At 42.2% G+C, this 288,358-nt stretch overlaps 1 long non-coding RNA gene across 1 annotated transcript; it reads left to right on the top strand.

Moving 5' to 3' along the window:
- Positions 1 to 55,367: 55,367 nt before the first annotated feature.
- LOC148638904 (uncharacterized) lies at positions 55,368 to 270,913 on the top strand. The gene is made up of 3 exons (XR_015930990.1): positions 55,368 to 55,712; positions 270,132 to 270,431; positions 270,843 to 270,913. It is a non-coding gene; the product is annotated as an uncharacterized LOC148638904 (long non-coding RNA).
- Positions 270,914 to 288,358: the final 17,445 nt, after the last annotated feature.

Genomic DNA, 288,358 nt, shown 5'->3' with positions numbered 1-288,358 from the left:
CTTATGCCTGAAGTGGTTAATTCTCACCTTGACATCTCATAGAACAACTGAATCTCTACCAAGGGTGAATGTGTCCTTCCTCTTAATGTCTAAAAGAAAAGGTTAAATTTCATTGAAGCAAAATGCAACAACCCAAAATGTTGGGGAGGTCGTTTCCACAGTTATTTCATATGACAGTGCTTGGAGTGAAACTACATGACCATGGTGAAGAAGTAAAAACACTTTACTTTGTTCCTCCTGACTGATGTCCTTATGGGTGTTTTGCACAGTTGAGCGTTTTGTGTCTTGTCGTCTGTGTAGGCAACAGCCCTCTTCCCTGGGATAGAACTAGATGATATTTAGACACGTTAATTTGACTTCTCCATTGCTCACATTGATGTGGATATGATAATAATGCTCTGTTTTGTGGGCTTCCCAAGAAAACAATAAATCCCTTACTACTTGTTCGAAATGCAGTAGCACAGATCCTAACAAATACAAGAAAGAGAATATCATTCCTGTTTCGAAAAAACTTCACTGGTCACCTGTATTATCTAGGATAAATTTGAAAGTTCTTTTACTTGTTTTTAAAGCTTTAAGCGACCTAGCACGCCTGTACCTTACTGAATGTCTGTCTTCATATGTTCCTATACGTGACCTCAGATCTGCACATACTGGCCTACTGCAAATACCACATGTGAAATGCAGAAAGAGTGGAGAGGCTGCTGTAGGGAAAACCGGCTCAGCGACGCCAAATATGTAATCATAGTGGCTCTCTGAAGGCACCAGTTCTGTAGGGTTTGGGCATTTACTGAGACAATTATTAATTGTAGCAGTAAATCACAAAGTTGATTCTTTTGATGGCTTTAGAATCCAACCATGCGACATAACTCAAACAACGCACACACACAGGTACTAATACACGAGGATACATTTATTAATACATAGAATATTCATATAAACCTAACAGATCTTATCGAGAGGGCTATCAGAATACAAAAGGTATATTCGGTCAGTTACAAAGTGTTACACATATCAAGAGGACATACGTTCAGTATATCATTCATTAAGACCGTTTCGTAAATGAACTTGGTTATAACTTCTACATTAGATACTCAAAACAAGTACATAACTCTTAGGAATTAAATTGATTTCAACTGGTTGGGATAACAATTGAATTCTCGAGCTGTAATGCATTGAAGTTGAATACTCATCCAATCTCTGGGGATTCAGATCTCCTGCGGGCACAAAGAAACAGTTGCAGGCTGTTGCTGTCCAATCCGCGCTCTCTGGCTCCGTGCCAGGTTGTGCCGTGCTGCTTGCGACGGTGCGCTGCTGATGCTCACTGTTGGCTTTAACTAGCAAAGTTTGTGCACAGGAGAAAAGATGACTGTGGGTCCCAGCAAGTCAGGAAGAGGACCGGTTCGTTCCTGATGAAGAGCTAGTTCTGAATAGTGATTCAGCTGTCCACAGTTCCGACCTGTTCACGAGGCCTGCTGCTGGTTACTCTCTGGCAACCTCCACTCTAGACTCTTAGAACAAAGGAAAGTTCTGGCACTCGGACACACTGGCCGTTTCGTGGTTGTCCGGGCTGAGTCTCAGGATGGTCAGGAGGCGCGCTGCGAGAATGTCCTGCCCTTGGGAGCCTTCTGCTCCTGGGCCGTCCTGCCCTGGAATTCTCCTTTGAATTCCCTTTAGAACAGTCCACAGAATCCTCTCCAGAATCTTACTGAATCTTACTGAATCTGAATCTTGTTGAATCTGAATCTCCCTTTCTTGTTGAATCTGAATCTGAATCTTACAGGCTCTCTGTGTTGCCTGTTTTTACCTGGAGGAACTTCAGCTCATTGATTGGCTGAAAGTTCCATGGGCATCAGAGTCCCACGTGGGTTACTCGGCCCTACCAGTCCCTGATTGGTTGATCAAGGTGAGATATGAGTCACTTAGTCCTGACACTTAGTAATGCAGTCCAGATGTCCAACTGGCACTCCCTAGACAGATAGGCGCCAATGGATGACCATTGATCATGATAGCCAGGCTTAGCTAAGTGCATCCCCCTTTGGGAGCTGTCCTTATCAAAAGAAAACATCTTGCATGAATGGTTTCTCTGTGGCTGCACCACAGAGATGAACAGAGAAATGGGGCCTCATTTGGGAAGGCTCAGAACACTTAATTCTTTCTTATTAATACGCCTCGCCGCTAAACTGCTTTTTGTTTTTATGCTTCTAAATTATGAAACTCACTACCACTTTTTATTAGGCAGTCAAGCTTGGTACATTGTTTTAAAAAACATTTGAAATTGTTGCTTTTAGTTAAAGTGGTTCTTTGTTCTTTCTATTTATGTTTCTTGTTTTAGTTCTCTTTAATTGTTCTTATTTTATTACGACTTTCCTAATTTGTATTTATTTAATTGACATGTATGTTGCTTTACTGTATTGCTGCATTTTCCTTTACAACTGAAAGTATATCTCTCAATTTTAATATTTTATTTTTACGCTTGGTTTGTAAAGCACCAAAGCACTATTTGTATGAAAGGTGCTCTATAAATAAAGTTTATTATTATTATTTTTAATATTATTATTATACTTTGTTACATTTTTGGTTAGGACAAAGATTCTAGTAGAGGTGGCCTCTTTTACCCCGTTCCAAAAAATTGGAAAACTACCTTCAGAATACACTGACAATGACCATCTACTGTCTCCTCTAACTGTGTATTGTCATCATGCATATCTTGTGTATTATTTATTGTTGTTGGTTTTGTCATTCTGTAAAGAAGCCACCTTTCAAGGCACTATATAAAATAATGTTTGTTTTTATTATTTACATTTTTCATCGTTAAATCTGGCGAAGAGTCTTAAGAGAATATCAAAGAAAACGTTGCTCTTACCTTTCCATTCCAAGAAATGCCCTCAGCTCGGATTGCAGAGATTTACCTCTCTGTCTCAAATTCTGAGAAACATAGACCAGGGCAATACTTTGAGTTTACAAATTGTTTACATGACATTTCCAATCAGTTTTCTTTCAAGGTACAATAGCAATCGCCTTGCCAGAAGAGTTATACTGCGGTAGATAAATATTACAAATGTCAGATACACGCAGAGTTGTTTGGATTACTATGAAAAGATTGGCAAATATATTTATGTTCATTATATTTCTTGGAGTGACAGAGCTAAAGAGAAAAAAATACCTTTATCTCTGCAGACAGGATCGCAAGGGATTCCCTTATACTGGGTTCCTATATAACAAATAATACATTATTCAAAAAACATGATATTTCTCTGTCCATTGGCAGCATGATTGTTTATCATTACAGTTTTAGTTAGCTTTAATTTTGGAAACCCCAAGTAAACATAGTTTGTGCCTTTCTCTGAACTTTTTGGCATTTCAATTCAGTTGTTTGTAAGCTTATTTTACAGTTGCTAGGTTGATGAAGTTCCTGAACTGTGCAGTATTTCTTTTGGGTTTGGTGCGAATCATATTCTAGCGGTTGGGGGAAAAAAGCACAGGTGCCATCCCACCATTAAACCCTGAAACTTACCTTAGCCGATTCTTCAACTAAACCAGACATGTTAACTAAGTGTTACAGTATGTTTCAAAGTGTGTATTTTAGCAAACACAACTGAAGTTCTGTTGTCTCCTTGGACACTCCCTGAGTTGTTTGGATTACTATGAATAGATTGGCAAAATATATTTATGTTCATTATATTTCTTGGAGTGATATATACACTTAGCACAGTTCATCCTGCTACCAACATTGAATAAAAAAAATCTTATGATTTCTATATTTATGTCTTTATTTAGTGGTTTCATTAGTGACAAAGGCTAAACTTTCTTGGAAAAATGTATTTTATGTGTTGCGGAAAAAACTGACTTGCTTTAACAAAGTATGTTTACAAATCCTTTCACCTGGCAATCTACCTGAATGCCCAACTATCTGAGAAGCCCTCCATGAAACCATGGTTGCTATTAATTCATTTAGGGCTCATTGACAGAATTGCTGTTTTTTATGCATGCTAATTTTCTGATTCCTCACTCTGTTTCATGTTTATAGATAAGACTTTATTGATCGCGAAGGGAAATTGATGTACATGATGAACATGTTTGCATGTTCTTTTGTAACATACACCTTTTTGTGATTTTTTTGTATATCTAAGCAAGTGTTCCTGCATCCCTCTTCTGCACTATAGGCATGGCTTTTTTTCTGTGTGCTCCATTTCTAAAACTTTTTGCTCATGTGCATTTTTGTATTTTTTTACACCTCTAGCACTTTAACGTCCTGAATTTTCATTTGCCTTAATTTGTAGAATGAATTTGACTTTTAGCCTTAAAAATCTTAAGTTTTCACTATCACTAATTTGACCGTATGAAATGCATAATATAAACCTATAAACATATACGTGAGCAGTATTTACGTACTGTAGTATCGGTGTTAAGACATACCTCTCAAAAACTATAAATCAAGTTAAAAATATCTCAAGACCGATTCTGGTCATAATGAAACCATGTTTCGTGTATGTTTTCTTTAAAGTACCGAGACCAGCCATATACTGTATGTTTATGTTCCAAAATTAATATCGTTTATGGCCTTCACACGCGTTGCAGTATGCTCCTTTTCTTTTTATGCTCATGCACTAAGATTTCCCTTCAGTTGTAAAATTCCATATAAAAATTCAATACTTAAACGGGCACAGTTAAGACATTAAATATACATATACATACTGTATACAGTACAGTTAGCATACGGTAATATGTTTATGTTCCTAAATCAATCTCTTTTATGAGCATGTGAAAGGCATGGTGAATCGATTCTCAAAAATTACTGTAGTTTGCTTGACTGGAAAAAAATGCGTCTTTTACAAAGACGGTCAATGAAAAATAGAATGTGGACCAGGGCAATACTTTGAGTTTACACTTACAGCTTGTCCAAGGTCATTCATTATTAATACTATTAGTAATATCTTCGTTAAAGACTTTGATGGCGACAGCTCAAACATGAGAGGTTGAGCTTTATTAGCTCCACCTTGCGGAAATTCCGGATACTATTATTTTGCTTGTCGTATTATAGGAGAATTTACGGTGACTAGCGGTATTTACCGGTAACTCGTGGTATTTACCGGTAGCTTGCGGTAGATTGCGTACAGCGTACCGGAAAATAATGCGGTATCGCCCGCGCATTTTGAATGGCTGCATCTGTATTAATTTGTTTGGTGCGAGTGAGGTTTTTTTCCCCCAACAACTTTCCAGAGGAGCTATAAATATTTTAAATAAATACACACAGTATTGCTCATAAGGTCTGCTATTTGATGTCCAGTTATTTAGATGCAAACATCTTATTTTATCTCAGCTTTTCAGCTGAGATACACAGATCATACATAAACAATGCAGTAAAAAAATGTCTCATCAAGTATTTAATCATTAGGTATAACAGTTTCCCTTTAGGCCTCTGAAAACACCACCTTCTACCTTGTGAATACCAGTACCTCCTAATTGTCTTAAGGCTTTATTTAAAAAATTTAAAAAAAAACTGATGTGCTGAAACAGTACAATTAAACACGCTCTGCAGAAAAGGGGATGGTTGTTAGGTCAGCTTCAGTTTTACACGTACAGTACACATTTGATTTCATTTAAATTATGAGGTACCCTGTATCTGCAGGACTCAAGAGGCTCTCAGTCATGTCACTTTGCAGTTGATTTCTTCTAGAGGTTCCTAGATTCTTATTGTAAATAAAAGGAACAGCATACAGTGGGACTTTTTCAAAAACGGGGAACAAATTTCAACATCCGACTGCACCAAGCACACAAATATTGGTTCTAGGCTCCTGAATCACCTTTGGTCCCTGGATCATTGCTTTTAACCATTTACACAAGGTTTTTACTGTAAAGCACTTTCACAGCTCAACATAAATGGACCTTCTGGGGCACAGGCTTTAAAGGAGCTTTTTAAAAAAAACAGACTTTGCCTTTCCTGTTATAAGCTATTCTTTTAGCATATGACAAGCATGCCTTTATTATGGCGATATCCTCCTAAACATTGGAGAAATAACTTTGTTAGGATCTGAGCTACTGCATTTCGAACAAGTAGTAAGGGATTTATTGTTTTCTTGGGAAGCCCACAAAATGGAGCATTACAATCATATCCACATCAATGTGAGCGATGGAGAAGTCAAATAACGTGTCTAAATATCATCTAGTTCTGTCCCAGGGAAGAGGGCTGTTGCCTTCACAGACGACAAGACAAGACGACTTAGACATTAAGAGGAAGGACACATTCACCCTTGGTAGATATTCAGTTGTTCTATGAGATGTCAAGGTGAGAATTAACCACTTCAGGCATAATTCAATTCACATGACTGAAAAAGGGGCAATGAACAGGATATGGGGATTTTTCTAGTTATAAACTACAATAATCATCATTAAATGATCTAAGACTACTGAAGTATAAGCTGTGTCCCTGACTGATTAATTAGCAAATTCATCTTTGTAGAGTGCAGCTACTATCTATTCAGTGGCATTTCCTTAAAACAACTGTATTCCCACATTCTGAATATGGAGTGAGATAATGTAGAGAATGTTGGACTTGTAATAACTAATTGAAGGATAATAATAATCAACGAACGTGCTTAAAAGTATCAACAAATGCCTTCAAAGTACTTGACACGTACTTTGCTTTCAAAAGTGAAACATAATTAATGCTTACGTAAGATTTCTCTTGACTTCTCAGGAGTATACTCCAAGGACAAGTAACATCACAAACCATTATTTAAGTGCTGATGTTGGAGCTGCAATACTATTACCAAGACAAAAAATGATACAGGTAACACTGCTTTCAGATTTCTAAGAATTGCTAAAATAGTATGTTTACAGAGCATTCAGAGTCTCATAGAGAAAATAAGTTGAGAATATGACAAGTTCCTACCATCTCAAACACTGCCAATCTAGAACAAAAAGAAAGCACTTGAACGCCTGCAGTAATCGAACACAAACCAGAACATATCAGTGCATGACAATGAAATGTAGTCACAAAATGATTCTACCCTTTCAAGTCCCAAAAAGGACCGAGGAACTTACCGGAGGCGAAACCTGGATTTCAAACAGAGTACAGTAGCCACTGTAGGGGAGAAGATCACAGCGAGCTCTTCTCAGATTGCTCAGAGTCAGCCCCAGCACCCTGTCCTGACTGAAGCAGACAGTGGTCAAACAGGTAGGTAGAAATGAGTAAGGAACAGAGAGTATGGTTATTCTTGCATTGTTTTGTTCGTCTGTCAAAGAAAAGAGTGCTTCTGACTTTTGTCAATGTTCATCTTTAATTTAGGAGAAGAACAAACGGTGGTATCACACTTTGCTCAAGTGTATGATACCATGTGTGTACAGTAGACATCACCAAAGGAACAGGAGACACCTGAGTAGAGAACAAGAATATGAAAAGACTGATGAAAGAAAGCACCAGGAGAAATCCATTGAATATGCACAATCTCGTACAGTATTTCAATGAAAAGTTTCAGTGTTGTTTTTAGTGTCATCGTATTGCATACATTTAAAACAATGTGTCTTGTTTAATGAACAATTTCATTACTTTAGTAAAACGTGTTGTTTACTGTAGTCCTAGCATGGATGCAATTGTTAGAAAAAACTTGAATGAAAAACTGAATGTTTCATACAATATGGGTTTGTGTTAACCCACACACCTAAGTGAAATGTTTGATTACGTTTACAAGACATAACACATAGTTCAGTTGAGTGTGAAAGGGAACAACAGAGAAAGTCACAAACAAAACATTTGTAAAGGACTTGATGAATGTTTTTTCTTTAGAAATTACAAAAAATAAAGAATTTTTCAACAAGATGTCTTTCTATAGCGAGTTTCATTTGAGATAGTCTTTTCTTAGAAGTGCAAGAGTGGTATTCCCTACAATTTATTCCCCAATTTGATCATTCTCAGAAATTAGTGTCCCACAGGTTTCCCAAATCATTTCTTAGAGTATGGAAAAAGAGGAAATAAAGTGTCTACAGAAAGCGTATACCCCCTTGAACTTTGTTCAGTTTGTTGCGCCAGTGCCAGAGTTTTATGCAATTAAATGAGGACCTCTTTCTCACACCACATATGTTATACTTTCAATGGGAAAAAAGGAAATATTACAATTGTATACATTTTCACCCACATGTTAATATTTGGTAGAAGCCCTTTTCACAGCAATTTCAGCTGTGAGTCTGTTGGTATAGGGCTCCACCACCTCTGCACCAACAAGATTTGATAATATTTGAGAATTTGAGAAGTCTGTCTGGTTTAGCCTAAGAATCAGCTAAGGTAAGTTTCAGGAAGAGCACTTGTTAATATTTGGTAGAAGCCCTAACAACACCTAAAAAACACCTAACAACGGGTGCAGGACTGAATTAGGCCACTACCCACTATTGATAAACATACATAAAACAATATTAAAGTACTGGCTTTAATATTAGCCAGACACAGCTGGATGAGCTCTACCAGCCATGACAGGAGGCTCTACTGTTCACAGAGAGGGGTGGGAGGGGAGAACAAGCTGCCCAGCCCTGTGGAATGCTACAGAACCCTAAACACAGTACACACTAGCTGAATATTTAACCAAGATATCCAGACACAGCTGGATGAGCTCCACCAGTCAGGACAGGCTAATAAGATACACTCCACAGACATTCACAACAGTGACATATCATAAACACTTGAATAACTTATCTAGTCTCTCGAAACAAAATTTCGAGAAAAAACACATTGCCCAATGTTAGAAAGCATCTTGCATTATATTGCTTGAAAAATAATTTTATTTCGAAGGGATTATAGATCGTGAATTCTTCGAGGAAGTCATGGTCACACAGCATGCCGCCCCATATATCAGGGAGCACATTGGATCAATGCACCGTCTCTTTCAAGACAACGATCCGAAACACAAAGCAGCAAGGGTGAGGCTTATAGAAGAACGAGTGAACTGGATGAAAACTCCAGCCGAATCTCCAGATTTAAATCCAATAGAGATGGTATGGCATTCGCTGAAAGACAATGTTTGGAAAACTGCTAAACCCAGCACAAAGCAAGAACTGATACTGATACAATCTCTGTTCATACTGACACTGTATGAGTAGGGCTGTTTCACCACTCCTCCTTTTTTGTTGCATACAGCAGTACTTCTTATGGTAGTACTTAAGTACAGTACAGTAGGTACTTACATTAGTACTTCTCGCGTTAAGAAACTTAGGTTTTAGCATAAACTATTAGTAATAAATAATATTAAACTTAGCACTGTAATAAATTATGCTAATATTAAATTCGATTCTGTTCTGAGAATGTAGGGGGAAGGAAAAATGCCAGTGTTCTTTTCACTGATGAACTTGTGCCTGATGAACACCACTGCGTCACACCACACAGCTGGCAGCGCACCTCACCGTTCCAGGCCACCAATGCGTCACCCAGCTACCGGCGAAACTCACCCTGCCCGGCCATAACTGCATCACACCACACAGCTACCAGCGCACCTCACCGTGCTAGGCCACCACTGCGTCACACAGATGCCAGCACACCTCACCGTGCCAGGCCACCACAGCGTCACACAACTCCCAGCGCACCTCACCGTGCCCGGCCACCACTGCGTCACACCACACAGTTCCCAGCGCACCTCACTGTGCTAGGCCACCACTGCGTCACACAGCTGCCATCGCACCTCACCGTGCCAGACAACCACTGCGTCACACAGCTGCCAGCGCTCCTCACCGTGCCCGGCCACAGCTGCGTCACACCACACAGATCCCAGCGCACCTCACCATGCTAGGCCACCACTGCGTCAAACAGCTGCCAGCGCACCTCACCGTGCAAGGACAACACTGCGTCACACCACACAGCTTCCAGCACACCTCACCGTACCAGGCCACCACTGCGTCACTCCACACAGCTGCCAGTGCACCTCACCGTGCTAGGCCACCACAGAGTCACACCAGCGCACCTCACCGTGCCACGCAACCACTGCGTCACACAGCTGCCAGCGCACCTCACTGTGCCAGGCCTACACTCCATCACACAGTTGCCAGCGCACCTCACAGTGCCAGGCCACCACTGCGATATACCACACACCTGCCATCCAACCTCACTGTGACAGGCCACCACTGCATCACACAGCTGAAAGCGCACCTCACCGTGCCAGGCCACCACTACATCACACAGCTGCCAGCGCACCTCACCGTGCCCGGCCACAGCTGCGTCACACAGCTACCAGCGCACCTCACTGTGCTAGACCAACACTGCATCACACAGCTGCCAGTGCACCTCAGCATGCCAGGCCACCACTATGTCATACCACAGCTGCCAGCTCACCTCACTGTGCCAGGCCACCACTGCGTCACACAACTCCCAGCGCATCTCACTGTGCCAGGCCTCCACTACGTCATACCACACACCTGCCAGCGCACCTCACTGTGCCAGGCCACCAGTGCGTCACACAGATGCCAGCACACCTCACCGTGCCAGGCCACCACTGCGTCACACAACTCCCAGCGCACCTCGCCGTGCCCGGCCACCACTGCGTCACACCACACAGTTCCCAGCGCACCTCACCGTGCTAGGCCACCACTGCGTCACACAGCTGCCATCGCACCTCACCGTGCCAGACAACCACTGCGTCACACAGCTGCCAGCGCTCCTCACCGTGCCCGGCCACAGCTGCGTCACACCACACAGCTGCCAGCAGACCTCACCGTGCTGGGCCACCACTGCGTCACACAGCTCCCAGCGCACCTCACCGTGTCAGGCCACCACTGCATCAAACCACACAGCTGCAAGCGAACTTCACCGTGCCAGGCCACCACTGCATCATACAGCTGCCAGCGCACCTAACCGTGTCAGGCCACCACTGCGTCACACAACTCCCAGCGCACCTCAACGTGCCAGGCCACCACTGCGTCATACCACACACCTGCCAGCTCACCTCACTGTGCCAGGCCACCACTGCGTCACACAGCTGCCAGCACACCTCACCGTGCCCGGCCACAACTGCGTCACACAGCTGCCAGCGCACCTCACCGTGCTGGGCCACCACTGCGTCACACAGCTTCCAGTGCACCTCACTGCGCCAAGCCACCACTGCGTCACACAGCTGAAAGCGCACCTCACTGTGCCCGGCCACAGCAGCGTCACACACCTGCCAGCGCACCTCACCATGCTAGGCCACCACTGCGTCAAACAGCTGCCAGCGCACCTCACCGTGCCAGACCACCACTGCATCAAACCACACAGCTGCCAGCGTACTTCACCTTGCCAGACCACCACTGCATCATACAGCTGCCAGCGCACCTTACCGTGCAAGGACAACACTGCGTCACACCACACAGCTTCCAGCACACCTCACCGTACCAGGCCACCACTGCGTCACTTCACACAGCTGCCGGCGCACCTCACCATGCTAGGCCACCACAGAGTCACACCACACTGCTACCAGCGCACCTCACCGTGCTAGGCAACCACTGCGTCACACAGCTGCCAGCGCACCTCACTGTGCCAGGCCTACACTCCATCACACAGCTGCCAGCGCACCTCACAGTGCCAGGCCACCACTGCGATATACCACACACCTGCCATCCAACCTCACTGTGACAGGCCACCACTGCGTCACACAACTCACCTTACCAGGCCACCACTACATCACACAGCTGCCAGCGCACCTCACCGTGCCCAGCCACAGCTGCGTCACACAGCTACCAGCGCACCTCACTGTGCTAGACCAACACTGCATCACACAGCTGCCAGTGCACCTCAGCATGCCAGGCCACCACTATGTCATACCACAGCTGCCAGCTCACCTCACTGTGCCGGGCCACCACTGCGTCACACAACTCCCAGCGCATCTCACTGTGCCAGGCCACCACTACGTCATACCACACACCTGCCAGCGCACCTCACTGTGCCAGGCCACCAGTGCGTCACACAGATACCAGCACACCTCACCGTGCCAGGCCACCACTGCGTCACACAACTCCCAGCGCACCTCGCCGTACCCGGCCACCACTGCGTCACACCACACAGTTCCCAGCGCACCTCACCGTGCTAGGCCACCACTGCGTCACACAGCTGCCATCGCACCTCACCGTGCCAGACAACCACTGCGTAACACAGCTGCCAGCGCTCCTCACCGTGCCCGGCCACAGCTGCGTCACACCACACAGCTGCCAGCAGACCTCACCGTGCCAGCCCACCACTGAGTCACACAGCTGCCAGCGTACCTCAACGTGCCAGGCCAGCACTATCTCACACCACACAGTTGCCAGTGCACCTCACTATGATCGTTCTACCACTGAATCACACAGCTGCCAGCGCATCTCACCGTGCCAGGCCACCACTGCGTCACACCACACAATTGATAGTGCACCTCACTGTGCCAAGCCACCAATCCATCACACAACTGCCAGTGCACCACGCAGTGCCAGGCCACCACTGCATCACATATCACACATCTACGAGTGCACCTCACCATACCAGGCCACCACTGGGTCACACCACACAACTGCCAATGCACCTCACCATGAAAGGCCACCACTGCGTCACACACACAATTGCCAGTGCACCTCACTGTGCCCAGCCACCAATGCATCACACAGCTGCAAGCGCACCTCACTCTGTCAGGCCACCACTGCGTCGCACTACACAACTGCCAGCACACCTCACCGTGCCAGGCCACCACTGCGTTACACTTCACAACTGCCAGCGCACCTCACCATGCCAGCCCACCACTGCGTCACACTACACAACTGCCAATGCACCTCACCATGAAAGGCCACCACTGCGTCACACACACAATTGCCAGTGCACCTCACTGTGCCCAGCCACCACCGCGTCACACAGCTGCCAGCGCACCTCAACGTGCCAGGCCACCACTGCCTCACACCACACAATTGCCAGTGCAACTCACAGTGCCAGGCCACCACTGCATCACATATCACAAATCTGCCAGTGCATCTCACCATACCAGGCCACCACTGCGTCTCACAAGTGCCAGCGCACCTTACCTTGCCAGCACTACGTCACACCACACAGCTGCCAGCGCACCTCACAGTGCCAGGCCACCACTGCATAACATATCACACAGCTGCCAGTGCACCTCACCGTACCCGGCCACAACTGCATCACACACCCGCCATCGCACCTCACCGTACCAGACCACCACTGCGTCACACCACACAGCAGCCAGCACACATCACCGTACCAGACCACCACTGCGTTATACAGTTCCCAGTGCACCTCACCATGCCAGCCCACCACTGCGACACACTACACAGCTGGCAGTGCACCTCAGTGTGCCCAGCCAACACTGAATCACACAGCTGCCAGCGCACCTCACCGTGCCAGGCCACCACTGCGTCACAGAGCTGCAAGCGCTCCTCACCGTGCCAGGCCACCTCTGCTTCACACCACACAGCTGCCAGTGCACCTCACTGTGCCAGGCAACCACTCCATCACCAAGCTGCCAGTGCACCTCACCGTGCCCGGCCACCACTTCGTCACACCACACAGCTGGCAGTGCAGCTCACCGTGCCCGGCCACCATTGTGTCATACAGTTCCCAGCGCAGCTCACCATGCCAGCCCACCACTGCGTCACACTACACAACTGCCAACGCACCTCACCGTGCAAAGCCACCACAGCGTCATACCACACAGTTGCCAGCACACCACACTGTGCCAGGCCACCACTGCGTCACACAGCTGCCAGCATACCTCACCGTACCAGGCACCACAGCGTCACACACCTGCCAGCGCACCTCACCAAGCAAAGCCACCACTGCGTCATACCACACAGCTGTCAGCACACCACACTGTGCCAGGCAACCAATGCATCACACAGCTGCCAGCGCACCTCACCGTACCAGGCCACCACTGCGTCACACAGCTGCCAGCGCACCTCAACGTGCCAGGCAACCACTGCCTCACACCACACAATTGCCAGTGCAACTCACAGTGCCATGCCACCACTGCATGACATATCACAGAGCTGCCAGTGCACCTCACCGTGCCAGGCCACCACTGCATCACACCACACATGCTGCCAGTGCACCTCACTGTACCCGGCCACCACTGCATCACACAGCTGCCAGCGCATCTCACCGTACCAGGCCACCACTGCGTCACACCACACAGCTGCCAGCGCACCTCACCATGCCAGCCCACCACTGCGTCAAACCACACAGCTGCAAGCGCACCTCACCGTACCAGGCCACCACTGCGTCACACACACAATTGCCAGTAGCACCTCACTGTGCCCAGCCACCAATGCATCACACAGCTGCCAACGCACCTCACAGTGCCAGGCCACCACTGCGTCACATATCACACATCTGCCAGTGCACTTCACCGTGCCAGGCCACCACTGCGTCACACTACACAACTGCCAACGCACCTGACCATGAAAGGCCACCAGTGTGTCATACCACACATCTGCCAGCACACCACACTGTGCCAGGCCACCACTGCGTCACACAGCTGCCAGCGTACCTCACCATGCCAGCCCACCACTGCGACATACTACACAGCTGCCAGTGCACTTCACCGTGCCAGGCCACCACTGCGTCACACTACACAACTGCCAACGCACCTCACCGTGCAAAGCCACCACAGCGTCATACCACACAGCTGCCAGCACACCACACTGTGCCAGGCCACCACTGCGTCACACAGCTGCCAGCATACCTCACCGTACCAGGCACCACAGCGTCACACACCTGCCAGCGTACCTCACCATGCCAGCCCACCACTGCGTCACACTACACAACTGCCAACGCACCTGACCATGAAAGGCCACCAGTGTGTCATACCACACATCTGCCAGCACACCACACTGTGCCAGGCCACCACTGCGTCACACAGCTGCCAGCGTACCTCACCGTGCCAGCCCACCACTGCGTCACACAGCTGCCAGCGCACCTCAACGTGCCAGGCCAGCACTACGTCACACCACACAGCTACCAGTGCACCTCACTGTGCCCTGCTACCACTGCATCACACAGCTGCCAGCGCACCTCACTGTGCCAGGCCACCACTGCGTCACAGAGGTGCAAGCGCACCTCACCGTGCCAGGCCACCACTGTTTCACACCACACAGCTGCCAGCACACCTCACCGTGCCAGGCCACCACTCTATCACACCACACAGCTGCCAGCGCACCTCACCGTGTCAGGCCACCACTCCATCACAAAGCTGCCAGCGCACCTCACCGTACCAGGCCACCACTGCGTCACACTAAACCACTGCCAGCGCACCTCACCGTGCCAGCCCACCACTGCGTCAAACCACACAGCTGCCAGCGCACCTCACCGTGCCAGGCCACCACTGCGTCACACTACACAACTGCCAGCGCACCTCACTGTGCCAGGCCACCACTGCGTCACGCATCTGCCAGTGCACCTCACCGTACCAGGCCACCACTGCGTCACACCACACAGCTGCCAGCGCACCTCACCATGCCAGCCCACCACTGCGTCAAACCACACAGCTGCAAGCGCACCTCACCGTACCAAGCCACCACTGCGTCACACAGCTGCCAGCGCACCTTACCGTGCCAGGCCAGCACGGCGTCACACCACACAGCTGCCAGTGCACCTCACTGTGCCAGGCCACCACTGCATCACACCACACAGCTGCCAGTGCACCTCACTGTGCCAGGCCACCACTGCATCACACAGCTGCCAGCGCACCTCACTGTGCCCGGCCACAGCTGCATCACACAGCTACCAGCGCACCATACCGTGCCAGGCCACCACTGCGTCACAACACACAGCTGCCAGCACACTGCACCGTGTTGTGCACACTAGTCAGGCCTATTGACCTTTCACAGTCTTGCCTTGTTGTGTGAAACTTTTGTGGCACATTGTGTGACACATTTTTAGATATTCAGATCCTAATTAATATCATTATTCATGTCTTTAGATACGTGATTCCATACTATATTCCCTATTACAAAACCAATAATTCCGGTCCTAAAATCTGATTGGCTGAAACACATTCGAAGGAGTGCTATATTCTCTAATATACGCACACACCGGAATTTTGACTTCACTGTTTGATAAAGAAATCTTTAAGACTACGTCTTAGCGTAGATAAAAAACCTTGGATTCTCATGTATCTTTTGCTGCTGTCTGTTGCATTCTTGAGGATACTTGTGATATTTTGAGCTCTCGTTGAATGATAAGTGTCGCAGTGTAAATCATTTGCGTTGTTAGAAATTATGAAATGCTCTGTTAAAAGCAAGGAAGTTTTTATGTCTGTTATGGTAAAAGAAAATTCCTCACGAACTAGGGATTGGACAGTTTTTCAGTGCTTGTAGAATTGATGGAAATGTTCAAATAAATGTGCTGAAGAAATAAAAAAAGTAGTTTATTCCTTTATCATATTGGCTAGCTAGTGTCCTCTCTTTGCTAGTTACTCGTGGCTGTGTTTCTGCGTTGCGCAGCAACAAGGGACTATATTCTCAGGCGGAGGAACGTAAAAAGCTTAATTTTCGTGTTAAATAATTTTTTTAAATTAAAATTCATTCTATACAGCAATCGCATATTTGGGGACCATTTTTGAAAATTTTGATGCTTAAAATGTTTAGGGAGAAATGGAAGACTGCTGTGTATTTTTTCTTTAATGTACCGAGACCAGCCATATACAGTTTACATAATATGTTTATGTTCCAAAATTAATATTGTTTATGGCCTTCACATGCGTTATGCTCCTATTCTTTTTATGCTCAGCTACTAAAATTTCCCTACAGTGGTACAATTCCATATAAATACTCAATACTAAGCGGATAAAAAAATTCACAGTAAAGACATTATATGATTAGATCCTTCCACGACCGACCAACGCACCACGAGTGCCCGTCGGTCATTTTGGCCAGCCAATCACGTACCGCGGTAGGGCGTAGATACCAGCGATACGGGTTTGTACCGCAAACTCTGAATGGCTGCATCTGTATAAACAAACTCTACATGCATCTGACATTTCTACGTTTAATCTACTGGAGTATATATTTTCTGGCAAGATGAATGGTATTATACCTTAAAATGTTTTGAAACAGTTAAAATTGTAAAAAAGTTTTTAAATCCCCCACCAAAAATTCAGACTTCAGGAAGAGCATCTGATTTCTTTCAATAAAGCAGAACAGTGCAAAAGCACACAATACAAAATCTCCATACTTACAAACATGGAGAATGAAGACATGTAGACACATATACCTCTGACCAGCCTACCATCGAAGAGGTGAAAGATGAAACTTTTCCTTTATCGTCAACTCAGTGAATGTCTTTAAACTTTCGAAAACTGTAACAAAGAATAAGTTAAAAAACTTATTTTCATTGGACCCACAGAAAAGTCAAAGTTGTCCATAGAAATGCCCGTCTAAATCAGAAATCTACAGCACAAAGGCAGTGGCCTTTCGGGACATAAAAATGAAATCAGACTTTACTCAGACGAATTGCCCTTGGTCACGGACATCTTGCTATCAGTCACTACAAAGATGTTTTCTCTCGTGCCATGGCTTGCCTGACTTGCTTCTCCAGCTGGATGGCTTCTGGTCGCTGGTCAGGATCGACAGCCAGCATGTCCTGGAGCAGTGTCCTTAGCTCCGTGCTTATGGCTCTATTTACTTTCAGGGGGATGTGGAACTGCAGCCAGGGGTTCTCACGCAGGGCCTCTCCAACAGGCCCTGACAGACATATGCTCCTGTATCGGAAACACACTTTAGTTCAATTCTAAAATATTTCTCATAGGACTGAAGGAACCTTTGCCTGTTAAGAGTTAACAATTAGGTCCTCAAGTACTGTTTTACGGTTTTCTACACTCCTGGCTGGCCAAGGTCTCTTTAAGGTCTCTTAAGTGGAGGTGTAACTCATGTATCCTACATGTGATTTAGCAACATGAAAGGGAATAGCTTCTTATCGGATTATGGTCTTGGTTAACTGCCTAAGGCTGACCTAAGTGCCTAACTTTCTGACTTTGTTTATACCTTATATGTTAAGAAGCTTCTTCTGACCAATCAGAAATGTATGCTTTATGTATGAACATTTTGCTCATCAAAGTGAGTGAGAGACAAGGTTAACAGAAATTAGCCACGGCAGTAAATGACAGCATATTTTTTGGTTCTTAAATGGTCTCTACCTGGCACACCTGCAGTGCAAACTGACACACGCTGTTTAGAGAAACATCTACTCTATTACTAATATTAATGAAACATTTCTTATTCTATGGAACAAAAACAAACAGTAAAACTAAAACACAGATCTCTTTGCTTCCTATTTCATGAACCAGATGACTGAATGACCAAGTCTAACTAGTAGCCAGAACCCCAGTTAACCCTCCGTAACACAAAGTTTAACCACACGACAGGAACTCTTTCAAACTGAGTGAAAATCATAAATGGATCCATAACTTTACATCAATTTACTATGTTGTGCCAATACCTGCATTTACATTTAGAACGATTGATGTCATAGAACCAGCATCACACCAGTTCCAGGTGTCTCCAAGGAGACAACAGAACTTCAGTTGTGTTTGCTAAAATACACACTTTGAAACATACTGTAACACTTAGTTAACATGTCTGGTTTAGTTGAAGAATCGGCTAAGGTAAGTTTCAGGGTTTAATGGTGGGATGGCACCTGTGCTTTTTTCCCCCAACCGCTAGAATATGATTCGCACCAAACCCAAAAGAAATACTGCACAGTTCAGGAACTTCATCAACCTAGCAACTGTAAAATAAGCTTACAAACAACTGAATTGAAATGCCAAAAAGTTCAGAGAAAGGCACAAACTATGTTTACTTGGGGTTTACAAAATTAAAGCTAACTAAAACTGTAATGATAAACAATCATGCTGCTAATGGACAGAGAAATATCATGTTTTTTGAATAATGTATTATTTGTTATATAGGAACCCAGTATAAGGGAATCCCTTGCGATCCTGTCTGCAGAGATAAAGGTAAGTATTTTTTTCTATTTAGCTCTGTCACTCCAAAAAATATAATGAACATAAATATATTTGCCAATCTTTTCATAGTAATCCAAACAACTCTGCGTGTATCTGACATTTGTAATATTTATCTACCGCAGTATAACTCTTCTGGCAAGGCGATTGCTATTGTACCTTGAAAGAAAACTGATTGGAAATGTCATGTACTCTATGGTTTCTATTGATGTCAAGTGGCAAATGTTGACTGGTGATGTTATGTGAATCTTAGGAAATGGTCATTTTTCAATCGAGTCTATGTTTCTCAGAATTTGAGACAGAGAGGTCAATCTCTGCAATCCGAGCTGAGGGCATTTCTTGGAATGGAAAGGTAAGAGCAACGTGTTCTTTGATATTCTCTTAAGACTCTTCGCCAGATTTTACGATGAAAAATGTAAATAATAATAACAAACATTATTTTATATAGTGCCTTGAAAGGTGGCTTCTTTACACAATGACAAAACCAACAACAATAAATAATACACAAGATATGCATGATGACAATACACAGTTAGAGGAGACAGTAGATGGTCATTGTCAGTGTATCCTGAAGGTAGTTTTCCAATTTTTTGGAACGGGGTAAAAGAGGCCACCTCTACTAGAATCTTTGTCCTAACCAAAAATGTAAGAAAGTATAATAATAATATTAAAAATAATAATAATAAACTTAATTTATAGAGCACCTTTCATATAAATAGTGCTTTGGTGCTTTATAAACCAAGCGTAAAATAAAATATTAAAATTGAGAGATATACTTTCAGTTGTAAAGGAAAATACAGCAATACAGTAAAGCAACATACATGTCAATTAAATAAATACAAATTAGGAAAGTCGTAATAAAATAAGAACAATTAAAGAGAACTAAAAAAAGAAACAGAAATAGAAAGAACAAAGAACCACTTTAACTAAAAGCAACATTTTCAAATGTTTTTTAAAACAATGTACCGAGCTTGACTGCCTAATAAAAAGTGGAAGTGAGTTTCATAATTTAGAAGCATAAAAACAAAAAGCAGCCTCTCCACTCTTTCTGCATTTCACATGTGGTATTTGCAGTAGGCCAGTATGTGCAGATCTCAGGTCACGTATAGGAACATATGAAGACAGACATTCAGTAAGGTACAGACGTGCTAGGTCGCTTAAAGCTTTAAAAACAAGTAAAAAAAACTTTCAAATGTATCCTAGATAATACAGGTGACCAGTGAAGTTTTTTCAAAACAGGAATGATATTCTCTTTCTTGTATTTGTTAGGATCTGTGCTACTTCATTTCGAACAAGTAGTAAGGGATTTATTGTTTTCTTGGGAAGCCCACAAAACAGAGCATTATAATCATATCCACATCAATGTGAGCAATGGAGAAGTCAAATTAACGTGTCTAAATATCATCTAGTTCTATCCCAGGGAAGAGGGCTGTTGCCTACACAGACGACAAGACACAAAACGCTCAACTGTGCAAAACACGCATAAGGACATCAGTCAGGAGGAACAAGGTAAAGTGTTTTTACTTCTTCACCATGGTCATGTAGTTTCACTCCAAGCACTGTCATATGAAATAACTGTGGAAACGACCTCCCCAACATTTTGGGTTGTTGCATTTTGCTTCAATGAATTTTAACCTTTTCTTTTAGACATTAAGAGGAAGGACACATTCACCCTTGGTAGAGATTCAGTTGTTCTATGAGATGTCAAGGTGAGAATTAACCACTTCAGGCATAAGTCAATCCACATGACTGAAAAAGGGGCAATGAACAGGATATTGGGATTTTTCTAGTTATAAAGTACAATAATCATCATTACATGATCTAAGACTACTGAAGTATAAGCTGTGTCCCTGACTGATTAATTAGCAAATTCATCTTTGTAGAGTGCAGCTACTATCTATTCAGTGGCATTTCCTTAAAACAACTGTATTCCCACATTCTGAATATGGAGTGAGATCATGTAGAGAATGTTGGACTTGTAATAACTAATTGAAGGATAATAATAATCAACGAAAGTGCTTACAAGTATCAACAAATGCCTTCAAAGTACTTGACACGTACTTTGCTTTCAAAAGTGAAACATAATTAATGCTTACGTAAGATTTCTCTTGACTTCTCAGGAGCATACTAACTCCAAGGACAAGTAACATCAAAAACCATTATTTAAGTGCTGATGTTGGAGCTGCAATACTACTACCAAGACAAAAAATGATACAGGTAATACTGCTTTCAGAATTCTAAGAATTGCTAAAATAGTATGTTTACAGAGCATTCAGAGTCTCATAGAGAAAATAAGTTGAGAATATGACAAGTTCCTACCATCTCAAACACTGCCAATCTAGAACAAAAAGAAAATACTTGAACGCCTACAGTAATCGAACACAAACCAGAACATATCAGTGCATGACAATGAAATGTAGTCACAAAATGATTCTACCCATTCAAGTCCCAAAAAGGACCGAGGAACTTACCGGAGGCGATCCCTGGATTTCAAACACAGCACAATGTAGCCAATGTAGGGGAAAAGATTACAGAGAGCTCTTCTCAGATTGCTCAGAGTCAGCCCCAGGACCCTTTCCTGACTGAAGCAGACAAAGTTGTCAAACAGGTAGGTAGAAATGAGTAAGGAACAGAGAGTATGGTTATTCTTGCATTGTTTTGTTCGTCTGTCAAAGAAAAGAGTGCTTCTGACTTTTGTCAATGTTCATCTTTAATTTAGGAGAAGAACAAACGGTGGTATCACACTTTGCTCAAGTGTATGATACCATGTGTGTACAGTAGACATCACCAAAGGAACAGGAGACACCTGAGTAGAGAACAAGAATATGAAAAGACTGATGAAAGAAAGCACCAGGAGAAATCCATTGAATATGCACAATCTCGTACAGTATTTCAATGAAAAGTTTCAGTGTTGTTTTTAGTGTCATCGTATTGCATACATTTAAAACAATGTGTCTTGTTTAATGAACAATTTCATTTACTTTAGTAAAACGTGTTGTTTACTGTAGTCCTAGCATGGATGCAATTGTTAGAAAAAACTTGAATAAAAAACTGAATGTTTCATACAATATGGGTTTGTGTTAACCCACACACCTAAGTGAAATGTTTGATTACGTTTACAAGACATAACACGTAGTTCAGTTGAGTGTGAAAGGGAACAACAGAGAAAGTCACAAACAAAACATTTGTAAAGGACTTGATGAATGTTTTTTCTTTAGAAATTACAAAAAATAAAGAATTTTTCAACAAGATGTCTTTCTATAGCGAGTTTCATTTGAGATAGTCTTTTCTTAGAAGTGCAAGAGTGGTATTCCCTACAATTTATTCCCCAATTTGATCATTCTCAGAAATTAGGAGACGGAAACCACACCTACTGTAATATTAGACCTTGTAACAAGGCAACTAGGTTTCAATGGCTTAAAAGGTGCAGAAAGAGGCTCATGGATAATGACCTCCAGTGTCCCACAGGTTTCCCAAATCATTTCTTAGACTATGGAAAAAGAGGAAATAAAGTGTCTACAGAAAGCGTATACCCCCTTGAACTTTGTTCAGTTTGTTGCGCCAGTGCCAGAGTTTCATGCAATTAAATGAGGACCTCTTTCTCACACCACATATGTTATACTTTCAATGGGAAAAAAGGAAATATTACAATTGTATACATTTTCACCCACATGTTAATATTTGGTAGAAGCCCTTTTCACAGCAATTTCAGCTGTGAGTCTGTTGGTATAGGGCTCCACCACCTCTGCACCAACAAGATTTGATAATATTTGAGAATTTGAGAAGTCTGTCTGGTTTAGCCTAAGAATCAGCTAAGGTAAGTTTCAGGAAGAGCACTTGTTAATATTTGGTAGAATCCCTAACAACACCTAAAAAACACCTAACAACGGGTGCAGGACTGAATTAGGCCACTACCCACTATTGATAAACATACATAAAACCATATTAAAGTACTGGCTTTAATATTAGCCAGACACAGCTGGATGAGCTCTACCAGCCATGACAGGAGGCTCTACTGTACACAGAGAGGGGTGGGAGGGGAGAACAAGCTGCCCAGCCCTGTGGAATGCTACAGAACCCTAAACACAGTACACACTAGCTGAATATTTAACCAAGATATCCAGACACAGCTGGATGAGCTCCACCAGTCAGGACAGGCTAATAAGATACACTCCACAGACATTCACAACAGTGACATATCATAAACACTTGAATAACTTATGTAGTCTCTCGAAACAAAATTTCGAGAAAAAACACATTGCCCAATGTTAGAAAGCATCTTGCATTATATTGCTTGAAAAATAATTTTATTTCGAAGGGATTATAGATCGTGAATTCTTCGAGGAAGTCGTGGTCACACAGCATGCCGCCCCTTATATCAGGGAGCACATTGGATCAATGCACCGTCTCTTTCAAGACAACGATCCGAAACACACAGCAGCAAGGGCGAGGCTTATAGAAGAACGAGTGAACTGGATGAAAACTCCAGCCGAATCTCCAGATTTAAATCCAATAGAGATGGTATGGCATTCGCTGAAAGACAATGTTTGGAAAACTGCTAAACCCAGCACAAAGCAAGAACTGATACTGATACAATCTCTGTTCATACTGACACTGTATGTGTAGGGCTGTTTCACCACTCCTCCTTTTTTGTTGCATACAGCAGTACTTCTTATGGTAGTACTTAAGTACAGTACAGTTGGTACTTACATTAGTACTTCTCGCGTTAAGAAAGTTAGGTTTTAGCATAAACTATTAGTAATAAATAATATTAAACTTAGCACTGTAATAAATTATGCTAATATTAAATTCGATTCTGTTCTGAGAATGTAGGGGGAAGGAAAAATGCCAGTGGTCTTTTCACTGATGAACTTGTGCCTGATGAACACCACTGCGTCACACCACACAGCTGGCAGCGCACCTCACCGTTCCAGGCCACCAGTGCGTCACCCAGCTACCGGCGAAACTCACCCTGCCCGGCCATAACTGCATCACACCAAACAGCTACCAGCGCACCTCACCGTGCTAGGCCACCACTGCATCAAACCACACAGCTCCAAGCGAACTTCACCATGCCAGGCCACCACTGCATCATACAGCTACCAGCGCACCTAACCGTGTCAGGCCACCACTGCGTCATACCACACACCTGCCAGCTCACCTCACTGTGCCAGGCCACCACTGCGTCACACAGCTGCCAGTGCACCTCACTGCGCCAAGCCACCACTGCGTCACACAGCTGAAAGCGCACCTCACTGTGCCCGGCCACCACTGCGTCACACCACACAGATCCCAGCGCACCTCACCATGCTAGGCCACCACTGCGTCAAACAGCTGCCAGCGCACCTCACTGTGCAAGGACAACACTGCGTCACACCACACAGCTTCCAGCACACCTCACCATACCAGGCCACCACTGCGTCACTCCACACAGCTGCCAGTGCACCTCACCATGCTAGGCCACCACAGAGTCACACCACACAGCTACCAGCGCACCTCACCGTGCCACGCAACCACTGCGTCACACAGCTGCCAGCGCACCTCACTGTGCCAGGCCTACACTCCATCACACAGCTGCCAGCGCACCTCACAGTGCCGGGCCACCACTGCGATATACCACACACCTGCCATCCAACCTCACTGTGACAGGCCACCACTGCGTCACACAACTCCCAGCACACCTCACCGTGCCCAGCCACAGCTGCGTCACACAGCTACCAGCGCACCTCACTGTGCTAGACCAACACTGCATCACACAGCTGCCAGTGCACCTCAGCATGCCAGGCCACCACTATATCATACCACAGCTGCCAGCTCACCTCACTGTGCCAGGCCACCACTGCGTCACACAACTCCCAGCGCATCTCACTGTGCCAGGCCACCACTACGTCATACCACACACCTGCCAGCGCACCTCACTGTGCCAGGCCACCAGTGCGTCACACAGATGCCAGCACACCTCACCGTGCCAGGCCACCACTGCGTCACACAACTCCCAGCGCACCTCACAGTGCCCGGCCACCACTGCGTCACACCACACAGTTCCCAGGGCACCTCACCGTGCTAGGCCACCACTGCGTCACACAGCTGCCATCGCACCTCACGTGCCAGACAACCACTGCGTCACACAGCTGCCAGCGCTCCTCACCGTGCCCGGCCACAGCTGCGTCACACCACACAGCTGCCAGCGCACCTCACCGTGCCGGGCCACCACTGCGTCACACCACACAGCTGCCAGCGCACCTCACTGTGTCAGGCAACCACTCCATCACCAAGCTGCCAGCGCACCTCACCGTACCAGGCCACCACTGCGTCACTTCACACAGCTGCCGGCGCACCTCACCGTGCTAGGCCACCACAGAGTCACACCACACAGCTACCAGCGCACCTCACCGTGCTAGGCAACCACTGCGTCACACAGCTGCCAGCGCACCTCACTGTGCCAGGCCTACACTCCATCACACAGCTGCCAGCGCACCTCACAGTGCCAGGCCACCACTGCGATATACCACACACCTGCCATCCAACCTCACTGTGACAGGCCACCACTGCGTCACACAACTCCCAGCACACCTCACCATGCCAGGCCACCACTGCATCACATAGATACCAGCACACCTCACCGTACCAGGCCACCACTACATCACACAGCTGCCAGCGCACCTCACCGTGCCCAGCCACAGCTGCGTCACACAGCTACCAGTGCACCTTACCTTGCCAGCACTACGTCACACCACACAGCTGCCAGCGCACCTCACAGTGCCAGGCCACCACTGCATAACATATCACACAGCTGCCAGTGCACCTCACCGTACCCGGCCACAACTGCATCACACACCCGCCATCGCACCTCACCGTACCAGACCACCACTGCGTCACACCACACAGCCGCCAGAGCACCTCACCGTGCCAGGCCACCACTGCGTCCCACAGCTGCCAGCACACATCACCGTACCAGACCACCACTGCGTTATACAGTTCCCAGTGCACCTCACCATGCCAGCCCACCACTGCGACACACTACACAGCTGGCAGCGCACCTCAGTGTGCCCAGCCAACACTGAATCACACAGCTGCCAGCGCACTTCACCGTGCCAGGCCACCACTGCGTCACAGAGCTGCAAGCGCTCCTCACCATGCCAGGCCACCTCTGCTTCACACCACACAGCTGCCAGTGCACCTCACTGTGTCAGGCCACCACTGCGTCACACAACTCCCAGCGCACCTCAAAGTGCCAGGCCACCACTGCGTCATACCACACACCTGCCAGCTCACCTCACTGTGCCAGGCCACCACTGCGTCACACAGCTGCCAGCACACCTCACCGTGCCCGGCCACAACTGCGTCACACAGCTGCCAGCGCACCTCACCGTGCTGGGCCACCACTGCGTCACACAGCTGCCAGTGCACCTCACTGCGCCAAGCCACTACTGCGTCACACAGCTGAAAGCGCACCTCACTGTGCCCGGCCACAGCAGCGTCACACACCTGCCAGCGCACCTCACCATGCTAGGCCACCACTGCTTCAAACAGCTGCCAGCGCACCTCACCGTGCCAGACCACCACTGCATCACACCACACAGCTGCCAGCGTACTTCACCTTGCCAGACCACCACTGCATCATACAGCTGCCAGCGCACCTTACCGTGCAAGGACAACACTGCGTCACACCACACAGCTTCCAGCACACCTCACCGTACCAGGCCACCACTGCGTCACTTCACACAGCTGCCGGCGCACCTCACCGTGCTAGGCCACCACAGAGTCACACCACACAGCTACCAGCGCACCTCACCGTGCTAGGCAACCACTGCGTCACACAGCTGCCAGCGCACCTCACTGTGCCAGGCCTACACTCCATCACACAGCTGCCAGCGCACCTCACAGTGCCAGGCCACCACTGCGATATACCACACACCTGCCATCCGACCTCACTGTGACAGGCCACCACTGCGTCACACTGCGTCACACAACTCCCAGCGCACCTCACCATGCCAGGCCACCACTGCATCACATAGATACCAGCACACCTCACCGTACCAGGCCACCACTACATCACACAGCTGCCAGCGCACCTCACCGTGCCCAGCCACAGCTGCGTCACACAGCTACCAGTGCACCTTACCTTGCCAGCACTACGTCACACCACACAGCTGCCAGCGCACCTCACAGTGCCAGGCCACCACTGCATAACATATCACACAGCTGCCAGTGCACCTCACCGTACCCGGCCACAACTGCATCACACACCCGCCATCGCACCTCACCGTACCAGACCACCACTGCGTCACACCACACAGCCGCCAGAGCACCTCACCGTGCCAGGCCACCACTGCGTCCCACAGCTGCCAGCACACATCACCGTACCAGACCACCACTGCGTTATACAGTTCCCAGTGCACCTCACCATGCCAGCCCACCACTGCGTCACACCACACAGCTGGCAGCGCACCTCACCGTTCCAGGCCACCAATGCGTCACCCAGCTACCGGCGAAACTCACCCTGCCCGGCCATAACTGCATCACACCACACAGCTACCAGCGCACCTCACCGTGCTAGGCCACCACTGCGTCACACAGATGCCAGCACACCTCACCGTGCCAGGCCACCACTGCGTCACACAACTCCCAGCGCACCTCACCGTGCCCGGCCACCACTGCGTCACACCACACAGTTCCCAGCGCACCTCACCGTGCTAGGCCACCACTGCGTCACACAGCTGCCATCGCACCTCACCGTGCCAGACAACCACTGCGTCACACAGCTGCCAGCGCTCCTCACCGTGCCCGGCCACAGCTGCGTCACACCACACAGCTGCCAGCGCACCTCACCGTGCCGGGCCACCACTGCGTCACACCACACAGCTGCCAGCGCACCTCACCGTGCTGGGCCACCACTGCGTCACACAGCTCCCAGCGCACCTCACCGTGTCAGGCCACCACTGCATCAAACCACACAGCTGCAAGCGAACTTCACCGTGCCAGGCCACCACTGCATCATACACCTGCCAGCGCACCTAACCGTGTCAGGCCACCACTGCGTCACACAACTCCCAGCGCACCTCAAAAGTGCCAGGCCACCACTGCGTCATACCACACACCTGCCAGCTCACCTCACTGTGCCAGGCCACCACTGCGTCACACAGCTGCCAGTGCACCTCACTGCGCCAAGCCACCACTGCGTCACACAGCTGAAAGCGCACCTCACTGTGCCCGGCCACAGCAGCGTCACACACCTGCCGGCGCACCTCACCGTGCCCGGCCACCACTGCGTCACACCACACAGATCCCAGCGCACCTCACCATGCTAGGCCACCACTGCGTCAAACAGCTGCCAGCGCACCTCACCATGCAAGGACAACACTGCGTCACACCACACAGCTTCCAGCACACCTCACCGTACCAGGCCACCACTGCGTCACTCCACACAGCTGCCAGTGCACCTCACCGTGCTAGGCCACCACAGAGTCACACCAGCGCACCTCACCGTGCCACGCAACCACTGCGTCACACAGCTGCCAGCGCGCCTCACTGTGCCAGGCCTACACTCCATCACACAGCTGCCAGCGCACCTCACAGTGCTGGGCCACCACTGCGATATACCACACACCTGCCATCCAACCTCACTGTGACAGGCCACCACTGCATCACACAGCTGAAAGCGCACCTCACCGTGCCAGGCCACCACTACATCACACAGCTGCCAGCGCACCTCACCGTGCCCAGCCACAGCTGCGTCACACAGCTACCAGCGCACCTCACTGTGCTAGACCAACACTGCATCACACAGCTGCCAGTGCACCTCAGCATGCCAGGCCACCACTATGTCATACCACAGCTGCCAGCTCACCTCACTGTGCCGGGCCACCACTGCGTCACACAACTCCCAGCGCATCTCACTGTGCCAGGCCTCCACTACGTCATACCACACACCTGCCAGCGCACCTCACTGTGCCAGGCCACCAGTGCGTCACACAGATGCCAGCACACCTCACCGTGCCAGGCCACCACTGCGTCACACAACTCCCAGCGCACCTCACCGTGCCCGGCCACCACTGCGTCACACCACACAGTTCCCAGCGCACCTCACCGTGCTAGGCCACCACTGCGTCACACAGCTGCCATCGCACCTCACCGTGCCCGGCCACCACTGCGTCACACCACACAGTTCCCAGCGCACCTCACCGTGCTAGGCCACCACTGCGTCACACAGCTGCCATCGCACCTCACCGTGCCAGACAACCACTGCGTCACACAGCTGCCAGCGCTCCTCACCGTGCCCGGCCACAGCTGCGTCACACCACACAGCTGCCAGCGCACCTCACCGTGCCGGGCCACCACTGCGTCACACCACACAGCTGCCAGCGCACCTCACCGTGCTGGGCCACCACTGCGTCACACAGCTGCCAGCACACCTCACCGTGCCAGGCCACCACTGCGTCACACAACTCCCAGCGCACCTCACCGTGCCCGGCCACCACTGCGTCACACCACACAGTTCCCAGCGCACCTCACCGTGCTAGGCCACCACTGCGTCACACAGCTGCCATCGCACCTCACCGTGCCAGACAACCACTGCGTCACACAGCTGCCAGCGCTCCTCACCGTGCCCGGCCACAGCTGCGTCACACCACACAGCTGCCAGCGCACCTCACCGTGCCGGGCCACCACTGCGTCACACCACACAGCTGCCAGCGCACCTCACCGTGCTGGGCCACCACTGCGTCACACAGCTCCCAGCGCACCTCACCGTGTCAGGCCACCACTGCATCAAACCACACAGCTGCAAGCGAACTTCACCGTGCCAGGCCACCACTGCATCATACAGCTGCCAGCGCACCTCAACGTGCCAGGCCACCACTGCGTCATACCACACACCTGCCAGCTCACCTCACTGTGCCAGGCCACCACTGCGTCACACAGCTGCCAGCACACCTCACCGTGCCCGGCCACAACTGCGTCACACAGCTGCCAGCGCACCTCACCGTGCTGGGCCACCACTGCGTCACACAGCTGCCAGTGCACCTCACTGCGCCAAGCCACCACTGCGTCACACAGCTGAAAGCGCACCTCACTGTGCCCGGCCACAGCAGCGTCACACACCTGCCAGCGCACCTCACCATACCAGGCCACCACTGCGTCAAACAGCTGCCAGCGCACCTCACCGTGCCAGACCACCACTGCATCAAACCACACAGCTGCCAGCGTACTTCACCTTGCCAGACCACCACTGCATCATACAGCTGCCAGCGCACCTTACCGTGCAAGGACAACACTGCGTCACACCACACAGCTTCCAGCACACCTCACCGTACCAGGCCACCACTGCGTCACTTCACACAGCTGCCGGCGCACCTCACCATGCTAGGCCACCACAGAGTCACACCACACAGCTACCAGCGCACCTCACCGTGCTAGGCAACCACTGCGTCACACAGCTGCCAGCGCACCTCACTGTGCCAGGTCTACACTCCATCACACAGCTGCCAGCGCACCTCACAGTGCCAGGCCACCACTGCGATATACCACACACCTGCCATCCAACCTCACTGTGACAGGCCACCACTGCGTCACACAACTCCCAGCGCACCTCACCATGCCAGGCCACCACTGCATCACATAGATACCAGCACACCTCACCGTACCAGGCCACCACTACATCACACAGCTGCCAGCGCACCTCACCGTGCCCAGCCACAGCTGCGTCACACAGCTACCAGCGCACCTCACTGTGCTAGACCAACACTGCATCACACAGCTGCCAGTGCACCTCAGCATGCCAGGCCACCACTATGTCATACCACAGCTGCCAGCTCACCTCACTGTGCCAGGTCACCACTGCGTCACACAACTCCCAGCGCATCTCACTGTGCCAGGCCACCACTACGTCATACCACACACCTGCCAGCGCACCTCACTGTGCCAGGCCACCAGTGCGTCACACAGATACCAGCACACCTCACCGTGCCAGGCCACCACTGCGTCACACAACTCCCAGCGCACCTCGCCGTACCCGGCCACCACTGCGTCACACCACACAGTTCCCAGCGCACCTAACCGTGCTAGGCCACCACTGCGTCACACAGCTGCCATCGCACCTCACCGTGCCAGACAACCACTGCGTAACACAGCTGCCAGCGCTCCTCACCGTGCCCGGCCACAGCTGCGTCACACCACACAGCTGCCAGCAGACCTCACCGTGCCAGCCCACCACTGAGTCACACAGCTGCCAGCGTACCTCAACGTGCCAGGCCAGCACTATCTCACACCACACAGTTGCCAGTGCACCTCACTGTGATCGTTCTACCACTGAATCACACAGCTGCCAGCGCATCTCACCGTGCCAGGCCACCACTGCGTCACACCACACAATTGATAGTGCACCTCACTGTGCCAAGCCACCAATCCATCACACAACTGCCAGTGCACCACGCAGTGCCAGGCCACCACTGCATCACATATCACACATCTACGAGTGCACCTCACCATACCAGGCCACCACTGGGTCACACCACACAGCTGCCAGCGCACCTCACCATGCCAGCCCACACTGCGTCAAACCACACAGCTGCAAGCGCACCTCACCGTATCAGGCCACCACTGCGTCACACTACACAACTGCCAATGCACCTCACCATGAAAGGCCACCACTGCGTCACACACACAATTGCCAGTGCACCTCACTGTGCCCAGCCACCAATGCATCACACAGCTGCAAGCGCACCTCACTCTGTCAGGCCACCACTGCGTCGCACTACACAACTGCCAGCACACCTCACCGTGCCAGGCCACCACTGCGTTACACTTCACAACTGCCAGCGCACCTCACCATGCCAGCCCACCACTGCGTCACACTACACAACTGCCAATGCACCTCACCATGAAAGGCCACCACTGCGTCACACACACAATTGCCAGTGCACCTCACTGTGCCCAGCCACCAATTCATCACACAGCTGCAAGCGCACCTCACTGTGTAAGGCCACCACTGTGTCGCACTACACAACTGCCAGTGCACCTCACCGTACCAGGCCACCACTGAGTTACACTACACAACTGCCAGCGCACCTCACCGTACCAGGCCACCAATACGTCACACTACACAACTGCCAACGCACCTCACCGTGCCAGGCCACCACTACGTCACACACACAATTGCCAGTGCACCTCACTGTGCCCAGCCACCACCGCGTCACACAGCTGCCAGCGCACCTCAACGTGCCAGGCCACCACTGCCTCACACCACACAATTGCCAGTGCAACTCACAGTGCCAGGCCACCACTGCATCACATATCACAAATCTGCCAGTGCATCTCACCATACCAGGCCACCACTGCGTCTCACAAGTGCCAGCGCACCTTACCTTGCCAGCACTACGTCACACCACACAGCTGCCAGCGCACCTCACAGTGCCAGGCCACCACTGCATAACATATCACACAGCTGCCAGTGCACCTCACCGTACCCGGCCACAACTGCATCACACACCCGCCATCGCACCTCACCGTACCAGACCACCACTGCGTCACACCACACAGCAGCCAGCACACATCACCGTACCAGACCACCACTGCGTTATACAGTTCCCAGTGCACCTCACCATGCCAGCCCACCACTGCGACACACTACACAGCTGGCAGTGCACCTCAGTGTGCCCAGCCAACACTGAATCACACAGCTGCCAGCGCACCTCAACGTGCCAGGCCACCACTGCGTCACAGAGCTGCAAGCGCTCCTCACCGTGCCAGGCCACCTCTGCTTCACACCACACAGCTGCCAGTGCACCTCACTGTGCCAGGCAACCACTCCATCACCAAGCTGCCAGTGCACCTCACCGTGCCCGGCCACCACTTCGTCACACCACACAGCTGGCAGTGCAGCTCACCGTGCCCGGCCACCATTGTGTCATACAGTTCCCAGCGCAGCTCACCATGCCAGCCCACCACTGCGTCACACTACACAACTGCCAACGCACCTCACCGTGCAAAGCCACCACAGCGTCATACCACACAGTTGCCAGCACACCACACTGTGCCAGGCCACCACTGCGTCACACAGCTGCCAGCATACCTCACCGTACCAGGCACCACAGCGTCACACACCTGCCAGCGCACCTCACCAAGCAAAGCCACCACTGCGTCATACCACACAGCTGTCAGCACACCACACTGTGCCAGGCAACCAATGCATCACACAGCTGCCAGCGCACCTCACCGTACCAGGCCACCACTGCGTCACACAGCTGCCAGCGCACCTCAACGTGCCAGGCAACCACTGCCTCACACCACACAATTGCCAGTGCAACTCACAGTGCCATGCCACCACTGCATGACATATCACAGAGCTGCCAGTGCACCTCACCGTGCCAGGCCACCACTGCATCACACCACACATGCTGCCAGTGCACCTCACTGTACCCGGCCACCACTGCATCACACAGCTGCCAGCGCATCTCACCGTACCAGGCCACCACTGCGTCACACCACACAGCTGCCAGCGCACCTCACCATGCCAGCCCACCACTGCGTCAAACCACACAGCTGCAAGCGCACCTCACCGTACCAGGCCACCACTGCGTCACACACACAATTGCCAGTAGCACCTCACTGTGCCCAGCCACCAATGCATCACACAGCTGCCAACGCACCTCACAGTGCCAGGCCACCACTGCGTCACATATCACACATCTGCCAGTGCACTTCACCGTGCCAGGCCACCACTGCGTCACACTACACAACTGCCAACGCACCTGACCATGAAAGGCCACCAGTGTGTCATACCACACATCTGCCAGCACACCACACTGTGCCAGGCCACCACTGCGTCACACAGCTGCCAGCGTACCTCACCATGCCAGCCCACCACTGCGACATACTACACAGCTGCCAGTGCACTTCACCGTGCCAGGCCACCACTGCGTCACACTACACAACTGCCAACGCACCTCACCGTGCAAAGCCACCACAGCGTCATACCACACAGCTGCCAGCACACCACACTGTGCCAGGCCACCACTGCGTCACACAGCTGCCAGCATACCTCACCGTACCAGGCACCACAGCGTCACACACCTGCCAGCGTACCTCACCATGCCAGCCCACCACTGCGTCACACTACACAACTGCCAACGCACCTGACCATGAAAGGCCACCAGTGTGTCATACCACACATCTGCCAGCACACCACACTGTGCCAGGCCACCACTGCGTCACACAGCTGCCAGCGTACCTCACCGTGCCAGCCCACCACTGCGTCACACAGCTGCCAGCGCACCTCAACGTGCCAGGCCAGCACTACGTCACACCACACAGCTACCAGTGCACCTCACTGTGCCCTGCTACCACTGCATCACACAGCTGCCAGCGCACCTCACTGTGCCAGGCCACCACTGCGTCACAGAGGTGCAAGCGCACCTCACCGTGCCAGGCCACCACTGTTTCACACCACACAGCTGCCAGCACACCTCACCGTGCCAGGCCACCACTCTATCACACCACACAGCTGCCAGCGCACCTCACCGTGTCAGGCCACCACTCCATCACAAAGCTGCCAGCGCACCTCACCGTACCAGGCCACCACTGCGTCACACTAAACCACTGCCAGCGCACCTCACCGTGCCAGCCCACCACTGCGTCAAACCACACAGCTGCCAGCGCACCTCACCGTGCCAGGCCACCACTGCGTCACACTACACAACTGCCAGCGCACCTCACTGTGCCAGGCCACCACTGCGTCACGCATCTGCCAGTGCACCTCACCGTACCAGGCCACCACTGCGTCACACCACACAGCTGCCAGCGCACCTCACCATGCCAGCCCACCACTGCGTCAAACCACACAGCTGCAAGCGCACCTCACCGTACCAAGCCACCACTGCGTCACACAGCTGCCAGCGCACCTTACCGTGCCAGGCCAGCACGGCGTCACACCACACAGCTGCCAGTGCACCTCACTGTGCCAGGCCACCACTGCATCACACCACACAGCTGCCAGTGCACCTCACTGTGCCAGGCCACCACTGCATCACACAGCTGCCAGCGCACCTCACTGTGCCCGGCCACAGCTGCATCACACAGCTACCAGCGCACCATACCGTGCCAGGCCACCACTGCGTCACAATACACAGCTGCCAGCACACTGCACCGTGTTGTGCACACTAGTCAGGCCTATTGACCTTTCACAGTCTTGCCTTGTTGTGTGAAACTTTTGTGGCACATTGTGTGACACATTTTTAGATATTCAGATCCTAATTAATATCATTATTCATGTCTTTAGATACGTGATTCCATACTATATTCCCTATTACAAAACCAATAATTCCGGTCCTAAAATCTGATTGGCTGAAACACATTCGAAGGAGTGCTATATTCTCTAATATACGCACACACCGGAATTTTGACTTCACTGTTTGATAAAGAAATCTTTAAGACTACGTCTTAGCGTAGATAAAAAACCTTGGATTCTCATGTATCTTTTGCTGCTGTCTGTTGCATTCTTGAGGATACTTGTGATATTTTGAGCTCTCGTTGAATGATAAGTGTCGCAGTGTAAATCATTTGCGTTGTTAGAAATTATGAAATGCTCTGTTAAAAGCAAGGAAGTTTTTATGTCTGTTATGGTAAAAGAAAATTCCTCACGAACTAGGGATTGGACAGTTTTTCAGTGCTTGTAGAATTGATGGAAATGTTCAAATAAATGTGCTGAAGAAATAAAAAAAGTAGTTTATTCCTTTATCATATTGGCTAGCTAGTGTCCTCTCTTTGCTAGTTACTCGTGGCTGTGTTTCTGCGTTGCGCAGCAACAAGGGACTATATTCTCAGGCGGAGGAACGTAAAAAGCTTAATTTTCGTGTTAAATAATTTTTTTAAATTAAAATTCATTCTATACAGCAATCGCATATTTGGGGACCATTTTTGAAAATTTTGATGCTTAAAATGTTTAGGGAGAAATGGAAGACTGCTGTGTATTTTTTCTTTAATGTACCGAGACCAGCCATATACAGTTTACATAATATGTTTATGTTCCAAAATTAATATTGTTTATGGCCTTCACATGCGTTATGCTCCTATTCTTTTTATGCTCAGCTACTAAAATTTCCCTACAGTGGTACAATTCCATATAAATACTCAATACTAAGCGGATAAAAAAATTCACAGTAAAGACATTATATGATTAGATCCTTCCACGACCGACCAACGCACCACGAGTGCCCGTCGGTCATTTTGGCCAGCCAATCACGTACCGCGGTAGGGCGTAGATACCAGCGATACGGGTTTGTACCGCAAACTCTGAATGGCTGCATCTGTATAAACAAACTCTACATGCATCTGACATTTCTACGTTTAATCTACTGGAGTATATATTTTCTGGCAAGATGAATGGTATTATACCTTAAAATGTTTTGAAACAGTTAAAATTGTAAAAAAGTTTTTAAATCCCCCACCAAAAATTCAGACTTCAGGAAGAGCATCTGATTTCTTTCAATAAAGCAGAACAGTGCAAAAGCACACAATACAAAATCTCCATACTTACAAACATGGAGAATGAAGACATGTAGACACATATACCTCTGACCAGCCTACCATCGAAGAGGTGAAAGATGAAACTTTTCCTTTATCGTCAACTCAGTGAATGTCTTTAAACTTTCGAAAACTGTAACAAAGAATAAGTTAAAAAACTTATTTTCATTGGACCCACAGAAAAGTCAAAGTTGTCCATAGAAATGCCCGTCTAAATCAGAAATCTACAGCACAAAGGCAGTGGCCTTTCGGGACATAAAAATGAAATCAGACTTTACTCAGACGAATTGCCCTTGGTCACGGACATCTTGCTATCAGTCACTACAAAGATGTTTTCTCTCGTGCCATGGCTTGCCTGACTTGCTTCTCCAGCTGGATGGCTTCTGGTCGCTGGTCAGGATCGACAGCCAGCATGTCCTGGAGCAGTGTCCTTAGCTCCGTGCTTATGGCTCTATTTACTTTCAGGGGGATGTGGAACTGCAGCCAGGGGTTCTCACGCAGGGCCTCTCCAACAGGCCCTGACAGACATATGCTCCTGTATCGGAAACACACTTTAGTTCAATTCTAAAATATTTCTCATAGGACTGAAGGAACCTTTGCCTGTTAAGAGTTAACAATTAGGTCCTCAAGTACTGTTTTACGGTTTTCTACACTCCTGGCTGGCCAAGGTCTCTTTAAGGTCTCTTAAGTGGAGGTGTAACTCATGTATCCTACATGTGATTTAGCAACATGAAAGGGAATAGCTTCTTATCGGATTATGGTCTTGGTTAACTGCCTAAGGCTGACCTAAGTGCCTAACTTTCTGACTTTGTTTATACCTTATATGTTAAGAAGCTTCTTCTGACCAATCAGAAATGTATGCTTTATGTATGAACATTTTGCTCATCAAAGTGAGTGAGAGACAAGGTTAACAGAAATTAGCCACGGCAGTAAATGACAGCATATTTTTTGGTTCTTAAATGGTCTCTACCTGGCACACCTGCAGTGCAAACTGACACACGCTGTTTAGAGAAACATCTACTCTATTACTAATATTAATGAAACATTTCTTATTCTATGGAACAAAAACAAACAGTAAAACTAAAACACAGATCTCTTTGCTTCCTATTTCATGAACCAGATGACTGAATGACCAAGTCTAACTAGTAGCCAGAACCCCAGTTAACCCTCCGTAACACAAAGTTTAACCACACGACAGGAACTCTTTCAAACTGAGTGAAAATCATAAATGGATCCATAACTTTACATCAATTTACTATGTTGTGCCAATACCTGCATTTACATTTAGAACGATTGATGTCATAGAACCAGCATCACACCAGTTCCAGGTGTCTCCAAGGAGACAACAGAACTTCAGTTGTGTTTGCTAAAATACACACTTTGAAACATACTGTAACACTTAGTTAACATGTCTGGTTTAGTTGAAGAATCGGCTAAGGTAAGTTTCAGGGTTTAATGGTGGGATGGCACCTGTGCTTTTTTCCCCCAACCGCTAGAATATGATTCGCACCAAACCCAAAAGAAATACTGCACAGTTCAGGAACTTCATCAACCTAGCAACTGTAAAATAAGCTTACAAACAACTGAATTGAAATGCCAAAAAGTTCAGAGAAAGGCACAAACTATGTTTACTTGGGGTTTACAAAATTAAAGCTAACTAAAACTGTAATGATAAACAATCATGCTGCTAATGGACAGAGAAATATCATGTTTTTTGAATAATGTATTATTTGTTATATAGGAACCCAGTATAAGGGAATCCCTTGCGATCCTGTCTGCAGAGATAAAGGTAAGTATTTTTTTCTATTTAGCTCTGTCACTCCAAGAAATATAATGAACATAAATATATTTGCCAATCTTTTCATAGTAATCCAAACAACTCTGCGTGTATCTGACATTTGTAATATTTATCTACCGCAGTATAACTCTTCTGGCAAGGCGATTGCTATTGTACCTTGAAAGAAAACTGATTGGAAATGTCATGTACTCTATGGTTTCTATTGATGTCAAGTGGCAAATGTTGACTGGTGATGTTATGTGAATCTTAGGAAATGGTCATTTTTCAATCGAGTCTATGTTTCTCAGAATTTGAGACAGAGAGGTCAATCTCTGCAATCCGAGCTGAGGGCATTTCTTGGAATGGAAAGGTAAGAGCAACGTGTTCTTTAATATTCTCTTAAGACTCTTCGCCAGATTTTACGATGAAAAATGTAAATAATAATAACAAACATTATTTTATATAGTGCCTTGAAAGGTGGCTTCTTTACACAATGACAAAACCAACAACAATAAATAATACACAAGATATGCATGATGACAATACACAGTTAGAGGAGACAGTAGATGGTCATTGTCAGTGTATCCTGAAGGTAGTTTTCCAATTTTTTGGAACGGGGTAAAAGAGGCCACCTCTACTAGAATCTTTGTCCTAACCAAAAATGTAACAAAGTATAATAATAATATTAAAAATAATAATAATAAACTTAATTTATAGAGCACCTTTCATATAAATAGTGCTTTGGTGCTTTATAAACCAAGCGTAAAATAAAATATTAAAATTGAGAGATATACTTTCAGTTGTAAAGGAAAATACAGCAATACAGTAAAGCAACATACATGTCAATTAAATAAATACAAATTAGGAAAGTCGTAATAAAATAAGAACAATTAAAGAGAACTAAAAAAAGAAACAGAAATAGAAAGAACAAAGAACCACTTTAACTAAAAGCAACATTTTCAAATGTTTTTTAAAACAATGTACCGAGCTTGACTGCCTAATAAAAAGTGGAAGTGAGTTTCATAATTTAGAAGCATAAAAACAAAAAGCAGCCTCTCCACTCTTTCTGCATTTCACATGTGGTATTTGCAGTAGGCCAGTATGTGCAGATCTCAGGTCACGTATAGGAACATATGAAGACAGACATTCAGTAAGGTACAGACGTGCTAGGTCGCTTAAAGCTTTAAAAACAAGTAAAAAAAACTTTCAAATGTATCCTAGATAATACAGGTGACCAGTGAAGTTTTTTCAAAACAGGAATGATATTCTCTTTCTTGTATTTGTTAGGATCTGTGCTACTTCATTTCGAACAAGTAGTAAGGGATTTATTGTTTTCTTGGGAAGCCCACAAAACAGAGCATTATAATCATATCCACATCAATGTGAGCAATGGAGAAGTCAAATTAACGTGTCTAAATATCATCTAGTTCTATCCCAGGGAAGAGGGCTGTTGCCTACACAGACGACAAGACACAAAACGCTCAACTGTGCAAAACACGCATAAGGACATCAGTCAGGAGGAACAAGGTAAAGTGTTTTTACTTCTTCACCATGGTCATGTAGTTTCACTCCAAGCACTGTCATATGAAATAACTGTGGAAACGACCTCCCCAACATTTTGGGTTGTTGCATTTTGCTTCAATGAATTTTAACCTTTTCTTTTAGACATTAAGAGGAAGGACACATTCACCCTTGGTAGAGATTCAGTTGTTCTATGAGATGTCAAGGTGAGAATTAACCACTTCAGGCATAAGTCAATCCACATGACTGAAAAAGGGGCAATGAACAGGATATTGGGATTTTTCTAGTTATAAAGTACAATAATCATCATTACATGATCTAAGACTACTGAAGTATAAGCTGTGTCCCTGACTGATTAATTAGCAAATTCATCTTTGTAGAGTGCAGCTACTATCTATTCAGTGGCATTTCCTTAAAACAACTGTATTCCCACATTCTGAATATGGAGTGAGATCATGTAGAGAATGTTGGACTTGTAATAACTAATTGAAGGATAATAATAATCAACGAAAGTGCTTACAAGTATCAACAAATGCCTTCAAAGTACTTGACACGTACTTTGCTTTCAAAAGTGAAACATAATTAATGCTTACGTAAGATTTCTCTTGACTTCTCAGGAGCATACTAACTCCAAGGACAAGTAACATCAAAAACCATTATTTAAGTGCTGATGTTGGAGCTGCAATACTACTACCAAGACAAAAAATGATACAGGTAATACTGCTTTCAGAATTCTAAGAATTGCTAAAATAGTATGTTTACAGAGCATTCAGAGTCTCATAGAGAAAATAAGTTGAGAATATGACAAGTTCCTACCATCTCAAACACTGCCAATCTAGAACAAAAAGAAAATACTTGAACGCCTACAGTAATCGAACACAAACCAGAACATATCAGTGCATGACAATGAAATGTAGTCACAAAATGATTCTACCCATTCAAGTCCCAAAAAGGACCGAGGAACTTACCGGAGGCGATCCCTGGATTTCAAACACAGCACAATGTAGCCAATGTAGGGGAAAAGATTACAGAGAGCTCTTCTCAGATTGCTCAGAGTCAGCCCCAGGACCCTTTCCTGACTGAAGCAGACAAAGTTGTCAAACAGGTAGGTAGAAATGAGTAAGGAACAGAGAGTATGGTTATTCTTGCATTGTTTTGTTCGTCTGTCAAAGAAAAGAGTGCTTCTGACTTTTGTCAATGTTCATCTTTAATTTAGGAGAAGAACAAACGGTGGTATCACACTTTGCTCAAGTGTATGATACCATGTGTGTACAGTAGACATCACCAAAGGAACAGGAGACACCTGAGTAGAGAACAAGAATATGAAAAGACTGATGAAAGAAAGCACCAGGAGAAATCCATTGAATATGCACAATCTCGTCCAGTATTTCAATGAAAAGTTTCAGTGTTGTTTTTAGTGTCATCGTATTGCATACATTTAAAACAATGTGTCTTGTTTAATGAACAATTTCATTTACTTTAGTAAAACGTGTTGTTTACTGTAGTCCTAGCACGGATGCAATTGTTAGAAAAAACTTGAATAAAAAACTGAATGTTTCATACAATATGGGTTTGTGTTAACCCACACACCTAAGTGAAATGTTTGATTACGTTTACAAGACATAACACATAGTTCAGTTGAGTGTGAAAGGGAACGACAGAGAAAGTCACAAACAAAACATTTGTGAAGGACTTGATGAATGTTTTTTCTTTAGCAATTACAAAAAATAAAGAATTTTTCAACAAGATGTCTTTCTATAGCGAGTTTCATTTGAGATAGTCTTTTCTTAGAAGTGCAAGAGTGGTATTCCCAACAACTTATTCCCCAATTTGATCATTCTCAGAAATTAGGAGACAGAAACCACACCTACTGTAATATTAGACCTTTTAACAAGGCAACTAGGTTTCAATGGCTTAAAAGGTGCATAAAGAGGCTCATGTATAATGACCTCCAGTGTCCCACAGGTTTCCCAAATCATTTCTTAAAGTATGGAAAAAGAGGAAATAAAGTGTCTACAGAAAGCGTATACCCCCTTGAACTTTGTTCAGTTTGTTGCGCCAGTGCCTGAGTTTTATGCACTTAAATGAGGACCTCTTTCTCACACCACATATGTTATACTTTCAATGGGAAAAAAGGAAATATTAGAATTGTATACATTTTAAAGCCATGTGTTCATATTTGGTAGAAGCCCTAACAACACCTAAAAAACACCTAACAACGGGTGCAGGACCGAATTAGGGCAGTACCCACTATTGATAAACATACATAAAACAATATTAAAGTACTGGCTTTAATATTAGCCAGACACAGCCGGATGAGCTCTACCAGCCAGGACAGGAGGCTCTACTGTACACAGAGAGGGGAGGGAGAGGGGAACAAGCTGCCCAGCCGTGTGGAATGCTACAGAACCCTAAACAGACAAAACATACTACCCGAATATTTGACCAAGATATCCAGACACAGCTGGATGAGCTCCACCAGTCAGGACAGGCTAATAAGATACACTCCACAGACATTCACAACAGCGACATATCATAAACACTTGAATTACTTATCTAGTCTCTCGAAACAAAATTTCGAGAAAAAACACATTGCCCAACGTTAGAAAGCACCTTGCATTACATTGCTTGAAAAACAATTTTATTTCGAAGGAATTATGGATCGGGAATTCTTCGAGGAAGTCGTGGTCACACAGCATGCCACCCCATATATCAGGGAGCACATTGGATCAAGGCACCGTCTCTTTCAAGACAACGATCCGAAACACAAAGCAGCAAGGGCGAGGCTTACAGAAGAACGAGTGAACTGGGTGAAAACTCCAGCCGAATCTCCAGATTTAAATCCAATAGAGATGGTATGGCATTCGCTGAAAGACTATGTTTGGAAAACTGCTAAGCCCAGCACAAAGCAAGAACTGATACTGATACAATGTCTTTTGATACTGATACTGTATGAGTAGGGCTGTTTCACCACTCCTTTTTTTTTGTTGCATGCAGCAGTACTTCTTATGGTAGTACTTAAGTACAGTACAGTAGGTACTTACATTAGTACTTCTCGCGTTAAAAAAGTTAGGTGTTAGCATAAACTATTAGTAATAAATAATATTAAACTTAGCACTGTAATAAATTATGCTAATATTAAATTCGATTCTGCTCTGAGAATGTAGGGGGAAGAAAAATGCCAGTGGTCTTTTCACTGATGAACTTGTGCCTGATGAACACCACTGCGTCACACCACACAGCTGCGAGTGCACCTCACTATGCCCGGCCACCACTGCATCACACAACTGCCAGCGCACCTCACCGTACCAGGCCACCACTGCGTCACACAGCTGCAAGCACACCTCACCGTGCCAGGCCACCACTGCGTCACACCACACAGCTGGCAGCGCACCTCACCGTTCCAGGCCACCAATGCGACACCCAGCTACCAGCGAAACTCACCCTGCCCGGCCACAACTGCATCACACCACACAGCTGCAAGTGCACCTCACCGTACCCGGCCACCTCTTCATCATGCAGCTGCCAGCGCACCTGACCATGCAAGGCCATCACTGCGTCACACAGATGCCAGCGCACCTCACCGTGCCCGGCCACCACTGCGTCACACCACACAGATCCCAGCGCACCTCACAGTGCTAGACCACCACTGCGTCACACAGCTGCCATCGCACCTCACCATGCCAGATAACCACTGCGTCACACAACACAGCTGCAAGCGTACTTCACCGTGCCAGGCCACCACTGCGTCACACAGCTGCCAGCGCACCTCACCATACCAGGCCACCACTGCGTCACACCACACAGCTGCCAGCGCACCTCAAAGTACCCGGCCACCAATGCGTCACACCACACAGCTGCCAGCGCACCTCACTGTGCCAGGCCAGCACTGAGTCACACCACACAGCCGCCAGTGCACCTCACCGTGCCAAGCCACCACTGCGTCACACAGCTGCCAGCACACCTCACCGTACCAGACCACAGCTGCGTCACACATCTACCAGCGCACCTCACCATGCCCAGCCACCACTGCATCACACAGCTGCCACCACTACGTCAGACCACACACGAAGTAGGTCATCGGGCCAACAGTATACAAACATTACAGCTCAAGTGCTTTTGTATCTGAATGCTTTTAGGTAAGTAATTTAGCAGCTGCGGTATTAATAATGATTTTAATGGCAAATTCAATTGCAGGTAAAATAAAAATGGCGGATAACTTACTTTCTAGCTTCGTGAAGCGGTCGTGCCATATTATACATATATACCATAATAAGAAACATAATATGTACAGTAGAATTTTTCACTTTAAGCTGGCATTATCCAGAACCGGGTCAGGGCCCGGACCCGGACCGTGCAGTGTGGTCCGTCGGCCTTCTAAAGATGTTTAGGAGATCGAGGCGCCCTTGGATTTGATTAGAAACTTGCATAATTTCTTAACTTGACCCCATTATCTTAAAAAAAACGGCCAGGCCCAGACCAATGCATGAAGGCTGAGAGGATCGGGGGACTGTCATTTTTGGTCACAGCGTACAGTAGTAGATCAGTAACCTCTGTTTATCGTGATAACCTTTAATTATTTTCCAGTACTTTTTCAATGATAAAACACATTGTTTCGCCAGTTTTGCTAAAGATACGGTTTTAGTGTTTACGCGTAAATTTGTAAGCCGTAGGTTTAAATCTCGTGGTCTTATTTTCTGCATTTTCATCGTAAGGGAAGGCGCTAGTTTGCGATTTACGCGCTGAACATTGTAAGCAGAGGAGCCTTAAGGCACAGCCTCGCCTTAACACCATTGTTTGCATTGTCATTGTCATCCAGAAAAGCAGTCGTAAGAAAATGAATCTGTGGCGGCTCCGAACATTAAAAAAACTATATCTAGACTGCAAACACATCCCAATCTTACTATCAACACATTTTAAGAGCCCTCTCCTTTCCACCGGTATACAAGCTAAGAGAGAAATATTGGAAATCCCATCTGAAGTAGCCCTCGTCTCACCTTCGGAGCTGTGAGCGATGGGGATCATAATTAAAAGGGGTACAGTTACTTTGAAAATGTGTATGTGATACTTAAATTTAAATAAAATAAAAAGATAAATTATATAACACATACTGTGCTATCTACGTCCATGTGTTTAAGAAGTATGAATCGGTTTTAAAACAGGCACACCCCTTCTCACAAATCCGACTGGAGTCTCAGTCCGTCATCGCGATGAAATAGGAGCTCAGATGTAGGCTAAGTGATTGCAATTTACTTATTTAAAAGAACCACTTCAAATCAAAAGGGAGACATTTTGTAATGGTAGTTATCGTATTATACAGTATACGTAATTGTAGATATACAGTACATAAAGGGTATGAATAGGTGTGAGCTTTTACTGTATATTTAATATTTTATCTGACCCATTTGTAGAAACCGCCTACTCAGATTTAGTTAAGTGGTCTGCCACCATAAAGACAGAAAAATATAATGACACCCTGTTACATTAACTGTAAAATAAACGCCGTAACTGCGGCCATATGAAAATTTGGATAAAGATTATACAACATCCTAAGGAGCTCTATGACATATGAGCGTCGAAATAATGGTTGGTGACGTGACGTAACATTGCTCCCTGAATTACGTGATCTGTATATACCCAAATTCAGATATATCACATAGGGAGATGCAGTCAAACATTGCATTGCTATCGTCGTGGTGAACTATTTCTCCGCTGTTTAAAACTTGTTTGGTAAGTGTCATCAAATATGCTTGTCAATTTGTAGCGAAATCGATATACTGTATCATAATCCTTCAGCTATCTATAATGTAGTGAAACGGCTAATTAATATTGATAAATTCCCTTATTCACAGTGACTTTTGCTCAAACCCCTGTTGCATAATGGGTTAATTTTATATAAAAAACATTTATATCATAGATATAATACAAGCTTTGAAATGAAATAGTACATTTCCAGGTTTCAGTTAAACATTTTTAAAAAAGCTCATGACTTTAAGCATTCTGAACATTGAGAATGTTATTTGGGAAACAAATGTTTATTATAATGTTTATTTTTAGGTTCTGTCTCCTACTGAGTCAGCATGCAGCATTCAACACCATTAGGTTTAATATTAAAAAGTTGTGTATTTCCTGAATTGTTTTTTTTATTCTTTTCTATTAGACCATACTAGACTGTGCAGGATATCATTTATTTGCCATTTTTGCCTTTTCCAGATACCTGGGAAACAAAGCTCATATCTCATTTGCCAATGGAGCCCAGTCCTAAGCCTGGTGCTCTGTCCCCCTCCCCGAAGGACACAGACTCGAATCAACCCGCGCCCTTAAGGCGACAGGATCTGATCTCCACGTACTGCCCGCCTCCCAAGATACAGCTTCTGAAGGACACCTTCCAAGAGAAACTGATGAAGGAAAAGGAGAAAAAAATGATCACCATGTACAATCGGCGGCAGGAGGCAGCTCTACAGAAGATGAGAAAATGTTTCCAATATGTCAAATACGCTGCGGAGAAGAAGACGGGGAACAGCTATCGCTTCCAAGCCCAACAGGGCCCCGAGAAGAACATTGTGGGGTATGATCGGTCTTACCCCCTGAAGCCTATGGGTAACAGGAAAGTCTCCGGCCCTGGTGAGGTTCAGGCTGTGGACCGCCCGGAAGCACAGAGTGATTCCTTGTTTGCCCCCACCCCGCCTCAGGATGGTCATGAGAGGCCCTGCGAGAGGCCAGGCAGGAGGGGCTCAAGAGTATGCAAACCTAAGGACAGGACTGTCCTCCCCATGGTGGCGACCCCTCCAGGGCAATGCCCTTCTCATGCCAATGGGAAGGAGCACTTTCAGTTGCAAGAGGAGCTACGAAAAGTGGCCGAGGCAGAGGCCGCGCTGAAGGAGGAGCATCGCCGGAGGGAGGCCAGTCTGCAGGATGTGATGCGCCGGAAGGAGGCCATGATGAAGGACGAGATTCGCCAGAAGGAGGCCATGATGCAGGCGAAGCTCTTTAGAGCTCAGGAGGAGCTGAGGATGGTTCAGAGAGAGATGGAAGACTCCAGAGAGGTGGCCGGAAGGGAAAATAGAGGACTCCTGACCCGAAGGAAGACACTCCAGGCGAGGCAGAGCGAGCTTCGCCCCAGAGGACCGTGGGCCAACCACCGCTCTAAGGCCGTGCCTCTTCTGACCTGCAGAATGGAGAAGCAAAAAGCCTTCACTCCAAGGAAAGCCCTTCCTTTCAAAGGAGACAACCTTGATTATGGTTCTCCAATGGAAGACGGCGGATGCGCAGAATCGCACTTTCCCTCTGCGCTTTCCCATCAGGAGAGACGTCAAGTGAGCCCTTGCAGCCGTGGGCTAGAAGACGTCCCCTGTGGAAGGAGAAAGTACCTCAAGAAAGCAAGGCTCCCTGAAAGTGACGTGTCAACGGCACAGGCCGCGCAGGCCCACTTCAGAAATAACACCGCATGTCTGGATGAACAAACTCTGTCAGTGGAAAACAGATATTTGTCCCCTACAAGTCTGATGTGCCCTACCGCTGAGCAATTTCCATATGAGAATAGCCAGAGTGGAAACCCTCAGCTGGTGCCCTGTGAACTGTGTCACAGGAAGTTTGCTGTAGAGAGGTTGGAGAAACACAGCAAGATCTGCAAGAAGCTTCAGAATTCAAAGAGGAAGGTTTTTGACTCTTTCAAGCACAGGGCCAAGGGAACAGAACTGGAGACATACATCCATAAGAAGAAGGTTAGACCGCCAATCGTGGTAAGGGCTATCCTTAAACTCTTTCCAAGCTCCCCTTGTTTTCTCCTAGAGTCAGACTCAGCTTATAAATCAATGTAAACAATAAATAAGTGTTTTATGAAGTACTCTTCTGAAAAACTGCCGCAAAGGCACATTTGCCAGACAGAATAAATGGGTCTTAGTGACTTCTGAATTCTGTTGTAAAAATCTACATGAGATATCAAGCAAATAGCACTCACGGGAAACAAAACCATAACTAAATTGTACTCTCTACCCAATGACATGAAAGGTAGGCCCAGAAAGCTAAGTTATTACTGTATTGATATTTTCTTGCCTTGTGAATGGTTTGCGACCAGACTGTGTACGCAGTGCTAGTCTGGACTTTTTCTGGAAGCTGTTTCATTGGTTTCATTTCCTGTTCCCAGCTGAGAAAGAACAACTGGAGGCAGAAGCACGAGGATTTCATTCGGAGCATCAAATAGGCCAGGGAGGTGCAGCAGGTGATCACGCAAGGAGGGAAGGTTGTGAACCTGCCCCAGCCCCCCGCGAATCCAAACCCCGACTACGTGCCCTGCCCTCACTGCGGCCGGCGCATTGCCCCCAGGCCGGCACAGAGGCACATCCCCAAGTGTCAGCACATCAGGAGCCGCCCTCCTTCTCCTCCTCACAGTTGAAAACTGATGTGAAGAAGAGTAAAAGAGTCATGATCTTGGCTCACGACTCACGTCCTGCTTTTTCTTTTTAGAAATATATTTAGCACAGTTCATCCGTATGATGATAACAAAAATGTTACCTTGTTTTAATAAAATGATTTTTGGTGGACTGGTGTTTGCGTAACTGTGGTTATTTCAGTTTTTTTCCCTTGCGAAAATGTGTGTCGACCATGAAAATAAATTTCAAGCTGTTCTTATCATTCATACACCTTGACCTCCTAAAAATAATTGTTCAACCTGGAACGTACAATTAGCAGGCAATAGAACAGGTCACATTGGGCTTGGAACCATCAAAAAGTAGTATTCACACATTCTCTGCATCAATTTTCCTTAAAAACAACTGAAAAAGCAAGGTAAAGAGTGATTGATTTTTTAATGAAAGTTATTTGATTTAATTTATTTAATTTTCATAATATTTGAAATATGTTGGGATTAATGTGACTCAATATTATCTGCAGCTCTTACACTCCAGGCACCTGATAAAGTGGAACGCAGTGTCTTTGCCTTACATGGCGCTCAGCTCTTCCTCAATCCTTGCAGAAGCAGCAGCCTCCGGGTCCTGCCTCATGCACAGCTTAAAATGCAACACCGAGTAATACAACAAACAACAGGGAAAACCATTCACGATCAGACACATCCGTTGATTGCTGGCTCTCAGTAAAGGGACATTGCTGTGGTCCACGCATGAATCTGTTTTCTAAGTGCCTTATCCAATACAGTGTAGAGGCCAGTTTTCCCAGAAGCCAATTAAAGGGGAACACACAATAACTTGTAAAACCTCCAATTTACATCACAAAATAGACTACATTTCAAGGTTAAAGAATTACCATGTTCTGCGATTCAGAACGAGGCAGCAAAACTTCCTGTAATCTGATGTGGCCCTGTGACATTGTAAAGGAGCAGGCTTGTGAATACATCTCGTTTAATCCAATGGCAATATTGCTCTCAACTTTTTTACGTTTTTGCCAATAAATAATATTACAATAACTCTGAATAAAGAACCTTGGAATGGAACGTTTTTTGCAGTGAAATGTTTGCTGCATAACCTATACCTTTTCTCTCCTACATCACATTGCATTAGTCACTACAGTGATTAGTGAGCAGGAAGGGCTGCATCACATCGCAATTTGTGTGGAACTCGAATGCGAATTTGTTACAACATGGCGTAACTTACAGTACTTTCACAAAGTTCATGATTTTGTGCTCAATTTTGAGTCTGTAAAGTTTTTCTATAATGTCAATGATTTTATTTTGTGACTGAAATTAAATAATTTTGTGTCTGCAAAATTGGGACTGTAGTTCCACCTTAACCTACTAGTGCTGTATGTCTTTGGACTGTGGGAAGAAACTGGAGCACCTGGAAGAAATCCACACAAATGAAGGGAGAACATACAATTCCATCCAGACTGCACCCCAGGAATTGAACCCAGGACCCCAGCTCTATGAACCACAGTGCCACCTCATTGCTATAGTCACTATAATTAATGTCAAAACTCATTTGCAAATGAGCAGCCTGGGATCCAAAAGGATCAAGACAAGGATCCAAACAAAGCACTATCCCAAAGCTTGGCTTTGTACAGTATATCATACAGGGCTTGATGCAGAAGGCAGATAATCTAAGTCCATGCAATAATTGCTAAGGGAAAGTGACTTTGTGTTTTTGGAGGGAAGTCACTCAACATGGAGCTGTGTTAGTGAAATGATTGTTCTGATGTACGGCTGATGTCCAAACACTGAAAACATGATTGTGTATGCAATCGCACTCCTGAGCTCCATTGGGTATGGTTAAAATAACTTTTTATAGTTCATCACATTCAAAGTGTGTGTACTTGATGAAAGTGTAACACGCATTTGGAGGAGTTTTTCAGGATTTTCTTTCATTCAACTATTTCAAGACTATTATTTTCAGATGTTGTAGTATATGTGAATAATGAAAGGCCTTCATATTTCACAATGAAGGAATGACTTTGCAGGTGTGAAGAATAAAAGATTAATTCAGCTCACTTTGGGGAGTTTCACAATGGCCCTCCTTATAGAAATGTGGGTTTGATTAAAGGAGTGAAGAAAAAGCACTGAATAATATTTGCTTCTGTAAACGTAATCATCTCAAAATATGGTTGAAGAAATGAAAGAAATTGAAGAAGGTTAAACATAATCCAAAACGTATAAGGTCAATTTAAGTACAACCAGAATTCTAGTGTTTATGCAATGCATCTGTGGGTTGATATGAAATATGGCCGTACTGCATTTCGAACAAGTTGTAAGGGATTTAGCCAGGAGAGGTATTCTCATTCACTCAGTAAGGTCTTTATTCATTTTGCAATATGGGAAAAAGCCATCACCTGTCTGCGCAGAGAAGTGAAAGCTGATTCAAAAGCAAGCAGGGAGACCCCTTGTTTTATATCTTTTTTAAGCTGATGCAACACTTCAAGGACAGGCAAAGCAGTCATTTTCCATTCCTTATAGGTTTTTGCTTTAAGCAAAGAAGAGCAGTTATCCAAATGGTTTCTCACACTCCCTTCTTCAAGCAGCCGAGATAAACAGTATTAAAACATCCTGTGCCCTTGACAAGTTGGGTGCTATCACACTTTGTTCTAAGTATCCAGCTGCTTCTGCAGCACAGCTCTGTCCGTAAACAACATAGAATAAAACACTTTTTCTCAGTAACTTTTCATTACATTCCCTCCTTTTTATCCTTAAATGTGTTCATACCACAGAGTCCTCATAGGGGTCACCCTAGTCAGAAAACAGCACAACAGCAAAAACACTACAACAGGCATGAATAGCTTTAAGAAAAACAGTCCCCATGACCCAAAAAATGATTTTAACCATGAAAAGAAGGGGAACTCATTGCCAATGCCCTGTTCTTGATTTACCCTGTTCTTAAGTTCTTTCAGCCGGTGTATTGCGAGGGTGAGGTGACGATGGTCATCATCACTAGCAGGGATATACAGATCCAGCCATTCAAAACAAGCGGGCGATACCGCATTATTTTGCGGTGTGCTTATCGCGGTGTAACACAAGTTACCATATTAATACCGTGTATTCTCGCATAGTACCGCATAATACCACATGTTCTAATGAATGACCTTGGACAAGCTGTAAACTCAAAGTATTGCCCTGGTCCACATTCTTTTTTTCATTGACCGTCTTTGTAAAAGTAACACCACAGCATTTCGTTGATCCAATCACGCATTTGTTTCCAATCATGCAAAGTACAGTCATTTTTGAGAATCTCCAATTTGCATGCTCATAAGAGATATTGATTTAGGAACATAAACATATTACTGTATGCAAACTGTACTGTATACAGTATGTATATGTATATTTAATGTCTTTACTGTGCCCGTTTAAGTATTAAATATTTATATGGAATTTTACCACTGAAGGGAAATCTTAGTAGCTGAGCATAAAAAGAATAGGAGCATAACGCGTGTGAAGGCCATAAACGATATTAATTTTGGAACATAAACATAAAGTATTACAGTATGTAAACTGTATATGGCTGGTCTAGGTACAAAAATACACACCAGTATTCCATTTCTCCCTAAACAATATTAAGCATCGAAGTCTTTAACTAACATGTGAAATAACGTGTGTATAAAAAGTGGTAGTTTTAAGCTTTTCTGCAAATACGCTCAATACAGGAGCAAACAAGCATACTTTTAGAATTTGATTAATAGGGAATATAATATGGAATCGCATATCTAAAGAAATTAATAATGATATAATTCTATTCATGTGCTGAACTTGTAAGCGAGAGGTTGGCTGTTCAAATCCAGCCTGTGCCATGACTTTTCTTTTAACAAGCATTTCTTTGAAAAAATAAAATACCAATATTATGGACAATTAATTGACTTTTTATATTTCTAAATATCACAACACGTTCGAATCTAAGTCATTTTTTAATAACAATGAATAGTCACCACGCATGCTTACACAGCTCCCGGGGTAAAGTATCACAAAGTCTTAGAGAACTTAACATTTTTATTATCAACAAATTGTAAATATGCTGTTTACATTGGGGTTACTAATATTTCACTTGAGTGTATGGGGGATTGTCAGCAGACCCCCCCCCCTCTTAGACTGCGCAAACAATTTTTTTAATTTTTAGAAAGAAATGGCAGCTGTATGCTTTACAATATAAACATTTACTGTCAAACTTTAAATCAACAATTGATTTAAAGATGATCTGTCAAAGTGCAATGGAAAACAATATTGTTTTTGTTTTTGTTGTTTTTATCCCATAAGGCGCTTTGAGAAGCCACCTTTAAAGGCGCTATATAAAGGCACTGATTCCTATGGAATGTGTATTCTTTCTTCTTCCCCATGGCTATGCAGCTTGTTTCCCCCCCTGCACCTCTCTCTGTACAGTTGAGGCTCCTGTCCTGACTGGTGGAGCTCATACAACTGTGTCTGGAGAGGATCCATGGTATCAGGGTCAACCCCATGGCTATGCAGCTTGTTTCCCCCCCTGCACCTCTCTGTGTACAGTAGAGCCTCCTGTCTTGACTGGTGGAGCTCATTCAGCTGTATCTGGAGAGGATCAAGCGGGGTATCAGCTTCAAACCCACGGCTGGGTAGCTTGTTCCCCCCTCCTGCCCTCCTCTGTGTACAGTAGAGCATTCTCTCATGACTGGTGGAGCTCATACAGCTGTGTCTCGAGAGGATCCAGGGTATCAGCTTCAACCCCATGGCTGGGTAGCTTGTTCCCCCCTCCGGCCCCTCTCTGTGTACAGTAGAGCCTCCTGTCCTGACTGGTGGAGCTCATACAGCTGTATCTGGAGAGGGAGGGAGAGAGGGGTGCGGAACCAGGGAACTATTTACATGGAAAACGGGCGATCTCCCCAGCCCGTATGCCCCTTTCACTGTGTGGCAGCTGCAATAGTCAGCGGCCTACCTAAACCCCGCCCTGACCACTCCTGTCCTGCCCCTCACCGCGCACCCCAGCCGGGTGTTCTTCAGCCGCCCCCCAGGGCGAATGCGCTACAATGCTAAAAATAAGATACACTCTGCAGACATTCACAACAGCGACTGTCAGAAGATAGGACACAGCAACTCAGACACCCATTGAATGGAAAGGGACACTTTAATGTTCTGTGCGGGTGGTACAGCACCCCACCGCGCCAGCAAAGAGAGAGATACACACCAGTTTTCATTGTCAAAAAGTAATTGTTTTTTACTTTTGTACACCAACGCATTAGCAAGTTAAAGCTATCCCATTGAGGAGCTGGGCGCAATAATTGTTTTGTTCCTTGATTTTCTGATCTGCAAGGCCATTTGAATTCTGTCTGGCATTGCCAGATTGTGAAAAAATAAAAGTATTTAAATCATAAGATACAATCTACAGACATTCACAACATATACATATCTTAAAACATTTACATATCTTGTTAAATTATTACTTTAAATATATACTTTAAGTTACTGAAACAGCCAATTAATAAAATCGTTGCAATTTTGTTCTTGTTTGGAGGTGGGGATATTCTGACAACAATTGATTTAAAGACAATCGGTCAAAGTGAAATGAAATACAATATTACGCTGGGTAAACGTTCCGAGGTCAAATTCTTCAGTGATGGGGGTACCTTTAAAGGTCTAAGCCGGAAACCATCATTATGTCTCATTTTTGATTCTCTCTTCCAAACGAGAACAAAATTGCGACAATTTTATTAGCGGGCTGTTTCAGTAACTCAAAGTATTTATTTAAAGTAATAATTTAACAATAAATCCCGCACCCAGCAGAAGAATCCTACTCTGTTGGGCTGCTGAGTAAGGCCCTTAACCCCAACTGCTCCAGGGGCGCTGTACAATGGCTGACCCTGTACTCTGACCACAGGCTCTCTCCCTATCTCTTTCATCTGTGTGTCTGTGTATCTCATGGAGAGCAAGCTGGGGTATGCAAAAAGATAATTACTAATGCAAGAAATTGTAAAGGGTTAATAAAATAATGTTGTTGTATATCTAAGCAAGTGTTCCTGCATCCCTCTTCTGCACTATAGGCATGGCTTTTATTCTGTTTGCTCCATTTCTAAAACTTTTTGCTCATGTGCATTTTTGTATTTTTTTACACCTCTAGCACTTTAACATCCTGAATTTTCATTTGCCTTAATTTGTAGAATGAATTTGAGTTTTAGCCTTAAAAATCTTAAGTTTTCACTATCTTTTGTTTCTTGTCCTACAACTGTTATTATTGATCACCACGACTTCATTCAGCCTTTCCTGAACGTCTATGACAGGCAGAGAGAGTGCTGTTTCTGGTGCGATCTTTTGCAGCTGACATTTCACTGTTTTAAACGAACAAGAAATTAGATTGCTCATAAATTACTTATTCTATATAAATACAGCGTAATTGCCCTCCGAAAATCCTCTTTTTCTTGTTCGTTTTAGAGACCTTGATCGAAACTGATTTTAGATGTCAGAAAGGATTTATTTTCTCTGTATTTCCTACATTGCTTTGTCGAGATTTTAACTTTATATTTAGGCTCAGATTTCAACTATAAATCGTACACTAATTAATAGCAGTAAATACTGATGTTTTGCTCCCTCTTAGCACAAAAATATATATGTTTTGTAGCTGGGATGAACTTTATTTCGTACGCGTAGCTACTGCGATTTGGACACGAAGCGGTTAAAGATGGCGGCAAATCAGGCACCCAGAGAGGGGGGGGGGCGTCTTCTCGCCTCCATAACTAAAATGCCAAATAGGAGTGGCTTAAGCGACATACACAGTCGTGTAACTGACAGTTTGAGGTAGCCTATCGTGTAAATTTCGCTTTGTTGCTGATAGGTTAAGCTTTCGAAACTCTGCCCCAAAGTCATGTGACTGATTTTTCGCCCTGTTTCGTTGGTTAAACGCAATGATCACAAGCACCACCATGGTAACTGGGATGTGTAGATTTTAATTCCGTTTGAATTATAACTGTACGTACTGTCTTCATATTTGGCAGGGCTTTAAAGAGAAGGCGCGCCAAAAAATTTCGGTGCCGTTGTCTCCGCTTTAAAGGTACAACCGTGCTGGAAGAATTTGACCTCGGAAGTTTGCCCAGCGCACTTCAAGTACTGCACCTTCTCACACGTGTAGCCAGCTGTGTTGAGCCGTGGTTATATGATGTCATCTTTTATTTTATTATTTTATTTTGTGAACTTCCCCAGATGAGTTCCGTTTTTCTGTATGGAGTTGGCTTTGCGACAGCCCTTGGGGTTTGTGAAGGTGCCCCTGGGGTCACAGGCGGCTCGTTTCTCTGGGGAGCCCTCAGACGCGCTGTGGCCGCCAGTCGGGTGAGACGCCTTCACTGTCTCTCTTCAGCGAGCTCCTGCCACTGGATTTGAATCCGTTTCTTTTCTGTTTGAAATGCTGACTAGTGTGGTGTGATATACTGGTGAGCTGTGCTGCCCGTGATGGTTTCTTGCTGAAGGAGAGAGTCGGGGTGTCTGGTCTGAGGGGCTGTGGCGAGATGATCACGTGCCGGAGTGGAGTGGCGTGGGGGGGCGACACGTGCTCCTGCAGGTGAGCGTGCCAGCGGCATTTTTTATAATTTATTTTCATTACAGATTCGAGTGGCGACATTATATATATATTATTTCTGTAGTAGTACAGTTGTGTGCCAGATGAATCGCGGTAATGCACGAAGGTGATGTTTAATGCCTCACACGGTGTTGACCCACATGTTGTGTTTTGCTGAGCAGGAGAGAGAGAGACATTCAGCGTGTGACGCCAACGGGTTTTCTGTTCTAGAGGCTCTGTCATCCGTTGTGTTATAATTGTTTTCTTTCTTATTTAGTATTTCAGGTGTGTCGATTTTATGAACCAAATGTTAACGTACAACACGGGAAAAGGTGCATTGTCGAGTAAGATAACGAATATCGGCTTGTATCGTGGAGAGGACGTATAATGTGCTGAAAGATGGGAAGAGAAAGGGGCGATTTCTGCGCGCATTCTAATCATTGTGATTGATTTGATATTGATCTGATATGTGTGGTCATGTGAATGTACATAGATGGTGGGTATGGTGTTAATAAAATATGATATGATATAATTACTTGTATATATCATATATCATTCTTTCTATTTTTATATATGGTAATCCTTCTAGATATTATGATTCTGTTTCCCGAAAGCATCGTAGCGCTAAGAACATCGTAAACTCGCTCTTAAGCTCGATCGTTAATTGACGAGTGTTTCCCAAAACCCATCGTAACTGAAGTAGCACGTTAAATCCTTCGTCATCTACGTGCTCCCCGACCCGCTCGTTCATCACTAAGTGCTTCTTAAACTGGCCTCCTCCTGCCCACCCTGAGCGCCAGAGATCGCCAGACAGAGCACAGTCACTTCACGGCAGGGGCATCCTCTGGGAATACAGGACACTAAGAGTTTATATGAAGGACTTTGATATTGTGTTGTACTGTGTCAGAGGAAATTCGAAAAAAGAACATTTATTTATACAGTGATGAATTTATGAGTCATCTTGGGTATATTTCATATTCATTTTTATACTTGACTAGATGATATTATTTTCAGTATGAAGTGCAGCAATGCATTATTTTAGTGAAATCATTGGGCCTAACATGTATTTATAATGTAGCGCCACGCAGGGCGCTTTAGTCCTGCGCACGCAAGGCGGGCTGAGAACAGCACCTGGGTTCTACCGGACTGTATAGCGGGACGGAGGCTGGGATACAGTCTCTTCCCTTCAGGTGTGTGTGTGTGTGTGTTAGTGAAGGTGCAGCGCTGTAACCCCTGTCCCTGTGTGTGTACCTTTCCCGATTCGAGTTAATAAATGTGTTGTTCAGCCCCAGTCCTGAGTCCCACGCCTGCTCCATTCCGTACCCAAACCCGCGGTCGATACCGCGTAGTTCAACACCGTTTGATGTTCTGTCGTGATTGTTGACGGTAAAGCTTAGATCTACTTGTTTTTAAATTTGATTATAGGTCCTGTATTTGTTGAGTGACACATGCCAAGCTTAGTAGTTAATGTTTCCATTGAGTTCCAGTACACCCAATAACTCTAAATAACAGTTTTTTCTCATGAAATATTGTGATTCTTAACTATGGCAGCGCGCCAAAAAATATTGCTTTAAATCAAGGACGTCGTGCGGGACGCATACACTGTCCACGCAGTTAATCTTGGTTTTCTTTTACGGCATGTCAGTCATTTCTTTTCTTTGCTCTTAGAAACAATAAGGTCCCTTTTTGTGCCTATCTATATGCTTTTGCTTAAACTATGATGTCAAGTTTACTTCATATTCCTTTTCACAACTTTATTCCATCCCACTGAAGGACCAAAACCGACACCATATAATGAAAGAATTGTCAATCGATTGTTTACATACGTACATACGTACATCGTAAAGTTGCTTGAAAGTCTCTAAGATTAGTTGTTTTCGGGAAACTCACCCCTGTTCTTTATCCTTCTGCTCTCACTGTGTTTATTACCACTATCTACTGTCTCCTCTAACTGTGTATTGTCATCATGCATATCTTGTGTATTATTTATTGTTGTTGGTTTTGTCATTCTATTAAGAAGCCACCTTTCAAGGCGCTATATAAATTAATGTTTATTTTTATTATTATTATTTATTTTTTTAAAGTTGTACATTCTGACGCCATGAGATTTTGAGATTTTGAGATTCTCATATTTTTGGCTTCTACAACAAACAGTAACAACGCGCTTGAATGGTTCTGCAAAAGTTTAGCTGTATCTTTAAAGCCATCCTCATCCTTATCAGGTACAAAGAAAAGAAGGTAGGTCGGCTTCTGTTTGGAATGTTTTAGTTAGTTTTAATTTTTTAAACCCCAGGTAAACATATTTTGTGCCTTTCTCTGAACTTTTTTGCATTTCAGTTCAGTTGTTTTTAAGCTTATTTTACAGTTGCTAGGTTCCTGAACTGTGCAGTATTTCTTTTGGGTTTTGTGCAAATCATATTCTAACGGTTGGGGGGAAAAAGCACAGGTGCCATCCCACCATTAAACCCTGAAACTTACCTTAGCCGATTCTTCAACTAAACCAGACATGTTAACTAAGTGTTACAGTATGTTCTTCGAATGTGTGTCAGCCAATCAGATTTCAGGACTGGAATTATTGGTTTTGTAATAGGGAATATAGTATGGAATCACGTATCTAAAGAAATGAATAATGATATTAATTTAAGGATCTGAATATCTAAAAATATGTATCTATATAGCAGGTAGTATTACTGTATTCCACTTTCTTTGTAAATACGGAATAACAGATTCACAACGCAAAGCTGTGTCACTCTTCTGGGTAAAAAAAACTTTTTGAACACCCTGTTTTTAATAAGCTGCTGAGTAAAGAACAGCTAAACTGGGAAGAAAACACTTTCAGAAAAAATGTTTCAGGTTTCAAGAACACAGATCCCCAATGCAATTTCAACCAAACCTGTCCCCACACACCCTCTCCCCACTGCGATTAGAATATACACAAAGCACTAAAATCTTTCGAGTAGATGATCAGGTGTTTCGCAGACGTAGGCATAGTACGTAAATCAGGCCTTATGAACTCACACCTGGGATTCGATTAATTAGGGTTATTTATTATTCATAAAGTTCATAAAGCCTGAATTACGTACTATGCCTATGTCTGCAAAACACCTTTTCTAGTTAATGCTACAGTACTTCTCTTTCTCGGGCGTGATTTTTTTAAGTAAAATCCAGGCTAGCAGGCTTGTTTTGTGATCTTCAAAAAGACCATGTTGAAAAAATCCTACAAAGAGATTTAAAGGCATGAGGTGTGCTGGCAGCTGTGGGACGCAGTGGTGGCCTGTTACGGTGAGGTGCGCTTTCAGCTGTGTGTGGTCTGACGCAGTGGTGGCCTGGCATGGTGAGGTGCGCTGGCAGCTGTGTGACGCAGCTGTGGCAGGGTATGGTGAGGTGTGCTGGCTGCTGTGTGACGCAGTGGTGGCCTGGCACAGTGAGGTGCACTGGCACCTGTGTGGTTTGACGTAGTGGTGGCCTGGCACGGTGAGATGCCTTGGCATCTGTGTAATGAAATGGTGGCCGGGGAGAGTGATGTGCACTGGCAACTGTGTGGTGTGATGCAGTGGTGGCCTGGCACGGTGAGGTGTGCTGGCAGCTTTGGGACGCAGTGGTGGCCTGGCACTGTGAGGTTCGCTGGCGGCTGTGTGGTGTGACTCAGTGGTGGCCTGGCACGGTGAGGTGTGCTTGCAGCTGTGTGGTGTGACGCAGTGGTGGCCTGGCATGGTGAGGTGCGCTGGCAGCTGTGTGATGTGACGCAGTGGTGTTCATCAGGCACAAGTTCATCAGTGAAAAGACCACTGGCATTTTTCCTTCCCCCTACATTCTCAGAGCAGAATCGAATTTAATATTAGCATAATTTATTACAGTGCTAAGTTTAATATTATTTATTACTAATAGTTTATGCTAACACCTAACTTTCTTAACGCGAGAAGTACTAATGTAAGTACCTACTGTACTGTACTTAAGTACTACCATAAGAAGTACTGCTGCATGCAACAAAAAAAAAGGAGTGGTGAAACAGCCCTACTCATACAGTATCAGTATCAACAGACATTGTATCAGTATCAGTTCTTGCTTTGTGCTGGGTTTAGCAGTTTTCCAAACATAGTCTTTCAGCTAATGCCATACCATCCTTATTGGATTTAAATCTGGAGATTCGGCTGGAGTTTTCACCCAGTTCACTCGTTCTGCTATAAGCCTCGCCCTTGCTGCTGTGTGTTTCGGATCGTTGTCTTGAAAGAGACTGTGCCTTGATCCAATGTGCTCCCTGATATATGGGGCGGCATGCTGTGTGACCCCGACTTCCTCGAAGAATTCCCGATCCATAATTCCTTCGAAATAAAATTGTTTTTCAAGCAATGTAATGCAAGGTGCTTTCTAACGTTGGGCAATGTGTTTTTTCTCGAAATTTTGTTTCGAGAGACTAGATAAGTAATTCAAGTGTTTATGATATGTCACTGTTGTGAATGTCTGTGGAGTGTATCTTATTAGCCTGTCCTGACTGGTGGAGCTCATCCAGCTGTGTCTGGATATCTTGGTCAAATATTCGGGTAGTATGTTTTGTCTGTTTAGGGTTCTGTAGCATTCCACACGGCTGGGCAGCTTGTTCCCCCCTCCCTCCCCTCTCTGTGTACAGTAGAGCCTCCTGTCCTGGCTGGTAGAGCTCATCCAGCTGTGTCTGGCTAATATTAAAGCCAGTACTTTAATATTGTTTTCTGTATGTTTATCAATAGTGGGTATTGCCCTAATTCGGTCCTGCACCCGTTGTTAGGTGTTTTTTAGGTGTTGTTAGGGCTTCTACCAAATATGAACACATGGCTTTAAAATGTATACAATTGTAATATTTCCTTTTTTCCCATTGAAAGTATAACATATGTGGTGTGAGAAAGAGGTCCTCATTTAATTGCATGAAACTCTGGCACTGGCGCAACAAACTGAACAAAGTTCAAGGGGGTATACGCTTTCTGTAGACACTTAATTTCCTCTTTTTCCATACTCTAAGAAATGATTTGGGAAACCTGTGGGACACTGGAGGTCATTATACATGAGCCTCTTTCTGCACCTTTTAAGCCATTGAAACCTAGTTGCCTTGTTACAAGGTCTAATATTACAGTAGGTGTGGTTTCCGTCTCCTAATTTCTGAGAATGATCAAATTGGGGAATAAGTTGTAGGGAATACCACTCTTGCACTTCTAAGAAAAGACTATCTCAAATGAAACTCGCTATAGAAAGACATCTTGTTGAAAAATTCTTTATTTTTTGTCATTTCTAAAGAAAAAACATTCATCAAGTCCTTCACAAATGTTTTGTTTGTGACTTTCTCTGTTGTTCCCTTTCACACTCAACTGAACTATGTGTTATGTCTTGTAAACGTAATCAAACATTTCACTTAGGTGTGTGGGTTAACACTAACCCATATTGTATGAAACATTCAGTTTTTCATTCAAGTTTTTTCTAACAATTGCATCCATGCTAGGACTACAGTAAACAACACTTTTTACTAAAGTAGATGAAATTGTTCATTAAACAAGACACATTGTTTTAAATGTATGCAATACGACGACACTAAAAACAACACTGAAACTTTTCATTGAAATACTGGACGAGATTGTGCATATTCAATGGATTTCTCCTGGTGCTTTTTTTCATCAGTCTTTTCATATTCTTGTTCTCTACTCAGGTGTCTCCTGTTCCTTTGGTGATGTCTGCTGTACACACATGGTATCATACACTTGAGCAAAGTGTGATACCACCGTTTGTTCTTCTCCTAAAATAAAGATGAACATTGACAAAAGTCAGAAGCACTCTTTTCTTTGACAGACGAACAAACAATCCAAGAATAACCATACTCTCTGTTCCTTACTCATTTCTACGTACCTGTTTGACCACTTTGTCTGCTTCAGTCAGGACAGGGTGCTGGGGCTGACTCTGAGCAATCTGAGAAGAGCTCTCTGTGATCTTTCCCCTACAGTGGCTACATTGTACTCTGTTTAAAATCCAGGTATCGCCTCCGGTAAGTTCCTCGGTCCTTTTTGGGACTTGAAAGGGTAGAATCATTTTGTGACTACATTTCCTTGTCATGCACTGATATGTTCGATTACTGCAGGCGTTCAAGTACTTTCTTTTTGTTCTAGATTGGCAGTGTTTGAGATGGTAGGAACTTGTCATATTCTCAACTCTGAATGCTCTGTAAACATACTATTTTAGCAATTCTTAGAAATCTGAAAGCAGTGTTACCTGTATCAATTTTTGTCTTGCAGCTCCAACATCAGCACTTAAATAATGGTTTGTGATGTTACTTGTCCTTGGAGTTAGTATACTCCTGAGAAGTCAAGAGAAATCTTACGTAAGCATTAATTATGTTTCACTTTTGAAAGCAAAGTACGTGTCAAGTACTTTGAAGGCATTTGTTGATACTTTTAAGCACTTTCGTTGATTATTATTATCCTTCAATTAGTTATTCCAAGTCCATCATTCTCTACATGATCTCACTCCATATTCAGAATGTGGGAATACAGCTGTTTAAAGGAAATGCCACTGAATAGATAGTAGCTGCACTCTACAAAGATGAATTTGCTAATTAATCAGTCAGGGACACAGCTTATACTTCAGTAGTCTTAGATCATGTAATGATGATTATTGTACTTTATAACTAGCAAAATCCCCATATCCTGTTCATTGCCCCTTTTTCAGTCACGTGGATTGACTTATGCCGGAAGTGGTTAATTCTCACCTTGACATCTCATAGAACAACTGAATCTCTACCAAGGGTGAATGTGTCCTTCCTCTTAATGTCTAAAAGAAAAGGTTAAAATTCATTGAAGCAAAATGCAACAACCCAAAATGTTGGGGAGGTCGTTTCCACAGTTATTTCATATGACAGTGCTTGGAGTGAAACTACATGACCATTGTGAAGAAGGAAAAACACTTTACCTTGTTCCTCCTGACTGATGTCCTTATGCGTGTTTTGCACAGTTGAGCGTTTTGTGTCTTGTCGTCTGTGTAGGCAACAGCCCTCTTCCCTGGGATAGAACTAGATGATATTTAGACACGTTAATTTGACTTCTCCATTGCTCACATTGATGTGGATATGATTATAATGCTCTGTTTTGTGGGCTTCCCAAGAAAACAATAAATCCCTTACTACTTGTTCGAAATGCAGTAGCACAGATCCTAACAAATACAAGAAAGAGAATATCATTCCTGTTTTGAAAAAACTTCACTGGTCACCTGTATTATCTAGCATAAATTTGAAAGTTCTTTTACTTGTTTTTAAAGCTTTAAGCGACCTAGCACGTCTGTACCTTACTGAATGTCTGTCTTCATATGTTCCTATACGTGACCTGAGATCTGCACATACTGGTCTACTGCAAATACCACATGTGAAATGCAGAAAGAGTGGAGAGGCTGCTTTTTGTTTTTATGCTTCTAAATTATGAAACTCACTTCCACTTTTTATTAGGCAGTCAGGCTCGGTACATTGTTTTAAAAAACATTTGAAAATGTTGCTTTTAGTTATAGTGGTTCTTTGTTCTTTCTATTTCTGTTTCTTTTTTTAGTTCTCTTTAATTGTTCTTATTTTATTCCGACTTTCCTAATTTGTATTTATTTAATTGACATGTATGTTGCTTTACTGTATTGCTGTATTTTCCTTTACAGCTGAAAGTATATCTCTCAATTTTAATATTTTATTTTTACGCTTGGTTTTTAAAGCACCAAAGCACTATTTGTATGAAAGGTGCTCTATAAATAAAGTTTATTATTATTCTTTTTAATATTATTATTATACTTTGTTACATTTTTGGTTAGGACAAAGATTCTAGTAGAGGTGGCCTCTTTTACCCCGTTCCAAAAAATTGGAAAACTACCTTCAGAATACACTGACAATGACCATCTACTGTCTCCTCTAACTGTGTATTGTCATCATGCATATCTTGTGTATTATTTATTGTAGTTGGTTTTGTCATTCTGTAAAGAAGCCACCTTTCAAGGCACTATATAAAATAATGTTTGTTATTATTATTTAAATTTTCATTGTCAAATCTGGCGAAGAGTCTTAAGAGAATATCAAAGAACACGTTGCTCTTACCTTTCCATTCCAAGAAATGCCCTCAGCTCGGATTGCAGAGATTGACCTCTCTGTCTCAAATTCTGAGAAACATAGACTCGATTGAAAAATGACCATTTCCTAAGATTCACATAACATCACCAGTCAACATTTGCCACTTGACATTATTAGAAACCATAGAGTACATGACATTTCCAATCAGTTTTCTTTCAAGGTACAATACCAGTCGCCTTGCCAGAAGAATTATACTGCGGTAGATAAATATTACAAATGTCAGATACATGCAGAGTTGTTTGGATTATTATGAAAAGATTGGCAAAATATATTTATGTTCATTATATTTCTTGGAGTGACAGAGCTAAAGAGAAAAAAATACTTACCTTTATCTCTGCAGACAGGATCGCAAGGGATTCCATTATACTGGGTTCCTATATAACAAATAATACATTATTCAAAAAACATGATATTTCTCTGTCCATTGGCAGCATGATTGTTTATCATTACAGTTTTAGTTAGCTTTAATTTTGTAAACCCCAAGTAAACATAGTTTGTGCCTTTCTCTGAACTTTTTGGCATTTCAATTCAGTTGTTTGTAAGCTTATTTTACAGTTGCTAGGTTGATGAAGTTCCTGAACTGTGCAGTATTTCTTTTGGGTTTGGTGCGAATCATATTCTAGCGGTTGGGGGAAAAAAGCACAGGTGCCATCCCACCATTAAACCCTGAAACTTACCTTAGCCGATTCTTCAACTAAACCAGACATGTTAACTAAGTGTTACAGTATGTTTCAAAGTGTGTATTTTAGCAAACACAACTGTAGTTCTGTTGTCTCCTTGGAGACACCTGGAACTGGTGTGATGCTGGTTCTATGACATCATTCGTTCTAAATGTAAATGCAGGTATTGGCACAACATAGTAAATTGATGTAAAGTTATGGATCCATTTATGATTTTCACTCAGTTTGAAAGAGTTCCTGTCGTGTGGTTAAACTTTGTGTTACGGAGGGTTAACTGGGGTTCTGGCTACTAGTTAGGCTTGGTCATTCAGTCATCTGGTTCATGAAATAGGAAGCTAAGAGATCTGTGTTTTAGTTTTACTGTTTGTTTTTGTTCCATAGAATAAGAAATGTTTCATTAATATTAGTAATAGAGTAGCTGTTTCTCTAAACAGTGTGTGTCAGTTTGCACTGCAGGTGTGCCAGGTAGAGACCATTTAAGAACCCAAAAATATGCTGTCATTTACTGCCGTGGCTAATTTCTGTTAACCTTGTCTCTCACTCACTTTGATGAGCAAAATGTTCATACATAAAGCATACATTTCTGATTGGTCAGAAGAAGCTTTTTAACATATAAGGTATAAATAAAGTCAGAAAGTTAGGCACTTAGGTCAGCCTTAGGCAGTTAACCAAGACCATAATCCGATAAGAAGCTATTCCCTTTCATGTTGCTAAATGACATGTAGGATACATGAGTTACACCTCCACTTAAGAGACCTTAAAGAGACCTTGGCCAGCCAGGAGTGTAGAAAACCGTAAAACAGTTCTTGAGGACCTAATTGTTAACTCTTAACAGGCAAAGGTTCCTTCAGTCCTATGAGAAATATTTTAGAATTGAACTAAAGTGTGTTTCCGATACAGGAGCATATGTCTGTCAGGGCCTGTTGGAGAGGCCCTGCATGAGAACCCCTGGCTGCAGTTCCACATCCCCCTGAAAGTAAAGAGAGCCATAAGCACGGAGCTAAGGACACTGCTCCAGGACATGCTGGCTGTCGATCCTGACCAGCGACCAGAAGCCATCCAGCAGAAGAAGCAAGTCAGGCAAGCCATGGCACGAGAGAAAACAGCTTTGTAGTGACTGATAGCAAGATGTCTGTGACCAAGGGCAATTCGTCTGAGTAAAGTCTGATTTCATTTTTTTGTCCCGAAAGGCCACTGCCTTTGTGCTGTAGATTTCTGATTTAGACGGGCATTTCTATGGACAACTTTGACTTTTCTGTGGGTCCAATGAAAATAAGTTTTTTAACTTAGTTCTTTGTTACAGTTTTCGAAAGTTTAAAGACATTCACTGAGTTGACGATAAAGGAAAAGTTTCATCTTTCACCTCTTGGAAGGTAGGCCGGTCAGAGGTACAATATATGTCTTCATGTCTTAATCCTCCATGTTTGTAACTACAGGTTTCACAGTGTTGAGCTAAGACACAAAAACACCTACAAATGGCAGTTCCAAATGTATCAAATGTATAAACCTGGGCTGAAAAAGTGTGTACAGTATATACTCTGTGTAGGTCTGATAAAAGTATTCGAGTCAAAGTGTCATATGGATACAAATTCTCATGATTTTGTATTGTGTGTTTTTTCTCTGTTCTGCTTTATTGAAAGAAATCAGATGCTCTTCCTGAAACTTACCTTAGCTGATTCTTCAGCTAAACCAGACAGACTTCTGAAATTCTCAAATATTATCAAATCTTGTTGGTGCAGAGGTGGTGGAGCCCATTACCAACAGACTCACAGCTGAAATTGCTGTGAAAAGGGCTTCTACCAAATATTAACATGTGGGTGAAAATGTATACAATTGTAATATTTCCTTTTTTCCCATTGAAAGTATAACATATGTGGTGTGAGAAAGAGGTCCTCATTTAATTACATGAAACTCTGGCACTGGCGCAACAAACTGAACAAAGTTCAAGGGGGTATACGCTTTCTGTAGACACTTTATTTCCTCTTTTTCCATACTCTAAGAAATGATTTGGGAAACCTGTGGGACACTGGAGGTCATTATACATGAGCCTCTTTCTGCACCTTTTAAGCCATTGAAACCTAGTTGCCTTGTTACAAGGTCTAATATTACAGTAGGTGTGGTTTCCGTCTCCTAATTTCTGAGAATGATCAAATTGGGGAATAAGTTGTAGGGAATACCACTCTTGCACTTCTAAGAAAAGACTATCTCAAATGAAACTCGCTATAGAAAGACATCTTGTTGAAAAATTCTTTATTTTTTGTCATTTCTAAAGAAAAAACATTCATCAAGTCCTTCACAAATGTTTTGTTTGTGACTTTCTCTGTTGTTCCCTTTCACACTCAACTGAACTATGTGTTATGTCTTGTAAACGTAATCAAACATTTCACTTAGGTGTGTGGGTTAACACAAACCCATATTGTATGAAACATTCAGTTTTTCATTCACGTTTTTTCTAACAATTGCATCCATGCTAGGACTACAGTAAACAACACTTTTTACTAAAGTAAATGAAATTGTTCATTAAACAAGACACATTGTTTTAAATGTATGCAATACGACGACACTAAAAACAACACTGAAACTTTTCATTGAAATACTGGACGAGATTGTGCATATTCAATGGATTTCTCCTGGTGCCTTTTTTCATCAGTCTTTTCATATTCTTGTTCTCTACTCAGGTGTCTCCTGTTCCTTTGGTGATGTCTGCTGTACACACATGGTATCATACACTTGAGCAAAGTGTGATACCACCGTTTGTTCTTCTCCTAAAATAAAGATGAACATTGACAAAAGTCAGAAGCACTCTTTTCTTTGACAGACGAACAAAACAATGCAAGAATAACCATACTCTCTGTTCCTTACTCATTTCTACCTACCTGTTTGACCACTTTGTCTGCTTCAGTCAGGACAGGGTGCTGGGGCTGACTCTGAGCAATCTGAGAAGAGCTCTCTGTGATCTTCTCCCCTACAGTGGCTACATTGTACTCTGTTTGAAATCCAGGTATCGCCTCCGGTAAGTTCCTCGGTCTTTTTTGGGACTTGAAAGGGTAGAATCATTTTGTGACTACATTTCATTGTCATGCACTGATATGTTCTGGTTTGTGTTCGATTACTGCAGGCGTTCAAGTACTTTCTTTTTGTTCTAGATTGGCAGTGTTTGAGATGGTAGGAACTTGTCATATTCTCAACTTATTTTCTCTATGAGACTCTGAATGCTCTGCAAACATACTATTTTAGCAATTCTTAGAAATCTGAAAGCAGTGTTACCTGTATCATTTTTTGTCTTGGTAGTAGTATTGCAGCTCCAACATCAGCACTTAAATAATGGTTTGTGATGTTAATTGTCCTTGGAGTTAGTATACTCCTGAGAAGTCAAGAGAAATCTTACGTAAGCATTAATTATGTTTCACTTTTGAAAGCAAAGTACGTGTCGAGTACTTTGAAGGCATTTGTTGATACTTTTAAGCACTTTCGTTGATTATTATTATCCTTCAATTAGTTATTACAAGTCCAACATTCTCTACATGATCTCACTCCATATTCAGAATGTGGGAATACAGTTGTTTTAAGGAAATGCCACTGAATAGATAGTAGCTGCACTCTACAAAGATGAATTTGCTAATTAATCAGTCAGGGACACAGCTTATACTTCAGTAGTCTTAGATCATGTAATGATGATTATTGTACTTTATAACTAGCAAAATCCCCATATCCTGTTCATTGCCCCTTTTTCAGTTATGTGGATTGACTTATCCCTGAAGTGGTTAATTCTCACCTTGACATCTCATAGAACAACTGAATCTCTACCAAGGGTGAATGTGTCCTTCCTCTTAATGTCTAAAAGAAAAGGTTAAAATTCATTGAAGCAAAATGCAACAACCCAAAATGTTGGGGAGGTCGTTTCCACAGTTATTTCATATGACAGTGCTTGGAGTGAAACTTCATGACCATGGTGAAGAAGAAAAAACACTTTACCTTGTTCCTTCTGACTGATGTCCTTATGCGTGTTTTGCACAGTTGAGCGTTTTGTGTCTTGTCGTCTGTGTAGGCAACAGCCCTCTTCCCTGGGATAGAACTAGATGATATTTAGACACGTTAATTTGACTTCTCCATTGCTCACATTGATGTGGATATGATTATAATGCTCTGTTTTGTGGGCTTCCCAAGAAAACAATAAATCCCTTACTACTTGTTCGAAATGCAGTAGCACAGATCCTAACAAATACAAGAAAGAGAATATCATTCCTGTTTTGAAAAAACTTCACTGGTCACCTGTATTATCTAGGATAAATTTGAAAGTATTTTTACTTGTTTTTAAAGCTTTAAGCGACCTAGCACGTCTGTACCTTACTGAATGTCTGTCTTCCTATGTTCCTATACGTGACCTGAGATCTGCACATACTGGCCTACTGCAAATACCACATGTGAAATGCAGAAAGAGTGGAGAGGCTGCTTTTTGTTTTTATGCTTCTAAATTATGAAACTCACTTCCACTTTTTATTAGGCAGTCAAGCTCGGTACATTGTTTTAAAAAACATTTGAAAATGTTGCTTTTAGTTAAAGTGGTTCTTTGTTCTTTCTATTTCTGTTTCTTTTTTTAGTTCTCTTTAATTGTTCTTATTTTATTACGACTTTCCTAATTTTTATTTATTTAATTGACATGTATGTTGCTTTACTGTATTGCTGTATTTTCCTTGACAACTGAAAGTATATCTCTCAATTTTAATATTTTATTTTTACGCTTGGTTTTTAAAGCACCAAAGCACTATTTGTATGAAAGGTGCTCTATAAATAAAGTTTATTATTATTATTTTTAATATTATTATTATACTTTGTTACATTTTTGGTTAGGACAAAGATTCTAGTAGAGGTGACCTCTTTTACCCCGTTCCAAAAAATTGGAAAACTACCTTCAGAATACACTGACCATGACCATCTACTGTCTCCTCTAACTGTGTATTGTCATCATGCATATCTTGTGTATTATTTATTGTAGTTGGTTTTGTCATTCTGTAAAGAAGCCACCTTTCAAGGCACTATATAAAATAATGTTTGTTATTATTATTTACATTTTTCATCGTAAAATCTGGCGAAGAGTCTTAAGAGAATATCAAAGAACACGTTGCTCTTACCTTTCCATTCCAAGAAATGCCCTCAGCTCGGATTGCAGAGATTGACCTCTCTGTCTCAAATTCTGAGAAACATAGACTCGATTGAAAAATGACCATTTCCTAAGATTCACATAACATCACCAGTCAACATTTGCCACTTGACATCAATAGAAACCATAGAGTACATGACATTTCCAATCAGTTTTCTTTCAAGGTACAATACCAATCGCCTTGCCAGAAGAGTTATACTGCGGTAGATAAATATTACAAATGTCAGATGCACGCAGAGTTGTTTGGATTACTATGAAAAGATTGGCAAATATATTTATGTTCATTATATTTCTTGGAGTGACAGAGCTACAGAGAAAAAAATACTTACCTTTATCTCTGCAGACAGGATCGCAAGGGATTCCCTTATACTGGGTTCCTATATAACAAATAATACATTATTCAAAAAACATGATATTGCTCTGTCCATTGGCAGCATGATTGTTTATCATTACAGTTTTAGTTAGCTTTAATTTTGTAAACCCCAAGTAAACATAGTTTGTGCCTTTCTCTGAACTTTTTGGCATTTCAATTCAGTTGTTTGTAAGCTTATTTTACAGTTGCTAGGTTGATGAAGTTCCTGAACTGTGCAGTATTTCTTTTGGGTTTGGTGCGAATCATATTCTAGCGGTTGGGGGAAAAAAGCACAGGTGCCATCCCACCATTAAGCCCTGAAACTTACCTTAGCCGATTCTTCAACTAAACCAGACACGTTAACTAAGTGTTACAGTATGTTTCAAAGTGTGTATTTTAGCAAACACAACTGAAGTTCTGTTGTCTCCTTGGAGACACCTGGAACTGGTGTGATGCTGGTTCTATGACATCATTCGTTCTAAATGTAAATGCAGGTATTGGCACAACATAGTAAATTGATGTAAAGTTATGGATCCATTTATGATTTTCACTCAGTTTGAAAGAGTTCCTGTCGTGTGGTTAAACTTTGTGTTACGGAGGGTTAACTGGGGTTCTGGCTACTAGTTAGGCTTGGTCATTCAGTCATCTGGTTCATGAAATAGGAAGCTAAGAGATCTGTGTTTTAGTTTTACTGTTTGTTTTTGTTCCATAGAATAAGAAATGTTTCATTAATATTAGTAATAGAGTAGCTGTTTCTCTAAACAGTGTGTGTCAGTTTGCACTGCAGGTGTGCCACGTAGAGACCATTTAAGAACCCAAAAATATGCTGTCATTTATTGCCGTGGCTAATTTCTGTTAACCTTGTCTCTCACTCACTTTGATGAGCAAAATGTTCATACATAAAGCATACATTTCTGATTGGTCAGAAGAAGCTTCTCAACATATAAGGTATAAAGAAAGTCAGAAAGTTAGGCACTTAGGTCAGCCTTAGGCAGTTAACCAAGACCATAATCCGATAAGAAGCTATTCCCTTTCATGTTGCTAAATCACATGTAGGATACATGAGTTACACCTCCACTTAAGAGACCTTAAAGAGACCTTGGCCAGCCAGGAGTGTAGAAAACCGTAAAACAGTTCTTGAGGACCTAATTGTTAACTCTTAACAGGCAAAGGTTCCTTCAGTCCTATGAGAAATATTTTAGAATTGAACTAAAGTGTGTTTCCGATACAGGAGCATATGTCTGTCAGGGCCTGTTGGAGAGGCCCTGCATGAGAACCCCTGGCTGCAGTTCCACATCCCCCTGAAAGTAAATAGAGCCATAAGCACAGAGCTAAGGACACTGCTCCAGGACATGCTGGCTGTCGATCCTGACCAGCGACCAGAAGCCATCCAGCAGAAGAAGCAAGTCAGGCAAGCCATGGCACGAGAGAAAACATCTTTGTAGTGACTGATAGCAAGATGTCCGTGACCAAGGGCAATTCGTCTGAGTAAAGTCTGATTTCATTTTTATGTCCCGAAAGGCCACTGCCTTTGTGCTGTAGATTTCTGATTTAGACGGGCATTTCTATGGACAACTTTGACTTTTCTGTGGGTCCAATGAAAATAAGTTTTTTAACTTATTCTTTGTTACAGTTTTCGAAAGTTTAAAGACATTCACTGAGTTGACGATAAAGGAAAAGTTTCATCTTTCACCTCTTGGAAGGTAGGCCGGTCAGAGGTACAATATATGTCTTCATGTCTTCATCCTCCATGTTTGTAACTACAGGTTTCACAGTGTTGAGCTAAGACACAAAAACACCTACAAATGGCAGTTCCAAATGTATCAAATGTATAAACCTGGGCTGAAAAAGTGTGTACAGTATATACTCTGTGTAGGTCTGATAAAAGTATTCGAGTCAAAGTGTCATATGGATACAAATTCTCATGATTTTGTATTGTGTGTTTTTTCTCTGTTCTGCTTTATTGAAAGAAATCAGATGCTCTTCCTGAAACTTACCTTAGCTGATTCTTCAGCTAAACCAGACAGACTTCTGAAATTCTCAAATATTATCAAATCTTGTTGGTGCAGAGGTGGTGGAGCCCATTACCAACAGACTCACAGCTGAAATTGCTGTGAAAAGGGCTTCTACCAAATATTAACATGTGGGTGAAAATGTATACAATTGTAATATTTCCTTTTTTCCCATTGAACGTATAACATATGTGGTGTGAGAAAGAGGTCCTCATTTAATTGCATGAAACTCTGGCACTGGCGCAACAAACTGAACAAAGTTCAAGGGGGTATACGCTTTCTGTAGACACTTTATTTCCTCTTTTTCCATAGTCTAAGAAATGATTTGGGAAACCTGTGGGACACTGGAGGTCATTATACATGAGCCTCTTTCTGCACCTTTTAAGCCATTGAAACCTAGTTGCCTTGTTACGAGGTCTAATATTACAGTAGGTGTGGTTTCCGTCTCCTAATTTCTGAGAATGATCAAATTGGGGAATATGTTGTAGAGAATACCACTCTTGCACTTCTAAGAAAAGACTATCTCAAATGAAACTCGCTATAGAAAGACATCTTGTTGAAAAATTCTTTATTTTTTGTAATTTCTAAAGAAAAAACATTCATCAAGTCCTTCACAAATGTTTTGTTTGTGACTTTCTCTGTTGTTCCCTTTCATACTCAACTGAACTATGTGTTATGTCTTGTAAACGTAATCAAACATTTCACTTAGGTGTGTGGGTTAACACAAACCCATATTGTATGAAACATTCAGTTTTTCATTCACGTTTTTTCTAACAATTGCATCCATGCTAGGACTACAGTAAACAACACTTTTTACTAAAGTAAATGAAATTGTTCATTAAACGAGACACATTGTTTTAAATGTATGCAATACGACGACACTAAAAACAACACTGAAACTTTTCATTGAAATACTGGACGAGATTGTGCATATTCAATGGATTTCTCCTGGTGCTTTTTTTCATCAGTCTTTTCATATTCTTGTTCTCTACTCAGGTGTCTCCTGTTCCTTTGGTGATGTCTGCTGTACACACATGGTATCATACACTTGAGCAAAGTGTGATACCACCGTTTGTTCTTCTCCTAAAATAAAGATGAACATTGACAAAAGTCAGAAGCACTCTTTACTTTGACAGACGAACAAAACAGTGCAAGAATAACCATACTCTCTGTTCCTTACTCATTTCTACCTACCTGTTTGACCACTTTGTCTGCTTCAGTCAGGACAGGGTGCTGGGGCTGAATCTGAGCAATCTGAGAAGAGCTCTCTGTGATCTTCTCCCCTACAGTGGCTACATTGTACTCTGTTTGAAATCCAGGTATCGCCTCCGGTAAGTTCCTCGGTCCTTTTTGGGACTTGAAAGGGTAGAATCATTTTGTGACTACATTTCATTGTCATGCACTGATATGTTCTGGTTTGTGTTCGATTACTGCAGGTGTTCAAGTACTTTCTTTTTGTTCTAGATTGGCAGTGTTTGAGATGGTTGGAACTTGTCATATTCTCAACTCTGAATGCTCTGTAAACATACTATTTTAGCAATTCTTAGAAATCTGAAAGCAGTGTTACCTGTATCATTTTTTGTCTTGGTAGTAGTATTGCAGCTCCAACATCAGCACTTAAATAATGGTTTGTGATGTTACTTGTCCTTGGAGTTAGTATACTCCTGAGAAGTCAAGAGAAATCTTACGTAAGCATTAATTATGTTTCACTTTTGAAAGCAAAGTACGTGTCGAGTACTTTGAAGGCATTTGTTGATACTTTTAAGCACTTTCGTTGATTATTATTATCCTTCAATTAGTTATTACAAGTCCAACATTCTCTACATGATCTCACTCCATATTCAGAATGTGGGAATACAGTTGTTTTAAGGAAATGCCACTGAATAGATAGTAGCTGCACTCTACAAAGATGAATTTGCTAATTAATCAGTCAGGGACACAGCTTATACTTCAGTAGTCTTAGATCATGTAATGATGATTATTGTACTTTATAACTAGCAAAATCCCCATATCCTGTTCATTGCCCCTTTTTCAGTTATGTGGATTGACTTATCCCTGAAGTGGTTAATTCTCACCTTGACATCTCATAGAACAACTGAATCTCTACCAAGGGTGAATGTGTCCTTCCTCTTAATGTCTAAAAGAAAAGGTTAAAATTCATTGAAGCAAAATGCAACAACCCAAAATGTTGGGGAGGTCGTTTCCACAGTTATTTCATATGACAGTGCTTGGAGTGAAACTACATGACCATGGTGAAGAAGAAAAAACACTTTACCTTGTTCCTTCTGACTGATGTCCTTATGCGTGTTTTGCACAGTTGAGCGTTTTGTGTCTTGTCGTCTGTGTAGGCAACAGCCCTCTTCCCTGGGATAGAACTAGATGATATTTAGACACGTTAATTTGACTTCTCCATTGCTCACATTGATGTGGATATGATTATAATGCTCTGTTTTGTGGGCTTCCCAAGAAAACAATAAATCCCTTACTACTTGTTCGAAATGCAGTAGCACAGATCCTAACAAATACAAGAAAGAGAATATCATTCCTGTTTTGAAAAAACTTCACTGGTCACCTGTATTATCTAGGATAAATTTGAAAGTATTTTTACTTGTTTTTAAAGCTTTAAGCGACCTAGCACGTCTGTACCTTACTGAATGTCTGTCTTCCTATGTTCCTATACGTGACCTGAGATCTGCACATACTGGCCTACTGCAAATACCACATGTGAAATGCAGAAAGAGTGGAGAGGCTGCTTTTTGTTTTTATGCTTCTAAATTATGAAACTCACTTCCACTTTTTATTAGGCAGTCAAGCTCGGTACATTGTTTTAAAAAACATTTGAAAATGTTGCTTTTAGTTAAAGTGGTTCTTTGTTCTTTCTATTTCTGTTTCTTTTTTTAGTTCTCTTTAATTGTTCTTATTTTATTACGACTTTCCTAATTTTTATTTATTTAATTGACATGTATGTTGCTTTACTGTATTGCTGTATTTTCCTTGACAACTGAAAGTATATCTCTCAATTTTAATATTTTATTTTTACGCTTGCTTTTTAAAGCACCAAAGCACTATTTGTATGAAAGGTGCTCTATAAATAAAGTTTATTATTATTATTTTTAATATTATTATTATACTTTGTTACATTTTTGGTTAGGACAAAGATTCTAGTAGAGGTGACCTCTTTTACCCCGTTCCAAAAAATTGGAAAACTACCTTCAGAATACACTGACCATGACCATCTACTGTCTCCTCTAACTGTGTATTGTCATCATGCATATCTTGTGTATTATTTATTGTAGTTGGTTTTGTCATTCTGTAAAGAAGCCACCTTTCAAGGCACTATATAAAATAATGTTTGTTATTATTATTTACATTTTTCATCGTAAAATCTGGCGAAGAGTCTTAAGAGAATATCAAAGAACACGTTGCTCTTACCTTTCCATTCCAAGAAATGCCCTCAGCTCGGATTGCAGAGATTGACCTCTCTGTCTCAAATTCTGAGAAACATAGACTCGATTGAAAAATGACCATTTCCTAAGATTCACATAACATCACCAGTCAACATTTGCCACTTGACATCAATAGAAACCATAGAGTACATGACATTTCCAATCAGTTTTCTTTCAAGGTACAATACCAATCGCCTTGCCAGAAGAGTTATACTGCGGTAGATAAATATTACAAATGTCAGATGCACGCAGAGTTGTTTGGATTACTATGAAAAGATTGGCAAATATATTTATGTTCATTATATTTCTTGGAGTGACAGAGCTACAGAGAAAAAAATACTTACCTTTATCTCTGCAGACAGGATCGCAAGGGATTCCCTTATACTGGGTTCCTATATAACAAATAATACATTATTCAAAAAACATGATATTTCTCTGTCCATTGGCAGCATGATTGTTTATCATTACAGTTTTAGTTAGCTTTAATTTTGTAAACCCCAAGTAAACATAGTTTGTGCCTTTCTCTGAACTTTTTGGCATTTCAATTCAGTTGTTTGTAAGCTTATTTTACAGTTGCTAGGTTGATGAAGTTCCTGAACTGTGCAGTATTTCTTTTGGGTTTGGTGCGAATCATATTCTAGCGGTTGGGGGAAAAAAGCACAGGTGCCATCCCACCATTAAGCCCTGAAACTTACCTTAGCCGATTCTTCAACTAAACCAGACATGTTAACTAAGTGTTACAGTATGTTTCAAAGTGTGTATTTTAGCAAACACAACTGAAGTTCTGTTGTCTCCTTGGAGACACCTGGAACTGGTGTGATGCTGGTTCTATGACATCATTCGTTCTAAATGTAAATGCAGGTATTGGCACAACATAGTAAATTGATGTAAAGTTATGGATCCATTTATGATTTTCACTCAGTTTGAAAGAGTTCCTGTCGTGTGGTTAAACTTTGTGTTACGGAGGGTTAACTGGGGTTCTGGCTACTAGTTAGGCTTGGTCATTCAGTCATCTGGTTCATGAAATAGGAAGCTAAGAGATCTGTGTTTTAGTTTTACTGTTTGTTTTTGTTCCATAGAATAAGAAATGTTTCATTAATATTAGTAATAGAGTAGCTGTTTCTCTAAACAGTGTGTGTCAGTTTGCACTGCAGGTGTGCCACGTAGAGACCATTTAAGAACCCAAAAATATGCTGTCATTTATTGCCGTGGCTAATTTCTGTTAACCTTGTCTCTCACTCACTTTGATGAGCAAAATGTTCATACATAAAGCATACATTTCTGATTGGTCAGAAGAAGCTTCTCAACATATAAGGTATAAAGAAAGTCAGAAAGTTAGGCACTTAGGTCAGCCTTAGGCAGTTAACCAAGACCATAATCCGATAAGAAGCTATTCCCTTTCATGTTGCTAAATCACATGTAGGATACATGAGTTACACCTCCACTTAAGAGACCTTGGCCAGCCAGGAGTGTAGAAAACCGTAAAACAGTTCTTGAGGACCTAATTGTTAACTCTTAACAGGCAAAGGTTCCTTCAGTCCTATGAGAAATATTTTAGAATTGAACTAAAGTGTGTTTCCGATACAGGAGCATATGTCTGTCAGGGCCTGTTGGAGAGGCCCTGCGTGAGAACCCCTGGCTGCAGTTCCACATCCCCCTGAAAGTAAATAGAGCCATAAGCACGGAGCTAAGGACACTGCTCCAGGACATGCTGGCTGTCGATCCTGACCAGCGACCAGAAGCCATCCAGCTGAAGAAGCAAGTCAGGCAAGCCATGGCACGAGAGAAAACATCTTTGTAGTGACTGATAGCAAGATGTCCGTGACCAAGGGCAATTCGTCTGAGTAAAGTCTGATTTCATTCTTATGTCCCGAAAGGCCACTGCCTTTGTGCTGTAGATTTCTGATTTAGACGGGCATTTCTATGGACAACTTTGACTTTTCTGTGGGTCCAATGAAAATAAGTTTTTTAACTTATTCTTTGTTACAGTTTTCGAAAGTTTAAAGACATTCACTGAGTTGACGATAAAGGAAAAGTTTCATCTTTCACCTCTTGGAAGGTAGGCCGGTCAGAGGTACAATATATGTCTTCATGTCTTCATCCTCCATGTTTGTAACTACAGGTTTCACAGTGTTGAGCTAAGACACAAAAACACCTACAAATGGCAGTTCCAAATGTATCAAATGTATAAACCTGGGCTGAAAAAGTGTGTACAGTATATACTCTGTGTAGGTCTGATAAAAGTATTCGAGTCAAAGTGTCATATGGATACAAATTCTCATGATTTTGTATTGTGTGTTTTTTCTCTGTTCTGCTTTATTGAAAGAAATCAGATGCTCTTCCTGAAACTTACCTTAGCTGATTCTTCAGCTAAACCAGACAGACTTCTGAAATTCTCAAATATTATCAAATCTTGTTGGTGCAGAGGTGGTGGAGCCCATTACCAACAGACTCACAGCTGAAATTGCTGTGAAAAGGGCTTCTACCAAATATTAACATGTGGGTGAAAATGTATACAATTGTAATATTTCCTTCTTTCCCATTGAACGTATAACATATGTGGTGTGAGAAAGAGGTCCTCATTTAATTGCATGAAACTCTGGCACTGGCGCAACAAACTGAACAAAGTTCAAGGGGGTATACGCTTTCTGTAGACACTTTATTTCCTCTTTTTCCATACTCTAAGAAATGATTTGGGAAACCTGTGGGACACTGGAGGTCATTATACATGAGCCTCTTTCTGCACCTTTTAAGCCATTGAAACCTAGTTGCCTTGTTACGAGGTCTAATATTACAGTAGGTGTGGTTTCCGTCTCCTAATTTCTGAGAATGATCAAATTGGGGAATATGTTGTAGAGAATACCACTCTTGCACTTCTAAGAAAAGACTATCTCAAATGAAACTCGCTATAGAAAGACATCTTGTTGAAAAATTCTTTATTTTTTGTAATTTCTAAAGAAAAAACATTCATCAAGTCCTTCACAAATGTTTTGTTTGTGACTTTCTCTGTTGTTCCCTTTCATACTCAACTGAACTATGTGTTATGTCTTGTAAACGTAATCAAACATTTCACTTAGGTGTGTGGGTTAACACAAACCCATATTGTATGAAACATTCAGTTTTTCATTCACGTTTTTTCTAACAATTGCATCCATGCTAGGACTACAGTAAACAACACTTTTTACTAAAGTAAATGAAATTGTTCATTAAACGAGACACATTGTTTTAAATGTATGCAATACGACGACACTAAAAACAACACTGAAACTTTTCATTGAAATACTGGACGAGATTGTGCATATTCAATGGATTTCTCCTGGTGCTTTTTTTCATCAGTCTTTTCATATTCTTGTTCTCTACTCAGGTGTCTCCTGTTCCTTTGGTGATGTCTGCTGTACACACATGGTATCATACACTTGAGCAAAGTGTGATACCACCGTTTGTTCTTCTCCTAAAATAAAGATGAACATTGACAAAAGTCAGAAGCACTCTTTACTTTGACAGACGAACAAAACAGTGCAAGAATAACCATACTCTCTGTTCCTTACTCATTTCTACCTACCTGTTTGACCACTTTGTCTGCTTCAGTCAGGACAGGGTGCTGGGGCTGAATCTGAGCAATCTGAGAAGAGCTCTCTGTGATCTTCTCCCCTACAGTGGCTACATTGTACTCTGTTTGAAATCCAGGTATCGCCTCCGGTAAGTTCCTCGGTCCTTTTTGGGACTTGAAAGGGTAGAATCATTTTGTGACTACATTTCATTGTCATGCACTGATATGTTCTGGTTTGTGTTCGATTACTGCAGGTGTTCAAGTACTTTCTTTTTGTTCTAGATTGGCAGTGTTTGAGATGGTTGGAACTTGTCATATTCTCAACTCTGAATGCTCTGTAAACATACTATTTTAGCAATTCTTAGAAATCTGAAAGCAGTGTTACCTGTATCATTTTTTGTCTTGGTAGTAGTATTGCAGCTCCAACATCAGCACTTAAATAATGGTTTGTGATGTTACTTGTCCTTGGAGTTAGTATACTCCTGAGAAGTCAAGAGAAATCTTACGTAAGCATTAATTATGTTTCACTTTTGAAAGCAAAGTACGTGTCGAGTACTTTGAAGGCATTTGTTGATACTTTTAAGCACTTTCGTTGATTATTATTATCCTTCAATTAGTTATTACAAGTCCAACATTCTCTACATGATCTCACTCCATATTCAGAATGTGGGAATACAGTTGTTTTAAGGAAATGCCACTGAATAGATAGTAGCTGCACTCTACAAAGATGAATTTGCTAATTAATCAGTCAGGGACACAGCTTATACTTCAGTAGTCTTAGATCATGTAATGATGATTATTGTACTTTATAACTAGCAAAATCCCCATATCCTGTTCATTGCCCCTTTTTCAGTCATGTGGATTGACTTATCCCTGAAGTGGTTAATTCTCACCTTGACATCTCATAGAACAACTGAATCTCTACCAAGGGTGAATGTGTCCTTCCTCTTAATGTCTAAAAGAAAAGGTTAAAATTCATTGAAGCAAAATGCAACAACCCAAAATGTTGGGGAGGTCGTTTCCACAGTTATTTCATATGACAGTGCTTGGAGTGAAACTACATGACCATGGTGAAGAAGAAAAAACACTTTACCTTGTTCCTTCTGACTGATGTCCTTATGCGTGTTTTGCACAGTTGAGCGTTTTGTGTCTTGTCGTCTGTGTAGGCAACAGCCCTCTTCCCTGGGATAGAACTAGATGATATTTAGACACGTTAATTTGACTTCTCCATTGCTCACATTGATGTGGATATGATTATAATGCTCTGTTTTGTGGGCTTCCCAAGAAAACAATAAATCCCTTACTACTTGTTCGAAATGCAGTAGCACAGATCCTAACAAATACAAGAAAGAGAATATCATTCCTGTTTTGAAAAAACTTCACTGGTCACCTGTATTATCTAGGATAAATTTGAAAGTATTTTTACTTGTTTTTAAAGCTTTAAGCGACCTAGCACGTCTGTACCTTACTGAATGTCTGTCTTCCTATGTTCCTATACGTGACCTGAGATCTGCACATACTGGCCTACTGCAAATACCACATGTGAAATGCAGAAAGAGTGGAGAGGCTGCTTTTTGTTTTTATGCTTCTAAATTATGAAACTCACTTCCACTTTTTATTAGGCAGTCAAGCTCGGTACATTGTTTTAAAAAACATTTGAAAATGTTGCTTTTAGTTAAAGTGGTTCTTTGTTCTTTCTATTTCTGTTTCTTTTTTTAGTTCTCTTTAATTGTTCTTATTTTATTACGACTTTCCTAATTTTTATTTATTTAATTGACATGTATGTTGCTTTACTGTATTGCTGTATTTTCCTTGACAACTGAAAGTATATCTCTCAATTTTAATATTTTATTTTTACGCTTGGTTTTTAAAGCACCAAAGCACTATTTGTATGAAAGGTGCTCTATAAATAAAGTTTATTATTATTATTTTTAATATTATTATTATACTTTGTTACATTTTTGGTTAGGACAAAGATTCTAGTAGAGGTGACCTCTTTTACCCCGTTCCAAAAAATTGGAAAACTACCTTCAGAATACACTGACCATGACCATCTACTGTCTCCTCTAACTGTGTATTGTCATCATGCATATCTTGTGTATTATTTATTGTAGTTGGTTTTGTCGTTCTGTAAAGAAGCCACCTTTCAAGGCACTATATAAAATAATGTTTGTTATTATTATTTACATTTTTCATCGTAAAATCTGGCGAAGAGTCTTAAGAGAATATCAAAGAACACGTTGCTCTTACCTTTCCATTCCAAGAAATGCCCTCAGCTCGGATTGCAGAGATTGACCTCTCTGTCTCAAATTCTGAGAAACATAGACTCGATTGAAAAATGACCATTTCCTAAGATTCACATAACATCACCAGTCAACATTTGCCACTTGACATCAATAGAAACCATAGAGTACATGACATTTCCAATCAGTTTTCTTTCAAGGTACAATACCAATCGCCTTGCCAGAAGAGTTATACTGCGGTAGATAAATATTACAAATGTCAGATGCACGCAGAGTTGTTTGGATTACTATGAAAAGATTGGCAAATATATTTATGTTCATTATATTTCTTGGAGTGACAGAGCTACAGAGAAAAAAATACTTACCTTTATCTCTGCAGACAGGATCGCAAGGGATTCCCTTATACTGGGTTCCTATATAACAAATAATACATTATTCAAAAAACATGATATTGCTCTGTCCATTGGCAGCATGATTGTTTATCATTACAGTTTTAGTTAGCTTTAATTTTGTAAACCCCAAGTAAACATAGTTTGTGCCTTTCTCTGAACTTTTTGGCATTTCAATTCAGTTGTTTGTAAGCTTATTTTACAGTTGCTAGGTTGATGAAGTTCCTGAACTGTGCAGTATTTCTTTTGGGTTTGGTGCGAATCATATTCTAGCGGTTGGGGGAAAAAAGCACAGGTGCCATCCCACCATTAAGCCCTGAAACTTACCTTAGCCGATTCTTCAACTAAACCAGACATGTTAACTAAGTGTTACAGTATGTTTCAAAGTGTGTATTTTAGCAAACACAACTGAAGTTCTGTTGTCTCCTTGGAGACACCTGGAACTGGTGTGATGCTGGTTCTATGACATCATTCGTTCTAAATGTAAATGCAGGTATTGGCACAACATAGTAAATTGATGTAAAGTTATGGATCCATTTATGATTTTCACTCAGTTTGAAAGAGTTCCTGTCGTGTGGTTAAACTTTGTGTTACGGAGGGTTAACTGGGGTTCTGGCTACTAGTTAGGCTTGGTCATTCAGTCATCTGGTTCATGAAATAGGAAGCTAAGAGATCTGTGTTTTAGTTTTACTGTTTGTTTTTGTTCCATAGAATAAGAAATGTTTCATTAATATTAGTAATAGAGTAGCTGTTTCTCTAAACAGTGTGTGTCAGTTTGCACTGCAGGTGTGCCACGTAGAGACCATTTAAGAACCCAAAAATATGCTGTCATTTATTGCCGTGGCTAATTTCTGTTAACCTTGTCTCTCACTCACTTTGATGAGCAAAATGTTCATACATAAAGCATACATTTCTGATTGGTCAGAAGAAGCTTCTCAACATATAAGGTATAAAGAAAGTCAGAAAGTTAGGCACTTAGGTCAGCCTTAGGCAGTTAACCAAGACCATAATCCGATAAGAAGCTATTCCCTTTCATGTTGCTAAATCACATGTAGGATACATGAGTTACACCTCCACTTAAGAGACCTTGGCCAGCCAGGAGTGTAGAAAACCGTAAAACAGTTCTTGAGGACCTAATTGTTAACTCTTAACAGGCAAAGGTTCCTTCAGTCCTATGAGAAATATTTTAGAATTGAACTAAAGTGTGTTTCCGATACAGGAGCATATGTCTGTCAGGGCCTGTTGGAGAGGCCCTGCATGAGAACCCCTGGCTGCAGTTCCACATCCCCCTGAAAGTAAATAGAGCCATAAGCACAGAGCTAAGGACACTGCTCCAGGACATGCTGGCTGTCGATCCTGACCAGCGACCAGAAGCCATCCAGCAGAAGAAGCAAGTCAGGCAAGCCATGGCACGAGAGAAAACATCTTTGTAGTGACTGATAGCAAGATGTCCGTGACCAAGGGCAATTCGTCTGAGTAAAGTCTGATTTCATTTTTATGTCCCGAAAGGCCACTGCCTTTGTGCTGTAGATTTCTGATTTAGACGGGCATTTCTATGGACAACTTTGACTTCTCTGTGGGTCCAATGAAAATAAGTTTTTTAACTTATTCTTTGTTACAGTTTTCGAAAGTTTAAAGACATTCACTGAGTTGACGATAAAGGAAAAGTTTCATCTTTCACCTCTTGGAAGGTAGGCCGGTCAGAGGTACAATATATGTCTTCATGTCTTCATCCTCCATGTTTGTAACTACAGGTTTCACAGTGTTGAGCTAAGACACAAAAACACCTACAAATGGCAGTTCCAAATGTATCAAATGTATAAACCTGGGCTGAAAAAGTGTGTACAGTATATACTCTGTGTAGGTCTGATAAAAGTATTCGAGTCAAAGTGTCATATGGATACAAATTCTCATGATTTTGTATTGTGTGTTTTTTCTCTGTTCTGCTTTATTGAAAGAAATCAGATGCTCTTCCTGAAACTTACCTTAGCTGATTCTTCAGCTAAACCAGACAGACTTCTGAAATTCTCAAATATTATCAAATCTTGTTGGTGCAGAGGTGGTGGAGCCCATTACCAACAGACTCACAGCTGAAATTGCTGTGAAAAGGGCTTCTACCAAATATTAACATGTGGGTGAAAATGTATACAATTGTAATATTTCCTTTTTTCCCATTGAAAGTATAACATATGTGGTGTGAGAAAGAGGTCCTCATTTAATTGCATGAAACTCTGGCACTGGCGCAACAAACTGAACAAAGTTCAAGGGGGTATACGCTTTCTGTAGACACTTTATTTCCTTTTTTTCCATACTCTTAAGAAATGATTTGGGAAACCTGTGGGACACTGGAGGTCATTATACATGAGCCTCTTTCTGCACCTTTTAAGCCATTGAAACCTAGTTGCCTTGTTACGAGGTCTAATATTACAGTAGGTGTGGTTTCCGTCTCCTAATTTCTGAGAATGATCAAATTGGGGAATATGTTGTAGAGAATACCACTCTTGCACTTCTAAGAAAAGACTATCTCAAATGAAACTCGCTATAGAAAGACATCTTGTTGAAAAATTCTTTATTTTTTGTAATTTCTAAAGAAAAAACATTCATCAAGTCCTTCACAAATGTTTTGTTTGTGACTTTCTCTGTTGTTCCCTTTCATACTCAACTGAACTATGTGTTATGTCTTGTAAACGTAATCAAACATTTCACTTAGGTGTGTGGGTTAACACAAACCCATATTGTATGAAACATTCAGTTTTTCATTCACGTTTTTTCTAACAATTGCATCCATGCTAGGACTACAGTAAACAACACTTTTTACTAAAGTAAATGAAATTGTTCATTAAACGAGACACATTGTTTTAAATGTATGCAATACGACGACACTAAAAACAACACTGAAACTTTTCATTGAAATACTGGACGAGATTGTGCATATTCAATGGATTTCTCCTGGTGCTTTTTTTCATCAGTCTTTTCATATTCTTGTTCTCTACTCAGGTGTCTCCTGTTCCTTTGGTGATGTCTGCTGTACACACATGGTATCATACACTTGAGCAAAGTGTGATACCACCGTTTGTTCTTCTCCTAAAATAAAGATGAACATTGACAAAAGTCAGAAGCACTCTTTACTTTGACAGACGAACAAAACAGTGCAAGAATAACCATACTCTCTGTTCCTTACTCATTTCTACCTACCTGTTTGACCACTTTGTCTGCTTCAGTCAGGACAGGGTGCTGGGGCTGAATCTGAGCAATCTGAGAAGAGCTCTCTGTGATCTTCTCCCCTACAGTGGCTACATTGTACTCTGTTTGAAATCCAGGTATCGCCTCCGGTAAGTTCCTCGGTCCTTTTTGGGACTTGAAAGGGTAGAATCATTTTGTGACTACATTTCATTGTCATGCACTGATATGTTCTGGTTTGTGTTCGATTACTGCAGGTGTTCAAGTACTTTCTTTTTGTTCTAGATTGGCAGTGTTTGAGATGGTTGGAACTTGTCATATTCTCAACTCTGAATGCTCTGTAAACATACTATTTTAGCAATTCTTAGAAATCTGAAAGCAGTGTTACCTGTATCATTTTTTGTCTTGGTAGTAGTATTGCAGCTCCAACATCAGCACTTAAATAATGGTTTGTGATGTTACTTGTCCTTGGAGTTAGTATACTCCTGAGAAGTCAAGAGAAATCTTACGTAAGCATTAATTATGTTTCACTTTTGAAAGCAAAGTACGTGTCGAGTACTTTGAAGGCATTTGTTGATACTTTTAAGCACTTTCGTTGATTATTATTATCCTTCAATTAGTTATTACAAGTCCAACATTCTCTACATGATCTCACTCCATATTCAGAATGTGGGAATACAGTTGTTTTAAGGAAATGCCACTGAATAGATAGTAGCTGCACTCTACAAAGATGAATTTGCTAATTAATCAGTCAGGGACACAGCTTATACTTCAGTAGTCTTAGATCATGTAATGATGATTATTGTACTTTATAACTAGCAAAATCCCCATATCCTGTTCATTGCCCCTTTTTCAGTCATGTGGATTGACTTATCCCTGAAGTGGTTAATTCTCACCTTGACATCTCATAGAACAACTGAATCTCTACCAAGGGTGAATGTGTCCTTCCTCTTAATGTCTAAAAGAAAAGGTTAAAATTCATTGAAGCAAAATGCAACAACCCAAAATGTTGGGGAGGTCGTTTCCACAGTTATTTCATATGACAGTGCTTGGAGTGAAACTACATGACCATGGTGAAGAAGAAAAAACACTTTACCTTGTTCCTTCTGACTGATGTCCTTATGCGTGTTTTGCACAGTTGAGCGTTTTGTGTCTTGTCGTCTGTGTAGGCAACAGCCCTCTTCCCTGGGATAGAACTAGATGATATTTAGACACGTTAATTTGACTTCTCCATTGCTCACATTGATGTGGATATGATTATAATGCTCTGTTTTGTGGGCTTCCCAAGAAAACAATAAATCCCTTACTACTTGTTCGAAATGCAGTAGCACAGATCCTAACAAATACAAGAAAGAGAATATCATTCCTGTTTTGAAAAAACTTCACTGGTCACCTGTATTATCTAGGATAAATTTGAAAGTATTTTTACTTGTTTTTAAAGCTTTAAGCGACCTAGCACGTCTGTACCTTACTGAATGTCTGTCTTCCTATGTTCCTATACGTGACCTGAGATCTGCACATACTGGCCTACTGCAAATACCACATGTGAAATGCAGAAAGAGTGGAGAGGCTGCTTTTTGTTTTTATGCTTCTAAATTATGAAACTCACTTCCACTTTTTATTAGGCAGTCAAGCTCGGTACATTGTTTTAAAAAACATTTGAAAATGTTGCTTTTAGTTAAAGTGGTTCTTTGTTCTTTCTATTTCTGTTTCTTTTTTTAGTTCTCTTTAATTGTTCTTATTTTATTACGACTTTCCTAATTTTTATTTATTTAATTGACATGTATGTTGCTTTACTGTATTGCTGTATTTTCCTTGACAACTGAAAGTATATCTCTCAATTTTAATATTTTATTTTTACGCTTGGTTTTTAAAGCACCAAAGCACTATTTGTATGAAAGGTGCTCTATAAATAAAGTTTATTATTATTATTTTTAATATTATTATTATACTTTGTTACATTTTTGGTTAGGACAAAGATTCTAGTAGAGGTGACCTCTTTTACCCCGTTCCAAAAAATTGGAAAACTACCTTCAGAATACACTGACCATGACCATCTACTGTCTCCTCTAACTGTGTATTGTCATCATGCATATCTTGTGTATTATTTATTGTAGTTGGTTTTGTCATTCTGTAAAGAAGCCACCTTTCAAGGCACTATATAAAATAATGTTTGTTATTATTATTTACATTTTTCATCGTAAAATCTGGCGAAGAGTCTTAAGAGAATATCAAAGAACACGTTGCTCTTACCTTTCCATTCCAAGAAATGCCCTCAGCTCGGATTGCAGAGATTGACCTCTCTGTCTCAAATTCTGAGAAACATAGACTCGATTGAAAAATGACCATTTCCTAAGATTCACATAACATCACCAGTCAACATTTGCCACTTGACATCAATAGAAACCATAGAGTACATGACATTTCCAATCAGTTTTCTTTCAAGGTACAATACCAATCGCCTTGCCAGAAGAGTTATACTGCGGTAGATAAATATTACAAATGTCAGATGCACGCAGAGTTGTTTGGATTACTATGAAAAGATTGGCAAATATATTTATGTTCATTATATTTCTTGGAGTGACAGAGCTACAGAGAAAAAAATACTTACCTTTATCTCTGCAGACAGGATCGCAAGGGATTCCCTTATACTGGGTTCCTATATAACAAATAATACATTATTCAAAAAACATGATATTGCTCTGTCCATTGGCAGCATGATTGTTTATCATTACAGTTTTAGTTAGCTTTAATTTTGTAAACCCCAAGTAAACATAGTTTGTGCCTTTCTCTGAACTTTTTGGCATTTCAATTCAGTTGTTTGTAAGCTTATTTTACAGTTGCTAGGTTGATGAAGTTCCTGAACTGTGCAGTATTTCTTTTGGGTTTGGTGCGAATCATATTCTAGCGGTTGGGGGAAAAAAGCACAGGTGCCATCCCACCATTAAGCCCTGAAACTTACCTTAGCCGATTCTTCAACTAAACCAGACATGTTAACTAAGTGTTACAGTATGTTTCAAAGTGTGTATTTTAGCAAACACAACTGAAGTTCTGTTGTCTCCTTGGAGACACCTGGAACTGGTGTGATGCTGGTTCTATGACATCATTCGTTCTAAATGTAAATGCAGGTATTGGCACAACATAGTAAATTGATGTAAAGTTATGGATCCATTTATGATTTTCACTCAGTTTGAAAGAGTTCCTGTCGTGTGGTTAAACTTTGTGTTACGGAGGGTTAACTGGGGTTCTGGCTACTAGTTAGGCTTGGTCATTCAGTCATCTGGTTCATGAAATAGGAAGCTAAGAGATCTGTGTTTTAGTTTTACTGTTTGTTTTTGTTCCATAGAATAAGAAATGTTTCATTAATATTAGTAATAGAGTAGCTGTTTCTCTAAACAGTGTGTGTCAGTTTGCACTGCAGGTGTGCCACGTAGAGACCATTTAAGAACCCAAAAATATGCTGTCATTTATTGCCGTGGCTAATTTCTGTTAACCTTGTCTCTCACTCACTTTGATGAGCAAAATGTTCATACATAAAGCATACATTTCTGATTGGTCAGAAGAAGCTTCTCAACATATAAGGTATAAAGAAAGTCAGAAAGGTAGGCACTTAGGTCAGCCTTAGGCAGTTAACCAAGACCATAATCCGATAAGAAGCTATTCCCTTTCATGTTGCTAAATCACATGTAGGATACATGAGTTACACCTCCACTTAAGAGACCTTAAAGAGACCTTGGCCAGCCAGGAGTGTAGAAAACCGTAAAACAGTTCTTGAGGACCTAATTGTTAACTCTTAACAGGCAAAGGTTCCTTCAGTCCTATGAGAAATATTTTAGAATTGAACTAAAGTGTGTTTCCGATACAGGAGCATATGTCTGTCAGGGCCTGTTGGAGAGGCCCTGCATGAGAACCCCTGGCTGCAGTTCCACATCCCCCTGAAAGTAAATAGAGCCATAAGCACAGAGCTAAGGACACTGCTCCAGGACATGCTGGCTGTCGATCCTGACCAGCGACCAGAAGCCATCCAGCAGAAGAAGCAAGTCAGGCAAGCCATGGCACGAGAGAAAACATCTTTGTAGTGACTGATAGCAAGATGTCCGTGACCAAGGGCAATTCGTCTGAGTAAAGTCTGATTTCATTTTTATGTCCCGAAAGGCCACTGCCTTTGTGCTGTAGATTTCTGATTTAGACGGGCATTTCTATGGACAACTTTGACTTCTCTGTGGGTCCAATGAAAATAAGTTTTTTAACTTATTCTTTGTTACAGTTTTCGAAAGTTTAAAGACATTCACTGAGTTGACGATAAAGGAAAAGTTTCATCTTTCACCTCTTGGAAGGTAGGCCGGTCAGAGGTACAATATATGTCTTCATGTCTTCATCCTCCATGTTTGTAACTACAGGTTTCACAGTGTTGAGCTAAGACACAAAAACACCTACAAATGGCAGTTCCAAATGTATCAAATGTATAAACCTGGGCTGAAAAAGTGTGTACAGTATATACTCTGTGTAGGTCTGATAAAAGTATTCGAGTCAAAGTGTCATATGGATACAAATTCTCATGATTTTGTATTGTGTGTTTTTTCTCTGTTCTGCTTTATTGAAAGAAATCAGATGCTCTTCCTGAAACTTACCTTAGCTGATTCTTCAGCTAAACCAGACAGACTTCTGAAATTCTCAAATATTATCAAATCTTGTTGGTGCAGAGGTGGTGGAGCCCATTACCAACAGACTCACAGCTGAAATTGCTGTGAAAAGGGCTTCTACCAAATATTAACATGTGGGTGAAAATGTATACAATTGTAATATTTCCTTTTTTCCCATTGAAAGTATAACATATGTGGTGTGAGAAAGAGGTCCTCATTTAATTGCATGAAACTCTGGCACTGGCGCAACAAACTGAACAAAGTTCAAGGGGGTATACGCTTTCTGTAGACACTTTATTTCCTTTTTTTCCATACTCTTAAGAAATGATTTGGGAAACCTGTGGGACACTGGAGGTCATTATACATGAGCCTCTTTCTGCACCTTTTAAGCCATTGAAACCTAGTTGCCTTGTTACAAGGTCTAATATTACAGTAGGTGTGGTTTCCGTCTCCTAATTTCTGAGAATGATCAAATTGGGGAATAAGTTGTAGGGAATACCACTCTTGCACTTCTAAGAAAAGACTATCTCAAATGAAACTCTCTATAGAAAGACATCTTGTTTGAAATAATTCTTTATTTTTTGTAATTTCTAAAGAAAAAACATTCATCAAGTCCTTCACAAATGTTTTGTTTGTGACTTTCTCTGTTGTTCCCTTTCACACTCAACTGAACTATGTGTTATGTCTTGTAAACGTAATCAAACATTTCACTTAGGTGTGTGGGTTAACACAAACCCATATTGTATGAAACATTCAGTTTTTCATTCCCGTTTTTTCTAACAATTGCATCCATGCTAGGACTACAGTAAACAACACTTTTTACTAAAGTAAATGAAATTGTTCATTAAACAAGACACATTGTTTTAAATGTATGCAATACGACGACACTAAAAACAACACTGAAACTTTTCATTGAAATACTGGACGAGATTGTGCATATTCAATGGATTTCTCCTGGTGCTTTTTTTCATCAGTCTTTTCATATTCTTGTTCTCTACTCAGGTGTCTCCTGTTCCTTTGGTGATGTCTGCTGTACACACATGGTATCATACACTTGAGCAAAGTGTGATACCACCGTTTGTTCTTCTCCTAAAATAAAGATGAACATTGACAAAAGTCAGAAGCACTCTTTTCTTTGACAGACGAACAAAACAATGCAAGAATAACCATACTCTCTGTTCCTTACTCATTTCTACCTACCTGTTTGACCATTTTGTCTGCTTCAGTCAGGACAGGGTGCTGGGGCTGACTCTGAGCAATCTGAGAAGAGCACTCTGTGATCTTCTCCCCTACAGTGGCTACATTGTACTCTGTTTGAAATCCAGGTATCGCCTCCCGTAAGTTCCTCGGTCCTTTTTGGGACTTGAAAGGGTAGAATCATTTTGTGACTACATTTCCTTGTCATGCACTGATAGGTTCTGGTTTGTGTTCGATTACTGCAGGCGTTCAAGTACTTTCTTTTTGTTCTAGATTGGCAGTGTTTGAGATGGTAGGAACTTGTCATATTCTCAACTCTGAATGCTCTGTAAACATACTATTTTAGCAATTCTTAGAAATCTGAAAGCAGTGTTACCTGTATCATTTTTTGTCTTGGTAGTAGTATTGCAGCTCCAACATCAGCACTTAAATAATGGTTTGTGATGTTACTTGTCCTTGGAGTTAGTATACTCCTGAGAAGTCAAGAGAAATCTTACGTAAGCATTAATTATGTTTCGCTTTTGAAAGCAAAGTACGTGTCGAGTACTTTGAAGGCATTTGTTGATACTTTTAAGCACTTTCGTTGATTATTATTATCCTTCAATTAGTTATTACAAGTCCAACATTCTCTACATGATCTCACTCCATATTCAGAATGTGGGAATACAGTTGTTTTAAGGAAATGCCACTGAATAGATAGTAGCTGCACTCTACAAAGATGAATTTGCTAATTAATCAGTCAGGGACACAGCTTATACTTCAGTAGTCTTAGATCATGTAATGATGATTGTTGTACTTTATAACTAGCAAAATCCCCATATCCTGTTCATTGCCCCTTTTTCAGTTATGTGGATTGACTTATCCCTGAAGTGGTTAATTCTCACCTTGACATCTCATAGAACAACTGAATCTCTACCAAGGGTGAATGTGTCCTTCCTCTTAATGTCTAAAAGAAAAGGTTAAAATTCATTGAAGCAAAATGCAACAACCGAAAATGTTGGGGAGGTCGTTTCCACAGTTATTTCATATGACAGTGCTTGGAGTGAAACTACATGACCATGGTGAAGAAGTAAAAACACTTTACCTTGTTCCTCCTGACTGATGTCCTTATGCGTGTTTTGCACAGTTGAGCGTTTTGTGTCTTGTCGTCTGTGTAGGCAACAGCCCTCTTCCCTGGGATAGAACTAGATGATATTTAGACACGTTAATTTGACTTCTCCATTGCTCACATTGATGTGGATATGATTATAATGCTCTGTTTTGTGGGCTTCCCAAGAAAACAATAAATCCCTTACTACTTGTTCGAAATGCAGTAGCACAGATCCTAACAAATACAAGAAAGAGAATATCATTCCTGTTTTGAAAAAACTTCACTGGTCACCTGTATTATCTAGGATAAATTTGAAAGTATTTTTACTTGTTTTTAAAGCTTTAAGCGACCTAGCACGTCTGTACCTTACTGAATGTCTGTCTTCCTATGTTCCTATACGTGACCTGAGATCTGCACATACTGGCCTACTGCAAATACCACATGTGAAATGCAGAAAGAGTGGAGAGGCTGCTTTTTGTTTTTATGCTTCTAAATTATGAAACTCACTTCCACTTTTTATTAGGCAGTCAAGCTCGGTACATTGTTTTAAAAAACATTTGAAAATGTTGCTTTTAGTTAAAGTGGTTCTTTGTTCTTTCTATTTCTGTTTCTTTTTTTAGTTCTCTTTAATTGTTCTTATTTTATTACGACTTTCCTAATTTTTATTTATTTAATTGACATGTATGTTGCTTTACTGTATTGCTGTATTTTCCTTGACAACTGAAAGTATATCTCTCAATTTTAATATTTTATTTTTACGCTTGGTTTTTAAAGCACCAAAGCACTATTTGTATGAAAGGTGCTCTATAAATAAAGTTTATTATTATTATTTTTAATATTATTATTATACTTTGTTACATTTTTGGTTAGGACAAAGATTCTAGTAGAGGTGACCTCTTTTACCCCGTTCCAAAAAATTGGAAAACTACCTTCAGAATACACTGACCATGACCATCTACTGTCTCCTCTAACTGTGTATTGTCATCATGCATATCTTGTGTATTATTTATTGTAGTTGGTTTTGTCATTCTGTAAAGAAGCCACCTTTCAAGGCACTATATAAAATAATGTTTGTTATTATTATTTACATTTTTCATCGTAAAATCTGGCGAAGAGTCTTAAGAGAATATCAAAGAACTCTTACCAAAGTTGCTCTTACCTTTCCATTCCAAGAAATGCCCTCAGCTCGGATTGCAGAGATTGACCTCTCTGTCTCAAATTCTGAGAAACATAGACTCGATTGAAAAATGACCATTTCCTAAGATTCACATAACATCACCAGTCAACATTTGCCACTTGACATTGAAGAATGATGTGAAGACGGGGGTTTGAATTTAATCCTTTCTGTAGGGGGTTTAGACTTCTGAGTCACAAGCTGGGGTTTATGGCAGGAAAGGGGATTAACTGATAAGGACTGCAGATGCAAGCTAGGAACCCCCCTGGGTGTAATCTTAAACTGACCATTTGTCCAGAACATCGTAAACTGGCCAAATACCATGAACCCCCCTCTTTACCATCAGACCAAGTGACGTCAGAAACGGAGAAGAAAACAGTATATAACCCAAAAGTTTGTAACAGTACGGCGAACAATACTTCGGTTTTGTTGTTTCTTGCGGGAAACAAGACTTCGGCTTTATTGTTCCTTGCATGCAATAAACTTATTTGTTTTACTTCATCTCGGGATCAAGAACCTTATTTCTTCTGTTACAACAGTTCCCTACAAGTCTGATGTGCCCTACCGCTGAGCAATTTCCATATGAGAATAGCCAGAGTGGAAACCGTCAGCTGGTGCCCTGTGAACTGTGTCACAGGAAGTTTGCTGTAGAGAGGCTGGAGAAACACAGCAAGATCTGCAAGAAGCTTCAGAATTCAAAGAGGAAGGTTTTTGACTCTTTCAAGCACAGGGCCAAGGGAACAGAACTGGAGACATACATCCATAAGAAGAAGGTTAAACCGCCAATCGTGGTAAGGGCTATCCTTAAACTCTTTCCAAGCTTCCCTTGTTTTCTCCTAGAGTCAGACTCAGCTTATAAATCAATGTAAACAATAAATAAGTGTTTTATGAAGTACTCTTCTGAAAAACTGCCGCAAAGGCACATTTGCCAGACAGAATAAATGGGTCTTAGTGACTTCTGAATTCTGTTGTAAAAATCAATGCTCATATCTCATTTGCCAATGGAGCCCAGTCCTAAGCCTGGTGCTCTGTCCCCCTCCCCAAAGGACACAGACTCAAATCGACCCGCGCCCTTAAGGCGACAGGATCTGATCTCCACGTACTGCCCGCCTCCCAAGATACAGCTTCTGAAGGACACCTTCCAAGAGAAACTGATGCAGGAAAAGGAGAAAAAATGATCGCCATATACAATCGACGGCAGGAGGTGGCTCTACAGAAGATGAGAAAATCTTTCCTGTGAGTGCCCGTGAGTTTGTTTCCTGTGAGTGCCATTTGCTTGATATCTCATGTAGATTTTTACAACAGAATTCAGAAGTCACTAAGACCCATTTATTCTTACTGGCAAATGTGCCTTTGCGGCAGTTTTTCAGAAGAGTACTTCATAAAACACTTATTTATTGTTTACATTGATTTATAAGCTGAGTCTGACCCTAGGAGAAAACAAGGGAAGCTTGGAAAGAGTTTAAGGATAGCCCTTACCACGATTGGCGGTTTAACCTTCTTCTTATGGATGTATGTCTCCAGTTCTGTTCCCTTGGCCCTGTGCTTGAAAGAGTCAAAAACCTTCCTCTTTGAATTCTGCAGATCTTGCTGTGTTTCTCCAACCTCTCTACAGCAAACTTCCTGTGACACAGTTCACAGGGCACCAGCTGAGGGTTTCCACTCTGGCTATTCTCATATGGAAATTGCTCAGCAGTACTCTCTACCCAATGACATGAAAGGTAGGCCCAGAAAGCTAAGTTATTACTGTATTGATATTTTCTTGCCTTGTGAATGGTTTGCGACCAGACTGTGTACGCAGTGCTAGTCTGGACTTTTTCTGGAAGCTGTTTCATTGGTTTCATATCCTGTTCCCAGCTGAGAAAGAACAACTGGAGGCAGAAGCACAAGGATTTCATTCGGAGCATCAAATAGGCCAGGGAGGTGCAGCAGGTGATCACGCAAGGAGGGAAGGTTGTGAACCTGCCCCAGCCCCCCGCGAATCCAAACCCCGACTACGTGCCCTGCCCTCACTGCGGCCGGCGCTTTGCCCCCAGGCCGGCACAGAGGCACATCCCCAATTTCAGCACATCAGGAGCCGCCCTCCTCCTCCTCCTCACAGATGAAAACTGATGTGAAGAAGAGTAAAAGAGTCATGATCTTGGCTCACGACTCACGTCCTGCTTTTTCTTTTTAGAAATATATTTAGCACAGTTCATCCGTATGATGATAAAAAAAATGTTACCTTGTTTTAATAAAATGATTTTTTTTGGTGGACTGGTGTTTGCGTAACTGTGGTTATTTCAGTTTTTTTCCCTTGCGAAAATGTGTGTCGACCGTGAAAATAAATTTCAAGCTGTTCTTATCATTCATACACCTTGACCTCCTAAAAATAATTGTTCAACCTGGAACGTACAATTAGCAGGCAATAGAACAGGTCACATTGGCCTTGGAACCATCAAAAAGTAGTATTCACACATTCTCTGCATCAATTTTCCTTTAAAACAACTGAAAAAGCAAGGTAAAGAGTGATTGATTTTTTTAATGAAAGTTATTTGATTTAATTTATTTAATTTTCATAATATTTGAAATATGTTGGGATTAATGTGACTCAATATTATCTGCAGCTCTTACACTCCAGGCACCTGATAAAGTGGAACGCAGTGTCTTTGCCTTACATGGCGCTCAGCTCTTCCTCAATCCCAGCAGAAGCAGCAGCCTCCGGGTCCTGCCTCATGCACAGCTTAAAATGCAACACCGAGTAATACAACAAACAACAGGGAAAACCATTCACGATCAGACACATCCGTTGATTGCTGGCTCTCAGTAAAGGGACATTGCTGTGGTCCACGCATGAATCTGTTTTCTAAGTGCCTTATCCAATACAGTGTTGAGGCCAGTTTTCCCAGAAGCCATCTAAAGGGGAACACACAATAACTTGTAAAACCTCCAATTTACATCACAAAATAGACTACATTTCAAGGTTAAAGAATTACCATGTTCTGCGATTCAGAACGAGGCAGCAAAACTTCCTGTAATCTGATGTGGCCCTGTGACATTGTAAAGGAGCAGGCTTGTGAATACATCTCGTTTAATCCAATGGAAATATTGCTCTCAACTTTTTTACGTTTTTGCCAATAAATAATATTACATTGTTAACTCTGCATAAAGAACCTTGGAATGGAACGTTTTTTGCAGTAAAATGTTTGCTGCATAACCTATACCTTTTCTCTCCTACATCACATTGCATTAGTCAATACAGTGATTAGTGAGCAGGAAGGGCTGCATCACATTGCAATTTGTGTGGAACTTGAATGCGAATTTGTTACAACATGGTGTAACTTACAGTACTTTCACAAAATTCATGATTTTGTGCTCAATTTTGAGTTTGTAAAGTTTTTCTATAATGTCAATGATTTTATTTTGTGACTGAAATTAAATACTTTTGTCACGACCACCAGCCAGCTGAGATCAACACGTAAGCGAGCCAATCAGCACCAGCAGCGGATTACTACTAACAAGCGCCGCCGCACGAGTTAACACACCTGCAATTGCTCTACCGTGCGCCACGCCGGGTTATTTATACCATTCGTACCTGATTCCCGTTGCTCGGTATTGAGTTCTCTACTTGTTGCTCAGCCTAGCGTTCTTACCCCTCTTTTGCCTTCCTGGAATTCTGCCTGCACCTTTTGCCTTCGGACTTCGGATCTCGTCTCGCCCCTTGGATTGTTTGCTATCATTGCCTGTTTTGGATTTGACCCTGTAGCTCTCTTTTCGACTACGATTCTGTCTCACGTTTTGGATTGTTCGCCACCAGTGCCTTTACCGGATCTCGACTTACCTTCGCCTTCGGACTACGACTCAGCTCCTGGATTTGCTCGGTACGTTTACTTACCTCCCTGCGACTCCTGCATCTGCATCGGATCCTTTTCACCTCTACAGAGCAGCGTTACAGAATACCGAGCCAGATTATGGATCCCGCAGACGCACAGACCCTTCGTTCCCTTCTCCCGCAGCAATCCCAAACCATCGCCCAGCTTCAATCTTCTCTCCAACTGCTCACTAACCAAGTCGCCTGGCTTTTTTCTTCCCCTGTTTCGCCAGCTCCCGCACCGATTCCTACAACGCCTTTTTTACAAACACCTGCTCCAACCACCGCGGCCCCGCCCACCACTCCCTCAACTTTACCATTTGTACTCCCAGAGAAGTATGACGGCAATCCTGCAGGCTGCAGGGGCTTTATTGCCCAGTGCTCCCTGGCTTTTCAGCTGCAGCCTGAGCGTTTTTCTACTTCTCGACAGAGGATCGGATTCGCACTTTCCTTGCTCACAGGCAAAGCATTGGATTGGGCTGCAGTATTGCTTGCTAGAGGAGATCAGCTGTTCTCTGACTTTCAGCTTTTTGCTGACCGTCTCCAGGCGCGTTTTTCTCAAAGCAACCCGGATTTGACTTGCCTTCGGCTTTCCTCTCTTCGCCAGGGCGACAGACCACTGCAAGATTATGTGGCTGAATTCCAAGCCCTCGCCACGGAGTCTGCCTGGAACCCGGAAGCTTTGGTTTGCCTCTTCGCTAAGGGTCTCTCGGAGGATCTAAAGGACCACCTGGTGCTCATGTCCTTACCAACCTGGTCTCTAGAGGCGGTTATCGCTGCGGTAGTTGAATTGGACACTCGCATTCGGCTGCGGAGAGCGGAGAGACACCCAGAAAGCAGACCTGTGCGCCCCATGGGTCCTCCCCTCGTGGCGCCCACCCTGCCACATGCACCCCTGTCCTTGGAGGAAAAGGAAAGGCGCCGTCAGGAGGGGCTGTGTCTGTACTGCTCTGCGTCGGGTCACCTGCTAGCTACTTGTCCTTTGAGACCCCCACATCCACCTCGAGCTCCCCCACTGCCTACTGTTAGTGTCAGTAGTGCTGTTTTTTCACAATCCTCTTCAGGGCCTTTATTCCCAGCTGAGATTTCCTGGATGGACACGCACCTTCCCCTTTCGGTTTTGGTGGATTCAGGGGCAGCTGGGAATTTTATGGATGCCTCTTTTGCTAAGAAGTGGGATATTCCTCTTGCTCCGCTTTCACCCCCTATCTGCATTCAAACGTTGGATGGGTCACCGATCGCTCCTGGACGTATTTCCTGGCAGACCATTCCCTATCCCTTACTGTTGGTGCCACTCACGTGGAGGACATTTCACTCCTTCTCCTGGACTCCCCTGCTTACCCTGTGATCCTGGGCCTTCCCTGGCTCAAAAAGCATGATCCCCACATCTCCTGGGCCAAGAATGAGATCATTGCCTGGAGCCAGGCCTGTCGTGACAACTGTTGTCGTCCTCCACTCAAGGTTGCTGCTTCAGTAAACCTCTTGGAAGAACACTCTATTATTCCCCCCCAATATGCACATTTGAAGCAGGCCTTTGACAAACAGAAAGCTCTATCGCTCCCCCCTCACCGCACCTATGACTGTGCAATAGATTTGCTTCCAGGAGCACTCCCACCCAAAGGACGGATCTACCCGCTCACTCAGACGGAGAATGAAGCCCTGCAGGATTATATCAAGGAGGCCCTGAATTCTGGTTTTATTCGTCCCTCCTTGTCCCCAGCCTGTGCTGGGTTCTTCTTCATAGGGAAGAAGGACGGCTCCTTGAGGCCGTGTATTGATTACAGAGGCCTGAACTCCATTACAGTCAAACATCCCTACCCCTTGCCTTTAATCCCAGCCGCTCTGGAGTCCCTACGTGGAGCCTCCATTTTCTCAAAACTAGATCTACGAGGGGCTTATAATTTAATCAGGATCCGTGAAGGGGATGAGTGGAAGACAGCCTTTATGACCACGCACGGCCACTATGAATATCAGGTGATGCCTTTTGGACTCGCTAATGCCCCGGCAGTCTTCCAATCCTTCATAAATGACATCTTCAGGGACATTATTGGAAAATTTGTCTTGGTATACTTGGATGACATCCTCATTTTTTCCACCGACCCTCAGGAACATGTCCATCACGTCCAGGAGGTCTTGTCCAGACTCATCGACAACCAGCTCTACGCCAAGCTTGAGAAATGCATTTTTCATGCTTCTAAGATTCACTTTCTGGGCTACATTATTTCTCCTCTTGGAGTCGAGATGGACTCAGCAAAGGTGGCAGCTATCAATGATTGGCCTGTGCCACGTAATTTGAAGCAAATCCAACGCTTTCTAGGTTTTGCCAACTTCTACAGGCGATTCATCCGGAACTTTAGCTCCGTGGTGGCGCCCATTACGGCTCTGACCCGCAACCGTCCTAGTCGGGGTAAATGGAATCCGGAGGCTAACCAGGCATTCCTGCGCTTGAACCGTCTCTTCAGCTCCGCTCCTCTCCTACGGCATCCGGATCCCTCCCGGCCTTTCATTGTTGAAGTTGACGCCTCTGCCCATGGGGTTGGTGCAGTCCTCTCCCAGCGCCTCGAAGAGGATCGCCTCCCTCATCCATGTGCTTTCTTTTCCAAGAAGCTCTCTCCTGCTGAGGTTAACTATGATGTGGGCAATCGGGAACTCCTAGCTATCAAGCTGGCCCTCGAGGAATGGAGACACTGGCTGGAGGGGGCTCAGCACCCCTTTGTCATTATTACGGACCATAAGAACCTGTCCTATATTCAATCTGCCAAGCGCCTCAACTCGCGTCAGGCCCGTTGGTCACTTCTTTTCTCGTTTCAATTTTGTTATCACTTACACTCCTGGCTCGAAGAATGGGAGGGCTGATGCACTCTCTCGGCTCCATGACCCCCCAGACCTGGACGACACACCTGAACCAATCATCTCTCCTAACAGAATCGTGGCAGCGATTCATTGCTCCATTGAAGATCAGGTTAGGCGTGCCCTCAACGGAACTACAGTTCCTCTGTGCTGCCCCCCGGATAAGCTTTTCGTCCCGAACAACTTACGTTCTGCGGTTTTGCAGTGGGGACATGATTCCCGGTTTGCCGGCCACCCGGGATGCAGACGCACTCTGGACCTCCTCACCAGGGACTTTTGGTGGCCTTCCATGCGATCTGATGCAGCAGAGTACGTCCGGGCTTGCCCGGTCTGTGCCAGGAGCAAGACTCCGCGCTCTAGGAAGGCTGGCCTCCTTCACCCCCTTCCAATCCCACACCGCCCTTGGTCCCACATAGCTGTTGACTTCATTACGGACCTTCCTAACAGTCAGGGTCATATGGTAATCATGGTGGTCTCCGATCGTTTTTCCAAAGCAGCCCATTTTGTCCCCCTCCCAGCATTGCCCACAGCCCAGGAAATGGCATCTTTGTTTGTACAACAGGTCTTTAGGATACATGGTTTGCCTGATGACGTTGTCTCGGACAGGGGACCGGAATTTATCTCGGCCTTTTGGAAGGCTCTCTGTCAAACTCTAGGGACTCATGTATCTTTGACTTCTGGTTATCATCCTGAGGCCAATGGTCAGGTGGAAAGGACCAATTAAAGCCTCCTGACCTTTTTGAGAGCCTTCACCTCCAGCTCACAGGATGATTGGTCATCACTACTTCCCTGGGCAGAATATGCCCACAATTCTCTTACCTCCTCCTCCACAGGTCTCTCTCCCTTCCTTTGTTCTTTAGGTTATCAGCCCACTCTCATCCCTGTCACACCTCCACTCACGGCAGTGCCGTCCGTGCAACAATATATTGCCAAACTGCGAAGGACCTGGAAAATGGCGAGGACAGCTCTTATTAAGTCAACCCAGCGCCACGCCAAATTCGCCAACCGACACCGCAGACCAGCCCCTCGTTTTCGGAAAGGACAGTTTGTTTGGTTATCTACACGGAACCTACCTATACATCAGCCTTCCAAAAAGCTTGGGCCTAGATATATTTGTCCCTTCCGGATTCGTTCCCGGATCACCCCGGTTACCTTCCGTCTTGCTCTCCCCTCTACCCTCAGAATCCACCCCTCATTTCATGTCTCCCTCCTGAAACCTGTTTACCGCTCGCCCCTTGCGGCTCCCCAACATCGCCCGCCACCTCCTCGTCGCATTCAGGGGCGCCCGGCTTATACGGTCCACAAGATCATTGACTCCAGATGGAACCGCGGTACCCTGCAGTATTTAGTCGACTGGGAAGGTTTTGGTGCCGAGGAGAGATCTTGGGTTCCAGAGAAGGATATTTTGGACCCTACACTAATCAGTGACTTTCACAGGGACTATCCTAATCGGCCGTCTCGGGCGTCGGGAGCCGCCCATGAAGGGGGGGGTACTGTCACGACCACCAGCCAGCGGAGATCAACACGTAAGCGAGCCAATCAGCACCAGCAGCGGATTACTTCTAACAAGCGCCGCCGCACGAGTTAACACACCTGCAATTGCTCTACCGTGCGGCACGCCGGGTTATTTATACCATTCGTACCTGATTCCCGTTGCTCGGTATTGAGTTCTCTTCTTGTTGCTCAGCCTAGCATTCTCACCCCTCTTTTGCCTTCCTGGAATTCTGCCTGCACCTTTTGCCTTCGGACTTCGGATCTCGTCTCGCCCTTTGGATTGTTTGCTATCATTGCCTGTTTTGGATTTGACCCTGTAGCTCTCTTTTCGACTACGATTCTGTCTCACGTTTTGGATTGTTCGCCACCAGTGCCTTTACCGGATCTCGACTTACCTTCGCCTTCGGACTACGGCTCAGCTCCTGGATTTGCTCGGTACGTTTACTTACCTCCCTGCGACTCCTGCATCTGCATCGGATCCTTTTCACCTCTACAGAGCATCGTTACACCTTGTTTTATATCTTTTTTTAAGCTGATGCAACACTTTAAGGATAGGCAAAGCAGTCATTTTCCATTCCTTATAGGTTTTTGCTTTAAGCAAAGAAGAGCAGTTATTCAAATGGTTTCTCACACTCCCTTCTTCAAGCAGCCGAGATAAACAGTATTAAAACATCCTGTGCCCTTGACAAGTTGGGTGCTATCACACTTTGTTCTAAGTATCCAGCTGCTTCTGCAGCACAGCTCTGTCCGTAAACAACATAGAATAAAACACTTTTTCTCAGTAACTTTTCATTACATTCCCTCCTTTTTATCCTTAAATGTGTTCATACCACAGAGTCCTCATAGGGGTCACCCTAGTCAGACAACAGCACAACAGCAAAAACATTACAACAGGCATGAATAGCTTTAAGAAAAACAGTCCCCAAGACCCAAAAAATGATTTTAACCATGAAAAGAAGGGGAACTCATTGCCAATGCCCTGTTCTTGATTTACCCTGTTCTTAAGTTCTTTCAGCCGGTGTATTGCGAGGGTGAGGTGACCATGGTCATCATCACTAGCAGGGATATACAGATGCAGCCATTCAAAACAAGCGGGCGATACCGCATTATTTTGCGGTGTGCTTATCGCGGTGTAACACAAGTTACCATATTAATACCGTGTATTCTCGCATAGTACCGCATAATACCACATGTTCTAATGAATGACCTTGGACAAGCTGTAAACTCAAAGTATTGCCCTGGTCCACATTCTTTTTTTCATTGACCGTCTTTGTAAAAGTAACACCACAGCATTTCGTTGATCCAATCAAGCATTTGTTTCCAATCATGCAAAGTACAGTCATTTTTGAGAATCTCCAATTCACCATGCCTTTTGCATGCTCATAAGAGATATTGATTTAGGAACATAAACATATTACTGTATGCAAACTGTACTGTATACAGTATGTATATGTATATTTAATGTCTTTACTGTGCCCGTTTAAGTATTAAATATTTATATGGAATTTTACCACTGAAGGGAAATCTTAGTAGCTGAGCATAAAAAGAATAGGAGCATAACGCGTGTGAAGGCCATAAACGATATTAATTTTGGAACATAAATATACAGTATTACAGTATGTAAACTGTATATGGCTGGTCTCGGTACAAAAATACACACCAGTATTCCATTTCTCCCTAAACAATATTAAGCATCGAAGTCTTTAACTAACATGTGAAATAACGTGTGTATAAAAAGTGGTAGTTTTAAGCTTTTCTGCAAATACGCTCAATACAGGAGCAAACAAGCATACTTTTAGAATTTGATTAATAGGGAATATAATATGGAATCGCATATCTAAAGAAATTAATAATGATATAATTCTATTCATGTGCTGAACTTGTAAGTGAGAGGTTGGCTGTTCAAATCCAGCCTGTGCCATGACTTTTCTTTTAACAAGCATTTCTTTGAAAAAATAAAATAGCAATATTATGGACAATTAATTGACTTTTTATATTTCTAAATATCACAACACGTTCAAATCTAAGTCATTTTTTAATAACAATGAATAGTCACCACGCATGCTTACACAGCTCCCTGGGTAAAGTATCACAAAGTCTTAGAGAACTTAACATTTTTATTATCAACAAATTGTAAATACGCTGTTTACATTGGGGTTATTAATATTTCACTTGAGTGTATGGGGGATTGTCAGCAGACCCCCCCCCCTCTTAGACTGCGCAAACAATTTTTTTAATTTTTAGAAAGAAATGGCAGCTGTATGCTTTACAATATAAACATTTACTGTCAAACTTTAAATCAACAATTGATTTAAAGATGATCTGTCAAAGTGCAATGGAAAACAATATTGTTTTTGTTTTTGTTGTTTTTATCACGTAAGGCGCTTTGAGAAGCCACCTTTAAAGGCGCTATATAAAGGCACTGATTCCTATGGAATGTGTATTCTTTCTTCTTTTTTTCAGCATGGAATAAACCTATTACGTGATTTTAAGGTTTGTGTGAGAAGCCAGGGTATCAGCTTGTTCTCCCCACCGCCTCTCTCTGTGTACAGTAGAGCCTCCTGTCCTGACTGGTGGAGCTCATACAGCTGTGTCTGGAGGGGATCCAGGGTATCAGCGTCAACCCCACGGCTGGGCAGCTTGTTCCCCCCTCCCGCACCTCTCTCTGTACAGTTGAGGCTCCTGTCCTGACTGGTGGAGCTCATACAACTGTGTCTGGAGAGGATCCATGGTATCAGGGTCAACCCCATGGCTATGCAGCTTGTTTCCCCCCCTGCACCTCTCTGTGTACAGTAGAGCCTCCTGTCTCGACTGGTGGAGCTCATTCAGCTGTATCTGGAGAGGATCAAGCGGGGTATCAGCTTCAAACCCACGGCTGGGCAGCTTGTTCCCCCCTCCTGCCCTCCTCTGTGTACAGTAGAGCATTCTCTCATGACTGGTGGAGCTCATACAGCTGTGTCTCGAGAGGATCCAGGGTATCAGCTTCAACCCCATGGCTGGGTAGCTTGTTCCCCCCTCCCGCCCCTCTCTGTGTACAGTAGAGCCTCCTGTCCTGACTGGTGGAGCTCATACAGCTGTGTCTGGAGAGGATCCAGGGTATCAGCTTCAACCCCACGGCTGGCAACTTGTTCCCCTCTACCACCCCTCTGTGCGTACAGTAGAGCCTCCTGTCCTGACTGGTGGAGCTCATACAGCTGTATCTGGAGAGGGAGAGAGAGAGGGGTGCGGAACCAGGGAACTATTTACATGGAAAACGGGCGATCTCCCCAGCCCGTATGCCCCTTTCACTGTGTGGCAGCTGCAATAGTCAGCGGCCTACCTAAACCCCGCCCTGACCACTCCTGTCCTGCCCCTCACCGCGCACCCCAGCCGGGTGTTCTTCAGCCGCCCCCCAGGGCGAAAGCGCTACAATGCTAAAAATAAGATACACTCTGCAGACATTCACAACAGCGACTGTCAGAAGATAGGACACAGCAACTCAGACACCCATTGAATGGAAAGGGACACTTTAATGTTCTGTGCGGGTGGTACAGCACCCCACCGCGCCAGCAAAGAGAGAGATACACACCAGTTTTCATTGTCAAAAAATAATTGTTTTTTACTTTTGTACAATTTGTTTTACATTCCTCTTGTTTAACAGGAATGTTTTGTTTCTGGACAGACTGTTAAACTAGGGGAAAGAGTGCCTATGAAAGACGGGTTCCTTTCGCGAAGTCTGGAGACATTAGAAGCTTGCCACACCCGGACTGTTACACCAACGCATTAGCAAGTTAAAGCTATCCCATTGAGGAGCTGGGCGCAATAATTGTTTTGTTCCTTGATTTTCTGATCTGCAAGGCCATTTGAATTCTGTCTGGCATTGCCAGATTGTGAAAAAATAAAAGTATTTAAATCATAAGATACAATCTACAGACATTCACAACATATACATATCTTAAAACATTTACATATCTTGTTAAATTATTACTTTAAATATGTACTTTAAGTTACTGAAACAGCCAGTTAATAAAATCGTTGCAATTTTGTTCTTGTTTGGAGGTGGGGATATTCTGACAACAATTGATTTAAAGACAATCGGTCAAAGTGAAATGAAATACAATATTACGCTGGGTAAACGTTCCGAGGTCAAATTCTTCCGTGATGGGGGTACCTTTAAAGGTCTAAGCCGGAAACCATCATTATGTCTCATTTTTGATTCTCTCTTCCAAACGAGATCAAAATTGCGACAATTTTATTAGCGGGCTGTTTCAGTAACTCAAAGTAACTCCGTTGGGCTGCTGAGCAAGGCCCTTAACCCCAACTGCTCCAGGGGCGCTGTACAATGGCTGACCCTGTACTCTGACCACAGGCTCTCTCCCTATCTCTTTCATCTGTGTGTCTGTGTATCTCATGGAGAGCAAGCTGGGGTATGCGAAAAGATAATTACTGATGCAAGAAATTGTAAAGGGTTAATAAAGTAATGTTGTTGTATATCTAAGCAAGTGTTCCTGCATCCCTCTTCTGCACTATAGGCATGGCTTTTATTCTGTTTGCTCCATTTCTAAAACTTTTTGCTCATGTGCATTTTTGTATTTTTTTACACCTCTAGCACTTTAACGTCCTGAATTTTCATTTGCCTTAATTTGTAGAATGAATTTGAGTTTTAGCCTTAAAAATCTTAAGTTTTCACTATCTTTTGTTTCTTGTCCTACAACTGTTATTATTGATCACCATGACTTCATTCAGCCTTTCCTGAACGTCTATGACAGGCAGAGAGAGTGCTGTTTCTGGTGCGATCTTTTGCAGCTGACATTTCACTGTTTTAAACGAACAAGAAATTAGATTGCTCATAAATCACTTATTCTATATAAATACAGCGTAATTGCCCTCCGAAAATCCTCTTTTTCTTGTTCGTTTTAGAGACCTTGATCGAAACTGATTTTAGATGTCAGAAAGGATTTATTTTCTCTGTATTTCCTACATTGCTTTGTCGAGATTTTAACTTTATATTTAGGCTCAGATTTCAACTATAAATCGTACACTAATTAATAGCAGTAAATACTGATGTTTTGCTCCCTCTTACCACAAAAATATATATGTTTTGTAGCTGGGATGAACTTTATTTCGTACGCGTAGCTACTGCGATTTGGACACGAAGCGGTTAAAGATGGCGGCAAATCAGGCACCCAGAGAGGGGGGGGGCGTCTTCTCGCCTCCATAACTAAAATGCCAAATAGGAGTGGCTTAAGCGACATACACAGTCGTGTAACTGACAGTTTGAGGTAGCCTATCGTGTAAATTTCGCTTTGTTGCTGATAGGTTAAGCTTTCGAAACTCTGCCCCAAAGTCATGTGACTGATTTTTCGCCCTGTTTCGTTGGTTAAACGCAATGATCACAAGCACCACCATGGTAACTGGGATGTGTAGTTTTTAATTCCGTTTGAATTTTAACTGTACGTACTGTCTTCATATTTGGCCAGGGCTTTAAAGAGAAGGCGCGCCAAAACATTTCGGTGCCGTCGTCTCCGCTTTAAAGGTACAACCGTGCTGAAGAATTTGACCTCGGAAGTTTGCCCAGCGCACTTCAAGTACTGCACCTTCTCACACGTGTAGCCAGCTGTGTTGAGCCGTGGTTATATGATGTCATCTTTTATTTTATTATTTTATTTTGTGAACTTCCCCCAGATGAGTTCCGTTTTTCTGTATGGAGTTGGCTTTGCGACAGCCCTTGGGGTTTGTGAATGTGCCCCTGGGGTCACAGGCGGCTCGTTTCTCTGGGGAGCCCTCAGACGCGCTGTGGCCGCCAGTCGGGTGAGACGCCAGCGGCATTTTTAATTTTATTTTCATTACAGATTCGTGTGGCGACATTATATATATTATTTCTGTAGTAGTACAGTTGTGTGCCAGATGAATCGCGGTAATGCACGAAGGTGATGTTTAATGCCTCACACGGTGTTGACCCACATGTTGTGTTTTGCTGAGCAGGAGAGAGAGAGACATTCAGCGTGTGACGCCAACGGGTTTTCTGTTCTAGAGGCTCTGTCATCCGTTGTGTTATAATTGTTTTCTTTCTTATTTAGTATTTCAGGTGTGTCGATTTTATGAACCAAATGTTAACGTACAACACGGGAAAAGGTGCATTGTAGAGTAAGATAACGGATATCGGCTTGTATCGTGGAGAGGACGTATAATGTGCTGAAAGATGGGAAGAGAAAGGGGCGATTTCTGCGCGCATTCTAATCATTGTGATTGATTTGATATTGATCTGATATGTGTGGTCATGTGAATGTACATAGATGGTGGGTATGGTGTTAATAATATATGATATTATATAATTACTTGTATATATCATATATCATTCTTTCTATTTTTATATATGGTAATCCTTCTAGATATTATGATTCTGTTTCCCGAAAGCGTCGTAGCGCTAAGAACATCGTAAACTCGCTCTTAAGCTCGATCGTTAATTGACGAGTGTTTCCCAAAACCCATCGTAACTGAAGTAGCACGTTAAATCCTTCGTCATCTACGTGCTCCCCGACCCGCTCGTTCATCACTAAGTGCTTCTTAAACTGGCCTCCTCCTGCCCACCCTGAGCGCCAGAGATCGCCAGACAGAGCACAGTCACTTCACGGCAGGGGCATCCTCTGGGAATACAGGACACTAAGAGTTTATATGAAGGACTTTGATATTGTGTTGTACTGTGTCGGAGGAAATTCGAAAAAAGAACATTTATTTATACAGTGATGAATTTATGAGTCATCTTGGGTATATTTCATATTCATTTTTATACTTGACTAGATGATATTATTTTCAGTATGAAATGCAGCAATGCATTATTTTAGTGAAATCATTGGGCCTAACATGTATTTATAATGTAGCGCCACGCAGGGCGCTTTAGTCCTGCGCACGCAAGGCGGGCTGAGAACAGCACCTGGGTTCTACCGGACTGTATAGCGGGACGGAGGCTGGGATACAGTCTCTTCCCTTCATGTGTGTGTGTGTGTTAGTGAAGGTGCAGCGCTGTAACCCCTGTCCCTGTGTGTGTACCTTTCCCGATTCGAGTTAATAAATGTGTTGTTCAGCCCCAGTCCTGAGTCCCACGCCTGCTCCATTCCGTACCCAAACCCGCGGTCGATACCGCGTAGTTCAACACCGTTTGATGTTCTGTCGTGATTGTTGACGGTAAAGCTTAGATCTACTTGTTTTTAAATTTGATTATAGGTCCTGTATTTGTTGAGTGACACATGCCAAGCTTAGTAGTTAATGTTTCCATTGAGTTCCAGTACACCCAATAACTCTAAATAACAGTTTTTTCTCATGAAATATTGATTCTTAACTATGGCAGCGCGCCAAAAAATATTGCTTTAAATCAAGGACGTCGTGCGGGACGCATACACTGTCCACGCAGTTAATCTTGGTTTTCTTTTACGGCATGTCAGTCATTTCTTTTCTTTGCTCTTAGAAACAATAAGGTCCCTTTTTGTGCCTATCTATATGCTTTTGCTTAAACTATGATGTCAAGTTTACTTCATATTCCTTTTCACAACTTTATTTCATCCCACTGAAGGACCAAAACCGACACCATATAATGAAAGAATTGTCAATCGATTGTTTACATACGTACATCGTAAAGTTGCTTGAAAGTCTCTAAGATTAGTTGTTTTCGGGAAACTCACCCCTGTTCTTTATCCTTCTGCTCTCACTGTGTTTATTACCACCATCTACTGTCTCCTCTAACTGTGTATTGTCATCATGCAGATCTTGTGTATTATTTATTGTTGTTGGTTTTGTCATTCTATTAAGAAGCCACCTTTCAAGGCGCTATATAAATTAATGTTTATTATTATTATTATTATTTATTTTTTTAAAGTTGTACATTCTGACGCCATGAGATTTTTAGATTTTGAGATTCTCATATTTTGGGCTTCTACAGCAAACAGTAACAATGCGCTTGAATGGTTCTGCAAAAGTTTAGCTGTATCTTTAAAGCCATCCTCATCTTTATCAGGTACAAAGAAAAGAAGGTAGGCCGGGTTCTGTTTGGAATGTTTTAGTTAGTTTTAATTTTTTAAACCCCAAGTAAACATATTTTGTGACTTTCTCTGAACTTTTTTGCATTTCAGTTCAGTTGTTTTTAAGCTTATTTTACAGTTGCTAGGTTCTTGAACTGTGCAGTATTTCTTTTGGGTTTTGTGCAAATCATATTCTAGCGGTTGGGGGAAAAAGCACAGGTGCCATCCCACCATTAAACCCTGAAACCTACTTTAGCCGATTCTTCAACTAAACCAGACATGTTAACTAAGTGTTACAGTATGTTCTTCGAATGTGTGTCAGCCAATCAGATTTCAGGACTGGAATTATTGGTTTTGTAATAGGGAATATAGTATGGAATCACGTATCTAAAGAAATGAATAATGATATTAATTTAAGGATCTGAATATCTAAAAATATGTATCTATATAGCAGGTAGTATTACTGTATTCCACTTTCTTTGTAAATACGGAATAACAGATTCACAACGCGAAGCTGTGTCACTCTTCTGGGTAAAAAAAACGTTTTGAACACCCTGTTTTTAGTAAGCTGCTGAGTAAAGAACAGGAATGTTCCTGCTGTCAGTCTTTACCGAAGATATCCCTAATAGTATTAATAATGAATGACCTTGGACAAGCTGTAAACTCAAAGTCTTACCGTGGTCCACATTCTTTGTAATCGTCTTTGTAAACAAAAAAACTTTATTTTGTGTGACGATATAACGTTTTCACGAAACCTCCTCGAGTTGTGAGAACACGTGCTTTGTGTATACAGCACATTGTGAATGTTTTCACAGCCTTCATTTTGTCGTTTTTATGGCATTTTTTGACCACGCACGAATATTCTTATGTCCATATCTTCGCAAGGGAATCAGTGCGAATTGTAATACTAATTAAATGACCGCGGGAACTTTCCACCCCCTCTACATTCTCCGAGTAGAATAGGCTAACTTTCTAATGAAAGACAGTCCACCCTCCCCCACGGAAAGGAAAAGTGCCCGCAGGCAGGCAGTATGGTCAGTAACAGTGAACAGTTTTAACTGCACTGCATCCCAGAGAATACCAGGGCGCATTTTTTCTACTCCCTGGCGGAAACGGGCTTCCATAAGAATCAGTATAGCTTCTGGGAAATCCATTTTTCCTGCATTAAAGTTGAACTCGTTCAGAGCGCCGTACATTGCAAACTCCAAGCGTTTCATTATGAGCTGAAGACCCTCACAGCTGAAGAAGGATTCACAGCCGAAACAATATTATTAGAGTTCATAAAGCCTGTATTACGTACTATGCCTATGTCTGCAATACACCTTTGCTAGTTAATGCTACAGTACTTCACTTTCTCGGGCGTGATTTTTTTAGGTAAAATCCAGGCTAGCAGGCTTGTTTTGTGATCTTCCTAAGATTGTTGAGCGCGGTGTCAAAATGTTTCCATATGAAAGGCAGTGACGTCACCATCCTGAGGTGTGTGTAGTAGATCTGTGATGTGGTTGAGCGTGAATTGTGGTGAGCCTCTGATTGGGGGAAAAAAAGACCATGTTCAAAAAATACTAAAAAGAGAATTAAAGTTTCACATAACAAGACATGAGGTGTGCTGGCAGCTGCGGGATGCAGTGGTGGCCTGGCACGTTGAGGTGCGCTTTCAGCTGTGTGTGGTCTGACGCAGTGGTGGCCTGGCACGGTGAGGTGCGCTGGCAGCTGTGTGGTGTGACGCAGTGGTGGCCTGGCACGGTGAGGTGCGCTGGCAGCTGTGTGGTGTGACGCAGTGGTGGCCTGGCACGGTGAGGTGCGCTGGCAGCTGTGTGACGCAGTGGTGGCCTTGCACGCTCAGGTGTTCTGGCAGGTGTGTGATGCAGTGGTGGCCTTGCATGGTGAGGTGCGCTGGCAGCTGTGTGGTGTGACGCAGTGGTGGCCTGACACGGTGAGGTGTGCTGGCAGCTGTGTGACGCAGTGGTGGCCTGGCACGGTGAGGTGCGCTGGCAGCTGTGTGACGCAGTGGTGGCCTGGCACGGTGAGGTACGCTGGCAGCTGTGTGGTGTGACGCATTGGTGGCCGGGTACTTTGAGGTGCGCTGGCAATTCTATGATGAAGTGGTGGCCTGGCACGGTGAGGTGCACTGGCATCTGTGTGGTGTGACACAGTGGTGGCCTGGCACGGTGAGGTGCGCTGGTGGCTGTGTGGTGTGACGCAGTGGCGGCCTGACACGCTGAGGTGCACTGGCAGCTGTGTGGTGTGACGCAGTGGTGGCCTGACACGGTGAGGTGCGCTGGTGGCTGTGTGGTGTGACGCAGTGGCGGCCTGACACGCTGAGGTGCACTGGCACCTGTGTGGTTTGACGTAGTGGTGACCTGGTATGGTGAGGTGCGCTGGCAGCTGTGTGATGCAGTGGTGGCCGGGCACGGTGAGGTCTGCTGGCAGCTGTGTGACGCAGTTGTGTCTTGGCACGGTCAGGTGTACTGGCAGCTGTGTGGAGTGACGCAGTGGTGGCCTGGCACGGTGAGGTGCACTGGCGGCTGTGTGGAGTGACGCAGTGGTGGCCTGGCACGGTGAGGTGCGCTGGCAGCTGTGTGACGCAGTGGTGGCCTGGCACGGTGAGGTGCGCTGGCAGCTGTGTGGTGTGACGCAGTGGTGGCCTGGCACGGTGAGGTGCGCTGGCAGCTGTGTGATGCAGCTGTGGCCGGGCTCGGTGAGCTGTGCTGGCATCTGTGTGACGCAGTTGTGGCTTGGCACGGTGAGGTGCGCTTTCAGCTGTGTGACGCAGTGGTGGCCTGGCACAGTGAGGTGCGCTGGCGGCTGTGTGGTGTGACTCAGTGGTGGCCTGGCACGGTGAGGTGCACTGGCGGCTGTGTGGTTTGACGTAGTGGTGGCCTGTTATGGTGAGGTGCGCTGGCAGCTGTGTGATGCAGTGGTGGCTGGGCACGGTGAGGTGCACTGGCGGCTGTGTGACGTAGTGGTGGCCTGGCACGGTGAGGTGCGTTGGCAGATGTGTGACGCAGTGGTGGCCTGGCACGGTGAGGTGCGCTGGTGGCTGTGTGGCCTGACTCAGTGCTGGCCTGGCACGGTGAGGTGCGCTGGTGGCTGTGTGGAGTGACTCAGTGGTGGCCTGGCACGGTGAGGTGCGCTGGTGGCAGTGTGGTGTGACGCAGTGGTGGCCTGACACGGTGAGGTGCGCTGTTGGCTGTGTGGCGTGACTCAGTGCTGGCCTGGCACGGTGAGGTGCGCTGGTGGCTGTGTGGTGTGACTCAGTGGCTGCCTGGCACGGTGAGGTGCGCTGGCAGCTGTGTGGTGTGACGCAGTGGTGGCCCGGCACGGTGAGGTGTGCTGGCAGCTGTGTGACGCAGTGGTGGCCTGGCACGGTAAGGTGCACTGGCAGCTGTGTGGTGTGACACAGTGGTGTCCTGGCACGGTGAGTTGTGCTTTCAGCTGTGTGATGCAGTGGCTGCTAGGCACAGTGAGGTGCACTGGCACCTGTGTGGTTTGACGCAGTGGTGGCCTGGCACTGTGAGGTGTGCTGGCAGCTGTGTGACGCAGTGGTGGCCTGGCACGGTGAGGTGCGCTGGCAGCTGTGTGACGCAGTGGTGGCCTTGCACGGTCAGGTGTGCTGGCAGTTGTATGATGAAGTGGTGGCCGGGCACGGTGAGGTGTGCTGGCAGCTGTGTGACGCAGTGGTGGCCTGGTATGGTGAGGTGCGCTGGCAGCTGTGTGACGCAGTGGTGGCCTGGCACGGTGAGATGCGCTGGCAGCTGTGTGACGCAGTTGTGGCAGAATACGGTGAGGTGTGCTGGCAGCTGTGTGACGCAGTTGTGGCCGTGCTCGGTGAGGTGTGCTGGCAGCTGTGTGACGCAGTTGTGGCCTGGTACGGTGAGGTGCACTGGCACCTGTGTGACGCAGTGGTGGTCTGGTACGGTGCGCTGCCACCTGTGTGGTGTGATTCAGTAGTGGCCGGGAACTTTGAGGTGCGCTTGCAGCTGTGTGATGCAGTGGTGGCTGGGCATGGTGAGGTGCGCTGGTAGATGTGTGACGCAGCTGTGGCAGGGTTCAGTGAGGTGTGCTGGCAGCTGTGTGACGCAGTTGTGGCCGTGCTCGGTGAGGTGTGCTGGCAGCTGTGTGACGCAGTTGTGGCCTGGTACGGTGAGGTGCACTGGCACCTGTGTGACGCAGTGGTGGTCTGGTACGGTGCGCTGCCACCTGTGTGGTGTGATTCAGTAGTGGCCGGGAACTTTGAGGTGCGCTTGCAGCTGTGTGATGCAGTGGTGGCTGGGCATGGTGAGGTGCGCTGGTAGATGTGTGACGCAGCTGTGGCAGGGTTCAGTGAGGTGCGCTGGCAGCTGTGTGACGCAGTTGTGGCCTGGTACGGTGAGGTGTGCTGGCAGCTGTGTGACGCAGTGGTGGCTTGGCACGGTGAGGTGCACTGGCGGCTGTGTGGTGTGACGCAGTGGTGGCCTGGCATGGTGAGGTGTGCTGGCAGCTGTGTGACTCAGTGGTGGCCTTGCACGGTCAGGTGTACTGGCAGTTGTATGATGAAGTGGTGGCCGGGCACGGTGAGGTGCACTGGCACCTGTGTGACGCAGTGGTGGTCTGGTACGGTGCGCTGCCACCTGTGTGGTGTGATTCAGTAGTGGCAGAGTACGGTGAGGTGCGCTGGCAGCTGCGTGATGCAGCTGTGGCCGTGCTCAGTGAGGTGTGCTGACAGCTTTGTGACGCAGTTGTGGCCTGGTACGGTGAGGTGTGCTGGCAGCTGTGTGACGCAGTGGTGGCTTGGCACGGTGAGGTGCACTGGCGGCTGTGTGGTGTGACGCAGTGGTGGCCTGGCATGGTGAGGTGTGCTGGCAGCTGTGTGACTCAGTGGTGGCCTTGCACGGTCAGGTGTACTGGCAGTTGTATGAGGAAGTGGTGGCCGGGCACGGTGAGGTGCACTGGCACCTGTGTGACGCAGTGGTGGTCTGGTACGGTGCGCTGCCACCTGTGTGATGTGATTCAGTAGTGGCCGGGAACTTTGAGGTGCGCTTGCAGCTGTGTGATGCAGTGGTGGCTGGGCATGGTGAGGTGCGCTGGTAGATGTGTGACGCAGCTGTGGCAGGGTTCAGTGAGGTGCGCTGGCAGCTGTGTGACGCAGTTGTGGCCTGGTACGGTGAGTTGTGCTGGCAGCTGTGTGACGCAGTGGTGGCTTGGCACGGTGAGGTGCGCTGGCGGCTGTGTGGTGTGACTCAGTGGTGGCCTGGCACGGTGAGGTGCGCTGGCGGCTGTGTGGTGTGACTCAGTGGTGGCCTGGCACGGTGAGGTGCACTGGCGGCTGTGTGGTTTGACGTAGTGGTGGCCTGTTATGGTGAGGTGCGCTGGCAGCTGTGTGACGCAGTGGTGGCTGGGCACGGTGAGGTGCACTGGCGGCTGTGTGGTTTGACGTAGTGGTGGCTTGGTACGGTGAGGTGCGTTGGTGGCTGTGTGGCGTGACTCAGTGCTGGCCTGGCACGGTGAGGTGCGCTGGTGGCTGTGTGGCGTGACTCAGTGCTGGCCTGGCACGGTGAGGTGCGCTGGTGGCTGTGTGGCGTGACTCAGTTGTGGCCTGGCACGGTGAGGTGCGCTGGTGGCAGTGTGGTGTGACGCAGTGGTGGCCTGACACGGTGAGGTGCGCTGGTGGCTGTGTGGCGTGACTCAGTGCTGGCCTGGCACGGTGAGGTGCGCTGGTGGCTGTGTGGTGTGACTCAGTGGCAGCCTGGCACGCTGAGGTGCACTGGCAGCTGTGTGGTGTGACGCAGTGGTGGCCCGGCACGGTGAGGTGTGCTGGCAGATGTGTGGTGTGACTCTGTGGGTGCCTGACATGGTGAGGTGTGCTGGCAGCTGTGTGGTGTGACGCAGTGGAGGCCTGGCATGGTGAGGTGCACTGGCAGCTGTGTGGTGTGACACAGTGGTGTCCTGGCACGGTGAGTTGTGCTTTCAGCTGTGTGATGCAGTGGCTGCTAGGCACAGTGAGGTGCACTGGCACCTGTGTGGTTTGACGCAGTGGTGGCCTGGCACGGTGAGGTGCGCTGGCAGCTGTGTGACGCAGTGGTGGCCTTGCATGGTCAGGTGTGCTGGCAGTTGTATGATGAAGTGGTGGCCGGGCACGGTGAGGTGTGCTGGCAGCTGTGTGATGCAGTGGTGGCCTGGTATGGTGAGGTGCGCTGGCAGCTTTGTGACGCAGTGGTGGCTGGGTACGGTAAGGTGCGTTGGCAGATGTGTGACGCAGTGGTCGCCTGGCATGGTGAGGTGCGCTGGCAGCTGTGTGACGCAGTGGTGGCCTGGCACGGTGAGGTGCGCTGGCAGCTGTGTGTTGTGACGCCGTGGTGGCCTGGCACGGTGAGGTGTGCTTGCAGCTGTGTGACGCAGTGGTGGCCTGGTACGGTGAGGTGCGCTGGCAGTTGTGTGATGCAGTGGTGGCCGGGCACAGTGAGGTGCACTCGCAGCTGTGTGGTGTGACGCAGTGGTGTTCATCAGGCACAAGTTCATCAGTGAAAAGACCACTGGCATTTTTCCTTCCCCCTACATTCTCAGAGCAGAATCGAATTTAATATTAGCATAATTTATTACAGTGCTAAGTTTAATATTATTTATTACTAATAGTTTATGCTAACACCTAACTTTCTTAACGCGAGAAGTACTAATGTAAGTACCTACTGTACTGTTCTTAAGTACTACCATAAGAAGTACTGCTGTATGCAACAAAAAAAAAGGAGTGGTGAAACAGCCCTACTCATACAGTATCAGTATCAACAGACATTGTATCAGTATCAGTTCTTGCTTTGTGCTGGGTTTAGGAGTTTTCCAAACATAGTCTTTCAGCTAATGCCATACCATCTCTATTGGATTTAAATCTGGAGATTCGGCTGGAGTTTTCACCCAGTTCACTCGTTCTGCTATAAGCCTCGCCCTTGCTGCTGTGTGTTTCGGATCGTTGTCTTGAAAGAGACTGTGCCTTGATCCAATGTGCTCCCTGATATATGGGGCGTTATGCTGTGTGACCCTGACTTCCTCGAAGAATTCCCGATCCATAATTCCTTCGAAATAAAATTGTTTTTCAAGCAATGTAATGCAAGATGCTTTCTAACCTTGGGCAATGTGTTTTTTCTCGATATTTTGTTTCGAGAGACTAGATAAGTAATTCAAGTGTTTATGATATGTCGCTGTTGTGAATGTCTGTGGAGTGTATCTTATTAGCCTGTCCTGACTGTCCTGTCCTGTCCTGACTGGTGGCTAATTTCTGTTAACCTTGTCTCTCACTCACTTTGATGAGCAAAATGTTCATACATAAAGCATACATTTCTGATTGGTCAGAAGAAGCTTCTTAACATATAAGGTATAAAGAAAGTCAGAAAGTTAGGCACTTAGGTCAGCCTTAGGCATTTAACCAAGACCATAATCCGATAAGAAGCTATTCCCTTTCATGTTGCTATATCACATGTAGGATACATGAGTTACACCTCCACTTAAGAGACCTTAAAGAGACCTTGGCCAGCCAGGAGTGTAGAAAACCGTAAAACAGTTCTTGAGGACCTAATTGTTAACTCTTAACAGGCTAAGGTTCCTTCAGTCCTATGAGAAATATTTTAGAATTGAACTAAAGTGTGTTTCCGATACAGGAGCATATGTCTGTCAGGGCCTGTTGGAGAGGCCCTGCATGAGAACCCCTGGCTGCAGTTCCACATCCCCCTGAAAGTAAAGAGAGCCATAAGCACGGAGCTAAGGACACTGCTCCAGGACATGCTGGCTGTCGATCCTGACCAGCGACCAGAAGCCATCCAGCTGAAGAAGCAAGTCAGGCAAGCCATGGCACGAGAGAAAACATCTTTGTAGTGACTGATAGCAAGATGTCCGTGACCAAGGGCAATTCGTCTGAGTAAAGTCTGATTTCATTTTTTTGTCCCGAAAGGCCACTGCCTTTGTGCTGTAGATTTCTGATTTAGACGGGCATTTCTATGGACAACTTTGACTTTTCTGTGGGTCCAATGAAAATAAGTTTTTTAACTTAGTTCTTTGTTACAGTTTTCGAAAGTTTAAAGACATTCACTGAGTTGACGATAAAGGAAAAGTTTCATCTTTCACCTCTTGGAAGGTAGGCCGGTCAGAGGTACAATATATGTCTTCATGTCTTCATCCTCCATGTTTGTAACTACAGGTTTCACAGTGTTGAGCTAAGACACAAAAACACCTACAAATGGCAGTTCCAAATGTATCAAATGTATAAACCTGGGCTGAAAAAGTGTGTACAGTATATACTCTGTGTAGGTCTGATAAAAGTATTCGAGTCAAAGTGTCATATGGATACAAATTCTCATGATTTTGTATTGTGTGTTTTTTCTCTGTTCTGCTTTATTGAAAGAAATCAGATGCTCTTCCTGAAACTTACCTTAGCTGATTCTTCAGCTAAACCAGACAGACTTCTGAAATTCTCAAATATTATCAAATCTTGTTGGTGCAGAGGTGGTGGAGCCCATTACCAACAGACTCACAGCTGAAATTGCTGTGAAAAGGGCTTCTACCAAATATTAACATATGGGTGAAAATGTATACAATTGTAATATTTCCTTTTTTCCCATTGAAAGTATAACATATGTGGTGTGAGAAAGAGGTCCTCATTTAATTACATGAAACTCTGGCACTGGCGCAACAAACTGAACAAAGTTCAAGGGGGTATACGCTTTCTGTAGACACTTTATTTCCTCTTTTTCCATACTCTAAGAAATGATTTGGGAAACCTGTGGGACACTGGAGGTCATTATACATGAGCCTCTTTCTGCACCTTTTAAGCCATTGAAACCTAGTTGCCTTGTTACAAGGTCTAATATTACAGTAGGTGTGGTTTCCGTCTCCTTATTTCTGAGAATGATCAAATTGGGGAATAAGTTGTAGGGAATACCACTCTTGCACTTCTAAGAAAAGACTATCTCAAATGAAACTCGCTATAGAAAGACATCTTGTTGAAAAATTCTTTATTTTTTGTCATTTCTAAAGAAAAAACATTCATCAAGTCCTTCACAAATATTTTGTTTGTGACTTTCTCTGTTGTTCCCTTTCACACTCAACTGAACTATGTGTTATGTCTTGTAAACGTAATCAAACATTTCACTTAGGTGTGTGGGTTAACACAAACCCATATTGTATGAAACATTCAGTTTTTCATTCACATTTTTTCTAACAATTGCATCCATGCTAGGACTACAGTAAACAACAGTTTTTACTAAAGTAAATGAAATTGTTCATTAAACAAGGCACATTGTTTTAAATGTATGCAATACGACGACACTAAAAACAACACTGAAACTTTTCATTGAAATACTGGACGAGATTGTGCATATTCAATGGATTTCTCCTGGTGCCTTTTTTCATCAGTCTTTTCATATTCTTGTTCTCTACTCAGGTGTCTCCTGTTCCTTTGGTGATGTCTGCTGTACACACATGGTATCATACACTTGAGCAAAGTGTGATACCACCGTTTGTTCTTCTCCTAAAATAAAGATGAACATTGACAAAAGTCAGAAGCACTCTTTTCTTTGACAGACGAACAAAACAATGCAAGAATAACCATACTCTCTGTTCCTTACTCATTTCTACCTACCTGTTTGACCACTTTGGCTGCTTCAGTCAGGACAGGGTGCTGGGGCTGACTCTGAGCAATCTGAGAAGAGCTCTCTGTGATCTTCTCCCCTACAGTGGCTACATTGTACTCTGTTTGAAATCCAGGTATCGCCTCCGGTAAGTTCCTCGGTCTTTTTTGGGACTTGAAAGGGTAGAATCATTTTGTGACTACATTTCATTGTCATGCACTGATATGTTCTGGTTTGTGTTCGATTACTGCAGGCATTCAAGTACTTTCTTTTTGTTCTAGATTGGCAGTGTTTGAGATGGTAGGAACTTGTCATATTCTCAACTCTGAATGCTCTGCAAACATACTATTTTAGCAATTCTTAGAAATCTGAAAGCAGTGTTACCTGTATCATTTTTTGTCTTGGTAGTAGTATTGCAGCTCCAACATCAGCACTTAAATAATGGTTTGTGATGTTACTTGTCCTTGGAGTTAGTATACTCCTGAGAAGTCAAGAGAAATCTTACGTAAGCATTAATTATGTTTCACTTTTGAAAGCAAAGTACGTGTCAAGTACTTTGAAGGCATTTGTTGATACTTTTAAGCACTTTCGTTGATTATTATTATCCTTCAATTAGTTATTACAAGTCCAACATTCTTACATGATCTCACTCCATATTCAGAATGTGGGAACACAGTTGTTCTAAGGAAATGCCACTGAATAGATAGGAGCTGCACTCTACAAAGATGAATTTGCTAATTAATCAGTCAGGGACACAGCTTATACTTCAGTAGTCTTAGATCATGTAATGATGATTATTGTACTTTATAACTAGCAAAATCCCCATATCCTGTTCATTGCCCCTTTTTCAGTCATGTGGATTGACTTATGCCTGAGGTGGTTAATTCTCACCTTGACATCTCATAGAACAACTGAATCTCTACCAAGGGTGAATGTGTCCTTCCTCTTAATGTCTAAAAGAAAAGGTTAAAATTCATTGAAGCAAAATGCAACAACCCAAAATGTTGGGGAGGTCGTTTCCACAGTTATTTCATATGACAGTGCTTGGAGTGAAACTACATGACCATGGTGAAGAAGTAAAAACACTTTACCTTGTTCCTCCTGACTGATGTCCTTATGCGTGTTTTGCACAGTTGAGCGTTTTGTGTCTTGTCGTCTGTGTAGGCAACAGCCCTCTTCCCTGGGATAGAACTAGATGATATTTAGACACGTTAATTTGACTTCTCCATTGCTCACATTGATGTGGATATGATTATAATGCTCTGTTTTGTGGGCTTCCCAAGAAAACAATAAATCCCTTACTACTTGTTCGAAATGCAGTAGCACAGATCCTAACAAATACAAGAAAGAGAATATCATTCCTGTTTTGAAAAAACTTCACTGGTCACCTGTATTATCTAGGATAAATTTGAAAGTTCTTTTACTTGTTTTTAAAGCTTTAAGCGACCTAGCACGTCTGTACCTTACTGAATGTCTGTCTTCATATGTTCCTATACGTGACCTGAGATCTGCACATACTGGCCTACTGCAAATACCACATGTGAAATGCAGAAAGAGTGGAGAGGCTGCTTTTTGTTTTTATGCTTCTAAATTATGAAACTCACTTCCACTTTTTATTAGGCAGTCAAGCTCGGTACATTGTTTTAAAAAACATTTGAAAATGTTGCTTTTAGTTAAAGTGGTTCTTTGTTCTTTCTATTTATGTTTCTTGTTTTAGTTCTCTTTAATTGTTCTTATTTTATTACGACTTTCCTAATTTGTATTTATTTAATTGACATGTATGTTGCTTTACTGTATTGCTGTATTTTCCTTTACAACTGAAAGTATATCTCTCAATTTTAATATTTTATTTTTACGCTTGCTTTTTAAAGCACCAAAGCACTATTTGTATGAAAGGTGCTCTATAAATAAAGTTTATTATTATTATTTTTAATATTATTATTATACTTTGTTACATTTTTGGTTAGGACAAAGATTCTAGTAGAGGTGGCCTCTTTTACCCTGTTCCAAAAAATTGGAAAACTACCTTCAGAATACACTGACAATGACCATCTACTGTCTCCTCTAACTGTGTATTGTCATCATGCATATCTTGTGTGTTATTTATTGTAGTTGGTTCTGTCATTCTGTAAAGAAGCCACCTTTCAAGGCACTATATAAAATAATGTTTGTTATTATTATTTACATTTTTCATCGTAAAATCTGGCGAAGAGTCTTAAGAGAATATCAAAGAACACGTTGCTCTTACCTTTCCATTCCAAGAAATGCCCTCAGCTCGGATTGCAGAGATTGACCTCTCTGTCTCAAATTCTGAGAAACATAGACTCGATTGAAAAATGACCATTTCCTAAGATTCACATAACATCACCAGTCAACATTTGCCACTTGACATCAATAGAAACCATAGAGTACATGACATTTCCAATCAGTTTTCTTTCAAGGTACAATAGCAATCGCCTTGCCAGAAGAGTTATACTGCGGTAGATAAATATTACAAATGTCAGATACACGCAGAGTTGTTTGGATTACTATGAAAAGATTGGCAAATATATTTATGTTCATTATATTTCTTGGAGTGACAGAGCTAAAGAGAAAAAAATACTTACCTTTATCTCTGCAGACAGGATCGCAAGGGATTCCCTTATACTGGGTTCCTATATAACAAATAATACATTATTCAAAAAACATGATATATCTCTGTCCATTGGCAGCATGATTGTTTATCATTACAGTTTTAGTTAGCTTTAATTTTGGAAACCCCAAGTAAACATAGTTTGTGCCTTTCTCCGAACTTTTTGGCATTTCAATTCAGTTGTTTGTAAGCTTATTTTACAGTTGCTAGGTTGATGAAGTTCCTGAACTGTGCAGTATTTCTTTTGGGTTTGGTGCGAATCATATTCTAGCGGTTGGGGGAAAAAAGCACAGGTGCCATCCCACCATTAAACCCTGAAACTTACCTTAGCCGATTCTTCAACTAAACCAGACATGTTAACTAAGTGTTACAGTATGTTTCAAAGTGTGTATTTTAGCAAACACAACTGAAGTTCTGTTGTCTCCTTGGAGACACCTGGAACTGGTGTGATGCTGGTTCTATGACATCATTCGTTCTAAATGTAAATGCAGGTATTGGCACAACATAGTAAATTGATGTAAAGTTATGGATCCATTTATGATTTTCACTCAGTTTGAAAGAGTTCCTGTCGTGTGGTTAAACTTTGTGTTACGGAGGGTTAACTGGGGTTCTGGCTACTAGTTAGGCTTGGTCATTCAGTCATCTGGTTCATGAAATAGGAAGCTAAGAGATCTGTGTTTTAGTTTTACTGTTTGTTTTTGTTCCATAGAATAAGAAACGTTTCATTAATATTAGTAATAGAGTAGCTGTTTCTCTAAGCAGTGTGTGTCAGTTTGCACTGCAGGTGTGCCAGGTAGAGACCATTTAAGAACCCAAAAATATGCTGTCATTTACTGCCGTGGCTAATTTCTGTTAACCTTGTCTCTCACTCACTTTGATGAGCAAAATGTTCATACATAAAGCATACATTTCTGATTGGTCAGAAGAAGCTTCTTAACATATAAGGTATAAAGAAAGTCAGAAAGTTAGGCACTTAGGTCAGCCTTAGGCAGTTAACCAAGGCCATAATCCGATAAGAAGCTATTCCCTTTCATGTTGCTAAATCACATGTAGGATACATGAGTTACACCTCCACTTAAGAGACCTTGGCCAGCCAGGAGTGTAGAAAACCGTAAAACAGTTCTTGAGGACCTAATTGTTAACTCTTAACAGGCAAAGGTTCCTTCAGTCCTATGAGAAATATTTTAGAATTGAACTAAAGTGTGTTTCCGATACAGGAGCATATGTCTGTCAGGGCCTGTTGGAGAGGCCCTGCGTGAGAACCCCTGGCTGCAGTTCCACATCCCCCTGAAAGTAAATAGAGCCATAAGCACGGAGCTAAGGACACTGCTCCAGGACATGCTGGCTGTCGATCCTGACCAGCGACCAGAAGCCATCCAGCTGAAGAAGCAAGTCAGGCAAGCCATGGCACGAGAGAAAACATCTTTGTAGTGACTGATAGCAAGATGTCCGTGACCAAGGGCAATTCGTCTGAGTAAAGTCTGATTTCATTCTTATGTCCCGAAAGGCCACTGCCTTTGTGCTGTAGATTTCTGATTTAGACGGGCATTTCTATGGACAACTTTGACTTTTCTGTGGGTCCAATGAAAATAAGTTTTTTAACTTATTCTTTGTTACAGTTTTCGAAAGTTTAAAGACATTCACTGAGTTGACGATAAAGGAAAAGTTTCATCTTTCACCTCTTGGAAGGTAGGCCGGTCAGAGGTACAATATATGTCTTCATGTCTTCATCCTCCATGTTTGTAACTACAGGTTTCACAGTGTTGAGCTAAGACACAAAAACACCTACAAATGGCAGTTCCAAATGTATCAAATGTATAAACCTGGGCTGAAAAAGTGTGTACAGTATATACTCTGTGTAGGTCTGATAAAAGTATTCGAGTCAAAGTGTCATATGGATACAAATTCTCATGATTTTGTATTGTGTGTTTTTTCTCTGTTCTGCTTTATTGAAAGAAATCAGATGCTCTTCCTGAAACTTACCTTAGCTGATTCTTCAGCTAAACCAGACAGACTTCTGAAATTCTCAAATATTATCAAATCTTGTTGGTGCAGAGGTGGTGGAGCCCATTACCAACAGACTCACAGCTGAAATTGCTGTGAAAAGGGCTTCTACCAAATATTAACATGTGGGTGAAAATGTATACAATTGTAATATTTCCTTTTTTCCCATTGAAAGTATAACATATGTGGTGTGAGAAAGAGGTCCTCATTTAATTGCATGAAACTCTGGCACTGGCGCAACAAACTGAACAAAGTTCAAGGGGGTATACGCTTTCTGTAGACACTTTATTTCCTCTTTTTCCATAGTCTAGGAAATGATTTGGGAAACCTGTGGGACACTGGAGGTCATTATACATGAGCCTCTTTCTGCACCTTTTAAGCCATTGAAACCTAGTTGCCTTGTTACAAGGTCTAATATTACAGTAGGTGTGGTTTCCGTCTCCTAATTTCTGAGAATGATCAAATTGGGGAATAAGTTGTAGGGAATACCACTCTTGCACTTCTAAGAAAAGACTATCTCAAATGAAACTCGCTATAGAAAGACATCTTGTTGAAAAATTCTTTATTTTTTGTAATTTCTAAAGAAAAAACATTCATCAAGTCCTTCACAAATGTTTTGTTTGTGACTTTCTCTGTTGTTCCCTTTCACACTCAACTGAACTATGTGTTATGTCTTGTAAACGTAATCAAACATTTCACTTAGGTGTGTGGGTTAACACAAACCCATGTTGTATTAAACATTCAGTTTTTCATTCCCGTTTTTTCTAACAATTGCATCCATGCTAGGACTACAGTAAACAACAGTTTTTACTAAAGTAAATGAAATTGTTCATTAAACAAGGCACATTGTTTTAAATGTATGCAATACGACGACACTAAAAACAACACTGAAACTTTTCATTGAAATACTGGACGAGATTGTGCATATTCAATGGATTTCTCCTGGTGCCTTTTTTCATCAGTCTTTTCATATTCTTGTTCTCTACTCAGGTGTCTCCTGTTCCTTTGGTGATGTCTGCTGTACACACATGGTATCATACACTTGAGCAAAGTGTGATACCACCGTTTGTTCTTCTCCTAAAATAAAGATGAACATTGACAAAAGTCAGAAGCACTCTTTTCTTTGACAGACGAACAAAACAATGCAAGAATAACCATACTCTCTGTTCCTTACTCATTTCTACCTACCTGTTTGACCACTTTGGCTGCTTCAGTCAGGACAGGGTGCTGGGGCTGACTCTGAGCAATCTGAGAAGAGCTCTCTGTGATCTTCTCCCCTACAGTGGCTACATTGTACTCTGTTTGAAATCCAGGTATCGCCTCCGGTAAGTTCCTCGGTCTTTTTTGGGACTTGAAAGGGTAGAATCATTTTGTGACTACATTTCATTGTCATGCACTGATATGTTCTGGTTTGTGTTCGATTACTGCAGGCATTCAAGTACTTTCTTTTTGTTCTAGATTGGCAGTGTTTGAGATGGTAGGAACTTGTCATATTCTCAACTCTGAATGCTCTGCAAACATACTATTTTAGCAATTCTTAGAAATCTGAAAGCAGTGTTACCTGTATCATTTTTTGTCTTGGTAGTAGTATTGCAGCTCCAACATCAGCACTTAAATAATGGTTTGTGATGTTACTTGTCCTTGGAGTTAGTATACTCCTGAGAAGTCAAGAGAAATCTTACGTAAGCATTAATTATGTTTCACTTTTGAAAGCAAAGTACGTGTCAAGTACTTTGAAGGCATTTGTTGATACTTTTAAGCACTTTCGTTGATTATTATTATCCTTCAATTAGTTATTACAAGTCCAACATTCTTACATGATCTCACTCCATATTCAGAATGTGGGAACACAGTTGTTTTAAGGAAATGCCACTGAATAGATAGGAGCTGCACTCTACAAAGATGAATTTGCTAATTAATCAGTCAGGGACACAGCTTATACTTCAGTAGTCTTAGATCATGTAATGATGATTATTGTACTTTATAACTAGCAAAATCCCCATATCCTGTTCATTGCCCCTTTTTCAGTCATGTGGATTGACTTATGCCTGAGGTGGTTAATTCTCACCTTGACATCTCATAGAACAACTGAATCTCTACCAAGGGTGAATGTGTCCTTCCTCTTAATGTCTAAAAGAAAAGGTTAAAATTCATTGAAGCAAAATGCAACAACCCAAAATGTTGGGGAGGTCGTTTCCACAGTTATTTCATATGACAGTGCTTGGAGTGAAACTACATGACCATGGTGAAGAAGTAAAAACACTTTACCTTGTTCCTCCTGACTGATGTCCTTATGCGTGTTTTGCACAGTTGAGCGTTTTGTGTCTTGTCGTCTGTGTAGGCAACAGCCCTCTTCCCTGGGATAGAACTAGATGATATTTAGACACGTTAATTTGACTTCTCCATTGCTCACATTGATGTGGATATGATTATAATGCTCTGTTTTGTGGGCTTCCCAAGAAAACAATAAATCCCTTACTACTTGTTCGAAATGCAGTAGCACAGATCCTAACAAATACAAGAAAGAGAATATCATTCCTGTTTTGAAAAAACTTCACTGGTCACCTGTATTATCTAGGATAAATTTGAAAGTTCTTTTACTTGTTTTTAAAGCTTTAAGCGACCTAGCACGTCTGTACCTTACTGAATGTCTGTCTTCATATGTTCCTATACGTGACCTGAGATCTGCACATACTGGCCTACTGCAAATACCACATGTGAAATGCAGAAAGAGTGGAGAGGCTGCTTTTTGTTTTTATGCTTCTAAATTATGAAACTCACTTCCACTTTTTATTAGGCAGTCAAGCTCGGTACATTGTTTTAAAAAACATTTGAAAATGTTGCTTTTAGTTAAAGTGGTTCTTTGTTCTTTCTATTTATGTTTCTTGTTTTAGTTCTCTTTAATTGTTCTTATTTTATTACGACTTTCCTAATTTGTATTTATTTAATTGACATGTATGTTGCTTTACTGTATTGCTGTATTTTCCTTTACAACTGAAAGTATATCTCTCAATTTTAATATTTTATTTTTACGCTTGCTTTTTAAAGCACCAAAGCACTATTTGTATGAAAGGTGCTCTATAAATAAAGTTTATTATTATTATTTTTAATATTATTATTATACTTTGTTACATTTTTGGTTAGGACAAAGATTCTAGTAGAGGTGGCCTCTTTTACCCTGTTCCAAAAAATTGGAAAACTACCTTCAGAATACACTGACAATGACCATCTACTGTCTCCTCTAACTGTGTATTGTCATCATGCATATCTTGTGTGTTATTTATTGTAGTTGGTTCTGTCATTCTGTAAAGAAGCCACCTTTCAAGGCACTATATAAAATAATGTTTGTTATTATTATTTACATTTTTCATCGTAAAATCTGGCGAAGAGTCTTAAGAGAATATCAAAGAACACGTTGCTCTTACCTTTCCATTCCAAGAAATGCCCTCAGCTCGGATTGCAGAGATTGACCTCTCTGTCTCAAATTCTGAGAAACATAGACTCGATTGAAAAATGACCATTTCCTAAGATTCACATAACATCACCAGTCAACATTTGCCACTTGACATCAATAGAAACCATAGAGTACATGACATTTCCAATCAGTTTTCTTTCAAGGTACAATAGCAATCGCCTTGCCAGAAGAGTTATACTGCGGTAGATAAATATTACAAATGTCAGATACACGCAGAGTTGTTTGGATTACTATGAAAAGATTGGCAAATATATTTATGTTCATTATATTTCTTGGAGTGACAGAGCTAAAGAGAAAAAAATACTTACCTTTATCTCTGCAGACAGGATCGCAAGGGATTCCCTTATACTGGGTTCCTATATAACAAATAATACATTATTCAAAAAACATGATATATCTCTGTCCATTGGCAGCATGATTGTTTATCATTACAGTTTTAGTTAGCTTTAATTTTGGAAACCCCAAGTAAACATAGTTTGTGCCTTTCTCCGAACTTTTTGGCATTTCAATTCAGTTGTTTGTAAGCTTATTTTACAGTTGCTAGGTTGATGAAGTTCCTGAACTGTGCAGTATTTCTTTTGGGTTTGGTGCGAATCATATTCTAGCGGTTGGGGGAAAAAAGCACAGGTGCCATCCCACCATTAAACCCTGAAACTTACCTTAGCCGATTCTTCAACTAAACCAGACATGTTAACTAAGTGTTACAGTATGTTTCAAAGTGTGTATTTTAGCAAACACAACTGAAGTTCTGTTGTCTCCTTGGAGACACCTGGAACTGGTGTGATGCTGGTTCTATGACATCATTCGTTCTAAATGTAAATGCAGGTATTGGCACAACATAGTAAATTGATGTAAAGTTATGGATCCATTTATGATTTTCACTCAGTTTGAAAGAGTTCCTGTCGTGTGGTTAAACTTTGTGTTACGGAGGGTTAACTGGGGTTCTGGCTACTAGTTAGGCTTGGTCATTCAGTCATCTGGTTCATGAAATAGGAAGCTAAGAGATCTGTGTTTTAGTTTTACTGTTTGTTTTTGTTCCATAGAATAAGAAACGTTTCATTAATATTAGTAATAGAGTAGCTGTTTCTCTAAGCAGTGTGTGTCAGTTTGCACTGCAGGTGTGCCAGGTAGAGACCATTTAAGAACCCAAAAATATGCTGTCATTTACTGCCGTGGCTAATTTCTGTTAACCTTGTCTCTCACTCACTTTGATGAGCAAAATGTTCATACATAAAGCATACATTTCTGATTGGTCAGAAGAAGCTTCTTAACATATAAGGTATAAAGAAAGTCAGAAAGTTAGGCACTTAGGTCAGCCTTAGGCAGTTAACCAAGGCCATAATCCGATAAGAAGCTATTCCCTTTCATGTTGCTAAATCACATGTAGGATACATGAGTTACACCTCCACTTAAGAGACCTTGGCCAGCCAGGAGTGTAGAAAACCGTAAAACAGTTCTTGAGGACCTAATTGTTAACTCTTAACAGGCAAAGGTTCCTTCAGTCCTATGAGAAATATTTTAGAATTGAACTAAAGTGTGTTTCCGATACAGGAGCATATGTCTGTCAGGGCCTGTTGGAGAGGCCCTGCGTGAGAACCCCTGGCTGCAGTTCCACATCCCCCTGAAAGTAAATAGAGCCATAAGCACGGAGCTAAGGACACTGCTCCAGGACATGCTGGCTGTCGATCCTGACCAGCGACCAGAAGCCATCCAGCTGAAGAAGCAAGTCAGGCAAGCCATGGCACGAGAGAAAACATCTTTGTAGTGACTGATAGCAAGATGTCCGTGACCAAGGGCAATTCGTCTGAGTAAAGTCTGATTTCATTCTTATGTCCCGAAAGGCCACTGCCTTTGTGCTGTAGATTTCTGATTTAGACGGGCATTTCTATGGACAACTTTGACTTTTCTGTGGGTCCAATGAAAATAAGTTTTTTAACTTATTCTTTGTTACAGTTTTCGAAAGTTTAAAGACATTCACTGAGTTGACGATAAAGGAAAAGTTTCATCTTTCACCTCTTGGAAGGTAGGCCGGTCAGAGGTACAATATATGTCTTCATGTCTTCATCCTCCATGTTTGTAACTACAGGTTTCACAGTGTTGAGCTAAGACACAAAAACACCTACAAATGGCAGTTCCAAATGTATCAAATGTATAAACCTGGGCTGAAAAAGTGTGTACAGTATATACTCTGTGTAGGTCTGATAAAAGTATTCGAGTCAAAGTGTCATATGGATACAAATTCTCATGATTTTGTATTGTGTGTTTTTTCTCTGTTCTGCTTTATTGAAAGAAATCAGATGCTCTTCCTGAAACTTACCTTAGCTGATTCTTCAGCTAAACCAGACAGACTTCTGAAATTCTCAAATATTATCAAATCTTGTTGGTGCAGAGGTGGTGGAGCCCATTACCAACAGACTCACAGCTGAAATTGCTGTGAAAAGGGCTTCTACCAAATATTAACATGTGGGTGAAAATGTATACAATTGTAATATTTCCTTTTTTCCCATTGAAAGTATAACATATGTGGTGTGAGAAAGAGGTCCTCATTTAATTGCATGAAACTCTGGCACTGGCGCAACAAACTGAACAAAGTTCAAGGGGGTATACGCTTTCTGTAGACACTTTATTTCCTTTTTTTCCATACTCTTAAGAAATGATTTGGGAAACCTGTGGGACACTGGAGGTCATTATACATGAGCCTCTTTCTGCACCTTTTAAGCCATTGAAACCTAGTTGCCTTGTTACAAGGTCTAATATTACAGTAGGTGTGGTTTCCGTCTCCTAATTTCTGAGAATGATCAAATTGGGGAATAAGTTGTAGGGAATACCACTCTTGCACTTCTAAGAAAAGACTATCTCAAATGAAACTCGCTATAGAAAGACATCTTGTTGAAAAATTCTTTATTTTTTGTAATTTCTAAAGAAAAAACATTCATCAAGTCCTTCACAAATGTTTTGTTTGTGACTTTCTCTGTTGTTCCCTTTCACACTCAACTGAACTATGTGTTATGTCTTGTAAACGTAATCAAACATTTCACTTAGGTGTGTGGGTTAACACAAACCCATGTTGTATTAAACATTCAGTTTTTCATTCCCGTTTTTTCTAACAATTGCATCCATGCTAGGACTACAGTAAACAACACTTTTTACTAAAGTAAATGAAATTGTTCATTAAACAAGACACATTGTTTTAAATGTATGCAATACAACGACACTAAAAACAACACTGAAACTTTTCATTGAAATACTGGACGAGATTGTGCATATTCAATGGATTTCTCCTGGTGCTTTTTTTCATCAGTCTTTTCATATTCTTGTTCTCTACTCAGGTGTCTCCTGTTCCTTTGGTGATGTCTGCTGTACACACATGGCATCATACACTTGAGCAAAGTGTGATACCACCGTTTGTTCTTCTCCTAAAATAAAGATGAATATTGACAAAAGTCAGAAGCACTCTTTTCTTTGACAGACGAACAAACAATGCAAGAATAACCATACTCTCTGTTCCTTACTCATTTCTACCTACCTGTTTGACCACTTTGTCTGCTTCAGTCAGGACAGGGTGCTGGGGCTGACTCTGAGCAATCTGAGAAGAGCTCTCTGTGATCTTCTCCCCTACAGTGGCTACATTGTACTCTGTTTGAAATCCAGGTATCGCCTCCCGTAAGTTCCTCGGTCCTTTTTGGGACTTGAAAGGGTAGAATCATTTTGTGACTACATTTCATTGTCATGCACTGATATGTTCTGGTTTGTGTTCGATTACTGCAGGCGTTCAAGTACTTTCTTTTTGTTCTAGATTGGCAGTGTTTGAGATGGTAGGAACTTGTCATATTCTCAACTTATTTTCTCTATGAGACTCTGAATGCTCTGTAAACATACTATTTTAGCAATTCTTAGAAATCTGAAAGCAGTGTTACCTGTATCATTTTTTGTCTTGGTAGTAGTATTGCAGCTCCAACATCAGCACTTAAATAATGGTTTGTGATGTTACTTGTCCTTGGAGTTAGTATACTCCTGAGAAGTCAAGAGAAATCTTACGTAAGCATTAATTATGTTTCACTTTTGAAAGCAAAGTACGTGTCAAGTACTTTGAAGGCATTTGTTGATACTTTTAAGCACTTTCGTTGATTATTATTATCCTTCAATTAGTTATTACAAGTCCAACATTCTTACATGATCTCACTCCATATTCAGAATGTGGGAATACAGTTGTTTTAAGGAAATGCCACTGAATAGATAGGAGCTGCACTCTACAAAGATGAATTTGCTAATTAATCAGTCAGGGACACAGCTTATACTTCAGTAGTCTTAGATCATGTAATGATGATTATTGTACTTTATAACTAGCAAAATCCCCATATCCTGTTCATTGCCCCTTTTTCAGTCATGTGGATTGACTTATGCCTGAGGTGGTTAATTCTCACCTTGACATCTCATAGAACAACTGAATCTCTACCAAGGGTGAATGTGTCCTTCCTCTTAATGTCTAAAAGAAAAGGTTAAAATTCATTGAAGCAAAATGCAACAACCCAAAATGTTGGGGAGGTCGTTTCCACAGTTATTTCATATGACAGTGCTTGGAGTGAAACTACATGACCATGGTGAAGAAGTAAAAACACTTTACCTTGTTCCTCCTGACTGATGTCCTTATGCGTGTTTTGCACAGTTGAGCGTTTTGTGTCTTGTCGTCTGTGTAGGCAACAGCCCTCTTCCCTGGGATAGAACTAGATGATATTTAGACACGTTAATTTGACTTCTCCATTGCTCACATTGATGTGGATATGATTATAATGCTCTGTTTTGTGGGCTTCCCAAGAAAACAATAAATCCCTTACTACTTGTTCGAAATGCAGTAGCACAGATCCTAACAAATACAAGAAAGAGAATATCATTCCTGTTTTGAAAAAACTTCACTGGTCACCTGTATTATCTAGGATAAATTTGAAAGTTCTTTTACTTGTTTTTAAAGCTTTAAGCGACCTAGCACGTCTGTACCTTACTGAATGTCTGTCTTCATATGTTCCTATACGTGACCTGAGATCTGCACATACTGGCCTACTGCAAATACCACATGTGAAATGCAGAAAGAGTGGAGAGGCTGCTTTTTGTTTTTATGCTTCTAAATTATTAAACTCACTTCCACTTTTTATTAGGCAGTCAAGCTCGGTACATTGTTTTAAAAAACATTTGAAAATGTTGCTTTTAGTTAAAGTGGTTCTTTGTTCTTTCTATTTATGTTTCTTGTTTTAGTTCTCTTTAATTGTTCTTATTTTATTACGACTTTCCTAATTTGTATTTATTTAATTGACATGTATGTTGCTTTACTGTATTGCTGTATTTTCCTTTACAACTGAAAGTATATCTCTCAATTTTAATATTTTATTTTTACGCTTGCTTTTTAAAGCACCAAAGCACTATTTGTATGAAAGGTGCTCTATAAATAAAGTTTATTATTATTATTTTTAATATTATTATTATACTTTGTTACATTTTTGGTTAGGACAAAGATTCTAGTAGAGGTGGCCTCTTTTACCCTGTTCCAAAAAATTGGAAAACTACCTTCAGAATACACTGACAATGACCATCTACTGTCTCCTCTAACTGTGTATTGTCATCATGCATATCTTGTGTGTTATTTATTGTAGTTGGTTCTGTCATTCTGTAAAGAAGCCACCTTTCAAGGCACTATATAAAATAATGTTTGTTATTATTATTTACATTTTTCATCGTAAAATCTGGCGAAGAGTCTTAAGAGAATATCAAAGAACACGTTGCTCTTACCTTTCCATTCCAAGAAATGCCCTCAGCTCGGATTGCAGAGATTGACCTCTCTGTCTCAAATTCTGAGAAACATAGACTCGATTGAAAAATGACCATTTCCTAAGATTCACATAACATCACCAGTCAACATTTGCCACTTGACATCAATAGAAACCATAGAGTACATGACATTTCCAATCAGTTTTCTTTCAAGGTACAATAGCAATCGCCTTGCCAGAAGAGTTATACTGCGGTAGATAAATATTACAAATGTCAGATACACGCAGAGTTGTTTGGATTACTATGAAAAGATTGGCAAATATATTTATGTTCATTATATTTCTTGGAGTGACAGAGCTAAAGAGAAAAAAATACTTACCTTTATCTCTGCAGACAGGATCGCAAGGGATTCCCTTATACTGGGTTCCTATATAACAAATAATACATTATTCAAAAAACATGATATATCTCTGTCCATTGGCAGCATGATTGTTTATCATTACAGTTTTAGTTAGCTTTAATTTTGGAAACCCCAAGTAAACATAGTTTGTGCCTTTCTCCGAACTTTTTGGCATTTCAATTCAGTTGTTTGTAAGCTTATTTTACAGTTGCTAGGTTGATGAAGTTCCTGAACTGTGCAGTATTTCTTTTGGGTTTGGTGCGAATCATATTCTAGCGGTTGGGGGAAAAAAGCACAGGTGCCATCCCACCATTAAACCCTGAAACTTACCTTAGCCGATTCTTCAACTAAACCAGACATGTTAACTAAGTGTTACAGTATGTTTCAAAGTGTGTATTTTAGCAAACACAACTGAAGTTCTGTTGTCTCCTTGGAGACACCTGGAACTGGTGTGATGCTGGTTCTATGACATCATTCGTTCTAAATGTAAATGCAGGTATTGGCACAACATAGTAAATTGATGTAAAGTTATGGATCCATTTATGATTTTCACTCAGTTTGAAAGAGTTCCTGTCGTGTGGTTAAACTTTGTGTTACGGAGGGTTAACTGGGGTTCTGGCTACTAGTTAGGCTTGGTCATTCAGTCATCTGGTTCATGAAATAGGAAGCTAAGAGATCTGTGTTTTAGTTTTACTGTTTGTTTTTGTTCCATAGAATAAGAAACGTTTCATTAATATTAGTAATAGAGTAGCTGTTTCTCTAAGCAGTGTGTGTCAGTTTGCACTGCAGGTGTGCCAGGTAGAGACCATTTAAGAACCCAAAAATATGCTGTCATTTACTGCCGTGGCTAATTTCTGTTAACCTTGTCTCTCACTCACTTTGATGAGCAAAATGTTCATACATAAAGCATACATTTCTGATTGGTCAGAAGAAGCTTCTTAACATATAAGGTATAAAGAAAGTCAGAAAGTTAGGCACTTAGGTCAGCCTTAGGCAGTTAACCAAGGCCATAATCCGATAAGAAGCTATTCCCTTTCATGTTGCTAAATCACATGTAGGATACATGAGTTACACCTCCACTTAAGAGACCTTGGCCAGCCAGGAGTGTAGAAAACCGTAAAACAGTTCTTGAGGACCTAATTGTTAACTCTTAACAGGCAAAGGTTCCTTCAGTCCTATGAGAAATATTTTAGAATTGAACTAAAGTGTGTTTCCGATACAGGAGCATATGTCTGTCAGGGCCTGTTGGAGAGGCCCTGCGTGAGAACCCCTGGCTGCAGTTCCACATCCCCCTGAAAGTAAATAGAGCCATAAGCACGGAGCTAAGGACACTGCTCCAGGACATGCTGGCTGTCGATCCTGACCAGCGACCAGAAGCCATCCAGCTGAAGAAGCAAGTCAGGCAAGCCATGGCACGAGAGAAAACATCTTTGTAGTGACTGATAGCAAGATGTCCGTGACCAAGGGCAATTCGTCTGAGTAAAGTCTGATTTCATTCTTATGTCCCGAAAGGCCACTGCCTTTGTGCTGTAGATTTCTGATTTAGACGGGCATTTCTATGGACAACTTTGACTTTTCTGTGGGTCCAATGAAAATAAGTTTTTTAACTTATTCTTTGTTACAGTTTTCGAAAGTTTAAAGACATTCACTGAGTTGACGATAAAGGAAAAGTTTCATCTTTCACCTCTTGGAAGGTAGGCCGGTCAGAGGTACAATATATGTCTTCATGTCTTCATCCTCCATGTTTGTAACTACAGGTTTCACAGTGTTGAGCTAAGACACAAAAACACCTACAAATGGCAGTTCCAAATGTATCAAATGTATAAACCTGGGCTGAAAAAGTGTGTACAGTATATACTCTGTGTAGGTCTGATAAAAGTATTCGAGTCAAAGTGTCATATGGATACAAATTCTCATGATTTTGTATTGTGTGTTTTTTCTCTGTTCTGCTTTATTGAAAGAAATCAGATGCTCTTCCTGAAACTTACCTTAGCTGATTCTTCAGCTAAACCAGACAGACTTCTGAAATTCTCAAATATTATCAAATCTTGTTGGTGCAGAGGTGGTGGAGCCCATTACCAACAGACTCACAGCTGAAATTGCTGTGAAAAGGGCTTCTACCAAATATTAACATGTGGGTGAAAATGTATACAATTGTAATATTTCCTTTTTTCCCATTGAAAGTATAACATATGTGGTGTGAGAAAGAGGTCCTCATTTAATTGCATGAAACTCTGGCACTGGCGCAACAAACTGAACAAAGTTCAAGGGGGTATACGCTTTCTGTAGACACTTTATTTCCTCTTTTTCCATAGTCTAGGAAATGATTTGGGAAACCTGTGGGACACTGGAGGTCATTATACATGAGCCTCTTTCTGCACCTTTTAAGCCATTGAAACCTAGTTGCCTTGTTACAAGGTCTAATATTACAGTAGGTGTGGTTTCCGTCTCCTAATTTCTGAGAATGATCAAATTGGGGAATAAGTTGTAGGGAATACCACTCTTGCACTTCTAAGAAAAGACTATCTCAAATGAAACTCGCTATAGAAAGACATCTTGTTGAAAAATTCTTTATTTTTTGTAATTTCTAAAGAAAAAACATTCATCAAGTCCTTCACAAATGTTTTGTTTGTGACTTTCTCTGTTGTTCCCTTTCACACTCAACTGAACTATGTGTTATGTCTTGTAAACGTAATCAAACATTTCACTTAGGTGTGTGGGTTAACACAAACCCATGTTGTATTAAACATTCAGTTTTTCATTCCCGTTTTTTCTAACAATTGCATCCATGCTAGGACTACAGTAAACAACACTTTTTACTAAAGTAAATGAAATTGTTCATTAAACAAGACACATTGTTTTAAATGTATGCAATACGACGACACTAAAAACAACACTGAAACTTTTCATTGAAATACTGGACGAGATTGTGCATATTCAATGGATTTCTCCTGGTGCTTTTTTTCATCAGTCTTTTCATATTCTTGTTCTCTACTCAGGTGTCTCCTGTTCCTTTGGTGATGTCTGCTGTACACACATGGCATCATACACTTGAGCAAAGTGTGATACCACCGTTTGTTCTTCTCCTAAAATAAAGATGAATATTGACAAAAGTCAGAAGCACTCTTTTCTTTGACAGACGAACAAACAATGCAAGAATAACCATACTCTCTGTTCCTTACTCATTTCTACCTACCTGTTTGACCACTTTGTCTGCTTCAGTCAGGACAGGGTGCTGGGGCTGACTCTGAGCAATCTGAGAAGAGCTCTCTGTGATCTTCTCCCCTACAGTGGCTACATTGTACTCTGTTTGAAATCCAGGTATCGCCTCCGGTAAGTTCCTCGGTCCTTTTTGGGACTTGAAAGGGTAGAATCATTTTGTGACTACATTTCATTGTCATGCACTGATATGTTCTGGTTTGTGTTCGATTACTGCAGGCGTTCAAGTACTTTCTTTTTGTTCTAGATTGGCAGTGTTTGAGATGGTAGGAACTTGTCATATTCTCAACTTATTTTCTCTATGAGACTCTGAATGCTCTGTAAACATACTATTTTAGCAATTCTTAGAAATCTGAAAGCAGTGTTACCTGTATCATTTTTTGTCTTGGTAGTAGTATTGCAGCTCCAACATCAGCACTTAAATAATGGTTTGTGATGTTACTTGTCCTTGGAGTTAGTATACTCCTGAGAAGTCAAGAGAAATCTTACGTAAGCATTAATTATGTTTCACTTTTGAAAGCAAAGTACGTGTCAAGTACTTTGAAGGCATTTGTTGATACTTTTAAGCACTTTCGTTGATTATTATTATCCTTCAATTAGTTATTACAAGTCCAACATTCTTACATGATCTCACTCCATATTCAGAATGTGGGAATACAGTTGTTTTAAGGAAATGCCACTGAATAGATAGGAGCTGCACTCTACAAAGATGAATTTGCTAATTAATCAGTCAGGGACACAGCTTATACTTCAGCAGTCTTAGATCATGTAATGATGATTATTGTACTTTATAACTAGCAAAATCCCCATATCCTGTTCATTGCCCCTTTTTCAGTCATGTGGATTGACTTATGCCTGAGGTGGTTAATTCTCACCTTGACATCTCATAGAACAACTGAATCTCTACCAAGGGTGAATGTGTCCTTCCTCTTAATGTCTAAAAGAAAAGGTTAAAATTCATTGAAGCAAAATGCAACAACCCAAAATGTTGGGGAGGTCGTTTCCACAGTTATTTCATATGACAGTGCTTGGAGTGAAACTACATGACCATGGTGAAGAAGTAAAAACACTTTACCTTGTTCCTCCTGACTGATGTCCTTATGCGTGTTTTGCACAGTTGAGCGTTTTGTGTCTTGTCATCTGTGTAGGCAACAGCCCTCTTCCCTGGGATAGAACTAGATGATATTTAGACACGTTAATTTGACTTCTCCATTGCTCACATTGATGTGGATATGATTATAATGCTCTGTTTTGTGGGCTTCCCAAGAAAACAATAAATCCCTTACTACTTGTTCGAAATGCAGTAGCACAGATCCTAACAAATACAAGAAAGAGAATATCATTCCTGTTTTGAAAAAACTTCACTGGTCACCTGTATTATCTAGGATAAATTTGAAAGTTCTTTTACTTGTTTTTAAAGCTTTAAGCGACCTAGCACGTCTGTACCTTACTGAATGTCTGTCTTCATATGTTCCTATACGTGACCTGAGATCTGCACATACTGGCCTACTGCAAATACCACATGTGAAATGCAGAAAGAGTGGAGAGGCTGCTTTTTGTTTTTATGCTTCTAAATTATGAAACTCACTTCCACTTTTTATTAGGCAGTCAAGCTCGGTACATTGTTTTAAAAAACATTTGAAAATGTTGCTTTTAGTTAAAGTGGTTCTTTGTTCTTTCTATTTATGTTTCTTGTTTTAGTTCTCTTTAATTGTTCTTATTTTATTACGACTTTCCTAATTTGTATTTATTTAATTGACATGTATGTTGCTTTACTGTATTGCTGTATTTTCCTTTACAACTGAAAGTATATCTCTCAATTTTAATATTTTATTTTTACGCTTGCTTTTTAAAGCACCAAAGCACTATTTGTATGAAAGGTGCTCTATAAATAAAGTTTATTATTATTATTTTTAATATTATTATTATACTTTGTTACATTTTTGGTTAGGACAAAGATTCTAGTAGAGGTGGCCTCTTTTACCCTGTTCCAAAAAATTGGAAAACTACCTTCAGAATGCACTGACAATGACCATCTACTGTCTCCTCTAACTGTGTATTGTCATCATGCGTATCTTGTGTGTTATTTATTGTAGTTGGTTCTGTCATTCTGTAAAGAAGCCACCTTTCAAGGCACTATATAAAATAATGTTTGTTATTATTATTTACATTTTTCATCGTAAAATCTGGCGAAGAGTCTTAAGAGAATATCAAAGAACACGTTGCTCTTACCTTTCCATTCCAAGAAATGCCCTCAGCTCGGATTGCAGAGATTGACCTCTCTGTCTCAAATTCTGAGAAACATAGACTCGATTGAAAAATGACCATTTCCTAAGATTCACATAACATCACCAGTCAACATTTGCCACTTGACATCAATAGAAACCATAGAGTACATGACATTTCCAATCAGTTTTCTTTCAAGGTACAATAGCAATCGCCTTGCCAGAAGAGTTATACTGCGGTAGATAAATATTACAAATGTCAGATACACGCAGAGTTGTTTGGATTACTATGAAAAGATTGGCAAATATATTTATGTTCATTATATTTCTTGGAGTGACAGAGCTAAAGAGAAAAAAATACTTACCTTTATCTCTGCAGACAGGATCGCAAGGGATTCCCTTATACTGGGTTCCTATATAACAAATAATACATTATTCAAAAAACATGATATATCTCTGTCCATTGGCAGCATGATTGTTTATCATTACAGTTTTAGTTAGCTTTAATTTTGGAAACCCCAAGTAAACATAGTTTGTGCCTTTCTCCGAACTTTTTGGCATTTCAATTCAGTTGTTTGTAAGCTTATTTTACAGTTGCTAGGTTGATGAAGTTCCTGAACTGTGCAGTATTTCTTTTGGGTTTGGTGCGAATCATATTCTAGCGGTTGGGGGAAAAAAGCACAGGTGCCATCCCACCATTAAACCCTGAAACTTACCTTAGCCGATTCTTCAACTAAACCAGACATGTTAACTAAGTGTTACAGTATGTTTCAAAGTGTGTATTTTAGCAAACACAACTGAAGTTCTGTTGTCTCCTTGGAGACACCTGGAACTGGTGTGATGCTGGTTCTATGACATCATTCGTTCTAAATGTAAATGCAGGTATTGGCACAACATAGTAAATTGATGTAAAGTTATGGATCCATTTATGATTTTCACTCAGTTTGAAAGAGTTCCTGTCGTGTGGTTAAACTTTGTGTTACGGAGGGTTAACTGGGGTTCTGGCTACTAGTTAGGCTTGGTCATTCAGTCATCTGGTTCATGAAATAGGAAGCTAAGAGATCTGTGTTTTAGTTTTACTGTTTGTTTTTGTTCCATAGAATAAGAAACGTTTCATTAATATTAGTAATAGAGTAGCTGTTTCTCTAAGCAGTGTGTGTCAGTTTGCACTGCAGGTGTGCCAGGTAGAGACCATTTAAGAACCCAAAAATATGCTGTCATTTACTGCCGTGGCTAATTTCTGTTAACCTTGTCTCTCACTCACTTTGATGAGCAAAATGTTCATACATAAAGCATACATTTCTGATTGGTCAGAAGAAGCTTCTTAACATATAAGGTATAAAGAAAGTCAGAAAGTTAGGCACTTAGGTCAGCCTTAGGCAGTTAACCAAGACCATAATCCGATAAGAAGCTATTCCCTTTCATGTTGCTAAATCACATGTAGGATACATGAGTTACACCTCCACTTAAGAGACCTTGGCCAGCCAGGAGTGTAGAAAACCGTAAAACAGTTCTTGAGGACCTAATTGTTAACTCTTAACAGGCAAAGGTTCCTTCAGTCCTATGAGAAATATTTTAGAATTGAACTAAAGTGTGTTTCCGATACAGGAGCATATGTCTGTCAGGGCCTGTTGGAGAGGCCCTGCATGAGAACCCCTGGCTGCAGTTCCACATCCCCCTGAAAGTAAATAGAGCCATAAGCACGGAGCTAAGGACACTGCTCCAGGACATGCTGGCTGTCGATCCTGACCAGCGACCAGAAGCCATCCAGCTGAAGAAGCAAGTCAGGCAAGCCATGGCACGAGAGAAAACATCTTTGTAGTGACTGATAGCAAGATGTCCGTGACCAAGGGCAATTCGTCTGAGTAAAGTCTGATTTCATTCTTATGTCCCGAAAGGCCACTGCCTTTGTGCTGTAGATTTCTGATTTAGACGGGCATTTCTATGGACAACTTTGACTTTTCTGTGGGTCCAATGAAAATAAGTTTTTTAACTTATTCTTTGTTACAGTTTTCGAAAGTTTAAAGACATTCACTGAGTTGACGATAAAGGAAAAGTTTCATCTTTCACCTCTTGGAAGGTAGGCCGGTCAGAGGTACAATATATGTCTTCATGTCTTCATCCTCCATGTTTGTAACTACAGGTTTCACAGTGTTGAGCTAAGACACAAAAACACCTACAAATGGCAGTTCCAAATGTATCAAATGTATAAACCTGGGCTGAAAAAGTGTGTACAGTATATACTCTGTGTAGGTCTGATAAAAGTATTCGAGTCAAAGTGTCATATGGATACAAATTCTCATGATTTTGTATTGTGTGTTTTTTCTCTGTTCTGCTTTATTGAAAGAAATCAGATGCTCTTCCTGAAACTTACCTTAGCTGATTCTTCAGCTAAACCAGACAGACTTCTGAAATTCTCAAATATTATCAAATCTTGTTGGTGCAGAGGTGGTGGAGCCCATTACCAACAGACTCACAGCTGAAATTGCTGTGAAAAGGGCTTCTACCAAATATTAACATGTGGGTGAAAATGTATACAATTGTAATATTTCCTTTTTTCCCATTGAAAGTATAACATATGTGGTGTGAGAAAGAGGTCCTCATTTAATTGCATGAAACTCTGGCACTGGCGCAACAAACTGAACAAAGTTCAAGGGGGTATACGCTTTCTGTAGACACTTTATTTCCTCTTTTTCCATAGTCTAAGAAATGATTTGGGAAACCTGTGGGACACTGGAGGTCATTATACATGAGCCTCTTTCTGCACCTTTTAAGCCATTGAAACCTAGTTGCCTTGTTACAAGGTCTAATATTACAGTAGGTGTGGTTTCCGTCTCCTAATTTCTGAGAATGATCAAATTGGGGAATAAGTTGTAGGGAATACCACTCTTGCACTTCTAAGAAAAGACTATCTCAAATGAAACTCGCTATAGAAAGACATCTTGTTGAAAAATTCTTTATTTTTTGTAATTTCTAAAGAAAAAACATTCATCAAGTCCTTCACAAATGTTTTGTTTGTGACTTTCTCTGTTGTTCCCTTTCACACTCAACTGAACTATGAGTTATGTCTTGTAAACGTAATCAAACATTTCACTTAGGTGTGTGGGTTAACACAAACCCATGTTGTATTAAACATTCAGTTTTTCATTCCCGTTTTTTCTAACAATTGCATCCATGCTAGGACTACAGTAAACAACACTTTTTACTAAAGTAAATGAAATTGTTCATTAAACAAGACACATTGTTTTAAATGTATGCAATACGACGACACTAAAAACAACACTGAAACTTTTCATTGAAATACTGGACGAGATTGTGCATATTCAATGGATTTCTCCTGGTGCTTTTTTTCATCAGTCTTTTCATATTCTTGTTCTCTACTCAGGTGTCTCCTGTTCCTTTGGTGATGTCTGCTGTACACACATGGCATCATACACTTGAGCAAAGTGTGATACCACCGTTTGTTCTTCTCCTAAAATAAAGATGAATATTGACAAAAGTCAGAAGCACTCTTTTCTTTGACAGACGAACAAACAATGCAAGAATAACCATACTCTCTGTTCCTTACTCATTTCTACCTACCTGTTTGACCACTTTGTCTGCTTCAGTCAGGACAGGGTGCTGGGGCTGACTCTGAGCAATCTGAGAAGAGCTCTCTGTGATCTTCTCCCCTACAGTGGCTACATTGTACTCTGTTTGAAATCCAGGTATCGCCTCCGGTAAGTTCCTCGGTCCTTTTTGGGACTTGAAAGGGTAGAATCATTTTGTGACTACATTTCATTGTCATGCACTGATATGTTCTGGTTTGTGTTCGATTACTGCAGGCGTTCAAGTACTTTCTTTTTGTTCTAGATTGGCAGTGTTTGAGATGGTAGGAACTTGTCATATTCTCAACTTATTTTCTCTATGAGACTCTGAATGCTCTGTAAACATACTATTTTAGCAATTCTTAGAAATCTGAAAGCAGTGTTACCTGTATCATTTTTTGTCTTGGTAGTAGTATTGCAGCTCCAACATCAGCACTTAAATAATGGTTTGTGATGTTACTTGTCCTTGGAGTTAGTATACTCCTGAGAAGTCAAGAGAAATCTTACGTAAGCATTAATTATGTTTCACTTTTGAAAGCAAAGTACGTGTCAAGTACTTTGAAGGCATTTGTTGATACTTTTAAGCACTTTCGTTGATTATTATTATCCTTCAATTAGTTATTACAAGTCCAACATTCTTACATGATCTCACTCCATATTCAGAATGTGGGAACACAGTTGTTTTAAGGAAATGCCACTGAATAGATAGGAGCTGCACTCTACAAAGATGAATTTGCTAATTAATCAGTCAGGGACACAGCTTATACTTCAGTAGTCTTAGATCATGTAATGATGATTATTGTACTTTATAACTAGCAAAATCCCCATATCCTGTTCATTGCCCCTTTTTCAGTCATGTGGATTGACTTATGCCTGAGGTGGTTAATTCTCACCTTGACATCTCATAGAACAACTGAATCTCTACCAAGGGTGAATGTGTCCTTCCTCTTAATGTCTAAAAGAAAAGGTTAAAATTCATTGAAGCAAAATGCAACAACCCAAAATGTTGGGGAGGTCGTTTCCACAGTTATTTCATATGACAGTGCTTGGAGTGAAACTACATGACCATGGTGAAGAAGTAAAAACACTTTACCTTGTTCCTCCTGAATGATGTCCTTATGCGTGTTTTGCACAGTTGAGCGTTTTGTGTCTTGTCGTCTGTGTAGGCAACAGCCCTCTTCCCTGGGATAGAACTAGATGATATTTAGACACGTTAATTTGACTTCTCCATTGCTCACATTGATGTGGATATGATTATAATGCTCTGTTTTGTGGGCTTCCCAAGAAAACAATAAATCCCTTACTACTTGTTCGAAATGCAGTAGCACAGATCCTAACAAATACAAGAAAGAGAATATCATTCCTGTTTTGAAAAAACTTCACTGGTCACCTGTATTATCTAGGATAAATTTGAAAGTTCTTTTACTTGTTTTTAAAGCTTTAAGCGACCTAGCACGTCTGTACCTTACTGAATGTCTGTCTTCATATGTTCCTATACGTGACCTGAGATCTGCACATACTGGCCTACTGCAAATACCACATGTGAAATGCAGAAAGAGTGGAGAGGCTGCTTTTTGTTTTTATGCTTCTAAATTATGAAACTCACTTCCACTTTTTATTAGGCAGTCAAGCTCGGTACATTGTTTTAAAAAACATTTGAAAATGTTGCTTTTAGTTAAAGTGGTTCTTTGTTCTTTCTATTTATGTTTCTTGTTTTAGTTCTCTTTAATTGTTCTTATTTTATTACGACTTTCCTAATTTGTATTTATCTAATTGACATGTATGTTGCTTTACTGTATTGCTGTATTTTCCTTTACAACTGAAAGTATATCTCTCAATTTTAATATTTTATTTTTACGCTTGCTTTTTAAAGCACCAAAGCACTATTTGTATGAAAGGTGCTCTATAAATAAAGTTTATTATTATTATTTTTAATATTATTATTATACTTTGTTACATTTTTGGTTAGGACAAAGATTCTAGTAGAGGTGGCCTTTTTTACCCTGTTCCAAAAAATTGGAAAACTACCTTCAGAATGCACTGACAATGACCATCTACTGTCTCCTCTAACTGTGTATTGTCATCATGCATATCTTGTGTGTTATTTATTGTAGTTGGTTCTGTCATTCTGTAAAGAAGCCACCTTTCAAGGCACTATATAAAATAATGTTTGTTATTATTATTTACATTTTTCATCGTAAAATCTGGCGAAGAGTCTTAAGAGAATATCAAAGAACACGTTGCTCTTACCTTTCCATTCCAAGAAATGCCCTCAGCTCGGATTGCAGAGATTGACCTCTCTGTCTCAAATTCTGAGAAACATAGACTCGATTGAAAAATGACCATTTCCTAAGATTCACATAACATCACCAGTCAACATTTGCCACTTGACATCAATAGAAACCATAGAGTACATGACATTTCCAATCAGTTTTCTTTCAAGGTACAATACCAATCGCCTTGCCAGAAGAGTTATACTGCGGTAGATAAATATTACAAATGTCAGATACACGCAGAGTTGTTTGGATTACTATGAAAAGATTGGCAAATATATTTATGTTCATTATATTTCTTGGAGTGACAGAGCTAAAGAGAAAAAAATACTTACCTTTATCTCTGCAGACAGGATCGCAAGGGATTCCCTTATACTGGGTTCCTATATAACAAATAATACATTATTCAAAAAACATGATATTTCTCTGTCCATTGGCAGCATGATTGTTTAGCATTACAGTTTTAGTTAGCTTTAATTTTGGAAACCCCAAGTAAACATAGTTTGTGCCTTTCTCCGAACTTTTTTGCATTTCAATTCAGTTGTTTGTAAGCTTATTTTACAGTTGCTAGGTTGATGAAGTTCCTGAACTGTGCAGTATTTCTTTTGCGTTTGGTGCGAATCATATTCTAGCGTTTGGGGGAAAAAAGCACAGGTGCCATCCCACCATTAAACCCTGAAACTTACCTTAGCCGATTCTTCAACTAAACCAGACATGTTAACTAAGTGTTACAGTATGTTTCAAAGTGTGTATTTTAGCAAACACAACTGAAGTTCTGTTGTCTCCTTGGAGACACCTGGAACTGGTGTGATGCTGGTTCTATGACATCATTCGTTCTAAATGTAAATGCAGGTATTGGCACAACATAGTAAATTGATGTAAAGTTATGGATCCATTTATGATTTTCACTCAGTTTGAAAGAGTTCCTGTCGTGTGGTTAAACTTTGTGTTACGGAGGGTTAACTGGGGTTCTGGCTACTAGTTAGGCTTGGTCATTCAGTCATCTGGTTCATGAAATAGGAAGCTAAGAGATCTGTGTTTTAGTTTTACTGTTTGTTTTTGTTCCATAGAATAAGAAACGTTTCATTAATATTAGTAATAGAGTAGCTGTTTCTCTAAGCAGTGTGTGTCAGTTTGCACTGCAGGTGTGCCTGGTAGAGACCATTTAAGAACCCAAAAATATGCTGTCATTTACTGCCGTGGCTAATTTCTGTTAACCTTGTCTCTCACTCACTTTGATTAGCAAAATGTTCATACATAAAGCATACATTTCTGATTGGTCAGAAGAAGCTTCTTAACATATAAGGTATAAAGAAAGTCAGAAAGTTAGGCACTTAGGTCAGCCTTAGGCAGTTAACCAAGACCATAATCCGATAAGAAGCTATTCCCTTTCATGTTGCTAAATCACATGTAGGATACATGAGTTACACCTCCACTTAAGAGACCTTGGCCAGCCAGGAGTGTAGAAAACCGTAAAACAGTTCTTGAGGACCTAATTGTTAACTCTTAACAGGCAAAGGTTCCTTCAGTCCTATGAGAAATATTTTAGAATTGAACTAAAGTGTGTTTCCGATACAGGAGCATATGTCTGTCAGGGCCTGTTGGAGAGGCCCTGCATGAGAACCCCTGGCTGCAGTTCCACATCCCCCTGAAAGTAAATAGAGCCATAAGCACGGAGCTAAGGACACTGCTCCAGGACATGCTGGCTGTCGATCCTGACCAGCGACCAGAAGCCATCCAGCTGAAGAAGCAAGTCAGGCAAGCCATGGCACGAGAGAAAACATCTTTGTAGTGACTGATAGCAAGATGTCCGTGACCAAGGGCAATTCGTCTGAGTAAAGTCTGATTTCATTCTTATGTCCCGAAAGGCCACTGCCTTTGTGCTGTAGATTTCTGATTTAGACGGGCATTTCTATGGACAACTTTGACTTTTCTGTGGGTCCAATGAAAATAAGTTTTTTAACTTATTCTTTGTTACAGTTTTCGAAAGTTTAAAGACATTCACTGAGTTGACGATAAAGGAAAAGTTTCATCTTTCACCTCTTCGAAGGTAGGCCGGTCAGAGGTACAATATATGTCTTCATGTCTTCATCCTCCATGTTTGTAACTACAGGTTTCACAGTGTTGAGCTAAGACACAAAAACACCTACAAATGGCAGTTCCAAATGTATCAAATGTATAAACCTGGGCTGAAAAAGTGTGTACAGTATATACTCTGTGTAGGTCTGATAAAAGTATTCGAGTCAAAGTGTCATATGGATACAAATTCTCATGATTTTGTATTGTGTGTTTTTTCTCTGTTCTGCTTTATTGAAAGAAATCAGATGCTCTTCCTGAAACTTACCTTAGCTGATTCTTCAGCTAAACCAGACAGACTTCTGAAATTCTCAAATATTATCAAATCTTGTTGGTGCAGAGGTGGTGGAGCCCATTACCAACAGACTCACAGCTGAAATTGCTGTGAAAAGGGCTTCTACCAAATATTAACATGTGGGTGAAAATGTATACAATTGTAATATTTCCTTTTTTCCCATTGAAAGTATAACATATGTGGTGTGAGAAAGAGGTCCTCATTTAATTGCATGAAACTCTGGCACTGGCGCAACAAACTGAACAAAGTTCAAGGGGGTATACGCTTTCTGTAGACACTTTATTTCCTCTTTTTCCATAGTCTAAGAAATGATTTGGGAAACCTGTGGGACACTGGAGGTCATTATACATGAGCCTCTTTCTGCACCTTTTAAGCCATTGAAACCTAGTTGCCTTGTTACAAGGTCTAATATTACAGTAGGTGTGGTTTCCGTCTCCTAATTTCTGAGAATGATCAAATTGGGGAATAAGTTGTAGGGAATACCACTCTTGCACTTCTAAGAAAAGACTATCTCAAATGAAACTCGCTATAGAAAGACATCTTGTTGAAAAATTCTTTATTTTTTGTAATTTCTAAAGAAAAAACATTCATCAAGTCCTTCACAAATGTTTTGTTTGTGACTTTCTCTGTTGTTCCCTTTCACACTCAACTGAACTATGAGTTATGTCTTGTAAACGTAATCAAACATTTCACTTAGGTGTGTGGGTTAACACAAACCCATGTTGTATTAAACATTCAGTTTTTCATTCCCGTTTTTTCTAACAATTGCATCCATGCTAGGACTACAGTAAACAACACTTTTTACTAAAGTAAATGAAATTGTTCATTAAACAAGACACATTGTTTTAAATGTATGCAATACGACGACACTAAAAACAACACTGAAACTTTTCATTGAAATACTGGACGAGATTGTGCATATTCAATGGATTTCTCCTGGTGCTTTTTTTCATCAGTCTTTTCATATTCTTGTTCTCTACTCAGGTGTCTCCTGTTCCTTTGGTGATGTCTGCTGTACACACATGGCATCATACACTTGAGCAAAGTGTGATACCACCGTTTGTTCTTCTCCTAAAATAAAGATGAATATTGACAAAAGTCAGAAGCACTCTTTTCTTTGACAGACGAACAAACAATGCAAGAATAACCATACTCTCTGTTCCTTACTCATTTCTACCTACCTGTTTGACCACTTTGTCTGCTTCAGTCAGGACAGGGTGCTGGGGCTGACTCTGAGCAATCTGAGAAGAGCTCTCTGTGATCTTCTCCCCTACAGTGGCTACATTGTACTCTGTTTGAAATCCAGGTATCGCCTCCGGTAAGTTCCTCGGTCCTTTTTGGGACTTGAAAGGGTAGAATCATTTTGTGACTACATTTCATTGTCATGCACTGATATGTTCTGGTTTGTGTTCGATTACTGCAGGCGTTCAAGTACTTTCTTTTTGTTCTAGATTGGCAGTGTTTGAGATGGTAGGAACTTGTCATATTCTCAACTTATTTTCTCTATGAGACTCTGAATGCTCTGTAAACATACTATTTTAGCAATTCTTAGAAATCTGAAAGCAGTGTTACCTGTATCATTTTTTGTCTTGGTAGTAGTATTGCAGCTCCAACATCAGCACTTAAATAATGGTTTGTGATGTTACTTGTCCTTGGAGTTAGTATACTCCTGAGAAGTCAAGAGAAATCTTACGTAAGCATTAATTGTTTCACTTTTGAAAGCAAAGTACGTGTCAAGTACTTTGAAGGCATTTGTTGATACTTTTAAGCACTTTCGTTGATTATTATTATCCTTCAATTAGTTATTACAAGTCCAACATTCTTACATGATCTCACTCCATATTCAGAATGTGGGAACACAGTTGTTTTAAGGAAATGCCACTGAATAGATAGGAGCTGCACTCTACAAAGATGAATTTGCTAATTAATCAGTCAGGGACACAGCTTATACTTCAGTAGTCTTAGATCATGTAATGATGATTATTGTACTTTATAACTAGCAAAATCCCCATATCCTGTTCATTGCCCCTTTTTCAGTCATGTGGATTGACTTATGCCTGAGGTGGTTAATTCTCACCTTGACATCTCATAGAACAACTGAATCTCTACCAAGGGTGAATGTGTCCTTCCTCTTAATGTCTAAAAGAAAAGGTTAAAATTCATTGAAGCAAAATGCAACAACCCAAAATGTTGGGGAGGTCGTTTCCACAGTTATTTCATATGACAGTGCTTGGAGTGAAACTACATGACCATGGTGAAGAAGTAAAAACACTTTACCTTGTTCCTCCTGAATGATGTCCTTATGCGTGTTTTGCACAGTTGAGCGTTTTGTGTCTTGTCGTCTGTGTAGGCAACAGCCCTCTTCCCTGGGATAGAACTAGATGATATTTAGACACGTTAATTTGACTTCTCCATTGCTCACATTGATGTGGATATGATTATAATGCTCTGTTTTGTGGGCTTCCCAAGAAAACAATAAATCCCTTACTACTTGTTCGAAATGCAGTAGCACAGATCCTAACAAATACAAGAAAGAGAATATCATTCCTGTTTTGAAAAAACTTCACTGGTCACCTGTATTATCTAGGATAAATTTGAAAGTTCTTTTACTTGTTTTTAAAGCTTTAAGCGACCTAGCACGTCTGTACCTTACTGAATGTCTGTCTTCATATGTTCCTATACGTGACCTGAGATCTGCACATACTGGCCTACTGCAAATACCACATGTGAAATGCAGAAAGAGTGGAGAGGCTGCTTTTTGTTTTTATGCTTCTAAATTATGAAACTCACTTCCACTTTTTATTAGGCAGTCAAGCTCGGTACATTGTTTTAAAAAACATTTGAAAATGTTGCTTTTAGTTAAAGTGGTTCTTTGTTCTTTCTATTTATGTTTCTTGTTTTAGTTCTCTTTAATTGTTCTTATTTTATTACGACTTTCCTAATTTGTATTTATCTAATTGACATGTATGTTGCTTTACTGTATTGCTGTATTTTCCTTTACAACTGAAAGTATATCTCTCAATTTTAATATTTTATTTTTACGCTTGCTTTTTAAAGCACCAAAGCACTATTTGTATGAAAGGTGCTCTATAAATAAAGTTTATTATTATTATTTTTAATATTATTATTATACTTTGTTACATTTTTGGTTAGGACAAAGATTCTAGTAGAGGTGGCCTTTTTTACCCTGTTCCAAAAAATTGGAAAACTACCTTCAGAATGCACTGACAATGACCATCTACTGTCTCCTCTAACTGTGTATTGTCATCATGCATATCTTGTGTGTTATTTATTGTAGTTGGTTCTGTCATTCTGTAAAGAAGCCACCTTTCAAGGCACTATATAAAATAATGTTTGTTATTATTATTTACATTTTTCATCGTAAAATCTGGCGAAGAGTCTTAAGAGAATATCAAAGAACACGTTGCTCTTACCTTTCCATTCCAAGAAATGCCCTCAGCTCGGATTGCAGAGATTGACCTCTCTGTCTCAAATTCTGAGAAACATAGACTCGATTGAAAAATGACCATTTCCTAAGATTCACATAACATCACCAGTCAACATTTGCCACTTGACATCAATAGAAACCATAGAGTACATGACATTTCCAATCAGTTTTCTTTCAAGGTACAATACCAATCGCCTTGCCAGAAGAGTTATACTGCGGTAGATAAATATTACAAATGTCAGATACACGCAGAGTTGTTTGGATTACTATGAAAAGATTGGCAAATATATTTATGTTCATTATATTTCTTGGAGTGACAGAGCTAAAGAGAAAAAAATACTTACCTTTATCTCTGCAGACAGGATCGCAAGGGATTCCCTTATACTGGGTTCCTATATAACAAATAATACATTATTCAAAAAACATGATATTTCTCTGTCCATTGGCAGCATGATTGTTTAGCATTACAGTTTTAGTTAGCTTTAATTTTGGAAACCCCAAGTAAACATAGTTTGTGCCTTTCTCCGAACTTTTTGGCATTTCAATTCAGTTGTTTGTAAGCTTATTTTACAGTTGCTAGGTTGATGAAGTTCCTGAACTGTGCAGTATTTCTTTTGGGTTTGGTGCGAATCATATTCTAGCGTTTGGGGGAAAAAAGCACAGGTGCCATCCCACCATTAAACCCTGAAACTTACCTTAGCCGATTCTTCAACTAAACCAGACATGTTAACTAAGTGTTACAGTATGTTTCAAAGTGTGTATTTTAGCAAACACAACTGAAGTTCTGTTGTCTCCTTGGAGACACCTGGAACTGGTGTGATGCTGGTTCTATGACATCATTCGTTCTAAATGTAAATGCAGGTATTGGCACAACATAGTAAATTGATGTAAAGTTATGGATCCATTTATGATTTTCACTCAGTTTGAAAGAGTTCCTGTCGTGTGGTTAAACTTTGTGTTACGGAGGGTTAACTGGGGTTCTGGCTACTAGTTAGGCTTGGTCATTCAGTCATCTGGTTCATGAAATAGGAAGCTAAGAGATCTGTGTTTTAGTTTTACTGTTTGTTTTTGTTCCATAGAATAAGAAACGTTTCATTAATATTAGTAATAGAGTAGCTGTTTCTCTAAGCAGTGTGTGTCAGTTTGCACTGCAGGTGTGCCAGGTAGAGACCATTTAAGAACCCAAAAATATGCTGTCATTTACTGCCGTGGCTAATTTCTGTTAACCTTGTCTCTCACTCACTTTGATTAGCAAAATGTTCATACATAAAGCATACATTTCTGATTGGTCAGAAGAAGCTTCTTAACATATAAGGTATAAAGAAAGTCAGAAAGTTAGGCACTTAGGTCAGCCTTAGGCAGTTAACCAAGACCATAATCCGATAAGAAGCTATTCCCTTTCATGTTGCTAAATCACATGTAGGATACATGAGTTACACCTCCACTTAAGAGACCTTGGCCAGCCAGGAGTGTAGAAAACCGTAAAACAGTTCTTGAGGACCTAATTGTTAACTCTTAACAGGCAAAGGTTCCTTCAGTCCTATGAGAAATATTTTAGAATTGAACTAAAGTGTGTTTCCGATACAGGAGCATATGTCTGTCAGGGCCTGTTGGAGAGGCCCTGCATGAGAACCCCTGGCTGCAGTTCCACATCCCCCTGAAAGTAAATAGAGCCATAAGCACGGAGCTAAGGACACTGCTCCAGGACATGCTGGCTGTCGATCCTGACCAGCGACCAGAAGCCATCCAGCTGAAGAAGCAAGTCAGGCAAGCCATGGCACGAGAGAAAACATCTTTGTAGTGACTGATAGCAAGATGTCCGTGACCAAGGGCAATTCGTCTGAGTAAAGTCTGATTTCATTCTTATGTCCCGAAAGGCCACTGCCTTTGTGCTGTAGATTTCTGATTTAGACGGGCATTTCTATGGACAACTTTGACTTTTCTGTGGGTCCAATGAAAATAAGTTTTTTAACTTATTCTTTGTTACAGTTTTCGAAAGTTTAAAGACATTCACTGAGTTGACGATAAAGGAAAAGTTTCATCTTTCACCTCTTGGAAGGTAGGCCGGTCAGAGGTACAATATATGTCTTCATGTCTTCATCCTCCATGTTTGTAACTACAGGTTTCACAGTGTTGAGCTAAGACACAAAAACACCTACAAATGGCAGTTCCAAATGTATCAAATGTATAAACCTGGGCTGAAAAAGTGTGTACAGTATATACTCTGTGTAGGTCTGATAAAAGTATTCGAGTCAAAGTGTCATATGGATACAAATTCTCATGATTTTGTATTGTGTGTTTTTTCTCTGTTCTGCTTTATTGAAAGAAATCAGATGCTCTTCCTGAAACTTACCTTAGCTGATTCTTCAGCTAAACCAGACAGACTTCTGAAATTCTCAAATATTATCAAATCTTGTTGGTGCAGAGGTGGTGGAGCCCATTACCAACAGACTCACAGCTGAAATTGCTGTGAAAAGGGCTTCTACCAAATATTAACATGTGGGTGAAAATGTATACAATTGTAATATTTCCTTTTTTCCCATTGAAAGTATAACATATGTGGTGTGAGAAAGAGGTCCTCATTTAATTGCATGAAACTCTGGCACTGGCGCAACAAACTGAACAAAGTTCAAGGGGGTATACGCTTTCTGTAGACACTTTATTTCCTCTTTTTCCATAGTCTAAGAAATGATTTGGGAAACCTGTGGGACACTGGAGGTCATTATACATGAGCCTCTTTCTGCACCTTTTAAGCCATTGAAACCTAGTTGCCTTGTTACAAGGTCTAATATTACAGTAGGTGTGGTTTCCGTCTCCTAATTTCTGAGAATGATCAAATTGGGGAATAAGTTGTAGGGAATACCACTCTTGCACTTCTAAGAAAAGACTATCTCAAATGAAACTCGCTATAGAAAGACATCTTGTTGAAAAATTCTTTATTTTTTGTAATTTCTAAAGAAAAAACATTCATCAAGTCCTTCACAAATGTTTTGTTTGTGACTTTCTCTGTTGTTCCCTTTCACACTCAACTGAACTATGAGTTATGTCTTGTAAACGTAATCAAACATTTCACTTAGGTGTGTGGGTTAACACAAACCCATGTTGTATTAAACATTCAGTTTTTCATTCCCGTTTTTTCTAACAATTGCATCCATGCTAGGACTACAGTAAACAACACTTTTTACTAAAGTAAATGAAATTGTTCATTAAACAAGACACATTGTTTTAAATGTATGCAATACGACGACACTAAAAACAACACTGAAACTTTTCATTGAAATACTGGACGAGATTGTGCATATTCAATGGATTTCTCCTGGTGCTTTTTTTCATCAGTCTTTTCATATTCTTGTTCTCTACTCAGGTGTCTCCTGTTCCTTTGGTGATGTCTGCTGTACACACATGGCATCATACACTTGAGCAAAGTGTGATACCACCGTTTGTTCTTCTCCTAAAATAAAGATGAATATTGACAAAAGTCAGAAGCACTCTTTTCTTTGACAGACGAACAAACAATGCAAGAATAACCATACTCTCTGTTCCTTACTCATTTCTACCTACCTGTTTGACCACTTTGTCTGCTTCAGTCAGGACAGGGTGCTGAGGCTGACTCTGAGCAATCTGAGAAGAGCTCTCTGTGATCTTCTCCCCTACAGTGGCTACATTGTACTCTGTTTGAAATCCAGGTATCGCCTCCGGTAAGTTCCTCGGTCCTTTTTGGGACTTGAAAGGGTAGAATCATTTTGTGACTACATTTCATTGTCATGCACTGATATGTTCTGGTTTGTGTTCGATTACTGCAGGCGTTCAAGTACTTTCTTTTTGTTCTAGATTGGCAGTGTTTGAGATGGTAGGAACTTGTCATATTCTCAACTTATTTTCTCTATGAGACTCTGAATGCTCTGTAAACATACTATTTTAGCAATTCTTAGAAATCTGAAAGCAGTGTTACCTGTATCATTTTTTGTCTTGGTAGTAGTATTGCAGCTCCAACATCAGCACTTAAATAATGGTTTGTGATGTTACTTGTCCTTGGAGTTAGTATACTCCTGAGAAGTCAAGAGAAATCTTACGTAAGCATTAATTATGTTTCACTTTTGAAAGCAAAGTACGTGTCAAGTACTTTGAAGGCATTTGTTGATACTTTTAAGCACTTTCGTTGATTATTATTATCCTTCAATTAGTTATTACAAGTCCAACATTCTTACATGATCTCACTCCATATTCAGAATGTGGGAACACAGTTGTTTTAAGGAAATGCCACTGAATAGATAGGAGCTGCACTCTACAAAGATGAATTTGCTAATTAATCAGTCAGGGACACAGCTTATACTTCAGTAGTCTTAGATCATGTAATGATGATTATTGTACTTTATAACTAGCAAAATCCCCATATCCTGTTCATTGCCCCTTTTTCAGTCATGTGGATTGACTTATGCCTGAGGTGGTTAATTCTCACCTTGACATCTCATAGAACAACTGAATCTCTACCAAGGGTGAATGTGTCCTTCCTCTTAATGTCTAAAAGAAAAGGTTAAAATTCATTGAAGCAAAATGCAACAACCCAAAATGTTGGGGAGGTCGTTTCCACAGTTATTTCATATGACAGTGCTTGGAGTGAAACTACATGACCATGGTGAAGAAGTAAAAACACTTTACCTTGTTCCTCCTGACTGATGTCCTTATGCGTGTTTTGCACAGTTGAGCGTTTTGTGTCTTGTCGTCTGTGTAGGCAACAGCCCTCTTCCCTGGGATAGAACTAGATGATATTTAGACACGTAAATTTGACTTCTCCATTGCTCACATTGATGTGGATATGATTATAATGCTCTGTTTTGTGGGCTTCCCAAGAAAACAATAAATCCCTTACTACTTGTTCGAAATGCAGTAGCACAGATCCTAACAAATACAAGAAAGAGAATATCATTCCTGTTTTGAAAAAACTTCACTGGTCACCTGTATTATCTAGGATAAATTTGAAAGTTCTTTTACTTGTTTTTAAAGCTTTAAGCGACCTAGCACGTCTGTACCTTACTGAATGTCTGTCTTCATATGTTCCTATACGTGACCTGAGATCTGCACATACTGGCCTACTGCAAATACCACATGTGAAATGCAGAAAGAGTGGAGAGGCTGCTTTTTGTTTTTATGCTTCTAAATTATGAAACTCACTTCCACTTTTTATTAGGCAGTCAAGCTCGGTACATTGTTTTAAAAAACATTTGAAAATGTTGCTTTTAGTTAAAGTGGTTCTTTGTTCTTTCTATTTATGTTTCTTGTTTTAGTTCTCTTTAATTGTTCTTATTTTATTACGACTTTCCTAATTTGTATTTATTTAATTGACATGTATGTTGCTTTACTGTATTGCTGTATTTTCCTTTACAACTGAAAGTATATCTCTCAATTTTAATATTTTATTTTTACGCTTGCTTTTTAAAGCACCAAAGCACTATTTGTATGAAAGGTGCTCTATAAATAAAGTTTATTATTATTATTTTTAATATTATTATTATACTTTGTTACATTTTTGGTTAGGACAAAGATTCTAGTAGAGGTGGCCTCTTTTACCCTGTTCCAAAAAATTGGAAAACTACCTTCAGAATGCACTGACAATGACCATCTACTGTCTCCTCTAACTGTGTATTGTCATCATGCATATCTTGTGTGTTATTTATTGTAGTTGGTTCTGTCATTCTGTAAAGAAGCCACCTTTCAAGGCACTATATAAAATAATGTTTGTTATTATTATTTACATTTTTCATCGTAAAATCTGGCGAAGAGTCTTAAGAGAATATCAAAGAACACGTTGCTCTTACCTTTCCATTCCAAGAAATGCCCTCAGCTCGGATTGCAGAGATTGACCTCTCTGTCTCAAATTCTGAGAAACATAGACTCGATTGAAAAATGACCATTTCCTAAGATTCACATAACATCACCAGTCAACATTTGCCACTTGACATCAATAGAAACCATAGAGTACATGACATTTCCAATCAGTTTTCTTTCAAGGTACAATAGCAATCGCCTTGCCAGAAGAGTTATACTGCGGTAGATAAATATTACAAATGTCAGATACACGCAGAGTTGTTTGGATTACTATGAAAAGATTGGCAAATATATTTATGTTCATTATATTTCTTGGAGTGACAGAGCTAAAGAGAAAAAAATACTTACCTTTATCTCTGCAGACAGGATCGCAAGGGATTCCCTTATACTGGGTTCCTATATAACAAATAATACATTATTCAAAAAACATGATATTTCTCTGTCCATTGGCAGCATGATTGTTTAGCATTACAGTTTTAGTTAGCTTTAATTTTGGAAACCCCAAGTAAACATAGTTTGTGCCTTTCTCCGAACTTTTTGGCATTTCAATTCAGTTGTTTGTAAGCTTATTTTACAGTTGCTAGGTTGATGAAGTTCCTGAACTGTGCAGTATTTCTTTTGGGTTTGGTGCGAATCATATTCTAGCGGTTGGGGGAAAAAAGCACAGGTGCCATCCCACCATTAAACCCTGAAACTTACCTTAGCCGATTCTTCAACTAAACCAGACATGTTAACTAAGTGTTACAGTATGTTTCAAAGTGTGTATTTTAGCAAACACAACTGAAGTTCTGTTGTCTCCTTGGAGACACCTGGAACTGGTGTGATGCTGGTTCTATGACATCATTCGTTCTAAATGTAAATGCAGGTATTGGCACAACATAGTAAATTGATGTAAAGTTATGGATCCATTTATGATTTTCACTCAGTTTGAAAGAGTTCCTGTCGTGTGGTTAAACTTTGTGTTACGGAGGGTTAACTGGGGTTCTGGCTACTAGTTAGGCTTGGTCATTCAGTCATCTGGTTCATGAAATAGGAAGCTAAGAGATCTGTGTTTTAGTTTTACTGTTTGTTTTTGTTCCATAGAATAAGAAACGTTTCATTAATATTAGTAATAGAGTAGCTGTTTCTCTAAGCAGTGTGTGTCAGTTTGCACTGCAGGTGTGCCAGGTAGAGACCATTTAAGAACCCAAAAATATGCTGTCATTTACTGCCGTGGCTAATTTCTGTTAACCTTGTCTCTCACTCACTTTGATGAGCAAAATGTTCATACATAAAGCATACATTTCTGATTGGTCAGAAGAAGCTTCTTAACATATAAGGTATAAAGAAAGTCAGAAAGTTAGGCACTTAGGTCAGCCTTAGGCAGTTAACCAAGACCATAATCCGATAAGAAGCTATTCCCTTTCATGTTGCTAAATCACATGTAGGATACATGAGTTACACCTCCACTTAAGAGACCTTAAAGAGACCTTGGCCAGCCAGGAGTGTAGAAAACCGTAAAACAGTTCTTGAGGACCTAATTGTTAACTCTTAACAGGCAAAGGTTCCTTCAGTCCTATGAGAAATATTTTAGAATTGAACTAAAGTGTGTTTCCGATACAGGAGCATATGTCTGTCAGGGCCTGTTGGAGAGGCCCTGCGTGAGAACCCCTGGCTGCAGTTCCACATCCCCCTGAAAGTAAATAGAGCCATAAGCACGGAGCTAAGGACACTGCTCCAGGACATGCTGGCTGTCGATCCTGACCAGCGACCAGAAGCCATCCAGCTGAAGAAGCAAGTCAGGCAAGCCATGGCACGAGAGAAAACATCTTTGTAGTGACTGATAGCAAGATGTCCGTGACCAAGGGCAATTCGTCTGAGTAAAGTCTGATTTCATTCTTATGTCCCGAAAGGCCACTGCCTTTGTGCTGTAGATTTCTGATTTAGACGGGCATTTCTATGGACAACTTTGACTTTTCTGTGGGTCCAATGAAAATAAGTTTTTTAACTTATTCTTTGTTACAGTTTTCGAAAGTTTAAAGACATTCACTGAGTTGACGATAAAGGAAAAGTTTCATCTTTCACCTCTTGGAAGGTAGGCCGGTCAGAGGTACAATATATGTCTTCATGTCTTCATCCTCCATGTTTGTAACTACAGGTTTCACAGTGTTGAGCTAAGACACAAAAACACCTACAAATGGCAGTTCCAAATGTATCAAATGTATAAACCTGGGCTGAAAAAGTGTGTACAGTATATACTCTGTGTAGGTCTGATAAAAGTATTCGAGTCAAAGTGTCATATGGATACAAATTCTCATGATTTTGTATTGTGTGTTTTTTCTCTGTTCTGCTTTATTGAAAGAAATCAGATGCTCTTCCTGAAACTTACCTTAGCTGATTCTTCAGCTAAACCAGACAGACTTCTGAAATTCTCAAATATTATCAAATCTTGTTGGTGCAGAGGTGGTGGAGCCCATTACCAACAGACTCACAGCTGAAATTGCTGTGAAAAGGGCTTCTACCAAATATTAACATGTGGGTGAAAATGTATACAATTGTAATATTTCCTTTTTTCCCATTGAAAGTATAACATATGTGGTGTGAGAAAGAGGTCCTCATTTAATTGCATGAAACTCTGGCACTGGCGCAACAAACTGAACAAAGTTCAAGGGGGTATACGCTTTCTGTAGACACTTTATTTCCTCTTTTTCCATAGTCTAAGAAATGATTTGGGAAACCTGTGGGACACTGGAGGTCATTATACATGAGCCTCTTTCTGCACCTTTTAAGCCATTGAAACCTAGCTGCCTTGTTACAAGGTCTAATATTACAGTAGGTGTGGTTTCCGTCTCCTAATTTCTGAGAATGATCAAATTGGGGAATAAGTTGTAGGGAATACCACTCTTGCACTTCTAAGAAAAGACTATCTCAAATGAAACTCGCTATAGAAAGACATCTTGTTGAAAAATTCTTTATTTTTTGTAATTTCTAAAGAAAAAACATTCATCAAGTCCTTCACAAATGTTTTGTTTGTGACTTTCTCTGTTGTTCCCTTTCACACTCAACTGAACTATGTGTTATGTCTTGTAAACGTAATCAAACATTTCACTTAGGTGTGTGGGTTAACACAAACCCATGTTGTATTAAACATTCAGTTTTTCATTCCCGTTTTTTCTAACAATTGCATCCATGCTAGGACTACAGTAAACAACACTTTTTACTAAAGTAAATGAAATTGTTCATTAAACAAGACACATTGTTTTAAATGTATGCAATACGACGACACTAAAAACAACACTGAAACTTTTCATTGAAATACTGGACGAGATTGTGCATATTCAATGGATTTCTCCTGGTGCTTTTTTTCATCAGTCTTTTCATATTCTTGTTCTCTACTCGGGTGTCTCCTGTTCCTTTGGTGATGTCTGCTGTACACACATGGCATCATACACTTGAGCAAAGTGTGATACCACCGTTTGTTCTTCTCCTAAAATAAAGATGAATATTGACAAAAGTCAGAAGCACTCTTTTCTTTGACAGACGAACAAACAATGCAAGAATAACCATACTCTCTGTTCCTTACTCATTTCTACCTACCTGTTTGACCACTTTGTCTGCTTCAGTCAGGACAGGGTGCTGGGGCTGACTCTGAGCAATCTGAGAAGAGCTCTCTGTGATCTTCTCCCCTACAGTGGCTACATTGTACTCTGTTTGAAATCCAGGTATCGCCTCCCGTAAGTTCCTCGGTCCTTTTTGGGACTTGAAAGGGTAGAATCATTTTGTGACTACATTTCATTGTCATGCACTGATATGTTCTGGTTTGTGTTCGATTACTGCAGGCGTTCAAGTACTTTCTTTTTGTTCTAGATTGGCAGTGTTTGAGATGGTAGGAACTTGTCATATTCTCAACTTATTTTCTCTATGAGACTCTGAATGCTCTGTAAACATACTATTTTAGCAATTCTTAGAAATCTGAAAGCAGTGTTACCTGTATCATTTTTTGTCTTGGTAGTAGTATTGCAGCTCCAACATCAGCACTTAAATAATGGTTTGTGATGTTACTTGTCCTTGGAGTTAGTATACTCCTGAGAAGTCAAGAGAAATCTTACGTAAGCATTAATTATGTTTCACTTTTGAAAGCAAAGTACGTGTCAAGTACTTTGAAGGCATTTGTTGATACTTTTAAGCACTTTCGTTGATTATTATTATCCTTCAATTAGTTATTACAAGTCCAACATTCTTACATGATCTCACTCCATATTCAGAATGTGGGAACACAGTTGTTTTAAGGAAATGCCACTGAATAGATAGGAGCTGCACTCTACAAAGATGAATTTGCTAATTAATCAGTCAGGGACACAGCTTATACTTCAGTAGTCTTAGATCATGAAATGATGATTATTGTACTTTATAACTAGCAAAATCCCCATATCCTGTTCATTGCCCCTTTTTCAGTCATGTGGATTGACTTATGCCTGAGGTGGTTAATTCTCACCTTGACATCTCATAGAACAACTGAATCTCTACCAAGGGTGAATGTGTCCTTCCTCTTAATGTCTAAAAGAAAATGTTAAAATTCATTGAAGCAAAATGCAACAACCCAAAATGTTGGGGAGGTCGTTTCCACAGTTATTTCATATGACAGTGCTTGGAGTGAAACTACATGACCATGGTGAAGAAGTAAAAACACTTTACCTTGTTCCTCCTGACTGATGTCCTTATGCGTGTTTTGCACAGTTGAGCGTTTTGTGTCTTGTCGTCTGTGTAGGCAACAGCCCTCTTCCCTGGGATAGAACTAGATGATATTTAGACACGTAAATTTGACTTCTCCATTGCTCACATTGATGTGGATATGATTATAATGCTCTGTTTTGTGGGCTTCCCAAGAAAACAATAAATCCCTTACTACTTGTTCGAAATGCAGTAGCACAGATCCTAACAAATACAAGAAAGAGAATATCATTCCTGTTTTGAAAAAACTTCACTGGTCACCTGTATTATCTAGGATAAATTTGAAAGTTCTTTTACTTGTTTTTAAAGCTTTAAGCGACCTAGCACGTCTGTACCTTACTGAATGTCTGTCTTCATATGTTCCTATACGTGACCTGAGATCTGCACATACTGGCCTACTGCAAATACCACATGTGAAATGCAGAAAGAGTGGAGAGGCTGCTTTTTGTTTTTATGCTTCTAAATTATGAAACTCACTTCCACTTTTTATTAGGCAGTCAAGCTCGGTACATTGTTTTAAAAAACATTTGAAAATGTTGCTTTTAGTTAAAGTGGTTCTTTGTTCTTTCTATTTATGTTTCTTGTTTTAGTTCTCTTTAATTGTTCTTATTTTATTACGACTTTCCTAATTTGTATTTATTTAATTGACATGTATGTTGCTTTACTGTATTGCTGTATTTTCCTTTACAACTGAAAGTATATCTCTCAATTTTAATATTTTATTTTTACGCTTGCTTTTTAAAGCACCAAAGCACTATTTGTATGAAAGGTACTCTATAAATAAAGTTTATTATTATTATTTTTAATATTATTATTATACTTTGTTACATTTTTGGTTAGGACAAAGATTCTAGTAGAGGTGGCCTCTTTTACCCAGTTCCAAAAAATTGGAAAACTACCTTCAGAATGCACTGACAATGACCATCTACTGTCTCCTCTAACTGTGTATTGTCATCATGCATATCTTGTGTGTTATTTATTGTAGTTGGTTCTGTCATTCTGTAAAGAAGCCACCTTTCAAGGCACTATATAAAATAATGTTTGTTATTATTATTTACATTTTTCATCGTAAAATCTGGCGAAGAGTCTTAAGAGAATATCAAAGAACACGTTGCTCTTACCTTTCCATTCCAAGAAATGCCCTCAGCTCGGATTGCAGAGATTGACCTCTCTGTCTCAAATTCTGAGAAACATAGACTCGATTGAAAAATGACCATTTCCTAAGATTCACATAACATCACCAGTCAACATTTGCCACTTGACATCAATAGAAACCATAGAGTACATGACATTTCCAATCAGTTTTCTTTCAAGGTACAATAGCAATCGCCTTGCCAGAAGAGTTATACTGCGGTAGATAAATATTACAAATGTCAGATACACGCAGAGTTGTTTGGATTACTATGAAAAGATTGGCAAATATATTTATGTTCATTATATTTCTTGGAGTGACAGAGCTAAAGAGAAAAAAATACTTACCTTTATCTCTGCAGACAGGATCGCAAGGGATTCCCTTATACTGGGTTCCTATATAACAAATAATACATTATTCAAAAAACATGATATTTCTCTGTCCATTGGCAGCATGATTGTTTAGCATTACAGTTTTAGTTAGCTTTAATTTTGGAAACCCCAAGTAAACATAGTTTGTGCCTTTCTCCGAACTTTTTGGCATTTCAATTCAGTTGTTTGTAAGCTTATTTTACAGTTGCTAGGTTGATGAAGTTCCTGAACTGTGCAGTATTTCTTTTGGGTTTGGTGCGAATCATATTCTAGCGGTTGGGGGAAAAAAGCACAGGTGCCATCCCACCATTAAACCCTGAAACTTACCTTAGCCGATTCTTCAACTAAACCAGACATGTTAACTAAGTGTTACAGTATGTTTCAAAGTGTGTATTTTAGCAAACACAACTGAAGTTCTGTTGTCTCCTTGGAGACACCTGGAACTGGTGTGATGCTGGTTCTATGACATCATTCGTTCTAAATGTAAATGCAGGTATTGGCACAACATAGTAAATTGATGTAAAGTTATGGATCCATTTATGATTTTCACTCAGTTTGAAAGAGTTCCTGTCGTGTGGTTAAACTTTGTGTTACGGAGGGTTAACTGGGGTTCTGGCTACTAGTTAGGCTTGGTCATTCAGTCATCTGGTTCATGAAATAGGAAGCTAAGAGATCTGTGTTTTAGTTTTACTGTTTGTTTTTGTTCCATAGAATAAGAAACGTTTCATTAATATTAGTAATAGAGTAGCTGTTTCTCTAAGCAGTGTGTGTCAGTTTGCACTGCAGGTGTGCCAGGTAGAGACCATTTAAGAACCCAAAAATATGCTGTCATTTACTGCCGTGGCTAATTTCTGTTAACCTTGTCTCTCACTCACTTTGATGAGCAAAATGTTCATACATAAAGCATACATTTCTGATTGGTCAGAAGAAGCTTCTTAACATATAAGGTATAAAGAAAGTCAGAAAGTTAGGCACTTAGGTCAGCCTTAGGCAGTTAACCAAGACCATAATCCGATAAGAAGCTATTCCCTTTCATGTTGCTAAATCACATGTAGGATACATGAGTTACACCTCCACTTAAGAGACCTTGGCCAGCCAGGAGTGTAGAAAACCGTAAAACAGTTCTTGAGGACCTAATTGTTAACTCTTAACAGGCAAAGGTTCCTTCAGTCCTATGAGAAATATTTTAGAATTGAACTAAAGTGTGTTTCCGATACAGGAGCATATGTCTGTCAGGGCCTGTTGGAGAGGCCCTGCGTGAGAACCCCTGGCTGCAGTTCCACATCCCCCTGAAAGTAAATAGAGCCATAAGCACGGAGCTAAGGACACTGCTCCAGGACATGCTGGCTGTCGATCCTGACCAGCGACCAGAAGCCATCCAGCTGAAGAAGCAAGTCAGGCAAGCCATGGCACGAGAGAAAACATCTTTGTAGTGACTGATAGCAAGATGTCCGTGACCAAGGGCAATTCGTCTGAGTAAAGTCTGATTTCATTCTTATGTCCCGAAAGGCCACTGCCTTTGTGCTGTAGATTTCTGATTTAGACGGGCATTTCTATGGACAACTTTGACGTTTCTGTGGGTCCAATGAAAATAAGTTTTTTAACTTATTCTTTGTTACAGTTTTCGAAAGTTTAAAGACATTCACTGAGTTGACGATAAAGGAAAAGTTTCATCTTTCACCTCTTGGAAGGTAGGCCGGTCAGAGGTACAATATATGTCTTCATGTCTTCATCCTCCATGTTTGTAACTACAGGTTTCACAGTGTTGAGCTAAGACACAAAAACACCTACAAATGGCAGTTCCAAATGTATCAAATGTATAAACCTGGGCTGAAAAAGTGTGTACAGTATATACTCTGTGTAGGTCTGATAAAAGTATTCGAGTCAAAGTGTCATATGGATACAAATTCTCATGATTTTGTATTGTGTGTTTTTTCTCTGTTCTGCTTTATTGAAAGAAATCAGATGCTCTTCCTGAAACTTACCTTAGCTGATTCTTCAGCTAAACCAGACAGACTTCTGAAATTCTCAAATATTATCAGATCTTGTTGGTGCAGAGGTGGTGGAGCCCATTACCAACAGACTCACAGCTGAAATTGCTGTGAAAAGGGCTTCTACCAAATATTAACATGTGGGTGAAAATGTATACAATTGTAATATTTCCTTTTTTCCCATTGAAAGTATAACATATGTGGTGTGAGAAAGAGGTCCTCATTTAATTGCATGAAACTCTGGCACTGGCGCAACAAACTGAACAAAGTTCAAGGGGGTATACGCTTTCTGTAGACACTTTATTTCCTCTTTTTCCATAGTCTAAGAAATGATTTGGGAAACCTGTGGGACACTGGAGGTCATTATACATGAGCCTCTTTCTGCACCTTTTAAGCCATTGAAACCTAGTTGCCTTGTTACAAGGTCTAATATTACAGTAGGTGTGGTTTCCGTCTCCTAATTTCTGAGAATGATCAAATTGGGGAATAAGTTGTAGGGAATACCACTCTTGCACTTCTAAGAAAAGACTATCTCAAATGAAACTCGCTATAGAAAGACATCTTGTTGAAAAATTCTTTATTTTTTGTAATTTCTAAAGAAAAAACATTCATCAAGTCCTTCACAAATGTTTTGTTTGTGACTTTCTCTGTTGTTCCCTTTCACACTCAACTGAACTATGTGTTATGTCTTGTAAACGTAATCAAACATTTCACTTAGGTGTGTGGGTTAACACAAACCCATGTTGTATTAAACATTCAGTTTTTCATTCCCGTTTTTTCTAACAATTGCATCCATGCTAGGACTACAGTAAACAACACTTTTTACTAAAGTAAATGAAATTGTTCATTAAACAAGACACATTGTTTTAAATGTATGCAATACGACGACACTAAAAACAACACTGAAACTTTTCATTGAAATACTGGACGAGATTGTGCATATTCAATGGATTTCTCCTGGTGCTTTTTTTCATCAGTCTTTTCATATTCTTGTTCTCTACTCAGGTGTCTCCTGTTCCTTTGGTGATGTCTGCTGTACACACATGGCATCATACACTTGAGCAAAGTGTGATACCACCGTTTGTTCTTCTCCTAAAATAAAGATGAATATTGACAAAAGTCAGAAGCACTCTTTTCTTTGACAGACGAACAAACAATGCAAGAATAACCATACTCTCTGTTCCTTACTCATTTCTACCTACCTGTTTGACCACTTTGTCTGCTTCAGTCAGGACAGGGTGCTGGGGCTGACTCTGAGCAATCTGAGAAGAGCTCTCTGTGATCTTCTCCCCTACAGTGGCTACATTGTACTCTGTTTGAAATCCAGGTATCGCCTCCGGTAAGTTCCTCGGTCCTTTTTGGGACTTGAAAGGGTAGAATCATTTTGTGACTACATTTCATTGTCATGCACTGATATGTTCTGGTTTGTGTTCGATTACTGCAGGCGTTCAAGTACTTTCTTTTTGTTCTAGATTGGCAGTGTTTGAGATGGTAGGAACTTGTCATATTCTCAACTTATTTTCTCTATGAGACTCTGAATGCTCTGTAAACATACTATTTTAGCAATTCTTAGAAATCTGAAAGCAGTGTTACCTGTATCATTTTTTGTCTTGGTAGTAGTATTGCAGCTCCAACATCAGCACTTAAATAATGGTTTGTGATGTTACTTGTCCTTGGAGTTAGTATACTCCTGAGAAGTCAAGAGAAATCTTACGTAAGCATTAATTATGTTTCACTTTTGAAAGCAAAGTACGTGTCAAGTACTTTGAAGGCATTTGTTGATACTTTTAAGCACTTTCGTTGATTATTATTATCCTTCAATTAGTTATTACAAGTCCAACATTCTTACATGATCTCACTCCATATTCAGAATGTGGGAATACAGTTGTTTTAAGGAAATGCCACTGAATAGATAGGAGCTGCACTCTACAAAGATGAATTTGCTAATTAATCAGTCAGGGACACAGCTTATACTTCAGTAGTCTTAGATCATGAAATGATGATTATTGTACTTTATAACTAGCAAAATCCCCATATCCTGTTCATTGCCCCTTTTTCAGTCATGTGGATTGACTTATGCCTGAGGTGGTTAATTCTCACCTTGACATCTCATAGAACAACTGAATCTCTACCAAGGGTGAATGTGTCCTTCCTCTTAATGTCTAAAAGAAAAGGTTAAAATTCATTGAAGCAAAATGCAACAACCCAAAATGTTGGGGAGGTCGTTTCCACAGTTATTTCATATGACAGTGCTTGGAGTGAAACTACATGACCATGGTGAAGAAGTAAAAACACTTTACCTTGTTCCTCCTGACTGATGTCCTTATGCGTGTTTTGCACAGTTGAGCGTTTTGTGTCTTGTCGTCTGTGTAGGCAACAGCCCTCTTCCCTGGGATAGAACTAGATGATATTTAGACACGTTAATTTGACTTCTCCATTGCTCACATTGATGTGGATATGATTATAATGCTCTGTTTTGTGGGCTTCCCAAGAAAACAATAAATCCCTTACTACTTGTTCGAAATGCAGTAGCACAGATCCTAACAAATACAAGAAAGAGAATATCATTCCTGTTTTGAAAAAACTTCACTGGTCACCTGTATTATCTAGGATAAATTTGAAAGTTCTTTTACTTGTTTTTAAAGCTTTAAGCGACCTAGCACGTCTGTACCTTACTGAATGTCTGTCTTCATATGTTCCTATACGTGACCTGAGATCTGCACATACTGGCCTACTGCAAATACCACATGTGAAATGCAGAAAGAGTGGAGAGGCTGCTTTTTGTTTTTATGCTTCTAAATTATGAAACTCACTTCCACTTTTTATTAGGCAGTCAAGCTCGGTACATTGTTTTAAAAAACATTTGAAAATGTTGCTTTTAGTTAAAGTGGTTCTTTGTTCTTTCTATTTATGTTTCTTGTTTTAGTTCTCTTTAATTGTTCTTATTTTATTACGACTTTCCTAATTTGTATTTATTTAATTGACATGTATGTTGCTTTACTGTATTGCTGTATTTTCCTTTACAACTGAAAGTATATCTCTCAATTTTAATATTTTATTTTTACGCTTGCTTTTTAAAGCACCAAAGCACTATTTGTATGAAAGGTACTCTATAAATAAAGTTTATTATTATTATTTTTAATATTATTATTATACTTTGTTACATTTTTGGTTAGGACAAAGATTCTAGTAGAGGTGGCCTCTTTTACCCTGTTCCAAAAAATTGGAAAACTACCTTCAGAATGCACTGACAATGACCATCTACTGTCTCCTCTAACTGTGTATTGTCATCATGCATATCTTGTGTGTTATTTATTGTAGTTGGTTCTGTCATTCTGTAAAGAAGCCACCTTTCAAGGCACTATATAAAATAATGTTTGTTATTATTATTTACATTTTTCATCGTAAAATCTGGCGAAGAGTCTTAAGAGAATATCAAAGAACACGTTGCTCTTACCTTTCCATTCCAAGAAATGCCCTCAGCTCGGATTGCAGAGATTGACCTCTCTGTCTCAAATTCTGAGAAACATAGACTCGATTGAAAAATGACCATTTCCTAAGATTCACATAACATCACCAGTCAACATTTGCCACTTGACATCAATAGAAACCATAGAGTACATGACATTTCCAATCAGTTTTCTTTCAAGGTACAATAGCAATCGCCTTGCCAGAAGAGTTATACTGCGGTAGATAAATATTACAAATGTCAGATACACGCAGAGTTGTTTGGATTACTATGAAAAGATTGGCAAATATATTTATGTTCATTATATTTCTTGGAGTGACAGAGCTAAAGAGAAAAAAATACTTACCTTTATCTCTGCAGACAGGATCGCAAGGGATTCCCTTATACTGGGTTCCTATATAACAAATAATACATTATTCAAAAAACATGATATTTCTCTGTCCATTGGCAGCATGATTGTTTATCATTACAGTTTTAGTTAGCTTTAATTTTGGAAACCCCAAGTAAACATAGTTTGTGCCTTTCTCCGAACTTTTTGGCATTTCAATTCAGTTGTTTGTAAGCTTATTTTACAGTTGCTAGGTTGATGAAGTTCCTGAACTGTGCAGTATTTCTTTTGGGTTTGGTGCGAATCATATTCTAGCGGTTGGGGGAAAAAAGCACAGGTGCCATCCCACCATTAAACCCTGAAACTTACCTTAGCCGATTCTTCAACTAAACCAGACATGTTAACTAAGTGTTACAGTATGTTTCAAAGTGTGTATTTTAGCAAACACAACTGAAGTTCTGTTGTCTCCTTGGAGACACCTGGAACTGGTGTGATGCTGGTTCTATGACATCATTCGTTCTAAATGTAAATGCAGGTATTGGCACAACATAGTAAATTGATGTAAAGTTATGGATCCATTTATGATTTTCACTCAGTTTGAAAGAGTTCCTGTCGTGTGGTTAAACTTTGTGTTACGGAGGGTTAACTGGGGTTCTGGCTACTAGTTAGGCTTGGTCATTCAGTCATCTGGTTCATGAAATAGGAAGCTAAGAGATCTGTGTTTTAGTTTTACTGTTTGTTTTTGTTCCATAGAATAAGAAACGTTTCATTAATATTAGTAATAGAGTAGCTGTTTCTCTAAACAGTGTGTGTCAGTTTGCACTGCAGGTGTGCCAGGTAGAGACCATTCAAGAACCCAAAAATATGCTGTCATTTACTGCCGTGGCTAATTTCTGTTAACCTTGTCTCTCACTCACTTTGATGAGCAAAATGTTCATACATAAAGCATACATTTCTGATTGGTCAGAAGAAGCTTCTTAACATATAAGGTATAAAGAAAGTCAGAAAGTTAGGCACTTAGGTCAGCCTTAGGCAGTTAACCAAGACCATAATCCGATAAGAAGCTATTCCCTTTCATGTTGCTAAATCACATGTAGGATACATGAGTTACACCTCCACTTAAGAGACCTTAAAGAGACCTTGGCCAGCCAGGAGTGTAGAAAACCGTAAAACAGTTCTTGAGGACCTAATTGTTAACTCTTAACAGGCAAAGGTTCCTTCAGTCCTATGAGAAATATTTTAGAATTGAACTAAAGTGTGTTTCCGATACAGGAGCATATGTCTGTCAGGGCCTGTTGGAGAGGCCCTGCATGAGAACCCCTGGCTGCAGTTCCACATCCCCCTGAAAGTAAATAGAGCCATAAGCACGGAGCTAAGGACACTGCTCCAGGACATGCTGGCTGTCGATCCTGACCAGCGACCAGAAGCCATCCAGCTGAAGAAGCAAGTCAGGCAAGCCATGGCACGAGAGAAAACATCTTTGTAGTGACTGATAGCAAGATGTCCGTGACCAAGGGCAATTCGTCTGAGTAAAGTCTGATTTCATTCTTATGTCCCGAAAGGCCACTGCCTTTGTGCTGTAGATTTCTGATTTAGACGGGCATTTCTATGGACAACTTTGACTTTTCTGTGGGTCCAATGAAAATAAGTTTTTTAACTTATTCTTTGTTACAGTTTTCGAAAGTTTAAAGACATTCACTGAGTTGACGATAAAGGAAAAGTTTCATCTTTCACCTCTTGGAAGGTAGGCCGGTCAGAGGTACAATATATGTCTTCATGTCTTCATCCTCCATGTTTGTAACTACAGGTTTCACAGTGTTGAGCTAAGACACAAAAACACCTACAAATGGCAGTTCCAAATGTATCAAATGTATAAACCTGGGCTGAAAAAGTGTGTACAGTATATACTCTGTGTAGGTCTGATAAAAGTATTCGAGTCAAAGTGTCATATGGATACAAATTCTCATGATTTTGTATTGTGTGTTTTTTCTCTGTTCTGCTTTATTGAAAGAAATCAGATGCTCTTCCTGAAACTTACCTTAGCTGATTCTTCAGCTAAACCAGACAGACTTCTGAAATTCTCAAATATTATCAGATCTTGTTGGTGCAGAGGTGGTGGAGCCCATTACCAACAGACTCACAGCTGAAATTGCTGTGAAAAGGGCTTCTACCAAATATTAACATGTGGGTGAAAATGTATACAATTGTAATATTTCCTTTTTTCCCATTGAAAGTATAACATATGTGGTGTGAGAAAGAGGTCCTCATTTAATTGCATGAAACTCTGGCACTGGCGCAACAAACTGAACAAAGTTCAAGGGGGTATACGCTTTCTGTAGACACTTTATTTCCTCTTTTTCCATAGTCTAAGAAATGATTTGGGAAACCTGTGGGACACTGGAGGTCATTATACATGAGCCTCTTTCTGCACCTTTTAAGCCATTGAAACCTAGTTGCCTTGTTACAAGGTCTAATATTACAGTAGGTGTGGTTTCCGTCTCCTAATTTCTGAGAATGATCAAATTGGGGAATAAGTTGTAGGGAATACCACTCTTGCACTTCTAAGAAAAGACTATCTCAAATGAAACTCGCTATAGAAAGACATCTTGTTGAAAAATTCTTTATTTTTTGTAATTTCTAAAGAAAAAACATTCATCAAGTCCTTCACAAATGTTTTGTTTGTGACTTTCTCTGTTGTTCCCTTTCACACTCAACTGAACTATGTGTTATGTCTTGTAAACGTAATCAAACATTTCACTTAGGTGTGTGGGTTAACACAAACCCATGTTGTATTAAACATTCAGTTTTTCATTCCCGTTTTTTCTAACAATTGCATCCATGCTAGGACTACAGTAAACAACACTTTTTACTAAAGTAAATGAAATTGTTCATTAAACAAGACACATTGTTTTAAATGTATGCAATACGACGACACTAAAAACAACACTGAAACTTTTCATTGAAATACTGGACGAGATTGTGCATATTCAATGGATTTCTCCTGGTGCTTTTTTTCATCAGTCTTTTCATATTCTTGTTCTCTACTCAGGTGTCTCCTGTTCCTTTGGTGATGTCTGCTGTACACACATGGCATCATACACTTGAGCAAAGTGTGATACCACCGTTTGTTCTTCTCCTAAAATAAAGATGAATATTGACAAAAGTCAGAAGCACTCTTTTCTTTGACAGACGAACAAACAATGCAAGAATAACCATACTCTCTGTTCCTTACTCATTTCTACCTACCTGTTTGACCACTTTGTCTGCTTCAGTCAGGACAGGGTGCTGGGGCTGACTCTGAGCAATCTGAGAAGAGCTCTCTGTGATCTTCTCCCCTACAGTGGCTACATTGTACTCTGTTTGAAATCCAGGTATCGCCTCCGGTAAGTTCCTCGGTCCTTTTTGGGACTTGAAAGGGTAGAATCATTTTGTGACTACATTTCATTGTCATGCACTGATATGTTCTGGTTTGTGTTCGATTACTGCAGGCGTTCAAGTACTTTCTTTTTGTTCTAGATTGGCAGTGTTTGAGGTGGTAGGAACTTGTCATATTCTCAACTTATTTTCTCTATGAGACTCTGAATGCTCTGTAAACATACTATTTTAGCAATTCTTAGAAATCTGAAAGCAGTGTTACCTGTATCATTTTTTGTCTTGGTAGTAGTATTGCAGCTCCAACATCAGCACTTAAATAATGGTTTGTGATGTTACTTGTCCTTGGAGTTAGTATACTCCTGAGAAGTCAAGAGAAATCTTACGTAAGCATTAATTATGTTTCACTTTTGAAAGCAAAGTACGTGTCAAGTACTTTGAAGGCATTTGTTGATACTTTTAAGCACTTTCGTTGATTATTATTATCCTTCAATTAGTTATTACAAGTCCAACATTCTTACATGATCTCACTCCATATTCAGAATGTGGGAATACAGTTGTTTTAAGGAAATGCCACTGAATAGATAGGAGCTGCACTCTACAAAGATGAATTTGCTAATTAATCAGTCAGGGACACAGCTTATACTTCAGTAGTCTTAGATCATGAAATGATGATTATTGTACTTTATAACTAGCAAAATCCCCATATCCTGTTCATTGCCCCTTTTTCAGTCATGTGGATTGACTTATGCCTGAGGTGGTTAATTCTCACCTTGACATCTCATAGAACAACTGAATCTCTACCAAGGGTGAATGTGTCCTTCCTCTTAATGTCTAAAAGAAAAGGTTAAAATTCATTGAAGCAAAATGCAACAACCCAAAATGTTGGGGAGGTCGTTTCCACAGTTATTTCATATGACAGTGCTTGGAGTGAAACTACATGACCATGGTGAAGAAGTAAAAACACTTTACCTTGTTCCTCCTGACTGATGTCCTTATGCCTGTTTTGCACAGTTGAGCGTTTTGTGTCTTGTCGTCTGTGTAGGCAACAGCCCTCTTCCCTGGGATAGAACTAGATGATATTTAGACACGTTAATTTGACTTCTCCATTGCTCACATTGATGTGGATATGATTATAATGCTCTGTTTTGTGGGCTTCCCAAGAAAACAATAAATCCCTTACTACTTGTTCGAAATGCAGTAGCACAGATCCTAACAAATACAAGAAAGAGAATATCATTCCTGTTTTGAAAAAACTTCACTGGTCACCTGTATTATCTAGGATAAATTTGAAAGTTCTTTTACTTGTTTTTAAAGCTTTAAGCGACCTAGCACGTCTGTACCTTACTGAATGTCTGTCTTCATATGTTCCTATACATGACCTGAGATCTGCACATACTGGCCTACTGCAAATACCACATGTGAAATGCAGAAAGAGTGGAGAGGCTGCTTTTTGTTTTTATGCTTCTAAATTATGAAACTCACTTCCACTTTTTTTTTTTATTAGGCAGTCAAGCTCGGTACATTGTTTTAAAAAACATTTGAAAATGTTGCTTTTAGTTAAAGTGGTTCTTTGTTCTTTCTATTTATGTTTCTTGTTTTAGTTCTCTTTAATTGTTCTTATTTTATTACGACTTTCCTAATTTGTATTTATTTAATTGACATGTATGTTGCTTTACTGTATTGCTGTATTTTCCTTTACAACTGAAAGTATATCTCTCAATTTTAATATTTTATTTTTACGCTTGCTTTTTAAAGCACCAAAGCACTATTTGTATGAAAGGTGCTCTATAAATAAAGTTTATTATTATTATTTTTAATATTATTATTATACTTTGTTACATTTTTGGTTAGGACAAAGATTCTAGTAGAGGTGGCCTCTTTTACCCTGTTCCAAAAAATGGGAAAACTACCTTCAGAATGCACTGACAATGACCATCTACTGTCTCCTCTAACTGTGTATTGTCATCATGCATATCTTGTGTGTTATTTATTGTAGTTGGTTCTGTCATTCTGTAAAGAAGCCACCTTTCAAGGCACTATATAAAATAATGTTTGTTATTATTATTTACATTTTTCATCGTAAAATCTGGCGAAGAGTCTTAAGAGAATATCAAAGAACACGTTGCTCTTACCTTTCCATTCCAAGAAATGCCCTCAGCTCGGATTGCAGAGATTGACCTCTCTGTCTCAAATTCTGAGAAACATAGACTCGATTGAAAAATGACCATTTCCTAAGATTCACATAACATCACCAGTCAACATTTGCCACTTGACATCAATAGAAACCATAGAGTACATGACATTTCCAATCAGTTTTCTTTCAAGGTACAATAGCAATCGCCTTGCCAGAAGAGTTATACTGCGGTAGATAAATATTACAAATGTCAGATACACGCAGAGTTGTTTGGATTACTATGAAAAGATTGGCAAATATATTTATGTTCATTATATTTCTTGGAGTGACAGAGCTAAAGAGAAAAAAATACTTACCTTTATCTCTGCAGACAGGATCGCAAGGGATTCCCTTATACTGGGTTCCTATATAACAAATAATACATTATTCAAAAAACATGATATATCTCTGTCCATTGGCAGCATGATTGTTTATCATTACAGTTTTAGTTAGCTTTAATTTTGGAAACCCCAAGTAAACATAGTTTGTGCCTTTCTCCGAACTTTTTGGCATTTCAATTCAGTTGTTTGTAAGCTTATTTTACAGTTGCTAGGTTGATGAAGTTCCTGAACTGTGCAGTATTTCTTTTGGGTTTGGTGCGAATCATATTCTAGCGGTTGGGGGAAAAAAGCACAGGTGCCATCCCACCATTAAACCCTGAAACTTACCTTAGCCGATTCTTCAACTAAACCAGACATGTTAACTAAGTGTTACAGTATGTTTCAAAGTGTGTATTTTAGCAAACACAACTGAAGTTCTGTTGTCTCCTTGGAGACACCTGGAACTGGTGTGATGCTGGTTCTATGACATCATTCGTTCTAAATGTAAATGCAGGTATTGGCACAACATAGTAAATTGATGTAAAGTTATGGATCCATTTATGATTTTCACTCAGTTTGAAAGAGTTCCTGTCGTGTGGTTAAACTTTGTGTTACGGAGGGTTAACTGGGGTTCTGGCTACTAGTTAGGCTTGGTCATTCAGTCATCTGGTTCATGAAATAGGAAGCTAAGAGATCTGTGTTTTAGTTTTACTGTTTGTTTTTGTTCCATAGAATAAGAAACGTTTCATTAATATTAGTAATAGAGTAGCTGTTTCTCTAAGCAGTGTGTGTCAGTTTGCACTGCAGGTGTGCCAGGTAGAGACCATTTAAGAACCCAAAAATATGCTGTCATTTACTGCCGTGGCTAATTTCTGTTAACCTTGTCTCTCACTCACTTTGATGAGCAAAATGTTCATACATAAAGCATACATTTCTGATTGGTCAGAAGAAGCTTCTTAACATATAAGGTATAAAGAAAGTCAGAAAGTTAGGCACTTAGGTCAGCCTTAGGCAGTTAACCAAGACCATAATCCGATAAGAAGCTATTCCCTTTCATGTTGCTAAATCACATGTAGGATACATGAGTTACACCTCCACTTAAGAGACCTTGGCCAGCCAGGAGTGTAGAAAACCGTAAAACAGTTCTTGAGGACCTAATTGTTAACTCTTAACAGGCAAAGGTTCCTTCAGTCCTATGAGAAATATTTTAGAATTGAACTAAAGTGTGTTTCCGATACAGGAGCATATGTCTGTCAGGGCCTGTTGGAGAGGCCCTGCGTGAGAACCCCTGGCTGCAGTTCCACATCCCCCTGAAAGTAAATAGAGCCATAAGCACGGAGCTAAGGACACTGCTCCAGGACATGCTGGCTGTCGATCCTGACCAGCGACCAGAAGCCATCCAGCTGAAGAAGCAAGTCAGGCAAGCCATGGCACGAGAGAAAACATCTTTGTAGTGACTGATAGCAAGATGTCCGTGACCAAGGGCAATTCGTCTGAGTAAAGTCTGATTTCATTCTTATGTCCCGAAAGGCCACTGCCTTTGTGCTGTAGATTTCTGATTTAGACGGGCATTTCTATGGACAACTTTGACTTTTCTGTGGGTCCAATGAAAATAAGTTTTTTAACTTATTCTTTGTTACAGTTTTCGAAAGTTTAAAGACATTCACTGAGTTGACGATAAAGGAAAAGTTTCATCTTTCACCTCTTGGAAGGTAGGCCGGTCAGAGGTACAATATATTTCTTCATGTCTTCATCCTCCATGTTTGTAACTACAGGTTTCACAGTGTTGAGCTAAGACACAAAAACACCTACAAATGGCAGTTCCAAATGTATCAAATGTATAAACCTGGGCTGAAAAAGTGTGTACAGTATATACTCTGTGTAGGTCTGATAAAAGTATTCGAGTCAAAGTGTCATATGGATACAAATTCTCATGATTTTGTATTGTGTGTTTTTTCTCTGTTCTGCTTTATTGAAAGAAATCAGATGCTCTTCCTGAAACTTACCTTAGCTGATTCTTCAGCTAAACCAGACAGACTTCTGAAATTCTCAAATATTATCAAATCTTGTTGGTGCAGAGGTGGTGGAGCCCATTACCAACAGACTCACAGCTGAAATTGCTGTGAAAAGGGCTTCTACCAAATATTAACATGTGGGTGAAAATGTATACAATTGTAATATTTCCTTTTTTCCCATTGAAAGTATAACATATGTGGTGTGAGAAAGAGGTCCTCATTTAATTGCATGAAACTCTGGCACTGGCGCAACAAACTGAACAAAGTTCAAGGGGGTATACGCTTTCTGTAGACACTTTATTTCCTCTTTTTCCATAGTCTAAGAAATGATTTGGGAAACCTGTGGGACACTGGAGGTCATTATACATGAGCCTCTTTCTGCACCTTTTAAGCCATTGAAACCTAGTTGCCTTGTTACAAGGTCTAATATTACAGTAGGTGTGGTTTCCGTCTCCTAATTTCTGAGAATGATCAAATTTGGGAATAAGTTGTAGGGAATACCACTCTTGCACTTCTAAGAAAAGACTATCTCAAATGAAACTCGCTATAGAAAGACATCTTGTTGAAAAATTCTTTATTTTTTGTAATTTCTAAAGAAAAAACATTCATCAAGTCCTTCACAAATGTTTTGTTTGTGACTTTCTCTGTTGTTCCCTTTCACACTCAACTGAACTATGTGTTATGTCTTGTAAACGTAATCAAACATTTCACTTAGGTGTGTGGGTTAACACAAACCCATGTTGTATTAAACATTCAGTTTTTCATTCCCGTTTTTTCTAACAATTGCATCCATGCTAGGACTACAGTAAACAACACTTTTTACTAAAGTAAATGAAATTGTTCATTAAACAAGACACATTGTTTTAAATGTATGCAATACGACGACACTAAAAACAACACTGAAACTTTTCATTGAAATACTGGACGAGATTGTGCATATTCAATGGATTTCTCCTGGTGCTTTTTTTCATCAGTCTTTTCATATTCTTGTTCTCTACTCAGGTGTCTCCTGTTCCTTTGGTGATGTCTGCTGTACACACATGGCATCATACACTTGAGCAAAGTGTGATACCACCGTTTGTTCTTCTCCTAAAATAAAGATGAACATTGACAAAAGTCAGAAGCACTCTTTTCTTTGACAGACGAACAAACAATGCAAGAATAACCATACTCTCTGTTCCTTACTCATTTCTACCTACCTGTTTGACCACTTTGTCTGCTTCAGTCAGGACAGGGTGCTGGGGCTGACTCTGAGCAATCTGAGAAGAGCTCTCTGTGATCTTCTCCCCTACAGTGGCTACATTGTACTCTGTTTGAAATCCAGGTATCGCCTCCCGTAAGTTCCTCGGTCCTTTTTGGGACTTGAAAGGGTAGAATCATTTTGTGACTACATTTCATTGTCATGCACTGATATGTTCTGGTTTGTGTTCGATTACTGCAGGCGTTCAAGTACTTTCTTTTTGTTATAGATTGGCAGTGTTTGAGATGGTAGGAACTTGTCATATTCTCAACTTATTTTCTCTATGAGACTCTGAATGCTCTGTAAACATACTATTTTAGCAATTCTTAGAAATCTGAAAGCAGTGTTACCTGTATCATTTTTTGTCTTGGTAGTAGTATTGCAGCTCCAACATCAGCACTTAAATAATGGTTTGTGATGTTACTTGTCCTTGGAGTTAGTATACTCCTGAGAAGTCAAGAGAAATCTTACGTAAGCATTAATTATGTTTCACTTTTGAAAGCAAAGTACGTGTCAAGTACTTTGAAGGCATTTGTTGATACTTTTAAGCACTTTCGTTGATTATTATTATCCTTCAATTAGTTATTACAAGTCCAACATTCTTACATGATCTCACTCCATATTCAGAATGTGGGAATACAGTTGTTTTAAGGAAATGCCACTGAATAGATAGGAGCTGCACTCTACAAAGATGAATTTGCTAATTAATCAGTCAGGGACACAGCTTATACTTCAGTAGTCTTAGATCATGAAATGATGATTATTGTACTTTATAACTAGCAAAATCCCCATATCCTGTTCATTGCCCCTTTTTCAGTCATGTGGATTGACTTATGCCTGAGGTGGTTAATTCTCACCTTGACATCTCATAGAACAACTGAATCTCTACCAAGGGTGAATGTGTCCTTCCTCTTAATGTCTAAAAGAAAAGGTTAAAATTCATTGAAGCAAAATGCAACAACCCAAAATGTTGGGGAGGTCGTTTCCACAGTTATTTCATATGACAGTGCTTGGAGTGAAACTACATGACCATGGTGAAGAAGTAAAAACACTTTACCTTGTTCCTCCTGACTGATGTCCTTATGCGTGTTTTGCACAGTTGAGCGTTTTGTGTCTTGTCGTCTGTGTAGGCAACAGCCCTCTTCCCTGGGATAGAACTAGATGATATTTAGACACGTTAATTTGACTTCTCCATTGCTCACATTGATGTGGATATGATTATAATGCTCTGTTTTGTGGGCTTCCCAAGAAAACAATAAATCCCTTACTACTTGTTCGAAATGCAGTAGCACAGATCCTAACAAATACAAGAAAGAGAATATCATTCCTGTTTTGAAAAAACTTCACTGGTCACCTGTATTATCTAGGATAAATTTGAAAGTTCTTTTACTTGTTTTTAAAGCTTTAAGCGACCTAGCACGTCTGTACCTTACTGAATGTCTGTCTTCATATGTTCCTATACGTGACCTGAGATCTGCACATACTGGCCTACTGCAAATACCACATGTGAAATGCAGAAAGAGTGGAGAGGCTGCTTTTTGTTTTTATGCTTCTAAATTATGAAACTCACTTCCACTTTTTTTTTTTTATTAGGCAGTCAAGCTCGGTACATTGTTTTAAAAAACATTTGAAAATGTTGCTTTTAGTTAAAGTGGTTCTTTGTTCTTTCTATTTATGTTTCTTGTTTTAGTTCTCTTTAATTGTTCTTATTTTATTACGACTTTCCTAATTTGTATTTATTTAATTGACATGTATGTTGCTCTACTGTATTGCTGTATTTTCCTTTACAACTGAAAGTATATCTCTCAATTTTAATATTTTATTTTTACGCTTGCTTTTTAAAGCACCAAAGCACTATTTGTATGAAAGGTGCTCTATAAATAAAGTTTATTATTATTATTTTTAATATTATTATTATACTTTGTTACATTTTTGGTTAGGACAAAGATTCTAGTAGAGGTGGCCTCTTTTACCCTGTTCCAAAAAATTGGAAAACTACCTTCAGAATGCACTGACAATGACCATCTACTGTCTCCTCTAACTGTGTATTGTCATCATGCATATCTTGTGTGTTATTTATTGTAGTTGGTTCTGTCATTCTGTAAAGAAGCCACCTTTCAAGGCACTATATAAAATAATGTTTGTTATTATTATTTACATTTTTCATCGTAAAATCTGGCGAAGAGTCTTAAGAGAATATCAAAGAACACGTTGCTCTTACCTTTCCATTCCAAGAAATGCCCTCAGCTCGGATTGCAGAGATTGACCTCTCTGTCTCAAATTCTGAGAAACATAGACTCGATTGAAAAATGACCATTTCCTAAGATTCACATAACATCACCAGTCAACATTTGCCACTTGACATCAATAGAAACCATAGAGTACATGACATTTCCAATCAGTTTTCTTTCAAGGTACAATACCAATCGCCTTGCCAGAAGAGTTATACTGCGGTAGATAAATATTACAAATGTCAGATACACGCAGAGTTGTTTGGATTACTATGAAAAGATTGGCAAATATATTTATGTTCATTATATTTCTTGGAGTGACAGAGCTAAAGAGAAAAAAATACTTACCTTTATCTCTGCAGACAGGATCGCAAGGGATTCCCTTATACTGGGTTCCTATATAACAAATAATACATTATTCAAAAAACATGATATTTCTCTGTCCATTGGCAGCATGATTGTTTATCATTACAGTTTTAGTTAGCTTTAATTTTGGAAACCCCAAGTAAACATAGTTTGTGCCTTTCTCCGAACTTTTTGGCATTTCAATTCAGTTGTTTGTAAGCTTATTTTACAGTTGCTAGGTTGATGAAGTTCCTGAACTGTGCAGTATTTCTTTTGGGTTTGGTGCGAATCATATTCTAGCGGTTGGGGGAAAAAAGCACAGGTGCCATCCCACCATTAAACCCTGAAACTTACCTTAGCCGATTCTTCAACTAAACCAGACATGTTAACTAAGTGTTACAGTATGTTTCAAAGTGTGTATTTTAGCAAACACAACTGAAGTTCTGTTGTCTCCTTGGAGACACCTGGAACTGGTGTGATGCTGGTTCTATGACATCATTCGTTCTAAATGTAAATGCAGGTATTGGCACAACATAGTAAATTGATGTAAAGTTATGGATCCATTTATGATTTTCACTCAGTTTGAAAGAGTTCCTGTCGTGTGGTTAAACTTTGTGTTACGGAGGGTTAACTGGGGTTCTGGCTACTAGTTAGGCTTGGTCATTCAGTCATCTGGTTCATGAAATAGGAAGCTAAGAGATCTGTGTTTTAGTTTTACTGTTTGTTTTTGTTCCATAGAATAAGAAACGTTTCATTAATATTAGTAATAGAGTAGCTGTTTCTCTAAACAGTGTGTGTCAGTTTGCACTGCAGGTGTGCCAGGTAGAGACCATTCAAGAACCCAAAAATATGCTGTCATTTACTGCCGTGGCTAATTTCTGTTAACCTTGTCTCTCACTCACTTTGATGAGCAAAATGTTCATACATAAAGCATACATTTCTGATTGGTCAGAAGAAGCTTCTTAACATATAAGGTATAAAGAAAGTCAGAAAGTTAGGCACTTAGGTCAGCCTTAGGCAGTTAACCAAGACCATAATCCGATAAGAAGCTATTCCCTTTCATGTTGCTAAATCACATGTAGGATACATGAGTTACACCTCCACTTAAGAGACCTTGGCCAGCCAGGAGTGTAGAAAACCGTAAAACAGTTCTTGAGGACCTAATTGTTAACTCTTAACAGGCAAAGGTTCCTTCAGTCCTATGAGAAATATTTTAGAATTGAACTAAAGTGTGTTTCCGATACAGGAGCATATGTCTGTCAGGGCCTGTTGGAGAGGCCCTGCATGAGAACCCCTGGCTGCAGTTCCACATCCCCCTGAAAGTAAATAGAGCCATAAGCACGGAGCTAAGGACACTGCTCCAGGACATGCTGGCTGTCGATCCTGACCAGCGACCAGAAGCCATCCAGCTGAAGAAGCAAGTCAGGCAAGCCATGGCACGAGAGAAAACATCTTTGTAGTGACTGATAGCAAGATGTCCGTGACCAAGGGCAATTCGTCTGAGTAAAGTCTGATTTCATTCTTATGTCCCGAAAGGCCACTGCCTTTGTGCTGTAGATTTCTGATTTAGACGGGCATTTCTATGGACAACTTTGACTTTTCTGTGGGTCCAATGAAAATAAGTTTTTTAACTTATTCTTTGTTACAGTTTTCGAAAGTTTAAAGACATTCACTGAGTTGACGATAAAGGAAAAGTTTCATCTTTCACCTCTTGGAAGGTAGGCCGGTCAGAGGTACAATATATTTCTTCATGTCTTCATCCTCCATGTTTGTAACTACAGGTTTCACAGTGTTGAGCTAAGACACAAAAACACCTACAAATGGCAGTTCCAAATGTATCAAATGTATAAACCTGGGCTGAAAAAGTGTGTACAGTATATACTCTGTGTAGGTCTGATAAAAGTATTCGAGTCAAAGTGTCATATGGATACAAATTCTCATGATTTTGTATTGTGTGTTTTTTCTCTGTTCTGCTTTATTGAAAGAAATCAGATGCTCTTCCTGAAACTTACCTTAGCTGATTCTTCAGCTAAACCAGACAGACTTCTGAAATTCTCAAATATTATCAAATCTTGTTGGTGCAGAGGTGGTGGAGCCCATTACCAACAGACTCACAGCTGAAATTGCTGTGAAAAGGGCTTCTACCAAATATTAACATGTGGGTGAAAATGTATACAATTGTAATATTTCCTTTTTTCCCATTGAAAGTATAACATATGTGGTGTGAGAAAGAGGTCCTCATTTAATTGCATGAAACTCTGGCACTGGCGCAACAAACTGAACAAAGTTCAAGGGGGTATACGCTTTCTGTAGACACTTTATTTCCTCTTTTTCCATAGTCTAAGAAATGATTTGGGAAACCTGTGGGACACTGGAGGTCATTATACATGAGCCTCTTTCTGCACCTTTTAAGCCATTGAAACCTAGTTGCCTTGTTACAAGGTCTAATATTACAGTAGGTGTGGTTTCCGTCTCCTAATTTCTGAGAATGATCAAATTTGGGAATAAGTTGTAGGGAATACCACTCTTGCACTTCTAAGAAAAGACTATCTCAAATGAAACTCGCTATAGAAAGACATCTTGTTGAAAAATTCTTTATTTTTTGTAATTTCTAAAGAAAAAACATTCATCAAGTCCTTCACAAATGTTTTGTTTGTGACTTTCTCTGTTGTTCCCTTTCACACTCAACTGAACTATGTGTTATGTCTTGTAAACGTAATCAAACATTTCACTTAGGTGTGTGGGTTAACACAAACCCATGTTGTATTAAACATTCAGTTTTTCATTCCCATTTTTTCTAACAATTGCATCCATGCTAGGACTACAGTAAACAACACTTTTTACTAAAGTAAATGAAATAGTTCATTAAACAAGACACATTGTTTTAAATGTATGCAATACGACGACACTAAAAACAACACTGAAACTTTTCATTGAAATACTGGACGAGATTGTGCATATTCAATGGATTTCTCCTGGTGCTTTTTTTCATCAGTCTTTTCATATTCTTGTTCTCTACTCAGGTGTCTCCTGTTCCTTTGGTGATGTCTGCTGTACACACATGGCATCATACACTTGAGCAAAGTGTGATACCACCGTTTGTTCTTCTCCTAAAATAAAGATGAATATTGACAAAAGTCAGAAGCACTCTTTTCTTTGACAGACGAACAAACAATGCAAGAATAACCATACTCTCTGTTCCTTACTCATTTCTACCTACCTGTTTGACCACTTTGTCTGCTTCAGTCAGGACAGGGTGCTGGGGCTGACTCTGAGCAATCTGAGAAGAGCTCTCTGTGATCTTCTCCCCTACAGTGGCTACATTGTACTCTGTTTGAAATCCAGGTATCGCCTCCCGTAAGTTCCTCGGTCCTTTTTGGGACTTGAAAGGGTAGAATCATTTTGTGACTACATTTCATTGTCATGCACTGATATGTTCTGGTTTGTGTTCGATTACTGCAGGCGTTCAAGTACTTTCTTTTTGTTATAGATTGGCAGTGTTTGAGATGGTAGGAACTTGTCATATTCTCAACTTATTTTCTCTATGAGACTCTGAATGCTCTGTAAACATACTATTTTAGCAATTCTTAGAAATCTGAAAGCAGTGTTACCTGTATCATTTTTTGTCTTGGTAGTAGTATTGCAGCTCCAACATCAGCACTTAAATAATGGTTTGTGATGTTACTTGTCCTTGGAGTTAGTATACTCCTGAGAAGTCAAGAGAAATCTTACGTAAGCATTAATTATGTTTCACTTTTGAAAGCAAAGTACGTGTCAAGTACTTTGAAGGCATTTGTTGATACTTTTAAGCACTTTCGTTGATTATTATTATCCTTCAATTAGTTATTACAAGTCCAACATTCTTACATGATCTCACTCCATATTCAGAATGTGGGAATACAGTTGTTTTAAGGAAATGCCACTGAATAGATAGGAGCTGCACTCTACAAAGATGAATTTGCTAATTAATCAGTCAGGGACACAGCTTATACTTCAGTAGTCTTAGATCATGAAATGATGATTATTGTACTTTATAACTAGCAAAATCCCCATATCCTGTTCATTGCCCCTTTTTCAGTCATGTGGATTGACTTATGCCTGAGGTGGTTAATTCTCACCTTGACATCTCATAGAACAACTGAATCTCTACCAAGGGTGAATGTGTCCTTCCTCTTAATGTCTAAAAGAAAAGGTTAAAATTCATTGAAGCAAAATGCAACAACCCAAAATGTTGGGGAGGTCGTTTCCACAGTTATTTCATATGACAGTGCTTGGAGTGAAACTACATGACCATGGTGAAGAAGTAAAAACACTTTACCTTGTTCCTCCTGACTGATGTCCTTATGCGTGTTTTGCACAGTTGAGCGTTTTGTGTCTTGTCGTCTGTGTAGGCAACAGCCCTCTTCCCTGGGATAGAACTAGATGATATTTAGACACGTTAATTTGACTTCTCCATTGCTCACATTGATGTGGATATGATTATAATGCTCTGTTTTGTGGGCTTCCCAAGAAAACAATAAATCCCTTACTACTTGTTCGAAATGCAGTAGCACAGATCCTAACAAATACAAGAAAGAGAATATCATTCCTGTTTTGAAAAAACTTCACTGGTCACCTGTATTATCTAGGATAAATTTGAAAGTTCTTTTACTTGTTTTTAAAGCTTTAAGCGACCTAGCACGTCTGTACCTTACTGAATGTCTGTCTTCATATGTTCCTATACGTGACCTGAGATCTGCACATACTGGCCTACTGCAAATACCACATGTGAAATGCAGAAAGAGTGGAGAGGCTGCTTTTTGTTTTTATGCTTCTAAATTATGAAACTCACTTCCACTTTTTATTAGGCAGTCAAGCTCGGTACATTGTTTTAAAAAACATTTGAAAATGTTGCTTTTAGTTAAAGTGGTTCTTTGTTCTTTCTATTTATGTTTCTTGTTTTAGTTCTCTTTAATTGTTCTTATTTTATTACGACTTTCCTAATTTGTATTTATCTAATTGACATGTATGTTGCTTTACTGTATTGCTGTATTTTCCTTTACAACTGAAAGTATATCTCTCAATTTTAATATTTTATTTTTACGCTTGCTTTTTAAAGCACCAAAGCACTATTTGTATGAAAGGTGCTCTATAAATAAAGTTTATTATTATTATTTTTAATATTATTATTATACTTTGTTACATTTTTGGTTAGGACAAAGATTCTAGTAGAGGTGGCCTTTTTTACCCTGTTCCAAAAAATTGGAAAACTACCTTCAGAATGCACTGACAATGACCATCTACTGTCTCCTCTAACTGTGTATTGTCATCATGCATATCTTGTGTGTTATTTATTGTAGTTGGTTCTGTCATTCTGTAAAGAAGCCACCTTTCAAGGCACTATATAAAATAATGTTTGTTATTATTATTTACATTTTTCATCGTAAAATCTGGCGAAGAGTCTTAAGAGAATATCAAAGAACACGTTGCTCTTACCTTTCCATTCCAAGAAATGCCCTCAGCTCGGATTGCAGAGATTGACCTCTCTGTCTCAAATTCTGAGAAACATAGACTCGATTGAAAAATGACCATTTCCTAAGATTCACATAACATCACCAGTCAACATTTGCCACTTGACATCAATAGAAACCATAGAGTACATGACATTTCCAATCAGTTTTCTTTCAAGGTGCAATAGCAATCGCCTTGCCAGAAGAGTTATACTGCGGTAGATAAATATTACAAATGTCAGATACACGCAGAGTTGTTTGGATTACTATGAAAAGATTGGCAAATATATTTATGTTCATTATATTTCTTGGAGTGACAGAGCTAAAGAGAAAAAAATACTTACCTTTATCTCTGCAGACAGGATCGCAAGGGATTCCCTTATACTGGGTTCCTATATAACAAATAATACATTATTCAAAAAACATGATATTTCTCTGTCCATTGGCAGCATGATTGTTTATCATTACAGTTTTAGTTAGCTTTAATTTTGGAAACCCCAAGTAAACATAGTTTGTGCCTTTCTCCGAACTTTTTGGCATTTCAATTCAGTTGTTTGTAAGCTTATTTTACAGTTGCTAGGTTGATGAAGTTCCTGAACTGTGCAGTATTTCTTTTGGGTTTGGTGCGAATCATATTCTAGCGGTTGGGGGAAAAAAGCACAGGTGCCATCCCACCATTAAACCCTGAAACTTACCTTAGCCGATTCTTCAACTAAACCAGACATGTTAACTAAGTGTTACAGTATGTTTCAAAGTGTGTATTTTAGCAAACACAACTGAAGTTCTGTTGTCTCCTTGGAGACACCTGGAACTGGTGTGATGCTGGTTCTATGACATCATTCGTTCTAAATGTAAATGCAGGTATTGGCTCAACATAGTAAATTGATGTAAAGTTATGGATCCATTTATGATTTTCACTCAGTTTGAAAGAGTTCCTGTCGTGTGGTTAAACTTTGTGTTACGGAGGGTTAACTGGGGTTCTGGCTACTAGTTAGGCTTGGTCATTCAGTCATCTGGTTCATGAAATAGGAAGCTAAGAGATCTGTGTTTTAGTTTTACTGTTTGTTTTTGTTCCATAGAATAAGAAACGTTTCATTAATATTAGTAATAGAGTAGCTGTTTCTCTAAACAGTGTGTGTCAGTTTGCACTGCAGGTGTGCCAGGTAGAGACCATTCAAGAACCCAAAAATATGCTGTCATTTACTGCCGTGGCTAATTTCTGTTAACCTTGTCTCTCACTCACTTTGATGAGCAAAATGTTCATACATAAAGCATACATTTCTGATTGGTCAGAAGAAGCTTCTTAACATATAAGGTATAAAGAAAGTCAGAAAGTTAGGCACTTAGGTCAGCCTTAGGCAGTTAACCAAGACCATAATCCGATAAGAAGCTATTCCCTTTCATGTTGCTAAATCACATGTAGGATACATGAGTTACACCTCCACTTAAGAGACCTTAAAGAGACCTTGGCCAGCCAGGAGTGTAGAAAACCGTAAAACAGTTCTTGAGGACCTAATTGTTAACTCTTAACAGGCAAAGGTTCCTTCAGTCCTATGAGAAATATTTTAGAATTGAACTAAAGTGTGTTTCCGATACAGGAGCATATGTCTGTCAGGGCCTGTTGGAGAGGCCCTGCATGAGAACCCCTGGCTGCAGTTCCACATCCCCCTGAAAGTAAATAGAGCCATAAGCACGGAGCTAAGGACACTGCTCCAGGACATGCTGGCTGTCGATCCTGACCAGCGACCAGAAGCCATCCAGCTGAAGAAGCAAGTCAGGCAAGCCATGGCACGAGAGAAAACATCTTTGTAGTGACTGATAGCAAGATGTCCGTGACCAAGGGCAATTCGTCTGAGTAAAGTCTGATTTCATTCTTATGTCCCGAAAGGCCACTGCCTTTGTGCTGTAGATTTCTGATTTAGACGGGCATTTCTATGGACAACTTTGACTTTTCTGTGGGTCCAATGAAAATAAGTTTTTTAACGTATTCTTTGTTACAGTTTTCGAAAGTTTAAAGACATTCACTGAGTTGACGATAAAGGAAAAGTTTCATCTTTCACCTCTTGGAAGGTAGGCCGGTCAGAGGTACAATATATGTCTTCATGTCTTCATCCTCCATGTTTGTAACTACAGGTTTCACAGTGTTGAGCTAAGACACAAAAACACCTACAAATGGCAGTTCCAAATGTATCAAATGTATAAACCTGGGCTGAAAAAGTGTGTACAGTATATACTCTGTGTAGGTCTGATAAAAGTATTCGAGTCAAAGTGTCATATGGATACAAATTCTCATGATTTTGTATTGTGTGTTTTTTCTCTGTTCTGCTTTATTGAAAGAAATCAGATGCTCTTCCTGAAACTTACCTTAGCTGATTCTTCAGCTAAACCAGACAGACTTCTGAAATTCTCAAATATTATCAAATCTTGTTGGTGCAGAGGTGGTGGAGCCCATTACCAACAGACTCACAGCTGAAATTGCTGTGAAAAGGGCTTCTACCAAATATTAACATGTGGGTGAAAATGTATACAATTGTAATATTTCCTTTTTTCCCATTGAAAGTATAACATATGTGGTGTGAGAAAGAGGTCCTCATTTAATTGCATGAAACTCTGGCACTGGCGCAACAAACTGATCAAAGTTCAAGGGGGTATACGCTTTCTGTAGACACTTTATTTCCTCTTTTTCCATACTCTAAGAAATGATTTGGGAAACCTGTGGGACACTGGAGGTCATTATACATGAGCCTCTTTCTGCACTTTTTAAGCCATTGAAACCTAGTTGCCTTGTTACAAGGTCTAATATTACAGTAGGTGTGGTTTCCGTCTCGTAATTTCTGAGAATGATCAAATTGGGGAATAAGTTGTAGGGAATACCACTCTTGCACTTCTAAGAAAAGACTATCTCAAATGAAACTCGCTATAGAAAGACATCTTGTTGAAAAATTCTTTATTTTTTGTAATTTCTAAAGAAAAAACATTCATCAAGTCCTTCACAAATGTTTTGTTTGTGACTTTCTCTGTTGTTCCCTTTCACACTCAACTGAACTATGTGTTATGTCTTGTAAACGTAATCAAACATTTCACTTAGGTGTGTGGGTTAACACAAACCCATGTTGTATTAAACATTCAGTTTTTCATTCCCGTTTTTTCTAACAATTGCATCCATGCTAGGACTACAGTAAACAACACTTTTTACTAAAGTAAATGAAATTGTTCATTAAACAAGACACATTGTTTTAAATGTATGCAATACGACGACACTAAAAACAACACTGAAACTTTTCATTGAAATACTGGACGAGATTGTGCATATTCAATGGATTTCTCCTGGTGCTTTTTTTCATCAGTCTTTTCATATTCTTGTTCTCTACTCAGGTGTCTCCTGTTCCTTTGGTGATGTCTGCTGTACACACATGGCATCATACACTTGAGCAAAGTGTGATACCACCGTTTGTTCTTCTCCTAAAATAAAGATGAATATTGACAAAAGTCAGAAGCACTCTTTTCTTTGACAGACGAACAAACAATGCAAGAATAACCATACTCTCTGTTCCTTACTCATTTCTACCTACCTGTTTGACCACTTTGTCTGCTTCAGTCAGGACAGGGTGCTGGGGCTGACTCTGAGCAATCTGAGAAGAGCTCTCTGTGATCTTCTCCCCTACAGTGGCTACATTGTACTCTGTTTGAAATCCAGGTATCGCCTCCGGTAAGTTCCTCGGTCCTTTTTGGGACTTGAAAGGGTAGAATCATTTTGTGACTACATTTCATTGTCATGCACTGATATGTTCTGGTTTGTGTTCGATTACTGCAGGCGTTCAAGTACTTTCTTTTTGTTCTAGATTGGCAGTGTTTGAGATGGTAGGAACTTGTCATATTCTCAACTTATTTTCTCTATGAGACTCTGAATGCTCTGTAAACATACTATTTTAGCAATTCTTAGAAATCTGAAAGCAGTGTTACCTGTATCATTTTTTGTCTTGGTAGTAGTATTGCAGCTCCAACATCAGCACTTAAATAATGGTTTGTGATGTTACTTGTCCTTGGAGTTAGTATACTCCTGAGAAGTCAAGAGAAATCTTACGTAAGCATTAATTATGTTTCACTTTTGAAAGCAAAGTACGTGTCAAGTACTTTGAAGGCATTTGTTGATACTTTTAAGCACTTTCGTTGATTATTATTATCCTTCAATTAGTTATTACAAGTCCAACATTCTTACATGATCTCACTCCATATTCAGAATGTGGGAATACAGTTGTTTTAAGGAAATGCCACTGAATAGATAGGAGCTGCACTCTACAAAGATGAATTTGCTAATTAATCAGTCAGGGACACAGCTTATACTTCAGTAGTCTTAGATCATGAAATGATGATTATTGTACTTTATAACTAGCAAAATCCCCATATCCTGTTCATTGCCCCTTTTTCAGTCATGTGGATTGACTTATGCCTGAGGTGGTTAATTCTCACCTTGACATCTCATAGAACAACTGAATCTCTACCAAGGGTGAATGTGTCCTTCCTCTTAATGTCTAAAAGAAAAGGTTAAAATTCATTGAAGCAAAATGCAACAACCCAAAATGTTGGGGAGGTCGTTTCCACAGTTATTTCATATGACAGTGCTTGGAGTGAAACTACATGACCATGGTGAAGAAGTAAAAACACTTTACCTTGTTCCTCCTGACTGATGTCCTTATGCGTGTTTTGCACAGTTGAGCGTTTTGTGTCTTGTCGTCTGTGTAGGCAACAGCCCTCTTCCCTGGGATAGAACTAGATGATATTTAGACACGTTAATTTGACTTCTCCATTGCTCACATTGATGTGGATATGATTATAATGCTCTGTTTTGTGGGCTTCCCAAGAAAACAATAAATCCCTTACTACTTGTTCGAAATGCAGTAGCACAGATCCTAACAAATACAAGAAAGAGAATATCATTCCTGTTTTGAAAAAACTTCACTGGTCACCTGTATTATCTAGGATAAATTTGAAAGTTCTTTTACTTGTTTTTAAAGCTTTAAGCGACCTAGCACGTCTGTACCTTACTGAATGTCTGTCTTCATATGTTCCTATACGTGACCTGAGATCTGCACATACTGGCCTACTGCAAATACCACATGTGAAATGCAGAAAGAGTGGAGAGGCTGCTTTTTGTTTTTATGCTTCTAAATTATGAAACTCACTTCCACTTTTTTTTTTTATTAGGCAGTCAAGCTCGGTACATTGTTTTAAAAAACATTTGAAAATGTTGCTTTTAGTTAAAGTGGTTCTTTGTTCTTTCTATTTATGTTTCTTGTTTTAGTTCTCTTTAATTGTTCTTATTTTATTACGACTTTCCTAATTTGTATTTATTTAATTGACATGTATGTTGCTTTACTGTATTGCTGTATTTTCCTTTACAACTGAAAGTATATCTCTCAATTTTAATATTTTATTTTTACGCTTGCTTTTTAAAGCACCAAAGCACTATTTGTATGAAAGGTGCTCTATAAATAAAGTTTATTATTATTATTTTTAATATTATTATTATACTTTGTTACATTTTTGGTTAGGACAAAGATTCTAGTAGAGGTGGCCTTTTTTACCCTGTTCCAAAAAATTGGAAAACTACCTTCAGAATGCACTGACAATGACCATCTACTGTCTCCTCTAACTGTGTATTGTCATCATGCATATCTTGTGTGTTATTTATTGTAGTTGGTTCTGTCATTCTGTAAAGAAGCCACCTTTCAAGGCACTATATAAAATAATGTTTGTTATTATTATTTACATTTTTCATCGTAAAATCTGGCGAAGAGTCTTAAGAGAATATCAAAGAACACGTTGCTCTTACCTTTCCATTCCAAGAAATGCCCTCAGCTCGGATTGCAGAGATTGACCTCTCTGTCTCAAATTCTGAGAAACATAGACTCGATTGAAAAATGACCATTTCCTAAGATTCACATAACATCACCAGTCAACATTTGCCACTTGACATCAATAGAAACCATAGAGTACATGACATTTCCAATCAGTTTTCTTTCAAGGTACAATACCAATCGCCTTGCCAGAAGAGTTATACTGCGGTAGATAAATATTACAAATGTCAGATACACGCAGAGTTGTTTGGATTACTATGAAAAGATTGGCAAATATATTTATGTTCATTATATTTCTTGGAGTGACAGAGCTAAAGAGAAAAAAATACTTACCTTTATCTCTGCAGACAGGATCGCAAGGGATTCCCTTATACTGGGTTCCTATATAACAAATAATACATTATTCAAAAAACATGATATTTCTCTGTCCATTGGCAGCATGATTGTTTATCATTACAGTTTTAGTTAGCTTTAATTTTGGAAACCCCAAGTAAACATAGTTTGTGCCTTTCTCCGAACTTTTTGGCATTTCAATTCAGTTGTTTGTAAGCTTATTTTACAGTTGCTAGGTTGATGAAGTTCCTGAACTGTGCAGTATTTCTTTTGGGTTTGGTGCGAATCATATTCTAGCGGTTGGGGGAAAAAAGCACAGGTGCCATCCCACCATTAAACCCTGAAACTTACCTTAGCCGATTCTTCAACTAAACCAGACATGTTAACTAAGTGTTACAGTATGTTTCAAAGTGTGTATTTTAGCAAACACAACTGAAGTTCTGTTGTCTCCTTGGAGACACCTGGAACTGGTGTGATGCTGGTTCTATGACATCATTCGTTCTAAATGTAAATGCAGGTATTGGCACAACATAGTAAATTGATGTAAAGTTATGGATCCATTTATGATTTTCACTCAGTTTGAAAGAGTTCCTGTCGTGTGGTTAAACTTTGTGTTACGGAGGGTTAACTGGGGTTCTGGCTACTAGTTAGGCTTGGTCATTCAGTCATCTGGTTCATGAAATAGGAAGCTAAGAGATCTGTGTTTTAGTTTTACTGTTTGTTTTTGTTCCATAGAATAAGAAACGTTTCATTAATATTAGTAATAGAGTAGCTGTTTCTCTAAACAGTGTGTGTCAGTTTGCACTGCAGGTGTGCCAGGTAGAGACCATTCAAGAACCCAAAAATATGCTGTCATTTACTGCCGTGGCTAATTTCTGTTAACCTTGTCTCTCACTCACTTTGATGAGCAAAATGTTCATACATAAAGCATACATTTCTGATTGGTCAGAAGAAGCTTCTTAACATATAAGGTATAAAGAAAGTCAGAAAGTTAGGCACTTAGGTCAGCCTTAGGCAGTTAACCAAGACCATAATCCGATAAGAAGCTATTCCCTTTCATGTTGCTAAATCACATGTAGGATACATGAGTTACACCTCCACTTAAGAGACCTTGGCCAGCCAGGAGTGTAGAAAACCGTAAAACAGTTCTTGAGGACCTAATTGTTAACTCTTAACAGGCAAAGGTTCCTTCAGTCCTATGAGAAATATTTTAGAATTGAACTAAAGTGTGTTTCCGATACAGGAGCATATGTCTGTCAGGGCCTGTTGGAGAGGCCCTGCATGAGAACCCCTGGCTGCAGTTCCACATCCCCCTGAAAGTAAATAGAGCCATAAGCACGGAGCTAAGGACACTGCTCCAGGACATGCTGGCTGTCGATCCTGACCAGCGACCAGAAGCCATCCAGCTGAAGAAGCAAGTCAGGCAAGCCATGGCACGAGAGAAAACATCTTTGTAGTGACTGATAGCAAGATGTCCGTGACCAAGGGCAATTCGTCTGAGTAAAGTCTGATTTCATTCTTATGTCCCGAAAGGCCACTGCCTTTGTGCTGTAGATTTCTGATTTAGACGGGCATTTCTATGGACAACTTTGACTTTTCTGTGGGTCCAATGAAAATAAGTTTTTTAACTTATTCTTTGTTACAGTTTTCGAAAGTTTAAAGACATTCACTGAGTTGACGATAAAGGAAAAGTTTCATCTTTCACCTCTTGGAAGGTAGGCCGGTCAGAGGTACAATATATTTCTTCATGTCTTCATCCTCCATGTTTGTAACTACAGGTTTCACAGTGTTGAGCTAAGACACAAAAACACCTACAAATGGCAGTTCCAAATGTATCAAATGTATAAACCTGGGCTGAAAAAGTGTGTACAGTATATACTCTGTGTAGGTCTGATAAAAGTATTCGAGTCAAAGTGTCATATGGATACAAATTCTCATGATTTTGTATTGTGTGTTTTTTCTCTGTTCTGCTTTATTGAAAGAAATCAGATGCTCTTCCTGAAACTTACCTTAGCTGATTCTTCAGCTAAACCAGACAGACTTCTGAAATTCTCAAATATTATCAAATCTTGTTGGTGCAGAGGTGGTGGAGCCCATTACCAACAGACTCACAGCTGAAATTGCTGTGAAAAGGGCTTCTACCAAATATTAACATGTGGGTGAAAATGTATACAATTGTAATATTTCCTTTTTTCCCATTGAAAGTATAACATATGTGGTGTGAGAAAGAGGTCCTCATTTAATTGCATGAAACTCTGGCACTGGCGCAACAAACTGAACAAAGTTCAAGGGGGTATACGCTTTCTGTAGACACTTTATTTCCTCTTTTTCCATAGTCTAAGAAATGATTTGGGAAACCTGTGGGACACTGGAGGTCATTATACATGAGCCTCTTTCTGCACCTTTTAAGCCATTGAAACCTAGTTGCCTTGTTACAAGGTCTAATATTACAGTAGGTGTGGTTTCCGTCTCCTAATTTCTGAGAATGATCAAATTTGGGAATAAGTTGTAGGGAATACCACTCTTGCACTTCTAAGAAAAGACTATCTCAAATGAAACTCGCTATAGAAAGACATCTTGTTGAAAAATTCTTTATTTTTTGTAATTTCTAAAGAAAAAACATTCATCAAGTCCTTCACAAATGTTTTGTTTGTGACTTTCTCTGTTGTTCCCTTTCACACTCAACTGAACTATGTGTTATGTCTTGTAAACGTAATCAAACATTTCACTTAGGTGTGTGGGTTAACACAAACCCATGTTGTATTAAACATTCAGTTTTTCATTCCCATTTTTTCTAACAATTGCATCCATGCTAGGACTACAGTAAACAACACTTTTTACTAAAGTAAATGAAATTGTTCATTAAACAAGACACATTGTTTTAAATGTATGCAATACGACGACACTAAAAACAACACTGAAACTTTTCATTGAAATACTGGACGAGATTGTGCATATTCAATGGATTTCTCCTGGTGCTTTTTTTCATCAGTCTTTTCATATTCTTGTTCTCTACTCAGGTGTCTCCTGTTCCTTTGGTGATGTCTGCTGTACACACATGGCATCATACACTTGAGCAAAGTGTGATACCACCGTTTGTTCTTCTCCTAAAATAAAGATGAATATTGACAAAAGTCAGAAGCACTCTTTTCTTTGACAGACGAACAAACAATGCAAGAATAACCATACTCTCTGTTCCTTACTCATTTCTACCTACCTGTTTGACCACTTTGTCTGCTTCAGTCAGGACAGGGTGCTGGGGCTGACTCTGAGCAATCTGAGAAGAGCTCTCTGTGATCTTCTCCCCTACAGTGGCTACATTGTACTCTGTTTGAAATCCAGGTATCGCCTCCCGTAAGTTCCTCGGTCCTTTTTGGGACTTGAAAGGGTAGAATCATTTTGTGACTACATTTCATTGTCATGCACTGATATGTTCTGGTTTGTGTTCGATTACTGCAGGCGTTCAAGTACTTTCTTTTTGTTATAGATTGGCAGTGTTTGAGATGGTAGGAACTTGTCATATTCTCAACTTATTTTCTCTATGAGACTCTGAATGCTCTGTAAACATACTATTTTAGCAATTCTTAGAAATCTGAAAGCAGTGTTACCTGTATCATTTTTTGTCTTGGTAGTAGTATTGCAGCTCCAACATCAGCACTTAAATAATGGTTTGTGATGTTACTTGTCCTTGGAGTTAGTATACTCCTGAGAAGTCAAGAGAAATCTTACGTAAGCATTAATTATGTTTCACTTTTGAAAGCAAAGTACGTGTCAAGTACTTTGAAGGCATTTGTTGATACTTTTAAGCACTTTCGTTGATTATTATTATCCTTCAATTAGTTATTACAAGTCCAACATTCTTACATGATCTCACTCCATATTCAGAATGTGGGAATACAGTTGTTTTAAGGAAATGCCACTGAATAGATAGGAGCTGCACTCTACAAAGATGAATTTGCTAATTAATCAGTCAGGGACACAGCTTATACTTCAGTAGTCTTAGATCATGAAATGATGATTATTGTACTTTATAACTAGCAAAATCCCCATATCCTGTTCATTGCCCCTTTTTCAGTCATGTGGATTGACTTATGCCTGAGGTGGTTAATTCTCACCTTGACATCTCATAGAACAACTGAATCTCTACCAAGGGTGAATGTGTCCTTCCTCTTAATGTCTAAAAGAAAAGGTTAAAATTCATTGAAGCAAAATGCAACAACCCAAAATGTTGGGGAGGTCGTTTCCACAGTTATTTCATATGACAGTGCTTGGAGTGAAACTACATGACCATGGTGAAGAAGTAAAAACACTTTACCTTGTTCCTCCTGACTGATGTCCTTATGCGTGTTTTGCACAGTTGAGCGTTTTGTGTCTTGTCGTCTGTGTAGGCAACAGCCCTCTTCCCTGGGATAGAACTAGATGATATTTAGACACGTTAATTTGACTTCTCCATTGCTCACATTGATGTGGATATGATTATAATGCTCTGTTTTGTGGGCTTCCCAAGAAAACAATAAATCCCTTACTACTTGTTCGAAATGCAGTAGCACAGATCCTAACAAATACAAGAAAGAGAATATCATTCCTGTTTTGAAAAAACTTCACTGGTCACCTGTATTATCTAGGATAAATTTGAAAGTTCTTTTACTTGTTTTTAAAGCTTTAAGCGACCTAGCACGTCTGTACCTTACTGAATGTCTGTCTTCATATGTTCCTATACGTGACCTGAGATCTGCACATACTGGCCTACTGCAAATACCACATGTGAAATGCAGAAAGAGTGGAGAGGCTGCTTTTTGTTTTTATGCTTCTAAATTATGAAACTCACTTCCACTTTTTATTAGGCAGTCAAGCTCGGTACATTGTTTTAAAAAACATTTGAAAATGTTGCTTTTAGTTAAAGTGGTTCTTTGTTCTTTCTATTTATGTTTCTTGTTTTAGTTCTCTTTAATTGTTCTTATTTTATTACGACTTTCCTAATTTGTATTTATCTAATTGACATGTATGTTGCTTTACTGTATTGCTGTATTTTCCTTTACAACTGAAAGTATATCTCTCAATTTTAATATTTTATTTTTACGCTTGCTTTTTAAAGCACCAAATCACTATTTGTATGAAAGGTGCTCTATAAATAAAGTTTATTATTATTATTTTTAATATTATTATTATACTTTGTTACATTTTTGGTTAGGACAAAGATTCTAGTAGAGGTGGCCTTTTTTACCCTGTTCCAAAAAATTGGAAAACTACCTTCAGAATGCACTGACAATGACCATCTACTGTCTCCTCTAACTGTGTATTGTCATCATGCATATCTTGTGTGTTATTTATTGTAGTTGGTTCTGTCATTCTGTAAAGAAGCCACCTTTCAAGGCACTATATAAAATAATGTTTGTTATTATTATTTACATTTTTCATCGTAAAATCTGGCGAAGAGTCTTAAGAGAATATCAAAGAACACGTTGCTCTTACCTTTCCATTCCAAGAAATGCCCTCAGCTCGGATTGCAGAGATTGACCTCTCTGTCTCAAATTCTGAGAAACATAGACTCGATTGAAAAATGACCATTTCCTAAGATTCACATAACATCACCAGTCAACATTTGCCACTTGACATCAATAGAAACCATAGAGTACATGACATTTCCAATCAGTTTTCTTTCAAGGTGCAATAGCAATCGCCTTGCCAGAAGAGTTATACTGCGGTAGATAAATATTACAAATGTCAGATACACGCAGAGTTGTTTGGATTACTATGAAAAGATTGGCAAATATATTTATGTTCATTATATTTCTTGGAGTGACAGAGCTAAAGAGAAAAAAATACTTACCTTTATCTCTGCAGACAGGATCGCAAGGGATTCCCTTATACTGGGTTCCTATATAACAAATAATACATTATTCAAAAAACATGATATTTCTCTGTCCATTGGCAGCATGATTGTTTATCATTACAGTTTTAGTTAGCTTTAATTTTGGAAACCCCAAGTAAACATAGTTTGTGCCTTTCTCCGAACTTTTTGGCATTTCAATTCAGTTGTTTGTAAGCTTATTTTACAGTTGCTAGGTTGATGAAGTTCCTGAACTGTGCAGTATTTCTTTTGGGTTTGGTGCGAATCATATTCTAGCGGTTGGGGGAAAAAAGCACAGGTGCCATCCCACCATTAAACCCTGAAACTTACCTTAGCCGATTCTTCAACTAAACCAGACATGTTAACTAAGTGTTACAGTATGTTTCAAAGTGTGTATTTTAGCAAACACAACTGAAGTTCTGTTGTCTCCTTGGAGACACCTGGAACTGGTGTGATGCTGGTTCTATGACATCATTCGTTCTAAATGTAAATGCAGGTATTGGCTCAACATAGTAAATTGATGTAAAGTTATGGATCCATTTATGATTTTCACTCAGTTTGAAAGAGTTCCTGTCGTGTGGTTAAACTTTGTGTTACGGAGGGTTAACTGGGGTTCTGGCTACTAGTTAGGCTTGGTCATTCAGTCATCTGGTTCATGAAATAGGAAGCTAAGAGATCTGTGTTTTAGTTTTACTGTTTGTTTTTGTTCCATAGAATAAGAAACGTTTCATTAATATTAGTAATAGAGTAGCTGTTTCTCTAAACAGTGTGTGTCAGTTTGCACTGCAGGTGTGCCAGGTAGAGACCATTCAAGAACCCAAAAATATGCTGTCATTTACTGCCGTGGCTAATTTCTGTTAACCTTGTCTCTCACTCACTTTGATGAGCAAAATGTTCATACATAAAGCATACATTTCTGATTGGTCAGAAGAAGCTTCTTAACATATAAGGTATAAAGAAAGTCAGAAAGTTAGGCACTTAGGTCAGCCTTAGGCAGTTAACCAAGACCATAATCCGATAAGAAGCTATTCCCTTTCATGTTGCTAAATCACATGTAGGATACATGAGTTACACCTCCACTTAAGAGACCTTAAAGAGACCTTGGCCAGCCAGGAGTGTAGAAAACCGTAAAACAGTTCTTGAGGACCTAATTGTTAACTCTTAACAGGCAAAGGTTCCTTCAGTCCTATGAGAAATATTTTAGAATTGAACTAAAGTGTGTTTCCGATACAGGAGCATATGTCTGTCAGGGCCTGTTGGAGAGGCCCTGCATGAGAACCCCTGGCTGCAGTTCCACATCCCCCTGAAAGTAAATAGAGCCATAAGCACGGAGCTAAGGACACTGCTCCAGGACATGCTGGCTGTCGATCCTGACCAGCGACCAGAAGCCATCCAGCTGAAGAAGCAAGTCAGGCAAGCCATGGCACGAGAGAAAACATCTTTGTAGTGACTGATAGCAAGATGTCCGTGACCAAGGGCAATTCGTCTGAGTAAAGTCTGATTTCATTCTTATGTCCCGAAAGGCCACTGCCTTTGTGCTGTAGATTTCTGATTTAGACGGGCATTTCTATGGACAACTTTGACTTTTCTGTGGGTCCAATGAAAATAAGTTTTTTAACGTATTCTTTGTTACAGTTTTCGAAAGTTTAAAGACATTCACTGAGTTGACGATAAAGGAAAAGTTTCATCTTTCACCTCTTGGAAGGTAGGCCGGTCAGAGGTACAATATATGTCTTCATGTCTTCATCCTCCATGTTTGTAACTACAGGTTTCACAGTGTTGAGCTAAGACACAAAAACACCTACAAATGGCAGTTCCAAATGTATCAAATGTATAAACCTGGGCTGAAAAAGTGTGTACAGTATATACTCTGTGTAGGTCTGATAAAAGTATTCGAGTCAAAGTGTCATATGGATACAAATTCTCATGATTTTGTATTGTGTGTTTTTTCTCTGTTCTGCTTTATTGAAAGAAATCAGATGCTCTTCCTGAAACTTACCTTAGCTGATTCTTCAGCTAAACCAGACAGACTTCTGAAATTCTCAAATATTATCAAATCTTGTTGGTGCAGAGGTGGTGGAGCCCATTACCAACAGACTCACAGCTGAAATTGCTGTGAAAAGGGCTTCTACCAAATATTAACATGTGGGTGAAAATGTATACAATTGTAATATTTCCTTTTTTCCCATTGAAAGTATAACATATGTGGTGTGAGAAAGAGGTCCTCATTTAATTGCATGAAACTCTGGCACTGGCGCAACAAACTGATCAAAGTTCAAGGGGGTATACGCTTTCTGTAGACACTTTATTTCCTCTTTTTCCATACTCTAAGAAATGATTTGGGAAACCTGTGGGACACTGGAGGTCATTATACATGAGCCTCTTTCTGCACTTTTTAAGCCATTGAAACCTAGTTGCCTTGTTACAAGGTCTAATATTACAGTAGGTGTGGTTTCCGTCTCGTAATTTCTGAGAATGATCAAATTGGGGAATAAGTTGTAGGGAATACCACTCTTGCACTTCTAAGAAAAGACTATCTCAAATGAAACTCGCTATAGAAAGACATCTTGTTGAAAAATTCTTTATTTTTTGTAATTTCTAAAGAAAAAACATTCATCAAGTCCTTCACAAATGTTTTGTTTGTGACTTTCTCTGTTGTTCCCTTTCACACTCAACTGAACTATGTGTTATGTCTTGTAAACGTAATCAAACATTTCACTTAGGTGTGTGGGTTAACACAAACCCATGTTGTATTAAACATTCAGTTTTTCATTCCCGTTTTTTCTAACAATTGCATCCATGCTAGGACTACAGTAAACAACACTTTTTACTAAAGTAAATGAAATTGTTCATTAAACAAGACACATTGTTTTAAATGTATGCAATACGACGACACTAAAAACAACACTGAAACTTTTCATTGAAATACTGGACGAGATTGTGCATATTCAATGGATTTCTCCTGGTGCTTTTTTTCATCAGTCTTTTCATATTCTTGTTCTCTACTCAGGTGTCTCCTGTTCCTTTGGTGATGTCTGCTGTACACACATGGCATCATACACTTGAGCAAAGTGTGATACCACCGTTTGTTCTTCTCCTAAAATAAAGATGAATATTGACAAAAGTCAGAAGCACTCTTTTCTTTGACAGACGAACAAACAATGCAAGAATAACCATACTCTCTGTTCCTTACTCATTTCTACCTACCTGTTTGACCACTTTGTCTGCTTCAGTCAGGACAGGGTGCTGGGGCTGACTCTGAGCAATCTGAGAAGAGCTCTCTGTGATCTTCTCCCCTACAGTGGCTACATTGTACTCTGTTTGAAATCCAGGTATCGCCTCCGGTAAGTTCCTCGGTCCTTTTTGGGACTTGAAAGGGTAGAATCATTTTGTGACTACATTTCATTGTCATGCACTGATATGTTCTGGTTTGTGTTCGATTACTGCAGGCGTTCAAGTACTTTCTTTTTGTTCTAGATTGGCAGTGTTTGAGATGGTAGGAACTTGTCATATTCTCAACTTATTTTCTCTATGAGACTCTGAATGCTCTGTAAACATACTATTTTAGCAATTCTTAGAAATCTGAAAGCAGTGTTACCTGTATCATTTTTTGTCTTGGTAGTAGTATTGCAGCTCCAACATCAGCACTTAAATAATGGTTTGTGATGTTACTTGTCCTTGGAGTTAGTATACTCCTGAGAAGTCAAGAGAAATCTTACGTAAGCATTAATTATGTTTCACTTTTGAAAGCAAAGTACGTGTCAAGTACTTTGAAGGCATTTGTTGATACTTTTAAGCACTTTCGTTGATTATTATTATCCTTCAATTAGTTATTACAAGTCCAACATTCTTACATGATCTCACTCCATATTCAGAATGTGGGAATACAGTTGTTTTAAGGAAATGCCACTGAATAGATAGGAGCTGCACTCTACAAAGATGAATTTGCTAATTAATCAGTCAGGGACACAGCTTATACTTCAGTAGTCTTAGATCATGAAATGATGATTATTGTACTTTATAACTAGCAAAATCCCCATATCCTGTTCATTGCCCCTTTTTCAGTCATGTGGATTGACTTATGCCTGAGGTGGTTAATTCTCACCTTGACATCTCATAGAACAACTGAATCTCTACCAAGGGTGAATGTGTCCTTCCTCTTAATGTCTAAAAGAAAAGGTTAAAATTCATTGAAGCAAAATGCAACAACCCAAAATGTTGGGGAGGTCGTTTCCACAGTTATTTCATATGACAGTGCTTGGAGTGAAACTACATGACCATGGTGAAGAAGTAAAAACACTTTACCTTGTTCCTCCTGACTGATGTCCTTATGCGTGTTTTGCACAGTTGAGCGTTTTGTGTCTTGTCGTCTGTGTAGGCAACAGCCCTCTTCCCTGGGATAGAACTAGATGATATTTAGACACGTTAATTTGACTTCTCCATTGCTCACATTGATGTGGATATGATTATAATGCTCTGTTTTGTGGGCTTCCCAAGAAAACAATAAATCCCTTACTACTTGTTCGAAATGCAGTAGCACAGATCCTAACAAATACAAGAAAGAGAATATCATTCCTGTTTTGAAAAAACTTCACTGGTCACCTGTATTATCTAGGATAAATTTGAAAGTTCTTTTACTTGTTTTTAAAGCTTTAAGCGACCTAGCACGTCTGTACCTTACTGAATGTCTGTCTTCATATGTTCCTATACGTGACCTGAGATCTGCACATACTGGCCTACTGCAAATACCACATGTGAAATGCAGAAAGAGTGGAGAGGCTGCTTTTTGTTTTTATGCTTCTAAATTATGAAACTCACTTCCACTTTTTTTTTTTATTAGGCAGTCAAGCTCGGTACATTGTTTTAAAAAACATTTGAAAATGTTGCTTTTAGTTAAAGTGGTTCTTTGTTCTTTCTATTTATGTTTCTTGTTTTAGTTCTCTTTAATTGTTCTTATTTTATTACGACTTTCCTAATTTGTATTTATTTAATTGACATGTATGTTGCTTTACTGTATTGCTGTATTTTCCTTTACAACTGAAAGTATATCTCTCAATTTTAATATTTTATTTTTACGCTTGCTTTTTAAAGCACCAAAGCACTATTTGTATGAAAGGTGCTCTATAAATAAAGTTTATTATTATTATTTTTAATATTATTATTATACTTTGTTACATTTTTGGTTAGGACAAAGATTCTAGTAGAGGTGGCCTTTTTTACCCTGTTCCAAAAAATTGGAAAACTACCTTCAGAATGCACTGACAATGACCATCTACTGTCTCCTCTAACTGTGTATTGTCATCATGCATATCTTGTGTGTTATTTATTGTAGTTGGTTCTGTCATTCTGTAAAGAAGCCACCTTTCAAGGCACTATATAAAATAATGTTTGTTATTATTATTTACATTTTTCATCGTAAAATCTGGCGAAGAGTCTTAAGAGAATATCAAAGAACACGTTGCTCTTACCTTTCCATTCCAAGAAATGCCCTCAGCTCGGATTGCAGAGATTGACCTCTCTGTCTCAAATTCTGAGAAACATAGACTCGATTGAAAAATGACCATTTCCTAAGATTCACATAACATCACCAGTCAACATTTGCCACTTGACATCAATAGAAACCATAGAGTACATGACATTTCCAATCAGTTTTCTTTCAAGGTACAATACCAATCGCCTTGCCAGAAGAGTTATACTGCGGTAGATAAATATTACAAATGTCAGATACACGCAGAGTTGTTTGGATTACTATGAAAAGATTGGCAAATATATTTATGTTCATTATATTTCTTGGAGTGACAGAGCTAAAGAGAAAAAAATACTTACCTTTATCTCTGCAGACAGGATCGCAAGGGATTCCCTTATACTGGGTTCCTATATAACAAATAATACATTATTCAAAAAACATGATATTTCTCTGTCCATTGGCAGCATGATTGTTTAGCATTACAGTTTTAGTTAGCTTTAATTTTGGAAACCCCAAGTAAACATAGTTTGTGCCTTTCTCCGAACTTTTTGGCATTTCAATTCAGTTGTTTGTAAGCTTATTTTACAGTTGCTAGGTTGATGAAGTTCCTGAACTGTGCAGTATTTCTTTTGGGTTTGGTGCGAATCATATTCTAGCGGTTGGGGGAAAAAAGCACAGGTGCCATCCCACCATTAAACCCTGAAACTTACCTTAGCCGATTCTTCAACTAAACCAGACATGTTAACTAAGTGTTACAGTATGTTTCAAAGTGTGTATTTTAGCAAACACAACTGAAGTTCTGTTGTCTCCTTGGAGACACCTGGAACTGGTGTGATGCTGGTTCTATGACATCATTCGTTCTAAATGTAAATGCAGGTATTGGCACAACATAGTAAATTGATGTAAAGTTATGGATCCATTTATGATTTTCACTCAGTTTGAAAGAGTTCCTGTCGTGTGGTTAAACTTTGTGTTACGGAGGGTTAACTGGGGTTCTGGCTACTAGTTAGGCTTGGTCATTCAGTCATCTGGTTCATGAAATAGGAAGCTAAGAGATCTGTGTTTTAGTTTTACTGTTTGTTTTTGTTCCATAGAATAAGAAACGTTTCATTAATATTAGTAATAGAGTAGCTGTTTCTCTAAGCAGTGTGTGTCAGTTTGCACTGCAGGTGTGCCAGGTAGAGACCATTTAAGAACCCAAAAATATGCTGTCATTTACTGCCGTGGCTAATTTCTGTTAACCTTGTCTCTCACTCACTTTGATGAGCAAAATGTTCATACATAAAGCATACATTTCTGATTGGTCAGAAGAAGCTTCTTAACATATAAGGTATAAAGAAAGTCAGAAAGTTAGGCACTTAGGTCAGCCTTAGGCAGTTAACCAAGACCATAATCCGATAAGAAGCTATTCCCTTTCATGTTGCTAAATCACATGTAGGATACATGAGTTACACCTCCACTTAAGAGACCTTGGCCAGCCAGGAGTGTAGAAAACCGTAAAACAGTTCTTGAGGACCTAATTGTTAACTCTTAACAGGCAAAGGTTCCTTCAGTCCTATGAGAAATATTTTAGAATTGAACTAAAGTGTGTTTCAGATACAGGAGCATATGTCTGTCAGGGCCTGTTGGAGAGGCCCTGCATGAGAACCCCTGGCTGCAGTTCCACATCCCCCTGAAAGTAAATGGAGCCATAAGCACGGAGCTAAGGACACTGCTCCAGGACATGCTGGCTGTCGATCCTGACCAGCGACCAGAAGCCATCCAGCTGAAGAAGCAAGTCAGGCAAGCCATGGCACGAGAGAAAACATCTTTGTAGTGACTGATAGCAAGATGTCCGTGACCAAGGGCAATTCGTCTGAGTAAAGTCTGATTTCATTCTTATGTCCCGAAAGGCCACTGCCTTTGTGCTGTAGATTTCTGATTTAGACGGGCATTTCTATGGACAACTTTGACTTTTCTGTGGGTCCAATGAAAATAAGTTTTTTAACTTATTCTTTGTTACAGTTTTCGAAAGTTTAAAGACATTCACTGAGTTGACGATAAAGGAAAAGTTTCATCTTTCACCTCTTGGAAGGTAGGCCGGTCAGAGGTACAATATATGTCTTCATGTCTTCATCCTCCATGTTTGTAACTACAGGTTTCACAGTGTTGAGCTAAGACACAAAAACACCTACAAATGGCAGTTCCAAATGTATCAAATGTATAAACCTGGGCTGAAAAAGTGTGTACAGTATATACTCTGTGTAGGTCTGATAAAAGTATTCGAGTCAAAGTGTCATATGGATACAAATTCTCATGATTTTGTATTGTGTGTTTTTTCTCTGTTCTGCTTTATTGAAAGAAATCAGATGCTCTTCCTGAAACTTACCTTAGCTGATTCTTCAGCTAAACCAGACAGACTTCTGAAATTCTCAAATATTATCAAATCTTGTTGGTGCAGAGGTGGTGGAGCCCATTACCAACAGACTCACAGCTGAAATTGCTGTGAAAAGGGCTTCTACCAAATATTAACATGTGGGTGAAAATGTATACAATTGTAATATTTCCTTTTTTCCCATTGAAAGTATAACATATGTGGTGTGAGAAAGAGGTCCTCATTTAATTGCATGAAACTCTGGCACTGGCGCAACAAACTGAACAAAGTTCAAGGGGGTATACGCTTTCTGTAGACACTTTATTTCCTCTTTTTCCATAGTCTAAGAAATGATTTGGGAAACCTGTGGGACACTGGAGGTCATTATACATGAGCCTCTTTCTGCACCTTTTAAGCCATTGAAACCTAGTTGCCTTGTTACAAGGTCTAATATTACAGTAGGTGTGGTTTCCGTCTCCTAATTTCTGAGAATGATCAAATTGGGGAATAAGTTGTAGGGAATACCACTCTTGCACTTCTAAGAAAAGACTATCTCAAATGAAACTCGCTATAGAAAGACATCTTGTTGAAAAATTCTTTATTTTTTGTAATTTCTAAAGAAAAAACATTCATCAAGTCCTTCACAAATGTTTTGTTTGTGACTTTCTCTGTTGTTCCCTTTCACACTCAACTGAACTATGTGTTATGTCTTGTAAACGTAATCAAACATTTCACTTAGGTGTGTGGGTTAACACAAACCCATGTTGTATTAAACATTCAGTTTTTCATTCCCGTTTTTTCTAACAATTGCATCCATGCTAGGACTACAGTAAACAACACTTTTTACTAAAGTAAATGAAATTGTTCATTAAACAAGACACATTGTTTTAAATGTATGCAATACGACGACACTAAAAACAACACTGAAACTTTTCATTGAAATACTGGACGAGATTGTGCATATTCAATGGATTTCTCCTGGTGCTTTTTTTCATCAGTCTTTTCATATTCTTGTTCTCTACTCAGGTGTCTCCTGTTCCTTTGGTGATGTCTGCTGTACACACATGGCATCATACACTTGAGCAAAGTGTGATACCACCATTTGTTCTTCTCCTAAAATAAAGATGAATATTGACAAAAGTCAGAAGCACTCTTTTCTTTGACAGACGAACAAACAATGCAAGAATAACCATACTCTCTGTTCCTTACTCATTTCTACCTACCTGTTTGACCACTTTGTCTGCTTCAGTCAGGACAGGGTGCTGGGGCTGACTCTGAGCAATCTGAGAAGAGCTCTCTGTGATCTTCTCCCCTACAGTGGCTACATTGTACTCTGTTTGAAATCCAGGTATCGCCTCCGGTAAGTTCCTCGGTCCTTTTTGGGACTTGAAAGGGTAGAATCATTTTGTGACTACATTTCATTGTCATGCACTGATATGTTCTGGTTTGTGTTCGATTACTGCAGGCGTTCAAGTACTTTCTTTTTGTTCTAGATTGGCAGTGTTTGAGATGGTAGGAACTTGTCATATTCTCAACTTATTTTCTCTATGAGACTCTGAATGCTCTGTAAACATACTATTTTAGCAATTCTTAGAAATCTGAAAGCAGTGTTACCTGTATCATTTTTTGTCTTGGTAGTAGTATTGCAGCTCCAACATCAGCACTTAAATAATGGTTTGTGATGTTACTTGTCCTTGGAGTTAGTATACTCCTGAGAAGTCAAGAGAAATCTTACGTAAGCATTAATTATGTTTCACTTTTGAAAGCAAAGTACGTGTCAAGTACTTTGAAGGCATTTGTTGATACTTTTAAGCACTTTCGTTGATTATTATTATCCTTCAATTAGTTATTACAAGTCCAACATTCTTACATGATCTCACTCCATATTCAGAATGTGGGAATACAGTTGTTTTAAGGACATGCCACTGAATAGATAGGAGCTGCACTCTACAAAGATGAATTTGCTAATTAATCAGTCAGGGACACAGCTTATACTTCAGTAGTCTTAGATCATGTAATGATGATTATTGTACTTTATAACTAGCAAAATCCCCATATCCTGTTCATTGCCCCTTTTTCAGTCATGTGGATTGACTTATGCCTGAGGTGGTTAATTCTCACCTTGACATCTCATAGAACAACTGAATCTCTACCAAGGGTGAATGTGTCCTTCCTCTTAATGTCTAAAAGAAAAGGTTAAAATTCATTGAAGCAAAATGCAACAACCCAAAATGTTGGGGAGGTCGTTTCCACAGTTATTTCATATGACAGTGCTTGGAGTGAAACTACATGACCATGGTGAAGAAGTAAAAACACTTTACCTTGTTCCTCCTGACTGATGTCCTTATGCGTGTTTTGCACAGTTGAGCGTTTTGTGTCTTGTCGTCTGTGTAGGCAACAGCCCTCTTCCCTGGGATAGAACTAGATGATATTTAGACACGTTAATTTGACTTCTCCATTGCTCACATTGATGTGGATATGATTATAATGCTCTGTTTTGTGGGCTTCCCAAGAAAACAAAAAATCCCTTACTACTTGTTCGAAATGCAGTAGCACAGATCCTAACAAATACAAGAAAGAGAATATCATTCCTGTTTTGAAAAAACTTCACTGGTCACCTGTATTATCTAGGATAAATTTGAAAGTTCTTTTACTTGTTTTTAAAGCTTTAAGCGACCTAGCACGTCTGTACCTTACTGAATGTCTGTCTTCATATGTTCCTATACGTGACCTGAGATCTGCACATACTGGCCTACTGCAAATACCACATGTGAAATGCAGAAAGAGTGGAGAGGCTGCTTTTTGTTTTTATGCTTCTAAATTATGAAACTCACTTCCACTTTTTATTAGGCAGTCAAGCTCGGTACATTGTTTTAAAAAACATTTGAAAATGTTGCTTTTAGTTAAAGTGGTTCTTTGTTCTTTCTATTTATGTTTCTTGTTTTAGTTCTCTTTAATTGTTCTTATTTTATTACGACTTTCCTAATTTGTATTTATTTAATTGACATGTATGTTGCTTTACTGTATTGCTGTATTTTCCTTTACAACTGAAAGTATATCTCTCAATTTTAATATTTTATTTTTACGCTTGCTTTTTAAAGCACCAAAGCACTATTTGTATGAAAGGTGCTCTATAAATAAAGTTTATTATTATTATTTTTAATATTATTATTATACTTTGTTACATTTTTGGTTAGGACAAAGATTCTAGTAGAGGTGGCCTCTTTTACCCTGTTCCAAAAAATTGGAAAACTACCTTCAGAATGCACTGACAATGACCATCTACTGTCTCCTCTAACTGTGTATTGTCATCATGCATATCTTGTGTGTTATTTATTGTAGTTGGTTCTGTCATTCTGTAAAGAAGCCACCTTTCAAGGCACTATATAAAATAATGTTTGTTATTATTATTTACATTTTTCATCGTAAAATCTGGCGAAGAGTCTTAAGAGAATATCAAAGAACACGTTGCTCTTACCTTTCCATTCCAAGAAATGCCCTCAGCTCGGATTGCAGAGATTGACCTCTCTGTCTCAAATTCTGAGAAACATAGACTCGATTGAAAAATGACCATTTCCTAAGATTCACATAACATCACCAGTCAACATTTGCCACTTGACATCAATAGAAACCATAGAGTACATGACATTTCCAATCAGTTTTCTTTCAAGGTACAATAGCAATCGCCTTGCCAGAAGAGTTATACTGCGGTAGATAAATATTACAAATGTCAGATACACGCAGAGTTGTTTGGATTACTATGAAAAGATTGGCAAATATATTTATGTTCATTATATTTCTTGGAGTGACAGAGCTAAAGAGAAAAAAATACTTACCTTTATCTCTGCAGACAGGATCGCAAGGGATTCCCTTATACTGGGTTCCTATATAACAAATAATACATTATTCAAAAAACATGATATATCTCTGTCCATTGGCAGCATGATTGTTTATCATTACAGTTTTAGTTAGCTTTAATTTTGGAAACCCCAAGTAAACATAGTTTGTGCCTTTCTCCGAACTTTTTGGCATTTCAATTCAGTTGTTTGTAAGCTTATTTTACAGTTGCTAGGTTGATGAAGTTCCTGAACTGTGCAGTATTTCTTTTGGGTTTGGTGCGAATCATATTCTAGCGGTTGGGGGAAAAAAGCACAGGTGCCATCCCACCATTAAACCCTGAAACTTACCTTAGCCGATTCTTCAACTAAACCAGACATGTTAACTAAGTGTTACAGTATGTTTCAAAGTGTGTATTTTAGCAAACACAACTGAAGTTCTGTTGTCTCCTTGGAGACACCTGGAACTGGTGTGATGCTGGTTCTATGACATCATTCGTTCTAAATGTAAATGCAGGTATTGGCACAACATAGTAAATTGATGTAAAGTTATGGATCCATTTATGATTTTCACTCAGTTTGAAAGAGTTCCTGTCGTGTGGTTAAACTTTGTGTTACGGAGGGTTAACTGGGGTTCTGGCTACTAGTTAGGCTTGGTCATTCAGTCATCTGGTTCATGAAATAGGAAGCTAAGAGATCTGTGTTTTAGTTTTACTGTTTGTTTTTGTTCCATAGAATAAGAAACGTTTCATTAATATTAGTAATAGAGTAGCTGTTTCTCTAAGCAGTGTGTGTCAGTTTGCACTGCAGGTGTGCCAGGTAGAGACCATTTAAGAACCCAAAAATATGCTGTCATTTACTGCCGTGGCTAATTTCTGTTAACCTTGTCTCTCACTCACTTTGATGAGCAAAATGTTCATACATAAAGCATACATTTCTGATTGGTCAGAAGAAGCTTCTTAACATATAAGGTATAAAGAAAGTCAGAAAGTTAGGCACTTAGGTCAGCCTTAGGCAGTTAACCAAGACCATAATCCGATAAGAAGCTATTCCCTTTCATGTTGCTAAATCACATGTAGGATACATGAGTTACACCTCCACTTAAGAGACCTTGGCCAGCCAGGAGTGTAGAAAACCGTAAAACAGTTCTTGAGGACCTAATTGTTAACTCTTAACAGGCAAAGGTTCCTTCAGTCCTATGAGAAATATTTTAGAATTGAACTAAAGTGTGTTTCAGATACAGGAGCATATGTCTGTCAGGGCCTGTTGGAGAGGCCCTGCATGAGAACCCCTGGCTGCAGTTCCACATCCCCCTGAAAGTAAATGGAGCCATAAGCACGGAGCTAAGGACACTGCTCCAGGACATGCTGGCTGTCGATCCTGACCAGCGACCAGAAGCCATCCAGCTGAAGAAGCAAGTCAGGCAAGCCATGGCACGAGAGAAAACATCTTTGTAGTGACTGATAGCAAGATGTCCGTGACCAAGGGCAATTCGTCTGAGTAAAGTCTGATTTCATTCTTATGTCCCGAAAGGCCACTGCCTTTGTGCTGTAGATTTCTGATTTAGACGGGCATTTCTATGGACAACTTTGACTTTTCTGTGGGTCCAATGAAAATAAGTTTTTTAACTTATTCTTTGTTACAGTTTTCGAAAGTTTAAAGACATTCACTGAGTTGACGATAAAGGAAAAGTTTCATCTTTCACCTCTTGGAAGGTAGGCCGGTCAGAGGTACAATATATGTCTTCATGTCTTCATCCTCCATGTTTGTAACTACAGGTTTCACAGTGTTGAGCTAAGACACAAAAACACCTACAAATGGCAGTTCCAAATGTATCAAATGTATAAACCTGGGCTGAAAAAGTGTGTACAGTATATACTCTGTGTAGGTCTGATAAAAGTATTCGAGTCAAAGTGTCATATGGATACAAATTCTCATGATTTTGTATTGTGTGTTTTTTCTCTGTTCTGCTTTATTGAAAGAAATCAGATGCTCTTCCTGAAACTTACCTTAGCTGATTCTTCAGCTAAACCAGACAGACTTCTGAAATTCTCAAATATTATCAAATCTTGTTGGTGCAGAGGTGGTGGAGCCCATTACCAACAGACTCACAGCTGAAATTGCTGTGAAAAGGGCTTCTACCAAATATTAACATGTGGGTGAAAATGTATACAATTGTAATATTTCCTTTTTTCCCATTGAAAGTATAACATATTTGGTGTGAGAAAGAGGTCCTCATTTAATTGCATGAAACTCTGGCACTGGCGCAACAAACTGAACAAAGTTCAAGGGGGTATACGCTTTCTGTAGACACTTTATTTCCTCTTTTTCCATAGTCTAAGAAATGATTTGGGAAACCTGTGGGACACTGGAGGTCATTATACATGAGCCTCTTTCTGCACCTTTTAAGCCATTGAAACCTAGTTGCCTTGTTACAAGGTCTAATATTACAGTAGGTGTGGTTTCCGTCTCCTAATTTCTGAGAATGATCAAATTGGGGAATAAGTTGTAGGGAATACCACTCTTGCACTTCTAAGAAAAGACTATCTCAAATGAAACTCGCTATAGAAAGACATCTTGTTGAAAAATTCTTTATTTTTTGTAATTTCTAAAGAAAAAACATTCATCAAGTCCTTCACAAATGTTTTGTTTGTGACTTTCTCTGTTGTTCCCTTTCACACTCAACTGAACTATGTGTTATGTCTTGTAAACGTAATCAAACATTTCACTTAGGTGTGTGGGTTAACACAAACCCATGTTGTATTAAACATTCAGTTTTTCATTCCCGTTTTTTCTAACAATTGCATCCATGCTAGGACTACAGTAAACAACACTTTTTACTAAAGTAAATGAAATTGTTCATTAAACAAGACACATTGTTTTAAATGTATGCAATACGACGACACTAAAAACAACACTGAAACTTTTCATTGAAATACTGGACGAGATTGTGCATATTCAATGGATTTCTCCTGGTGCTTTTTTTCATCAGTCTTTTCATATTCTTGTTCTCTACTCAGGTGTCTCCTGTTCCTTTGGTGATGTCTGCTGTACACACATGGCATCATACACTTGAGCAAAGTGTGATACCACCGTTTGTTCTTCTCCTAAAATAAAGATGAATATTGACAAAAGTCAGAAGCACTCTTTTCTTTGACAGACGAACAAACAATGCAAGAATAACCATACTCTCTGTTCCTTACTCATTTCTACCTACCTGTTTGACCACTTTGTCTGCTTCAGTCAGGACAGGGTGCTGGGGCTGACTCTGAGCAATCTGAGAAGAGCTCTCTGTGATCTTCTCCCCTACAGTGGCTACATTGTACTCTGTTTGAAATCCAGGTATCGCCTCCGGTAAGTTCCTCGGTCCTTTTTGGGACTTGAAAGGGTAGAATCATTTTGTGACTACATTTCATTGTCATGCACTGATATGTTCTGGTTTGTGTTCGATTACTGCAGGCGTTCAAGTACTTTCTTTTTGTTCTAGATTGGCAGTGTTTGAGATGGTAGGAACTTGTCATATTCTCAACTCATTTTCTCTATGAGACTCTGAATGCTCTGTAAACATACTATTTTAGCAATTCTTAGAAATCTGAAAGCAGTGTTACCTGTATCATTTTTTGTCTTGGTAGTAGTATTGCAGCTCCAACATCAGCACTTAAATAATGGTTTGTGATGTTACTTGTCCTTGGAGTTAGTATACTCCTGAGAAGTCAAGAGAAATCTTACGTAAGCATTAATTATGTTTCACTTTTGAAAGCAAAGTACGTGTCAAGTACTTTGAAGGCATTTGTTGATACTTTTAAGCACTTTCGTTGATTATTATTATCCTTCAATTAGTTATTACAAGTCCAACATTCTTACATGATCTCACTCCATATTCAGAATGTGGGAATACAGTTGTTTTAAGGAAATGCCACTGAATAGATAGGAGCTGCACTCTACAAAGATGAATTTGCTAATTAATCAGTCAGGGACACAGCTTATACTTCAGTAGTCTTAGATCATGTAATGATGATTATTGTACTTTATAACTAGCAAAATCCCCATATCCTGTTCATTGCCCCTTTTTCAGTCATGTGGATTGACTTATGCCTGAGGTGGTTAATTCTCACCTTGACATCTCATAGAACAACTGAATCTCTACCAAGGGTGAATGTGTCCTTCCTCTTAATGTCTAAAAGAAAAGGTTAAAATTCATTGAAGCAAAATGCAACAACCCAAAATGTTGGGGAGGTCGTTTCCACAGTTATTTCATATGACAGTGCTTGGAGTGAAACTACATGACCATGGTGAAGAAGTAAAAACACTTTACCTTGTTCCTCCTGACTGATGTCCTTATGCGTGTTTTGCACAGTTGAGCGTTTTGTGTCTTGTCGTCTGTGTAGGCAACAGCCCTCTTCCCTGGGATAGAACTAGATGATATTTAGACACGTTAATTTGACTTCTCCATTGCTCACATTGATGTGGATATGATTATAATGCTCTGTTTTGTGGGCTTCCCAAGAAAACAAAAAATCCCTTACTACTTGTTCGAAATGCAGTAGCACAGATCCTAACAAATACAAGAAAGAGAATATCATTCCTGTTTTGAAAAAACTTCACTGGTCACCTGTATTATCTAGGATAAATTTGAAAGTTCTTTTACTTGTTTTTAAAGCTTTAAGCGACCTAGCACGTCTGTACCTTACTGAATGTCTGTCTTCATATGTTCCTATACGTGACCTGAGATCTGCACATACTGGCCTACTGCAAATACCACATGTGAAATGCAGAAAGAGTGGAGAGGCTGCTTTTTGTTTTTATGCTTCTAAATTATGAAACTCACTTCCACTTTTTATTAGGCAGTCAAGCTCGGTACATTGTTTTAAAAAACATTTGAAAATGTTGCTTTTAGTTAAAGTGGTTCTTTGTTCTTTCTATTTATGTTTCTTGTTTTAGTTCTCTTTAATTGTTCGTATTTTATTACGACTTTCCTAATTTGTATTTATTTAATTGACATGTATGTTGCTTTACTGTATTGCTGTATTTTCCTTTACAACTGAAAGTATATCTCTCAATTTTAATATTTTATTTTTACGCTTGCTTTTTAAAGCACCAAAGCACTATTTGTATGAAAGGTGCTCTATAAATAAAGTTTATTATTATTATTTTTAATATTATTATTATACTTTGTTACATTTTTGGTTAGGACAAAGATTCTAGTAGAGGTGGCCTCTTTTACCCTGTTCCAAAAAATTGGAAAACTACCTTCAGAATGCACTGACAATGACCATCTACTGTCTCCTCTAACTGTGTATTGTCATCATGCATATCTTGTGTGTTATTTATTGTAGTTGGTTCTGTCATTCTGTAAAGAAGCCACCTTTCAAGGCACTATATAAAATAATGTTTGTTATTATTATTTACATTTTTCATCGTAAAATCTGGCGAAGAGTCTTAAGAGAATATCAAAGAACACGTTGCTCTTACCTTTCCATTCCAAGAAATGCCCTCAGCTCGGATTGCAGAGATTGACCTCTCTGTCTCAAATTCTGAGAAACATAGACTCGATTGAAAAATGACCATTTCCTAAGATTCACATAACATCACCAGTCAACATTTGCCACTTGACATCAATAGAAACCATAGAGTACATGACATTTCCAATCAGTTTTCTTTCAAGGTACAATAGCAATCGCCTTGCCAGAAGAGTTATACTGCGGTAGATAAATATTACAAATGTCAGATACACGCAGAGTTGTTTGGATTACTATGAAAAGATTGGCAAATATATTTATGTTCATTATATTTCTTGGAGTGACAGAGCTAAAGAGAAAAAAATACTTACCTTTATCTCTGCAGACAGGATCGCAAGGGATTCCCTTATACTGGGTTCCTATATAACAAATAATACATTATTCAAAAAACATGATATTTCTCTGTCCATTGGCAGCATGATTGTTTAGCATTACAGTTTTAGTTAGCTTTAATTTTGGAAACCCCAAGTAAACATAGTTTGTGCCTTTCTCCGAACTTTTTGGCATTTCAATTCAGTTGTTTGTAAGCTTATTTTACAGTTGCTAGGTTGATGAAGTTCCTGAACTGTGCAGTATTTCTTTTGGGTTTGGTGCGAATCATATTCTAGCGGTTGGGGGAAAAAAGCACAGGTGCCATCCCACCATTAAACCCTGAAACTTACCTTAGCCGATTCTTCAACTAAACCAGACATGTTAACTAAGTGTTACAGTATGTTTCAAAGTGTGTATTTTAGCAAACACAACTGAAGTTCTGTTGTCTCCTTGGAGACACCTGGAACTGGTGTGATGCTGGTTCTATGACATCATTCGTTCTAAATGTAAATGCAGGTATTGGCACAACATAGTAAATTGATGTAAAGTTATGGATCCATTTATGATTTTCACTCAGTTTGAAAGAGTTCCTGTCGTGTGGTTAGACTTTGTGTTACGGAGGGTTAACTGGGGTTCTGGCTACTAGTTAGGCTTGGTCATTCAGTCATCTGGTTCATGAAATAGGAAGCTAAGAGATCTGTGTTTTAGTTTTACTGTTTGTTTTTGTTCCATAGAATAAGAAACGTTTCATTAATATTAGTAATAGAGTAGCTGTTTCTCTAAGCAGTGTGTGTCAGTTTGCACTGCAGGTGTGCCAGGTAGAGACCATTTAAGAACCCAAAAATATGCTGTCATTTACTGCCGTGGCTAATTTCTGTTAACCTTGTCTCTCACTCACTTTGATGAGCAAAATGTTCATACATAAAGCATACATTTCTGATTGGTCAGAAGAAGCTTCTTAACATATAAGGTATAAAGAAAGTCAGAAAGTTAGGCACTTAGGTCAGCCTTAGGCAGTTAACCAAGACCATAATCCGATAAGAAGCTATTCCCTTTCATGTTGCTAAATCACATGTAGGATACATGAGTTACACCTCCACTTAAGAGACCTTGGCCAGCCAGGAGTGTAGAAAACCGTAAAACAGTTCTTGAGGACCTAATTGTTAACTCTTAACAGGCAAAGGTTCCTTCAGTCCTATGAGAAATATTTTAGAATTGAACTAAAGTGTGTTTCCGATACAGGAGCATATGTCTGTCAGGGCCTGTTGGAGAGGCCCTGCGTGAGAACCCCTGGCTGCAGTTCCACATCCCCCTGAAAGTAAATAGAGCCATAAGCACGGAGCTAAGGACACTGCTCCAGGACATGCTGGCTGTCGATCCTGACCAGCGACCAGAAGCCATCCAGCTGAAGAAGCAAGTCAGGCAAGCCATGGCACGAGAGAAAACATCTTTGTAGTGACTGATAGCAAGATGTCCGTGACCAAGGGCAATTCGTCTGAGTAAAGTCTGATTTCATTCTTATGTCCCGAAAGGCCACTGCCTTTGTGCTGTAGATTTCTGATTTAGACGGGCATTTCTATGGACAACTTTGACTTTTCTGTGGGTCCAATGAAAATAAGTTTTTTAACTTATTCTTTGTTACAGTTTTCGAAAGTTTAAAGACATTCACTGAGTTGACGATAAAGGAAAAGTTTCATCTTTCACCTCTTGGAAGGTAGGCCGGTCAGAGGTACAATATATGTCTTCATGTCTTCATCCTCCATGTTTGTAACTACAGGTTTCACAGTGTTGAGCTAAGACACAAAAACACCTACAAATGGCAGTTCCAAATGTATCAAATGTATAAACCTGGGCTGAAAAAGTGTGTACAGTATATACTCTGTGTAGGTCTGATAAAAGTATTCGAGTCAAAGTGTCATATGGATACAAATTCTCATGATTTTGTATTGTGTGTTTTTTCTCTGTTCTGCTTTATTGAAAGAAATCAGATGCTCTTCCTGAAACTTACCTTAGCTGATTCTTCAGCTAAACCAGACAGACTTCTGAAATTCTCAAATATTATCAAATCTTGTTGGTGCAGAGGTGGTGGAGCCCATTAGCAACAGACTCACAGCTGAAATTGCTGTGAAAAGGGCTTCTACCAAATATTAACATGTGGGTGAAAATGTATACAATTGTAATATTTCCTTTTTTCCCATTGAAAGTATAACATATGTGGTGTGAGAAAGAGGTCCTCATTTAATTGCATGAAACTCTGGCACTGGCGCAACAAACTGAACAAAGTTCAAGGGGGTATACGCTTTCTGTAGACACTTTATTTCCTCTTTTTCCATAGTCTAAGAAATGATTTGGGAAACCTGTGGGACACTGGAGGTCATTATACATGAGCCTCTTTCTGCACCTTTTAAGCCATTGAAACCTAGTTGCCTTGTTACAAGGTCTAATATTACAGTAGGTGTGGTTTCCGTCTCCTAATTTCTGAGAATGATCAAATTGGGGAATAAGTTGTAGGGAATACCACTCTTGCACTTCTAAGAAAAGACTATCTCAAATGAAACTCGCTATAGAAAGACATCTTGTTGAAAAATTCTTTATTTTTTGTAATTTCTAAAGAAAAAACATTCATCAAGTCCTTCACAAATGTTTTGTTTGTGACTTTCTCTGTTGTTCCCTTTCACACTCAACTGAACTATGTGTTATGTCTTGTAAACGTAATCAAACATTTCACTTAGGTGTGTGGGTTAACACAAACCCATGTTGTATTAAACATTCAGTTTTTCATTCCCGTTTTTTCTAACAATTGCATCCATGCTAGGACTACAGTAAACAACACTTTTTACTAAAGTAAATGAAATTGTTCATTAAACAAGACACATTGTTTTAAATGTATGCAATACGACGACACTAAAAACAACACTGAAACTTTTCATTGAAATACTGGACGAGATTGTGCATATTCAATGGATTTCTCCTGGTGCTTTTTTTCATCAGTCTTTTCATATTCTTGTTCTCTACTCAGGTGTCTCCTGTTCCTTTGGTGATGTCTGCTGTACACACATGGCATCATACACTTGAGCAAAGTGTGATACCACCGTTTGTTCTTCTCCTAAAATAAAGATGAATATTGACAAAAGTCAGAAGCACTCTTTTCTTTGACAGACGAACAAACAATGCAAGAATAACCATACTCTCTGTTCCTTACTCATTTCTACCTACCTGTTTGACCACTTTGTCTGCTTCAGTCAGGACAGGGTGCTGGGGCTGACTCTGAGCAATCTGAGAAGAGCTCTCTGTGATCTTCTCCCCTACAGTGGCTACATTGTACTCTGTTTGAAATCCAGGTATCGCCTCCGGTAAGTTCCTCGGTCCTTTTTGGGACTTGAAAGGGTAGAATCATTTTGTGACTACATTTCATTGTCATGCACTGATATGTTCTGGTTTGTGTTCGATTACTGCAGGCGTTCAAGTACTTTCTTTTTGTTCTAGATTGGCAGTGTTTGAGATGGTAGGAACTTGTCATATTCTCAACTTATTTTCTCTATGAGACTCTGAATGCTCTGTAAACATACTATTTTAGCAATTCTTAGAAATCTGAAAGCAGTGTTACCTGTATCATTTTTTGTCTTGGTAGTAGTATTGCAGCTCCAACATCAGCACTTAAATAATGGTTTGTGATGTTACTTGTCCTTGGAGTAAGTATACTCCTGAGAAGTCAAGAGAAATCTTACGTAAGCATTAATTATGTTTCACTTTTGAAAGCAAAGTACGTGTCAAGTACTTTGAAGGCATTTGTTGATACTTTTAAGCACTTTCGTTGATTATTATTATCCTTCAATTAGTTATTACAAGTCCAACATTCTAACATGATCTCACTCCATATTCAGAATGTGGGAATACAGTTGTTTTAAGGAAATGCCACTGAATAGATAGGAGCTGCACTCTACAAAGATGAATTTGCTAATTAATCAGTCAGGGACACAGCTTATACTTCAGTAGTCTTAGATCATGTAATGATGATTATTGTACTTTATAACTAGCAAAATCCCCATATCCTGTTCATTGCCCCTTTTTCAGTCATGTGGATTGACTTATGCCTGAGGTGGTTAATTCTCACCTTGACATCTCATAGAACAACTGAATCTCTACCAAGGGTGAATGTGTCCTTCCTCTTAATGTCTAAAAGAAAAGGTTAAAATTCATTGAAGCAAAATGCAACAACCCAAAATGTTGGGGAGGTCGTTTCCACAGTTATTTCATATGACAGTGCTTGGAGTGAAACTACATGACCATGGTGAAGAAGTAAAAACACTTTACCTTGTTCCTCCTGACTGATGTCCTTATGCGTGTTTTGCACAGTTGAGCGTTTTGTGTCTTGTCGTCTGTGTAGGCAACAGCCCTCTTCCCTGGGATAGAACTAGATGATATTTAGACACGTTAATTTGACTTCTCCATTGCTCACATTGATGTGGATATGATTATAATGCTCTGTTTTGTGGGCTTCCCAAGAAAACAATAAATCCCTTACTACTTGTTCGAAATGCAGTAGCACAGATCCTAACAAATACAAGAAAGAGAATATCATTCCTGTTTTGAAAAAACTTCACTGGTCACCTGTATTATCTAGGATAAATTTGAAAGTTCTTTTACTTGTTTTTAAAGCTTTAAGCGACCTAGCACGTCTGTACCTTACTGAATGTCTGTCTTCATATGTTCCTATACGTGACCTGAGATCTGCACATACTGGCCTACTGCAAATACCACATGTGAAATGCAGAAAGAGTGGAGAGGCTGCTTTTTGTTTTTATGCTTCTAAATTATGAAACTCACTTCCACTTTTTATTAGGCAGTCAAGCTCGGTACATTGTTTTAAAAAACATTTGAAAATGTTGCTTTTAGTTAAAGTGGTTCTTTGTTCTTTCTATTTATGTTTCTTGTTTTAGTTCTCTTTAATTGTTCTTATTTTATTACGACTTTCCTAATTTGTATTTATTTAATTGACATGTATGTTGCTTTACTGTATTGCTGTATTTTCCTTTACAACTGAAAGTATATCTCTCAATTTTAATATTTTATTTTTACGCTTGCTTTTTAAAGCACCAAAGCACTATTTGTATGAAAGGTGCTCTATAAATAAAGTTTATTATTATTATTTTTAATATTATTATTATACTTTGTTACATTTTTGGTTAGGACAAAGATTCTAGTAGAGGTGGCCTCTTTTACCCTGTTCCAAAAAATTGGAAAACTACCTTCAGAATGCACTGACAATGACCATCTACTGTCTCCTCTAACTGTGTATTGTCATCATGCATATCTTGTGTGTTATTTATTGTAGTTGGTTCTGTCATTCTGTAAAGAAGCCACCTTTCAAGGCACTATATAAAATAATGTTTGTTATTATTATTTACATTTTTCATCGTAAAATCTGGCGAAGAGTCTTAAGAGAATATCAAAGAACACGTTGCTCTTACCTTTCCATTCCAAGAAATGCCCTCAGCTCGGATTGCAGAGATTGACCTCTCTGTCTCAAATTCTGAGAAACATAGACTCGATTGAAAAATGACCATTTCCTAAGATTCACATAACATCACCAGTCAACATTTGCCACTTGACATCAATAGAAACCATAGAGTACATGACATTTCCAATCAGTTTTCTTTCAAGGTACAATAGCAATCGCCTTGCCAGAAGAGTTATACTGCGGTAGATAAATATTACAAATGTCAGATACACGCAGAGTTGTTTGGATTACTATGAAAAGATTGGCAAATATATTTATGTTCATTATATTTCTTGGAGTGACAGAGCTAAAGAGAAAAAAATACTTACCTTTATCTCTGCAGACAGGATCGCAAGGGATTCCCTTATACTGGGTTCCTATATAACAAATAATACATTATTCAAAAAACATGATATTTCTCTGTCCATTGGCAGCATGATTGTTTATCATTACAGTTTTAGTTAGCTTTAATTTTGGAAACCCCAAGTAAACATAGTTTGTGCCTTTCTCTGAACTTTTTGGCATTTCAATTCAGTTGTTTGTAAGCTTATTTTACAGTTGCTAGGTTGATGAAGTTCCTGAACTGTGCAGTATTTCTTTTGGGTTTGGTGCGAATCATATTCTAGCGGTTGGGGGAAAAAAGCACAGGTGCCATCCCACCATTAAACCCTGAAACTTACCTTAGCCGATTCTTCAACTAAACCAGACATGTTAACTAAGTGTTACAGTATGTTTCAAAGTGTGTATTTTAGCAAACACAACTGAAGTTCTGTTGTCTCCTTGGAGACACCTGGAACTGGTGTGATGCTGGTTCTATGACATCATTCGTTCTAAATGTAAATGCAGGTATTGGCACAACATAGTAAATTGATGTAAAGTTATGGATCCATTTATGATTTTCACTCAGTTTGAAAGAGTTCCTGTCGTGTGGTTAAACTTTGTGTTACGGAGGGTTAACTGGGGTTCTGGCTACTAGTTAGGCTTGGTCATTCAGTCATCTGGTTCATGAAATAGGAAGCTAAGAGATCTGTGTTTTAGTTTTACTGTTTGTTTTTGTTCCATAGAATAAGAAACGTTTCATTAATATTAGTAATAGAGTAGCTGTTTCTCTAAGCAGTGTGTGTCAGTTTGCACTGCAGGTGTGCCAGGTAGAGACCATTTAAGAACCCAAAAATATGCTGTCATTTACTGCCGTGGCTAATTTCTGTTAACCTTGTCTCTCACTCACTTTGATGAGCAAAATGTTCATACATAAAGCATACATTTCTGATTGGTCAGAAGAAGCTTCTTAACATATAAGGTATAAAGAAAGTCAGAAAGTTAGGCACTTAGGTCAGCCTTAGGCAGTTAACCAAGACCATAATCCGATAAGAAGCTATTCCCTTTCATGTTGCTAAATCACATGTAGGATACATGAGTTACACCTCCACTTAAGAGACCTTGGCCAGCCAGGAGTGTAGAAAACCGTAAAACAGTTCTTGAGGACCTAATTGTTAACTCTTAACAGGCAAAGGTTCCTTCAGTCCTATGAGAAATATTTTAGAATTGAACTAAAGTGTGTTTCCGATACAGGAGCATATGTCTGTCAGGGCCTGTTGGAGAGGCCCTGCGTGAGAACCCCTGGCTGCAGTTCCACATCCCCCTGAAAGTAAATAGAGCCATAAGCACGGAGCTAAGGACACTGCTCCAGGACATGCTGGCTGTCGATCCTGACCAGCGACCAGAAGCCATCCAGCTGAAGAAGCAAGTCAGGCAAGCCATGGCACGAGAGAAAACATCTTTGTAGTGACTGATAGCAAGATGTCCGTGACCAAGGGCAATTCGTCTGAGTAAAGTCTGATTTCATTCTTATGTCCCGAAAGGCCACTGCCTTTGTGCTGTAGATTTCTGATTTAGACGGGCATTTCTATGGACAACTTTGACTTTTCTGTGGGTCCAATGAAAATAAGTTTTTTAACTTATTCTTTGTTACAGTTTTCGAAAGTTTAAAGACATTCACTGAGTTGACGATAAAGGAAAAGTTTCATCTTTCACCTCTTGGAAGGTAGGCCGGTCAGAGGTACAATATATGTCTTCATGTCTTCATCCTCCATGTTTGTAACTACAGGTTTCACAGTGTTGAGCTAAGACACAAAAACACCTACAAATGGCAGTTCCAAATGTATCAAATGTATAAACCTGGGCTGAAAAAGTGTGTACAGTATATACTCTGTGTAGGTCTGATAAAAGTATTCGAGTCAAAGTGTCATATGGATACAAATTCTCATGATTTTGTATTGTGTGTTTTTTCTCTGTTCTGCTTTATTGAAAGAAATCAGATGCTCTTCCTGAAACTTACCTTAGCTGATTCTTCAGCTAAACCAGACAGACTTCTGAAATTCTCAAATATTATCAAATCTTGTTGGTGCAGAGGTGGTGGAGCCCATTACCAACAGACTCACAGCTGAAATTGCTGTGAAAAGGGCTTCTACCAAATATTAACATGTGGGTGAAAATGTATACAATTGTAATATTTCCTTTTTTCCCATTGAAAGTATAACATATGTGGTGTGAGAAAGAGGTCCTCATTTAATTGCATGAAACTCTGGCACTGGCGCAACAAAATGAACAAAGTTCAAGGGGGTATACGCTTTCTGTAGACACTTTATTTCCTCTTTTTCCATAGTCTAAGAAATGATTTGGGAAACCTGTGGGACACTGGAGGTCATTATACATGAGCCTCTTTCTGCACCTTTTAAGCCATTGAAACCTAGTTGCCTTGTTACAAGGTCTAATATTACAGTAGGTGTGGTTTCCGTCTCCTAATTTCTGAGAATGATCAAATTGGGGAATAAGTTGTAGGGAATACCACTCTTGCACTTCTAAGAAAAGACTATCTCAAATGAAACTCGCTATAGAAAGACATCTTGTTGAAAAATTCTTTATTTTTTGTAATTTCTAAAGAAAAAACATTCATCAAGTCCTTCACAAATGTTTTGTTTGTGACTTTCTCTGTTGTTCCCTTTCACACTCAACTGAACTATGTGTTATGTCTTGTAAACGTAATCAAACATTTCACTTAGGTGTGTGGGTTAACACAAACCCATGTTGTATTAAACATTCAGTTTTTCATTCCCGTTTTTTCTAACAATTGCATCCATGCTAGGACTACAGTAAACAACACTTTTTACTAAAGTAAATGAAATTGTTCATTAAACAAGACACATTGTTTTAAATGTATGCAATACGACGACACTAAAAACAACACTGAAACTTTTCATTGAAATACTGGACGAGATTGTGCATATTCAATGGATTTCTCCTGGTGCTTTTTTTCATCAGTCTTTTCATATTCTTGTTCTCTACTCAGGTGTCTCCTGTTCCTTTGGTGATGTCTGCTGTACACACATGGCATCATACACTTGAGCAAAGTGTGATACCACCGTTTGTTCTTCTCCTAAAATAAAGATGAATATTGACAAAAGTCAGAAGCACTCTTTTCTTTGACAGACGAACAAACAATGCAAGAATAACCATACTCTCTGTTCCTTACTCATTTCTACCTACCTGTTTGACCACTTTGTCTGCTTCAGTCAGGACAGGGTGCTGGGGCTGACTCTGAGCAATCTGAGAAGAGCTCTCTGTGATCTTCTCCCCTACAGTGGCTACATTGTACTCTGTTTGAAATCCAGGTATCGCCTCCGGTAAGTTCCTCGGTCCTTTTTGGGACTTGAAAGGGTAGAATCATTTTGTGACTACATTTCCTTGTCATGCACTGATATGTTCTGGTTTGTGTTCGATTACTGCAGGCGTTCAAGTACTTTCTTTTTGTTCTAGATTGGCAGTGTTTGAGATGGTAGGAACTTGTCATATTCTCAACTCTGAATGCTCTGTAAACATACTATTTTAGCAATTCTTAGAAATCTGAAAGCAGTGTTACCTGTATCATTTTTTGTCTTGGTAGTAGTATTGCAGCTCCAACATCAGCACTTAAATAATGGTTTGTGATGTTACTTGTCCTTGGAGTTAGTATACTCCTGAGAAGTCAAGAGAAATCTTACGTAAGCATTAATTATGTTTCACTTTTGAAAGCAAAGTACGTGTCAAGTACTTTGAAGGCATTTGTTGATACTTTTAAGCACTTTCGTTGATTATTATTATCCTTCAATTAGTTATTACAAGTCCAACATTCCCTACATGATCTCACTCCATATTCAGTGTAGCTCCACTCTACGAAGATGAATTTGCTAATTAATCAGTCAGGGACACAGCTTATACTTCAGTAGTCTTAGATCATTTAATGATGATTATTGTACTTTATAACTAGTGTTGTAACAGAAGAAATAAGGTTCTTGATCCCGAGATGAAGTAAAACATATGAGTTTATTGCATGCAAGGAACAATAAAGCCGAAGTCTTGTTTCCCGCAAGAAACAACAAAACCGAAGTATTGTTCAACGTACTGTTACAAACTTTTGGGTTATATACAGTTTTCTTCTCCGTTTCTGACGTCACTCGGTCTGATGGTAAAGAGGGGGGTTCATGGTATTTGGCCAGTTTATGATGTTCTGGGCAAATGGTCAGTTTAACATTACACCCAGGGGGGTTCCTAGCTTGCATCTGCAGTCCTTATCAGTTAACCCCCTTTCCTGCCATAAACCCCTGCTTGTGACTTGGAAGTCTAAACCCCCTACAGAAAAGATTAAATTCAAACCCCCGTCTTCACATCTTTCTTCATTCCCCCCTTATAAAATATGGCATACGTCAGTGTAGCCTATTTTTATACATACAATGTCAGGGCAGATCTTTCCTTTCTTGGCGAACAGGTATGTATTGCCATGACATTGTACGTTCCACGGTTATGGCAAGATGTGATACATGTTTTTGTGCACGTGATGATTACAATTATACATATAAACAATACTATTCCTACAAATAAACACTGTAAAAAAGTTCCGCCCCAGGCCCCAAACACAGACTTTACCCAAGATCCAATTCCCCAATTTTCAGTATAATAGTCCTGATATTTCTGTCCCTCATTGTAAATGTGTTGGGCCAGATCTGAGATGTGCTCAGAATTATCAGGGATATATGTGCAGCATTCAGTGCCAATTACTGCACAAGTTCCTCCTTGGGCCGCCAGTACATAATCTAAAGCTAGTCGGTTCTGCATGGCCACTGTTCTGAGGGCTACCATCTCATCATTAACAGCCTTCAGACTAGATGAGGTAGAATTTGCTAATTCTTCTAAAGTCGAGGCCATTTGAATTAACTCTCGACTCAGAAAGTTCATGCCGGCTTGTGGAAATATTATACCTAAATAATATTCCCAATCAGCCAATTTTCTTTGTGGTCTGTGGTTAGGTCCGAAGGGGGTGTGGGTTTGAACACGGATATGAGGAACCACATATCCTAAATAACATGAGCCAGACCACTGGGCTGGCAACCATGGGTAGGCTCGTTTTCCACAAATGAAATATGTTCCGTTTGGCGCTCCCCATGCCTCTGAAAATAAGAAACTTATACCGAATTGTGGGGTGTGCCGATCCCATCCTGGAATTTGGAAGGTAGAGGTGGATATATTTGCAGCGATGGTAAGGTTGCAACGACTCCATCCAACCAAGTGCAGACCATTAGTGTGCTGAAAACATATGTTTCCCTCACGTTCCTTATTTAGAGTCAGGTATGGTGGTGTATGGCTTCTGTTATATTTAGGAGCGTAAGAGCCTGTGAAACTCGTGGGCTCTAAGCCTCGCTCCTGTAGATATTGTAATGTTGTGCAGGTTAAAGTCGTGTTATGGCAACCCCCATAGTTTGTCATATTAAAATCTCCTAAATTATCCCTCCAAATGATCATGCCTATGACTTCCTCGAGACGCCAAGGAATGGCCCCCATAGGAAGTCCTCCCTGTACATATTTGGGTAATGCGGCACACACCCAGCAGGCACTTTGGTTGGTTTTCTTAGCTGTCAGATAGGAGAGGCCTAAAAAGGAATTAATTCCATGTTCTCCTTTGTGGGAGAGATGATCATTAATCCCTGCGGAACATAGTTCTACAGCAACAATTATCATTATTGACAGAAATGATTTCATTCTGGGTCCGGGGATGAGGCTCGTCGGCAGTGTGACGCGTGGATCCAGCGATCTTTTCCTTCCACTCGTACCGCAGACTCGGTTGTCAACAGGATCTGGTAGGGTCCGTCCCACCTGGGCTGGAGAACCTGTGAAGGAAATTTCCTGATCCACACCCACTCTCCTGGGATGAGGTCGTGCCCTCCTTCAGGTGGTGGTCCCCACGCCTCCAGGACCTGCTCACAGGCTCCTTGGGTGGCCTCTGTCAGCAACTTGCAATACTGTAACAGAGAATCAGTTAGTATACTCAAGCCTACTCTGTCATGTCCTGGAGAGTCACTCAGTCTCATGGGACGCCCCGTGATCACCTCAAACGGGCTCAGCCCCACTATTCGATTTGTCCCAGCCCGGATGCTGCACAGTACGGCGGGCAATGCATCCACCCAGGGGATCCCTCCCAGGTGGTACTTTGTCAATTTAGCCTTCAAAGTCCGGTTCACCATGCCGGAGGACTGCGGGTGATGAGGGCAATGCAGGTCCCATTTGATCCCCAGTAGGTCTGCCACCACCTGACACACTTTTCCAGTAAAATGTGTGCCCTGGTCTGAGTCTATGCGACACGGGAGTCCCCATCGGGGAATTACTTCTGTCACGAGATATTTGGCAGTTGTCTGCGCAGTCTCTCGTTTGATAGGGACAGCCTCCACCCATCTAGAAAACTGGTCCACCATCACTAGGAGGCCTGTTTTCCCTTTACAGGGTGGCAGTGAACAATAGTCTATTTGCCAGTGTCTAAAGGGCCCCTCGGGTGCAGGACGTCGAAGATTAGGAGCCCGAACCGGCGGTGCTCCAGAGGCTTTTTGGCACTCTCCACAGCGTTGTACCACATCAGCTGCGAAGGGTGTGAAGCCTGTGCCCACCCAGCTCTGAGCAAAGCGTCGAGTCATTTGGCTAACACCTGGGTGCCCTGTGGAGTGTATTTGCTGTGCCAGGTAGGGCATTAGTTGCTTGGGACAGGCGGGTCTGCCTGTACGCTGGCACCTCCAGATCCCATCCTTCTGCAGCCCCACATTGCGTTCCATCCAGGTCCATTTCTCAATCCTTGGAGCCTGGGCCTGGAGCTCGCTGAGCTGTTCCGTCCGGAGTGCCTGTATGTTCACTGTGCAAACTGAAATAATCTGAAGAGGTTTTTCTATAGCCCACTCCTCCCATTGCCCCAGGGCAGCTTGACGTGCTGTCCAGTCTGCTAGCTTATTGCCCCTGGCCTCGGGAGTGTCCTCTCTGCTGTGGCCCTTACATTTGACTACAGCTACCTGCTTTGGGAGTTGGAGAGCCGCAAGCAGCTCAGACACCAGATCTGCATTCTTTACCAGAGTGCCAGCAGAGGTTAAAAAATCCCTATTACTCCATAACCTTCCAAAATCATGGCATACTCCAAATGCGTATCGTGAGTCTGTGTATATTGTGGTGGTCTTGCCTTTTGCTAATTTACAGGCTTCCACCAAAGCTTTTAGTTCAGCTCGCTGTGCTGACGTGGGTACCTCAAATCTTCCCCCACATTGGATATCATGTTCTGTAGTCACAGCCCAACCCGCTTTCCTCTCCCCACTAGAATTTATGAATGAAGTTCCATCAGTGGAAAGGATGAGGTCTTCATTCCTTAGTGGTTGCTCGGCTATTTTGATGCCCTCATCTTCTCCCATTGCCCAAACATCACAGCTGTGTTCTAACATGTAGGCTTCTGATGGGTCAGGTAACAATGTGGCTGGATTTAGAGCTCCTTCACGTTCAATGGTAATATTTGGAGGCTCTAACAAGACCTGCCACTTGCTCCATCGTATCGCATTAACCTGACTGACCCGATTCAGGGACATGAGGGTGTGTACCGCATGTGGGCATCGAACAATCAGTTGTTGATCTAGCACTATGTTATTGACTGCCTGTACTGCCAGACAGACGGCCTGAACGGCTCGTAGACATGGTCCCCAGCCCCTGGCTACCTCGTCCAAGGATCCAGAGTAATACCCTACCGGGCGGTACCTACCCCCATGTTCCTGTGTTAGTACAGCTGTCCAAAATCCATTCTTTTCACTTACGTAGAGGTAGAATGGTTGATCTGTCTGAGGAAACCCCAATGCAGGAGCCTGTAACAGAGCTTGTTTTAAATCATTAAAAGCATGTTCAGCTTCAGGACTCCAAGCAATAGGATCAAGGGACCTCCCTCCCCCCTTTAATAGGTCTGTAAGTGGTTTGGCCCTTTCAGAAAAAGCATCAACCCAATTTCTATTGAAATTGCACAGACCCAGAAATGATCGGAGCTCTCTCACCGTATTGGGACTAGGGTGTGTTCGGATTGCCTGGGCCCGATCTTCTGTCAATTCCCTTTTTCCCTGACTAATCTTTTGTCCCAAGTAAATTACGGTGTCTAGGCATAACTGTGCTTTGCTATAACTAGCCTTGTGTCCTTTTTTAACCAAATGGTTGAGAATAATTTGGAGGTCCTTCTTGTGGGTTTCCTCGTCAGGAGACGCGATTAAAATATCATCCACATATTGGATAACGACGGAGGACACTTGAGGCAGCTCCCGGAGATGCCTCCGAAGTGCCATGTGATACACGGTGGGGCTGTTATGAAACCCCTGTGGTAACCTGGTCCAAGTATATTGTTCTCCATCTACAACAAAGGCGAACCAATCTTGTACCTCTGGGTGTAGAGGAACAGACCAGAACCCATTAGCCATGTCAATTACTGAAAACACCTGGTGCTCAGGGGTCAGTAGTTGAAAAATAGCAGAGGGGTCTGCTACTAAGGGGGTGAGACGGTTGATGTGTTGATTAGCTTTTGAGTAATCAACTGTGAATCGCCATGCTCCGCTGGCTTTCTTTACGGGCCATATTGGACTGTTGCTTGTACTATGTGTTTTTCGTACAATGCCTTGAGTCAATAGTTTTTGTATTACTGGTCGAACCCCTTCCTCCGCCTCTTTGTTGATTTTATATGGCTTTGTGTATGGCGGGGATTTCCCAGTAAATGTGGCGGGTTCCATATCCAGAAGCCCGCATTCGTCCTTATCCATAGTCCAAATTGGATGCCCTTTTAGTTCGTCTTTTTGGAGGGACCAGATGTTTACCTCCACCCTCTCCTCATGTACGGTTAATGTAACCCCTTGTAGGTATTTCAGAGCATCCCATCCCAACAGATCTGGGGTAGATCCTACCCACATGACAGCATTAAATGTTACCTCCCCATCTCCTAGTCTAATCTTGAGTTCTTGAGTTTCTCTGAGTGTTATTCGATTACCCCCTACACCAGTGGCCTCCAGCTCCTTCCCTGTGAACATGACACCACACCGTTTGGCTGACTGTTCAGATAAACACGATAATTGAGCCCCAGTGTCCCATAAAAGTGACATTTGAATCCCATTAATCGTGCATTGTAATTTGAGCTCTTTTTCACTCAGTTCCTGAGATAGGCGTAGGGAGGCCACTAGGGGGAGTCCTAGTTTAAAAGCTCCCTGATAGCGCGTTTGTCTGCTTCGCTCAGATCCTGTAATTGTGACAACAGGTTTTTTTGCCCCTCTCGATTCGAGGGATTGAAAGGGGGATCTCGGTATCTTCCAAACCTGCCCTCGCTGGCTAATCGCCTTTTGCAATTCATTTGCCAATGTCCGAAATTTTTACAATAATGGCACCGAGTTGTAATTTCGCTTTTTGGATTTAGTCGGGTGTCAGGGCCAGCTCCACCCTTCAGTATGGGGGGTGTCCACCCTGTTTGTATTGCCCGCACCTTAGCATACATATTTCTCTCGATTTGCCGTGCCATTTTAACTATTTCCTCAAATTGTTTAGTCGTAACTTGCCCTATTTCGGGCTCTTTTAACTGAAGGGCTTTGGCTATATCAGGCTTAAGACCGCCCAAATAAATTTGTTTAATTACAGCAGAGGCGTCGCTATTCACATCATCTTCGTCACTCAGTCCTGAGCATTCCAGCCAGAGTGTGACGAAGCGGTCAGTGAAGACAGCCACATCCTCGCTTTCTTTTTGCTGACACGCAGATATCTTTTTCCAATCTGTCTTTGGTGGGTAATTTTGTTTAAGCCATCGCCAAACCCATTCCCATCGCCCTCCCCTGCCGTTATCCTCACACAATTGTTTAAGTTCTCCGACACGCTTTTCCCCTGTCCTTCTGAGGATCATAGCGGCAGTCAGGGGGGAGATACCATAAGTATCTTTTAATTCCTGAAGCGCACTCCAGGTTCGCTGCATCCCTAATTTTGGGTGTGGTACTTCTCTAGCCCACCGGTCAATATCCTCCGGTTTTGGATTTGATCGTATTGGGGGTTCAGGGAAGGTAGGTGTGAGAACGGACCCCCTCGGCGGGGTGCGAGACGGAGTTAGAGTGGCGCTGTCATCAACGGCACCAGCCCCTGCTACATCAAGTCCTTTCCCACTTCGAGTGAGAGTACAGACCTGCGGGCGCCCTCCCTCTAACAGGGGAGACCCTGATCCGTCTTTATCACACTTATACCAAGTGTTATCCCAATCAGACCCCCCTTCTCCATATGGCCACTGAGGGAATTGATCCCAATTATTTTCGTTTCCTGCCTGTTTGTTCCCCTGTGGGAGAGCAGGATATAACTTAGTCTCCGGCTGTAGCACATTAACCAGTGCAGCGTAACCAGGAGTTAATTCCTTCTTTAATTTCTCATTCTCCTGTACTGCCTCTTTTAGTTTTTTTTCTAGTACCTCTTTTGCCGCGAATAAATTATCTTTCCTCTCATTTAACGCTTTTATTTTTTCTGTGAACTCCTTCTCTTTTCTATCCCATTCTGATTTCTCCTTCATGCTAATCTGCCACCTCAGGTGTCGGCCGATCACCAGGGCTGCAGCTAAATCTTTGTTTTTGTTCCAATGTTCATACGCTTTTTTACAGGCATCTTCGCCCCAAACTCCTTCTGACAGACTCAGCTTCTTCCTATATTTCTCTTCCCTTTCAGTCAATTTACACTTTTCCGATATGTAATCAGATACTTCCACCACTTTCTCAAACACCCAATTAGCACACATGTTTGGGTTCTTTAAGATTTACTTTTGTCGTGTGTGAGGTAACAGCTCATTCAGTAGGGGGATGTTTTCACTTGGAAAAACCTGTGCATTACTGCACTCATTCAGCTAAGGGCGTCTGTTACCTCCAGATCTAAATGCCTCTCCGAGACTTTAGAGAGGACTTACACCGCACTGTTCACAGGTAAGAAACGAGACCTCGAAAACCCCCTTTCTTGATCAGTAATTCACCATCCCCAGAACGCCAGCATCGCTGCTTTTGCCCCGGGGTGGACTTACGCACTGAGCTCAATCAGGGCGATTCTCGGGTCTCAACGTCCTTTAAATCCTGCTACTTAATGCTTTGCTCTTTTATTATGAGGTGTGTCGTGCGTGTATATATGTATTTCACAAACAAGGAAAACACCAAAAACATACATACATATATCTCTTCTACTCCTGTTTCCTTTAAAACAAAAAAAAACCACGCCACGCCAGAAACCACGCCACTCCAATCTGTGCACGATCAAGGCGTAGCTAATCTCAGGACCCCGGGCGTAATTAAAGCCCACACCAATCCTGGATTATACGTGCATTTAATGCACCACTCAGCTCCAGAACCCCAGGCGCAATTAAGGCCCACACCGATCCCGAGCCACAGAACTCCGGGTGCAATTAAGACCCACACCAGTTCTGACCTTCAGAACTCCGGGTGCAATTAAGACCCACACCAGTCCTGAACTACGTGCATTTAATGCACCACTTGCTCTAGAACCCCGGGCGCAATTAAGGCCCACACCGATTCAGAGCCTCAGAACTCCGGGTGCAATTAAGACCCAAACCAGTTCTGACCTTCAGAACTCCGGGTGCAATTAAGACCCACACCAGTCCTGAACTTCACGGTAAGGGTCCAAAACCCGTTCAAAACCACGCGCAATTAAGGCATACACCAGCTTCGAACGCCTGTACACAATACCCCTGCCAGACCAAATTCTGGGCTTACAGCAAACAACCCATTACATACACCGGTGCCTTCCCCGGGCCAGAGGAATTCAGAAACTCACGTTTACTCCGTCATCTCGGGCGATTCTCGCAGGGAGCAGAGATTTCCCAATCGGTCAGAGAGAGTCGGGACTTTTAAATAAAAGAGGAGTCCTTACCTCTTAGTTATGTGCGCGCTGACCGTCTCTCCTGCCGATGGGAAGTTCTGCGCCTTCTGGAGCATCCTGCTGACTACGCCAAATTTGTTGTAACAGAAGAAATAAGGTTCTTGATCCCGAGATGAAGTAAAACAGATGAGTTTATTGCATGCAAGGAACAATAAAGCCGAAGTCTTGTTTCCCGCAAGAAACAACAAAACCGAAGTATTGTTCAACGTACTGTTACAAACTTTTGGGTTATATACAGTTTTCTTCTCCGTTTCTGACGTCACTCAGTCTGATGGTAAAGAGGGGGGTTCATGGTATTTGGCCAGTTTATGATGTTCTGGGCAAATGGTCAGTTTAACATTACACCCAGGGGGGTTCCTAGCTGGCATCTGCAATCCTTATCAGTTAACCCCCTTTCCTGCCATAAACCCCTGCTTGTGACTTGGAAGTCTAAACCCCCTACAGAAAAGATTAAATTCAAACCCCCGTCTTCACATCTTTCTTCACTAGCAAAATCCCCATATCCTGTTCATTGCCCCATTTCCGGTCATGTGGATTGACTTATGCCTGAAGTGGTTAATTCTCACCTTGACATCTCGTAGAACAACTGAATCTCTACCAAGGGTGAATGTGTCCTTCCTCTTAATGTCTAAAAGAAAAGGTTAAAATTCATTGAAGCAAAATGCAACAACCCAAAATGTTGGGGAGGTCGTTTCCACAGTTATTTCATAAGACAGTGCTTGGAGTGAAACTACATGACCATGGTGAAGAAGTAAAAACACTTTACCTTGTTCCTCCTGACTGATGTCCTTATGCGTGTTTTGCACAGTTGAGCGTTTTGTGTCTTGTCGTCTGTGTAGGCAACAGCCCTCTTCCCTGGGATAGAACTAGATGATATTTAGACATGTTAATTTGACTTCTCCATTGCTCACATTGATGTGGATATGATTATAATGCTCTGTTTTGTGGGCTTCCCAAGAAAACAATAAATCCCTTACTACTTGTTCGAAATGCAGTAGCACAGATCCTAACAAATACAAGAAAGAGAATATCATTCCTGTTTTGAAAAAACTTCACTGGTCACCTGTATTATCTAGGATAAATTTGAAAGTTCTTTTACTTGTTTTTAAAGCTTTAAGCGACCTAGCACGTCTGTACCTTACTGAATGTCTGTCTTCATATGTTCCTATACGTGACCTGAGATCTGCACATACTGGCCTACTGCAAATACCACATGTGAAATGCAGAAAGAGTGGAGAGGCTGCTTTTTGTTTTTATGCTTCTAAATTATGAAACTCACTTCCACTTTTTATTAGGCAGTCAAGCTCGGTACATTGTTTTAAAAAACATTTGAAAATGTTGCTTTTAGTTAAAGTGGTTCTTTGTTCTTTCTATTTCTGTTTCTTTTTTTAGTTCTTTTTAATTGTTCTTATTTTATTACGACTTTCCTAATTTTTATTTATTTAATTGACATGTATGTTGCTTTACTGTATTGCTGTATTTTCCTTGACAACTGAAAGTATATCTCTCAATTTTAATATTTTATTTTTACGCTTGCTTTTTAAAGCACCAAAGCACTATTTGTATGAAAGGTGCTCTATAAATAAAGTTTATTATTATTATTATTTTTAATATTATTATTATACTTTGTTACATTTTGACCATCTACTGTCTCCTCTAACTGTGTATTGTCATCATGCATATCTTGTGTATTATTTATTGTAGTTGGTTTTGTCATTCTGTAAAGAAGCCACCTTTCAAGGCACTATATAAAATAATGTTTGTTATTATTATTTACATTTTTCATCGTAAAATCTGGCGAAGAGTCTTAAGAGAATATCAAAGAACACGTTGCTCTTACCTTTCCATTCCAAGAAATGCCCTCAGCTCGGATTGCAGAGATTGACCTCTCCGTCTCAAATTCTGAGAAACATAGACTCGATTGAAAAATGACCATTTCCTAAGATTCACATAACATCACCAGTCAACATTTGCCACTTGACATCAATAGAAACCATAGAGTACATGACATTTCCAATCAGTTTTCTTTCAAGGTACAATACCAATCGCCTTGCCAGAAGAGTTATACTGCGGTAGATAAATACTACAAATGTCAGATGCACGCAGAGTTGTTTGGATTACTATGAAAAGATTGGCAAATATATTTATGTTCATTATATTTCTTGGAGTGACAGAGCTAAAGAGAAAAAAATACCTTTTTTCTCTGCAGACAGGATCGCAAGGGATTCCCTTATACTGGGTTCCTATATAACAAATAATACATTATTCAAAAAACATGATATTTCTCTGTCCATTGGCAGCATGATTGTTTATCATTACAGCTTTAGTTAGCTTTAATTTTGTAAACCCCAAGTAAACATAGTTTGTGCCTTTCTCTGAACGTTTTGGCATTTCAATTCAGTTGTTTGTAAGCTTATTTTACAGTTGCTAGGTTGATGAAGTTCCTGAACTGTGCAGTATTTCTTTTGGGTTTGGTGCGAATCATATTCTAGCGGTTGGGGGAAAAAAGCACAGGTGCCATCCCACCAATAAACCCTGAAACTTACCTTAGCCGATTCTTCAACTAAACCAGACATGTTAACTAAGTGTTACAGTATGTTTCAAAGTGTGTATTTTAGCAAACACAACTGAAGTTCTGTTGTCTCCTTGGAGACACCTGGAACTGGTGTGATGGTGGTTCTATGACATCATTCGTTCTAAATGTAAATGCAGGTATTGGCAATACATAGTAAATTGATGTAAAGTTATGGATCCATTTATGATTTTCACTCAGTTTGAAAGAGTTCCTGTCGTGTGGTTAAACTTTGTGTTACGGAGGGTTAACTGGGGTTCTGGCTACTAGTTAGGCTTGGTCATTCAGTCATCTGGTTCATGAAATAGGAAGCTAAGAGATCTGTGTTTTAGTTTTACTGTTTGTTTTTGTTCCATAGAATAAGAAATGTTTCATTAATATTAGTAATAGAGTAGCTGTTTCTCTAAACAGTGTGTGTCAGTTTGCACTGCAGGTGTGCCAGGTAGAGACCATTTAAGAACCCCAAAATATGCTGTCATTTACTGCCGTGGCTAATTTCTGTTAACCTTGTCTCTCACTCACTTTGATGAGCAAAATGTTCATACATAAAGCATACATTTCTGATTGGTCAGAAGAAGCTTCTTAACATATAAGGTATAAAGAAAGTCAGAAAGTTAGGCACTTAGGTCAGCCTTAGGCAGTTAACCAAGACCATAATCCGATAAGAAGCTATTCCCTTTCATGTTGCTAAATCACATGTAGGATACATGAGTTACACCTCCACTTAAGAGACCTTAAAGAGACCTTGGCCAGCCAGGAGTGTAGAAAACCGTAAAACAGTTCTTGAGGACCTAATTGTTAACTCTTAACAGGCAAAGGTTCCTTCAGTCCTATGAGAAATATTTTAGAATTGAACTAAAGTGTGTTTCCGATACAGGAGCATATGTCTGTCAGGGCCTGTTGGAGAGGCCCTGCATGAGAACCCCTGGCTGCAGTTCCACATCCCCCTGAAAGTAAAGAGAGCCATAAGCACGGAGCTAAGGACACTGCTCCAGGACATGCTGGCTGTCGATCCTGACCAGCGACCAGAAGCCATCCAGCTGAAGAAGCAAGTCAGGCAAGCCATGGCACGAGAGAAAACATCTTTGTAGTGACTGATAGCAAGATGTCCGTGACCAAGGGCAATTCGTCTGAGTAAAGTCTGATTTCATTTTTATGTCCCGAAAGGCCACTGCCTTTGTGCTGTAGATTTCTGATTTAGACGGGCATTTCTATGGACAACTTTGACTTTTCTGTGGGTCCAATGAAAATAAGTTTTTTAACTTATTCTTTGTTACAGTTTTCGAAAGTTTAAAGACATTCACTGAGTTGAGGATAAAGGAAAAGTTTCATCTTTCACCTCTTCGAAGGTAGGCCGGTCAGAGGTACAATATATGTCTTCATGTCTTCATCCTCCATGTTTGTAACTACAGGTTTCACAGTGTTGAGCTAAGACACAAAAACACCTACAAGTGGCAGTTCCAAATGTATCAAATGTATAAACCTGGGCTGAAAAAGTGTGTACAGTATATACTCTGTGTAGGTCTGATAAAAGTATTCGAGTCAAAGTGTCATATGGATACAAATTCTCATGATTTTGTATTGTGTGTTTTTTCTCTGTTCTGCTTTATTGAAAGAAATCAGATGCTCTTCCTGAAACTTACCTTAGCTGATTCTTCAGCTAAACCAGACAGACTTCTGAAATTCTCAAATATTATCAAATCTTGTTGGTGCAGAGGTGGTGGAGCCCATTACCAACAGACTCACAGCTGAAATTGCTGTGAAAAGGGCTTCTACCAAATATTAACATGTGGGTGAAAATGTATACAATTGTAATATTTCCTTTTTTCCCATTGAAAGTATAACATATGTGGTGTGAGAAAGAGGTCCTCATTTAATTGCATGAAACTCTGGCACTGGCGCAACAAACTGAACAAAGTTCAAGGGGGTATACGCTTTCTGTAGACACATTATTTCCTCTTTTTCCATACTCTAAGAAATGATTTGGGAAACCTGTGGGACACTGGAGGTCATTATACATGAGCCTCTTTCTGCACCTTTTAAGCCATTGAAACCTAGTTGCCTTGTTACAAGGTCTAATATTACAGTAGGTGTGGTTTCCGTCTCCTAATTTCTGAGAATGATCAAATTGGGGAATAAATTGTAGGGAATACCACTCTTGCACTTCTAAGAAAAGACTATCTCAAATGAAACTCGCTATAGAAAGACATCTTGTTGAAAAATCTTTATTTTTTGTAATTTCTAAAGAAAAAACAGTCATCAAGTCCTTCACAAATGTTTTGTTTGTGACTTTCTCTGTTGTTCCCTTTCACACTCAACTGAACTATGTGTTATGTCTTGTAAACGTAATCAAACATTTCACTTAGGTGTGTGGGTTAACACAAACCCATATTGTATGAAACATTCAGTTTTTCATTCAAGTTTTTTCTAACAATTGCATCCATGCTAGGACTACAGTAAACAACACGTTTTACTAAAGTAAATGAAATTGTTCATTAAACAAGACACATTGTTTTAAATGTATGCAATACGACGACACTAAAAACAACACTGAAACTTTTCATTGAAATACTGGACGAGATTGTGCATATTCAATGGATTTCTCCTGGTGCTTTCTTTCATCGGTCTTTTCATATTCTTGTTCTCTACTCAGGTGTCTCCTGTTCCTTTGGTGATGTCTACTGTACACACATGGTATCATACACTTGAGCAAAGTGTGATACCACCGTTTGTTCTTCTCCTAAATTAAAGATGAACATTGACAAAAGTCAGAAGCACTCTTTTCTTTGACAGACGAACAAAACAATGCAAGAATAACCATACTCTCTGTTCCTTACTCATTTCTACCTACCTGTTTGACCACTTTGTCTGCTTCAGTCAGGACAGGGTGCTGGGGCTGACTCTGAGCAATCTGAGAAGAGCTCTCTGTGATCTTCTCCCCTACAGTGGCTACATTGTACTCTGTTTGAAATCCAGGTATCGCCTCCGGTAAGTTCCTCGGTCCTTTTTGGGACTTGAAAGGGTAGAATCATTTTGTGACTACATTTCATTGTCATGCACTGATATGTTCTGGTTTGTGTTCGATTACTGCAGGCGTTCAAGTACTTTCTTTTTGTTCTAGATTGGCAGTGTTTGAGATGGTAGGAACTTGTCATATTCTCAACTTATTTTCTCTATGAGACTCTGAATGCTCTGTAAACATACTATTTTAGCAATTCTTAGAAATCTGAAAGCAGTGTTACCTGTATCATTTTTTGTCTTGGTAGTAGTATTGCAGCTCCAACATCAGCACTTAAATAATGGTTTGTGATGTTACTTGTCCTTGGAGTTAGTATACTCCTGAGAAGTCAAGAGAAATCTTACGTAAGCATTAATTATGTTTCACTTTTGAAAGCAAAGTACGTGTCAAGTACTTTGAAGGCATTTGTTGATACTTTTAAGCACTTTCGTTGATTATTATTATCCTTCAATTAGTTATTACAAGTCCAACATTCTTACATGATCTCACTCCATATTCAGAATGTGGGAATACAGTTGTTTTAAGGAAATGCCACTGAATAGATAGTAGCTGCACTCTACAAAGATGCATTTGCTAATTAATCAGTCAGAGACACAGCTTATACTTCAGTAGTCTTAGATCATTTAATGATGATTATTGTACTTTATAACTAGCAAAATCCCCATATCCTGTTCATTGCCCCTTTTTCAGTCATGTGGATTGACTTATGCCTGAAGTGGTTAATTCTCACCTTGACATCTCGTAGAACAACTGAATCTCTACCAAGGGTGAATGTGTCCTTCCTCTTAATGTCTAAAAGAAAAGGTTAAAATTCATTGAAGCAAAATGCAACAACCCAAAATGTTGGGGAGGTCGTTTCCACAGTTATTTCATGACAGTGCTTGGAGTGAAACTACATGACCATGGTGAAGAAGTAAAAACACTTTACTTTGTTCCTCCTGACTGATGTCCTTATGGGTGTTTTGCACAGTTGAGCGTTTTGTGTCTTGTCGTCTGTGTAGGCAACAGCCCTCTTCCCTGGGATAGAACTAGATGATATTTAGACACGTTAATTTGACTTCTCCATTGCTCACATTGATGTGGATATGATTATAATGCTCTGTTTTGTGGGCTTCCCAAGAAAACAATAAATCCCTTACTACTTGTTCGAAATGCAGTAGCACAGATCCTAACAAATACAAGAAAGAGAATATCATTCCTGTTTTGAAAAAACTTCACTGGTCACCTGTATTATCTAGGATAAATTTGAAAGTTCTTTTACTTGTTTTTAAAGCTTTAAGCGACCTAGCACGCCTGTACCTTACTGAAGTTCTGTCTTCATATGTTCCTATACGTGACCTCAGATCTGCACATACTGGCCTACTGCAAATACCACATGTGAAATGCAGAAGGAGTGGAGAGGCTGCTGTAGGGAAAACCAGCTCAGGGACGCCAAATATGTAATCATAGTGGCTCTCTGAAGGCACCAGTTCTGTAGGGTTTGGGCATTTACTGAGACAATTATTAATTGTAGCAGTAAATCACAAAGTTGATTCTTTTGATGGCTTTAGAATCCAACCATGCGACATAACTCAAACAACGCACACACACAGGTACTAATACACGAGGATACATTTATTAATACATAGAATATGCATATAAACCTAACAGATCTTATCGAGAGGGCTATCAGAATACAAAAGGTATATTCGGTCAGTTACAAAGTGTTACACATATCAAGAGGACATACGTTCAGTATATCATTCATTAAGACCGTTTCGTAAATGAACTTGGTTATAACTTCTACATTAGATACTCAAAACAAGTACATAACTCTTAGGAATTAAATTGATATCAACTGGTTGGGATAACAATTGAATTCTCGAGCTGTAATGCATTGAAGTTGAATACTCATCCAATCAATGTGCCGTGCTGCTTGCGATGGTGCGCTGCTGATGCTCACTGTTGGCTTTAACTAGCAAAGTTTGTGCACAGGAGAAAAGATGACTGTGGGTCCCAGCAAGTCAGGAAGAGGACCGGTTCGTTCCTGATGAAGAGCTAGTTCTGAATAGTGATTCAGCTGTCCACAGTTCCGACCTGTTCACGAGGCCTGCTGCTGGTTACTCTCTGGCAACCTCCACTCTAGACTCTTAGAACAAAGGAAAGTTCTGGCACTCGGACACACTGGACGTTCCGTGGTTGTCCGGGCTGAGTCTCAGGATGGTCAGGAGGCGCGCTGCGAGAATGTCCTGCCCTTGGGAGCCTTCTGCTCCTGGGCCGTCCTGCCCTAGAGTCTAGAGTGGCAACCTCCACTCTAGACTCTTAGAACAAAGGAAAGTTCTGGCACTCGGACACACTGGACGTTCCGTGGTTGTCCGGGCTGAGTCTCAGGATGGTCAGGAGGCGCGCTGCGAGAATGTCCTGCCCTTGGGAGCCTTCTGCTCCTGGGCCGTCCTGCCCTGGAATTCTCCTTTGAATTCCCTTTAATAATAATTAATAATAATTGCTTACACTTATATAGCGCTTTTCTGGACACTCCACTCAAAGCGCTTTACAGGTAATGGGGTCTCCCCTCCACCACCACCAATGTGCAGCATCCACCTGGATGATGCGACGGCAGCCATAGTGCGCCAGAACGCTCACCACACATCAGCTATTAGTGGGGAGGAGAGCAGAGAGAGTAATGAAGCCAATTCATAGATGGGGATTATTAGGAGGCCATGATTGGTTAAGGCCAATGGGAAATTTGGCCAGGACGCCGGGGTTACACCCCTACTCTTTTCGAGAAACGCCCTGGGATTTTTAATGACCACAGAGAGTCAGGACCTCGGTTTTACGTCTCATCCGAAGGACGGCACCTGTTTACAGTATAGTGTCCCCATCACTATACTGGGGCATTAGGACCCACGTGGACCACAGGGTGAGCGCCCCCTGCTGGCCCCACTAACACCTCTTCCAGCAGCAACCTTAGTTTTTCCCAGGAGGTCTCCCATCCAGGTACTGACCAGGCTCACACCTGCTTAGCTTCAGTGGGTTGCCAGTTGTGAGTTGCAGGGTGATATGGCTGTGGACTTTAGAACAGTCCACAGAATCCTCTCCAGAATCTTACTGAATCTGAATCTTGTTGAATCTGAATCTCCCTTTCTTGTTGAATCTGAACCTGAATCTGAATCTTACAGGCTCTCTGTGTTGCCTGTTTTTACCTGGAGGAACTTCAGCTCATTGATTGGCTGAAAGTTCCATGGGCATCAGAGTCCCACGTGGGTTACTCGGCCCTACCAGTCCCTGATTGGTTGATCAAGGTGAGATATGAGTCACTTAGTCCTGACACTTAGTAATGCAGTCCAGATGTCCAACTGGCACTCCCTAGACAGATAGGCGCCAATGGATGACCATTGATCATGATAGCCAGGCTTAGCTAAGTGCATCCCCCTTTGGGAGCTGTCCTTATCAAAAGAAAACATCTTGCATGAATGGTTTCTCTGTGGCTGCACCACAGAGATGAACAGAGAAATGGGGCCTCATTTGGGAAGGCTCAGAACACTTAATTCTTTCTTATTAATAAGCCTCGCCGCTACATATCCCCCCTTTTTGAAGGTCACGAGGTCCCGAGGCATTGTTGCCTTCAAAACAAAACAGAGTTAAGTGATGTCCCTTGCCATTAGAACATTAATCTTAAATGTCTACATTACTCCTCGAGAATTCATACCGGAACCAGCATTGGATACAAACAGGATGAATAACATCTGGAGTATGTATGAACACGGTAGGAGACATTATCTAAGTCTAGGAATTACACATCAGGAAGTTCACTGTCAATATCTGATACTTCTGTGGTAGATATTTGGGGAGAAGTCACTTCCTTTCTTTTGACATGCTACCTTTGACTCATTCATGCTACCCAGAGTACATCTTGATGTGAGAGTACATCATTCAGAGTACACTGTCAGTCATGATCCAGCTACCTGGCAGAAGTGTTACAATAACAATAGTTCCTGTTCCCAGCCCCCCGATAAACCACAACACCTGTGTTGGGTATCTGCTAGGGTGGTTTGGAGGTTTGTTCCATTAAAGCAAACTAACTACCTGTACCTCTTCAGGGCTTACTGTTTCTTGGATTTCTATCCAATTCAATAGTGTGGCACCTGAAGGCATCCAAGACCTCAAGTTTGGTCTTATATTGTCTGGTTCTAGACAGTACAGTGTTCCTCATCGGGAACTTAAAGGAAAACTGTTTGATTAGGTAGCTGCATTGCGGTAGCTGTATCATGCCCGTCACAAGTCATAGTGTCAGTTAAATGTGGTGTGCTGACCAGCCATTTACTTCCCACCTGCTCTTCATGGGGTTCATTAACCTCCTTCTGCTCGTTAGAAGCTTAACAACCTTCATTGGTGAATTGTTTAGACACAGCCAATGGATAGCTTTGGTAGCCATACCCATCTCAAGATTTGGAACCGAATTCAATCTTGGATTTCCTTCTGGGTGAGCTATGAGCGATGGGGTTAATGTCACATACTCCTCTACTGAGAAGAGTGGAATCAAGTGGGTTGGGAATTGTGCCATGGCTAGACTGGCTACAGTGGCACTAAGCTCCCTTAACAGGTCTTGTGTCAACATTCTGGCCTGTTGCACACAAGCATAAACCCACTGTATAATACCAACAATCATGTCCACTGGTTGGGGAATAAGGTTTAACCCTGTTGCATAGGAAGTTGCCTGTAGGGTTTTCCCTAAGCTTTCCAACTTTTGCTGCTGTCAATACAGTCTGTCACTACCCTCTGGCATCTCTGACACCTGCCTTCTTGGGGCAGTCAGGGGGAGAGTGCCAGTAGCGCACAAACCTACCAGAAAAAGCAAACGTACAACAGTGGCGGCAGAAATCGGTCCTCCCAAAAGTCTTTTCGGGTGGCTGATCCCAGTCATCTCCTTCTGAGTGACTGTTGCCTTTCTAAGCTGGCGCAGCGTGTACATGGTGTCTTTCTCAGTATGCCATGTGGCATCTTGGGCACCAACATCCTGGAAATCTGGGGAGATCTGACGCAGCGGCTGATGCTGCTCCTCCGTTTCCAGGGCATCTGCTTTTTAGATTTGTTCATGCCTGTGCTCTAGGAACCCTGCAGGGGGCGGTGCAGCGGTGGAGCATGCCTGACCCTCGGCTGAGTGGTCATCTGGAGCACCTGAGTGACCTGGGATTGTTACCCTATTCTCACTGTTCAGGTCCACCCTGCACACTTCCTGATTGAGGAATCCCTCTATCGGCATGTTTACAATCGTTCGCTGGGCGTGGGTGTAGGACACCTGCTCGCTCCCCCCTTCCCTCGCTAGGGGTTCAGGGAGCTGCCCCAGCAGTGGGATAGCTAGTTCACTGTCTTTGAACTCACTATCACTCACCAGGCCCATGTCAGTGCAGGCGGGGATTCTGACACCTCTCTTTGCGATGTCCTGCACTGGCAGGCGGGTGACTTGACCATCCAGCTCCAGTCTGGCTGAACCACTGTTGGTCAGACTCAGACTGACAGACTGAGCTGGTTGCTGTAAGAAAACCGGTTCGGCTTTCATTCCCTGTCCCTTCTGGGGGACTGGGTGTGTTGGCAACCCTGCCGTTGAGGCAGGAACAATCAGGTCAGTCTCACTCACTACCTGGTAGTTGTGAGAAATAATGTTACCTGACTGCAGGTTCCCTGGGTCACAGCAGAGGTAATCGGCATCTGGGATCAGGTGTGTCCACAGCACAGTAGTCTCAGCGTCCAGCTGGACCTCCTGTCTAACCTGTGAATGTTGCACCAGGGGCACCTGGCGGTGGCCCTGTGACAGCTGCTCAAGCAGATCCTCACTAACAGAGGACCTCTCAGGGCTAAGGGTGAGGGCTACATCACCAACCTGCTCTCCTGCCATCTGGATCCCTTCCACCACTACAGGGTGGTGTTCCTGACCCCTTTTGGGTGCCAGGGTTTACAGGGAAAGCTTCTTTTCATCGCCAGGTGGGGAGATCTGCTCCTCTTTAGGGATGTAAAAGGTGTGTGCTTTACCTGGTGGATCAGGCGGCTGCTTGGAGCACTGCTCCTGTGGCAGGGAGGCTGTTGTGACCTCGGCCGGGACACGACTTCCCTGTATATTTGGGGAACAAGAAAATATTTGTATTTCTTGTCCAGAGGGAACAGAAGGAATCTCCACATAGGCTTCTGTGTTCAGTGGGCACTGTGTGAGCACAGTCTGCCTCTTGGCCCCCCTTTCTTTCTGTACAGAAGGCTTAGGAGCCTTGACCTGTTTCCACACTTTGCCTTTCTGGTGATCCACCAAAGGTTCCTCTCTGAGTCGCATGCCCTTTTCTTTTTCTACCCGCTTGAGCTTGCCGTGTGACATCAAACACCTCTCAACCTCAGTGTAAATCAGTGTCTCACTGGGTAAGACATCTCCCATGGCAACCTCAAGGTAAAAGCTTCCTGCTTTTCCTCTCTGTTTTACTGCCTGCTCTGTGACTTCAGGGGTGGAGTCAGCACTCACTTGGGAGTGGCTGACCTTATCCAGGCAGGAACCCTTCCGCTCAATCAGATAGACTGAGGGAGGGAGAGGGGGCGGGTCTCCGCCTCCTCCAGTGGAGAGTATCAGCTCATTCACGCTTCCGGCAGCCTTGGGGAGCGGTTGTCCCTGTCCTAATAAAGCTTGTTCAAGCCTGGCCAGGCGGGCGGCTACTGAATCCTTTTGTTCAGCATTTTCTAGCCCTTTCCCTCCCCCGGTGTTCTCATGGCACTTAGGACGCTGGGTGCGGTCCTGTGTGAGTGCTTTGGAACGGGGCTTAGCCAGCTCAGGAGCCTGTGCTCCTTCGAGCAGGAGGGAATTAACCCTGCTGGCTCTGACGGCGAACACAGTCACTTTAAAAGCTTTTTGCTCAGAGCGACTTTGGACATCATACTCCCAGGCTTTCTGCACGAATCTCTTAATATCAGTCATTTTCATGGTCTGTGCATCTGTATGCATTAAGATCATCTTTCTGACTGACGGGTGGAGATTCGCAATGAATAAACCCTTGAAATGTGTGTTCTCTTCTCAACCCTCATCATTTCGCCCTGCAAAATAAGTTCGTCTAAGTCTCTCGTAATATTCGCGAGGGGACTCTGCTCTCTCGTGCTTAATGTTATGAGTGGCGGCTATCGCAGCAGTCGGGTCAATAAACGCACTGTATTCTTCGATAAGTGCTTGACACAGCTGCTCAAAATCATTACAGACTTCTTTCATCTGCCTAGCCATCCATTCATGTACAGCTCTGCTGGTAGTTTTCCTGACCAGAAACACTTTCTCCTGTTCTGTGGCGTTTGGCAGGTACTGCAGGTTATACCTGAGGTCCTGAATATAACTCTCGATATTATTCTCTGACACTGCGGGGTCAAATCTCTCTATGTCCTTCACTAGCTCTCTCAGAGAATGGAGATTTATTGTACTAGCTTCTCCGCTGACGGAGATATGGAAGAGATCGTGGTCAGACCTGTCGCTGCTAGAGAGAGTGCTTAATAGCGACTCGAATTCAGACCTTTTAGCAACCATCGTTAAACTTAAAGAGTATTACTTTTAAGTACGAAATCACAGTTTTACCACAGAAAACCACAAGATCAAGTATGCAATCAACCCGTTAGATCGCAAAAGATCACAAAACAATCAAGCACTGCTTAAAGAGCAAAGGGAACTTTTTTCCTTTCGGCTTTCAGCACACTGTATTGTCGTTTATGAAACCCGCGGCATTTTAAATGAACTATTCCGCTTGGTCGACTCATTTCAGCCTTGCCACGCCCACCCAGGGACGCCAAATAATGTAGGGAAAACCGGCTCAGGGACGCCAAATATGTAATCATAGTGGCTCTCTGAAGGCACCAGTTCTGTAGGGTTTGGGCATTTACTGAGACAATTATTAATTGTAGCAGTAAATCACAAAGTTGATTCTTTTGATGGCTTTAGAATCCAACCATGCGACATAACTCAAACAACGCACACACACAGGTACTAATACACGAGGATACATTTATTAATACATAGAATATGCATATAAACCTAACAGATCTTATCGAGAGAGTTATCAGAATACAAAAGGTATATATTCAATCAGTTACAAAGTGTTACACATCAAGAGGACATACGTTCAGAATATCATTCATTAAGACCGTTTCGTAAATGAACTTGGTTATAACTTCTACATTAGATACTCAAAACAAGTACATAACTCTTAGGAATTAAATTGATTTCAACTGGTTGGGATAACAATTGAATTCTCGAGCTGTAATGCATTGAAGTTGAATACTCATCCAATCTCTGGGGATTCAGATCTCCTGCGGGCACAAAGAAACAGTTGCAGGCTGTTGCTGTCCAATCCGCGCTCTCTGACTCCGTGCCAGGCTGTGCCGTGCGGCTTGCGACGGTGCGCTGCTGATGCTCACTGTTGGCTTTAACTAGCAAAGTTTGTGCACAGGAGAAAAGATGACTGTGGGTCCCAGCAAGTCAGGAAGAGGACCGGTTCGTTCCTGATGAAGAGCTAGTTCTGAATAGTGATTCAGCTGTCCACAGTTCCGACCTGTTCACGAGGCCTGCTGCTGGTTACTCTCTGGCAACCTCCACTCTAGACTCTTAGAACAAAGGAAAGTTCTGGCACTCGGACACACTGGCCGTTTCGTGGTTGTCCGGGCTGAGTCTCAGGATGGTCAGGAGGCGCGCTGCGAGAATGTCCTGCCCTTGGGAGCCTTCTGCTCCTGGGCCGTCCTGCCCTGGAATTCTCCTTTGAATTCCCTTTAGAACAGTCCACAGAATCCTCTCCAGAATCTTACTGAATCTTACTGAATCTGAATCTTGTTGAATCTGAATCTCCCTTTCTTGTTGAATCTGAATCTGAATCTGAATCTTACAGGCTCTCTGTGTTGCCTGTTTTTACCTGGAGGAACTTCAGCTCATTGATTGGCTGAAAGTTCCATGGGCATCAGAGTCCCACGTGGGTTACTCGGCCCTACCAGTCCCTGATTGGTTGATCAAGGTGAGATATGAGTCACTTAGTCCTGACACTTAGTAATGCAGTCCAGATGTCCAACTGGCACTCCCTAGACAGATAGGCGCCAATAGATGACCATTGATCATGATAGCCAGGCTTAGCTAAGTGCATCCCCCTTTGGGAGCTGTCCTTATCAAAAGAAAACATCTTGCATGAATGGTTTCTCTGTGGCTGCACCACAGAGATGAACAGAGAAATGGGGCCTCATTTGGGAAGGCTCAGAACACTTAATTCTTTCTTATTAATACGCCTCGCCGCTACACTGCTTTTTGTTTTTATGCTTCTAAATTATGAAACTCACTACCACTTTTTATTAGGCAGTCAAGCTTGGTACATTGTTTTAAAAAACATTTGAAATTGTTGCTTTTAGTTAAAGTGGTTCTTTGTTCTTTCTATTTCTGTTTCTTTTTTTAGTTCTCTTTAATTGTTCTTATTTTATTACGACTTTCCTAATTTTTATTTATTTAATTGACATGTATGTTGCTTTACTGTATTGCTGCATTTTCCTTTACAACTGAAAGTATATCTCTCAATTTTAATATTTTATTTTTACGCTTGGTTTGTAAAGCACCAAAGCACTATTTGTATGAAAGGTGCTCTATAAATAAAGTTTATTATTGTTATTTTTAATATTATTATTATACTTTGTTACATTTTTGGTTAGGACAAAGATTCTAGTAGAGGTGGCCTCTTTTACCCCGTTCCAAAAAATTGGAAAACTACCTTCAGAATACACTGACAATGACCATCTACTGTCTCCTCTAACTGTGTATTGTCATCATGCATATCTTGTGTATTATTTATTGTTGTTGGTTTTGTCATTCTGTAAAGAAGCCACCTTTCAAGGCACTATATAAAATAATGTTTGTTTTTATTATTTACATTTTTCATCGTTAAATCTGGCGAAGAGTCTTAAGAGAATATCAAAGAAAACGTTGCTCTTACCTTTCCATTCCAAGAAATGCCCTCAGCTCGGATTGCAGAGATTTACCTCTCTGTCTCAAATTCTGAGAAACATAGACCAGGGCAATACTTTGAGTTTACAAATTGTTTACATGACATTTCCAATCAGTTTTCTTTCAAGGTACAATAGCAATCGCCTTGCCAGAAGAGTTATACTGCGGTAGATAAATATTACAAATGTCAGATACACGCAGAGTTGTTTGGATTACTATGAAAAGATTGGCAAATATATTTATGTTCATTATATTTCTTGGAGTGACAGAGCTAAAGAGAAAAAAATACTTACCTTTATCTCTGCAGACAGGATCGCAAGGGATTCCCTTATACTGGGTTCCTATATAACAAATAATACATTATTCAAAAAACATGATATATCTCTGTCCATTGGCAGCATGATTGTTTATCATTACAGTTTTAGTTAGCTTTAATTTTGGAAACCCCAAGTAAACATAGTTTGTGCCTTTCTCCGAACTTTTTGGCATTTCAATTCAGTTGTTTGTAAGCTTATTTTACAGTTGCTAGGTTGATGAAGTTCCTGAACTGTGCAGTATTTCTTTTGGGTTTGGTGCGAATCATATTCTAGCGGTTGGGGGAAAAAAGCACAGGTGCCATCCCACCATTAAACCCTGAAACTTACCTTAGCCGATTCTTCAACTAAACCAGACATGTTAACTAAGTGTTACAGTATGTTTCAAAGTGTGTATTTTAGCAAACACAACTGAAGTTCTGTTGTCTCCTTGGACACTCCCTGAGTTGTTTGGATTACTATGAAAAGATTGGCAAAATATATTTATGTTCATTATATTTCTTGGAGTGATATATACACTTAGCACAGTTCATCCTGCTACCAACATTGAATAAAAAAAATCTTATGATTTCTATATTTATGTCTTTATTTAGTGGTTTCATTAGTGACAAAGGCTAAACTTTCTTGGAAAAATGTATTTTATGTGTTGCGGAAAAAACTGACTTGCTTTAACAAAGTATGTTTACAAATCCTTTCACCTGGCAATCTACCTGAATGCCCAACTATCTGAGAAGCCCTCCATGAAACCATGGTTGCGATTAATTCATTTAGGGCTCACTGACAGAATTGCTGTTTTTTATGCATGCTAATTTTCTGATTCCTCACTCTGTTTCATGTTTATAGATAAGACTTTATTGATCGCGAAGGGAAATTGATGTACATGATGAACATGTTTGCATGTTCTTTTGTAACATACACCTTTTTGTGATTTTTTTGTATATCTAAGCAAGTGTTCCTGCATCCCTCTTCTGCACTATAGGCATGGCTTTTTTTCGGTGTGCTCCATTTCTAAAACTTTTTGCTCATGTGCATTTTTGTATTTTTTTACACCTCTAGCACTTTAACGTCCTGAATTTTCATTTGCCTTAATTTGTAGAATGAATTTGACTTTTAGCCTTAAAAATCTTAAGTTTTCACTATCACTAATTTGACCGTATGAAATGCATAATATAAACCTATAAACATATACATGAGCAGTATTTACGTACTGTAGTATCGGTGTTAAGACATACCTCTCAAAAACTATCAATCAAGTTAAAAATATCTCAAGACCGATTCTGGTCATAATGAAACCATGTTTCGTGTATGTTTTCTTTAAAGTACCGAGACCAGCCATATACTGTATGTTTATGTTCCAAAATTAATATCGTTTATGGCCTTCACACGCGTTGCAGTATGCTCCTTTTCTTTTTATGCTCATGCACTAAGATTTCCCTTCAGTTGTAAAATTCCATATAAAAATTCAATACTTAAACGGGCACAGTTAAGACATTAAATATACATATACATACTGTATACAGTACAGTTTGCATACGGTAATATGTTTATGTTCCTAAATCAATCTCTTTTATGAGCATGTGAAAGGCATGGTGAATCGATTCTCAAAAATTACTGTAGTTTGCTTGACTGGAAAAAAATGCGTCTTTTACAAAGACGGTCAATGAAAAAAAGAATGTGGACCAGGGCAATACTTTGAGTTTACACTTACAGCTTGTCCAAGGTCATTCATTATTAATACTATTAGTAATATCTTCGTTAAAGACTTTGATGGCGACAGCTCAAACATGAGAGGTTGAGCTTTATTAGCTCCACCTTGCGGAAATTCCGGATACTATTATTTTGCTTGTCGTATTATAGGAGAATTTACGGTAACTCGCGGTATTTACCGGTAGCTTGCGGTAGATTGCGTACAGCGTACCGGAAAATAATGCGGTATCGCCTGCGCATTTTGAATGGCTGCATCTGTATTAATTTGTTTGGTGCGAGTAAGGTTTTTTTCCCCCAACAACTTTCCAGAGGAGCTATAAACATTTTAAATAAATACACACAGTATTGCTCATAAGGTCTGCTATTTGATGTCCAGTTATTTAGATGCAAACATCTTATTTTATCTCAGCTTTTCAGCTGAGATACACAGATCATACATAAACAATGCAGTAAAAAAATGTCTCATCAAGTATTTAATCATTAGGTATAACAGTTTCCCTTTAGGCCTCTGAAAACACCACCTTCTACCTTGTGAATACCAGTACCTCCTAATTGTCTTAAGGCTTTATTTAAAAAATTAAAAAAAAAACTGATGTGCTGAAACAGTACAATTAAACACGCTCTGCAGAAAAGGGGATGGTTGTTAGGTCAGCTTCAGTTTTACACGTACAGTACACATTTGATTTCATTTAAATTATGAGGTACCCTGTATCTGCAGGACTCAAGAGGCTCTCAGTCATGTCACTTTGCAGTTGATTTCTTCTAGAGGTTCCTAGATTCTTATTGTAAATAAAAGGAACAGCATACAGTGGGACGTTTTCAAAAACGGGGAACAAATTTCAACATCCGACTGCACCGAGCACACAAATATTGGTTCTAGGCTCCTGAATCACCTTTGGTCCCTGGATCATTGCTTTTAACCATTTACACAAGGTTTTTACTGTAAAGCACTTTCACAGCTCAACATAAATGGACCTTCTGGGGCACAGGCTTTAAAGGAGCTTTTTAAAAAAAACAGACTTTGCCTTTCCTGTTATAAGCTATTCTTTTAGCATATGACAAGCATGCCTTTATTATGGCGATATCCTCCTAAACATTGGAGAAATAACTTTGTTAGGATCTGAGCTACTGCATTTCGAACAAGTAGTAAGGGATTTATTGTTTTCTTGGGAAGCCCACAAAACGGAGCATTACAATCATATCCACATCAATGTGAGCGATGGAGAAGTCAAATAACGTGTCTAAATATCATCTAGTTCTATCCCAGGGAAGAGGGCTGTTGCCTTCACAGATGACAAGACAAGACGACTTAGACATTAAGAGGAAGGACACATTCACCCTTGGTAGAGATTCAGTTGTTCTATGAGATGTCAAGGTGAGAATTAACCACTTCAGGCATAATTCAATTCACATGACTGAAAAAGGGGCAATGAACAGGATATGGGGATTTTTCTAGTTATAAACTACAATAATCTTCATTAAATGATCTAAGACTACTGAAGTATAAGCTGTGTCCCTGACTGATTAATTAGCAAATTCATCTTTGTAGAGTGCAGCTACTATCTATTCAGTGGTATTTCCTTAAAACAACTGTATTCCCACATTCTGAATATGGAGTGAGATAATGTAGAGAATGTTGGACTTGTAATAACTAATTGAAGGATAATAATAATCAACGAAAGTGCTTAAAAGTATCAACAAATGCCTTCAAAGTACTTGACACGTACTTTGCTTTCAAAAGTGAAACATAATTAATGCTTACGTAAGATTTCTCTTGACTTCTCAGGAGTATACTCCAAGGACAAGTAACATCACAAACCATTATTTAAGTGCTGATGTTGGAGCTGCAATACTATTACCAAGACAAAAAATGATACAGGTAACACTGCTTTCAGATTTCTAAGAATTGCTAAAATAGTATGTTTACAGAGCATTCAGAGTCTCATAGAGAAAATAAGTTGAGAAAACGACAAGTTCCTACCATCTCAAACACTGCCAATCTAGAACAAAAAGAAAGCACTTGAACGCCTGCAGTAATCGAACACAAACCAGAACATATCAGTGCATGACAATGAAATGTAGTCACAAAATGATTCTACCCTTTCAAGTCCCAAAAAGGACCGAGGAACTTACCGGAGGCGAAACCTGGATTTCAAACAGAGTACAGTAGCCACTGTAGGGGAGAAGATCACAGCGAGCTCTTCTCAGATTGCTCAGAGTCAGCCCCAGCACCCTGTCCTGACTGAAGCAGACAAAGTGGTCAAACAGGTAGGTAGAAATGAGTAAGGAACAGAGAGTATGGTTATTCTTGCATTGTTTTGTTCGTCTGTCAAAGAAAAGAGTGCTTCTGACTTTTGTCAATGTTCATCTTTAATTTAGGAGAAGAACAAACGGTGGTATCACACTTTGCTCAAGTGTATGATACCATGTGTGTACAGTAGACATCACCAAAGGAACAGGAGACACCTGAGTAGAGAACAAGAATATGAAAAGACTGATGAAAGAAAGCACCAGGAGAAATCCATTGAATATGCACAATCTCGTACAGTATTTCAATGAAAAGTTTCAGTGTTGTTTTTAGTGTCATCGTATTGCATACATTTAAAACAATGTGTCTTGTTTAATGAACAATTTCATTTACTTTAGTAAAACGTGTTGTTTACTGTAGTCCTAGCATGGATGCAATTGTTAGAAAAAACTTGAATAAAAAACTGAATGTTTCATACAATATGGGTTTGTGTTAACCCACACACCTAAGTGAAATGTTTGATTACGTTTACAAGACATAACACATAGTTCAGTTGAGTGTGAAAGGGAACAACAGAGAAAGTCACAAACAAAACATTTGTAAAGGACTTGATGAATGTTTTTTTCTTTAGAAATTACAAAAAATAAAGAATTTTTCAACAAGATGTCTTTCTATAGCGAGTTTCATTTGAGATAGTCTTTTCTTAGAAGTGCAAGAGTGGTATTCCCTACAATTTATTCCCCAATTTGATCATTCTCAGAAATTAGGAGACGGAAACCACACCTACTGTAATATTAGACCTTGTAACAAGGCAACTAGGTTTCAATGGCTTAAAAGGTGCAGAAAGAGGCTCATGTATAATGACCTCCAGTGTCCCACAGGTTTCCCAAATCATTTCTTAGAGTATGGAAAAAGAGGAAATAAAGTGTCTACAGAAAGCGTATACCCCCTTGAACTTTGTTCAGTTTGTTGCGCCAGTGCCAGAGTTTCATGCAATTAAATGAGGACCTCTTTCTCACACCACATATGTTATACTTTCAATGGGAAAAAAGGAAATATTACAATTGTATACATTTTCACCCACATGTTAATATTTGGTAGAAGCCCTTTTCACAGCAATTTCAGCTGTGAGTCTGTTGGTATAGGGCTCCACCACCTCTGCACCAACAAGATTTGATAATATTTGAGAATTTGAGAAGTCTGTCTGGTTTAGCCTAAGAATCAGCTAAGGTAAGTTTCAGGAAGAGCACTTGTTAATATTTGGTAGAAGCCCTAACAACACCTAAAAAACACCTAACAACGGGTGCAGGACTGAATTAGGCCACTACCCACTATTGATAAACATACATAAAACCATATTAAAGTACTGGCTTTAATATTAGCCAGACACAGCTGGATGAGCTCTACCAGCCATGACAGGAGGCTCTACTGTACACAGAGAGGGGTGGGAGGGGAGAACAAGCTGCCCAGCCCTGTGGAATGCTACAGAACCCTAAACACAGTACACACTAGCTGAATATTTAACCAAGATATCCAGACACAGCTGGATGAGCTCCACCAGTCAGGACAGGCTAATAAGATACACTCCACAGACATTCACAACAGTGACATATCATAAACACTTGAATAACTTATGTAGTCTCTCGAAACAAAATTTCGAGAAAAAACACATTGCCCAATGTTAGAAAGCATCTTGCATTATATTGCTTGAAAAATAATTTTATTTCGAAGGGATTATAGATCGTGAATTCTTCGAGGAAGTCGTGGTCACACAGCATGCCGCCCCTTATATCAGGGAGCACATTGGATCAATGCACCGTCTCTTTCAAGACAACGATCCGAAACACACAGCAGCAAGGGCGAGGCTTATAGAAGAACGAGTGAACTGGATGAAAACTCCAGCCGAATCTCCAGATTTAAATCCAATAGAGATGGTATGGCATTCGCTGAAAGACAATGTTTGGAAAACTGCTAAACCCAGCACAAAGCAAGAACTGATACTGATACAATCTCTGTTCATACTGACACTGTATGTGTAGGGCTGTTTCACCACTCCTCCTTTTTTGTTGCATACAGCAGTACTTCTTATGGTAGTACTTAAGTACAGTACAGTTGGTACTTACATTAGTACTTCTCGCGTTAAGAAAGTTAGGTTTTAGCATAAACTATTAGTAATAAATAATATTAAACTTAGCACTGTAATAAATTATGCTAATATTAAATTCGATTCTGTTCTGAGAATGTAGGGGGAAGGAAAAATGCCAGTGGTCTTTTCACTGATGAACTTGTGCCTGATGAACACCACTGCGTCACACCACACAGCTGGCAGCGCACCTCACCGTTCCAGGCCACCAGTGCGTCACCCAGCTACCGGCGAAACTCACCCTGCCCGGCCATAACTGCATCACACCACACAGCTACCAGCGCACCTCACCGTGCTAGGCCACCACTGCGTCACACAGATGCCAGCACACCTCACCGTGCCAGGCCACCACTGCGTCACACAACTCCCAACGCACCTCACCGTGCCCGGCCACCACTGCGTCACACCACACAGTTCCCAGCGCACCTCACCGTGCTAGGCCACCACTGCGTCACACAGCTGCCATCGCACCTCACCGTGCCAGACAACCACTGCGTCACACAGCTGCCAGCGCTCCTCACCGTGCCCGGCCACCACTGCATCACACTACACAGCTGCCAGCGCACCTCACCGTGCCCGGCCACCACTGCGTCACACCACACAGCTGCCAGCGCACCTCACCGTGCTGGGCCACCACTGCGTCACACAGCTCCCAGCGCACCTCACCGTGTCAGGCCACCACTGCATCAAACCACACAGCTCCAAGCGAACTTCACCATGCCAGGCCACCACTGCATCATACAGCTACCAGCGCACCTAACCGTGTCAGGCCACCACTGCGTCATACCACACACCTGCCAGCTCACCTCACTGTGCCAGGCCACCACTGCGTCACACAGCTGCCAGTGCACCTCACTGCGCCAAGCCACCACTGCGTCACACAGCTGAAAGCGCACCTCACTGTGCCCGGCCACCACTGCGTCACACCACACAGATCCCAGCGCACCTCACCATGCTAGGCCACCACTGCGTCAAACAGCTGCCAGCGCACCTCACTGTGCAAGGACAACACTGCGTCACACCACACAGCTTCCAGCACACCTCACCATACCAGGCCACCACTGCGTCACTCCACACAGCTGCCAGTGCACCTCACCGTGCTAGGCCACCACAGAGTCACACCACACAGCTACCAGCGCACCTCACCGTGCCACGCAACCACTGCGTCACACAGCTGCCAGCGCACCTCACTGTGCCAGGCCTACACTCCATCACACAGCTGCCAGCGCACCTCACAGTGCCGGGCCACCACTGCGATATACCACACACCTGCCATCCAACCTCACTGTGACAGGCCACCACTGCGTCACACAACTCCCAGCACACCTCACCGTGCCCAGCCACAGCTGCGTCACACAGCTACCAGCGCACCTCACTGTGCTAGACCAACACTGCATCACACAGCTGCCAGTGCACCTCAGCATGCCAGGCCACCACTATGTCATACCACAGCTGCCAGCTCACCTCACTGTGCCAGGCCACCACTGCGTCACACAACTCCCAGCGCATCTCACTGTGCCAGGCCACCACTACGTCATACCACACACCTGCCAGCGCACCTCACTGTGCCAGGCCACCAGTGCGTCACACAGATGCCAGCACACCTCACCGTGCCAGGCCACCACTGCGTCACACAACTCCCAGCGCACCTCACCGTGCCCGGCCACCACTGCGTCACACCACACAGTTCCCAGGGCACCTCACCGTGCTAGGCCACCACTGCGTCACACAGCTGCCATCGCACCTCACGTGCCAGACAACCACTGCGTCACACAGCTGCCAGCGCTCCTCACCGTGCCCGGCCACAGCTGCGTCACACCACACAGCTGCCAGCGCACCTCACCGTTCCGGGCCACCACTGCGTCACACCACACAGCTGCCAGCGCACCTCACTGTGTCAGGCAACCACTCCATCACCAAGCTGCCAGCGCACCTCACCGTACCAGGCCACCACTGCGTCACTTCACACAGCTGCCGGCGCACCTCACCGTGCTAGGCCACCACAGAGTCACACCACACAGCTACCAGCGCACCTCACCGTGCTAGGCAACCACTGCGTCACACAGCTGCCAGCGCACCTCACTGTGCCAGGCCTACACTCCATCACACAGCTGCCAGCGCACCTCACAGTGCCAGGCCACCACTGCGATATACCACACACCTGCCATCCAACCTCACTGTGACAGGCCACCACTGCGTCACACAACTCCCAGCACACCTCACCATGCCAGGCCACCACTGCATCACATAGATACCAGCACACCTCACCGTACCAGGCCACCACTACATCACACAGCTGCCAGCGCACCTCACCGTGCCCAGCCACAGCTGCGTCACACAGCTACCAGTGCACCTTACCTTGCCAGCACTACGTCACACCACACAGCTGCCAGCGCACCTCACAGTGCCAGGCCACCACTGCATAACATATCACACAGCTGCCAGTGCACCTCACCGTACCCGGCCACAACTGCATCACACACCCGCCATCGCACCTCACCGTACCAGACCACCACTGCGTCACACCACACAGCCGCCAGAGCACCTCACCGTGTCAGGCCACCACTGCGTCCCACAGCTGCCAGCACACATCACCGTACCAGACCACCACTGCGTTATACAGTTCCCAGTGCACCTCACCATGCCAGCCCACCACTGCGACACACTACACAGCTGGCAGCGCACCTCAGTGTGCCCAGCCAACACTGAATCACACAGCTGCCAGCGCACTTCACCGTGCCAGGCCACCACTGCGTCACAGAGCTGCAAGCGCTCCTCACCGTGCCAGGCCACCTCTGCTTCACACCACACAGCTGCCAGTGCACCTCACTGTGTCAGGCCACCACTGCGTCACACAACTCCCAGCGCACCTCAAAGTGCCAGGCCACCACTGCGTCATACCACACACCTGCCAGCTCACCTCACTGTGCCAGGCCACCACTGCGTCACACAGCTGCCAGCACACCTCACCGTGCCCGGCCACAACTGCGTCACACAGCTGCCAGCGCACCTCACCGTGCTGGGCCACCACTGCGTCACACAGCTGCCAGTGCACCTCACTGCGCCAAGCCACTACTGCGTCACACAGCTGAAAGCGCACCTCACTGTGCCCGGCCACAGCAGCGTCACACACCTGCCAGCGCACCTCACCATGCTAGGCCACCACTGCGTCAAACAGCTGCCAGCGCACCTCACCGTGCCAGACCACCACTGCATCACACCACACAGCTGCCAGCGTACTTCACCTTGCCAGACCACCACTGCATCATACAGCTGCCAGCGCACCTTACCGTGCAAGGACAACACTGCGTCACACCACACAGCTTCCAGCACACCTCACCGTACCAGGCCACCACTGCGTCACTTCACACAGCTGCCGGCGCACCTCACCGTGCTAGGCCACCACAGAGTCACACCACACAGCTACCAGCGCACCTCACCGTGCTAGGCAACCACTGCGTCACACAGCTGCCAGCGCACCTCACTGTGCCAGGCCTACACTCCATCACACAGCTGCCAGCGCACCTCACAGTGCCAGGCCACCACTGCGATATACCACACACCTGCCATCCAACCTCACTGTGACAGGCCACCACTGCGTCACACAACTCCCAGCGCACCTCACCATGCCAGGCCACCACTGCATCACATAGATACCAGCACACCTCACCGTACCAGGCCACCACTACATCACACAGCTGCCAGCGCACCTCACCGTGCCCAGCCACAGCTGCGTCACACAGCTACCAGTGCAACTTACCTTGCCAGCACTACGTCACACCACACAGCTGCCAGCGCACCTCACAGTGCCAGGCCACCACTGCATAACATATCACACAGCTGCCAGTGCACCTCACCGTACCCGGCCACAACTGCATCACACACCCGCCATCGCACCTCACCGTACCAGACCACCACTGCGTCACACCACACAGCCGCCAGAGCACCTCACCGTGCCAGGCCACCACTGCGTCCCACAGCTGCCAGCACACATCACCGTACCAGACACCACTGCGTTATACAGTTCCCAGTGCACCTCACCATGCCAGCCCACCACTGCGTCACACCACACAGCTGGCAGCGCACCTCACCGTTCCAGGCCACCAATGCGTCACCCAGCTACCGGCGAAACTCACCCTGCCCGGCCATAACTGCATCACACCACACAGCTACCAGCGCACCTCACCGTGCTAGGCCACCACTGCGTCACACAGATGCCAGCACACCTCACCGTGCCAGGCCACCACTGCGTCACACAACTCCCAGCGCACCTCACCGTGCCGGGCCACCACTGCGTCACACCACACAGCTGCCAGCGCACCTCACCGTGCTGGGCCACCACTGCGTCACACAGCTCCCAGCGCACCTCACCGTGTCAGGCCACCACTGCATCAAACCACACAGCTGCAAGCGAACTTCACCGTGCCAGGCCACCACTGCATCATACACCTGCCAGCGCACCTAACCGTGTCAGGCCACCACTGCGTCACACAACTCCCAGCGCACCTCAACGTGCCAGGCCACCACTGCGTCATACCACACACCTGCCAGCTCACCTCACTGTGCCAGGCCACCACTGCGTCACACAGCTGCCAGTGCACCTCACTGCGCCAAGCCACCACTGCGTCACACAGCTGAAAGCGCACCTCACTGTGCCCGGCTACAGCAGCGTCACACACCTGCCGGCGCACCTCACCGTGCCCGGCCACCACTGCGTCACACCACACAGATCCCAGCGCACCTCACCATGCTAGGCCACCACTGCGTCAAACAGCTGCCAGCGCACCTCACCATGCAAGGACAACACTGCGTCACACCACACAGCTTCCAGCACACCTCACCGTACCAGGCCACCACTGCGTCACTCCACACAGCTGCCAGTGCACCTCACCGTGCTAGGCCACCACAGAGTCACACCAGCGCACCTCACCGTGCCACGCAACCACTGCGTCACACAGCTGCCAGCGCACCTCACTGTGCCAGGCCTACACTCCATCACACAGCTGCCAGCGCACCTCACAGTGCTGGGCCACCACTGCGATATACCACACACCTGCCATCCAACCTCACTGTGACAGGCCACCACTGCATCACACAGCTGAAAGCGCACCTCACCGTGCCAGGCCACCACTACATCACACAGCTGCCAGCGCACCTCACCGTGCCCAGCCACAGCTGCGTCACACAGCTACCAGCGCACCTCACTGTGCTAGACCAACACTGCATCACACAGCTGCCAGTGCACCTCAGCATGCCAGGCCACCACTATGTCATACCACAGCTGCCAGCTCACCTCACTGTGCCGGGCCACCACTGCGTCACACAACTCCCAGCGCATCTCACTGTGCCAGGCCTCCACTACGTCATACCACACACCTGCCAGCGCACCTCACTGTGCCAGGCCACCAGTGCGTCACACAGATGCCAGCACACCTCACCGTGCCAGGCCACCACTGCGTCACACAACTCCCAGCGCACCTCACCGTGCCCGGCCACCACTGCGTCACACCACACAGTTCCCAGCGCACCTCACCGTGCTAGGCCACCACTGCGTCACACAGCTGCCATCGCACCTCACCGTGCCAGACAACCACTGCGTTACACAGCTGCCAGCGCTCCTCACCGTGCCCGGCCACAGCTGCGTCACACCACACAGCTGCCAGCGCACCTCACCGTGCCGGGCCACCACTGCGTCACACCACACAGCTGCCAGCGCACCTCACCGTGCTGGGCCACCACTGCGTCACACAGCTCCCAGCGCACCTCACCGTGTCAGGCCACCACTGCATCAAACCACACAGCTGCAAGCGAACTTCACCGTGCCAGGCCACCACTGCATCATACAGCTGCCAGCGCACCTCAACGTGCCAGGCCACCACTGTGTCATACCACACACCTGCCAGCTCACCTCACTGTGCCAGGCCACCACTGCGTCACACAGCTGCCAGCACACCTCACCGTTCCCGGCCACAACTGCGTCACACAGCTGCCAGCGCACCTCACCGTGCTGGGCCACCACTGCGTCACACAGCTGCCAGTGCACCTCACTGCGCCAAGCCACTACTGCGTCACACAGCTGAAAGCGCACCTCACTGTGCCCGGCCACAGCAGCGTCACACACCTGCCAGCGCACCTCACCATGCTAGGCCACCACTGCGTCAAACAGCTGCCAGCGCATCTCACCGTGCCAGACCACCACTGCATCACACCACACAGCTGCCAGCGTACTTCACCTTGCCAGACCACCACTGCATCATACAGCTGCCAGCGCACCTTACCGTGCAAGGACAACACTGCGTCACACCACACAGCTTCCAGCACACCTCACCGTACCAGGCCACCACTGCGTCACTTCACACAGCTGCCGGCGCACCTCACCATGCTAGGCCACCACAGAGTCACACCACACAGCTACCAGCGCACCTCACCGTGCTAGGCAACCACTGCGTCACACAGCTGCCAGCGCACCTCACTGTGCCAGGTCTACACTCCATCACACAGCTGCCAGCGCACCTCACAGTGCCAGGCCACCACTGCGATATACCACACACCTGCCATCCAACCTCACTGTGACAGGCCACCACTGCGTCACACAACTCCCAGCGCACCTCACCATGCCAGGCCACCACTGCATCACATAGATACCAGCACACCTCACCGTACCAGGCCACCACTACATCACACAGCTGCCAGCGCACCTCACCGTGCCCAGCCACAGCTGCGTCACACAGCTACCAGCGCACCTCACTGTGCTAGACCAACACTGCATCACACAGCTGCCAGTGCACCTCAGCATGCCAGGCCACCACTATGTCATACCACAGCTGCCAGCTCACCTCACTGTGCCAGGCCACCACTGCGTCACACAACTCCCAGCGCATCTCACTGTGCCAGGCCACCACTACGTCATACCACACACCTGCCAGCGCACCTCACTGTGCCAGGCCACCAGTGCGTCACACAGATACCAGCACACCTCACCGTGCCAGGCCACCACTGCGTCACACAACTCCCAGCGCACCTCGCCGTACCCGGCCACCACTGCGTCACACCACACAGTTCCCAGCGCACCTCACCGTGCTAGGCCACCACTGCGTCACACAGCTGCCATCGCACCTCACCGTGCCAGACAACCACTGCGTAACACAGCTGCCAGCGCTCCTCACCGTGCCCGGCCACAGCTGCGTCACACCACACAGCTGCCAGCAGACCTCACCGTGCCAGCCCACCACTGAGTCACACAGCTGCCAGCGTACCTCAACGTGCCAGGCCAGCACTATCTCACACCACACAGTTGCCAGTGCACCTCACTGTGATCGTTCTACCACTGAATCACACAGCTGCCAGCGCATCTCACCGTGCCAGGCCACCACTGCGTCACACCACACAATTGATAGTGCACCTCACTGTGCCAAGCCACCAATCCATCACACAACTGCCAGTGCACCACGCAGTGCCAGGCCACCACTGCATCACATATCACACATCTACGAGTGCACCTCACCATACCAGGCCACCACTGGGTCACACCACACAGCTGCCAGCGCACCTCACCATGCCAGCCCACACTGCGTCAAACCACACAGCTGCAAGCGCACCTCACCGTATCAGGCCACCACTGCGTCACACTACACAACTGCCAATGCACCTCACCATGAAAGGCCACCACTGCGTCACACACACAATTGCCAGTGCACCTCACTGTGCCCAGCCACCAATGCATCACACAGCTGCAAGCGCACCTCACTCTGTCAGGCCACCACTGCGTCGCACTACACAACTGCCAGCACACCTCACCGTGCCAGGCCACCACTGCGTTACACTTCACAACTGCCAGCGCACCTCACCATGCCAGCCCACCACTGCGTCACACTACACAACTGCCAATGCACCTCACCATGAAAGGCCACCACTGCGTCACACACACAATTGCCAGTGCACCTCACTGTGCCCAGCCACCAATTCATCACACAGCTGCAAGCGCACCTCACTGTGTAAGGCCACCACTGTGTCGCACTACACAACTGCCAGTGCACCTCACCGTACCAGGCCACCACTGAGTTACACTACACAACTGCCAGCGCACCTCACCGTACCAGGCCACCAATACGTCACACTACACAACTGCCAACGCACCTCACCGTGCCAGGCCACCACTACGTCACACACACAATTGCCAGTGCACCTCACTGTGCCCAGCCACCACCGCGTCACACAGCTGCCAGCGCACCTCAACGTGCCAGGCCACCACTGCCTCACACCACACAATTGCCAGTGCAACTCACAGTGCCAGGCCACCACTGCATCACATATCACAAATCTGCCAGTGCATCTCACCATACCAGGCCACCACTGCGTCTCACAAGTGCCAGCGCACCTTACCTTGCCAGCACTACGTCACACCACACAGCTGCCAGCGCACCTCACAGTGCCAGGCCACCACTGCATAACATATCACACAGCTGCCAGTGCACCTCACCGTACCCGGCCACAACTGCATCACACACCCGCCATCGCACCTCACCGTACCAGACCACCACTGCGTCACACCACACAGCAGCCAGCACACATCACCGTACCAGACCACCACTGCGTTATACAGTTCCCAGTGCACCTCACCATGCCAGCCCACCACTGCGACACACTACACAGCTGGCAGTGCACCTCAGTGTGCCCAGCCAACACTGAATCACACAGCTGCCAGCGCACCTCAACGTGCCAGGCCACCACTGCGTCACAGAGCTGCAAGCGCTCCTCACCGTGCCAGGCCACCTCTGCTTCACACCACACAGCTGCCAGTGCACCTCACTGTGCCAGGCAACCACTCCATCACCAAGCTGCCAGTGCACCTCACCGTGCCCGGCCACCACTTCGTCACACCACACAGCTGGCAGTGCAGCTCACCGTGCCCGGCCACCATTGTGTCATACAGTTCCCAGCGCAGCTCACCATGCCAGCCCACCACTGCGTCACACTACACAACTGCCAACGCACCTCACCGTGCAAAGCCACCACAGCGTCATACCACACAGTTGCCAGCACACCACACTGTGCCAGGCCACCACTGCGTCACACAGCTGCCAGCATACCTCACCGTACCAGGCACCACAGCGTCACACACCTGCCAGCGCACCTCACCAAGCAAAGCCACCACTGCGTCATACCACACAGCTGTCAGCACACCACACTGTGCCAGGCAACCAATGCATCACACAGCTGCCAGCGCACCTCACCGTACCAGGCCACCACTGCGTCACACAGCTGCCAGCGCACCTCAACGTGCCAGGCAACCACTGCCTCACACCACACAATTGCCAGTGCAACTCACAGTGCCATGCCACCACTGCATGACATATCACAGAGCTGCCAGTGCACCTCACCGTGCCAGGCCACCACTGCATCACACCACACATGCTGCCAGTGCACCTCACTGTACCCGGCCACCACTGCATCACACAGCTGCCAGCGCATCTCACCGTACCAGGCCACCACTGCGTCACACCACACAGCTGCCAGCGCACCTCACCATGCCAGCCCACCACTGCGTCAAACCACACAGCTGCAAGCGCACCTCACCGTACCAGGCCACCACTGCGTCACACACACAATTGCCAGTAGCACCTCACTGTGCCCAGCCACCAATGCATCACACAGCTGCCAACGCACCTCACAGTGCCAGGCCACCACTGCGTCACATATCACACATCTGCCAGTGCACTTCACCGTGCCAGGCCACCACTGCGTCACACTACACAACTGCCAACGCACCTGACCATGAAAGGCCACCAGTGTGTCATACCACACATCTGCCAGCACACCACACTGTGCCAGGCCACCACTGCGTCACACAGCTGCCAGCGTACCTCACCATGCCAGCCCACCACTGCGACATACTACACAGCTGCCAGTGCACTTCACCGTGCCAGGCCACCACTGCGTCACACTACACAACTGCCAACGCACCTCACCGTGCAAAGCCACCACAGCGTCATACCACACAGCTGCCAGCACACCACACTGTGCCAGGCCACCACTGCGTCACACAGCTGCCAGCATACCTCACCGTACCAGGCACCACAGCGTCACACACCTGCCAGCGTACCTCACCATGCCAGCCCACCACTGCGTCACACTACACAACTGCCAACGCACCTGACCATGAAAGGCCACCAGTGTGTCATACCACACATCTGCCAGCACACCACACTGTGCCAGGCCACCACTGCGTCACACAGCTGCCAGCGTACCTCACCGTGCCAGCCCACCACTGCGTCACACAGCTGCCAGCGCACCTCAACGTGCCAGGCCAGCACTACGTCACACCACACAGCTACCAGTGCACCTCACTGTGCCCTGCTACCACTGCATCACACAGCTGCCAGCGCACCTCACTGTGCCGGGCCACCACTGCGTCACAGAGGTGCAAGCGCACCTCACCGTGCCAGGCCACCACTGTTTCACACCACACAGCTGCCAGCACACCTCACCGTGCCAGGCCACCACTCTATCACACCACACAGCTGCCAGCGCACCTCACCGTGTCAGGCCACCACTCCATCACAAAGCTGCCAGCGCACCTCACCGTACCAGGCCACCACTGCGTCACACTAAACCACTGCCAGCGCACCTCACCGTGCCAGCCCACCACTGCGTCAAACCACACAGCTGCCAGCGCACCTCACCGTGCCAGGCCACCACTGCGTCACACTACACAACTGCCAGCGCACCTCACTGTGCCAGGCCACCACTGCGTCACGCATCTGCCAGTGCACCTCACCGTACCAGGCCACCACTGCGTCACACCACACAGCTGCCAGCGCACCTCACCATGCCAGCCCACCACTGCGTCAAACCACACAGCTGCAAGCGCACCTCACCGTACCAAGCCACCACTGCGTCACACAGCTGCCAGCGCACCTTACCGTGCCAGGCCAGCACGGCGTCACACCACACAGCTGCCAGTGCACCTCACTGTGCCAGGCCACCACTGCATCACACCACACAGCTGCCAGTGCACCTCACTGTGCCAGGCCACCACTGCATCACACAGCTGCCAACGCACCTCACTGTGCCCGGCCACAGCTGCATCACACAGCTACCAGCGCACCATACCGTGCCAGGCCACCACTGCGTCACAACACACAGCTGCCAGCACACTGCACCGTGTTGTGCACACTAGTCAGGCCTATTGACCTTTCACAGTCTTGCCTTGTTGTGTGAAACTTTTGTGGCACATTGTGTGACACATTTTTAGATATTCAGATCCTAATTAATATCATTATTCATGTCTTTAGATACGTGATTCCATACTATATTCCCTATTACAAAACCAATAATTCCGGTCCTAAAATCTGATTGGCTGAAACACATTCGAAGGAGTGCTATATTCTCTAATATACGCACACACCGGAATTTTGACTTCACTGTTTGATAAAGAAATCTTTAAGACTACGTCTTAGCGTAGATAAAAAACCTTGGATTCTCATGTATCTTTTGCTGCTGTCTGTTGCATTCTTGAGGATACTTGTGATATTTTGAGCTCTCGTTGAATGATAAGTGTCGCAGTGTAAATCATTTGCGTTGTTAGAAATTATGAAATGCTCTGTTAAAAGCAAGGAAGTTTTTATGTCTGTTATGGTAAAAGAAAATTCCTCACGAACTAGGGATTGGACAGTTTTTCAGTGCTTGTAGAATTGATGGAAATGTTCAAATAAATGTGCTGAAGAAATAAAAAAAGTAGTTTATTCCTTTATCATATTGGCTAGCTAGTGTCCTCTCTTTGCTAGTTACTCGTGGCTGTGTTTCTGCGTTGCGCAGCAACAAGGGACTATATTCTCAGGCGGAGGAACGTAAAAAGCTTAATTTTCGTGTTAAATAATTTTTTTAAATTAAAATTCATTCTATACAGCAATCGCATATTTGGGGACCATTTTTGAAAATTTTGATGCTTAAAATGTTTAGGGAGAAATGGAAGACTGCTGTGTATTTTTTCTTTAATGTACCGAGACCAGCCATATACAGTTTACATAATATGTTTATGTTCCAAAATTAATATTGTTTATGGCCTTCACATGCGTTATGCTCCTATTCTTTTTATGCTCAGCTACTAAAATTTCCCTACAGTGGTACAATTCCATATAAATACTCAATACTAAGCGGATAAAAAAATTCACAGTAAAGACATTATATGATTAGATCCTTCCACGACCGACCAACGCACCACGAGTGCCCGTCGGTCATTTTGGCCAGCCAATCACGTACCGCGGTAGGGCGTAGATACCAGCGATACGGGTTTGTACCGCAAACTCTGAATGGCTGCATCTGTATAAACAAACTCTACATGCATCTGACATTTCTACGTTTAATCTACTGGAGTATATATTTTCTGGCAAGATGAATGGTATTATACCTTAAAATGTTTTGAAACAGTTAAAATTGTAAAAAAGTTTTTAAATCCCCCACCAAAAATTCAGACTTCAGGAAGAGCATCTGATTTCTTTCAATAAAGCAGAACAGTGCAAAAGCACACAATACAAAATCTCCATACTTACAAACATGGAGAATGAAGACATGTAGACACATATACCTCTGACCAGCCTACCATCGAAGAGGTGAAAGATGAAACTTTTCCTTTATCGTCAACTCAGTGAATGTCTTTAAACTTTCGAAAACTGTAACAAAGAATAAGTTAAAAAACTTATTTTCATTGGACCCACAGAAAAGTCAAAGTTGTCCATAGAAATGCCCGTCTAAATCAGAAATCTACAGCACAAAGGCAGTGGCCTTTCGGGACATAAAAATGAAATCAGACTTTACTCAGACGAATTGCCCTTGGTCACGGACATCTTGCTATCAGTCACTACAAAGATGTTTTCTCTCGTGCCATGGCTTGCCTGACTTGCTTCTCCAGCTGGATGGCTTCTGGTCGCTGGTCAGGATCGACAGCCAGCATGTCCTGGAGCAGTGTCCTTAGCTCCGTGCTTATGGCTCTATTTACTTTCAGGGGGATGTGGAACTGCAGCCAGGGGTTCTCACGCAGGGCCTCTCCAACAGGCCCTGACAGACATATGCTCCTGTATCGGAAACACACTTTAGTTCAATTCTAAAATATTTCTCATAGGACTGAAGGAACCTTTGCCTGTTAAGAGTTAACAATTAGGTCCTCAAGTACTGTTTTACGGTTTTCTACACTCCTGGCTGGCCAAGGTCTCTTTAAGGTCTCTTAAGTGGAGGTGTAACTCATGTATCCTACATGTGATTTAGCAACATGAAAGGGAATAGCTTCTTATCGGATTATGGTCTTGGTTAACTGCCTAAGGCTGACCTAAGTGCCTAACTTTCTGACTTTGTTTATACCTTATATGTTAAGAAGCTTCTTCTGACCAATCAGAAATGTATGCTTTATGTATGAACATTTTGCTCATCAAAGTGAGTGAGAGACAAGGTTAACAGAAATTAGCCACGGCAGTAAATGACAGCATATTTTTTGGTTCTTAAATGGTCTCTACCTGGCACACCTGCAGTGCAAACTGACACACGCTGTTTAGAGAAACATCTACTCTATTACTAATATTAATGAAACATTTCTTATTCTATGGAACAAAAACAAACAGTAAAACTAAAACACAGATCTCTTTGCTTCCTATTTCATGAACCAGATGACTGAATGACCAAGTCTAACTAGTAGCCAGAACCCCAGTTAACCCTCCGTAACACAAAGTTTAACCACACGACAGGAACTCTTTCAAACTGAGTGAAAATCATAAATGGATCCATAACTTTACATCAATTTACTATGTTGTGCCAATACCTGCATTTACATTTAGAACGATTGATGTCATAGAACCAGCATCACACCAGTTCCAGGTGTCTCCAAGGAGACAACAGAACTTCAGTTGTGTTTGCTAAAATACACACTTTGAAACATACTGTAACACTTAGTTAACATGTCTGGTTTAGTTGAAGAATCGGCTAAGGTAAGTTTCAGGGTTTAATGGTGGGATGGCACCTGTGCTTTTTTCCCCCAACCGCTAGAATATGATTCGCACCAAACCCAAAAGAAATACTGCACAGTTCAGGAACTTCATCAACCTAGCAACTGTAAAATAAGCTTACAAACAACTGAATTGAAATGCCAAAAAGTTCAGAGAAAGGCACAAACTATGTTTACTTGGGGTTTACAAAATTAAAGCTAACTAAAACTGTAATGATAAACAATCATGCTGCTAATGGACAGAGAAATATCATGTTTTTTGAATAATGTATTATTTGTTATATAGGAACCCAGTATAAGGGAATCCCTTGCGATCCTGTCTGCAGAGATAAAGGTAAGTATTTTTTTCTATTTAGCTCTGTCACTCCAAGAAATATAATGAACATAAATATATTTGCCAATCTTTTCATAGTAATCCAAACAACTCTGCGTGTATCTGACATTTGTAATATTTATCTACCGCAGTATAACTCTTCTGGCAAGGCGATTGCTATTGTACCTTGAAAGAAAACTGATTGGAAATGTCATGTACTCTATGGTTTCTATTGATGTCAAGTGGCAAATGTTGACTGGTGATGTTATGTGAATCTTAGGAAATGGTCATTTTTCAATCGAGTCTATGTTTCTCAGAATTTGAGACAGAGAGGTCAATCTCTGCAATCCGAGCTGAGGGCATTTCTTGGAATGGAAAGGTAAGAGCAACGTGTTCTTTGATATTCTCTTAAGACTCTTCGCCAGATTTTACGATGAAAAATGTAAATAATAATAACAAACATTATTTTATATAGTGCCTTGAAAGGTGGCTTCTTTACACAATGACAAAACCAACAACAATAAATAATACACAAGATATGCATGATGACAATACACAGTTAGAGGAGACAGTAGATGGTCATTGTCAGTGTATCCTGAAGGTAGTTTTCCAATTTTTTGGAACGGGGTAAAAGAGGCCACCTCTACTAGAATCTTTGTCCTAACCAAAAATGTAAGAAAGTATAATAATAATATTAAAAATAATAATAATAAACTTAATTTATAGAGCACCTTTCATATAAATAGTGCTTTGGTGCTTTATAAACCAAGCGTAAAATAAAATATTAAAATTGAGAGATATACTTTCAGTTGTAAAGGAAAATACAGCAATACAGTAAAGCAACATACATGTCAATTAAATAAATACAAATTAGGAAAGTCGTAATAAAATAAGAACAATTAAAGAGAACTAAAAAAAGAAACAGAAATAGAAAGAACAAAGAACCACTTTAACTAAAAGCAACATTTTCAAATGTTTTTTAAAACAATGTACCGAGCTTGACTGCCTAATAAAAAGTGGAAGTGAGTTTCATAATTTAGAAGCATAAAAACAAAAAGCAGCCTCTCCACTCTTTCTGCATTTCACATGTGGTATTTGCAGTAGGCCAGTATGTGCAGATCTCAGGTCACGTATAGGAACATATGAAGACAGACATTCAGTAAGGTACAGACGTGCTAGGTCGCTTAAAGCTTTAAAAACAAGTAAAAAAAACTTTCAAATGTATCCTAGATAATACAGGTGACCAGTGAAGTTTTTTCAAAACAGGAATGATATTCTCTTTCTTGTATTTGTTAGGATCTGTGCTACTTCATTTCGAACAAGTAGTAAGGGATTTATTGTTTTCTTGGGAAGCCCACAAAACAGAGCATTATAATCATATCCACATCAATGTGAGCAATGGAGAAGTCAAATTAACGTGTCTAAATATCATCTAGTTCTATCCCAGGGAAGAGGGCTGTTGCCTACACAGACGACAAGACACAAAACGCTCAACTGTGCAAAACACGCATAAGGACATCAGTCAGGAGGAACAAGGTAAAGTGTTTTTACTTCTTCACCATGGTCATGTAGTTTCACTCCAAGCACTGTCATATGAAATAACTGTGGAAACGACCTCCCCAACATTTTGGGTTGTTGCATTTTGCTTCAATGAATTTTAACCTTTTCTTTTAGACATTAAGAGGAAGGACACATTCACCCTTGGTAGAGATTCAGTTGTTCTATGAGATGTCAAGGTGAGAATTAACCACTTCAGGCATAAGTCAATCCACATGACTGAAAAAGGGGCAATGAACAGGATATTGGGATTTTTCTAGTTATAAAGTACAATAATCATCATTACATGATCTAAGACTACTGAAGTATAAGCTGTGTCCCTGACTGATTAATTAGCAAATTCATCTTTGTAGAGTGCAGCTACTATCTATTCAGTGGCATTTCCTTAAAACAACTGTATTCCCACATTCTGAATATGGAGTGAGATCATGTAGAGAATGTTGGACTTGTAATAACTAATTGAAGGATAATAATAATCAACGAAAGTGCTTACAAGTATCAACAAATGCCTTCAAAGTACTTGACACGTACTTTGCTTTCAATAGTGAAACATAATTAATGCTTACGTAAGATTTCTCTTGACTTCTCAGGAGCATACTAACTCCAAGGACAAGTAACATCAAAAACCATTATTTAAGTGCTGATGTTGGAGCTGCAATACTACTACCAAGACAAAAAATGATACAGGTAATACTGCTTTCAGAATTCTAAGAATTGCTAAAATAGTATGTTTACAGAGCATTCAGAGTCTCATAGAGAAAATAAGTTGAGAATATGACAAGTTCCTACCATCTCAAACACTGCCAATCTAGAACAAAAAGAAAATACTTGAACGCCTACAGTAATCGAACACAAACCAGAACATATCAGTGCATGACAATGAAATGTAGTCACAAAATGATTCTACCCATTCAAGTCCCAAAAAGGACCGAGGAACTTACCGGAGGCGATCCCTGGATTTCAAACACAGCACAATGTAGCCAATGTAGGGGAAAAGATTACAGAGAGCTCTTCTCAGATTGCTCAGAGTCAGCCCCAGGACCCTTTCCTGACTGAAGCAGACAAAGTTGTCAAACAGGTAGGTAGAAATGAGTAAGGAACAGAGAGTATGGTTATTCTTGCATTGTTTTGTTCGTCTGTCAAAGAAAAGAGTGCTTCTGACTTTTGTCAATGTTCATCTTTAATTTAGGAGAAGAACAAACGGTGGTATCACACTTTGCTCAAGTGTATGATACCATGTGTGTACAGTAGACATCACCAAAGGAACAGGAGACACCTGAGTAGAGAACAAGAATATGAAAAGACTGATGAAAGAAAGCACCAGGAGAAATCCATTGAATATGCACAATCTCGTACAGTATTTCAATGAAAAGTTTCAGTGTTGTTTTTAGTGTCATCGTATTGCATACATTTAAAACAATGTGTCTTGTTTAATGAACAATTTCATTTACTTTAGTAAAACGTGTTGTTTACTGTAGTCCTAGCATGGATGCAATTGTTAGAAAAAACTTGAATAAAAAACTGAATGTTTCATACAATATGGGTTTGTGTTAACCCACACACCTAAGTGAAATGTTTGATTACGTTTACAAGACATAACACGTAGTTCAGTTGAGTGTGAAAGGGAACAACAGAGAAAGTCACAAACAAAACATTTGTAAAGGACTTGATGAATGTTTTTTCTTTAGAAATTACAAAAAATAAAGAATTTTTCAACAAGATGTCTTTCTATAGCGAGTTTCATTTGAGATAGTCTTTTCTTAGAAGTGCAAGAGTGGTATTCCCTACAATTTATTCCCCAATTTGATCATTCTCAGAAATTAGGAGACGGAAACCACACCTACTGTAATATTAGACCTTGTAACAAGGCAACTAGGTTTCAATGGCTTAAAAGGTGCAGAAAGAGGCTCATGGATAATGACCTCCAGTGTCCCACAGGTTTCCCAAATCATTTCTTAGACTATGGAAAAAGAGGAAATAAAGTGTCTACAGAAAGCGTATACCCCCTTGAACTTTGTTCAGTTTGTTGCGCCAGTGCCAGAGTTTCATGCAATTAAATGAGGACCTCTTTCTCACACCACATATGTTATACTTTCAATGGGAAAAAAGGAAATATTACAATTGTATACATTTTCACCCACATGTTAATATTTGGTAGAAGCCCTTTTCACAGCAATTTCAGCTGTGAGTCTGTTGGTATAGGGCTCCACCACCTCTGCACCAACAAGATTTGATAATATTTGAGAATTTGAGAAGTCTGTCTGGTTTAGCCTAAGAATCAGCTAAGGTAAGTTTCAGGAAGAGCACTTGTTAATATTTGGTAGAATCCCTAACAACACCTAAAAAACACCTAACAACGGGTGCAGGACTGAATTAGGCCACTACCCACTATTGATAAACATACATAAAACCATATTAAAGTACTGGCTTTAATATTAGCCAGACACAGCTGGATGAGCTCTACCAGCCATGACAGGAGGCTCTACTGTACACAGAGAGGGGTGGGAGGGGAGAACAAGCTGCCCAGCCCTGTGGAATGCTACAGAACCCTAAACACAGTACACACTAGCTGAATATTTAACCAAGATATCCAGACACAGCTGGATGAGCTCCACCAGTCAGGACAGGCTAATAAGATACACTCCACAGACATTCACAACAGTGACATATCATAAACACTTGAATAACTTATGTAGTCTCTCGAAACAAAATTTCGAGAAAAAACACATTGCCCAATGTTAGAAAGCATCTTGCATTATATTGCTTGAAAAATAATTTTATTTCGAAGGGATTATAGATCGTGAATTCTTCGAGGAAGTCGTGGTCACACAGCATGCCGCCCCTTATATCAGGGAGCACATTGGATCAATGCACCGTCTCTTTCAAGACAACGATCCGAAACACACAGCAGCAAGGGCGAGGCTTATAGAAGAACGAGTGAACTGGATGAAAACTCCAGCCGAATCTCCAGATTTAAATCCAATAGAGATGGTATGGCATTCGCTGAAAGACAATGTTTGGAAAACTGCTAAACCCAGCACAAAGCAAGAACTGATACTGATACAATCTCTGTTCATACTGACACTGTATGTGTAGGGCTGTTTCACCACTCCTCCTTTTTTGTTGCATACAGCAGTACTTCTTATGGTAGTACTTAAGTACAGTACAGTTGGTACTTACATTAGTACTTCTCGCGTTAAGAAAGTTAGGTTTTAGCATAAACTATTAGTAATAAATAATATTAAACTTAGCACTGTAATAAATTATGCTAATATTAAATTCGATTCTGTTCTGAGAATGTAGGGGGAAGGAAAAATGCCAGTGGTCTTTTCACTGATGAACTTGTGCCTGATGAACACCACTGCGTCACACCACACAGCTGGCAGCGCACCTCACCGTTCCAGGCCACCAGTGTGTCACCCAGCTACCGGCGAAACTCACCCTGCCCGGCCATAACTGCATCACACCAAACAGCTACCAGCGCACCTCACCGTGCTAGGCCACCACTGCATCAAACCACACAGCTCCAAGCGAACTTCACCATGCCAGGCCACCACTGCATCATACAGCTACCAGCGCACCTAACCGTGTCAGGCCACCACTGCGTCATACCACACACCTGCCAGCTCACCTCACTGTGCCAGGCCACCACTGCGTCACACAGCTGCCAGTGCACCTCACTGCGCCAAGCCACCACTGCGTCACACAGCTGAAAGCGCACCTCACTGTGCCCGGCCACCACTGCGTCACACCACACAGATCCCAGCGCACCTCACCATGCTAGGCCACCACTGCGTCAAACAGCTGCCAGCGCACCTCACTGTGCAAGGACAACACTGCGTCACACCACACAGCTTCCAGCACACCTCACCATACCAGGCCACCACTGCGTCACTCCACACAGCTGCCAGTGCACCTCACCGTGCTAGGCCACCACAGAGTCACACCACACAGCTACCAGCGCACCTCACCGTGCCACGCAACCACTGCGTCACACAGCTGCCAGCGCACCTCACTGTGCCAGGCCTACACTCCATCACACAGCTGCCAGCGCACCTCACAGTGCCGGGCCACCACTGCGATATACCACACACCTGCCATCCAACCTCACTGTGACAGGCCACCACTGCGTCACACAACTCCCAGCACACCTCACCGTGCCCAGCCACAGCTGCGTCACACAGCTACCAGCGCACCTCACTGTGCTAGACCAACACTGCATCACACAGCTGCCAGTGCACCTCAGCATGCCAGGCCACCACTATGTCATACCACAGCTGCCAGCTCACCTCCCTGTGCCAGGCCACCACTGCGTCACACAACTCCCAGCGCATCTCACTGTGCCAGGCCACCACTACGTCATACCACACACCTGCCAGCGCACCTCACTGTGCCAGGCCACCAGTGCGTCACACAGATGCCAGCACACCTCACCGTGCCAGGCCACCACTGCGTCACACAACTCCCAGCGCACCTCACAGTGCCCGGCCACCACTGCGTCACACCACACAGTTCCCAGGGCACCTCACCGTGCTAGGCCACCACTGCGTCACACAGCTGCCATCGCACCTCACGTGCCAGACAACCACTGCGTCACACAGCTGCCAGCGCTCCTCACCGTGCCCGGCCACAGCTGCGTCACACCACACAGCTGCCAGCGCACCTCACCGTGCCGGGCCACCACTGCGTCACACCACACAGCTGCCAGCGCACCTCACTGTGTCAGGCAACCACTCCATCACCAAGCTGCCAGCGCACCTCACCGTACCAGGCCACCACTGCGTCACTTCACACAGCTGCCGGCGCACCTCACCGTGCTAGGCCACCACAGAGTCACACCACACAGCTACCAGCGCACCTCACCGTGCTAGGCAACCACTGCGTCACACAGCTGCCAGCGCACCTCACTGTGCCAGGCCTACACTCCATCACACAGCTGCCAGCGCACCTCACAGTGCCAGGCCACCACTGCGATATACCACACACCTGCCATCCAACCTCACTGTGACAGGCCACCACTGCGTCACACAACTCCCAGCACACCTCACCATGCCAGGCCACCACTGCATCACATAGATACCAGCACACCTCACCGTACCAGGCCACCACTACATCACACAGCTGCCAGCGCACCTCACCGTGCCCAGCCACAGCTGCGTCACACAGCTACCAGTGCACCTTACCTTGCCAGCACTACGTCACACCACACAGCTGCCAGCGCACCTCACAGTGCCAGGCCACCACTGCATAACATATCACACAGCTGCCAGTGCACCTCACCGTACCCGGCCACAACTGCATCACACACCCGCCATCGCACCTCACCGTACCAGACCACCACTGCGTCACACCACACAGCCGCCAGAGCACCTCACCGTGCCAGGCCACCACTGCGTCCCACAGCTGCCAGCACACATCACCGTACCAGACCACCACTGCGTTATACAGTTCCCAGTGCACCTCACCATGCCAGCCCACCACTGCGACACACTACACAGCTGGCAGCGCACCTCAGTGTGCCCAGCCAACACTGAATCACACAGCTGCCAGCGCACTTCACCGTGCCAGGCCACCACTGCGTCACAGAGCTGCAAGCGCTCCTCACCGTGCCAGGCCACCTCTGCTTCACACCACACAGCTGCCAGTGCACCTCACTGTGTCAGGCCACCACTGCGTCACACAACTCCCAGCGCACCTCAAAGTGCCAGGCCACCACTGCGTCATACCACACACCTGCCAGCTCACCTCACTGTGCCAGGCCACCACTGCGTCACACAGCTGCCAGCACACCTCACCGTGCCCGGCCACAACTGCGTCACACAGCTGCCAGCGCACCTCACCGTGCTGGGCCACCACTGCGTCACACAGCTGCCAGTGCACCTCACTGCGCCAAGCCACTACTGCGTCACACAGCTGAAAGCGCACCTCACTGTGCCCGGCCACAGCAGCGTCACACACCTGCCAGCGCACCTCACCATGCTAGGCCACCACTGCGTCAAACAGCTGCCAGCGCACCTCACCGTGCCAGACCACCACTGCATCACACCACACAGCTGCCAGCGTACTTCACCTTGCCAGACCACCACTGCATCATACAGCTGCCAGCGCACCTTACCGTGCAAGGACAACACTGCGTCACACCACACAGCTTCCAGCACACCTCACCGTACCAGGCCACCACTGCGTCACTTCACACAGCTGCCGGCGCACCTCACCGTGCTAGGCCACCACAGAGTCACACCACACAGCTACCAGCGCACCTCACCGTGCTAGGCAACCACTGCGTCACACAGCTGCCAGCGCACCTCACTGTGCCAGGCCTACACTCCATCACACAGCTGCCAGCGCACCTCACAGTGCCAGGCCACCACTGCGATATACCACACACCTGCCATCCGACCTCACTGTGACAGGCCACCACTGCGTCACACTGCGTCACACAACTCCCAGCGCACCTCACCATGCCAGGCCACCACTGCATCACATAGATACCAGCACACCTCACCGTACCAGGCCACCACTACATCACACAGCTGCCAGCGCACCTCACCGTGCCCAGCCACAGCTGCGTCACACAGCTACCAGTGCACCTTACCTTGCCAGCACTACGTCACACCACACAGCTGCCAGCGCACCTCACAGTGCCAGGCCACCACTGCATAACATATCACACAGCTGCCAGTGCACCTCACCGTACCCGGCCACAACTGCATCACACACCCGCCATCGCACCTCACCGTACCAGACCACCACTGCGTCACACCACACAGCCGCCAGAGCACCTCACCGTGCCAGGCCACCACTGCGTCCCACAGCTGCCAGCACACATCACCGTACCAGACCACCACTGCGTTATACAGTTCCCAGTGCACCTCACCATGCCAGCCTACCACTGCGTCACACCACACAGCTGGCAGCGCACCTCACCGTTCCAGGCCACCAATGCGTCACCCAGCTACCGGCGAAACTCACCCTGCCCGGCCATAACTGCATCACACCACACAGCTACCAGCGCACCTCACCGTGCTAGGCCACCACTGCGTCACACACATGCCAGCACACCTCACCGTGCCAGGCCACCACTGCGTCACACAACTCCCAGCGCACCTCACCGTGCCCGGCCACCACTGCGTCACACCACACAGTTCCCAGCGCACCTCACCGTGCTAGGCCACCACTGCGTCACACAGCTGCCATCGCACCTCACCGTGCCAGACAACCACTGCGTCACACAGCTGCCAGCGCTCCTCACCGTGCCCGGCCACAGCTGCGTCACACCACACAGCTGCCAGCGCACCTCACCGTGCCGGGCCACCACTGCGTCACACCACACAGCTGCCAGCGCACCTCACCGTGCTGGGCCACCACTGCGTCACACAGCTCCCAGCGCACCTCACCGTGTCAGGCCACCACTGCATCAAACCACACAGCTGCAAGCGAACTTCACCGTGCCAGGCCACCACTGCATCATACACCTGCCAGCGCACCTAACCGTGTCAGGCCACCACTGCGTCACACAACTCCCAGCGCACCTCAAAAGTGCCAGGCCACCACTGCGTCATACCACACACCTGCCAGCTCACCTCACTGTGCCAGGCCACCACTGCGTCACACAGCTGCCAGTGCACCTCACTGCGCCAAGCCACCACTGCGTCACACAGCTGAAAGCGCACCTCACTGTGCCCGGCCACAGCAGCGTCACACACCTGCCGGCGCACCTCACCGTGCCCGGCCACCACTGCGTCACACCACACAGATCCCAGCGCACCTCACCATGCTAGGCCACCACTGCGTCAAACAGCTGCCAGCGCACCTCACCATGCAAGGACAACACTGCGTCACACCACACAGCTTCCAGCACACCTCACCGTACCAGGCCACCACTGCGTCACTCCACACAGCTGCCAGTGCACCTCACCGTGCTAGGCCACCACAGAGTCACACCAGCGCACCTCACCGTGCCACGCAACCACTGCGTCACACAGCTGCCAGCGCGCCTCACTGTGCCAGGCCTACACTCCATCACACAGCTGCCAGCGCACCTCACAGTGCTGGGCCACCACTGCGATATACCACACACCTGCCATCCAACCTCACTGTGACAGGCCACCACTGCATCACACAGCTGAAAGCGCACCTCACCGTGCCAGGCCACCACTACATCACACAGCTGCCAGCGCACCTCACCGTGCCCAGCCACAGCTGCGTCACACAGCTACCAGCGCACCTCACTGTGCTAGACCAACACTGCATCACACAGCTGCCAGTGCACCTCAGCATGCCAGGCCACCACTATGTCATACCACAGCTGCCAGCTCACCTCACTGTGCCGGGCCACCACTGCGTCACACAACTCCCAGCGCATCTCACTGTGCCAGGCCTCCACTACGTCATACCACACACCTGCCAGCGCACCTCACTGTGCCAGGCCACCAGTGCGTCACACAGATGCCAGCACACCTCACCGTGCCAGGCCACCACTGCGTCACACAACTCCCAGCGCACCTCACCGTGCCCGGCCACCACTGCGTCACACCACACAGTTCCCAGCGCACCTCACCGTGCTAGGCCACCACTGCGTCACACAGCTGCCATCGCACCTCACCGTGCCAGACAACCACTGCGTCACACAGCTGCCAGCGCTCCTCACCGTGCCCGGCCACAGCTGCGTCACACCACACAGCTGCCAGCGCACCTCACCGTGCCGGGCCACCACTGCGTCACACCACACAGCTGCCAGCGCACCTCACCGTGCTGGGCCACCACTGCGTCACACAGCTCCCAGCGCACCTCACCGTGTCAGGCCACCACTGCATCAAACCACACAGCTGCAAGCGAACTTCACCGTGCCAGGCCACCACTGCATCATACAGCTGCCAGCGCACCTCAACGTGCCAGGCCACCACTGCGTCATACCACACACCTGCCAGCTCACCTCACTGTGCCAGGCCACCACTGCGTCACACAGCTGCCAGCACACCTCACCGTGCCCGGCCACAACTGCGTCACACAGCTGCCAGCGCACCTCACCGTGCTGGGCCACCACTGCGTCACACAGCTGCCAGTGCACCTCACTGCGCCAAGCCACCACTGCGTCACACAGCTGAAAGCGCACCTCACTGTGCCCGGCCACAGCAGCGTCACACACCTGCCAGCGCACCTCACCATACCAGGCCACCACTGCGTCAAACAGCTGCCAGCGCACCTCACCGTGCCAGACCACCACTGCATCAAACCACACAGCTGCCAGCGTACTTCACCTTGCCAGACCACCACTGCATCATACAGCTGCCAGCGCACCTTACCGTGCAAGGACAACACTGCGTCACACCACACAGCTTCCAGCACACCTCACCGTACCAGGCCACCACTGCGTCACTTCACACAGCTGCCGGCGCACCTCACCATGCTAGGCCACCACAGAGTCACACCACACAGCTACCAGCGCACCTCACCGTGCTAGGCAACCACTGCGTCACACAGCTGCCAGCGCACCTCACTGTGCCAGGTCTACACTCCATCACACAGCTGCCAGCGCACCTCACAGTGCCAGGCCACCACTGCGATATACCACACACCTGCCATCCAACCTCACTGTGACAGGCCACCACTGCGTCACACAACTCCCAGCGCACCTCACCATGCCAGGCCACCACTGCATCACATAGATACCAGCACACCTCACCGTACCAGGCCACCACTACATCACACAGCTGCCAGCGCACCTCACCGTGCCCAGCCACAGCTGCGTCACACAGCTACCAGCGCACCTCACTGTGCTAGACCAACACTGCATCACACAGCTGCCAGTGCACCTCAGCATGCCAGGCCACCACTATGTCATACCACAGCTGCCAGCTCACCTCACTGTGCCAGGCCACCACTGCGTCACACAACTCCCAGCGCATCTCACTGTGCCAGGCCACCACTACGTCATACCACACACCTGCCAGCGCACCTCACTGTGCCAGGCCACCAGTGCGTCACACAGATACCAGCACACCTCACCGTGCCAGGCCACCACTGCGTCACACAACTCCCAGCGCACCTCGCCGTACCCGGCCACCACTGCGTCACACCACACAGTTCCCAGCGCACCTCACCGTGCTAGGCCACCACTGCGTCACACAGCTGCCATCGCACCTCACCGTGCCAGACAACCACTGCGTAACACAGCTGCCAGCGCTCCTCACCGTGCCCGGCCACAGCTGCGTCACACCACACAGCTGCCAGCAGACCTCACCGTGCCAGCCCACCACTGAGTCACACAGCTGCCAGCGTACCTCAACGTGCCAGGCCAGCACTATCTCACACCACACAGTTGCCAGTGCACCTCACTGTGATCGTTCTACCACTGAATCACACAGCTGCCAGCGCATCTCACCGTGCCAGGCCACCACTGCGTCACACCACACAATTGATAGTGCACCTCACTGTGCCAAGCCACCAATCCATCACACAACTGCCAGTGCACCACGCAGTGCCAGGCCACCACTGCATCACATATCACACATCTACGAGTGCACCTCACCATACCAGGCCACCACTGGGTCACACCACACAGCTGCCAGCGCACCTCACCATGCCAGCCCACACTGCGTCAAACCACACAGCTGCAAGCGCACCTCACCGTATCAGGCCACCACTGCGTCACACTACACAACTGCCAATGCACCTCACCATGAAAGGCCACCACTGCGTCACACACACAATTGCCAGTGCACCTCACTGTGCCCAGCCACCAATGCATCACACAGCTGCAAGCGCACCTCACTCTGTCAGGCCACCACTGCGTCGCACTACACAACTGCCAGCACACCTCACCGTGCCAGGCCACCACTGCGTTACACTTCACAACTGCCAGCGCACCTCACCATGCCAGCCCACCACTGCGTCACACTACACAACTGCCAATGCACCTCACCATGAAAGGCCACCACTGCGTCACACACACAATTGCCAGTGCACCTCACTGTGCCCAGCCACCAATTCATCACACAGCTGCAAGCGCACCTCACTGTGTAAGGCCACCACTGTGTCGCACTACACAACTGCCAGTGCACCTCACCGTACCAGGCCACCACTGAGTTACACTACACAACTGCCAGCGCACCTCACCGTACCAGGCCACCAATACGTCACACTACACAACTGCCAACGCACCTCACCGTGCCAGGCCACCACTACGTCACACACACAATTGCCAGTGCACCTCACTGTGCCCAGCCACCACCGCGTCACACAGCTGCCAGCGCACCTCAACGTGCCAGGCCACCACTGCCTCACACCACACAATTGCCAGTGCAACTCACAGTGCCAGGCCACCACTGCATCACATATCACAAATCTGCCAGTGCATCTCACCATACCAGGCCACCACTGCGTCTCACAAGTGCCAGCGCACCTTACCTTGCCAGCACTACGTCACACCACACAGCTGCCAGCGCACCTCACAGTGCCAGGCCACCACTGCATAACATATCACACAGCTGCCAGTGCACCTCACCGTACCCGGCCACAACTGCATCACACACCCGCCATCGCACCTCACCGTACCAGACCACCACTGCGTCACACCACACAGCAGCCAGCACACATCACCGTACCAGACCACCACTGCGTTATACAGTTCCCAGTGCACCTCACCATGCCAGCCCACCACTGCGACACACTACACAGCTGGCAGTGCACCTCAGTGTGCCCAGCCAACACTGAATCACACAGCTGCCAGCGCACCTCAACGTGCCAGGCCACCACTGCGTCACAGAGCTGCAAGCGCTCCTCACCGTGCCAGGCCACCTCTGCTTCACACCACACAGCTGCCAGTGCACCTCACTGTGCCAGGCAACCACTCCATCACCAAGCTGCCAGTGCACCTCACCGTGCCCGGCCACCACTTCGTCACACCACACTGCTGGCAGTGCAGCTCACCGTGCCCGGCCACCATTGTGTCATACAGTTCCCAGCGCAGCTCACCATGCCAGCCCACCACTGCGTCACACTACACAACTGCCAACGCACCTCACCGTGCAAAGCCACCACAGCGTCATACCACACAGTTGCCAGCACACCACACTGTGCCAGGCCACCACTGCGTCACACAGCTGCCAGCATACCTCACCGTACCAGGCACCACAGCGTCACACACCTGCCAGCGCACCTCACCAAGCAAAGCCACCACTGCGTCATACCACACAGCTGTCAGCACACCACACTGTGCCAGGCAACCAATGCATCACACAGCTGCCAGCGCACCTCACCGTACCAGGCCACCACTGCGTCACACAGCTGCCAGCGCACCTCAACGTGCCAGGCAACCACTGCCTCACACCACACAATTGCCAGTGCAACTCACAGTGCCATGCCACCACTGCATGACATATCACAGAGCTGCCAGTGCACCTCACCGTGCCAGGCCACCACTGCATCACACCACACATGCTGCCAGTGCACCTCACTGTACCCGGCCACCACTGCATCACACAGCTGCCAGCGCATCTCACCGTACCAGGCCACCACTGCGTCACACCACACAGCTGCCAGCGCACCTCACCATGCCAGCCCACCACTGCGTCAAACCACACAGCTGCAAGCGCACCTCACCGTACCAGGCCACCACTGCGTCACACACACAATTGCCAGTAGCACCTCACTGTGCCCAGCCACCAATGCATCACACAGCTGCCAACGCACCTCACAGTGCCAGGCCACCACTGCGTCACATATCACACATCTGCCAGTGCACTTCACCGTGCCAGGCCACCACTGCGTCACACTACACAACTGCCAACGCACCTGACCATGAAAGGCCACCAGTGTGTCATACCACACATCTGCCAGCACACCACACTGTGCCAGGCCACCACTGCGTCACACAGCTGCCAGCGTACCTCACCATGCCAGCCCACCACTGCGACATACTACACAGCTGCCAGTGCACTTCACCGTGCCAGGCCACCACTGCGTCACACTACACAACTGCCAACGCACCTCACCGTGCAAAGCCACCACAGCGTCATACCACACAGCTGCCAGCACACCACACTGTGCCAGGCCACCACTGCGTCACACAGCTGCCAGCATACCTCACCGTACCAGGCACCACAGCGTCACACACCTGCCAGCGTACCTCACCATGCCAGCCCACCACTGCGTCACACTACACAACTGCCAACGCACCTGACCATGAAAGGCCACCAGTGTGTCATACCACACATCTGCCAGCACACCACACTGTGCCAGGCCACCACTGCGTCACACAGCTGCCAGCGTACCTCACCGTGCCAGCCCACCACTGCGTCACACAGCTGCCAGCGCACCTCAACGTGCCAGGCCAGCACTACGTCACACCACACAGCTACCAGTGCACCTCACTGTGCCCTGCTACCACTGCATCACACAGCTGCCAGCGCACCTCACTGTGCCAGGCCACCACTGCGTCACAGAGGTGCAAGCGCACCTCACCGTGCCAGGCCACCACTGTTTCACACCACACAGCTGCCAGCACACCTCACCGTGCCAGGCCACCACTCTATCACACCACACAGCTGCCAGCGCACCTCACCGTGTCAGGCCACCACTCCATCACAAAGCTGCCAGCGCACCTCACCGTACCAGGCCACCACTGCGTCACACTAAACCACTGCCAGCGCACCTCACCGTGCCAGCCCACCACTGCGTCAAACCACACAGCTGCCAGCGCACCTCACCGTGCCAGGCCACCACTGCGTCACACTACACAACTGCCAGCGCACCTCACTGTGCCAGGCCACCACTGCGTCACGCATCTGCCAGTGCACCTCACCGTACCAGGCCACCACTGCGTCACACCACACAGCTGCCAGCGCACCTCACCATGCCAGCCCACCACTGCGTCAAACCACACAGCTGCAAGCGCACCTCACCGTACCAAGCCACCACTGCGTCACACAGCTGCCAGCGCACCTTACCGTGCCAGGCCAGCACGGCGTCACACCACACAGCTGCCAGTGCACCTCACTGTGCCAGGCCACCACTGCATCACACCACACAGCTGCCAGTGCACCTCACTGTGCCAGGCCACCACTGCATCACACAGCTGCCAGCGCACCTCACTGTGCCCGGCCACAGCTGCATCACACAGCTACCAGCGCACCATACCGTGCCAGGCCACCACTGCGTCACAACACACAGCTGCCAGCACACTGCACCGTGTTGTGCACACTAGTCAGGCCTATTGACCTTTCACAGTCTTGCCTTGTTGTGTGAAACTTTTGTGGCACATTGTGTGACACATTTTTAGATATTCAGATCCTAATTAATATCATTATTCATGTCTTTAGATACGTGATTCCATACTATATTCCCTATTACAAAACCAATAATTCCGGTCCTAAAATCTGATTGGCTGAAACACATTCGAAGGAGTGCTATATTCTCTAATATACGCACACACCGGAATTTTGACTTCACTGTTTGATAAAGAAATCTTTAAGACTACGTCTTAGCGTAGATAAAAAACCTTGGATTCTCATGTATCTTTTGCTGCTGTCTGTTGCATTCTTGAGGATACTTGTGATATTTTGAGCTCTCGTTGAATGATAAGTGTCGCAGTGTAAATCATTTGCGTTGTTAGAAATTATGAAATGCTCTGTTAAAAGCAAGGAAGTTTTTATGTCTGTTATGGTAAAAGAAAATTCCTCACGAACTAGGGATTGGACAGTTTTTCAGTGCTTGTAGAATTGATGGAAATGTTCAAATAAATGTGCTGAAGAAATAAAAAAAGTAGTTTATTCCTTTATCATATTGGCTAGCTAGTGTCCTCTCTTTGCTAGTTACTCGTGGCTGTGTTTCTGCGTTGCGCAGCAACAAGGGACTATATTCTCAGGCGGAGGAACGTAAAAAGCTTAATTTTCGTGTTAAATAATTTTTTTAAATTAAAATTCATTCTATACAGCAATCGCATATTTGGGGACCATTTTTGAAAATTTTGATGCTTAAAATGTTTAGGGAGAAATGGAAGACTGCTGTGTATTTTTTCTTTAATGTACCGAGACCAGCCATATACAGTTTACATAATATGTTTATGTTCCAAAATTAATATTGTTTATGGCCTTCACATGCGTTATGCTCCTATTCTTTTTATGCTCAGCTACTAAAATTTCCCTACAGTGGTACAATTCCATATAAATACTCAATACTAAGCGGATAAAAAAATTCACAGTAAAGACATTATATGATTAGATCCTTCCACGACCGACCAACGCACCACGAGTGCCCGTCGGTCATTTTGGCCAGCCAATCACGTACCGCGGTAGGGCGTAGATACCAGCGATACGGGTTTGTACCGCAAACTCTGAATGGCTGCATCTGTATAAACAAACTCTACATGCATCTGACATTTCTACGTTTAATCTACTGGAGTATATATTTTCTGGCAAGATGAATGGTATTATACCTTAAAATGTTTTGAAACAGTTAAAATTGTAAAAAAGTTTTTAAATCCCCCACCAAAAATTCAGACTTCAGGAAGAGCATCTGATTTCTTTCAATAAAGCAGAACAGTGCAAAAGCACACAATACAAAATCTCCATACTTACAAACATGGAGAATGAAGACATGTAGACACATATACCTCTGACCAGCCTACCATCGAAGAGGTGAAAGATGAAACTTTTCCTTTATCGTCAACTCAGTGAATGTCTTTAAACTTTCGAAAACTGTAACAAAGAATAAGTTAAAAAACTTATTTTCATTGGACCCACAGAAAAGTCAAAGTTGTCCATAGAAATGCCCGTCTAAATCAGAAATCTACAGCACAAAGGCAGTGGCCTTTCGGGACATAAAAATGAAATCAGACTTTACTCAGACGAATTGCCCTTGGTCACGGACATCTTGCTATCAGTCACTACAAAGATGTTTTCTCTCGTGCCATGGCTTGCCTGACTTGCTTCTCCAGCTGGATGGCTTCTGGTCGCTGGTCAGGATCGACAGCCAGCATGTCCTGGAGCAGTGTCCTTAGCTCCGTGCTTATGGCTCTATTTACTTTCAGGGGGATGTGGAACTGCAGCCAGGGGTTCTCACGCAGGGCCTCTCCAACAGGCCCTGACAGACATATGCTCCTGTATCGGAAACACACTTTAGTTCAATTCTAAAATATTTCTCATAGGACTGAAGGAACCTTTGCCTGTTAAGAGTTAACAATTAGGTCCTCAAGTACTGTTTTACGGTTTTCTACACTCCTGGCTGGCCAAGGTCTCTTTAAGGTCTCTTAAGTGGAGGTGTAACTCATGTATCCTACATGTGATTTAGCAACATGAAAGGGAATAGCTTCTTATCGGATTATGGTCTTGGTTAACTGCCTAAGGCTGACCTAAGTGCCTAACTTTCTGACTTTGTTTATACCTTATATGTTAAGAAGCTTCTTCTGACCAATCAGAAATGTATGCTTTATGTATGAACATTTTGCTCATCAAAGTGAGTGAGAGACAAGGTTAACAGAAATTAGCCACGGCAGTAAATGACAGCATATTTTTTGGTTCTTAAATGGTCTCTACCTGGCACACCTGCAGTGCAAACTGACACACGCTGTTTAGAGAAACATCTACTCTATTACTAATATTAATGAAACATTTCTTATTCTATGGAACAAAAACAAACAGTAAAACTAAAACACAGATCTCTTTGCTTCCTATTTCATGAACCAGATGACTGAATGACCAAGTCTAACTAGTAGCCAGAACCCCAGTTAACCCTCCGTAACACAAAGTTTAACCACACGACAGGAACTCTTTCAAACTGAGTGAAAATCATAAATGGATCCATAACTTTACATCAATTTACTATGTTGTGCCAATACCTGCATTTACATTTAGAACGATTGATGTCATAGAACCAGCATCACACCAGTTCCAGGTGTCTCCAAGGAGACAACAGAACTTCAGTTGTGTTTGCTAAAATACACACTTTGAAACATACTGTAACACTTAGTTAACATGTCTGGTTTAGTTGAAGAATCGGCTAAGGTAAGTTTCAGGGTTTAATGGTGGGATGGCACCTGTGCTTTTTTCCCCCAACCGCTAGAATATGATTCGCACCAAACCCAAAAGAAATACTGCACAGTTCAGGAACTTCATCAACCTAGCAACTGTAAAATAAGCTTACAAACAACTGAATTGAAATGCCAAAAAGTTCAGAGAAAGGCACAAACTATGTTTACTTGGGGTTTACAAAATTAAAGCTAACTAAAACTGTAATGATAAACAATCATGCTGCTAATGGACAGAGAAATATCATGTTTTTTGAATAATGTATTATTTGTTATATAGGAACCCAGTATAAGGGAATCCCTTGCGATCCTGTCTGCAGAGATAAAGGTAAGTATTTTTTTCTATTTAGCTCTGTCACTCCAAGAAATATAATGAACATAAATATATTTGCCAATCTTTTCATAGTAATCCAAACAACTCTGCGTGTATCTGACATTTGTAATATTTATCTACTGCAGTATAACTCTTCTGGCAAGGCGATTGCTATTGTACCTTGAAAGAAAACTGATTGGAAATGTCATGTACTCTATGGTTTCTATTGATGTCAAGTGGCAAATGTTGACTGGTGATGTTATGTGAATCTTAGGAAATGGTCATTTTTCAATCGAGTCTATGTTTCTCAGAATTTGAGACAGAGAGGTCAATCTCTGCAATCCGAGCTGAGGGCATTTCTTGGAATGGAAAGGTAAGAGCAACGTGTTCTTTAATATTCTCTTAAGACTCTTCGCCAGATTTTACGATGAAAAATGTAAATAATAATAACAAACATTATTTTATATAGTGCCTTGAAAGGTGGCTTCTTTACACAATGACAAAACCAACAACAATAAATAATACACAAGATATGCATGATGACAATACACAGTTAGAGGAGACAGTAGATGGTCATTGTCAGTGTATCCTGAAGGTAGTTTTCCAATTTTTTGGAACGGGGTAAAAGAGGCCACCTCTACTAGAATCTTTGTCCTAACCAAAAATGTAAGAAAGTATAATAATAATATTAAAAATAATAATAATAAACTTAATTTATAGAGCACCTTTCATATAAATAGTGCTTTGGTGCTTTATAAACCAAGCGT

This window comes from Lepisosteus platostomus, chromosome 28 (genome assembly GCF_059453375.1).
Source record: "Lepisosteus platostomus isolate fLepPlt1 chromosome 28, fLepPlt1.hap1, whole genome shotgun sequence".
Taxonomy (NCBI): domain Eukaryota; kingdom Metazoa; phylum Chordata; class Actinopteri; order Semionotiformes; family Lepisosteidae; genus Lepisosteus; species Lepisosteus platostomus.
This window is presented reverse-complemented; position numbering and strand designations above follow the sequence as displayed.